General features: G+C 47.8%; 2 protein-coding genes across 15 annotated transcripts; both read right to left on the minus strand.

Moving 5' to 3' along the window:
- Positions 1–6167: 6167 nt before the first annotated feature.
- Positions 6168–13425, minus strand: GPR84 (G protein-coupled receptor 84). Its single transcript, XM_083427828.1, has 2 exons — positions 13211–13425; positions 6168–8682 (listed from the first exon to the last, which is right to left on the minus strand). The coding sequence occupies exon 2, from the start codon at positions 8611–8613 to the stop codon at positions 7486–7488; it is 1128 nt and encodes a 375-aa protein (XP_083283954.1). The 5' UTR covers positions 8614–8682; positions 13211–13425; the 3' UTR covers positions 6168–7485.
- A 27911-nt stretch (positions 13426–41336) lies between these two features.
- Positions 41337–243311, minus strand: ZNF385A (zinc finger protein 385A). Of its 14 annotated transcripts, none has more exons than XM_083427683.1 (8): positions 242772–243311; positions 127495–127637; positions 82574–82684; positions 78321–78486; positions 55455–55799; positions 47527–47705; positions 46189–46284; positions 41337–43680 (listed from the first exon to the last, which is right to left on the minus strand). In XM_083427683.1, the coding sequence occupies exons 1-8, from the start codon at positions 242782–242784 to the stop codon at positions 43450–43452; spliced, it is 1284 nt and encodes a 427-aa protein (XP_083283809.1). In that variant the 5' UTR covers positions 242785–243311; the 3' UTR covers positions 41337–43449. The 14 variants fall into 14 exon arrangements, with proteins under 14 accessions (XP_083283809.1, XP_083283806.1, XP_083283804.1 ...); XM_083427680.1 differs by having other exon boundaries at positions 127453–127637; positions 242772–242955; XM_083427678.1 differs by lacking the exon at positions 242772–243311 and adding an exon at positions 199187–199377 and having other exon boundaries at positions 127495–127633.
- Positions 243312–243793: the final 482 nt, after the last annotated feature.

The raw sequence follows: 243793 nt of genomic DNA on the forward strand, positions 1-243793 counted from the left end.
AAGCCTCGTGACTGAATGGGAATTTGAACTTCCAATCCTCTTTTAAAACACTAAAATACTACATTTAAAAAAAAAACAAAAAACATCTTTATTGAAAGTTCAAAAAGTACATAATTATATGTGCACTAAACATTGTGAGACGTAAATAAGAGAGAGAGAGAGAGAGAGAGAGAGAGAGAGAAAGAAAGAGAACCCACGTATAAGGGAAAATAAAGGAGCGAGGGGAAACCCCCCAAAACTGTATACGTATTTTACAAGGTGGTTATAGTACTTCACCAGATCTTAGCCTATTACAATATTTGTAAGAATGAATTCCAAATGTCATTGAATTTGTCCATGGCAAGTCTGCGTTTATATGCAAGTTGCTAATATGTTGCGAGTTTATAGAAGTCTTCAATCCAAGGGATTGAAGGGAACTGCATTTTTATTTTTCCAGTTCATCAGTGTCAGTCTTTTTGCTGCGCTCAGGGCACAGAGAGTCTGCTCATATTGTCCTTTTGTAAGGTTCCATGTGCTGGGCATATAATTCAAGAGGATATTTTGCTCTGTAAATGTAAGGTTCTTCCATGCAGTTCTGTTGATGGTTTCAGTTACCTTCAGTTGCCAAAAATCTTTCAATATAGGACAATGAAAAAACATATGTTTTAGAGAAGCATTATCATTTGCCTATGTCATTGCCAGCATTTTGTGGAATATGCTGGATGTTTTTAAGAGCTGTGTGGACAAGTCATTCATTTCTGTATTAACATGTGGAAGGAAATTGTTTCTTTGTCTGAAGAACACAGGGTGGTGGATTCTTCTTAATGTCTCCACAACAACCCTGTGAGGTAGGGTTAGACTGAGAGTGACAGGTCCAAAGTACCCTTGTGACTGAATGGGAACTTGATGACTGAATGGGAACTTGAACTTCCAACCCCCTTAAACACTATATAAAGATTTTTTTACATCTGTGCTAGAAAAAAACTTCACCAGTCAGTCTCTGGCTGTTATAGAATCATATAATTGCAGAGTTGGAAGGGACCCAATTGTCGTCTAGTCCAACCCCCTGCAATGCAGGAATCTCAGCGCATGGTCCCCCATCCAATTTGAAACCATACTGGACCCTGCTTAGCTTTGCAAATGTGCTAGCAGTTTTACTACTGCTGTTAAAAGTACAAAACTGCTCCTTCCCCATCTGTTTGGCGGGCATGAAAAGAAAGCCTATATTATAGAAAGACCTGTGCATTTCTCCCCACTCCCAGACAATAATGTGAATTGCTTTGAACTTTGAATCACTGCAGGCTCAATTGCAAATACACCTTGCGGTTTAAAAAGAAGAAGAAGAAATGAAAGTTCATGAGGTTATAACTGCTTTTTATTGGCTTTTAAAATGTAGGAGCTGCTACGGAACATCAGGCTAGATCCACAGTCTAGCCAGTGGGACTTCACTTAGCATGACTAATGTGTCACAGTGATTTCAATAACTAATTAAATCTGGATCCAACTCATATAGTGTATCTAAGGTTGACGGGTTCAGAGAAAAAGTTCCTGTAGGTATATTGGCAGTGGAGATATGACAATTTCACAAGGTGTGAAGTTTCCCCCCCTTTATGGCAGCAGGATAGTGGGGAAGTTCTCAGGACAAGTGCTTGTGTGTGTAAAAACTCTTCCTTGGGAACACAAGTCTTTCCCTCAAAGAATTCTGGGCATTGTAGTTTGCCGTTCACAAATTTACAGTTCCCAGCAACCCTAAACAAGCTACAGTGCCCAGAATTCTTTGGGAGAAAAAATGGGCATCAAATAGGCTTCAAATGGACAGTGCAGATTCAAGATTTCTCCAATGAAAATCGGGATGATCTAAATAAATTTAATAATAATAATAATAATAATAATAATAATAATAATAATAATAATACCCCACCCATCTGACTGGGTTGCCCCAGCCACTCTGGAGAACTTCCAACATACAGGGTTAAGAACTTAATTCGTTCCGGAGGTCCATTCTTAACCTGAAGCACCATTTTAGCTAATGGGGCCTCCTGCTGCTGCTGCGCCGCTAGAGCACAATTTCTGTTCTCATCCTGAAGAAAAGTTCTTAACCTGAAGCAATATTTCTGGGTTAGCGGAGTCTGTAACCTGAAGCGTATGTAACCGGAGGTACCACTGTATATAAAAACATAATGAGACATTAAACATTAAAAAACCTTCCCTATACAGGGCTGCCTTCAGATGTTTTCTAAAGGTTTTATAATTACGTACTTATCTCCTTGACTTGGGGTTTTTCAGAATCCTCAGAGCCTTTGGCAACACATAATTTATGAGGTTTTTCCAGCTAATGCTAAACTCCACATATTTTTACACCAAAGCAAAAGTCGCAAGTCTGTAAGTTTTCCATCTTGGGGCAACTGAAGTTATGGCAGCCGCTAATGTTCATGTCAAGAGTTCCTGAGAGCTGATACCTTTCAATCAATTGTCCCAAAGATTTAATAAACAAACTTCAATGAAGTTGAAATGGGATTCATGTCATATGTAAGTTGGCCACTGATGATCTGTGTACTGTTTATTTAATTTTTTCTATATTGTTCTGTACTGCAGGGGATTTAAAGCAGCTCAGGGCAAGAAACAGGATGGGCCCCTTCTGCATGTTAGGAAAATAATAATAATAATAATAATAATAATAATAATAATAATAATAATTTATTATTTATTATTTATTTGTACCCCGCCCATCTGGCTGGGTCTCCATAGCCACTCTGGGTGGCTTCCAACAAAGATTAAAAATACATTAAAATGTCACACATTAAAAACTTCCCTGAACAGGGCTGCCCTCAGATGTCTTCTGAATGTCAAGTAGTTGTTTATCTCTTTGACATCTGATGGGAGGGTGTTCCACAGGGCAGGTGCCAGTACCAAGTAGGCCCTCTGCCTGGTTCCCTGTAGCTTTGCCTCTCACAGTGAGGGAACCGCCAGAAGGCCCTCGGCACTGGACCTCAGTGTCTGGATAGAACAATGGGCATGGGGATGCTCCTTCAGGTATACAGGACCGAGGCCGTTTAGGGCTTCAAAGGTCAGCACAAACACTCTGAATTGCGCTCTGAAACGTACTGGGAGCCAATGTAGGTATTTCAAGACCGGTGTTATGTGGTCTCGGCGGCCGTTCCCAGTCACCAGTCCAGCTGCCACATTCTGGATTAGTTGTAGTTTCCAGGTCACCTTCAAAGGTAGCCCCACGTAGAGCGCATTGCTGTAGTCCAAGCGGGAGATAACTAGAGCATGCACCACTCTGGTGAGACAGTCTGCGGGCAGATAGGGTCTCAGCTTGCGTACCAGATAGAGCTGGTAGACAGCTGCCCTGGATATAGAATTGACCTGCACCTCCATGGACAGCTGTGAGTCCAAAATGACTCCCAGGTTGCGCACCTGGTCCTTCAGGGGCACAGTTACCCCATTCAGGACCAGGGAGTCCTCCACACCTGCCCACCCCCTGTCCCCCAAGAACAGTACTTCTGTCTTGTCAGGATGCACCCTCAGTCTGTTAGCTGCCATCCATCCTCCAACCACCTCCAGGCACTCACACAGGACCTTCACCGCCTTCACTGGTTCTGATTTGAAAGAGAGGTAGAGCTGGGTATCATCCGCATATTGATGGACACCCGGCCCAATCCCCCTGATTATCTCTCCCAGCGTCTTCATGTAGATGTTAAAAAGCATGGGGGAGAGGACAGAACCCTGAGGCACCCCACAAGTGAGGGCCCAGGGGTCTGAACACTCATCCCCCCACCACCACTTTCTGGACACTGTCCAGGAGGAAGGAGCGGAACCACTTTATAACAGTGCCCCCAGCTCCCAGCTCCTCTAGACAAAATTATCATATTGTCACATTGCTTTTGAGCTAGGATCTTTCCCAGTAAGGTACTTAGCATCATGGTAAACCCTAACCAGTGCCAGTTTAGCACCTCTGAGTTTCTTATAGATATCCACAGCAGGAAGGGATAGCATGTGGATCCAGACTAATGGAAAAACTTAGGAACAAGCTGAACAAAATGAAAAAGCACAGTTGGGGCATAAAGGAGGAAGACAATGGCTTTCTGTTCCTTCACCACATCCTGATCCTTGGTCATATGCCCAATTTTGGACTATGACATTGCACACAGCCATGTCAACATTTACACAGAGACGTGCAAAACATTTCCACACAAACTGACGCCGAGCAAAGACCCAGCAATTACCTGCCAAGGTGTTCTGTACCAGTAACACCAAGGAATTGTTGCTGATTGATTTTCACCCCCCGTTGGTTTTGTTTCAGTTTACCTTGTAAACTTGCCCCGGGACGAGCGTGATGAAATATTATAAACGCCTTAAATAAATAAGGAGCGTTGCAATGACAGTTAATTATATAGGCTGCTATAGTCAAGGTGGAGAGCTTTAAAAAAAATGTGGAGGCAATAGACTGGAGGCGCAGTTTTGTGGCACTGAGCTCCTGGTTCATGTACACAAAAAATATGAGGCTTGGTAGCTCTCATGTTTTCTATCATTGTGGACTTCTGTTTTGTCCTCCTCCCCACCCCCCTCTTTTTGGCCTTGCTCCTCTCCCTTTTTGCAGCAAGCAATTAAGCAGGGGAAGCTTTTTGTGGCATACAGAAAAGCGGTATATAGATCCCATCTAGGTAAAGGTAAAGGGATCCCTGACCATTAGGTCCAGTCGTGGCCGACTCTGGGGTTGTGGCGCTCATCTCACTTTATTGGCTGAGGGAGCCGGCGTACAGCTTCCAGGTCATGTGGCCAGCATGACTAAGCCGCGTCTGGCGAACTAGAGCAGCGCACGGAAACGCCGTTTACCTTCCCACCAGAGCGGTACCTATTTATCTACTTGCACTTTGAGGTGCTTTCGAACTGCTAGGTTGGCAGGAGCAGGGACCGAGCAATGGGAGCTCACCTCATCACGGGGATTCGAACCGCCAGCCTTCTGATCGGCAAGTCCTAGGCTCTGTGGTTTAACCCACAGCGCCACCCGCATCCCTAGATCCCATCTAGAACAAACCAAACGAAGGTGAAATTGCGGAGGTAGGACGGGAAAGTATCATAGCACGTCTTTATGAGGTGGGCTCCAGGAAAGTCACCTGTGCCATTAGCAGCCAGAAAATGGATCAGCAAATGTAATGGCACACAGGCAACAAAAAGTGGCCACCCTGGTGATCCCCAGAATTTCTGTGTGCCAGGATGCTGTCAAGACCATGCGAGTCTTGTTTGGGGGTGCGGGAGAGAAGAGAGCATTTTTAAAGCTGTGCTATTTAGCAGCTCGGATCTGCAACTCCATCCTGTTCAAAGTGCAATGAGAATCCCAAATAAGTACATGCAAAGGCTTGCACTCTTTGTTAAACCTGATATGCCGCCGCAACTGTGTCGCTAAGCAAAGCTCTTGAGCAATCTAACAGACGGCATTGCCCAGCAAACCACAGGGAAAGTGGAACTGATCAGAAGAAACATGTTGTAGTCTATTTCTTACTATTTGCCGCATTTTAGCAACTCAGCTCAGGTCTAGAGATCAGGGTCTAAATGACTTGGGTCCCGAAGACCTGAATAAGTGCTGTTTTGCATAGGTGTTTAGATCTTCTGTTCCACTGCCCTGTAAAATCCATGGAGTGGCAGTGCAGGAGAGGGCCTTCTCTGTGGTGGCCCCCAGGCTCAGGAATGCCCCTCCAAGGTGCATCTGGACTCATCAATGCTACACATTGATGCCAGCCAACCCCCATTTTCCTCCCCAGCACTCTGGGTATGGAAAATGAGATCAGGACACCCCTACTATTTCCAAGTGAATGTTTACATGCACTATGACTGACTAGTATCATGCTATACCTAACCTGCTCTGGGACAGCGTGCAGATGCATGGTCTATAAACACCCAATAAATAAGCCATTATTATAGATCATTTTATTTCAGGTTTACAACGACAATATATTTATGCATATGCCATAATCCAACGGTGAAATAGGCCAGCAACCAATATAATATATAGTGCGGGTACATTGGGTTTTGAAATGGTCTAAATCAGCATTTCCCAACCTTGGGCCTCCAGCTGTTTTTGGACTACAACTCCCATAATCCTCAGCTAGCAAGACCAGTGGTCAGGGATGATGGGAATTGTAGTTCGAAAACAGCTGGAGGCCCAAGGTTGGGAAACACTGGTCTAAATTATGATGTCCAAATGTGGGGACAATGAAAGCAGACCAGATGTACAGGAGGGAAATGAAGGGACTCAAGCTTTTATAGAAAAAGGAATCCCGGCAGAACTCAGTTTTCTCACCCTTGATGCAAACCACCATGTAAGGTTCTGGTTGTTACATTTTTCTTTGTGCTTTGCAAGCAGAATGTCCCAAATTCAATCCCTGGAATCTCCAGGCACTGCTGGGGTTATCCCCTGTCTGAAACCCGGAATGCTGTTGCCAGCCGGTGTCAGTTATGTTGAGACCAATGATCTGACTGAGCGCAAGCTGTGTACAAAGCACGTGCAGGTTTTCAGGGAACAGATGGGAGTTTGAAGGAGAGATTTGAAGGAGAGAAAGAGGCACCATCATGGAGGTGATTGGGGAGGCAGTTCCAAACATGAGGGGCAGCCAGGGAGAACAGGTGGAGCCATTTGCGGGGTGAAAAGATTATTGGATAGCTGGGAATAGTGGTGCTGGATCAGCAAAGGCTATAGACAGGTGGATCACCGTGTCCCTCTAGGTCAGCCTTTCTCAACCTGTGGGTCCCCAGATGCTGAACTACAACTCCCATCACCCCTAGCTAGCAAGGCCAGAGCTCAGGGATGATGGGAGATGTAGTCCAACAACATCTGGGGACCCACAGGTTGAGAACCGCTGCTCTAAGTGTTGTTGGGCAACAACTCCCATCTCACCTGACCATTGACTGGGCTGCCTGGGTGTACAAGCAGAGAGATAAGGAAAGGCAAAGCCATGGAGGGCTTTGAAGGCAAAGACAAAGTTCTTTTGCAAGGCCTGGGAGCCAGTGGCGAACCAGTGAAAGCGTTTATGGAGGGAGCTGCCATCATGTGATCAGATCCACGAGAAGGTGAATTGTCAACAGAGTGGTGCTGTGATAAATATAAATACGTATTTACAAAGCAGGTTGGTTCAAAATATAGAGAGAGGGTTGTATCCAAGGCTAGTCCTACTGAAATCAATGGAGCTACATTGGGCATTGGATGCAACCCATCAGCAGCAAAGTGCAGACCAGGCACTGCAGCCTCTTAACTCCTATTAAAACTGGATTGTCCAGGGAGGAGAGACTTTGTGGAGGTACAACATTTGCTTTCGTATCTGAAGCTTGGCAAGTCCAAACAGTTTTTCTGTAATCCAGAAGGGAGGCCTTGCCACCAGCTTCAACAATATGCCAAAGGCAGGGCCCATTAAACCAGTTCAGTCTGATTTCCCTATTGCCCATAGGCGCCACAGCAGAATATGGAATACAATTCCATATTGTATACTAGAGTGGCCTGGCTTCTAGTTAGCGGTGGCAGCGGAACCTCTTTGCGAAGTTGTAGACCACGTCTCTGTAAGCCTCGCGGAACTGGCGGTTCATAGCAGCATAAAGCACTGGATTGATGCAGCTGTTGAGCCAAGTAAGGTTGGCGGCGATCATGTGCAAGACAGTTGGAGCCCGGTTCTTGGCGTCAAAGATGTTGATTAGCAGGAAGGGTATGTAGCAGATGACAAAGAAAAGGAAGACCACAAAGCACATGCGGGTCACCCGGCGGAATTCTGAGTTGCTGTCCTTGGCCTGGCACGGGGTAGCTTTCTTAGGAGGTGCTTCATCATTCTGGGAAGCTGGTGGGAGATTGGTACTGGCAGTCGACTCAGAGGACTGAGCCTCACAGGAGTGCTGGGAAGGCCCTGCGCTGTCCACTCCACTGTCAAGCTCTTGGTATCGTCCCGGTGTGGCTGAACTGGCACCAGCCACGTGGCCCTTCTTCAAGCTGGTCTTCTTCAGCTTGTATTGGTCCATGGCACGGGCGGCAATCTTGACTTTGCGGTGGATGAGGAAGTAGAAGATCCCGACGCAGCTGAGACCCACCAGAAAGTAGAATCCCATGAGGATGGTGGTGTAGGGCCGTCCGCGGATGCGGTGGAAGCTGCAGGTGCACACCTTGGGCACTAAGACGTAGACGGGCCACAGCGGCGCGAAACTGGCCAGGCCGGCAACCCAGGTGCCCAGGATGATGAGCATCGTCCCGAGGCGGGAGAAGATGCGGTCAAAGAGGGCGGTGTTGGCAATGATCAGGTAGCGACTGATGGCGATGAGGCAGAGCGTCAAGATGGAGACGGAGTTGGAGACAAAGAGCAACATCCCAAAGACACGGCAGAAGTCGGCCCCTGCTCGCCAGTGGAGATGGAGGTAGGAGTCAACCGAGAAGGGCTGCAGGAAGGTGCAGTACAGAATGTCCGCCACAGTCAGGTTGACAATGAGGAGGTTGAAGCGTGTCTGCAGCTTGGCGTCAGCTGCGTAGGCCAGCAGGGTCAGCACGTTGCCCACGGTGCCCACGATGGCCACCACAATGCCCCAACTCACTGCCACGTAGCGGTAGCCAACAATGGACGGGTCGTAGCAGGAGAAGTTGTTGGCATGATCCGCCATCTTGGGAGGAAGTGGCTATTGGCTATGCTGCCCTCTGATGGAAAGGTCAGGACCTAGCAGGCCAATATGCTAGGAAATGGGAGAGAAAAAGATTTCAGTTTAAGCGTGTCAGGCTTCCAAGCACACAAATTAGCACTGACTCCAAGGCTGGCACAGGGAAATCTTTCAAACAACACCTAATTAACTTGTCAGATGTTTTGGCACAGAATGTTGTCACGGCAACAAAGTTTCCCAGCAGCCACTTCAGATCTCCTTGTCCACCCAAAAAGCCACATCTGGTCTGTCCAGGCCAGGTAGTAGTCATAGTCACTGCTACATTGCCAAGTGCTGAGGAAGCTGTGGCATTTTTGTTTTGGAGGGACAGGAAGCGGGCGGGTGTGGAGGACTCCCTGGTCCTGAATGGGGTAACTGTGCTCCTGAAGGACCAGGTGCATAGCCTGGGAGTCACAGGTCAATTCTGTGTCCAGGGCAGCTGTTTATCAGCTCCATCTGGTACACAGCTTGAGACCCTACCTGTCCACAGACTGTCTTGCCAGAGTGGTGCATGCTCTAGTTATCTCCCGCTTGGACTACTGCAATGCGCTCTACGTGGTGCTACCTTTGAAGGTGACACAGAAACTACAACTAATCCAGAATGCGGCAGCTAGACTGGTGACTTGGTGGCCGCCGAGACCACATAACACCGGTCTTGAAAGACCTACATTGGCTCCAAGTATCTTTCCAAGCACAATTCAAAGTGTTGGTGCTGACCTTTAAAGCCCTAAATGATCTCGGTCCAGTATATCTGAAGGGAAGGAGCGTCTCCACCCCATCGTTCTACCCGGACACTAAGGTCCAGCTCCGAGGGCCTTCTGGCGGTTCCCTCGCTACGAGAAGCCAAGTTACAGGGAACAAGGCAGAGGGCCTTCTCGGTAGTGGTACCCACCCTGTGGAACGCCCTCCCATCAGATGTCAAAGAGATAAACAACTATCTGACATTTAGAAGACATCTGAAGGCAGCCCTGTTTAGGGAAGCTTTTAATGTTTGATGTATTACTGTATTTTAATATTTGGTTGGAAGCTGCCCAGAGTGGCTGGGGAAGCCCAGCCAGATGGGCGGGGTATAAATAAATTTTTATTTTTATTTTTATCTCTGCCTCATCTCCCTGCCCCCCCTTTACAGGCTTCTTGCCTGTGGGCCACTGAGGCTGCGTACACACGATACCTTTAAGGCACATTCGAAGCACATTCATTCCCTCAGAGAATTCTGGGCACTGTAGTTTTCCTCTCACTGAGTTACGCTTCCCAGCAAAAACCCTCAACAAAACCACAGAATTCCTTGAGGGAAAGGATGTGCTTCGAATGTGCCTTAGAGTTATAGTGCACATGCCACTTGCGGCTAAGAGGCACATGCCACTGTGAAAGGACTCCCATCCCAGCTAAGCAGTTGCCACCATGGTGCAGCACATAAGAAAGCCGGAAAGACCTGGAAACCAATGAGAAGTGTATCAAGAGCGAGAAAAGATTTCCTTGCCAGCCAGCCGGAAGCCTGAGGCCTCTGCCGCATGCGAGTTTCAACATGCGCAAGACTCTCTCTCATTTGCACCCCGGCTTTCTCCAGGGAAGAGAGAGAGAGATCAAAGCGCAACCCCATTCCTTCCTTTTTAAGGCCTAATTGGGACGTTGCCACGGAAACAGACGTCTCCAAATCGGTCCTGTCAGGCACCATCCTCTACCTGGATGGCTCCGCTTTTAAGTCTGAGACGGAATGCCGGGGAGGTAGAGGCAGAAAGGCAGGTGTCTGCCCCCCACAAAAGAGCCCTAGATAAGGTAGTCATCCTGAGCTGCTGGGAACGCCCAAACAGCCGCAACCAGCCCTAATGGATCTATTACAGTGGTACCTCAGGTTACATACGCTTCAGGTTACAGACTCCGCTAACCCAGAAATAGTGCTTCAGGTTAAGAACTTTGCTTCAGGTTGAGAACAGAAATCATGCTCCGGCGGCCCGGCGGCAGCAGGAGGCCCCATTAACTAAAGTGGTGCTTCAGGTTAAGAACAGTTTCAGGTTAAGTACGGACCTCTGGAACGAATTAAGTACTTAACCCGAGGTACCACTGTATTGTAGAACATGGACACACACACACACATGCCCCCCTCTTCATGATGAAAAGTAGCCACACGTTCTGCTTAGCTCTTTAGCTTCTTTGGGTTGCCAACTGACCGAGCAGCGGGGGGACGGGGACGATCCCAAGCCAGACCTCATTTTCTGCCGAACACAAGCGTGTTAAACCTCAAGTGATCTTCCAGGCCTCCTTATCTGGCTCTCCCCGCTAGTGTTAAATAAATGATTTCTGTGCTGGGGATTCCGTTGCTAGGAAGGGAGGTATCGGTGTCTGAGCTTTTATTTTTCTCTACTGGCTAGTGGGTTAAGAACGTAGTTTGCTTTTTTATTACTTTGCTACCAGTGGGCGGGGACGGTTTTTAAAAAAAATGCTGTACGGAATGGTCGTGATTGTATATTTTCTTTCCTCTCATATTCTCAATTATATTTCATTTATTATTTCTACTTTCTTCAATGTTACGTTACCTGGGTGCATGCGAAGTGACAAGTGGCTAATAAGTTTAATAAGGAAATAAGAGGGAGGATCTCAGACCCTCCAAGTGTTTTCCAGGGACAGCCCTGGATTTACAGAAGCTGCCCTGGTTTCTGATTTGATCCTGAAAGGTCCCACTTTCCCCTAGGACGTCCCTATTTTCATTGGAGAAATGTTGGAGGGTATGAAGTTGATGTGACCCATAAGCCAAGGATATAAGTAACTAGACAACCTTTAGAAGACATCTGAAGGCAGCCCTATATAAAGGTCCAGTCGTGGCCGACTCTGGGGTTGCGGCGCTCATCTCGCTTTATTGGCCGAGGGAGCCGGCGTACAGCTTCCGGGTCATGTGGCCAGCATGACTAAGCTGCTTCTGGAGAACCAGAGCAGCGCACGGAAACGCCGTTTACCTTCCCACCTGAGCGGTACCTATTGATCTCCTTGCACTTTGATGTGCTTTCAAACTGCTAGGTTGGCAGGAGCTGGGACCGAGCAACAAGAGCTCACCCCGTCGCGGGGATTCAAACCGCTGACCTTCTGATCGGCAAGTCCTAGGCTCTGTGGTTTAACCCACAGCGCCACCCGCGTCCCAGCCCTATATAGGGAAGTCATTTTATTTTTATTTTTATTATTTTATATGTTGGAAACTGCGCAGAGTGGCTGGGGCAACCCAGTCAGATGGGTGGGGTATAAATCATATTATTATTATTGAATAGAACACCCCTATTTTCATCAGATAAATGTTGGAGGGAATGCGGAGGAATGTGTGAGCATGTGTAGAAGCTAGCCTAGTGCACAGAGGTGAAGTTTAAATTCACTGCTCCATGTCTTTCCCCTATTACTGGCATGCAGTACCCGGAAGGTTGCCCAGAGACCATGTGACCCTTGAGGTTAAAAAAGAAAATGTTCCCCCAACCCTTGCCATAATACAGGCATAGGCAAACTCGCCCTCCAGATGTTTTGGGACTACAACTCCCATCATCCCTAGCTAACAGGACCAGTGGTCAGGGATGATGGGAATTGTAGTCTCAAAACATCTGGAGGGCCGAGTTTGCCTATGCCTGGCTTAATATATTGGCTCAGTGTGCAGAAATCAACAGGAAAAGCCTACTTCCTGTGTGGAGGGGCATGGAGATAATTATTGCTACATATTAAGGACTGCAAATCAAGCCCCTTTTAAAGGCACAGCTGCAGGTCACAGTTCAGATTCTGACAACCTTAGAGCCTCTAGAACAGGCTTCCTCAACCTCGGCCCTTCAGATGTTTTTGAGACTACAATTCCCATCATCCCTAGCTAACAGGACCATTGGTCAGGGATGATGGGAATTGTAGTTTCAAAACATCTGGAGGGCTGAGTTTGCCTATGCCTGATCTATCGGGCACTACATTGTTCACCCTTGTGCTAATTCAAGTGACCTCCCCACAAACTTTGCACAAACAAATCAAGACGGAGGCTCAATAAATGTGCAATAAACAAGCCATCTTGGAACTGAATTTAAATTACTCTGGAGATTATACAGCACCAGATATCTCCATGGCAGTGTTCTACCCATAAATGAACAACGTAATAAGGAAAGCATGCCGTCTGTTCAAACAGCATTCTCAGGGCTAAGAGACCACTGTGGCTTTTAACACCAGCCTCACACTCAGTAATACAGTCCATAAAGTCTTTACTCTCTTGTTTAAGCTCTGTGCCAGAAAAGGCTCCTTTGAAGACAACTTTATAAGCCAGGGGCAGCCAATGTCACGACCTCTGGGTGCTTTGAACTACAGTTCCCACCAGTCCTCCTGGCCATGTCGGTCTGAGATCAGGGATGATGTAGTTAAAAACACATGAAGGTCATCACCACATTACCTACCCCTGTTCTAAGCAGCCATGGCGCTAAACCAGACTTGAAAGTTAATCTCAACTCTACGCATCTCTGAGACCCCTACAGAAAAACAACAGCAAAGCCACCCAAATATTTCAACTTAAAAACTTTATAGATTCTCTTGTATGGAAACTTTAAGAATGTTAAGCAACTTACCGGGGAAAGACGAGCGTTTGGACCCAGAGATTATGCCTGATGTCCATGGGGTGCCTCTACGTTCTGGACGGCTATTTATAAAGGTTCCTCACTGCCTCTGCTGAGAGGAGAAAAACTCCCAAGTGTCTAAACTCCCTGAAGCAACTTCCTCTTTCCCCGCAGGCTTGTAAATGTCTGACGCCCAGACCTGTGTGTACTCACAGTACGTGAAATATGCGCCTTTAGGCAGGCTCGCCTACAAATGTTTAGAGCAGAGATTTAAACAAATGTAAAAAAAGGAAGAAATTAAAAAAAATTAAAGATTAACCCCAACTGGACGGGGGTAGAAAGGGAGTGAGGCAAAACAAGGTGCTTTTCCCAGACTGCCACCAGGCTAGCAGTATTTTGCAGGAGTGATTCAAGTACTGTGTCCAGTACTGTGTCCAGTTCTGGGCACCACAGTTCAAGAAGGACACTGACAAACTGGAACGTGTCCAGAGGAGGGCAACCAAAATGGTCAAAGGCCTGGAATCGATGCCTTATGAGGAACGGCTAAGGGAGCTGGGCATGTTTAGCCTGGAGAAGAGGAGGTTAAGGGGGGATATGATAGCCATGTTCAAATATATAAAAGGATGTCACATAGAGGAGGGAGAAAGGTTGTTTTCTGCTGCTCCAGAGAAGCGGACACGGAGCAATGGATCCAAACTACAAGAAAGAAGATTCCACCTAAACATTAGGAAGAACTTCCTGACAGTAAGAGCTGTTCGGCAGTGGAATTTGCTGCCAAGGAGTGTGGTGGAGTCTCCTTCTTTGGAGGTCTTTAAGCAGAGGCTTGACAACCATATGTCAGGAGTGCTCTGATGGTGTTTCCTGCTTGGCAGGAGGTTGGACTCAATGGCCCTTGTGGTCTCTTCCAACTCTATGATTCTATGATTCTATGATTCTATGAAGTACATCCTGAAACTACAGGTGCAATAAATCTACATTTAGAAAACCCTGACTTTTTGAGATTTGGAAAGTGATGGGTATTGGGAGTGAAGCTAAAATACTTGCAGTTAGTTAGCTGAACACTAGAGGCGACCCATGACAGAAAGGCAACCTTCCTTCTCAACCGATCTCTCTTAGTAGCTACTTGTTGGTAAACTGGATTACTTCCTTTCAGGCTTTTACTGCTTTCCTGTTCCTTGTCCAAGCTCTGTTAGTTCCAGCCAGTTGCAGTAGGAGTGAGCAGGTGCTAGTGTTAACTTCTTGAATCCATCATGGCCACATGGAAACCCTATACTTAGAATGGTTTTGTTCCCCATGAGTAACAAACCATAAGTTCTCTCTCTATGGAACCATCAATTATGTTAGCAAAGATTCTGAGCAGAAATTAAATAAGTGGGAGACTGAGACTGGTTTACAGCTAGTGGAGATGCTTGTCTATTAATAACAACCTTCTAAAAGCAGAGCCATCACCTTGCCAACAAAGGCCCGCATAGTTAAAGCTATGGTTTTCCCAGTAGTGATGTATGGAAGTGAGAGCTGGACCATCAACAAGGCTGATCGCTGAAGAATTGATGCTTTTGAATTATGGTGTGGAGGAGACTCTTGAGAGTCCCATGGACTGCAAGAAAATCAAACCTATCCATTCTGAAGGAAATCAGCCCTGAGTGCTCACTGGAAGGACAGATCCTGAAGCTGAGGCTCCAATATTTTGGCCGCCTCATGAGAAGAGAAGACTCTCTGGAAAAGACCCTGATGTTGGGAAAGATGGAGGGCACAAGGAGAAGGGTGCAATAGAGGACGAGATGGTGGGACAGTGTTCTCAAAGCTACCAGCATGAGTTTGACCAAACTGCAGGAGGCAGTGGAAGACAGGAGTGCCTGGCGTGCTGTGGTCCATGGGGTCACGAAGAGTCGGACACGACTAAACAACTAAACAACAACAAAAACACACCTTTATTGAGTAGAGCTCCTCCTCCCGTTCTTCCCTCCTCTCCATCCTGTGCTATAATTTAAGTGCAGCAATGATTAAGGTCATTTTTAGCAGCCAATTCCATCTCTTTCAGAACCACAAACAGCTCTCACAATAGCAATTTCCTCAGCTTTGTTCAAGGAGCTTTAGATCAAGTTGAATAGCAGCAAAGTGTGCTGAAATCATTGCTTCATCATTTCGTTCATTGCCAGCAGGTGGTGCTATTGCTTCACCTATCTGCGCTGTAAGAGATACCGTGGTTAAAGGGAATTGCAAAGAAAAGCAGCAAAAGGCCGTAGTCCTGTGCACACTTAACTTGGAAGTGAGCAGCATTGAACACTGTGGGATTTACTTCTGAGTAGACTGGACTGCAACCTTAGGCTTTGTAGAGCCCATAAGCAACGTACAGCTCATCTAGGATTTCCTCCACCCCCAAAATAGCAGATCAACAAATGAATCCCATGGAGCACATGACCTTAGCACCTACAATTCAATGAACCACGAACTATTCTCAGACTGATTGATTAATTAATGCATTGAATCTGACTACAGGCATGGTGTTTCTTTTGAAAGCACACAGTTCGGTGAACTAGTATTCCCAACCACAAAGTTGATCAGCTCTAAATTCCATTTGACAGTGACAGATGATCACTTGCATCGTAAGGTTCAAGAGTAAACACTGGTGAGATGAATACAGACTAGCAAGAATGATGCAACCCGTTGCATCAAGTGGGGTCACTCTCAATGTTGATGAATTCTTGACTTCAAGCCTGTTGCACAAGTCTATCTTTTTTTAATCTCCAGCGATAAATTACTCAGACAAAGGCTTAGAGCTCAACCCAAACGAGAGAGGCCACCAGGAGAAAAGTTAAACACTTTAACAAGAATAAAACCATGCAGTTGTAAAAGATCCATAGGTGCGGGGGGAAGGCGAAGTAGAAGACAGACTTGAACACAGTATAATGAATTCTCTATGTCCAAAAATAGAAGTCTTATTTCAGAGGTGAGGTGGGAAGGGGGAGAAAGAGAGATAGAGAATGGAAGGAGAGCAGCTGGAGAATTTCCAGATTGTGGGATAGCCAGCCTCATATAACCAACATGGTTCAACCTAATTGATGCATGAAGGGGTTAATACCATAGAGTAAGCTGTCCTGCCAAGCTTACTGAGGTCACTTCCCCTTACCTTGGGAGGAAATGGGTAATCAGGCCTGTTGTTCAGTTTACCTGAGAAGCTAAAGTGTGAGGAGGCTCTCTTGAGTTTATCTGCTAGTGATTTAGGAACTTTCACCACTAAGCCAAGGTTTACCGCCTGTGCAAATTTCTGGAGGACAGGAAACTGACCTTTGAAGAGTTTGTAAGTAAATCATTTTTAATTTACCAAATGTGGGTGTGTCCCCCCCCCCCGCTAGGGGAAGAGGGAAATTTTGGATCTCACGGGCATATTTTAAAGGTCTAACAGCCTATATTTCTATATTTCACTTTGTTGCATGTTTTGAGATTTTAAATCTCTGCTGGGGTTATCTCACCAGAGTACATAGTCCAAACAGGGGTCTTGGCATCCAGGAATTCTCCTTTTATATACCTATTTTTTCCCTTTTGCACCAACACAGATGACAGCAGAAAATGTTACTTCTTGTTCTTTGTAGTTTATCCATTGACTTATTTGGGGTTTTACTAGTGCAAGTGCAATTCTGAATAATAATAATAATAATAATAATAATAATAATAATAATAATAATAATTTATTATTTATACCCCACCCATCTGGCTGAGTCTCCCCAGCCACTCTGGGCGGCTTCCAATCAAGTGTTAAAAACAATACAGCATTAAATATTAAAAACTTCCCTAATCAAATCCTCATGAGCTGACAACCACAAAAAGGGTTTTTGTGTGTCATTGTTATGTGAATAGGAAGTAACCTCCAGCAAAGGGAGCACACAGTAGTAGGTGTGTGTGTGTGTGTGTGTGAGAGAGAGAGAGAGAGAGAGCGAGAGAGAGAGAGGGGGGGGTAAGGCTTCACCTGTTAGATTTCAGACTGCCTTTTCCCTAGCTGCTAACAGGATAGGACCCTTGCCAGAGCAAAATGGGACACTAGAATAGGCCTGTTATGTTGGCCAATGTCAAGAGGCTCTGTGCCTTTAACTGCTGTGGGACAGGCACCAATTCAACAGGTGTAGCCTTTCCCTTCATTATGCCAGGAGAAGCTTCAGCTGTTTGCCTTGTGCTTGTGATGAGGCTTGTCAGCATTGTAAGCCCCCTATAGTCTAGATTGAAGCTTCAGAAATCCTTTGGACCTAGCCAGTACCTTTTCAGGCAGAAATCCTACAAAAACACTCCCGCGTTCACCCCCTTCCCCATCTGGTAAAAAACAAGAGCTGGCCCCAGCTGTCTGTTTGTGGTTTGGCCTGGGATGGGTGGAGGCCTGTTGGCTAGGAGAGCTATTTATCTAGCACATTTTGGGACGTTTCCACGATTCTTCTTCCTCTTTTTTTAGCATGCCAAAGCTGTGGCTGTCAAGTGAGGGAAGAAAAGAGACTTTTCTTGGTGTAAACAGCATGCCACAGCACACCGCCGCAGCCACGAACTTAGCACGAGAGGAGGATAAAAAACTGGGAGTGGTGGAATCGGCTCTTAGCGTTTCTTTCTCAAAAATATTATTTGATGGCTTCATATAAACCAGGCCTCACTCCCCTCCAGGGCTTCTTATTGAAGGCTTCATCCCTGGAACACATGCTGCAACAATAGAGAAATGATGGACATGGGGAAAGTACTTTTCCATTTATCACTGAGTAGCTGGTAAGGTAAAGGTAAAGGGACCCCTGACCATTAGGTCCAGTCGTGGCCGACTGGGGTTGTGGCGCTCATCTCGCTTTATTGGCCGAGGGAGCCGGCGTACAGCTTCCGGGTCATGTGGCCAGCATGACTAAGCCGCTTCTGGCGAACCAGAGCAGCGCACGGAAATGCCGTTTACCTTCCTGCGGGAGCGGTACCTATTTATCTACTTGCACTTTGACGTGCTTTCAAACTGATAGGTTGGCAGGAGCACGGACTGAGCAACGGGAGCTCACCCCATCCACTCATAATTTTCTGGGGTTAAAAGGAGAAATTTATGGTTGCCATGTCTGCACACACCACTCCAAGTCCCTGTTCCTGCGCCTTTAAGAGCAACCACACAATTGGGACATTAGCAGGTGAAACAGTTTCTGACAAGGGGGCATGAAGCAGATGGGGGAAAGCTTCACCTGGTTAACTTTTATTTGGCAGGGTGCTGTTGAGAAGCATCAGGAGCCAGGGCAGTAAAAGTGGCAATTCTATAGGGATTCTAGGGTGGAATCGAGACAAATAAAAAATGCTTTATAAAATAATGTGTTTTGAAAAATATACTGTATTGAATTTGCCATAAGCTCACCATTTAGTCTCCCATTTGTATAATGCACTTAAAAAGCTATATTTGCAGCTGTATTGCTAAGTCCTAAGGCGCAGGATTTGGGTTCCTTCCAGGCGTCACAAAACGTCTTTGAAAAACTGGCCACTGCAGTGCATTTTGGTGTAGCAAGGAATTGCGTGAGAGAGGATCTCAGACCCTCCAAGTGTCCCTATTTTCCAGGGACAGTCACAGATTTACGGAAGCCATCCTGGTTTCTGATTTGATCCTGGAATGTCCTGCTTTTCCTTAGGATGCCCCTAATTTCATTGAGGGACGCGGGTGGCGCTGTGGGTAAAAGCCTCAGCGCCTAGGGCTTGCAGATCGAAAGGTCAGCGGTTTGAATCCCTGCGGGGGGTGCGCTCCCGTCGCTCGGTCCCAGTACCTGCCAAACTAACAGTTCGAAAGCACCCCCGGGTGCAAGTAGATAAATAGGGACCGCTTACCAGCGGGAAGGTAAACAGCGTTTCCGTGTGCGGCTCTGGCTCGCCAGATGCAGCTTGTCACGCTGGCCACGTGACCCGGAAGTGTCTCCGGACAGCGCTGGCTCCCGGCCTATAGAGTGAGATGAGCGTAGAACCCTAGAGTCTGTCAAGACTGGCCCGTACGGGCAGGGGTACCTTTACCTTTAATTTCATTGGATAAATGTTGGAGGGTATGAAGCTCCAGTGACCCCTGAGCCAAGGAGAAAAGTAATTATACAACCTGTAGAAGACATCTGAAGGCAGCCCTGTATGGGAAAGTTTTTAAATGTTTAATTATGCTTTTATAGTGTTCTCGAAGCTACCAGCATGAGTTTGACCAAACTGTGGGACGCAGTGGAAGACAGGAGTGCCTGGCGTGCTCTGGTCAATGGGGTCACGAAGAGTCGGACACGACTAAACAACAACAACATATATATATGTTGAAAGCCACCCTGAGTGGCTGGGGCAAGCCACCCAATCAGATGGGCAGGGCATAATTTTTTTAAAAAAACATTATTAATATTATGGAATAAAGGGACCCCTGACCATTAGGTCCAGTCGTGGCCGACTCTGGGGTTGCAGCGCTCATCTTACCTTATTGGCCGAGGGAGCCGGCATGCAGCTTCCGGGTCATGTGGCCAGCATGACTAAGCCGCTTCTGGCGAACCAGAGCAGCGCACGGAAACACTGTTTACCTTCCTGCCGGAGTGGTACCTGTTTATCTACTTGCACTTTGACATGCTTTCAAACTGCTAGGTTGGCAGGAGCAGGGACCGAGCAACGGGAGCTCACCCCGTCGTGGGGATTCGAATCGCCGACCTTCTGATCGGCAAGTCCTAGGCTCTGTGGTTTAACCCACAGCACCACCTGCTTCCCCTATATTATGGAATAGGATGTTCCTATTTTCATTGGAGAAATTTTGGAGGGTATGGGATCTCTGCTAGGTTGCCATGTTTGATAGCAACCTCTTGTAGCTGTCCCTTTAACAGCGGCTTGATATGCAGCAATTAGCAAGACCCCATCATTGGCATCACCCACCAGAGCTTCACAGGAAGAAGCCAAGCCAGCCCCCCCCCCTCGCTGCCGGGTGGCAACCCTCATCTCCATGCTTACCCATTATGAGCAAAGTCTCTTGTGACATCATTTTGCATGATGGGGGGAAATGCTTGCAGTGTAGTTAGTCTTGGTAGGCTATGAACACTGATGTCTACGACAGCTCTGCTTCTTCCTTCACAACATCTGCTGGTTCCAGAGCCCTGGTCTAAAGTCTCCATCTTCCACGTGGGCGTGCATTTGGTATGTAAACCTCTGATCTACAGCACAATCCTCAGTATGTTTACTCTGAAGGGAGCCTTGTGGATTTTACTCACTAGCTGAAAGCGTTTTGGCCGGCAGCCTTAAAAAGTTGGCTCCTTTTCATAAACTTTGGAGCCTTATAACGCGGTTAATATTGTGTCTGATGCCCGTCAGGGTGGGATTTTTTGAACCCGGATTCCCTTTGCTCCTCAGCGTCCTCACTCTCAGGGGTGATGCGACGTGTCCTCTTTAGGTTTCAGAGCGGCTGAAGCCTGGGAGGTCACATGTGTTTATTTTCCAAGTGTACATATTTGTCTTGAGCTTTTCTGGATGCTGCAGAATAGATACCCTGTGTAAGCAAACATGAGCCTTGGCGGCGTTTTGCCACACTTGCCAAATTGGCAGAGATTTCAAGGGCTCAGTGTGACAGATTCCAACATGGACCCATCCTTTTCTAACAAGGGACCTGGGCCTGGAGAAAGACAAGCATAAGGCCGGTCAATGTGTGTGTGTGTGTGTGTGGCTGCTTTGCAACTACAGAAGTATTTGAACCTCCCATAAGTCAATTGAAGAACTCCTCTGTGTGACCTGTTTATTCAGCATTCATCTTGATTTGTTTCCACAAATTTTACTTGGTGGCGAGAATCAACTGGCTAGGGATGGAGAAGGAATTTAGCATTTAAAGGCAAACCTACCTACTTCTCCCTTTCCAAACATAATAATAATAATAATAATAATAATAATAATAATAATAATAATAATAATTAATACTATATGAAGCAAAGCACAGCCATCCTTTGAAATTTGCACTTCTCCAAATTTAACAAGCCAATTCTCCAGGCAAGTACAGTGGTACCTTTGGTTACGTACTTAATTCGTTCCGGAGGTCCGTTCTTTACCTGAAGCTGTTCTTAACCTGAAGCACCACTTTAGCTAATGGGGCCTCCTCCTGCTGCCGTGCCGCTGGAGCACAATTTCTGTTCTCATCCTGAAGCAAAGTTCTTAACCCGAGGTACTATTTCTGGGTTAGCGGAGTCTGTAATCTGAAGTGTTTGTAACCTGAAGCGTATGTAACCCGAGGTACCACTGTACAGTAATGTGTACAGATGTGCACATACTCTGGAAAGAGTTGGTTGATTTGGTTGTGGGAAGAACGATGCACGCATGCCTTCCTCACCAGGCTCATGGTACATTAGGAATTACCCCCAGGCAAGTAAGCAAAACATAGGATCTCAACCAAAGACCACGGTCTTACACACACACTTGGCCACAAGCCACATTGATCTTTGCAGGCTCTCCCATCTTTTTACTTTTGAGCAAATAACCATTAAAGGCAGGGGGGTCTTTTGGATGGGGACCACAGCCAGGGGAGGAAATACTCATTTTTTTTAAAAGTGAAAATCTCTTCCCACTCCTGCAGCCTCTATTTTATTCTGTTATAATTTATTCTGTCATGAGTGAATCCGATCAGTAACATGGCACTGTGTGGGGAAGGGGGAAAATCACCCACACACTTGGGGCCACAGTTCTGATCCAAATCACCCTCTATGGATGCCATTTGCTAAAATTCACAGAGACGATCATGGCTCTCCATTGCCTTGGCTAGTTAAATCATAAGTATGCAGACATGGGATTTGCATGTGTTGCAATGCCCTCTTTGTTAATTAGTTGGGCTGATTTTTCATTGCTTCCTAAACCCAACCAAAGCTGCTCTCTCTGCATCCAGGAGGTCACACAGCAGTCCACGAGAACTAGGATTGAAAGGATCCATTCTTTAATACGTGGATTCTGAATTGGACGCAACTGTGGCAAGAGAGAGCCCAGTTTCTGCCACTGCTGCTGTCTCTCGATTTGGGCAATGTCTGAGTGCAGAGAGAAACTGTTACCTTCGTTCAACTTCCTCCAAAACAAAAATATTTGTGTGCCAAAATATTATCCACTTTATCTTCTCCTTGTTCTTCTGGTTCGTCTGCAAATGGGTGAATTAAGATGGATAGTTGCTTCTCAGAATCTCCACATCTGTTGACAACAGCCCTTCATATACCCGGGCCCCTTGTTCTCCAGGGGTGCATCTGAGAGGAAATACTGTCTTCAGTTTCCAACCCTCTGCTTGGCTGCCTGCTTGGGCGCTAACAGCTGAGCACAGCTGTGTATCTTCCGTTTGCCAAAAGGAGCTTGGATGTTTTTACCTTTGGGGGCTTCCTTAATTCCTGTGCATCGGTTCAACGGAACAGAATTTAGAGGCACCCTCTTGCTCTTACAGGGAAAGACAGCTACAAGCTTCTGGATGTAAATGTCGCCTGTGAGTTGGTGTAACAAAAACTCCAAGTCCGGCTGCTTCTCTGCAAAGCAGCACAAGGAGGAGGCAGCCTGGAATGAGCGGGAAAAGCACTGCTTGACCCTTCTCCCACCGACTGCTTTCCCTCTTCCACCCGAAGCTGCTTTATTCCACCTGTGGGGTTTCAATCGCAGAATTGCCCTGACCCTTCCGCCCCTGCCTGTCTTCCCACCTCTATTTTCTGCCCCAGGCTGCTTTTCTCATCTTGGGTTCGAGACACACGGTCACCTTGCAAATAGCTATCTATTTATTCCTATTCTAAAAATAAGTTTACCCAAAAGATGATGGTTGAATGCTGTAAAGCTACAGGGTGTGTGTTCCAATAAAGAACAAAAGGTACGCACTTGCCTTGAAACAAAAAGATCAATCCATTTCCCTTACATACAGTGTCAGTGAATTTATCGCATCCGGCAACTTCCAAAGCTTGAATCAGCCATGCTCTAATAGCTGCAAAAGGCAATTTCGAGTGTTCCAGTTCCTAGGTAGAGCTATCCTGGCTGAGACTAATAAATTCCAGATCGATAATCTAACAGGAAGGTGGAGAGCGAGATCTAACGTGTTGAGTAAATATCACCCTAGAATCCAGATCAAGCAATTATCTGGAGCACTGTGGGCAGGGGGGTGGGGTGGGGGCAGAGTGAGTAGCAGGGAGCAGCAAGTGCAGGGAGAAAAGCTGTGTTGGGTGAAGGGAGGGTTAAAAACACCTCTGCTGCTGCCCTGCTCTGAATCGCCCCTTCCCCTTGCTGCTTTGCAGTGAAAGTGGAACACTGAACATTTTTGTGTCAGGTTTAGTTAGACCAGGGTGCCCTCCAGATCTTCCTAGACCTCAGTTCCCATCATCTCTAGCTACTGACCATGCTGGTTAGGGCTAACTGGAATTGAAACAAAATCTGGAGGGTCACAGGTCCCTGGATGGCCAACCTGGCATGGATGCTCCCTGGTGGCCCGCTGGAATGTGGAGTTAACCAGGGCTATTGACTGTTTGGCTCCGAAGCGCCCTCTCCGATTGCATGGAGCCCGGACAGCCCCGTGGTTTTCCACGGATCTGAGGGCAATGAAACAATCGTTGAGACGGCTAGAGCGCCGGTGGCGGAGGACCCATTCTGAAGCTGACCGGACACAGGTTAGAGCTCAATGTCGAGCCTACCAAGTGGCAGTAGCGACGGCGAAGAAGACTTTCTTCACCGCCTCTATTGCATCTGCAGAAAACAGCAGCAGGAGACTTTTTCAGGTGGTCCGCAATCTAGCGGAACCACCTGCTACATCGGGGCCCAGTACGGGCCACATGATCTCCTGCAATGATTTTGCAAAGTTTTTTGCAGATAAAGTCGCTCAGATTCGGGAAGAGGTCGATGCCACCGTGGGAGCAGGGCCGGGGCGGGAGAGTGCTAGAGTCCTGTCTAGTCAAATTGCGTGGGATCAATTCCAATCTGTTACCTCCGAGGATGTGGACAGGCTGCTTGGACGAGTGAAACCAACCACCTGTCTCCTTGATCCTTGCCCATCCTGGCTTATAAAAGCTAGCTGGGAAGGGCTGGGCGATGGGCTTCGTGGGGTGGTGAATGCTTCCCTCCGTGAGGGAGTCTTCCCAGACCCGCTGAAAGAGGCGGTTATTAAACCGCTTCTTAAAAAACCATCTTTAGATGCGGCCACGATGGCCAACTATCGCCCAGTCTCAAATCTTCCATTCTTGGGCAAGGTGATTGAGCGAGTGGTGGCTGAACAACTCCAGGCACGCCTGGAAGAAGCGGACCATTTGGATCCCTTCCAGTCGGGATTCAGGCCTCATCACGGGACTGAAACTGCCTTGGTCGCACTGGTTGATGATCTCCGGCGGGCTAGGGACAAAGGTGAGAGCTGTTTCCTAGTTCTGCTGGATCTCTCAGCGGCGTTTGATACCATCGACCATAACATCCTTCTGGACCGTCTTGAGGGGCTGGGAGCTGGGGGTACTGTCATACAGTGGTTCCGCTCCTTCCTCCTGGGCCGTGTTCAGAAAGTTGTGGTGGGGGATGAGTGTTCAGACCCCTGGGCTCTCACTTGTGGGGTGCCTCAGGGTTCTGTCCTCTCCCCCATGCTTTTTAACATCTATATGCAGCCACTGGGAGAGATCATCAGGAGGTTTGGGCTGGGTGTTCATCAGTATGCGGATGATACCCAGCTCTACCTCTCTTTCAAATCAGAACCAGTGAAGGCGGTGACGGTCCTGTGTGAGTGTCTGGAGGCGGTTGGAGGATGGATGGCGGCAAACAGATTGAGATTGAATCCTGACAAGACAGAAGTACTGTTTCTGGGGGACAGGAGGCGGGCAGGTGTGGAGGATTCCCTGGTCCTGAATGGGGTAACTGTGCCCCTGAAGGACCAGGTGCGCAGCCTGGGAGTCATTTTGGACTCACAGCTGTCCATGGAGGCACAGGTTAAATCCGTGTCCAGGGCAGCTGTGTACCAGCTCCATCTGGTACGTAGGCTGAGACCCTATCTGCCCACGGACTGCCTTGCCAGAGTGGTGCATGCTCTGGTTATCTCCCGCTTGGACTACTGCAATGCGCTCTACGTGGGGCTACCTTTGAAGGTGACCCGGAAACTACAACTAATCCAGAATGCAGCGGCCAGACTGGTGACTGGGAGCAGCCGCCGAGACCATATAACACCGGTCTTGAAAGACCTACATTGGCTCCCAGTACGTTTCCGAGCACAATTCAAAGTGTTGGTGCTGACCTTTAAAGCCCTAAACGGCCTCAGTCCAGTATACCTGAAGGAGCGTCTCCACCCCCATCGCTCTACCCGGACACTGAGGTCCAGCACCGAGGGCCTTCTGGCGGTTCCCTCACTGCGAGAAGCCAAGTTACAGGGAACCAGGCAGAGGGCCTTCTCGGTAGTGGCGCCCTCCCTGTGGAACGCCCTCCCACCAGATGTCAAAGAGAACAACAACTACCGGACTTTTAGAAGACATCTGAAGGCAGCCCTGTTTAGGGAAGCTTTTAATGTTTGATGTATCACAATATTTTAATATTCTTTTGGAAGCCGCCCAGAGTGGCTGGGGAAACCCAGCCAGATGGGCGGGGTATAAATAATAAATTATTATTATTATTATTATTATTATTATTGAGATTCCTGCATTGCAGGGGGTTGGGCTAGATGACCATTGGGGTCCCTCCCAACTCTATAATTCACACCTGGATGTGCCTCTAGATCAGGGGTCAGCAACCGAAATAAAGCCCCAAGTCACTCTAAAGCAGGGGTCAGCAAACGTTTTCAGCAGGCGGCTGGTCCACTGTCCCTCAGACCTTGTGGGGGGCCGGGCTATATTTTTTGGGGTGGGTGGGAATGAACGAATTCCTATGCCCCGCAAATAACCCAGAGATGCATTTTAAATAAAAGCACACATTCTGCTCATGTAAAAACACCAGGCAGGCCCCACAAATAACTCAGATATGCATTTTAAATAAAAGGGCATATTCTACTCGTAAAAACATGCTGATTCCCGGACCGTCCACGAGCCGGATTGAGAAGGCGATTGGGCCGCATCCGGCCCCCGGGCCTTAGATTGCCTCCCCCTGCTCTAGACGGTCTGTATTTTGTTGGAGGGATTCAAGTGCATGCTGGCACTTTAGTGCTCTTAACACCCTAGCGAAACAAATCCACTTAAAGCAAAAAGCAAAAACACCCCTCTGCGGTTTGGAAAGCGAAGAGGTAAATGCACTGAGAAGTGTGGAGGAATGAATGACTAATGGGAAGACTTAAGCATCCCACAAGCAGTTAAGAAAGAATGCTCTTTGTTGTGTAACCAACCAGCAAACAAATCAAAAGGAATGCTCAATAAAGACCAGACATGGGCCACATTTGCACCATCCATTTGTCGTCGTTTAGTCGTGTCCGACTCTTCGTGACCCCATGGACCAGAGCACGCCAGGCACTCCTGTCTTCCACTGCCTCCCGCAGTTTGGTCAAACTCATGCTGGTAGCTTCGAGAACACTGTCCAACCATCTCGTCCTCTGTTGTCCCCTTCTCCTTGTGCCCTCCATCTTTTCCAACATCAGGGTCTTTTCCAGGGAGTCTGCTCTTCTCATGAGGTGGCCAAAGTACTGGAGCCTCAGCTTCAGGATCTGTCCTTCCAGTGAGCACTCAGGGCTGATTTCCTTCAGAATGGAACCATCCATTTAAAGAACTATTATACCACTTTAACAGTCATGGCTGGGATTTGATAAGAGACCACCATTTCCTTCCCAGAGTTTTCTGCGAAGAGGGACTGATTGTAACTCACAGAATCATAGAATCATAGAGTTGGAAGAGACCACGAGGGCCATCGAGTCCAACCCCCTGCCAAGCAGGAAACACCATCAGAGCACTCTTGACATATGGTTGTCAAGCCTCTGCTTAAAGACCTCCAAAGAAGGAGACTCCACCACACTCCTTGGCAGCAAATTCCACTGTTGAACAGCTCTTACTGTCAGGAAGTTCTTCCTAATGTTTAGGTGGAATCTTCTTTCTTGTAGTTTGGATCCATTGTTCCGTGTCCGCTTCTCTGGAGCAGCAGAAAACAACCTTTCTCCCTCTATGTGACATCCTTTTATATATTTGAACATGGCTATCATATCACCCCTTAACCTCCTCTTCTCCAGGCTAAACATGCCCAGCTCCCTTAGCCGTTCCTCATAAGGCATCGTTTCCAGGCCTTTGACCATTTTGGTTGCCCTCCTCTGGACACGTTCCAGTTTGTCAGTGTCCTTCTTGAACTGTGGTGCCCAGAACTGGACACAGTAAGTACTCCAGGTGAGGTCTGACTGAATCCTTAAACTACAGTTCTTTGTGGAAAGCCATGAAAATTAAAAGTGGCATAACTGTGCTTTAAATGCAAATGGCACCCAAGTCTAAATTTACGGAAGCCGTTCAGGATGAATGCTCAATAAACAGGTCATCTGGAAGAATCCTTAATCTTTACTTCATTATTGCTTTGCTGCAGAAAGAGTTGCAGGTGATATTAATGCTTGTTTTGATTATGATGATGGACTATAGTTAGTAGGACAGCTGTATGGGATGCATTTAAATCTGTCATTACTAGTGAGTGGTTCTTTGTGCCACAAAAGCAGGGAGAGACAGGATATGGATTTATTGTTAGGGCATTTAGAAAAGAAATTGTATTATCTGGACAGTACTTGACAGCTCTCTTGTGCTTGGAAGAAATCGGATTGAATGGATGCTCTTAAAACTGGGAAAAAAATATGGTGGCATTTCTGAGACGAGAACATTTTGAAAAATGTGCTAAAGCAGGCAAATTGGGAGTGTCAACTAACTGGAAATCTCAAGTTGAGAAACTAGTAATTTTAACAAGAATTTTAAAAAGACAGTTGTATAAACCAGAACGTTATCCAGTAGCTTAGATGACTTCTTTTTTAGATAAGTTGCAAATCCCTCAAGTTTTACTTGAAGGCAGGGAAAATTTAAATGCACCATTCCCCTTCCAGGAGGTATTATATCAGATTTAAGTCTCTTTTAAAAAGAGCATGGCTCCCTGTATTGATATTTTTATGTTCCAAAATCTGTAGTAGGGCAATAACTTTATTAGGCCAACCATAGTATCACAAAGTAGTGTGCAGACTTTCAGCTTTGGCCGAACTCTTCATCTATGTACCTGGTAAGCAGAGTACAGTGGTGCCCCGCACGACGAATGCCTCGCAAGACGGAAAACCCGCAAGACAAAAGGGTTTTCCGTCTGCAGAGGCACTTCGCAGGACGAATTTCCCTATGGGCTTGCTTTGCAAGACGAAAAATGACGAAAAAATTGGAATTTTTTTCCCGCTCCAAAACTCCTTATTTTGAATCGCTAAGCAGCTAAAAGCATTTTAGCAGCAAAACCGCTAATCTCCCAAGCGTTAAAAAGCCGTTTTTAGCCCTTAAAATGTCAATAGCGCTAATAGCGCTACTCCGTCAATGGGCTTGCTTCGCAAGACGAAAAAACCGCAAGACGAAAAGACCTGCGGAACCCGCGAGGCACCACTGTAGTGGGATTTGGTAGGGAGGGGTTTTTTTTTTGACTGATGTTGAAACTGGAGTCTGCATTCGCTGAGAGTTTTAAGATGGAATGGGCAGTGGACATAACTGCCATTCAAATGAGTCTGTTTAGGTGCTATGCATATATTAGCTACCTTTATTGTTTGTGTGATTTTATATTACATCTTTGTGTGCAGATACTGGCTTCCATCTAGATGATATTTTTTTTAACGTTGTATTGACAAGAGAGCTTGAATGTATTGGTGGTCTCATTCATTGAAAGTTTTTAAGCAGAGGTTGGATGGATCTGTCAGGGATGCTTTTAGTTGTGATCCCTGCATTACAATGTTGACCACTGATGGTGCTATCTAAAATAAAAACATACGGTAACAATAATGAATTGCCTCTTCTGTTCTGATCACTGCAACTGTGGAATTTTAGTTTTTATTCACAATTTGTTAGGGAGGAATGGACCCTGAACCCCATTGGCTAGGATCACATGTAGGATTTAAAACTTTGATCAGGAAGAAATCTAAAAGGCAACCTTGCCTTTCTCCACATTCTGTGCTACTATGAAACTGCACAGATTTATTTGCTTGGACTATGTACGTCATAAGAGTAAATGGGATGCTTTTTCAGTTGGAACAAACATTAGCCACAACTCACAAGCAATTCCTTTAGATCAGCCTCCCCCAACGTGGTGCCCTCCAGATGTTGTTGGACTCCAACTCCCATCATCACTGACTATCAGACATGCTGGCTGGGACTGATTGGAATTGTAGTCCAATGGAAATCTGGAGGGGGCCAGTTTGGGAAAGTTGCTTGAGAGGCGTTAAGGCAAGTGCAAAGCTTTTTAAAGGCAAAAGTGAATACCGTTGGTGTCATTGAAAAACTGAGAAAAACAGAAATGAGCTGAGTATGGGTATCACCCCATTAGGATTAGCCATGTGGGATTCCACATTTAATTTAGAAGACACAGTAGGGTGGTTTTCTCAGTGGGAAAAATCATAATTTTTCTAAATTTAAAGACTCGCTGGAACAGAACAGCTTTATTACCCACGAGGAGGTTAATTTGAAATCACAGTAGTGGATGCCGCCCTCGGATTGTCCTTTCAAGTATGGCATTTGCTCTTATAGGAATTAATGGCTGACGATGAGTTGAAGTTTAACTCAATGTGAAGAAATGTTGGGGAAATTGATAGCGGGGAGAAAAGAGAGGCTATCACATTTCTGTGAGATAATATCAGATCTAGAAATCACGAGAGACTCACAGACATATTTGGACCAGAGACATGAGAATGGATATTTTATGTAAAATTTGGGGGGAAATACATATCATTCAGTTTTCATCTTTTAAGTGAAGTGCAACATAGAACTGTATATTGCTAATGCCCGACTCTTGCAAGGTTAAGCAATATTGTCTAAACAAACGCTTTTAAATGTTAGAAATGTGACACATCGAATATGCAGAATATGTGTGGCAGAGCTGTCTGTATGTTTAAGATACATTGCCCCATGATTGGTGTGTATGTGTGGTGCAATTGATTGATTTATTGAAACAGCAAGAATAGGATTGAAATGGGCTAGCTTTAATTTTGGATGATCTTAGTCATTGGAGGGGCAGCTGAATCTTTGCTGCAAAGCATTCTGGTTGCTGCATAAATTTTATTAGTTTGTCACTGGAAAGCTGCACCGCTGGCAACAAGAATGACATTACTAATTGCAGTGCAATAGAGCTTACTCCCAGGTAAGCATATATAGGATTGCAGCTTGAAAGCCCCGGATATAGCAGAAATGTATGAATGGGCAAAGAACCATAGCTGTCAACCGTCCCTTATTTGGCGGGAAACTCCCTTATCCCAGCGCCGTGTCCCACTGCTGTCCCTTATTGATGATGTCCATTAAATTTCCCGGGTTTCAAAGGAAGCAGCTCCTTTCCCTCCCTCTCTGCTGGCCATGGAGGAGGGGGGCTCCAACTGTATTGCTTGGCTGCCCGCCCCGCCCCCCTCCGGCCTCCTCTCACCAGCCTCAGCCCCCGGGAGCCCCTCCCCGCCGGGACTGGCAGGAGCCTCGGGCCCTTCTGCCGCCATACTCCTCGCGGCTGCTGAACTGAGCTTCTCTGCCTGGGGCCTCCCCTCTGCCTGCCGAAGCCGCCGCTCCTGCTAGGCCGTACTGCGGCTGCACCGCCGAAGGACCCGGATGAGATGGGCAGCCTGGCACGGCCTATGAATTGCTGAGGAGCCTTGAGAGGAGAGCGAGCGCAACCATAGAGAAAGCAGTTCAGAGAGAGGAGGAAGAGGAGGCACAGGCAGGTGTTCCAACGACTAACCATAGAGGGGAAAAGCGGAGGAAGGACCGCAAGCGCTTCTCCCATAGATTTGTAGTGGTAGACTAGCGTAGATGGTCTGATCTGCGGGTTTAATTTAGGCGCTATTTCCCCCCCCCTTCCTCCCACCCCGCCTGATAGAACTGAGAGCTGCAAATGGAGCACGAGAGAAAAGATACAGAACTGCAGCAGCATCTTTGTAGCTTGGACTTTATTTTGCGCGAAAAGTTGTTGCTGCTTGTAGTTATTTAATTGCAGTGTTTCATCAGCTGGTGTCTTGAGCAGCAACCTCTGGAAACGTAGGGCTAAAAACCGGCACTGCTCTCCCAAATTATCTGGTCCCTTTTAACGTCGCATTTCAGCTGGTTGGCTAAAATCCCTTATTTTGGCTGCTGATCCCTTATTTTTGAGGCTGCTGGTCCCTTATTTTCAAATCCGTAAGTTGACAGCTATGCAAAGAACCCTTTTCAGCCCTGCTATGGACCACATTTCCTCATGGGCAATGTGCGGGGACCCACATTCCTGTGGCAAAAGTGGGTGGGGCAATGGGCGTGGCACTTTGTACAGGAGGCTACATTCCAGCCATACACAGGTCAGTACTTGCTACCCGCCCATCTCTCCATCCTCCAACCAGACAAGCAAGATATATCAACATAATGGAAGGATCCATTCCAGGCAGGCATTCCAGAAGGGTAGAGAGCATGGCCAGTGAGAGCACACACTCCAACACTTCTCCGATGAAAATAGGGACTGAAGATGACACTCTCTCCTAATGATTGCACCCTTCAGCCTGTGTAGGATGAAATGCCTACTGGCTTCTTACTAACCAATGACTAGTTTAGTAATAATTGGAAAAAGCATCTCTCAGACTTGGTGGGTGCAAAGTTGAGGGTGGGCAAATCTGTCAATTTCCATTTAATTCCGTTGCTCGTTTCCCAGTCTTAAATTCATATCATATTCACATCAGTTTGTGATTACTATTTTTTAAGTGCAAGCATTTTAATGCAAAATTCTCTGTCTACAGTGGGGGATGCCTGAAGTATGCATTTAAACACACACTTTTGTACCCCTTACTTGCTTGGATAGTTTTACTGCAAAATTTGGAAAAGTGAGGATTTCAAAGGGTGACTGTGTTTTGTTCACATATGGTTTCAGGAAGTGCAAATTGGGTAGGTTTGCTTTTAAATTCAAACTGAACTGATTATTTCCCCTTCCCCATCCCTCCTGGCATTGCTAATCAGAAAGCTCCAGGGCCAGCCATTTGTCCACTCAAAACTTACCCACTCCCTGAATTACTATGCCATTTCCCTTGTCCCACTGCAGGAGAGAGAGAAGCAGCTTGTGGGACAATTGTAAGGAAAAAAATCCACCAGCAGCAAACAGGATAACACTGCCTCCCCTTCATTTGTTTGTGACTGCAGCCTTCTTTGGCTGCGTTTAATTAAAACACACAGATTTCCACGTCACGTGCAATTTGGACCGAAGTCCGTCCACGCTCTCAGCCACAGGTTTGCCTGGGACAGCTTTAAATGCTATCAGTTGAAAACAAAAGTGGCCTTTCATTATGCGCAATGCTTTGAACATCAGTCCAGTGCTCAGATCTAAGCATCTGTGATTGAACACCTGTCAGGGAAGTCATTTAGCAAAGCCGCTCTTTGTGATGTGCTAGCAAAACACCTGTAGGTGGGATGTCTACCTCATCATCCTGCTTCTCTTTCTTCACCCATCATCATGACAGGTGTGGTGAAGGGGTATGTATCTTTCAGAGACCCCCCTGATGGACACAGATGGGGACATAGACCCTTGTGGAGTCACCATTTGTGCAGACCTTGTTACCAAGTGTGTGTGTATGAATGTGAATGTGTGAGTGACCTCTTCACCACAAAGGTATCCCCAAAGTGCAGTGCTTACATCTCCCATCGGATGGAACCCAAATAATTCACTTGTATTGGCAGGGGAAACATCTGTGGCCCTCTGGAGGTTGCTGTGTTCAGTTCAGTAAAAAGGTAAAGGTAAAGGTACCCCTGCCCGTAGGGGCCAGTCTTGACAGACTCTAGGGTTGTGCGCCCATCTCACTCAAGAGGCCGGGGGCCAGCGCTGTCCGAAGACACTTCCGGGTCACGTGGCCAGCGTGACATCGCTGCTCTGGCGAGCCAGAGCCGCACACGGAAACGCCGTTTACCTTCCCGCTCGTAAGCGGTCCCTATTTATCTACTTGCACCCGGAGGTGCTTTCGAACTGCTAGGTTGGCAGGCGCTGGGACCGAACAGCGGGAGCGCACCCCGCTGCGGGGATTCGAACCGCTGACCTTTCAATCGGCAAGCCCTAGGCGCTGAGGCTTTAACCCACAGCGCCACCCGCGTCCTACGTTCAGTTCAGTACTGGTTGCTAAAAACTAATTCCTAAACTCAGAGGCACCCCATTATTGAAGACTACAGTTCCCATAATCCCTGAATATTGGCCATGTTGGCTGGGGCTGGTGGAAGTTCAATGACATCTGGAAGGCCAAAGGTTTTCCCATCCCTGACATCTATGGCGTAAAGTAAAATGGCACACTTGCGGATGCCATTGCAATGGCAGCTAAGTTCCTGTCTTGTTGCTTCTGCTTGTCTAGCCAGTAAGATATAAGCAATCCCTGGTTTGCACATCCCTCCTGCACCTGGTCCTGATGCAAATGGTCCAAAATGCAACTCACACAGGCCTCTTTTTCCGCATATAAATATTTATGGAAACACCCTGCCAGTTAGAGCATCTGCATGGACACGGTTGAAATGCATACAGATGTGGCTGAGTATTTCTTGCATGGAAGTTAGGTCAGTGTAAGAAGCTTTATCTGTTTCTGTGTGTGTAAAATTCCCTTTGAGAAGACAAAATAGAGGCGGCTTTGCGCAATTCAAAAACAATGCAGAAATACCCTCCCTTCCCTGGGAAGGAGAGCTGTTTGTTTAAGAGTCCCAAGAGAGAAAATACAGGAGACACGGGTGGCGCTGTGGGTTAAACCACAGAGCCCAGGACTTGCCAATTAGAAGGTCGGCAGTTCGAATCCCCGTGACGAGGTGAGCTCCCGTTGCTCGGTCCCTGCTCCTGCCAACCTAGCAGTTCGAAAGCACGTCAAAATGCAAGTAGATAAATAGGTACAGCTCCGGCGGGAAGGTAAATGGCGTTTCTGTGTGCTGCTCTGGTTCGCCAGAAGCGGCTTAGTCATGCTGGCCACGACCCGGAAGCTGTACGCCGGCTCCCTCGGCCAATAAAGCAAGATGAGCGCCATAACCCCAAAGTTGGTCACTACTGGACCTAATGGTCAGGGGTCCCTTTACCTTTCCCTCCAACCCACTGCCCACCAGCCATCCAGAGCATGTGAAGAGGAGGAGGTTTGCATGGTTGGGTTGTTTGGCATGGTCAGGGAGGGGGGAGTTGAGCTGTATTTCTTTGTGGCCCCAAATGCTCCGTTGGCGGAGCTGTGGAGGTCCGCAGCAGTAAGCAGGAAGGCTAGGTTAGAGGCAACGACCCAGAAGATCAGTTAGAATTCATGCGTCACACATCTAATTTATCTCGGACTAGGCAATAGCCAGACGCAAGTAGAGTTAAATCAGATGTCTGGCCCAGCATTTAAGCACAGGAACCAGCGCAACAAGCTTCTCAAGTTTTAAAAGCATTTTTGGCCTGTGCTCTCAGGTTGCCGTCAACACCTGTGGCCCTCCAGATGTCATTGAAGTCCAGCAGCTCTCATCAGGCCCAGCCAACGTTGCCAATGATCGGGGATGATGGGAGCCGTCATCCAACAGCCTGCTGGCTTTTGTGCTGGTGTTCCTTTCTCTACGAAGGCATGCCCACAAGCCAGGAGGTGGAACCTGCGGAGCATGTCCTTCTGTAGGTTTTATGTTGGAATTCACCAGCAGATAATAGCTCAACCAGTGTGGTGTGTTAGTCAGAGTGCTGGATGAGGATGTGGGATACCAGGGTTTGAATCTCCACTTTGGGCCTATCCTACCCCACAGGGTTGCTGTGAGGATGCAATGGCAAAGAGGAGTGTGTCTGCCACCTTCAGCTCTTTGGAGAAAGGTGGGATATACATGTAGTCCCCCCCCCCCCCTCTCGTTCTCTATGTGTGTGTATAAAATATTTGCTGGGAAATAAAATCCAGTGCACATTATTGATAGTGGCCAAATTCCTATCAATGGCAGTGATAATATGGAGGAAATTAAGAACCCGAAGCTGAAAGGATTATGTCCAGGGTGTAATCCTGAGTTGTGGTTACTGTGTATTTTCGTATTTTGCTATGTATTTAAAATATTGGTATCCTCTATGGGACAACATTTGTAGGGTCCCAGGAACCCAGCCATGCTATAGGCAGTGCTTAGTGGGGATGGGGCATGGCCTAGGTTCAGGCAGACAAATCAGTACTACGAATAATACAACCAGTCTTAAAAAGAAGTTGTGCCTTTTAGTCAGGTGTGAGGTTCAAACTCAGGAAGGAGACCCCCCCCCCCACCCTCTGGAGGTATGAGGCAACACATACATCACCTCAAATTGTGACTCCACGAGATGAACAATCAATTTTTCAATATATTGGCATTGTTTTCTGTTAACCTAACACAAATAAGTTAAATATTGAGACCCCCAAAGATGATAATTATTAGGTGGGCTGTGCCTAACTTTTCAAGTACAGTGGTACCTCGGGTTAAGTACTTAATTCGTTCCGGAGGTCCATTCTTAACCTGAAACTGTACTTAACCTGAAGCACCACTTTAGCTAATGGGGCCTCCCACTGCCGCTGCACGATTTCTGTTCTCATCCTGAAGCAAAGTTCTTAACCTGAGGTACTATTTCTGGGTTAGCGGAGTCTGTAACCTGAAGCGTATGTAACCCGAGGTACCACTGTAATGAGATGAGTTGGACCTCTTTCCTTTCCTTCCTAAATTCCACCTGTTTTTAATTCTGTGGGAGAAGCAAGGTCATCATTTAATGAGGGAATGGCATGCTGTACACTGGGGGAAGTATTGTATAATGAACGTAATGCCTTTTTCATTGAAGACATACTATGAGCAAAGAGGTAGTGCTAACGGATCTATCTCAAAGAGATCAAAAGCACCTGAAAAGTATAGACTTGGTTGGCATTCAACACACAGCCACAGTTTGTTTTACAAACTGCAAGTTGTCACACAGATGATTAAGCAAACCATGGCTCATTTCTCCACTGGTTTTATTTCCCAGCTGCTCTTGCCTCGTGCCTTTGTAGTCTGGTGAGTATCTGGGGCAGGGTAATGAAACAAACCACAGCTATGGAAGAGCGCTGGGTTTTCATGTAATGCCAAACCAAGTTTCATAAGTCAACAATGAACCATGGGTTTGTACCATGGGTTGTTGGCAGTAAACAAACCATAGTTAAGCTGCTGGGCAGAGTTCGCACATAACACTAAGCCGAGGTTTAATAAACCACAGTTCAGCAGTATGTGCAAAGCAGGATGCAGTGGATGTCCAAGCAGCGACAACTGCTCCTGCTCCTTTAGTACCTGGTCCTTTCATTTGTCCCACCACCATCACCACTTGGAGTCCTGCTTGGCACAAACAGGTGAAAGTGTGGACAGAGAAAATGAATGGGTTGCTGTCTCTCTCATTGAAGAAGATTTAAGGCCCACACCCAAGGGAAAGGATGGCAACACTCCTACAAGGAATGCTACCTGTGCCCTCAGGTATTTGCTGACCCAAATTAAGCACTGAGCTGGGATTTGGATCCAGGTCTCCCTTTGGTCAAAGAGTTGTGTCCTGCATTTGTTTTTTAACTTTGTGCAATCTGCTTGGCTGAGATTTACCTGCTCTCACCTGCTGCCGCCGCTGTTTAAGCCTTGCTGCTCTCAGTGCTTGCTATAGGTCAGGTTCAGACCACCCATGAAACCAGAACACAGGCTCATCTATAGAAACCACCCAGATTTATCCTGGGATGCCTGGGTAGCACTTCCACTGCAAGATTGCACACCTTCAGATATTCTTCCAGGCCCCAGCCAGCTCTCTCAGTTGACCGGAAGTCATTCTAGATATCTAGCATCTAGCATCTTTTCTCCTGCCAAACTCAGCAGCATTCACACACCGATGGCAAGGGAAGCAGTTTGCTTGGAATTTAGACATGATGCAATCCAGGAGTTGCCAACGTGGCACCCTTGAGGTCTTCCCCTGGTGTCCACGAAGCCTTTGAGGCTCCCAATAAAGACACACACCCACAGCCCCCTTGGTCATGGTAAGGCTTGTTACCTTTTTCTTACCTGACAAGTACAGAGAGCTGGAGGAGGAAGTTGGAAGAGGGACACTCTTTCCTACTTCCTCCTTTCACCTCTATGTGCTTTTCAAAGCTCAGATTAATTCTACTGGATCCTAGTGTGTGTTTGAGCATTTTCCCTCCATGGAGGCTGATCCACAGGAGGGGGTAGAAAAGAGATCATAGCACACATTCAAAAATCTGTATATGCCCACAGACCTCCAAAGGTTGCTCACCTTGATGTAATAATAATATGGTATGTGTTTTTGTTTTGTTACAGTGTAAACAGCCCTGTGATCTTCGGATGAAGGGTGGTATAGAAATTTAATAAATAATAAGAATAGTAAGAATTAATTCTCTGTCTGTATTTATACACACAGGGCTTCTTGGGCTACAGCTGCCATATCCCAGCCTGAAGTGTCTTTCCGCCGTTTAATAAAAATGTAAGTACTGCCTTGACAGATGAGCCTAAAGGTATGGTAATTTAGTTATAATGACTAATGTTTAATTAACCAACCAATGTTGTATGAATTTGCGTAATCTCTTTTACAAGCTATCTAGGCCAGGGTTGGGCAGATGGTAGCCTGGGATCTACTGGTAGAAGATCTCTGGGTGATTTGCCGTAGATGAGCAAGGATTTCTGACACCCGCCGTTTAACAGTAGCAAATGTAAAACAACCTTTTCACCCAAATTAGGCTGTAGAAATGACCCAAGCTAACCAGGACTGGATTTTTGTGTGAAAGGGCTTTTGTGTTCGGTTCAGTACTGGGGTGCTGAAAACTATTTCCTAGGCTCAGAGGCACCCCATTAATTGAATACTAATTGCACGTCTTTGCACCCGATTGGAGTTCTAGAAGAAAACACACACAAAGTAGGTCTGGCAAGACAGAAACCTCTGATCTAAGCTTGTCTGTCACATCTTGCCATAGTGAGTTCCACACGTTGATTATCCACTACACGAACCTTTAAAGAGCTTAAAGGCAGCAGCAACAATACCTTCTGCACAATTGCTCTAATGGTCCGCCTACCCTCCTCCTGCCTGCTGCCTGCGAGCTGTGGAAGTGAATGCCTGAAATGTTCCATTGGCACAGGGTGGATATAGACAACCAATAGCCAAGCAATATCTGAACACCATGGGGGTCAAACCACTTGCTGTCAGATGTCTGTATCATCCAGTCGCAGAGATTTTTTTTGTAACTGCACATCAAACGTTCCTTTTGTATACTGTATATACAGTATACACAATATACTGTGTCTATACACTATACAGTGGTACCCCGCAAGACGAATGCCTCGCAAGACGGAAAACCCGCTAGACGAAAGGGTTTTCCGTTTTTCGATGCGCTTCGCAGGACGAATTTCCCTATGGGCTTGCTTTGCAAGACGAAAATGACTTGCGAGTCTTGAGATTTTTTTTCCGCTCCCCACCCCCTTTTTCTAAGCCGCTAATAGCCTTTTAGCAGCTAATCCGCTAATCCCTTAAGCCTTTAATAGCCGCTATTAGCCGCTAAACCGCTAATAGCGCTAAGCCGCTAATAGGGTTGCTTCGCAAGATGGAAAAAACCCGCTAGATGAAGAGACTCGCGGAACGAATTAATTTTGTCTTGCGAGGCACCACTGTATTTGATGTTTGCAGTACATAGACCGAACAGACACCTGTATATACAGTCATCTGTATATCTCCACACTCATGGTTCTTAAGGGCTGTCGCACCTTAAGAGCCATGTCATTTTGAATTGAAAGGGTGTTGAGTCAAGGGATTGAGAAGATGCTGCAAGCCCAGCAAGAGCCCTGATCAATGGGACGTGTGGGATGAAGGTGCTGTGGTGCAGAGAACCAATGTGTTCTTCTGCCCCCTGCTGTCGTGAGCCAGCGCTGCTCACCGCATGTCTAAAGAAGTGAAAGCTTGCCAGCAAGGAAAGGTTTGTCTGTCTGTTAGGCGCTGAGATGGTCAAAGGCACCTTCTCTTCCTAAGCCCCTGGGAAGTTTACTGCAGCACATTATCAAGAAGCATGGGAAGGCTCCTGGGGAAATGCTTTTGGTACTCTGGCTGTGCATGATGCTGTTGAGATTCCTGCATTGCAGGGGGCTGAACTAAATGATTCTCAGGGCAGTGGCGTAGCGTGGGGAGTGCAGGGGGGGGGGCGGCCGCACCAGGCGCAACATCTGGGGGTTAGGGTTAGGGGGCGCAAATCCACGGGTTAGGGGGCGCAAATTACTTGCCTTGCCCCGGGTGCTGACAACCCACGCTACGCCACTGTCTCAGGATCCCTTCCAACTCTACAATTCTATGATTCTGTAATGCGAATTCTGTGCTATAGGCAGCCCCACTCTCAGAGCCATGGGCCAGCCCCAGGCTGAAGTCACATGAACTGATAAAATGGAAACTTGGACCCAGCCCAGTCCTTAATCTACCCTCCCTTGCTTGTGCTTTCTCTGCACTGCTTGAGCAAGCAAGGGAAAAGGAGGATTAAAAACCAGGGGAGGCAGCAATCTGCATGATCTCTCTCTCTGGGAGAGGGCTAGGTCTAAAATAGACATTGCACACAAAACCCAGAGCCAATCGGAGTTGTTTGCAGGGCTGCCCTCAAGACATTTCAGTGATTGAGGCAGGAAATCTGAATAACATATTTAAACTGTTCGCCCCGAGGCAGTGGGAAAATCTCCAGCGCAAGCCACACTTAAATGAACCGAAAATGCTCGGGAGCATCATGTGCTCACACAGCTCTTCAGTTTGGTGGCGCTTGGAGAACTACCGAATGAACCATGCCCTGCAGGTCACATCTGCTTGGCTCCCACTCTCCTTAATAGCACTCAAAATATGCTGCCTGAAGCAATGGCCTCATTTTGCCTCAGGGTAGAGCCACCTCTGGGTCACATTGGTGTTCAAGCGTAGGCTGAGACAGTGTAGGCAGTCAAGATCTCCCCCTCTGAGGGACACATCACATGCTACAGTCTCAATGGATGCACATTACAGACTTGCAATGTGCATCGGTTGGAAACTGCAATGTTTCAAGTGTGCTTAACACTTTCTACCTATGCCATGGAAACATTCTCAGGAGTAAACAGCTGCAGCATGGAGATGCATCGTATAGCTGTTAATCAGGCACCCCCAAACTCGGCCCTCCAGATGTTTTGGGACTACAACTCCCATCATCCCTAGCTAACCTAGGGACCACCTAGGACCAGTGGTCAGGGATGATGGGAATTGTAGTCCCAGAACAGCTGGAGGGCCGAGTTTGGGAGTGCCTGCCGTTAACATATATTGTCATGTATGAAACTGGTCTGAGCAGAACTCTTGTTTTTAGAGTTGAGTGGTGGTAGTCTAAAATTTGGGTTGGTAATCAACTAAGTTTTAGTCAGAGCAGACCCAGTGAAATTAATGGAACTAGTCATTAATTCCAATGGGTCTGCTCTGCGTAAAACTTAGTTGAATCCATGAACTCATTTTACGGCAAAGATAATCAGAACAATCTATATTGAAGTTTCTTAGCCAGTGGCAACTGTACAAGAAGGCAGATCAAAGTTGCTTGCAACTCAGCAGCCATGGGCATAGCCAGGATTTTTGTTAGCAGGGAAAGGACCTCAAATTTGTATTGATTTGTATTGATTGGCGGAGGGGGAGCTGCCCCCCCCCCTTGGCTATACCCATGGATGCAGCTCCCTTATCAAGATCTTCACAAATCTGACCAGTAGGAGTGGAAGTGGGAATGGAGAGGGAATTTGCTTCCCCTGAAATCCCCACCCCGTATCCCAAGGCTCTGGGATTTTGTACAGTGACATTCTCATGACCAGATCCAGGGGATGGGTTCTCTAGCTAAGTGTCCCTGAGGTCAGTGGAGCAGGAACAAACAAGATGCACTGGTCTGCTGACCTGGAGGAAATGGAAAGCCATCTTCCCCATGTTTATACCAGTCCTATCCAATGCAGTGGTTTCATAATGCCTGCCAGCTGCAAGTTCCATGCCTTCCCTCCCTTCAGCATCAGAAGTGGGCTCTGGGATCAGAGCACACGCCTGCCCACAGAGCCTAGGGGTTGCTCCCAGTCTGAAGCCCTGGAGTCCCCGACAGAGGCGAAGAATGCAGGCGAAAACGAGCCTTATCACTTTTATTGTTGTCAAGGGGCAGAGGGATCAAAGGTGCTATATGGGATGAAGCAGAAAGGCATTGGTGTCAGCAAGAAAGGTGGGGCGGGGGGGGGGAGAGACAGGGCAAGGAGAAAGTCTAGCATGGACAGACGGATGGCAGATGGAAAGACAGACACTCTGGGGTGAACAGGACACCTGGGATGGGCAGAGGGAGGGGGACAGATTGCCTTGTGGGCTTTGAGGGGCTGAGGTAACGCGGGACAGGACTGGCGTGATTCATGCCAGCTAGGGGGAAGGTGGGTCCCATTCCCCCCACATACGCCAGTGTCTCTATTGCTCTGAACGTCAGTCACAGTTTTGAAAGGGGCAAGGTAGAGGAGTGTGGCTAATGGCCATGGCATGGAAGACCTTCCTCCCTGGTCTACGGGGTCATATTCCGGGCCTTGCGTTGTTCTGCTCGGGGCAGGTGGGAAACTGCAGACCATGGTGCGTGCATGCAGGCGTGTGTGTGTGTGTGAGAGAGAGAGTGAACCCGAACCTCCGTTGTTCCATTAATCAACACACACAAATGTACACACACACACACGCAAAATCCATGGATAGGCGCCAACTAGGATGCGTGCCAGGGAATTTAACAAGCATCTGGAATTTTATGTGCGCCGGGTGGGGTTGGGCTTTAGGAGAAGGGGGCCTGGAGAGGAGGAGGCTGTTTAATCTCCAGGAAACTAATGACCTGGCCTCCTGGTTAATGTCCCACCCACTCAGGAAAGGGGTGGAGGGATGGGGACCCAACTCTGTAGAAAAAAAGCAGAGGGGGAAGGAGACACAGAGAGATGTTGTGCTACCATGGCAACAGCTCAAATAACCCAAAGGGAAGGTCTACAGGCAGAACGAGATGCAAGGAACTCCTTTAGAGAAGAGATCCCTGCTCTTCTTTACTTAGGAGCCAAGAGTCGAGGCTAACAACCCAGTCAGATGAGTCAAAGCCCTTGCTCCTACTCAGTGAGATAGCAGTGTGAGTCCCAGTTTTTCATCACCACACACACACACACACACACACACAACCATACCCATCACATGGTTTCCAGGTTAGGTGATGGGATCGCACTCACAATTCAGAGTTCTTCCTGATTCCTCCAGATTTAACAAAACGTAACTTAAAAACAGCCCAGCCCAGATTCCCTTGATTTTCCTTACCTAGGGAGGGTGGCTGGTGTAGAGGAGGGAACGGTTGTCTGACTCAGGTGTGTGGATGTCACTTCTGAACAGAAAACGATGCTGAGTTTGTTTGTTTATGTCTGTCTGCCTCTTAGAGGAATGGGGGTGAGGGCAATGGGAGCACAGTAATTGCTCTGCCAGTCTCTTGTCGAGGTGCAGCGGTGGTGGGGCCACTGGGGGCCCCCATTGCATGGAAGCGCAGTGAGGGTGGGGCCAGCACAGGGGAGCGTGGGGAAATCGGGGGGGGGGGGTATGTACATGGAGGTGCCGGCCAGCATTATTGCAGTAGGGGCTCTGTCTTCCGGAGGCCCTGTCTTCTGTCCCGTGCACACAAACACACACACACACCCCTTTCAGTGCAAGTGGACAATGGCTTGTATGAGTGGGGGAGGCAAGGGCCCCCCCTTAGCTCTGGGATGGAAGGAGATTGCTTGCTGATCAGTCCCTGAGGTACCAGAACTGCCTCCCCTTTCGATGCTCCACAGAGTCCTGGGGAGGCACCATTACTCCCCAACCTTTTGTGTACCTCGGGAGATGTGACTGACACACACACATAGATGCACACGAACACACCTTGGCCCAGCCTGTGGGAGACCCTGGCTCTTGTGCAGATTTGGCCAGGGACCCCAGATGGGGTTGAGAGCAGGTGTGTGTGTGTGTTTGTGTGAGGGCGGGATTGTCCCTTTTTCTCTTCTCAGAAAAATATTTCCATCTCTAGTTACAAAGAAAAAAAGAGGAAAAGAAACAAAAAAAAAAGAAAGGAAAGGAAAAATCGCTCCCGTTGGATGGGGCCGGGCGCCATGTGACGTTGCCGAGACCTGTTGCTAGTTGCCGGGGTGGGCGGTTCCAGTGGTGCCAAGAGTCCCGGGATTGTGGCAGGCAGGTGGGTGGACGGGCGGCATCAGTATGGCGAGAAGAGGATGGGTCCGTGTGCAGTTCGGATGGGCCCCGGAGCCGGGCGCAGGAGCGGGTGCGTCAGAGGCGGGCCCTGCAAGAGCGGGGGCGTCGGGGCTGGTCGCAGCGTCAGGGGCGAGGAAGCGGCAGCTGCCATGGCTGCTGCCACAGCCAGCGGATTGGGCAGCAATCCGGCTGCCAGCGACTTGGGAAGCTCCTTAGGGAAGGCCAGGGAGCCCTGTGGAAAGAAAACGAGAGAGGCAGGCGTCAGAGGCAACGTTGGAGATTGCCTTACGGTAAGTCAGAGCTTTGGTCCATCCAGCTCAGTAGTGCACTGACTGGCAGCAGCTTTTGCATAGTCCCAGGAGTGGACATCCCCAGTTGTCATGGACTGGATACAGAGGGGGGGGGGTGGCAGCCACCAGCTGGGAAACCCCAAAGGGAAGAAGGCTCAGAGCTAGGGGATGGTGGTGGGACAACAGTACCTGGTCAGAGGGAGGAGACTGGGAGGAGGAGGTGTCAAAAGCTGAAGAGGTAATAGGGTTTTTAGGGAGAAGGAAGAGGCGGAATCAGAGGTAGAAGTGGAGGCAAGCCAAGGAGCAGAAATGAAGCAGGCTGCTGAAGACGCCAGGGAGTAAAGGTAAAGGGACCCCTGACCATTAGGTCCAGTCATGGCCGACTCTGGGGTTGCGGCGCTCATCTCGCTTTACTGGCCGAGGGAGCCGGCGTACAGCTTCCAGGTCATTTGGCCAGCATGACTAAGCAGCTTCTGGTGAACCAGAGCAGTGCATGGAAATGCCATTTACCTGGAGTGGTACCTATTTATCTACTTGCACTTGGGCGTGCTTTTGAACTTCTAGGTTGGCAGGTACCGAGCAATGGGAGCTCACCCCATCGCGGGGATTCGAACCACCGACCTTCTAATCGGCAAGTCCTAGGCTCTGTGGTTTAACCCACAGCGCCACAGAGCAGTCTAGAATCAGAGACAGAAGCGGAGGCATGCCAAGGAGCAGAAATGGGGCAGACTGCTGAAAACGCCAGGGAGTAGGGCTGGGCAAGGTCAGGTTTTCAACATCGCGATCTGGCACCGTGATGTTGAAATGGAGGCAGGAACAAGGTGCGTTGGCTCCAGCCCCGTGAGGTATCAGGGTGAAACTGCCACCACTCTCACCGAGGCAGCTGTGGTGTTTTCACCCTGGCTCCTGACCAGGGTTTCCTTGTGCTGCTCAGCTGGGCGGGGGCACAAAGGCCCTGCCCCCCCAGCTGAGTCCCAATGTCCTTCTGGTTCAAGTGTGAGGCATGGGGGCTTGCTCAGCTGGGGGGGCGGGGCGGAGCAGTTTAACCTAACCCCGCTGCTGGCTTGCGCAAGCCAGAGACGGGGTGGGGCTTCTTTAAACTGCTCCGCTGAGGAGTGAGCCCATGCCTTAGCGGAGCCATTTAAAGAGGCTGAGGGAGGAATAAGCTGTATTGGACCGACAATGCAGCTTGTTCCTCCCTCTGTGTTAGGAAGGGCAGTGTGTGATGGCGGCTTCACCCAGCAGTACAGTGGTGCCTCGGGTTACAGACTCCACTAACCCAGATATAGTACCTCGGGTTAAGAACTTTGCTTCAGGATGAGAACAGAAATCGCGCAGCGGGGTGCGGCAGCAGTGGGAGGCCCCATTAGCTAAAGTGGTGCTTCAGGTTAAAAACGGACCTCCAGAACGAATTAAGTTCTTAACCTGAGGTACCACTGTATATAGTGGATGAAACCAGTGCTGCTCCCGAGTCCCTCTGCTTCCAGCAACCCTGTTAGCAGAGGGGATTCAGGAGCAGCAATATACTGCTGGGTGAAGCCACCATCACACCCTGCTCTTTGTGGGCAACACATCGCCCAGGCCTTCCAGGGAGTCTCCCCCTCCTGCTGCAACAAGCTTTTCTCTTCCCTGGACTTCCAGAATCAGGAGAAATAGAAACAGACGCACCGGTAGAGTCTCAGACAGCTTGGGAAGGACTAGGGAGAGGAGGGCAGTTAGGTAGCTTTGACCTGGTAGAGAACTTCAGTCCGCACCAGGGACAAGATCTACCGGGAGTTGTTGTTGTTGTGCTCATTAGGCCTGGCACTATTGAGCAGCCTTGTTTCTCCTAATAAAGAGTTAACTTCACTTGGTGTGATTTATTGCTGGACACCCAACATTATTTTGAGATGCCAGGGACTGAACCTGGAACCTTCCACATGCAAAGCGGATACTCTAGCCCTTCCCCAACCAGAAAAGGAAGCTAAGCTGCACCCAACATTGGGGGGGGGGTCCTGTTAAGTATGTGTGATGTCACACGACTGTTGCAGATCTCCCAAGGGTCTGCGCGGTGTCTTCCGTTGCTGCGTGGCCTAGGATGCCCTCCAGCCAGGCCACACGGCATCTCCCAAAGCAGCGCAAGACAGCAGACAGAGGAAGGGGAGCAAGGAAGGAGTCGGCCGCCTCAATATTGGGGGAGGGGCTTGTCCCCCACCCCAACGGACATGGGGAGTGGGGGCTGTAGATGCCTCAGTCCTGTAGAGTTGGTGTCTATTTTTATAAATGAAAAACCCCCTGGAACAAAAAGGTGCCTTCACACATTTTGTTTTGCTTGGTTTATGTTATATGGTCAGGTGCGCAGCTCTCAAAGTCTGTCCAGTACGTACTGCTCTGAGCACAGTCACCCCAACCCACTCCAAACGGAGAGATGCCCCCAGCCCCTGGCCACGCTGGCCAATACCGCCACTCACCTGCAGCTCTGCCATGCCTCGCTGCTTCTTGTGCCGACTCAACAAGGGGTTGGGCTTCCCAGCTACTCCATCCCGGTGCCGTCGACTGGAAATGTGCTACAAAGAGGAAGAACCAGGCATAATGCTTAGGAGCAACCATGGAATCTTCACTCCCTGACTTGGCTTCCCTCAAGATCTCTTTCCCTTCCCCAATCCATCAACAAGCGTGCACAGAATTCAGTAAGTGAAGTTCTGACATGCTCACCGGAGCTGCTAATTTCTGTTTCCTTGTGCACATACCTAGGGGAGAGTCAATGGGCTGTGGGGTGTGGGAGCGCCCAGGCATTATTTGTACACAGACAGCAAATAATGGGCTAGGCCATGGTTGTCTGGTGCCTGAGGTGGGCAGCGCCAATGTTCTCCCCGCTCCAAATTAACAGAGCACAATCCACCAGAGAGAGCCCCACTGAATAATAATAATAATTTATTTATATCCCGCCCTCCCCAGACGAAGCCAGGCTCAGAGCGGCTAACAACAATAAAAGTAACACAGTTTACATAAAATCACAATCAATTAATTGAAATGCATTCTAAAATCAATTCATTCGAAAACCAAAATCAAATTAATGGCAACCATTGGGCTAGAGTTCTATGTGGATTACTGAAAGAGGGGGTCAGACTGTGCCTTGGCCAAAGGCCTGGTGGAACAGCTGTGTCTTGCAGGCCCTGCGGAAAGATGTCAAGTACCACAGGGCCCTAGTCTCTTGTGACAGAGCGTACCACCAGATCGGGGCCACGGCCGAAAAAGCCCTGGCTCTGGTTGAGGCCAGCCTAACCTCCCTGTAGCCCGGGATCTCCAGGATGTTTTTATTTGAAGACCGTAAGGTCCTCCGTGGGACATACCAGGAGAGGCAGTCCCATAGGTACGAGGGTCCTCGTGGACAGGAGCTGTGCCCCATGGGTTATATCTGTCCTACACACTGCAGCTCTCAACAAAGATCAGAATGGGAGACCACTTCATTTTGCCCCCTTCGGTGAGCTGACTTTGCCCCAGTGACTTAGGCTAAAGCCAGGGCTTAAATTTCTGCAATAGGAAGTCCTGATAGGGAGCTCAAGGTACCCTGGAAGCTGTGCTCTTTCGACACAAAAGTGTGCTGTTCTCTAAACCTGGACTGACTGCCATTACTAAGAGGAGAGGAAAATGTAGTCCGTGTATGCTCAGAGGCACATAGCTCTTTCATAGCTGAGCATTATAAAATAAAATAACTTTGATTATACTGTGTCCCTTACGCTCTTTCTAGTGGCACAAAGGCCTTCACCAGCAAAATAGACTGTCGAGGTATTAAAATGCCTCCCCACCTGTTTGAGCTGGATCTCCGAGTTGACTTTGACATTGCAGATTTCACAGTGGAAGGTTCTCTCCTGAGCACTGGGGTCTTGGCCGCCCGGCTCCCCTCCAGTGGTGGGGCTCAGGCGTGGATATGCCTTGATAGGCCCCAACCCGCTGCGTGCCTCCAGGATAGTCTTGTGCTTTGTACCTAGGAAGAGAACAAGAAGCAGTTCTGTAAGTATAAAGGCTCAAAGCACCCTCTTGAGAGACTTCCATTCATCAGAACTCTTCTTTATAGCACTCCCGGCTGGATGCTTGCTTCACAGCGAGTGCTATGCACAAAATGGATCATTAATCTTAACCAGCCCTCCATAATATAAGGGTTTAAGTGAAAACTTTAATTATTTTAATTGTAATTATAGAAATTATAGTCCTACAATTAAAGGAATTTAACCTATGGTTTGTTGTGCATCCCATGGTTCCCTGTGGGAAGATCAGTGGGGACATGGACCAGGGTCTTTTATGCAGTGGCACCTTCTTTACAGAACCAGCTCCCTCAGCAAAACCACCAGGCTCCCTCATAGCTCCTTCCGCAAGCAAAGGAATGTGTTTTTATTTCAAAGAGATGGTTAGCCAAAGGGGCACAATATGTCATCTTCTTATTTAACATCTGCTGCCTGTTTTTATGTCACAAGTAAAGTACAATTGGCAACTTCACTGACAAGAGCAAAAAACAGACCTCTCAAACATTGACCTAACACCTCCCTCCACAGAACCTCCATTTGTTCTCAGAACATCCCTCTGGGATTAGAAATCTCCTCACAGCAAGCTTAACTCTCCCTGCCCTCTCTCCCTACTAGGTTCTTTTACAATTGCCACCTCAAATTTAGGTTATAACTTCATGGAAGGGGGCATGGTAATAACCAAGTTCTCACTAAGGTAGATAAACCTGTATTGGGTTGCACTACTTCAGTGATGGCCCAACTTGGCCCTCCAGCTGTTTTGGGACTACAGTTCCCATCATCCCTGACCACTGGTCCTGTTAGCTAGGGATGATGGGAGTTGTAGTTCCAAAACAGCTGGAGGGCCAAGTTGGGCTATCACTGCACTACTTCATGCTTCAGGCAGGGATTTAAACAGTGGAATCCCCTTATGCACAACATTCCCAGAACATGGCAAACAAGCATGTCAAGGACGAAGCTAAGTTAACATTCTTCTCCCCAACATCTGGCTTTCTCTGTTGAGGGCCCAGGTCCCCCACTCATGACCTATAGCATTGTCCCCCACCTTGCCCATAAGAAAATGGCCATGGAGGGGCAGGGCAGAGGCAAGGAAGCCAGGGTCTGCTTTCCAACCTGGCACTGTATGCATATAAGTCCTACGGCAGGCATCATCAAGGTCACTTTCAAATAGCTATACATTAATTTGATGCCAATCGCGCAGGGTTTTGAGGGGAAACCCAGGAAGCCCATAGGTTAAAAACTGTTGTGTGTGTGCAGCTGACACGAAACACAACTACTCTACTGATGCATGACATCAGGAGCCTCTGGGCAGGCCTATCAGATCAAATCAAGACACTGAGGTAACAAACTTGACAGCCAGCAGATGTCAAGATACCTAAAAATGGACGGGCCTATAGCCAGAAATTTGGTGGCAGTGAGGGGGCCTAGAGTTACACTGAGGGCCCTTTGCAATTCAGTGCAAAACAACATAAAACCTCGTTTCAAGAGATGTAACGAGTTTACAGGCACTTATTTTCTTAGAAGTTACAATAAAACAAATGTAAAAATATATTCAGATTATATTCACAAGTACCAGTGTCCATGTATTAAGTAAGCAAGACCCATGGGCAGGAGCAGGCTTCCATGTTACTGAGTCACTGGGTAGGGTATTGCCTGGGCACCTTACACCTTTTAAAGTCAGGGATGGGGAAACCTGTGGCCCTTCAGATGTTTTTGGACTCCAATCAGCCCCAGACAGCATAACTCAGTGGTCAAAGATGATGAGAGCAGTAGCGCAACAATATCTGGAGTGCCACCAGTTCCCTATTTCTGCTTTAACTAAGAGGGCTAGATGTGGTCTTTAAAAAACTGACAGTTCAGTGTCCTGGAATATCCTTGCCCATGGGCCAGGCACCCCTCTTGTGTGGGTTTAGCTCAGAAATGATTGGATTCATTCCCCTGGAAGCAATAACCTACTCTAACACAAGGTAATGAGGTGTGTGCATGTTGCATGTGACAAGAAGAGTTGCACTGCCACACACTAGGATTGTGCCTATTTTGTGCGAAAAAAATGAATCCAAATCCTAAACCAAGATAACCCTAATTAAAAGGTAAAGGTACCCCTGCCCGTACGGGCCAGTCTTGCCAGACTCTAGGGTTGTGCGCCCATCTCACTCAAAGAGGCCGGGGGCCAGCACTGTCCGAAGACACTTCCGGGTCACGTGGCCAGCGTGACATCGCTGCTCTGGCGAGCCAGAGCCGCACACGGAAACACCGTTTACCTTCCCGCTAGTAAGCGGTCCCTATTTATCTACTTGCACCTGAGAGTGCTTTCGAACTGCTAGGTTGGCAGGCGCTGGGACCGAACAACAGGAGCGCACCCCGCCGCGGGGATTCGAACCGCTGACCTTTTGATCAGCAAGCTCTAGGCGCTGAGGCTTTAACCCACAGCGCCACCCGCGTCCCGGCATAACCCTAATTATGTCCCCCAAAAGCTGAATTTGTACAAATTAAACAAATATGCTTTTATTTGAAAATTTATTCTGCTCTACTGGTCAAAGAGCAAAGCAGTAAGGAGGGCACTGAAATACTGCTGTCTGCTAGAAATCCTGCTGAACTCTGCCTCTGCAGCCACAAGGGCCAAACACTTGGGTTTTTGCCTGCTTTCTACATTGAGGCCCAATAGATGCTGAATTCTGCACCTGATATTAATTTGTGCATTTGTATAGTATGTCTGGATGCAGGTGGCGCTGTGGGTTAAACCACAGAGCCTAGAACTTGCCGATCAGAAGGTTAGCGGTTCGAATCCCCGTGACGGGGTGAGCTCCCGTTGCTCGGTCCCTGCTCCTGCCAACCTAGCACTTTGAAAGCACATCAAAGTGCAAGTAGATAATAGGTACCGCTCTGGTGGGAAGGTAAACGGCGTTTCCATGCGCTGCTCTGGTTTGCCAGAAGCGGCTTAGTCATGCTGGTCACATGACCCAGAAGCTGTACGCCGGCTCCCTCGGCCAATAAAGCGAGATGAGCGCCGCAACCCCAGAGTTGGCCACGACTGGACCTAATGGTCAGGGGCCCCCTTTATAGTGTGTCTGCAGAGTTAAGGAATGCACACCCGCCCGCCCCCTACCTTGCAACTACCCAGCTGCCACTGTTCATGAAGAGGGCACAGAGAAAAATTAAACCAGCCACATATACACAAAACATCCAAAAGTACAGTTCTCCCCATCCTACCCCCCCCCAAATTGTCAGGAGAAGAGGCAGAATTCCAAACTTCACACGAGCCCGCTTTATTAAGGCGAGGTGGCCCTAACTCTGGAACAGAAGGTCCCAAATTCAGTTCCCGGCATCTCAGGCCAGGGGTGGGGTGAGGAAGCGGCAAGGTCAGGGGAGCTCAAAGTTAGTGCCAGGGGCCCCACAGGTATGTGCACACCTGTGCCACTGCTGCCACCAAACTGAAGCTCCCCACGCTTCACCCCATCCTGCCACTGCCTTGATTCCGCCGCTGCCACCATGGCATGTGCCGCTGCTGCAGAACCACCAACATAGAGCTAGAGCCTGACTTGATACAAGGCAACTTCCAACGTTCCTAAATCCAGCCGTTTCTGGAAACGATGGGAAAAGTAATCCCCTACTGTAGCATATCAGTTAAGAGTATGAGCTATGAAGTCAGGAAAAGCCTGGTTCAAATCCCAGCTCAGGGAGCCAAAGAAGAGGCAAAGTATAAGGTTTTTCCAGGTAATGACTCAGTACCACAGAACACCCTACTATTCTATTTTTACCAAAATGGAAGGCAAAGCTCTTCTCTTTGCTTTGCCTTGCCCCCCTGCCAGGGCTGGCTAGAGCAGAGTAGGCCTACAGGCAGCAAATGCTGGCTGCCAGCAAAGGGTGGGAAACGATCCATTGCTTATTTTATTATTATATATATATATATTTCTATGCAAGGAGGAGGAGGACAGAGAAGGGGAGAGAAGCACCATTCAGATTTCCTTCCTCAGGCACTAACATGTCTTGGGTCACCCTGCTTGCTACGATGGCCTTGGCTTTGCTGCTGAGGCATCACATCGTTCTGACCCTCCGGACCCTTCCAAAGTCTCCAGTTTCCTTTGAAGCTGCTCAGCGGCCTCTCGGCCAGAGCGCCGTGGCTCTTGACTAGATGCTAATGCATGTGGAAGGGAGATACAGGCCGAGGTGAGGCATGCAAAGGGACGAGAAAGGATACAGCTTGCTGAAAGGCACGGCCTCGCTCAAGAGCGGCTGCTGCGCTGCTCTCGTCTCTTGATTCTCCAGACCTGGAAAGTTGGTTGGGAGAAGGGAGCAGGGGTTTCCACAGGAAACTTAAGCTCCTGTGCCTGTGAGCTCATTTTTGTGGGGAATGCCTGACAGGCTGCCAACAGGGGCTCTGCAGCCGCACCCAAGGCTCCAGCTATTGTTTCCATGGTGACAAAGCCAAAGCTGCAAAGCACTATGGGGAAAGGAGACAAAAGAGCTGAGTTTGGGGCAGGGGAAACAGAGGAGGAAGGAGTGTCAGGATGGTTGCCACTTTTTTTTCTGGCAGGGCTCCTGTGTCTTTATCAGCTGCTGAAAGTTGGGCTAGGAGGAGAAATGGAGCAATTTTTACTGGCATAGTAGGGCAATGGCTATTAAGATCAAGCAGGGTGTAGAAGATGCGCATGAGAGTACTTAAGATCAGCAAAGACTAGTACAGGGATGGAAGAATCCTTATGTTCCAGAATTGCCATAACCCCTAATCATTGGCCATGCCGGCTGGAGGTGATGGGAGCTAGAGTTCAACAGTGTCTGGAGGGGCTAAGGTTAGTAAAGGTAAAGGGGCCCCTGACCATTAGGTCCAGTTGTGGCCAACTCTGGGGTTGCAGCGCTCATCTCACTTTATTGGCCGTACAGCTTCTGGGTCATGTGGCGAACCAGAGCAGCGCACAGAAACGCCGTTTACCTTCCCGCCGGAGTGGTACCTATTTATCTACTTGCACTTTGACATGCTTTGGAACTGCTAGGTTGGCAGGAGCTGAGACCGAGCAATGGGAGCTCACCCCGTCGCAGGGATTCGAACCGCCAACCTTTTTATCGGCAAATCCTAGGATCTGTGGTTTAACCCACAGCGCCACCCTAAGGTTACCCCCCCCCCTTTACTAGGGCAGTGGCAGAACAGGTGTTGCCTTCTTGTTCTATTCCGATCTGGGGCTCATCCACACAAGGTTAATGTGGAATTGCAGCTGTGTTTGCATATTGTCTTCATTCAAGTGGCAGTCTGCACCTTCCCCCTGCTAAATTCTTATCTTATGGATGCACAGATACAGGATAAAAAATCAAATATAAAACCATGTCACCCAACTGTGGAGGCACTGAAGCCCATTGTGCGGGTGGGCAGGCTTGTTTTTGTTTTTACACATGTGGTATCATTTCACTTGGGGGGGGGCATCTGGTGCCACCCCCACTAGGAGGTTAAGGGGTGATATGCTAGCCATGTTCAAATATATAAAAGGATGTCACATAGAGGAGGGAGAAAGGTTGTTTTCTGCTGCTCCAGAGAAGCGGACACGGAGCAATGGATCCAAACTACAAGAAAGAAGATTCCACCTAAACATTAGGAAGAACTTCCTGACAGTAAGAGCTGTTTGACAGTGGAATTTGCTGCCAAGGAGTGTGGTGGAGTCTCCTTCTTTGGAGGTCTTTAAGCAGAGGCTTGACAACCATACGTCAGGAGTGCTCTGATGGTGTTTCCTGCTTGGCAGGGGGTTGGACTCGATGGCCCTTGTGGTCTCTTCCAATTCTATGATTCTGTGATTCTATGATTCTACTTTTATTTTGTTTCCATCAGCCCAAAGGAAAGGATGCAGACTGCCCTTTCCCGCTGGTTGCTGCTGAAGGCACATTCGCCATTATTTTTTAAACAGCCATTTTGCGCAGAACTGCTCTTGCACAGAGTAGCTGTATTCAAAATTAAAACAAAATGTGGCCTTGCAGGTGCAGGAGGTGAGAAAGGAAAAGGAGAGCGAAGGAAACATTTGGCAGTCTTTCATGCAAGTGAATTCAAATACTTGCCATGCTTGGAGCAACACACACACACACAGACTATTCTTTTAGACACATCTTAAAATTATATTTGACTGCTCTTTTGGGTATATTGGAAAACTTGCATATTGTTCTAAAGGTGCATGCAGAGCTAAAGAAATACCTGTACGCACAGCCACAATGGGCCTCAGGTTTCTGGAACTTATGGGGAAGTACTACTTGTGAGGAGGGGACAATGCACAGTATGAATACATCTCATCAAGCACTGCCCACAAGTGTGGACAGGAAACACCGAAAAAGATTCCAGAGGTACAAAACTGAAAGCACAAAAGAACACATGGGAACAGCAACCCATGAACGGGCGCATGAATCCCCGAGCATGGACACAGCCTTGGATCAGCTATCCTGCACATTCAAAGATCTGCCCGTCCTCTCCCATCTCTCTGCCAGTCCAGGGCCTTCACATGGAACACTTTTCTTTCATCTCCACCATTTCTTACCGTAGAAAGAAAGAAAACAAAAGCTTCGTCTTCAGACACTAAAGGAAATATTAACACACTTCAGTGCTGTTCAGTGTGCTGTTCAATTGGCGCTAAGAGATTTTGAATGACTGGCTATGGCGCTGAAGTTCCGCTGGAAAGCAAGTGGGGATTGACACCTCGCGAGAAGCCAAAGGGGAGGCTGAATGCAAATTCTAGTACTGATGAGCACTGCTCCTTGCTCCTACCAGTCCAAAACTAGAACTAATTACACAGAATAGGGGAAAGAAGCTATGCAAATGTGTATATGAGTTTCAGAATCCCCTTTTTTCTTGATACAGGATTTTGAATACCTGGGTGCAGAACATGAGGGGTGGGGACAGGGAATGTTGTTTTCTAAAATGCAGACTATACAGCTCTGGTTATCACCAGCTGGAACACACAACTCATAAAACTGTTTTTCCAAACTACCATGTTATGATAGTTTGATGCCCAACCTCCTTCCTTTGCAAAAAACTTTAAAGCAGGGAAGCTGTGAGAGGGGCAGGGAGGGGGAATGGGAGCACATGCCCCCCCCCGCCCCTTGATTTTCACCTGATTCATACCACCACTACCAAGTTGCTTTTACCCTTGCTGAGATTTTGGGCTGATGGGTCTGCAATCCTGCAGCAGAAAAAGCAGCTTAGGTACTAATTTCAAGTGGATGGGATGCGGGTGGCGCTGTTGGTTAAACTACAGAGCCTAGGGCTTGCCGATCAGAAGGTTGGCGGTTCGAATCCCCATGACGGGTTGAGCTCCTCGGTCCCTGCTCCTGCCAACCTAGCAGTTTGAAAGCACGTCAGAGTGCAAGTAGATAAATAGGTACCGCTCTGGCGGGAAGGTAAACGGCGTTTCCGTGCGCTGCTCTGGTTCGCCAGAAGCGGCTTAGTCATGCTGGCCACATGACCCGGAAGCTGTACGCCGGCTCCCTTGGCCAATAAAGCGAGATGAGCGCCGCAACCCCAGAGTCAGCCACGACTGGACCTAGTGGTCAGGGGTCCCTTTACCTCTACCTTTAATTTCAAGTGGAAATTGACTGGTACTACCCACTTCCCAAAATCTGTGCTGCAAACCACCTCCCCACAAGGGCACTTTGCAAAGGGGAAGTGAGCCCTGAACAGGACCATGAAGTGGTAACGAGAAATCCTATCTCATGAAAACATGCTCCCCCCAAAAAAAAGTTTTTACCTTTGTTGTGAGCCTCGAGTTGAGACAGTGAATTGACAGCCACTTTGCAAAGTGCGCAGTACAACAGCTTCTTGGCCTTCTCTTCGTCAGGCTTGGTGTTGCCGTTGCTACTGGGTGCCCCCCCTGAAGTGGCTGGAACTGCAGTTGCCGTAGAGATCTCTCCCACCTTCGTCCCCCAGGTTTGCCCGCTCTTGGAACTCTGGCTAGGTTCTGGGCAGGGGGCTGAGTGGGGCGGCGGGGGCGCTGCTGCCGCCGGAGACACCAGACAGGGCTGCTTATCTGGAGAGGTGGGAGCAGGGACGGGGGGCACCGTCACCGAACCTCCGATGCCGTTCAGTTGCTCGGCTGCGTGAGAAAAAGAGAAGGCAGTTAAGTGGGGATGGAGTAGGAACAGGGCAGATATAGATACAGAGATACACGCACACACACACACCTATGGCCAGTGCTTAATTTACGAAATGCCAAGATGGGGGGGGGGGCTCAAAGTAATGATTAATTTCAGCTCAAGCTCACCAGGGCTCTGCCCCAAAATCTTTTCAATTGCAGGGCTTAAGCAGAGAGCAACGGCAAGCACATCACTACAGTGGTACCTCGGGTTACATATGCTTCAGGTTACATTATTTTTTAAGTGGCTACTTTTTTTTATTAAGTGCAGGCATTTTAATGCAAAAGTCTCTGTATACAGGGGTACCTCAGGTTACATAAGCTTCAGGTTACATACGCTTCAGGTTACAGACTCCCCTAACCCAGAAATAGTACCTCAGGTTAAGAACTTTGCTTCAGGATGAGAACAGAAATCGCACAACGGCAGCGCAGCAGCGGAAGGCCCCATTAGCTAAAGTGGAGCTTCAGGTTAAGAACAGTTTCAGGTTAAGAATGGACTTCCGGAACGAATTAAGTATGTAACCAGAGGTACCACTGTAATAGTAAACACAGAACACATGGCTCACTGGATAGCTCAGTTGGTTAAGAGTGTGGAATTGACGATGCCAAGGTTGCAGGTTTGATCCCCATATGGGACAGTCGTGCATTGCAGGGTAAAGGTAAAGGGACCCCTGACCATTAGGTCCAGTCGTGGCCGACTCCTGGGGTTGCGGCGCTCATCTTGCTTTATTGGCCGAGGGAGCTGGCATACAGCTTCCAGGTCCTATGGCCAGCATGACTAAGCTGCTTCTGGCGAACCAGAGCAGCACACGGAAACGCCGTTTACCTTGGGCTAACTAAACCTCAGGGCCCCTTCCAACTCTACAATTCCGATTCCTGCCCCTCACTACAGAGAGCCAAAGCAAGGTGCCATTATGTATTTATTTTATATACCACTTGATTCTCCTGCCAACCTAGCAGTTCGGAAGTACGTCAAAGTGCAAGTAGATAAACAGGTACCACTCCGGCAGGAAGGTAAACGGCATTTCCGTGCGCTGCTCTGGTTCGCCAGAAGTGGCTTAGTCATGCTGGCCACATCAGGACTAGCTCTGCCACTCTGTACGGAAATTGGGTCAGATCAAAGGGCTACCACATTGAGGACTGAGCATGCCCAGTGGTCGTGGAACGCAGGTTGACGGTTGGAGGGGGTGGGAATAGAAAACTGGGGGGGGGGGAGGGAGAGAGAGAGAGAGAGAGAGAGACAGAGAGACAGAGAGAAGGAAGGAATGGTGTATTGTGGAAGAGGGCAGAGTTCCAGCTAGCCAACCACAGTTCACCATTTTGTTTGAAGTCCCACTTGTATATTTCTCTATTTCATTCCATCTTAGACAAAGCTAGGAAACTTTTGCTCCTAAGCAGGGGGTGCCAGTACCAATGTATTAATATTTGGCATGCCTTCGATCTGAGCTCTGGCATTCAAAACAGGTTCCAAAGCTGAGCCCTGGCTTATTAAACCTTGCCTCTGGGGCTGGATTATGGAGACCTCTTTATGAGAGCAAGAGGAGCAAGGCTGTAATGCCGCCTGCTAAATATTTTAGTTTATTATTATTTAAAATGCAAATACCATGCCCAGGAGTCCTCAGTTTTATCCTCAGAACACAGAAATATATATTGCACATGCATTTGCTTGGCATAATTTATTCTGCTGCCAAGATTGAAAATTAAAATATGTTTTATCATACAAATGTAGAGTCAAAGATCAAAGAAGCTAACGAAGAAAGAACAGAAATAAATAAAATCTACTATTCTCTGCCAGAAGAGCAATCTTTAACATGGTTATTCTCTTTCCCCTCTTATTTCCTATTAATGTAATACAGCAGAGCCCATATATTTTATATATTACACACACACAGTTATTCCTCCTGCAATGAGGATTGTTATAATGGTCCTTTGGGGTTCTCAGGAAAACAGATCCTGCGCCAAATACCCCAGATTCTCAAACTTCCAGAGTGAATAGCAGAATATGTCCGAACACAGATGCAGATCTTGTTCACCCAGGAGCAGGGGAGATGACTTTATAGCAGGCAGTCCCCACAGGGCACGACAATGGACTCGTCTGATCACGCTGGGAGCAGAATCAATTATGAACAGTCAGGAGGTGGCTTTGAATGGTCTAATAAAGCACCAATTCTCATGTGTGAAGTGTGCCTCCCTAGGGTGATGTGGACAGTTGCTAAATCTCTCTGATCCCTGCCACAATACACATCCAAGATCACTTAACTCAGATTAGTCCCCTTTTAACATAGATTATCCACCTCGCTACCTTCACCAACAGGGACTTTTCCAAGCCATTTTAATCAAACCCACTTTAGCGACTGACCACGGAGAGAGGACCCACTGTGCCTGGCAGGTTGTCCAGATTAATTTAGTGGGGAGTATGACTTTGTGCAAAAAAACGAAGATCATGGCCACTGGTCTCATCACCTCCTGGCAAATAGAAGGGGAAGAAATGGAGGCAGTAAGAGATTTTACTTTCTTGGGCTCCATGATCACTGCAGATGGTGACAGCAGTCACGAAATTAAAAGATGCCTGCTTCTTGGGAGAAAAGCAATGACAAACCTATGCAGCATCTTAAAAAGCAGAGACATCACTTTGCCAACAAAGATCTGTATAGTTAAAGCTATGGTTTTCCCAGTAGTGATGTATGGAAGTGAGAGCTGGACCATAAAGAAGGCTGATCGTCGAAGAATTGATGCTTTGGAATTATGGTGCTGGAGGAGACTCTTGAGAGTCCCATGGACTGCAAGAAGATCAAACCTATCCATTCTTAAGGAAATCAGCCCTGAGTGCTCACTGGAAGGAAAGGTCCTGAAGCTGAGGCTCCAATACTTTGGCCACCTCATGAGAAGAGAAGACTCCCTGGAAAAGAACCTAATGTTGGGAAAGATGGAGGGCACAAGGAGAAGGGGACGACAGAGGATGAGATGGTTGGATGGTGTTCTTGAAGCTACCAGCATGAGTTTGATCAAACTGTGGGAGGCAGTGGAGGACAGAGGAGCCTGGAGTGCTCTGGTCCATGGGGTCACGAAGAGTTGGACACGACTAAACAACAACAAAATGACTTTGTGCTTGAGGTATGGCTCTGTCCTCTGACTGACCCAGCAGAAGTGTCTGTTGAGCCCTTATTTTCTTTCTAAGTCAGCATCACTGATGAAAGAGGCAAAGCTGGGCTCCGAACCTCTGGAAAAACTAGAGCTGCAGCAGAGAAAGCAACCAAAAGCTGAGAAACTCAGAGAAGGGTACAGTGGGCAGGAGAAAATAAGGCGTTTCAAGTGTATACCTGGCAGCAGAAAACAAACTGTTTGCAATTCGATGCATTATTCATTGCAAGCAGCTCTGTGAGTAAAAATGGGCCAGTGCAGGAGCTGCCTGTCTGGTGGGGGGGGGGGGGGGAGGCTGCAGCAAGAGCCTCCTGGCAGAAGTGTTGCTGCAGCTTAAAGGGAGGAAGAGGGCCAAGGCTGCTGTGAGGTTGGGGCCGGCACCGGTGGGAATGGCGGATCGGCTCCATCACTGCCCTGACCCTGCCACCACCTTACTCCTCCCCGGTAAGTGACAGTGATGCTTCTGCAGGGAGGCTGTTGCTGCGGCTCTGTTCCGCCAGGTGACCCACTCCTAGGGAAAGTGTTTTCTAAGGAAATATGTATTCGAGCGTATATGCCTCTCGCCTCTGAACCAAGTTCGTCAGTCCTGGTGGATTATTATTATCGTTTATTAAATTTCATCCAAGGATCACAGGGCAGTTTACAATATAAAAACACAACAATATGTGCCGTAAAGGTAAAGGGACCCCTGACCATTAGGTCCAGTCGTGACCGACTCTGGGGTTGCGGCGCTCATCTCGCTTTACTGGCTGAGGGAGCCGGCGTACAGCTTCCGGGTCATGTGGCCAGCATGACTAAGCCGCTTCTGGCGAACCAGAGCAGCGCACGGAAACGGCGTTTACCTTCCTGCTGGAGTGGTACCTATTTATCTACTTGCACTTTGACTTGCTTTCGAACTGCTAGGTTGGCAGGAGCAGGGACCGGGCAATGGGAGCTCACCCCGTCGCGGGGATTTGAACCGCCCTAGGCTCTGTGGTTTAACCCGCGTCCCTAATATGTACCATAGCAACAAGCAAAAACAATAAACTCCCCTATAAATCCTCCCAAGGCCTGGGAATGTTGCATAAAGATATGCAACGAAGGTGCCCGGCAAGCATCCCTGGGGAGAGCATTCCTCAACTGGGGAGTCACCGCAGAAAAGGCCTGTTCTCATTTGCTGCCCTCCAGACCTCTCGCAGAGGATGCACACATAGAAGGGCAGCAGATGATGGATGGGGAGGAAAGGAGGGGCTGTCAAAGAAGCAGCTTAATAACTGCCAGCAAATAAACCTGACAGTTGTGGTTTGCAGTTTAAAGTTGGAGGGGGAGGGATAAGACTTTTGGGAGATCTGAATAGTTTCCCAACCCTCTTCTCCATCTTTGAGGATGTTTGCCTTTTTAAATCCCTGTTCTCAGCAACCATTCTCCCCACTCAGTTTCACAGCACTCCCCGTGGTTCCATTCTTGCCTGTTCCAGAAAACAGAAGGTTTTGCTTCAGTCATTCCCTGCAGGGTGAACATAGAGCAAACCAATCTGAGGGGTGGGGGGGTTAAACAATGTGATTTAGGAGATCAATAGGAAGTTCCAGCTCTCTGAAAACAAAACAAAAAATATTGAGAGAAAACGGTGATTGTCACATCCAGGAGCTGGCTATTTTATAAAATACGTTTATTTGGAGCAAACACTGGTTTCCTTGCTAATACAGCCCTGATTCGTAGATACATGAGTGAATTTTCAGCTGCTCTCAAATAGATAATTACCTACTGGTTTAAAAAAAAAAAATCAACTGAAAGCAAGGAGCAACGGCAGGCTTACAAAGCTATATCCTGTGGAACATATCACAAAGCATGCAAAAAGTCTAGGGCAAGTAAGGTGGAGAGAAAAACTATCCCATTGCATGAGTTTTTGATGAGTCACTTGCAGTCCTTAAGCACTGAGTCCGCAAAGTTCTAGCACAAAGAGAGGATTCAGGCTATGGAGATTAAGTGTGACCTTGCGTCTATTAATAGGACCTATTTTTCTTGTTACTTCTCGGTAATTAAAAAGAAACATGGCTATGAAGATTGGCTCCTTGTTTTCACGCCTGAGAGCGTATGACTCGCCTCCTCAGATCATGCCCAAGGCCTATTTGGTCCAACAGCAGCAACTGCCATGTGCTCCGGGAAGCTCAAAACCAGAGCATGACAAAGGAGGTCCTTTGACACCAGAGAAACCCAGAAGGGATTCTTCCTTTCTCCTCCTAGCAACAGAGACTTGGGGGTCAATGAAACCAATTGGCAGTAGATTCAGGAAAGACAAAAGAAAGGACTTCTTCACAATGCCTTACAGACCACAAGATGAGGTGATGGTCACTGCCTTAGATGACTTTAAAGTACAGTAGTTGTGGGGGACACCTGCCCCCCCTACTCGATCTTGCTAAAATACAATTCCCATCAGGCCCTGTAAGCACGGCCAATAAGCAGGGATGATGGGAGTTGTAGTTCAGCAGTATCTGGAGGGTGCAAGGTTCCCCACACCTACTTTAAAGGGAGATTAAAAAAGGTAAAGGGACCCCTGACCGTTAGGTCCAGTTGCAGACGACTCTGGGGTTGTGGCCCTCATCTCGCTTTATTGGCCGAGGGAGCCGGCGTACAGCTCTCAAACAGGCGGAGTTAAAGCAAGCACCTGCCTCTGCTTAGCTCACAATTCCTAACACAAAATTTGCCCTTTTTTTGCTTTTTTAAGCAAAAAGCTACCAGTTGTTTTCAGCAAGCTTTCTCTCACCTCCTTGTGCCAATGTATGTGGAATACACACACACTTGGAAAAAAACCACCTCTCCAGGGCTAAAGCTCTTTATCTGCAGTGTGCAAGAAGTGGACGGTTTACTTCTCCACTTATTTGTATGGTCCTTTTAAAATTCAATTAGGGAAGAACTGCTTGAGCTAATTTTTAAAAAGACACTTCATCATCCTACCATATTCCAAAGTGATGTATTTATTACTGGGTGGTAAGTATACGGCAGAACATTTTACAGCGAAAGCTGCTGGTACTTCTAGAAGTTTCTTGCAGTCGACGTGCAATTTGTGACAGTGGGGGTAAATTGGGTGCAAGAAATGCCTGTCTTATTTTAACTACTATGCCTCATTTGAATTACCCCAATGTTTGATGAAGTGCAATATAAAAATGATGTTTAAACAGCCATTTGTTGTGACTGATTAAAATGAAGAATAAATCACATATATCAGATATGTGCATATGCACACTGCACAGATTCTACATCCATTCAGATCTGTGAAGCTGTTAACACACCCAAGTGTGATGGTGTCCCTAGAACAGGGATGGGCAAACTGTGGCCCTCTGGGTTGTTGTCAGACTACAAGTCCCATCAGCCCCAGACAGCCAGCATTGCTAATGGTCAGGGATGATGGGACTTGTAGTCCCAACAACATCTGGTGCTCTACAAGGATTGCTACAAAGGCAATTGTTCCCTGGAGGCATAGAAACATAACAAATATATATATATCCTGATAAGTGGTATCAGTCAGGCTCGTTGTTAAGCCAATGTCTATCTTCAAAAGTGTAACTGAAGATGCAATGCAATGCACACATAACTGAGGAGTACATCCCATTGAACAAAAGTGTAACTTACATGTCAGTAAACATGCATAGAACAACATTGGAAGGCTGCAATCCTAAACACATTTACCTGGGAGTAAGCACCACTGAACAGAATGAGACTTACTTCTGAACACATTGGATTGTGTTGTGAAACTCTTCTGATTTTGTTTTTTTAAAAAAACAAAACTAAAAACAAAACCCAAAACTTTCACCCTTGACTCGTGAGGCCATTAGCTAAGCCTTCTGAAACACAGAGCTTCTGTCTCTAAAATGGGCAGTGTGGTTTGTCCTTATGGCAATGTACTTGGGTAACACCTCTTCAGATCCCGATACTGAAAGTACAGAATGAGACCTCCAGTGAGGCATAGCACACACACACCCAACCTGGCCAAGAAACCACTTCCATTCTCAAAGTGTTCCTACCATCAAAACGTTTCTCTTAATGCTCAACCAGAGAGCATGAACATGCTCCTCGTTGAGCAGACAAGAGGCCCATCAAGTCTTGCGTCCTGTTGGCCACAGTAGGCAGCCAGATCTTTACAAGAAGCCCCCTAAACAGCCAAAGGCAACAGGCAAAGAATAACCAGGATCTGGCAGCTGTCACAGGCAATAGCTATTCATGGGCCTGGCACGTTTATGAATGGCATGAGGAAAACTTTCCAACACTCTTCTAAGATCCAGCACCCTGTGGCACCAAACTCCATCAAAATTCACTATTTATTGTGGGAAGAAGGGTTTTATTTTGTCTTTTCCAAAGGGCTGTCACACAGATGATGGAACAACCCCACTACAATTGCTTCAGACGGTAGAGCCAGGACCAATGCGTTCAAATTACGTAGATCGTTTAGACCAGGGGTGTCAAACTCAAATTCATCGGGGGCCGCACCAGCAGTTTGGTCACCCTCAAAGGGCCGGTTGTATCTGTAGGACTATGTGTCCGCCGCCGCTGCTCGGCTTCCTCAGGCCAAGCTTCCCCTGGTGCGTGGTATTTGCTTTTGTGCTCTCTTTATTTATTTTTTGCAGCAGCGACCTTGCTCAGCCAGCACCCGTCGCGCGTGGGTTGCTTGGAGGGGGGCTCGCACAGAGCAACCCGCTTTCCGAGCCAACCCTCCTCCAGCCCACCTTAACAAGGGCCTAGGCTTGCTAACTTTGCGGCTAGACCTCGGTGTTTGTACACACTGCAGAAAATGTGCAGGACTTTAAAGGTGCAGCGACCCTCCCGCATCCAGCCTGCCTTTCTGGGAGGAGAGGAGGAGGAGGAGGAGGAGGAGGAGGCGGCGGCGGGTGAGTCACCTGTGCAGGAGGGAAGAGCGAGCGATGGCCCAGGATCAGGCCTCTCCGATCAGGGCCAAAGGTGAACCGAGGGAGGAAGAGAGAGAAGGATCCCTAGCCTCGTGCGCAGCGGCGGCTCTTACGCGCGCGGACCCCGCGATGGCGCAGCCGGTGTCGTGTGCTTTGCTCCATCCAAGCGGGCAAAGCGAGGGCAGAGAGCCGGGAAGCGATCCGCATTTCCCAGAAACAAGCGCCGCAATGGGTACTGCGAGCCAGACAGGCCTTGACAGCGGAGGGCGGGCTCGATTCGGGGCTTGGCGAGGAGGAGAGAGAGAAATCCGAAAGGGCACCACGCGGCTGGGTTGGGTTGCAAATCAAGCGCGTGAAAGGGTTGCCTTTTCCAGAGCCGGACAGGCGCGGAAGGAGCGTTCCTGCCTTTGTCATTGATAAAAGGGCTTGCGGGGGAAGGGGGCGGCCCTTACGGACACCAGGAATTGCTGGCTACACGGGCCACATGACGAGGTCTGGCGGGCCGGATTTGGCCCGCGGGCCTTGTGTTTGACACCCGTGGTTTAGACTAATTCTTAGGAAGAGCAAGGCCCCCTTTTCTTTTTAAGCAGAGGTTGGATGTTCCAGTGGATTTCTTGCATTGGCTGGGTGTGTGTGGACCAAATGGCTGCTGTGGTCCCTTCCACCTCCAATTTCCCACCAATCAATTCCACTAAAGGGCCCTGTGTTCTACCATTGTGGGAGAGAGTAAAACTTCTCTCCATCCACTTTCTAAATACCATAAAGGTAAAGGGACCCCTGACCATTAGGTCCAGTTGTGGCCGACTCTGGGATTGCAGTGCTCATTTCGCTTTATTGGCCGAGGGAGCCGGCGTACAGCTTCCGGGACATGTGGCCAGCATGCTCTGGTGAACCAGAGCAGCGCACGGAAACGCCGTTTACCTTCCCTCCGGAGCACTACCTATTTATCTACTTGCACTTTGACATGCTTTCAAAGTGCTAGGTTGGCAGGAGCAGGGACCGAACAACGGGAGCTCACCCCATCGTGGGTATGCGAACTGCCGACCTTCTGATTGGCAAGTCCTAGACTCTGTGGTTTAACCCACAGCGCCACCCGCGTCCCCTCTAAACACCATGCATATTTTTAAAACATATCTCAGGTGTGGTTCCACCCCATCATCTCTCCCCGCCCCTCCAATCCCCTGATCATTTGGATCCACACCCCCCCTTTAAGCACTATGCCCTCCCTTATGAGAAGGAGCAAGCAGACATTTGCACAGTATTCCAGATGCAGCCACACCATCGGTTTACATAAAGGCATTAGGAGAGCAGCTGTTTTATTTTCAATCCCTTTCCTAATAATCCCTCGCATGGGATTTCTTCACAGCGGCTGCACACTGGTCTCACTGAGCCACTTGGCATAAGCTCACGATCTCTTCTTCTCAGACAGTCACTGAATATGCAAAGTTAGGATTTTTATTTTTATTTTTTGTCCCAATGTGCAACATTTCCCACTTGCCCTTAGCTCCATTTGCCGTTTTGCTGTGCTGGGTCTTCATGGTGCACTTTCCCTGCCCTGCCCTGGGAGCTTGAGTTCAGCAACCTCTTGGCTCCCCATCCCTGTGCTAAAGCAATAGCCTGTATATATATATGATCAGTATAAAGTAAGCAGCACATAAGCGGCACACAAAACACCAGAAAACCATTCTACGTTCTAAATCTTATATCCAAAAATTGAGAGAGCTATGTACAAGATCTACTACGGAAGCCACAAACACCAGAAAACCCATTCAAATGGGAGAATTTCCTGAAGAAAGAAATTAAATATTATAGCTTAATCTAAGAAGAAATGTAACATATGGACTTGAATGTTTATAAATATATCAAAACTGTGTGAGAGAATTTACTGAAGAAGCCCGAGTCTCTATATGGGCGAAACAGGTGACTGAATCTTCCTTTTGGACACAATTTGAATGAGTTTTCTGTTTGTGGCTTCTGTAGCAGATCTTGTACATAGCTCTCTCAATTTTTGGATTATTAATATAAGATTTAGAACGTAGAATGGTTTTCTGGTGTTTTGTGTGCCGCTTATGTGCTGCTTACTTTATACTGGTCTATTACGAGAATTGGCAGCATAGGTTCATTTCTTCAGTACTTGTATATATATATGATGGCTAGGGCTGTTACAGACATCCGAATAAAATTGTCCTGACAGCCCAATATAGGCAAGACTGTTAGCTTTGACACCCTTGCACACAGATAAAGTAAACAGCCCACAGCAGATGTCCAATGTGTGTGGATTTTCCAATGTGACCTAAAACATTCCGGACACCTTCCTTCCCCACACAGAATGACCTGGATCTGGGAACAGGCCTAGCAGCAAAATGTTTTCTTCTCCACTTGCCATGATGTTGTCCCTATGCTTCCCTACCTCAATGCTGCCAGCTGAATACAGTCTTACAATTATAGTGGTACCTCGGGTTACATACGCTTCAGGTTACAAATGCTTCAGGTTACAGACTCCCCTAACCCAGAAATAGTACCTCGGGTTAAGAACTTTGCTTCAGGATGAGAACAGAAATCGTGCTCCGGTGGCGCAGCAGCAGTGGGAGGCCTCATTAGCTAAAGTGGTGCTTCAGGTTAAGAACAGTTTCAGGTTAAGAACAGACCTCCAGAACGAATTAAGTATGTAACCAGAGGTACCACTGTAAGTACACAAAAGTTACTAGCCTGCAAGCCCCCCACCCCCCAAAATTACTAGCCTTCTAGTAGGTTATATTTCTATGCTAGTTCTATGCCATAGAAGGAAGCTCCATTCTCTATGGCTCATGCTGAAACACAGGCTATTCATCCCTTAGCAGGCAAGTGTTGTCCCCGCCTTCTACCAAGTGGATTGGTGAAGTTCTAGAGTCACCCAGTCCTCCACTTCTGCTAACACTGCATTTCTATACTGGGAATTTAAAAAAGGGTTTTCCTTCTTCCATGGCTAGCACAGAAACCAAGTGGCCTCTCCCACCCATGTTCCTGCTCACCTGCACAGAATTCCTGGTCACCTATGGCGACCAAGCGAAACTTGGGTCTCCAGTTGTTTTTGGACCACAACTCCCCCCATCCCTGGCTAGCAGGACCAGTGGTCAGGGATTATGGAAATTGCAGTCCAAAAACAGCTAGAGACCCAAGTTTGGGAAAGACTGCCCTAAATGCTCTCAAGGCTTCGTGCTGGGTGCCTTCGTTTCACCCTGTCTTCCCTTCCGCCAGCTGGGTTTCGGCAGCAGAAAGAAGAGAATGAGCCCAGGCTTCTAGTGCTTTCAGCTCCCCTTGCTTCAGCTGGGATTTGAACTTTGTTTGCTGTGGTCACGGGGTTTAGAAGATTTAGGGAAGAGGCATCAAGCATGTGACTCAACTCCCTCAAGGCAAGAACCTTTTAAGGCAAGCTGGCACTTTTCCGGGACGTTTGAAAAGGAAAGCGTTGCTCCCTCCGCCATATAGCAACCCACCACAGCCTTGAGCCAGAAGGGACAAAGGGTCAGATCTATAAATAAGGACATTTCTGCAGAATTCTGAGTCGGCGGCGAAACAGGTAGCTCGCAGCTCCAAATATCAATATGAACTCGGCACCAGTTCCCTCCTGACTCCTTCCTTGGTTTCATCTACCCAGTATGCTCCTCTGCCCTGCGGAAGCTGGAGACAGAGGGCTCATCCACACTTCTGCTTGTCCCATACTTGCTGGGTGGGGAGGGGCCACTATGTTAACATCCTGGCAGGTGGAGCACTTCCAGGCAGGGAAAGGAGGTTTTGGTTAGTAGTTCAGTCGTATCCGACTCTTCGTGACACCATGGACCAGAGCACGCCAGGCACTTCTGTCTTCCACTGCCTCCCGCAGTTTGGCCAAACTCATGCTGGTAGCTTTGAGAACACTGTCCCACCATCTCGTCCTCTGTCGTCCCCTTCTCCTTGTGCCCTCCATCTTTCCCAGCATTAGGGTCTTTTCCAGGGAGTCTTCTCTTCTCATGAGGTGGCCAAAGTATGGGAGGCCTCAGCTTCAGGATTTGTCCTTCCAGTGAGCATTCAGGGCTGATTTCCTTCAGAATGGAGAGGTTTGATTTTCTTGCAGTCCATGGGACTCTCAAGACCCTCCAGCACCAGAATTTAAAAGCATCCATTCTTTGGCGATCAGCCTTCTTTATGGTCCAGCTCTCACTTCCATACATCGCTACTGGGAAAACCATAGCTTTAACTATACGGACCTTTTTTGGCAAGGTGATGTCTCTGCTTTTTAAGATGCTGTCTAGGTTTGTCATTGCTTTTCTCCCAAGAAGCAGGCGTCTTTTAATTTTGTGGCTGCTGTCACCATCTGCAGTGATCATGGAGCCCAAGAAAGTAAAATCTCTCACTGCCTCCATTTCTTCCCCTTCTATTTGCCAGGAGGTGATGGGACCAGTGGCCATGATCTTCGTTTTTTTGATGTTGAGCTTCAAACCATATTTTGCGCTCTCCTCTTTCACCCTCATTAAAAGGTTCTTGAATTCCTCCTCACTTTCTGCCATCAAGGTTGTGTCATCTGCATATCTGAGGTTGTTGATATTTCTTCTGGCAATCTTAATTCCGGCTAGGGATTCATCCAGACCAGCCTTTCGCATGATGAATTCTGCATGCACCCTCGGGAGTGCCAGACTGCCTCTGCCAATGTGTCTGCACCACGCCTGTCTCCGTACCATCTCTCCCTTCATCTCTCCCTGCAAGCAACGGCAATCCACCTGCTGGGAAACCTGTGTGGCAGCTCTGCCGTACCAGAAAACCATGCCTGCCATGCACCTCGACTTGTGGGTGCCATTAGCTGCTCTGCAGAATGTCTCAGGCTGGCCTTGTCTATATGCTCCATCACCACCGGATCACAGTTGTTGCTCTATTTAGCTTGAAGCAGACAGCTATTATTAGATCCAATTTTGAAGAATTGCAATCAGACTGAGCTGGGGATGGTTTCTGGGCTCAGGCAGAAGCCTGCTTGGCCCAGCTCAGTCGAAACCAAAGCAGCCCGACCCAGATCAACGTCTCAACAGAATAAACAGCGGCCCTGGCTCGGGAGCCAGGCATGTGCTCCGAATTATGCCGTCGCCCAAAAGAAATTATTTCATTAACAGCTGCAATAAAAAAAAGAGAAACAAAAAGGCTCCCTAGCTCAGCATGCAGCATGGACAGCAAGAATGGGGCTAAGGCATTAGAGTGGCTCCTTTTCTGCAGAGAAGGCGAGGGTCGGGCTTAAGTGCCACTGCCTAGTGACAGATTCAGGTCGCTATAGAGAGAGACAAGGAACCTATGCCTCTCTATAGATGCTGACAGACTCCAACTGCCATCATGCTGGCTGGGTCTGGTAGGAGCTGGAAGGCAGCAGGCGCTCTGCTCCTGGTTTAAAGGATCAACTTCTCCCATTAAAACACAGCTCTGGTTTCAACCTGGGAACTCCAGGGCCAAGAAGGATGGATGTCACTGATCTAGGGAGCAGAGAGAGAGTGGTGATCTCTTTCTAAATGTCCAAATGGACAGAGGTCAAGCTAGCACAATCTGATGCTGGAGAAGACATGTGACAACTGTGAAGAAGAGGAAATTCTGGCGTGTGGCACTGTGTTATTGGCCAAAATCCACTCTCATATAGGAGAGTACCCCCCCTCCCGGCTTAAGCCTGTCTGCAATTCCTGGCTTTTTATTTCAGATGTCTAGAGGCAGGATGTTCTGGGGTTGAGCAAAGGGCCTTTCTTTCAAAACTAGCCCTGGGCCTATATATTTTAACAGCAGCGTGACACAACTGAAGTCTTCCGTGGAAGAAAAATGACGGAAGAAACTTCACCACCTACATCTACATGGTTCAAACTGTTGTCCAAGGTGCAGGAACAGACCCTTAAAAAAAAAAAGAGCTAGCAGTCTGATCTCTCACTTGTATTAAGCATAGACTCCCTATGCCATGCCTCTTTCCCCAAGAACCTTCGCTTTATTTACTTCAAGGCTGTGATCCTGCCATAAAACAAAGGGTTTGGCTTGGTGCAGCCGTGAGATTCCTGAAATTCCCAGCTTTCAATTGTTTTCATTTGCATCTTACCCTGTCTGCCTTTCAGGATCTTAAAAAGGCGTGTGCGTGTGATTCTGCACAGGCGCACCCCCACACCCCACGAGACAGAACTTGCGAGCTTGCCAGCCCAGCATGTGGTTCCTATTCATAAATAAGATCAGTGAATCCTAGCCTACCAGGCTTCGGTTGTCCGCTTTCTCCCGGAAAGGAAGAAATGAGAAGAACTGGGAAGGCGGACTTCCTGTCCCAACTGCATCCCTCTTCCCCCTCCGGAGAGTAATCTCACTTAATGCGCAAGCTGGTTCAGGGCTGGGACAGAAGCAGCGTTGCCAGGATGCAAGGAGCAAGGAACGGATGCTCTGCCTCTGCAGTTGCTCTGCACCAAATGTGTGTGATGTCTGGTGCCCATTTCAAGCCGCAACACCCCCCCCCCCAGGGATCCCAACTTCCCTTCTTTCTTTTTAAAGAGTTTGTAATCTCTGTGGCTGTGAAGATAAGCTTGCAAATACAAAGGGAGTTCGGTCATCAGTATTCTGCCCAAGTCGTCGTTCCTCTTTGGACTTGAGCGTGCAGATATGAATTAAGCAGAACTCCAGTATGCACACATTGGTACAACTTACTCCAGCTGATTTGCCAACAAAGGTCCGTATAGTTAAAGCTTTGGTTTTCCCAGTAGGGAAGTATGGAAGTGAGAGCTGGACCATAAAGAAGGCTGATCGCCGAAGAATTGATGCTTTTGAATTATGATGCTGGAGGAGACTCTTGAGTCCCATGGACTGCAAGAAGATCAAACCTATCCATTCTGAAGGAAATCAGCCCTGAGTGCTCACTGGAAGGACAGATCCTGAAGCTGAGACTCCAACACTTTGGCCACCTCATGAGAAGAAAAGACTCCCTGGAAAAGACCCTGATGTTGGGAAAGATGGAGGGCACAAGGAGAAGGGGACGACAGAGGACGAGATGGTTGGACAGTGTTCTCGAAGCTACCAGCATGAGTTTGACCAAACTGTGGGAGGCAGTGGAAGACAGAAGTGCCTGGCATGCTCTGGTCCATGGGGTCATGAAGAGTCGACATGACTAAACGTCTAAACAACAACTCAGCTGATACAATTTGGTGTTTTGGGGCAGAGAACTTGGGACCGTTTCGCTGAAGAGACTACAGCCCCGAGTACAGTGAATGCTTACAATCAACTATTTCCGTACCCATTTTAGTACACAAAGCTCCTCCACATATCTAATCTTTTTCCATCTGCATAATCATACTGGCAAAGCTGTTCACTGCTCCTCCTCTGTGACAGACAGAAACCAAGATAACATGCAGCACCAAAGGTTGCCAGTTTTGTTCAGTGCCTCTACCTTTCATCGTCAAAATTCAGTGTTACTTTTCAACTTTCTCTTAGTTCCGAGCTTGAGTTTAAACATCTGAACAACAGGCCAAAATTTAGCTACCAGGAACAGAAACGTTGCCAAAAGAGGGGTGGGTGGGTAGCTGACAAATTTGCTTTCATCTATGCCATGAAACACAGGCTTGAACTTTACCTGGCTGAAGTCTCACTGGGGGTTACAGCCGTTTCATTGGCCTATGCCCCTAACAGCAACCCAAGACTCTGAAAATTAAGCATGGAGAGATTTCCAAGCATAGAAACGGAAGTGACAGTGAAAGCTTCAGCTGCGTAATTTCTGTATGGCAGGTTGCTGTTAAAGGCACTTAAGAAGGTGGCAAACCTGTTGACCCAATCCTGCTACACATTGCTGTGATTAATTCCCTCTGAAGGCAGTCTGATTTAAGTTAGCTGAGCTATCTTTATTCCTCTGGATTCAATCAATGGGTCTTCAATCAATCCTCAGTACTCAACCCCACTTTGTTCAATTCTTACTCCCAGTAATAATTAAAAGGACCCCAGCCTTACACACAACTTAAGCTGGATTGGACCCCCTATCTGCCTGGCCATACTGGTTCCTATGTGACCATTTTGGTTTCTGTTTGGCTCTTCTTCTTTCTCAGTACTGCAAATAAAGGTAAAGGTAAAGGGACCCCTGACCATTAGGTCCAGTCGTGACCGACTCTGGGGTTGGGGCACTCATCTCGCTTTATTGGCCGAGGGAGCTTCCAGGTCATGTGGCCAGCATGACCAAGCCGCTTCTGGTGAACCAGAGCAGCGCACGGAAATGCCGTTTACCTTCCTGCCGGAGCAGTACCTATTTATCTACTTGCACTTTGACGTGCTTTCGAACTGCTAGGTTGGCAGGAGCAAGGAACGAGCTATGGGAGCTCACCCCGTTGTGGGGATTTGAACCGCCGACCTTCTGATCGGCAAGTCCTAAGCTCTGTAGTTTAACCCGCAGCACCACCCATGTCCCTAGTACTGCAAATACTTCTATGATTAATCACAAGTGGAGAGAGGGCTGTAGTGGTCAGATCCTGCTTTGCAGGCTTCCCATAGGCATCTGCTTGGCCACCGCAAGAACAGGAGATTGGACTAGACTGGCCTGATCCTGGCAAGGCTCCGCTTATGTTCATACTGCCAGACAATAGAGAAGGCTGCCTCAGAAAGTGATGGCCTCTCTCTCTCCTTAAAGGTTTTTAACTGAAGCTAGATGACCACCTAGGAGACATGCTGTGACAGTAGATATTCCGGATTGTCAGGAGGTTGAGCTGGACGACCTTTGAGGTTCCTTCCAAACTGATGAGTCTATATGAGAGTCTGTGTTTCACAGCAACCATAAACCCCAAAGCTTTTTTCCTACAGAGTGAAGGCGTCAAGTCTTTCAGGAAAAATGGGTTGACACACAGGATCAATAAATGTGTTGCCTCTGTAATCTCCCAAAGAAGGGTTTGCCGATACCTAGCAGAGAGGCACCAGGTCTGTGAATGTTATCTATACAGCAGCACCATCCACGTATATCGTGGTTCACAGAGGAGGGGGCTCCTCCCTAAAGGGGCTTGCAATCCAGAAACAAAACAAGAGGAGGGAAATCGAAGCTGGGGTAAACTGTTGAAAATGCAAGTATTGAAATGATTTGAAAGAACAGAAGAAAAGCGCTGCAGGATCAGGCCAGTAAGTAGCCCATCTAGTCCATCATCCTTTTCTCACAGTTGCCCACCAGAAGGCTATGGGAAAAACATGAGCCGGACTAACCATACTCTCCCAATTTGTGATTCCCTGCAAACATAGCCATTGTGGCTAGCAGCAATTGATAGACACATCCCCCCCATCAATTTGCCTAATCCTCTTTTAAAGTCATCTAAGTTAGGTCACTGCCTCCATAGTTCAACCAGGCACTGCATGAAAGAGGATTTCTTTTGTTCTGCCTGGACTCTTCCTGCATTTAGGCTTTGCCGCAGGGCATAGGGACTAGCGGGGATGTGCTTGCTTTATAGAAGATTCTGCAGCTTTTAATTTTGTTTAAAGCCAGGCTCAGTCTAAAGCACACACCAGCTGAGCCAAGTGGGAGAATAAGACCTGCACAACTTGAATGCAGCACCTGGGCTCCCCTGGGATGGAGCCGGAGGGAAAGGTCTTGAACAAGAGCCCCCGGTGAGAACATGGCTTTGGAATCCTGCCTGGGATTGTTATGACAACACCACCAGCCAGAAGACACACATGGAGAGCATGCAGGCAGCACTGAGCGCTCTGTGTTGTTGTAAGTTACACCCTTCTCTGGTGAGTCACCTAGATGCACTTCTCATAATCCCCTACCTCTTCCTCTCAGCCCAAATCCTGAGTAAAAGCAACAGGGTCTTGCTCAGGAGAGGGGAGGGAAGCCCAAAAATATAGCTCTGAGGTCATTGGTGGCAAGATCCCAGCAGCTTTGAGTAATTATTCCTATAATTTCTATGTCTCAAGACAACAGCATCTGTGCCAAGCATTTGCTAGACCTTGAGAAAATGTCCAGCAACAGGCTGATGGAGCCCTACAGAGTTCAGACACACCTTACAAGACGGGGAAACAACAGCAAAAGCTAACATTAAATAGGTGTTTGTGTGTGTGTTTAAGTCAGTTTTAAAGAGTGGATTTGATGGGCTCTGAAGTCCTCTTGGGGATTAGGAATTGGTTAAGAGTAGGACTAAATGGACAGTTGTCTGAATGGAGAGAACAGGAGTCCCCAAGAATTGGTATCAGGACCTGGGATGAAAAGGTACTTATTTTACTCTTAGCATCAGAAACAAAGGAACCTGCTTTATATCAGAGCAAGCTATTTGTCCACCTAGCTTCATGGACTTATAGAATTGCAGAGCTGGAAGAAACCCATGGGCAAAATGGATTTCCCACGCCAGTTGTGGAGCCACAATGTCACCACAAACAACAGATTAGGAAGCAGAGCATATTTTCTCTGACTGGCAGCAGCTTCCCAGGGTGTTGGGCAGAGAGAGGTCTTTCCCATCACCTATGGCCTGATCCGTTTTAGCTGAGGATGCCAAGGATACAGCCTGGGACCTTCTACATGTAAAACTCAGCTAGGAGCCCTTCCCATATAGTCTAGGGCTGTGTGCTGTATATAGGCAAAAGCCACCTGCGGCAGAGGTGAACTAGAATTGCACACAATGTCAAAAATCAATCTTTTAAAAAACTTTCCCCTCCAATGTTTGCTTTTAAGATATATTTTTAAAGAATTTTAAAGTATTGAGATTTTTTTATTTTTGAAGCATCCAGAGACAATAAATTCTTTGAGGAATCTGCTTCCCAAGGGAGCTTGCTGAGCTCACCCGCGGGTGGTGTTCAGGAGTTCGGCAAAACAACAACAACAATCTTGTTTACACATGCATTTCTGGCCCCCAGCTGATTCCAGTTGGTTGTTTCATGTGGTGCTAATACTCTTGTTTCCCCCTAGTTTTTGTTTTGTGTGTTTTCATCATTTTTTGGTCTGAGCCATTGGGGAAGGCGGATGAGGGGAGGGAAGAATGTGGAGCAACGTGAGGTAATGCATGCAAATCAAACCATATAGTGACTAAATTTCTAAAAGGGGCTTTAATCCTCTAATCTGGCAACCTAGGCCATTTTGTTCAAAATATTCTGGCAGCGCCAGCCCTATCATTAGGTAAACAGAGGTGGCTGCTTCAGGCAACAGAATACCCAGGGCTGGGGAAGGGACAGCAACTTGCCCTGAGCCCCCTAAACTAGCCTGTTTCCATCAGGGGCCATGGAGGGTGCTGTTACGTCACCAGTGGTGAAGGCAAAATCTGGGGGCTAGCCCCGAGGCTGCCATCAATTGCATGGCAATCAGAGATGCTTTTTCTGTGCATGCTCAAAGGCATGGCTCAACATATTCTAGGCCTAGCTCCTGCCATACAGAATTTATTCTGGGCTAATCCTTCACCTGTTTCTAGGCTAAAAGGCAGAATATGAGGTCACATTCATACCACATGTTTAAAGCACTCTTAAACCACTTTAGCAGGCCTGGCTTGCCCCCAAGAATCCTGGGAACTTTGGTTTGTTAAGGGTGAGCTAGAATTGAAGTACTTTATTGTCACTTGTACAACTTGTATACAGTGGGATTACATGAGCACCCCCCACTCAGCTCTCTTAGTCTTAATTCCCCTCCTTTACTGACGCACACCCACCAAACCTGAAAGTCGGTTGCCCTGTTGTTATCTTTTCATTCAGCAGCCTAACAGCCCACGAATAGAAGCTGTTCTTTACCCTGTTGGTGTGACTAATTCCCAGCACCCTAAACAAACTACAGTTCCCGGGTTTCTCAATGACTGTTAATCAAGCTTTAAATGTATGGTGTGGATGTGACCTAAAGTTTGAAATACATTTTCTTTAAAAGAAGCCAGCTTGGCAATTTTCACATACTGCTTCCTTCTCTGCTCAAGATCAACAGAGTGCCAGCCTGCTGAACTGGAGTCCATGGACTGATAGGACGCTTTATTTTATTTAATGTGTAGATTTATTTTCCACCTTTCTTCTATCACAGAACTCAAAAGTTGCCTACAGGGAGCTTCCAGATGGTCTCCCATCCAGGCACCAATGAGGAGGCCTGTGCTTGCTTAGCATTAGCAAGGCGTTTGCCTCTTGTGCCCTCAGACCATGTCCTTATCTGACACCATTTCATTATATAGACATAATTTCTTTGGGTTTGAATGGCGACATGGCTGGTTAAGTGGTTGCAAACAGTAATTACCCTCACATGTAATGCAGATTGAACATCAGCCTGAGAGGGTTGGTTATGTCTGGGGCCTATCTACATTTATGGGCTTGTCAATTTCTAAATGAACGTTAATTTCACTTGGTTGAGTCATGCATTGTGCCTGTTTGCAGAACGTGTTCCTTCGTCGCCTTTTAAAATCACCTTGCAAAATATAGACTCTGCACACTCCCAGATGCAGGCATGCATGGGTTTACAGATACCTAGCAGAGAGGCGCTGAGGCTATGAATTTTATTTATACAGCACCCACAACACACACCCAGAAGAACATCTTCACAGTTTCTTCTTGTCTGTTAAGCTCCTGGCTTTTAAGGCAAAAGGTAAAGGTAAAGGGACCCCTGACCATTAGGTCCAGTCGCGGACGACTCTGGGGTTGCAGCGCTCATCTCACTTTATTGGCCAAGGGAGCCGGCGTACAGCTTCCGGGTCATGTGGCCAGCATGACTAAGCCGCTTCTGGTGAACCAGAGCAGTGCACGGAAACGCCGTTTACCTTTCCGCCGGAGCGGTACCTATTTATCTACTTGCACTTTCATGTGCTTTCGAACTGCTAGGTTGGCAGGAGCAGGGACTGAGCAACGGGAGCTCACCCCGTTGCGGGGATTCGAATCGCTGACCTTCTGATTGGCAAGTCCTAGGCTCTGTGGTTTAACACACAGCGCCACCCGCGTCCCTATTTTTTAAGGTACTGCAGGGCATTTGATGTTGTATCAAAGGATCCAAGAGGGGGGGTACCTTTGACACTCTTGATGTTGCTGAACTCCCAGCTCCCGTCATCCTTGCCCACTGGGCCAAGCTGCCTGGGGCTGGTGGGACTTGGAGTCCAACAACATATGGGGAGTATTGGTTCCCCATCCCTGGGATAAAGTGTAGTGATAGGGCAGAGAAAGTTCTCATTTCAGCCCTGGGTTAGATCCTGCCATAAGAACAAAAGCCTCTTGCTGGGATGACAACCCCTCCTCTTGTCTTTAGCCTTCCTGCTACAGGCAAGATGGCTTCTGTTTTTTACCTGCGCTCCCTCCCAGTTTACCAGCATCCCCAAGGCATCTACTAGACCCCTGCTCTTTGTTCTTCCTCCTTCCTTAAAGCACACAAAAGTTCTCAGATTAGCTATTGTACTTGGCAGCGGCACAGCAGGGAGGAGGGCGTCAACCCATCTCATCTGAGGTTGTGTGTGGGGTGTGCCGTGGGGCTGGGGGAATGGGTTTAGTAGTTATTTGGCACCCTTCTCTACAGCTGGGAGGCAGAGTTCCCCAGGCGAGTCACTTGGCTACAGCCCCAGCTCCATTTCCACCGGCCATCAGAGCCGTGATCAATGTTTAATTAGATGCGATTTAATTACCCGCTTGCTCCTCCGTCACCAGTGCTGACAAGTCAGCTCAAGTTCCCAGCACTGAGGATAGGCAAGATGTCAAAGGCAGGATGTGAGAGCCAGACCTCCCCCCCCCCCGAGCAAAGGTTTCGCCCTTGACCCTATAATTGATGCAGAATACGGCTAATGTCTTATTGAACCCTGTAATTGAGGCGGGATACAGGCAATGCCCAGGGCCCTGTATTTCTTCCTTAGCCAGCATTGTCAATATTTGCCACACCTGCCTGGCTGCACTGCGGGAAGGAAAAGGCTGCAAAATCCTGCAGGGCATGTGGAGAGAGCAACACACTCTCCTACTGGGAATGAAGGGCAAGTTTCCCCCCCCCCATAGAATTCATAGAATCCTAGATCATCATTCTAGTCCAACTCCCTGCAATGCCAGAATATGCAGTTGTCCCATACAGGGATCAAACCTGCAACCTTGGTGTAATCGGCACCATGCTCTAACGCAGGCTTCCTCAACCTCGGCCCTCCAGATGTTTTTGGCCTACAACTCCCATGATCCCTAGCTAGCAGGACCAGTGGTCAAGGATGATGGGAATTGTAGTCTCAAAACACCTGGAGGGCTGAGGTTAAGGAAGCCTGCTCTAACCAGCTGAGCTATTTGACCACTGAGCTATTCATTTGTTGTTGTTGTTGTTTTAAAAAAAACAGCCAAGAAAATACATGTGACTGCTCTTCAGTTTTACTTCCTGTGTTTCAGGGCAGAGTTCTTGTATGGAAACGGGTCCTAGACTTGGGGTGACAAGTTCTGGAACTAAGCTCTGGTGCAAATTGGGCCACAGGGAGCTCACAAAGCCCAGTCACCTTCTTCTGGGAATACATAGCACTTCAAACACTGCACAAACAAACATTCCTCAGGCTCTAGGGCAAGACCAGAATGGGAAATTCGGTACCTGTGCGGTCAGAGTCGCTCTCCCCAATGCTGGAGGACGGACTGCCCACAGGCCCCGGTTTGTCACCCTCGCGGGCTCCCGATTCCTTCTGCCGCGTCCTGGCGGCCTCAATTCCCTTTACTCGCCGGGCATGGCGGTTCCCCTTGTAGTGTGCTTCGGCTTGGCTCTGTGGAAAGGAGAAAGAACGTAAGCAAACCACAGGCCTATGCCTGCATACTTCTGGTGCTGCCTCTTCAACCTAGCCAGCTGTCAGTACTGCTCAGCGTGAAGCCACAGCCCCTCACCCCTGCCACAAACCTGTCCTCTTAGGAATACTGTTCAGCTAAAACTGACGCCAGATCACATCGTGCTGTAAGTCTGGAGCTCAGGGGTAGTCAAGCTTGTGCCTTCAGATGTTGCACTACATCTCTCCTCATCCTCAACTGTAAGAGCATTATCGGGCCAACCAGATGGTTGTGAGAAGCCCGTAACCAGGACCCAAGAGCTCTTTCCTCTCCTGTGGTGTCTTTTTTTTTAATACCCGTATTTTTCGCTCTATAACACGCACCCGACCATAACACACACATAGTTTTTAGAGGAGGAAAACAAGAAAAAGAATATTCTAAACAAAACAGTGGATGTATGATTTTTGTGGTTCATGCAGTGGCCACAGACATGTGATCTGACGGTGAGTTTGGGGTAGCCCAATGCAAAAATCCTAAGGATCCATGTAGATCTGTGCTTTGTAACCACGTTTTAAGTGGGGAGGGAAGGAAAAGCACTCAAGGGACAAGGAACACGCGTGGGGTGGGTGGAGAAGGATGCTGTTAATAACGTGGAAGAGGGGTATAAGAGGAGAAGGCTCCTCTCCTCTCCCGCTTTGCTCCTTTAAAGCAAGCAGGCTCTGCTTCTCTCCCTCCTCCCTGGCTTGCTGAAAAACTTTGCTGCTATTTAGCCAGGTGAGTGGGGAGGAGAGAGGGACAGAGAGCCTGCTTGCTTTAAAGCAGCCAACCGGACAGGAGCCGCTTACACTAGTGTAAGCGGCTCCTCTCCTCTCCCGCTTTGCTCCTTTAAAGCAAGCAGGCTCTCTGTCCCTCTCTCCTCCCAACTCAGCGGCTCTTCTCCCGCTTTGCTGTTTCAAAGCGAGCCACGGAGGAGGGAAGGAAGGGGAACCATGGATCCTCTGCTCACGATTGCAGCAGATCCCCCCGCCATCCGTAGGCATTCGCTCCATAACACACACAGACATTTCCCCTTACTTTCTAGGAGGAAAAAAGTGAGTGTTATGGTGCAAAAAATATGGTAATTTTTTATTCAGAATTAAAACAAAACATATTATCCAGAAATATATCATCCTTATTCCCCCCCATTTTTCTTCCCTCCCCCTCCCTCCCCCCACAGAACCCCCCCACCCCCAACTTCCCTCAGTTTCAGTCTTTGATTTCTCTAAAAATGCTGTTGTCTGCATGTTACACAGTTGTATCGATCCTCAAACTATTTAGCTGATTATTATCAATAACAAGTTTGTGAATGTTTATTCAAAACCAGCCAAGGAGTCCAGTTCACTTTGTTGTGTCTTCAGATACTTTGTAAAGGGTTCCCATTCATCTTTAAAGTCACAGTTATCGTTGTCCCGTAGCTTGTATGTCACTTTTACCAGTTCTGCATAGTCCATCAATTTTTCTTGCCATGATTCTTTAGTTGGGGTTTCTTCACTCTTCCATCCTTGTGTTATTAAAACTCTCGCGGCTGTTTTCACATACATGAAGATGTTTTTCAGCTTTTTTGGCAGATCTTTCCCTTCCTATGGTTTCAAACAAGTCGCTGAAGAGGCATATTGCCTCTGACAGTGAAGGTAGCCATTGATAACCTTATTCCTCCATGAAGGTGTCTAATCCTCATTTGAAGCCATCACTACTTTTTGTGGGAGCAAAATCCAGAGGGAAAGAAGTACAGTGGTACCTCGGGTTACATACGCTTCAGGTTACATACGCTTCAGGTTACAGACTCCGCTAACCCAGAAATAGTACCTTGGGTTAAGAACTTTGCTTCAGGATGAGAATAGAAATTGTGCTCTGGCGGCGCGGCAGCAGCGGGAGGCCCCATTAGCTAAAGTGGTACCTCAGGTTAAGAACAGTTTCAGGTTAAGAACAGACCTCTGGAACGAATTTTGTCCTATCCTAAACCTTCAGCTTCGCTGAATGTCCCTGAGTTCTATGAAAGGGAGAAAAAACTTTCTCTATCCACTTGCTCCTCACCAACCAAATTTTTATTTTAACCGTCGGCCACATGGGCTGGGGCTGATGGGAACTGCAAGCCAGCTACGTCTGAAGGCTGCCATGTTGCCTACCACTGCCATAACCTTTCCTGAGCATGTTAAAAGCTCACACCTGACTGATCCAGGGTGACCAAGAACACCAGGAAGCTCTATGCATAAATATATGTGACTTCCACATACAGTACTAGCCTCTCTCTTTGGAATGGCCAGCCTTTGTTTATGTGGGTTGTCTACTTTTGTTAAGCCACATTGTTTCCTGTGCAATCCTCCCATGAGCTTCGCACACCCAATTTGTGGGCGATTCTGGAACACAAATGCTGCAGCACCAGCCCTGTGCCATGCGGACAAGCAAAGCACCTTTAAGGGTTTCCAGGTTTAATGAATGTTTACAGGTCCTGTCCGTTTTATTGCCTGCTTGTGATTGCAGCTGGGGGATTAGCAATAAATAGCCTCTTAATTGCTCCTTGAATAGCCTCTCTTAATTGCGCTCTCTCTCCCCTTTTCTTGGGGGAAGGGGGAGTGCTGAAGACGCTTTAATTACCTATTTCCTCTCATTATCCTTTCTAATTTCTTTCTTTCCATTGTTTTTATAGCCAAGCAACACTTCTGCTATCCTAGATGGCGTATTTCCTGGGTAACATTTTTTTTTAAAGTGTGTAATAGTAGATTAACGGTCTTTTTGCTTTTCATACTTCCATGAAAAAGTGAGAAGAAATTTTAAAGTCTTTCCCCACTTTCCCTAGGATCTTATGATTATTATCATTATGTTTTATTATTATTATTTTATTACTTCTGCCAAGTTTTAAGTACTGAGATTATTAATTTACCTAGGGTTTTAATAGGTCACAAGATTTTATGGTAACTATATCTGTAATGTATTTCTGTTGGTGTTTGCCCTTTGATGCTATGGCCTGTCGGCTACGCAAATAAAGTCTACTACTCTACTCCCTGGCACAAGGGAAATGACATCACACTGCAGGTTGTATCTAGTTTCATCCTTACAGTGTGAACCTAAGCAGGTTTCTTCAGAAGCAGGCCTCACTGATGTCAACGGCCCTCGCTTCCAAGACAGCAGCCTTCCTCGGATCTTGAATTTACATGACCTGACCTTGAATTAAATGGCTTCTCGGGTCTAACAGGATAGCTGTTTGTATTTTCCTTTCAAAAGCACCTTGGCTAACCTGCTCACATCCCCTGTGGAGGGGCCATGCGCTACATGTAGAACTGCCTAGGCACATTCCCAGGCATCACCAGTAATAGGCATGGAAAAGATCTTTGCTGGAGACCTTGAAGATTGACTGCCAGTTAGGACAGCACTGGATTAGATGGGCCAGCAACTCCTTGTGTTCATACGCATCAACCTGCAGGTTCATGAAGTGATGTACTTTGTTGCTTTCTTCATTCTACAGTAGAAAATCTCACCTTGGGACAAGAGGCTGGGCAGTAACCAACTTGATCTTTGCGTCTTACGGTTCAGATACGGAGCGTAAGGCTTACCATTTCATAGAGGCTAAAGCAATCGATAGGATGACTATGTTCCGCCTCCACTGTCACAGGTAGTATGCCTCTGAATACCAGTTTCTGGTAATCGCAGGAGGGGAGAGGCCTGTTGTGCTCAGGTCCTCATTGCTGGTTTCCCATGGGGACAACGGGTTGGCCATTGTGAGATCAGGAGGCTGGCCTAAATTGACCTCTGGCCTGGGTTCTTCTTATGACATCACCATCATCTCTGAAACCAGCCCTACAGAGATCCCCCACATTCCAGATTTCTTAAACCACATGCCATTTCCCTGAGCCTCGTTGAGTCCCTGGCTTGCGTGAGTGGGATGTGACCTGAGCAATGTCTCTCAATGCATCTTCAATGGGATTTGAACTTCTCCTGTCCCTCAACAGCCCACTGCTGCTCTCTGAGACCCACCACCACGGGCCGCACAGCATGAAAAAGCTATGAAGAGAAGGGCTGGGACCTGGGGTCGCCAGACCCTCCAAGACTCACCTCAGAATTGAAGCGGATCTGGCAGACGTTGCAAGAGATGATTGGGCGCTTGGCCTTGGCTATGGGTACCCCAAAGGTGTGGTTGATCACTGCTTTCTGCACTGGGTCCATCTGCCAGAGGAAAACAAGGAGGAAGGAGAGGGAAGAAATGGTGGTCAGCGAATATAGCCTGCTACGCCTACAAGGCCAACTTCCTACCAACTGATCTAACTGAAGGTAAAACCACGTAACCCTGTCAAGCTATGGCAGCTACTTTTGAGGCTTCTGAGCCAGACACCCAGTGATGAGCTGGTCTGTAAATCAACAAGTTCCAGTGGGGTGGGAATAAGCCCTAGCTTGGGCTGGAAGAGGTGGCCAAGATTTCAGAATTAAAACTGAAGGCTACATTTGACTATGGTTAGCTTTCCCTCCCCCATCACTGCTGCGGGCAGAGAATTTGGATTTTCTGCATTAGGCAATGAAATGTCTTGGGCTGCCACGGAGCTGAGAGAATTGAGCAAATTGCTCCCCACCCCCATTCGCACCGTTTACACAGAGGTTCTATGTATGTGATAATCCCAGGAACTAAGGGAAGGGGAAGCAGAACAAGCACTGGACAGTCTCCAAGAACAAAGAGATAAGGCAAGGGTAAGTAAGGAACATCTGGCCTGGGGGGGCATGCATTTGGCCCCAGGCCTATATCCGGCCTAAGGACTCTCCCCAGCCTCTCCCCTCACGGGGCCTGCGTCAAACTTTCCTTGGGTGTTTTTGCCTGGCTAGGATCTATCCCCGCTTGCATGGATGGAGGCTACAGAGGGGTGTGTGCAGAACAAAGGAAAAAATGGAAATTTGTTGCTTGCCAGCTTTTGCCTCTGGAGGCAATGACCCCCCCAGAAGGCTCCCCAAAACAGAATGAGGCCCTCAGAATGAGGCCCTCACATCTGGGATCAGTGCCGGATTTAGGGTGTTGCAGGCAGTTCCCCCAGAAAATGGTGCTGAGCTGAGGGGGCACACAACAACAACAACAACAACAACAACAACAGCAGCAGCAGCAGCAGCAGCAACATATATTTATATGAGTACCTACTCAAAGTTTGAAATATTGGGGGAGCGGGGGATTTTGTCGTTGCTCAGGGTGCCATATTACAAAAGTCTGCCCCTGCTGGGACAGAAGCCCAAATAAATAATGGTTTGGCATAGTTGTGGGGGGAGGACCAAGAGCGGGGAGGAGGGGGAACCCCACCAGGATGCGGAAATCTCACTAGGGACACCTATGACCTATTTCCATGATGACCTAGATTTACATATTATACCAGCTGTGGAAATCTGTATTATATTGCCCTTTTCTTGAGAATCCCCAACTGGACAACACCCTCCCCCCTTCCCCGCTTGTATTTGATAATTTTCACTTCTTCCTCTTATCCTTTATTTACCCTGTAACTCAAGACATCTCAATTTCTCTCATTTGCTATTGCTGATTATAGGACAAAAGCAACCCAGAGATCCAACTGAAAATTGAGAACAAAGCATGGCACATTTTAAGTTTCATCTTCATGCAAATGGATGGTGACACTAGGCGGTTAACTGCACTTTGTCACAGTTACGTTAAACAGGAATGTGTGTACTGCAAGGTGACCGGCACTTAAGCAAAACTGCACACAGTTTTAGGGTTCCTGTGACTTTAAAAAGATGGCTGCTGGTGGAGTCCGTAGCCTGGGAAGTTCCTGAGTCAAATCTTGCCTTAGCTATGGACTTGCTAGGTGGCCGGAGGCAAATCGCCCTTCTCCACTGCAACATGGGAGTGAGAGAATAATATTTATTGTATTTATCACATTTTTATATCCCACCCTTTCCTCCAACGAGTACAGGGTGATAAAGATGTGGCCAGTCCCATGATATCCTCAAAACAATCTTGCAAGGTAGATCAGCTGAGAGATATTGATTTGTTCAGGGGGTGGGGCTGGCCAGTGAGCAGAGATATGATACCCGCCCCCCCAAAAAACCCGTCCACTCCATCACACTGGCTTCTGTAACAGTTCCTTCTCTTCTTGTAAGGATTACCAGGTTAGCATAGGCAGTGCTTTCTTTTCTCGTAAAACAGGTGCTGGCACTCAACATGAAGTTGTTACAGTAAGCGCCACACTTTTTAACAACTAAAAAAAAAGTGGTGTAAAAAAAGAAGAAGCACTGAACATATGCAATGTGCTTTGTACGCTCGTAAGTTTTCCATCATGGGTGGCGCTGGGGGTTAAACCACAGAGCCTAGGACTTGCCAATCAGAAGGTCGGCGGTTCAAATCCCTGCGACGGGGTGAGCTCCCGTTGCTCGGTCCCTGCTCCTGCCAACCTAGTAGTTCAAAAACACGTCAAAGTGCAAGTAGATAAATAGGTACCACTCCAGCGGAAAGGTAAACGGCGTTTCCGTACGCTGCTCTGGTTTGCCAGAAGCGGCTTAATCATGCTGGCCACATGACCCGGAAGCTGTACGCCGGCTCCCTTGGCCAGTAAAGCGAGATGAGCACCGCAACCCCAGAGTCGGCCACTACTGGACCTAATGGTCAGGGGTCCCTTTACCTTTACCTTTAAGTTTTCCATGAATGTTAAGTAGTCATGCTACCCTCCACTCCACTGGCAAAGGAATTATGAAAGATTTGCAACTTAAAAATAATAATAATGATCACTTGATCAACATGATACACTCGTTTGGGGTGGGGAGGGAGAGGTTCAGGGAAGGCAGGGAAGGGCGTTGTAAATTCTCAACGGAACTGCACCTGTGAACACCACAGAAATCCAGTTGCTTAGCCACCCAGTGTCCCCCCTGAAAACCTATCTACTGCCCTCTGGCCTGTGAAACTCCAACCAGTCACACAAACAGCAGGAAGCGCCTGTGATTCTGCACATACGACCAAACATACGGAAAAACCTTCTGACAGTAAGAGCTGTTTGACAGTGGAATGGTCTCCATCATGAGGTTGTGGACTCTCCTTCCCTGGAGGTTTTTAAGCAGAGGTTGGATGGCTGTCATGGATGCTTTAACTGAGATTCTAGCATTGCAGGGGGTTAGACTAGATGCCTCTTGGGGTCTCTTCCAACTCTACAGTTCTGTGATTCTAACTCCCTTTGGGACCTGGCCGTGACGTTGACTGAATTTGAAACCGCGCTCGGTCCATTAGCCAGCGGGCCAAAGATTCTGGGAGTTCCCTGGGCTACTGCTCTGGCCCATCCATTTCTCACGCCTCTGTCCTGGGTCTCGCTCCAGTCTTCTTTCGCTATCCCCGGCTGACACATCTTGGACTGCATATATTATACCCTTATCATCGCACATTGCGTTGGGGGACTCCATGCTGACACTTCCATACAGAACCACATGGGCTTGCAATGCTACTGGAGACTTTGAGATCCAAGATCTCCACTCCTCCAAGTCTAACCTACTGGAGACCCCAGCCACTGACAGCACAGGCAAAGGTTTGATTGGCTTGCTGGCTGCATCGCAAGGAAGTATGACTAGGCTTTGGAATGCTGCAAAGGGGACACTTCATTGGGCAGTCACGCCCCCATAAGGATCTCGACAGCGCAGAACATAATTAATAAATTCTTGGCATAAAGCTGGAGCAGGGCCCAGCCTTGGTTGGCTGTTTGGCCCCGGTTTCTGTGATTACAATATAAATTGTCAACAGGCAGCTGCTGAAAAGGCAGGAGCCAACTCCAGTGCCAATTGCCTCATCACAGAGAGATTTAGTATTCAGGGGAAAGGCAGGAATCGAGGACACAGCGCCATATGGGGACCCTCAAGAAATGATAGCTGAGTCTAGTGTTTGCCCACAAGGTCCACAGTGGGGAAATGGCATCATCTCAGTTGCGGATGTCCATCCAAATTGGCAGCCGGTCAGGGCATTTTCAGACAGAAGGCTTAGATTTCAGAGCTCTTTGCTTCAGCTGGGTTGGCTAATGTAAATTTAAAACGTCACATTAGGCAAAATCCTCATCTGCATTACAAATGACCCTTTCCTACATTCTCTCCCACTTGAAGAGTGACCATTTAGGTTAGCAGAAGCGTCTCAGAGGCTATTTAAGCCCCATGTAGGAAAAATGGTCACTGGCTTACCCAAGGAGAATATATATATGGTGCATAGCTCCTTCTGAGACCTACTTATTTCATTCTTGTTCTCGGGAAGCTATTGGGGGTTGGTGTGCGGGTTAGTAACAGAAAAGCTTTTCTTTTATTAAGGTATTACACACTTTTGCAGGATTGGTCTAGTTTACCTTGTTCACATGTTACACTGAACACATGTTCTCTGTACTTGTGTACAAGTGCTTGTGTGAAAGAGTACAGGCTTGATTTGAACAACTCAATTATTGTGTGCAGAGGCACAAAGACTGTACACTCATTGAAAAACTGTATGAGTGTATGACTAAACTATTTGTGCACACAGGTACATGGAACATACACTCGTTGAATGCAACTCGCGTCCCCAGCCCTCTCGATATTTTTTTTGTCCTGCCTTTCCTCCGTTAACCGTTTATTATTGTTGTTTTTCCCATGGCAAATTAATGTCAGGTTTCATTGTGAATAGAATCCGCTAACTTCTTCCAGCAGAAGCGAAACCTGGCTAATTACAAATCCAGAGCCAAAATAGTTCACCCTCCTGCCTCAAATGTCTCCCTCCCCACTTCCCCACGTTTTTCTAGTAATCTAGTAATTTATGGGGTGCTGTGTCTTCTGTATGACCCAATTGCACACATTCCATTTCTTATTAGGGAGGAGAAGGCAGAATAACCTAAGGTGTGCTAATCCAGGAAAAGGAAGGATGTATGTATTGAAAGCGTGCAAAGCTTTGTCCTGGGACTACGAGTAGCAAAAATTAAAATTAAATGAAAATGCAATAGAAATACTGATCTAGAATAGATCCTTGTTCATGGTTTGTGGATAAATGTTTGGATGCACTATGGTAACAGCAATGAAGAGCTGGAAACAAGAGGCCTATTCAGACATTACTTGACTTCAGGGATTCAGGGGAAATTATTCTATTCCGGAGCAGGTCTCAGGTTTGAAGCTTCCCCTATTTGCCTGATCTTGGGCAGAAGGTAACTAATGAACAGGGGAAATGCTGTGATGGTTTAAAAGTTAAATGCAGGATCTCCCTGACCCAATGAGATGGATCTTGCTTTCCTTGTGGGGTTTCAAAAGTTCATTTTCTGCCTAAAATGAGGGGGAATGAAGGGGAGAACATGCAAGTCCCAGGTCCATTCCCAAGCCAAGTAATATATGAATAGCTGCAAAGGAACAGCTTTCATTAGTTTGTTCAGCTTTAGACATTTCTGCAGTTGACACACCAAGATGGATATAGCCATTTTCTATTTGTGTGAAACTATTTAAAAGGAGGATTCTATTAATGAGTAATTGCAACAAGCCCCGCTCTGACATGACCCAAGTTCAGGATGCTTATATGCAAAAGAAATTCATCGAGACCTAGCAGTTGTTTGAACTCATTGAACTCTGTTGTACGCTGCTGTGGAATTATTTTAGCATTTCATTGCTTATAAATATCTCAATAATAATAATGATTTTATTATTTATACCCCGCACATCTGGCTGGGTTTCCCCAGCCACTCTGGGGAATATAAATAAACAAACATACACACTCCTATTTCTATTGGGGATCTCAGTGTGGAAAAAGATTCCACACTGACCGAAAAGGATTTGGGAGGAAAGATGACGATTTAGTGCTTTAAATCTGGGTTTTGCCAGTCTATTACAGAAATAAATCTTCGACTAAATCTTTGGTGGACTGAAAATATTTTTGCTTAAGGATACCCCAATTCATCCTTTGCCAGCCTGGTGCCCTTCATGTGCTTTGGACTACAACTCCCATCAGTCCTGGGGGGGGGGGGCACGCTGAATTTTGGCCTTGCACAGGGCACCACTGAAATTCGAAGGACCAAAGTCCACCCCTGTTGACTTTTTCCATCTCCCCTGAATTTGTTTAGCCCTCTTCCGATGCCAGGACGAGATGGTTGGACAGTGTTCTCGAAGCTACCAGCATGAGTTTGACCAAACTGCGGGAGGCAGTGGAAGACAGGAGTGCCTGGTGTGCTCTGGTCCAGGGGGTCACGAAGAGAAGAAGAGTTTGGATTTGATATCCCGCCTTTCACTCCCCTTCAGGAGTCTCAAAGCGGCTAACATTCTCCTTTCCCTTCCTCCCCCACAACAAACACTCTGTGAGGTGAGTGGGGCTGAGAGACTTCAGAGAAGTGTGACTGGCCCAAGGTCACCCAGCAGCTGCATGTGGAGGAGCGGGGAATCGAACCCGGTTCCCCAGATTACGAGACTACCGCTCTTAACTGCTACACCACACAGGTGGACATGAATAAACAACAACAACAACGAACCTGACCATTGGCCATGCTGGCTGGGGCTGATGGACCTGGATTCAGGAGGGCCACCCCTTCCTAGTCCCTGCTCCAACTGCTTTCTCATAGGAAACAGAACATGAGCTAAAGCACACCCACCATTTGTGAAATCAAAGCAACGTACAGCAGTGCATGTGGACTTGGGCTGTTTTTGCAAGCCTGCCTCATCCCAGCAGTGTTGGCCCAGCTTTGGTAAGGAAGGTGACTCTGGTCACGGTGGAGAACAGCCAAACCAGGCTGTCCTATGGGGTGCCGGAAAATTCCTATCCCTCCCAAAAGCTGTCAAGTGACAGAAAAGCCACCGGGTCGGATGAGCAGAATGGGGGCGTAGCCAAGCCTTGCAGGCCTTTCCAGGCATTGGGTAGGGAGGCAAGAATTTCCCAGCCTCTTAGGAGAGGAGCCGCCCTGCTCAGAAGACACATGTCAGACAGAACAAGACAGAGAGAGTGCACTGTTCCCAGCCCAGCCAGTAACAGAGCCTGGGGCTTTGAAAAACTGGAATCCGTTCACACGCCTCCACAGGGACGGGGAGAATAGGGAAAGGGTGCGGCCGCTGTTTAAACAGCTCCCACTTCATTGCACACTTGGCCAGGACTTTTGAGATTCACAGGGGGATGTGGAGTGGGGGAGACGCCGCAGCTTACAAGCGGCTGGAAATGGTTTGCAGCCTCTGTTTTCTCTCTTGGACAAGGGCAGCATCTTCCCAGATGCTCAACAACCGAGATGCAAGGCAGCAGAATTGCATGATGTTGTTGTTGTTTAGTCGTTTAGTCATGTCCGACTCTTCGTGACCCCATGGACCAGAGCACGCCAGCCACTTCTGTCTTCCACTGCCTCCCGCAGTTTGGTCAAACTCATGCTGGTAGCTTTGAGAACACTGTCCAGCCATCTCGTCCTCTGTCATCCCCTTCTCCTTGTGCCCTCTTTCCCAACATCAGGGTCTTTTCCAGGGAGTCTTCTCTTCTCATGAGGTGGCCAAAGTATTGGAGCCTCAGCTTCACATGATTGCATGAAGTAGCACTCACAAAACTGGAGCATTTTAGACTGCAGCGGCACGTCTCTGTCCCTACCCAAGCATTGAAAACTGGCCTGTTAGAGGAAAGGATTGAACCTGCGATGCTCTGTGCATTGCTAGTTTTCTCTGTTCGGCGAGTTTCCTCCCCTCCCTGTACCCCATAAGAATAAGCATTCAAACATGTTCATTCCCACCTCCCACCTGCTGTCTGAAAAGGTACAATCCAGCATTAGTTGTGCCATGCAATTCTCCTGGCCAGGTAACAAACCTCTTACAGACTCGGGACAAGCATGGTCTTTATGTGGGGTTCTAAACCTGAATTTCAATGTCGTCATGAATTTGTGGATGCTTTACTCTGCTTGCACCTCGCAAACAGAGCTAGACAAGCTTCAGGCGGCTACTATTTTCTACTCTGACAAGGAGTGGTTCTTCTGAAACAGAGGGCTCTCTCAGCCATGCCACCCCAGACTGTTTAAACCAGGCTTCCTCAACCTCGGTCCTCCAGATGTTTTGACACTACAATTCCCATCATCCCTGACCACTGGTCCTGCCAGCTAGGGATCATGGGAGTTGTAGGTCAAAAACATCTGGAGGGCCGAGGTTGAGGAAGCCAGGTTTAAACAATGCCCACCTAAGCCTTTAAAGCATTTAATGTGAAATGCTGTGTGTGACATGCTTTTCAATGCACAAACTCTTGCCTATAACTAATCTGATGCCCTTTCAAACTGGTACTCCACCTGCACAGTCCCACCTGACCGAAATACCACTCTCTCAACATCTATGTAGCACAGAACGCAAGAGAAAGAGTAGGAAAGAGGAAGGAAGCATCTGAGGCCACAGAGTATTTCCAGTCTGAAATGAACCTAACCAGCAGCAATTCTTCAGGATCTCAGACAGAATTCTTCCCCAACTCTACTTGCTTGCGAGCTATTAACTGGAGACACCAAGGACCAAAACAGGGTAGGGAAACTGGATTTCACTAATGTGATTTGCACCTGCCTAGTCATCTGCCATCATTATGATATCAGATGTTGACTTCAAAGAGGCCCCCTTCTCAGTGCTGATCAGCTGATGGGCACTGAGAAGAGCTCCTTTGAACAAATGGACGAGAGGGACGAGTAGCCGAGAGCAGCCCATCACAGCCATGTTTTTACCTGTTCCACACTTTGACATCACATATGATATCAGACGTTGGACAGGTGGGTGTGATTATGTGAAACAGCCTGGAGGTACTCACCATTGGAATAAGCCAATGTTCTTTGCACATGCAAAGCATGCACTATGCCACAGAGCTATGGGCCTTGTTGCTTGTTATATGGAGAAAAAAACCCTTTCTACAATAACTCTGTAAATTGAGCATCCTTATTTGGCTGTCATTTTAGATACTGGGCATGGTGCTTCCAATATGCACAGTCAGAAGGGCACTGAACAAGGAACATAACAAGCTGTTGCTTGAACATGCCCACAGGAGCTGATGCAGTTTAGAGGAAAAGTTTGCGGTAATTGAGGACGGAGTCACACACACAAAACTTGATTCGTCACTCAATTACTCATCGCTAAACGTGTAAACTGCTTCCACTTCAAAGATGGTACATATGAAAAGTTATGTTTGTGATATTTGATCTTGGGTGACCCACCTTAACAAATGTGGTTGCAGACTCATTGTGCAACCACCATCATATATGTGCAAATTCGCCCAAAGGGGGAACATGAAAGAGGTTTTAAGAACACACACACAGTAACAGAGAAAGCGGGGAGAGAGAAAACTGCTCACTGTCCCTCAACACACTGATTTAGCTTGGACAATCAGTTCCTGGAAAAATACATACATCCTTTGCAGTCATTTCACTCCTCCCTTCAAATGAGTGTCTGAACAAACTAGGAAACCAAAGCTGACCCTAGCTTCCCCATTGTCTGAACCAAGAATTGATGGGTTTGCAGCTTCCAAAGCTTGGCTTACAAGATCTTGAGTGGTTTGGAAGCCATTAACCATAGTTTCCCAGTTCAGATGTAACAGGAAGCTATGGTTTTTTGGAAGCTATGGTTCACTGACTTCCTGGTTTGCTCAGGATGGCTGCTCACATGAAGGGAGGAGAGAAGTGGCTGCACAGGAGCCGTGTGATTATCCTGACTCTGTAAGACAGAAATTGATGGTCCAAATGCAGCCTTATAGGATCATAGAATTGTAGAGTTGGAAGGGACCCTATCAACTAGTCTAAGCCCCTGCAATGCAGGGATATAGAGTTGGCCCAATCAGGGATCGAACCTGAAACCTTGGCATTAGGCAGCACCACACTCATCAAACCAACTTGACTGGCTTGCAATTCAGGACAAGAAGCACAAACCACATTTAACTTATGCTATCTAAGCAGTTCTGCGAGTTTTAAGCGGTTTAATTGAGAGATCAACTTAAATTTATCAGCGGGGCTGCACAGAAAAAGTACATGTGCAGTTTCTGAAGAAGAAGATGATGATGGTGATGATTTTGCCAAGCAGTCTATTGTAATAGAGAATTAAAAGCAGGAAACTATTGCAGATGGGAAAAAAAATCAATGAGGGATAGCTGTGTTTGCACACGAATTTTCTTAAAAGGGAGCAAATGTTTTTTATCTAATGTGCAAGTTATCTTGAACTTCCTTTTAACGATTCAAAAGGTGATGAGAATATTCGAGTTTACCCAGCTTTCATTAATTAATCAGCAGAGTGACAGATGGTTTATCAACTAAACCTTTCCTAACTGCTACAGGGTGCTGTGAAGGCCACTGGCATAGATGGATTCTAAAATGAATTAGGCCAAATCTTCCACTGAGTTATCTGCTGCAAGCTATTAACCACAATTGTTCGGAGACTGGGAGACAAAACAAGAGGAGACAGCTATCCACCTCTTGTCTGGATTATATAACTTCTCTGGGCCATCTGACTGGTCACCAGAAAATGTCTATAACTGATGGTACATGTTAATTGATTTTAATATTTGGTTTGAATTCATTGACACACACACACACACACACACACACACACACACACGAGGCCTACAGAAAAATGGACAGGAAATAAATTGTAAAAATAAATAAAACCATTGGAGCCACAGTGTTGGGCTAGATTGAGATAGATCATTTGTTGCCATCCTTATGGTATTAAACTACAACTCCCATCATCCCTGGTTACTGGCTGTGCAGGCTGAGGCTGATAGTACCTGTAATCCGCACCTTGAGGGCATGCTGTTTATCCTGGGCAAAATGGCTTTTGATTATCTGACCCTGCCATTTTGTTTCTTATCCAGGCAAAACGCCCCGCCCCCCATTTATGTGGAGGCTACGTTCCGAGGCGCCGTGCATTTAAGTGAAATCACATATATTTGAAACACCATTTGAAAAGACAGCAAACACTCTCTAAACCTTTGCGAAATCTTTAAAAAAACAAAAACCTAAACAGTAGCACTTAGCAGATGCCAAACTGCACCACAATCACTCCCTCCAAACCTCCTTGACCAAACTCCAACTCTCCACAGGCCTCAACAGTTGGTGTAAAGGCTAGTGGGATTGCTAGGTGCTGTTTTTGCGCCATTTTTTGCCTTTTCTTTTGGACGCGGGTGGCGCTGTGGGTTAAACCACAGAGCCTAGGACTTGCCAATCAGAAGGTTGGCGGTTCGAATCCCCGCGACGGGGTGAGCTCCCGTTGCTCGGTCCCTGCTCCTGCCAACCTAGCAGTTCGAAAGCACGTCAAAGTGCAAGTAGATAAATAGGTACCACTCCGGCGGGAAGGTAAACGGCGTTTCCGTGCGCTGCTCTGGTTCGCCAGAAGCGGCTCAGTCATGCTGGCCACATGACCCAGAAGCTGTATGCCGGCTCCCTCGGCCAATAAAGCGAGATGAGGGCTGCAACCCCAGAGTCGGCCACAGCGCTGCAACCCACAGAGTCGGTCCCTTTACCCTTACTAGGCTCTTTTAGGGCTCCTTTTGCAATTTAAAAATTCACTTTGGTTTGGCGTTATATATTCAACACATATATTCAACACACATAAACAAGGGGTTGCTTGTATACTTATGCCTTCAATGGTCTATTCTCCAGGGGACACTAGTTTGGCAAAAGCCTCTCTGACCTTCCCATTGTTGTTGGTTTTTTGGGGGGATGACAGTTAAATGACTGGAATGACAAAGGAAAAACGAAGCGTGCAGGTGAGGTCACAACTGTTTTAAGGAAGTCCCTATATAAAAACACCCCAAATAAACATGCTTTTCCAAATAGGACACTGAGATGATACAAAATGCAACCCATCCCTGCTATGAAGGGCGGAGAGGATTTTTTGAGCGTGAGGGAAGATGTAACGTCAGCTCACGGAGGGGAGGGGGCTCACAGGACCGAACTGCCACTGCAGTCAGCGCCACACTGCAAAGCTGTTATCGATCCCTTTGCAGTGAAGCCACTGAAGAAGTGGGACGTTGCAAGGATTAATTATGGGATAGCAGTTGCCTGGCTACTACTGTTTAGCACTGTCAACTTAGTTTAGCACTTAGTCAACTTCAGCAGCATGGTAGGTGCTGTTCAGAACAAGAAAGCAGCCAGAACCAGAGACTCTACAATTTACCGTATTTTTCGCTCTGTAACACGCACCCGACCATAACACGCACATAGTTTATAGAGGAGGAAAATCCGTAGGCATGCCACCCGTAGGCATTCCCTCCATAACACGCACAGACATTTCCCCTTACTTTCTAGGAGGAAAAAAGTGAGTGCTATGATGCAAAAAATACGGTACATTACGAAAGGATGAGCAAGGAATGAGGAGAAAAAGGTTGGGGTGGATGGGAGCTGGAGTCCAGTAACATGTGGAGGGCTACTCTAAGAAGATAAAAACACACACACAAGTAAGCTTCTCAGGTGAAGACATATATACCATTTTAATGAGTGGTAAGTGTGGTTTGATAGTGTTTTCTCCTGGAAGAGGAGAAGGAAGGAAGGAAGGAAGGAAGGGACAGTTTTAAAAAGAATAGAGAGAACCATTTTGGAGCTGTTCTGGGGGGTGTTTTTTTTGGTGAAGGATGTACAGTAAGGTGAAGGTAAGTACAGTGGTACCTCGGGTTACAAACACCTCAGGTTCATAGGTGTCAGCGTTTCCCTTTTTTAAAGGGAAATTCCCTTATTCCGAATAGGATTCCTTGCAAGAAAAGGGAACAGTTGACAGCTATGCTCAGGTTACAAATACTTCGGGTTACAGACTCCGCTAATCCGGAAGTAGTACCTCAGGTTAAGAACTTTACCTCAGGATGAGAACAGAAACCGCACGCTGGTCCGGAAGTAGTACCTCAGGTTAAGAACTTTACCTCAGGATGAGAACAGAAACCGCACACTGGTGGCGCAGTGGCAGAGGGAGGCCCCATTAGCTAAAGTGGTACCTCAGGTTAAGAATGGTTTCAGGTTAAGAACGGACCTCCAGAACGAATTAAGTTCGTAACCAGAGGTACCATTGTACATATACATCAATGAGCTTGTTCCTCTTTTTTAAAAAAATCATTTTAAATAAGTGAGACATCCCACCTGATACATACTGATTCCTTCACCAATCCAGTGATTGTTGTGCTGATGTGCAGGCTTGTATTGCCAATTTTACAGGCGGGCTCACTGCTACGACCACTCCAGAAAATACATCTGTCTTCACCCCAAAGAATCTACCCAGACAGATGTTCACACCATAGGACATAAACCCAAACAAACAGCAAATCATAGTCCTATGTGTATCTCTATATGACTTTAAACATTAGTAGCTCCCCTCTTTTTGGTGCAGAGAACACATGCCTTTGAGGGTGAAAACAGACATGGATCACAGACACAGGAATCTGTGATCAATTCTCCCAGCTTTTTAAAGCAGCAGCCACAAGGCGCTTGTTTTGATTGGAGCAGTGGCATTTGGGAGGAGGTATTCAATTAACTAACCCTCCCTCTTGAACTGGGGAGGGTATACCGTATTTTTCGCTCTATAACATGCACCAGACCATAACACACATAGTTTTTAGAGGAGGAAAACAAGAAAAAAAATATTCTAAACGAAATAGTGGATATATGATTTTTGTGGTTCATGCTGTGGCCACAGACATGTGATCTGACAGTGAGTTTGGAGTAGCCCAATGCAAAAATCCTGAGGATCCATGTGGATCCATGCTTTGTAACCACGGAGAAGGGAAGGAAGGGGAACCATGGATCCTCTGCTCACGACTGCAGCAGATTCCCCCCGCCACCCGCAGGCATTCGCTCCATAACACGCACAGACATTTCCCCTTACTTTCTAGGAGGAAAAAAGTGAGTGTTATGGTGCAAAAAATACGGTATTTAATTCTTTCCTTCCGCTGCCATGTTTCCCAACTGAAATTGTTGCTGGAAAAAGACAGGCACCTGTGTTTACCCCTCCAGCAGGGAGCTTTGGAAAGAGGCGGGGGGGGGGGGTTACTTAGACAGAGAAAATGGTGGGGGAGGAAGAAATCCTGAAATTCATCACCCTAAAACTCTAAGGTTTTATGCATGGGAAAAACATGAAGTTTCTAGCCTTTAGACACACACACACACAAAAACAACACAGACACTAAGGGGCTGCCCTGATCAAAATCAGATTCCTGGTGGTTGGCCTATTAATAAAAAAGCTGGGAGATTGGATTGCAGGTCTCCTACATCGTGCCTGTTTCGGCCCTGAGCCAGATGGATTGTGACCTGGAAGTCATGGGATAGCAAACCAAGGTAGCTGGTTCTCCAAGGTCACCCAGGGTGACGGCCACAGTCACGGCAAGGGCCAAGGATTCCCGTACGTCTGCCACAGATCTGCTTCTAGAAGGAACCCAGGAGTGCTGAGTTTGAGACAAGCTGGCCCCTGCCTCTGCCAGCCGAGGCCCGCTGGCAACTTCCCAGGCCCTGTCACTCTACCTGTTAACATTTCCACTGGCTTTGCCCAGCGTGTAACAGACACCAGTGCTCCTCAAGGCCGCCGAGAGTGTCATCACGCCCTCTCTCTCACCAAGAGAGATGGGGAAAGGCTTCTCGTTTTAGACACTGACCTCCGCTGGTTATGTGCAAGTTGTAGACGCTTCTGCAGAACAGGCAGCCAGCCCAAAATGATGGAGAGTAGGAACTAGAACCAGGAAATTGCAATATCTCGCATGCTCATGGGAGGGCTGCGTATGCACAGAATTAAGAAGCCAGCAATCAGGATCCAAAAACTCTTAAATTTTCATGAATTGAAAATTTCTAGCCCTTAGGGGATGAGTCTAAGAGCTCAAATGCCTTCAGTCGATGTGTGATATACAGTGTAAGGTAAAGGTAAAGGGACTCCTGACCATTAGGTCCAATCATGACCGACTCTGGGGTTGCGGTGCTCATCTCGCTTTACTGGCCGAGGAAGCTAGTGTACAGCTTCCGGGTCATGTGGCCAGCATGACTGAGCCGCTTCTGGTGAACCAGAGCAGCGCACGGAAACCCCGTTTACCTTCCCGCCGGAGTGATACCTATTTATCTACTTGCACTTTGACGTGCTTTCAAGCTGCTAGGTTGGCATTGGCAGGAGCCGGGACCAAGCAACGGGAGCTCACCCCATCGCGGTGATTCGAACCGCTGACCTTCTGATCAGCAAGTCCTAGGCTCTGTGGTTTAACCCACAGCGCCACCCGTGTCCCTTGATATACAGTGTAGAAGGGGACAGAAGGTAACTGAGAATGGAAGATGTTTTAAACAAACGTTGGGAGGAAGATGGAACTTGCTTTTTTGCAGTAGGCTAGCAGAGACTTTCTAGAGTGCCAAAATAGAGCAGCATTTGGAAGTTAACAACTGCTCACTTCCATTTATTACAAAGGGACTGTTTAAGCACCTGTGAAATCTCTGTGACTTAAAAGGGTTTTATTTTCCATGGTTACTGATCTAAAGGTTTAAATTCATATTCTTTGGCCCATTTCATGTGATGTTTAAAAAACTGCATTATGCGGCACAAAGTTCCCACCCAGCCTTGCTTGATAAACCATAGGATTAAAGCTGGTCATTTGACTGGTCAAATTAAGCGCCCAAACATTCCAAGTATTAATTTGTTCAAACTATTCTATTAATTTGTTAAAACTCCTGTTCAATCACACACACACAAATTAGTCAACCATTGTACCGAAGCAGTGAAATCAGATTCCCAACAACTGTAATTATTACTTTTCATAACACTGTTATACAAAGCTAAATGAATGCAAATGACCAAGGAATTTCAACAATTCCTCTTGGCTTTCATCCCAGAACCCCAGAGAGAGCACAGTTACAGAAAAAAATTAAAAATGAAATCAAACCCCGTACACATAACAACTGCAAAGAGACCAAGATCCAACTGGAAGGTGTGTGTGTGTACAATCATTGTAGTAGTGCGTCTAAATAAATGTGCACCCTGATTCTTGCACCACTGGGAAACTTCACTGGGGAAGCCCTCGTCGCCCGGCCTTTCACCATCAGATGACATCACAATGCAATTACAAATTAAGGATACCAGCAGCTCTAACACAACCCAGAAATGGAACTCAAAGAAGGCCTATGCAGTTCAGAGCAGGCTTCCATCTCGATGACTGTGAGGGTCTTCAAGGCCAGAAAACACCCCATTTACATTGCCCCATTTAACTGAACAGGTGGTATGCCCTCTTATCGGGTGCGGGAATGAAATGTGGCGCTAGGGGACAGTGAGCCACAAAATATACCTTCTGCCTCTGAAATTAGCCCCTCTATATGCACCCCCATACTCCATATACCCTTCATTAGGACGTCCTTTCTTCTACCTCTCTCGCACGGCAGCGCCTCACTCTGCACACATTAGGGTGTTTCCGATTGGTGTTTATTGTGGGATCTGCTCATGCGTGCACATTTTTTTGCAGCATCCATACAAGGTCATCAGAATCAAAACGACAGCCTGTATTTCCACCCCATTTAATCTGGATTTACTCTCTCTGCAGAAAACCTGATCTTAAAAAACAACAACCCAAAAACGGAACGAAAACCTTTTCCAACGACCCGTTTGTGATATTAAGCACCTATCTGGAATCATTCGGTCACTGGGAGTGAGTGGCCTTACTCCTTTCCTTCTGGCTTGTTCTTGGTCCTTCCTATATTTCCCAAGGGGTGGGGGGTATGGGTGGAGTGAAGTGGGGGCCAGAACACCCTATGACAGGGGTCAGCAACCTTTAAGACAAAAAGAGCCACTTGGACCCGTTTCCGAAGAAAAAAAAACTGGGAGCCGCAAAACTCGTCATTATAAAAACAACTTTTTTGTCACTTTTTTATTATTTCTTTGTTTGACCCTTCAGAATTACTCCTCCTCATAGAAATAAATGTTAAATTAACAAGTTACCTTTTTTGTGTGTGTGTTCTTCACTCCCCTCCAAAACAGTGACCAGCGTACATGCCCCCTTTCAATGCAGTGACCAGCATACATGCCCCTTACAATGTAGCGGGCGGGCGGGAAGGTGACGTCGGGACGGTGCGTGACTAACGCACGCACCGCCCCCATGCGACGTCACAGCCAGTACAGCGCCCGCCACAGTGGGGAGTGTCGGGGCGCACAATGCGTCTCCTCCCCTCGCTAGTATCCGCCCCGGAGCCGCGGCAAAGGTGTAAAAGAGCCACATGCGGCTCCGGAGCCGCGGGTTGCACACCCCTGCCCTATGACAAGGTCAAGAGACCATGCTGATCTTCCTCCCCAAACTCAATGCAGCAACCTCAACTGCCCTCCTGACACCTCTTCTCATAAGTCCACATTGTACAGTACAGTCATGAATACGTTTTGCACATTACGGTGAACATATGTGCCAGGGCTTGTAGGGAGGGTTGCACAAGTCACCCCCTCCCAGCTTCCATGTACTCAGCTTAGCCTATGTATATAAGATCTACACGGGGTGGTGGGGAGCAAAAGTTACACCTGCATTGACTAGTAAATCTCCAGCTAATTTGTATTAGATCAGCTAGGGTTTCAAACTCCTAATGGCTTAACAAAAGCATCACGAAAAAGTCTCCCCCAGGCCCGCTCCAAAATTAAGCTGCTGAAATCTAGGAAGGCTGGATTTCCAGGCTGAGCATGTGCTCAGAGCAACATGTCCAGCAATTCAGTGCCCATCTTCCTGAGCCAGCTGGTGGACCTCAGCGACCTCGGCGATCTATCTAGCCAATAAAAGCAAAGCTGTTCCACCAAGCACAAGGCTGCCTACCTCTGATCTATGCACACAGAGTGTACCCATATCAGTATATTCCTGAGCAATGGAGAAGCCTGGTTTTCCAGAACCCCTGACTGCACAGCAGGGTTGTACATACACATGTGTGGAGGACTGGAAACAGCACAGGTGAACATGTGCATTCACTCATTCTATGTAAGATGTAAGAAAAACTGCACAGAACTCACCATCCCACCCCTACCCCCACGTTTTACTCCAACATGTCCTTCCTCCGCACAGCTACCAGGCCAAGGGCCATATGCCTGCTCAGTGTCTTTCTGGCACTTGCAAGATGCAGACTCAATTCCCATCACGGAACATGGCCTGCAACCGCGCAGTGTGCGCAAGTTTGCTGCTTGTGTCAGGGGAGCTCAGACAATGTTGCAATTCATAGCAAACCATGGGAAAAGGGACATCTGAACTTTGTATATCTATTCTGCGTATTTGCATTATTTCTATCCTCCCCTAATAATCAGTTTTTTTCTTTTGTATATATCCCAGTTTTGCTAGTCATTATCGATGGGTCAAAACTAATGGAAAAGCAATTCTCTAGAATCCCGTGAGATGAAGGGGAGATTAAAAGTGCAATGCATACATGCGTACAAAAAAAGATAAAGGACCCCTGACAGTTAAGTTCAGTTGCGAACGACTCTGGGGTTGTGGCTCTCATCCTGCTTTACTGGCCGAGGGAGACAACATTTGTTTGCATACATGCATATGTATACATAAACTTCTGGTGGTTCCCTCACTGCGAGAAGCCAAGTTACAGGAAACCAGGCAGAGGGCCTTCTCGGTAGTGGCACCCTCCCTGTGGAACGCCCTCCCACCAGATGTCAAAGAGAACAACAACTACCAGACTTTTAGAAGACATCTGAAGGCAGCCCTGTTTGGGGAAGCTTTTAATGTTTGATGTATTACAGTATTTTAATATTTTTTGGGAAGCCGCCCAGAGTGGCTGGGTAAACCCAGCCAGACCCCTCTCGCTCTCCAGGCTTCAGCGAAAGCCTGCATTCGCCCTATAGGACGCACACACATTTCCCCTTCATTTTTGGAGGGGGAAAAGTGCGTCCTATAGGGCGAAAAATACGGTAATTTATGCATTGCTTGCCTTTTCTCTAAACTAAACAGTCCCGAAGGTTGCAACCTTCCCTCATAAAGAAAGGCTATATCCCCTTGATAATTTTGGTTGCCCATTTATCTTTTTTCGGGGGAGGCAGGGGCGGTTCTGGCTTGAATATGGTCCCAACTTTATTGGTTACAGTATTGGTTATCAACCTTTTCCCAACAGCCTTTCGAGGCGAGGAGACTAGATATGCTTTAACCTGCCCAGAGTGGCTGCGGAAACCCAGCCAGATGGGTGGGTATAACTAATAAAATTATTATTATTACACAGGATTCCACGTGTGGCTGCGCCATAATTTGCATAAGGACGTTATGATAGCAGGCAAGACAGTATCACAGGTAATCAATCTATCAGGGATTGAGGAACTATTGCATTCCTTGTCTGCATATTAGCTTAAATGCCTAGGACCCTCAGACTTGGGGGCTTTTAAATATTGACGGCACACTCCAGAAAGCGTGCAGACAATGTCCCTTCTAAGGGGGCTTCTTTTATCTAATTCACTGGGAACAAGGTGTGAACAGCCCAAATCTTTGAAGCAGAGAAGAAGCTAAGGTGCTCTCTAGTGAAGAAACAGTTTTCAGTAGGCTGTGTAAACACATGATGAGATATGATGATGAGTTGAATGCCTTTATGGTCACCCCGTGCCAAAGCAATGATATGAGGCCGTAGGTCAGATTTCTAGGGCAGTTTTCAATGAAAAATGGGCAACTGCCAAACTGTAGCGGGAGGGAGTCCTGGCCTGTTCGATCAGTTACGACTCCAGATGTTGTTGAACTCTAAGACCCATCAGCCATAGTCATGATGCAAGTGGCAGGGATGTTCAGTCAAAATCCAGCAACATTTGAAGGGCTACAAATTCCCCACATCTACATAAACAAACTTTTTTGGACTGGATTTAAAGCTCTCATGGATTACCTGTTCTGTGAAGATGTTATAGGAGACAGCAAGAAACCCCTACAGCAGTGGTGGCCAAACTTGGCCCTCCAGCTGTTTTGGGACTACAATTCCCATCATCCCTGACCACTGGTCCTGTTAGCTAGGGATGATGGGAGGTGTAGTCCCAAAACAGCTGGAGGACCAAGTTTGGCCATCACTGCCCTACAGGATGTGACAAAAGCATCTTCAATTGCCTTCAGAGCAATTTGGGGTGAGTAAGAGTATTCATCTAAACTTTAAGTGACCCAATGAAAGTCTTGTGGCATCTTAAATACTAGCAATACAGTGGTACCTCTGGATGCGAACGGGATCTGTTCCGGAGCCCCATTCGCATCCTGAGCAGAACGCAACCCACGACTGCATGTTTGCGCATGCGCGGGTCGTGATCTGCTGCTTCTGTGCATGCATGTGATGTCATTTTCAGCATCTGCACATGTGCGAGCGGCGAAACCTGGAAGTAACCCGTTCCGTTACTTCCGGGTCGCTGCAGAACGCAACCTGAAAACGCTCAACCTAAAGCATATTTAACCCGAGGTATGACTGTACTTATTTTGGCAACAGCTTCCATGGACTGGAGTCCACACTTCATCATTCTGCATCTGCTGAAGTCCACAAAAGCTGATGTCATTGTAAATTAGTTTGCCTTTAAGGTTAACCCTCTGGAAGCCGTTTGAAGGGATGGCAGTTAAAAGGGCTTACAGTCTGCTTTTACAGCCCAAGCCAGCATGGCCAACGGTCAGGGATGATGGAACTTGTAGTCCAGCAATGCCTGGAGGGCCTTAGGTTGGGGAAGGCTGCTTCAGCAAGAAGACATCACAACTTCGGGGCAAAAGGTTGGTTGGGATGAGCCAGCAGTTCTCATTGCTATGTCCTAACTGCAAAAAATGTAACAAGCTGCTTCACATAGTTCTGGACTTTGGGGGGAAGTTTTTAAGAGATGGCTGAGCAAGCTGCTGCTGCTCTCAGAGACAGCTTAAGAACTAAACAACCGTAGCTGTTGCACAGAGTTGGACTCTGTGGTGAACATCTAAAAACAGGAGAGTTACGTTGCTTGGCAGCCATGACTTCTGACCTGAAAGACTGACTTCTGGAGTGTCAGGTTCAATGCAGCCCAAGTGGCGCTTTAGTGCCAAGATAAGCAAGGGTATCTGGGTGGCACTGGCAAGCAGTGCTAAACTAATTAAGAGTTTCTATTATATGCAAGGGGGGGAAATGGTTGATGCTCTTGCCACTCTAACATACCTTTCCCACTTGGTGTTGAAGGATTTTCCTTTTGAGCTCTGTGGACTTCACCAAGTTGCTCTATTGTGGAGAAAAGGCATCCTTCACATGCTCAAGAGCACTGCTGTGACTTTGCATGTTCCAAAGCTAAATGCTGAATGCAACATAAAGGCTGCATCTCAGGTTAAATTTAGATTTAGGTTGGGCTAGAACAGGGGTGGGGAGCCTTTTAACTCCTGCCTCCCATCAGCGCCCAGCCAGCAGGGCCAATGGTCAGGGATGTTGCAAGTTGTGAATCTGGAGGGCCACACATGCCTGGTCCCTTAGAAACGTTCTTTTTAAATCTTAAAATGCTCAAGCTGTAACAGATTTTTATATCTACTGAAAAGAAGCCAGCCACAAAAACAAAAACAACCCCTCCCCTATCCCGGTCCTTCCAACAATGTCCCCGTATAGGGCAGAGCCTTGGAATAGTTGCAAGTCAGCAAGACAGGCTGCAACTGCAGGGTACAATGGTGGTTTTTTTCCAACTGGGATGAGCTGGCAGGCTGCCTATCACAGCAGCACACTGAGCCAGGAAGGTCAGAGAGCTGAAACTCTGCACAACCCCCTTTCCCTCCAAATGCAAGTTTGCAAAGCTGCAATTGGCCTGGCCTGGCTGAGTTCTTCCTCCAGGATCTGCCTTGCTCCAAGGGCACTTCAAGCCTTATTATGTTCCCCACTGGGCTGCAACCACACAGAGCACTTCGAGTGGGGAAACCAAGGCACAGCAGCTGCTCCTGGTTCCCCTGTGGCAGAAAAAGGGTTGGGATTCTGGAGTCACTTCTGCTGCCCGCTGCACACTTGTTTGACCCAACATACCTCCATCCCTGCACTGGCTCTGGTAGTTAATCCCCTGACTCAAATAGAAGCCAACATGCAAGCACAGCATATGCTCAAAGTCGGGAACTGATTTCTCCGAAGCCCCATTTTGAGAAGGGAGACAGAGAGAGAGAGAGAGAGAGAGAGCACTAAAAGCCAAAACTTTCACCCCAACAACACAGGCCACCTTTAAATCCCATCACTGTGTAGGCTACTTTCGCCCTCACCTACAGATTGCAAACAGGGGAGGATGGGGAGGCAAGGAATGTGAATTAATGGGAATTAACCAAAGGGAGCCCCTTACAGACTTTGTGACAGAGTTTACTTTTCTGTTTCATGCAGTTTGATCTCAGATTGCAGCCTGTCAAGAATGGAGAGGTAAAGAGTAAAGGGACCCCTGACCGTTAAGTCCAGTCGCGGATGACTCTGGGGTTGCGGGCGCTCATCTTGCTTTACTGGCCGAGGGAGCTGGCGTACAGCTTCCGGGTCATGTGGCCAGCATGACTAAGCCGCTTCTGGTGAACCAGAACAGCGCACGGAAACGCCGTTTACCTTTTTGCCGGAGCGGTACCTATTTATCTACTTGCACTTGACGTGCTTTCAAACTGCTAGGTTGGCAGGAGCAGGGACTGAGCAACAGGGATTCAAACCACTGACCTTCTGATCGGCAAGCCCTAGGCTCTGTGGTTTAACCCACAGTGCCACCAGCGTCTCCCAAGAACGAATAGGACATCATATAATAATATACCACCACGACTATCACCAAGGAGCAATTGCAGGGAGAAAACGCAGGAATCTTGACACCCAGACTAGAATCTCCCCAACCATAAAAAGCCAACCTCTGAATATGAGTTATGAGGACTCGCTAGTGGGGCACTGCTGTTGGGCTCCCATCTGGCTTGCTTACCGTCTTCCCAAAGGCATCTAGCCGGCCACTGCGAGAACGGAACCCAGAACTCCTTGTCTGCTACTGGAGTAACACACCTCTCCCAGGAATGCAGAATGGATCTGGAGTTCTCAAAATATGCCCAGCACCCTGCGTGAGCTCCGCTTCCGAATAGCCTTTTTAACTGCCCTGACACCCTTCCAGGCAGCTGAAACCGACCACACCACCCACCCTCTCTGTCCAACCATTCAGAAGATGCTCTGGTGCCCTACCTTCCATTCATCCATCTTCCTGCCTGCCCCCAAAATGTTTGCTCTCAAGCCAGGTTTGCAGTGCTGTACAAAGGACAGGCAGCGGCAGCAGTTCTCTGCAAACCTGACGCTCCCCACTCCGGGGTCCATAAACCCAGGGGCATGAGCACAGGCGTCGGCTTCATTCAAACGCTGCGTTAGCAGGAGCCGGGCAAAGCGAGAGGCTCCTGTGAACTCGGGGATTTGGAACGGCCAGCACAATCATTTCGGCAGGGAGCAAAGCTAGCCTGGGGGACAGTTCCCAGGGACTCCCGCCTGCTTCTCTTTGATACTCTGCTGTGAAAGCAAGTAGCATGTTCTCTTACTACACGTACACACACACGCATGCCTGGAGAGCTCCTCCCCAGAAGCAGCTGCATGCCCAAGAGCTCCTTGTTGTGAAAGAAGATTTTCCAGGCAGGCAAGCATGTCTCATTATTAGATGCCTTTGGGCTCCCCAAACTTTGCAAGATGATCCTAGGAGAGCTGGCAGCCAGCAATCTCCCGCCCCGCTCCTTCCCAAACCTCATCCCCTGTCATGACAAGCGAGCGAGCAAGGATGGCGATTGTCTCAGTCTGCCTGCGCTTGGCTGCAGGCAGCCTGCGGTATCTATTCTGGAGCACAGAGCTGGCACCCGCTGGGTGGGGATGTAACTACATCTTGTCATGACATCCAACAAGCAGAAACCCCGCGTTCAGCAGATAACAGCTCAAAATAATACCCAAGCCATAAATAGCCCCTGTGGTCTTAGCATCTGACCCTGTGGGCGGCCCAGGACAGGAGGTAAGGACTTTTTTCTTTCTTTCACTTTTTCTTTTTCAAACCTTCCTGGACCGGAGAAAGGAACAGGCCCCTGGGGTGGACACTTCAGAACGCAGGTGAGGGCTCACGTGACGGAACGTCTCTTGCATTGGAAAACAAATTTAGTCCCGGCACACAGTAAATTAGCATGTCAGGGAAAAGGGGTGGCCGGATCCTGCTCCCTAGGATGCTGGTTTTCTATCATGCAGGTGTGTGGGCGTGTGTAGAGGAAATCAGTCATGTGAGCCTTTTCCTGTAGCTTGAAATGGTACAGCCCAGATATACATACAGTAGTTTGTACTAAGGTTGTGAGCTAAGTCACAGATGCACACCTCACTCCAGTCAACCTCAGGAATTGTGCCTCCCTCTTCAGGGAGAGGGGAGAGGGGAGAGGTTCCACCACAAAGGTATTATATATGACACCCAAGCTCCTCTGTGTTTCCAAACCGCCACGTCTGCTTTTCCAAACATCATCCTTTGAGCATTCTCACACCAGTTTCACAACACGTCCCGCCTGAATACACAGTGTACCTTCTAGAACTAAAAGACTTGATGAAATGAGGAAGACAGTGTAAGGGAGTTTTTTTACAAGGCAGGATGGGGATGACAAAATAGTGGCATTCTGCAGCCTGGGAACTTGAATTCCCAGCTTCAAAGAGGAGCAAAACCTCGTAGGGAGCATCTATCGCAGAAAGAGGTTAATAGATTGGGAATTGAGAGTCTATTACTAGGTGAAGACCAGGGTTTGTGTTCTAAAAGCTTCTGGGTATTTACTGTGTATACCTAAGAGAAAGCAAGGGGGAGACAGGCTTAAAGCTGGTCGTCTCATTTTCAGTTTTGGGAGAGGTGTAGTACCCAGTGGGAACTAAGCTTCTGCAAACTTCTGAATGCCAAAATGCAATTCTACAATTGGAGGTGCACCTGAAAAGGTTTGCTTGGAATATACCGTATTTTTTGCTCTATAACACTCACTTTTTCCCTCCTAAAAAGTAAGGGGAAATGTGTGTGCGTCTTATGGAGCGAATGCGGGCTGCGCAGCTATCCCAGAAGCCAGAACAACAAGAGGGATTGCTGCTTTCACTGCTCTTGCTGTTCTGGCTTCTGAGATTCAGATTTTTTTGTTCTTGTTTTCCTCCTCCCAAAACTAGGTGCGTCTTGTGGTCTGGTGCGTCTTATAGAGCGAAAAATATGGTATGCAGGAGCAGGAACTACCCATCCTCAAAGGAGCTCACCCTCTTGTGTTCCCGTCCAAGTCACTGTTGTGAGCTTGCCTTCCGGATGAAAAGTAGAGTGTCCAGAGCAGTGACTCATACAGAGAGCTGCAACATATAGTTTACTCTGAATGAGAAAAACTGCTGCAGTTCTAGCACAAGAGATCTGATCTCTCCCTAAGCAGAGAAGCAGCAGCATCCCTGCCCCTCTCAACAGAGGCTGACTCAGAAGAATAAGGTCAGAGCAACAGATCGTGCTGAGATGCAGCGGCAGCCTCCTCAATGCAGTATTCATTCTCAAATAAATTTATCACTGGGCACAATTCGGGAATTACTAGATGTGGATGTGTGTCAAGAGAGCCAGGGCTCCTGGGAAGTATTGGGTGGAGCAAACCAGGATTCCTTGGTTCTGCCTTTAAATATGGAAAATATTTTGACATTTGACATCCTTCTGCAGGGCCTGCAAGATGGAGCTGTTCTGCCAGGCCTTTGGTCAGGGTTCAGTCTGATTCATTTTCTCTTTGTATAAGTACAAGCATGAAAGAGGTTTCCCAGCCCGCTCACAGGTCCTTATAATATCAGTGGAAACAGTTGGTCCTGGCAAGTATTAACTGCTTTCAATTTTAACCTGAGGATTGTCATTTGTCCAGTTTTAACTTTAATTTTAATTTATTTGAATTAATTTTGGGATGCATTTTAATCAACCGATTGCTTGTTTTTATGCATATTGTATTATCTATATGATGTTAGCCGCTCTGAGTCCGACTCTGGCCAGGAAGGGTGGGGTACAAATAAAAAATATTATTATTATTATTATTATTATTATTATTATTGGAATCTACTGCTGGGAGGTACGGCCTAGCCTAGGAGCCAGACTCCCCTTGCCTTGGGAGATAACAAATACCTATCAGTGACTCTAGCACTACAAGGGTGGGATAAGGAAGGGAAGTCAAGACTCTTTGGCTCAATTATGCCATCCTTTCCAGGAGAAAATGAAACAGGGTCCATACAGGTTGTAGGGGTTAGAAGTTAAGTTCCCTATTAGGTTTTTACCCCTGCCTCTAGACAGTGCCATTTTCTTTCTCGCTCGCCTCTCTCTGCTGCCTGGCCAGAGCATCATGAGATTTTAAAATGCCAGGGATGAAAATGAACCAGAATTGGCAGGCTGGGGGGGGGGGATCAAGCATCAATGAAGAATAGTGGCAGGTAAGCCAGCTGCCAGCTGAAAGGCTCAGAAGAGGGGCAGGGAATGTGCGACGACAGTTCCTGGGAAAGGGGAAGAGAAGGTGACAACAGGCCTGTAGGACAGGAGATCCAAGACCCAGAGCAAAAGCTCCCAAAGCCATCCCCGCTAACCATGCCCCTGCTTCAGCATTCTGTGTGCAAAACCACAATCGGAAGAAGACGGGGGTTGTTGTTCTTAGTAAGCAGGGCTGTTGGGGTCTCCAAGGCTGTGTACTAAGGCTGTGTACACGTTAACATCTTAAAATGCAGCTAGGTTGTTCTTTTTCTAAATCTGGATCCCAAATTGGGTTGTCGGGGGCTGCAATGCATCAAATCACTCTATTTCATAAGAACCAATGGGATAGAAAAGGATTGTGGCTAATGTCCTGCAGAGACTGCTTCCCAAACAAGCTGTGGGAGAGCTCGGTTTGGAGAGGGAACAGGAGAGCGTAAAGAGCCTAAGTTGGATCATGGAGGTTGTAACCTAGAATCCGCACGTGTTCTGTGCACAACATTTCGATTATTGGCTGTTTGGCACAGTCAGGCCATGACTAGGATTGAGCATAAAGGCACCTGTTTTGCTTTGGAAGCCAGGCACAAAATACTGCAGCTGAGGGATGAGGAGAGATAATTCACAAGAGCACCCACAGCCCAAACGCTTTGACTGGAGTCAGAGTCAAACTCAGAGACGTGCGGCTGTTACTATCCTCCCCGTTTCGAAAGATCTGCCGCCACCACCCTGCAAATCCAGGATTTAGTAGGACTTTTTGCGGGTGTATGCCACAACTCGTCACTGGCGCAATATTAGCGGTGGTTTTTATACTGGACCTCCTACAAATTATTCTGCTTTATTGGTTGCTCCCTGGTGCTTTCCTAATGTTCTTGCGTGTTTGCTGCCTGGAGCGGCAGTTGCACTGCAGTGCAACAAAGGGGGGGGGGGGCAAAAGAAACCCGGATCATTAGTGGTATAGAAAGTTACAGGGTTTCCGCTGGATGTTACACGAGGCGCAGTTATCGGAAAGAGAGCAGTTATGTCCACCCTGAAACCTTTGCCGGCTCAAACAGTATTGAAAACAGAGGTGGGGCATGTTACTGCCTCATACCGTCAGGAGCACAGATCATCATGAACCCACAATAAAATGACATGCGGAGGGGCCTCGAACGCTGAAACTCTAGACTGCCACCAGTTATCTACAGAGGGGGGCAGTGGTGTATCCTGTGACAGAGGGCCAAGAGGCTCTTGGGCTGTAAACCCAAACCCTAGGAAGGCAGGGGACAGGGAACCTGGTTAGCTCAGCTGATTAAAGCCTGGTGCTGATAATGCCAAGGTTGCAGGTTCGATCCCCGTGTGGGGTAGCTACATATTCCTGCATGGCAGGGGGTTGGACTAGATGATCCTCTGGCTCCCTTCCAACTCTACAATTCTTTGATCCTAAGTAGGCTCTCCAAATGTTGCTGGACTGCAAACCGCCCCCCCCCCGGCCACTGGTCCACATCTGCAGGGCCACAAGTGCTTCAACCCAGGCTGAGACTAGATGAAAAAACCAGGGATGGCAAAACTGGGTCAAATGGATTTCAACAGATAACTAGCTACCCAGGAGACCCTTTCCTGCTCAGAAGGAAGCAATGCTACCTAGTGGGTAGAGCACCCCCTGGTTTTTCCCCAAGGCAGTGCTCTGAGGGTCCTTTTACCTGAGTGTGGAGGGAGGAGAAATCCCAAGAGAAAAATGGAGACCCCCCCCCCCGGCTCTGCAGAGGGATGGTAATTAAATGGTGAGGGGGGTTACGACGCGGCTTCTCCCTCTTCCAAGCATCCCTGCTTACAAACTCTGCTCCCCGTCTAGGAAAGCAACGGAGGGAGGCAAGAGGCGGAGGAAACGAAGTCAGCGCAAGCTGGGAGAGGAGAACCGACTCCGGAGTGCAGAGGCTGGCGCTGTTTTTGCATTTCCAGGGAAGCGGTGCAGCTGAATGGACCAGAGTGCGCACAATGGGGGGAGTAACTTATTCCGTATCCCCCGCCACCTCCTACCTACGTCTAGAAGCCCCTCTCCCCCGCACTTCGGATCTCTCGCGCCGCAACCCGCCGCCCCCCGCCGCCGCTTAATCCGGATCAGGGCAGGCGCCTCTCTTACCCCGTGCAGCTTCAGTGCGCGCTGCCCGCAGCGGCCGAATCCCCCGGCGCATCCCGGCAGCCAGCGGAGAGAGTGCGAGCCGGGCGCCCGCCTCCCTTCCCCGGCTGGGGAGGAGCGACCGAAGGGGACTCCCTCCCTCCCCCCACCCCCGGGCCGGACAAGCCCTGCCGCCCCGAGAGCCGGCGGGCGACGGGAGGGGAGAATGGATGGGACCCCCGTCGCCCCGGCTAGAAGGGGGCGCCCTCGGGAATTCTCCCCTTCTCAATCTCCTTCCCTCGGAATCGCCAGGTGATCTATTAGTGATCTCCTCTTCCAACTCCACTAGGCAGGAACTGCTTTGAACCGAGCTCTCAGCCCCGGGACCCTATCTGCAGCGCTATGGAAGACAGGAGTGTTTCTGAGAGAGTGCAGAGTGCTCTTCCGACCGCCCCGGACAAGGGGCAGCTCTGATCAAATGGGGTTAATAAAATCCTAAAGAATATCATCATCATCAACCTTTATTACTGTCTAGAGACCCAACAAATCGTTACAAAGCAATACACAATTCACACAGCCTACCTCCAGGTTAAACAAGCATTTTGCTCAGAATAAAGGGCTCATTGGTTCTTGCAACCACCGATAAAAACTTTGCCACTGCTATATTCTAGCGTTTGTCTGGTCTTCCAATAGGAACCTGACATAGTGAGCCTCTGATTTTTCCGGAAAACGTACCAGCAAGGGTAATATCAGTTCAGCCCTGGCTTGCTCATATTTTGCACAGTGCAACAAAATATGTTTTATGGAATCGATGTCTTGTGCACACAAGCAAAGTCTGTCCTGGTAGGGAACTCCTAAAGAATAATTAGTATTTGTGCCATGCAGAAAATACTCCGCATGCAACTCTGCTCCTAGGATGCCCCCTCCAATACCCCAATCTCAGAAATACCTATATAAGTAGCAGCCCAGGTATTAGAAACTCATCTCAATTTTATAGCTGGGGAACAATGGCTTAAATAAGACAGTGTAATGTTTTGAGATCCTTCTTTTCTCAGCTCATATTCTTTTCTATCCATCTGTAATCAGCCCCAGAGGCTATTTTCAGTGCCAGTACTTTAGCATTGTAACATGGTCAGTAACCGGAGGTCACTGAGCATGTACAGAGCGTTTTCCCTTCACCAGTGAGATCGAGGCTATATGCATCTACAATAAGTATGTCTCAATCAACTTCTGAGCAGGCACGCATAGCAGGCAGTGACTGGAAACAAAGCGGTGTGCTTGCCCCAAAACCTTTGCAGGTGCCAGGGATATTGAAAGCGGGATTGTGTCAAACTGGCCCCCCCCCCATACCATCACAAGCACAAATAATAATGAATGCACAATAAGAAGGGAATCTGGAAAGACCCTTACATATGGTTCTCAAGCTGTGCCCTATCCATACAAAATATATCATTAAATATAAAAAATAAAAATGCATTCTCTAGGTTGGGGCCCAGCAATCCTATTTAGAAAAGGTAGCCTTTGATGCTACTGTGACTATCACCACTAGCAGTTAAGCACTTTTAGGTCCATTTAACAGATGCAGAACTGATCAGAACAGTAACATGCAAGATGGATGCTTCCAAGATTATGTAATTTTTACATGTGCACAGACTCGGGGGTACAAGAATGAAGTGTGCTTTCAGTTTCAACTTGTCATCTCTAACAAGCAGTATTACTGCTTGTTAGAGATGACAAGCAGTAATACTTTGGGGATTTGGAATTCCTAAAAGGACTGGCCCTGCGCAGATGAATAGCTTCCCTTCTCCTTGTGACTAGCTTGAGGAAAAGGAAAGACTGTGGAGATAAGAAAGAGTTTTTGGTTACCGATTCCCCATCTGCAATCTGAAGTATATGATCCATTAGCAAGTCTACCTACCTCCACTGTTGTTTGTATGTAAAAGTCCAGACTTATTTCACATTAGGGAGAGAGAGAGAGAGAGAGAGAGAGAGAGAGAGAGAGACTGGGCATCTTTCTTTTAGCAGGCAAACTGCTTAAGGTACCGTATTTTTCGCTCTATAAGACGCACCAGACCACAAGACGCACCTAGTTTTTGGAGGAGGAAAACAAGAAAAATAATAATCTGAATCTCAGAAGCCAGAACAGCAAGAGGGATCGCTGCGCAGTGAAAGCAGCAATCCCTCTTGCTGTTCTGGCTTCTGGGATAGCTGCGCAGCCTGCATTCGCTCCATAAGACACACACACATCTCCCCTTATTTTTTAGGAGGGAAAAAGTGAGTCTTATAGAGCAAAAAATACGGTATTTGTGCTACAAGGAGAGTTAAGTGACTTGAGTTAGCAAATCACTTTAAAAAAAAGCGAAAACAATTCAAACCCTAAAAGGGGGAGAGTGAGAGACTGAGAGAGAGAGAACCCTTTCAGTGTAAACATTTTCACCTGAATGTGATTGGCAGGTGGGCTTCAAAGGACCATTGCACAAGCACCAACCATTTCACTGGAACCAGCTGTTGGAGCATAACTGAAAAGCGGAGCAGGCAACTCAGATGCAAAGCTGGGCAAGCCATGTGTGTCTGCAACAGGTGCAACCAGAACAGGGTGACTGGAAGAAACCCAGCTCCTTACTGAATATACACCCCAAAAAGTGTGGCAGGGAGGAGGAGAGGGCAGCCACAATCTTTGGTGTAAGAAGACGGCACATTGCGCACCAGAGAGAGGGAGGCAGGGAGAGATCCCCACCCCCCACCCCGCTTTCCATCTGTGAAATGTTGGGAGGATGTTTGCAGTCCTTGGGACAAGATACGTTTGTGACATGTGGCACTGTAGCAACAATCTCGTGAGGCATCTTCCATGCACCTAGGAGAGACACTTAATACGCATGGAACAGCTAATCCACACCACATCGGATCTGCATAAGCACAGCAGGCTCCTCCCCCTTCGCTGATATCTCATTACCGGGGATTTCACAAACATCCAAAGCTCCCAGAGGATTTCTTATCCCAAGTGAAGGCTGGGTGAGTGGGGGCCACCGAGCCACACTTTTCCAAACTGAGCAGCTTCCCCGCTCCCTGCTGCCAAAACCTTTTAGCAGCATAAGCATTCTGTGTGTAGAAATTAAACAGGCGAAACTTATCCTGTCCCTTCGGATAGATGCCAGGAAGAGATTAACCTGGAGCATTTTTACCTTCTAGACAGCTGTTAAAGGCATTGAAGCACTGCCAGGAATAAAAATATCAATGAAAGTAATTTCACTGCACAGGTGACCGGTGTGCAAGGCAGACAATGGGAGCCAATGGGCAGATCCATCCTCTCTGTTGGTACCTTGGAGTGTCTAAAACAGTGGTTCTTAAACTTGGGTCCCCAGTTGTTGTTGGACTAGAGCTCCCATCACCCCCAATTTGAGAAAAAGGTAAAGGTAAAGGGACCCCTGACCATTAGGTCCAGGCGTGGCCGACTCTGGGGTTGCGGCGCTCATCTCGCTTTATTGGCCGAGGGAGCTGGCGTACAGCTTCCGGGACATGTGGCCAGCATGACTAAGAGCAGCACACGGAAACGCTGTAGTTCAACAAACATCTGGAGGGCCACAGCTTACCCATCCATGAGCTTACTTGCATGAATATTTTTTATTTAAGGCCTGCAGATTATCTAATTACCAGTTGCATGTAAAGAGGAAACATTCTATCATATGTGGTGGGAATGCAAAAAGGTGAGAGGTTTCTGGGAGATGATATATAATGCGTTGAAAAAAATATTGAAATATACATTTACAAAGAAACCAGAAGCATTTCTATTGGGAATGGTGGGAAGTGATATAAATAGAAAAGAATGTAAACTTTTTTTATATGCAGTAACAGCAGCTAGAATATTATTAGCACAGAAATGGAAGCAAGAAGAATTGCCGACGATTGAAGAATGGAGAATGAAGTTGATGGACTATGCAGAATTAGATAAATTAACCGGAAGGATCCGAAACCGACGGGACCAGAGATTTACCAAAGACTGGAGTAAATTTATGATATATATGAAAACTATTTGTGATCAACAAACGACGTTTGTAGGTTTGCAAGAAGTTCTGTGAGGAGTATTGTTAGAAATATTGTAAAATTGGAGAAGGGAGGATGATAGGTTAAGAGAGGTAAAGACAATATAAAATTAAGTAATGCATAAAAAGTGATTAAGACGGAAGATCATCGGAGGTGCTGATGGAAGTCCAAAAAGAATGTATTTGTTATAATATGTGGGGTATGTTTTATAATTTGTATGCTAAAATTAATAAAAAATGTATTTTAAAAAAATTACCAGTTGCATGTAGATATCTATTGCCAGTTGCCCTGGAAGTAGAGAGCATCCTCTGGCGTCTGCCAAGAGCCAAAGGAACAACAACAACAACAATAATAATAATAATAATAATTTGCTATTTATACCCCGCCCATCTGGCTGGGTTTCCCCAGCCACTCTGGGTGGCTTCCAAAAGAATATTAAAATACTGTGATACATCAAACATTGAAAGCTTCCCTAAACAGGGCTGCCTTCAGATGTCTTCTAAAAGTCTGGTAGTTGTTCTCTTTGACATCTGGTGGGAGGGCATTCCACAGGGCGGGCGCCACTACCGAGAAGGCCCTCTGCCTGGTTCCCTGTAACATGGCTTCTCGCAGTGAGGGAACCGCCAGAAGGCCCTCGGTGCTGGACCTCAGTGTCCGCTCCTTCAGCTATACAGGGTCGAGGCCGTTTAGGGCTTTAAAGGTCAGCACCAACACTTTGAATTGTGCTCGGAAACGTACTGGGAGCCAATGTAGGTCTTTCAAGACCGGTGTTATCGGTGGTCTCGGCGGCCACTCCCAGTCACCAGTCTGGCTGCTGCATTCTGGATTAGTTGTAGTTTCCGGGTCACCTTCAAAGGTAACTGCTGTGGCAGTCAAGGAGTCATATCTGAGGATAAAGACCACAGCTTAGTGGTAGAGCATCTGCTTTGCATTCTGAAGGTCTCAGGTTCATTCCCCAGCATCTCCAGATAAGGACCCCATCCTAAAACCCCCGAAAACTGCTGTCAGTCAGTGTAGAAAATCCTGAGCAAGAGGGACCAATGGTCTAACACTGCATAAAGCAGTTTCCTCTATTCCTACCCAAGCAAGAAGACCAACAAGGAAAGACCAGAAGAGCTGCAGCTGGGTATAAAGGCAAGTTTGTTCTAGTCTTGCCATTTTTTTACTTTGTAAGCTTGAAGGCAGGGCTTCTCTCTCTGTCTGTCTGTGCACTATTTTGGGAGACAGTATCTGGTATGAAAAGCAGGATAGAAATATAATTAAATCTCAGGATTGGGCACTTGATCAGTCAGGAAAGATATAGCCTATCAACTGGTCCAATACAGTAGTACCTCACAAGACGAATGCCTCGGAAGACGAAAAACTCACAAGACGAAAGAGTTTTTTGTTTTCTGAGTTGCTTCACAAGACGGATTTCCCTATGGGCTTGCTTCGCAAGACGAAAACGTCTTGCGCCTTTTTAAAAAAACCGCCAATGCATTCCTATGGGAAACCGTCAATACACAGTGGTGCTTAGCAAGACGAAAAAATTCACAAGACGAAAAAACTCCCAGAACGAATTAATTTCGTCTTGCGAGGCACCACTGTAATGGTCAAGAATTTAAAGTATTGTCCTTGTTCTAATAAATGTTAATGCTTAATCACCAACAGACACTTGTACAGTGGTACCTCGGGTTGCAGATGCTTCAGGTTACAGACTCCGCTAACCCAGAAATAGTACCTCGGGTTAAGAACTTTGCTTCAGGATGAGAACAGAAATGGTGCTCCGGCGGCCCGGCGGCAGCTGGAGGCCCCATTAGCTAAAGTGGTGCTTCAGGTTAAGAACAGTTTCAGATTAAGAAAGGACCTCCGGAACGAATTAAGTTCTTAACCCAAGGTACCACTGTAATAACTTGCAATGTTTCGTTGCGATTTTTTAAAACGTAAACAGCATTAAGGTAAGGCTTTGTTTTTTAAGAAAATAAAAATGTGAGCAATGTGATTGACCTTCTCTTTGTCTTTCATCCCAGAACACTAGTTTCACATTAAAGAAAACAAAACAAAGCAAAAGAAAAGAACTTATCATTTCAACACAGCCTTCAAGACGTTACGCAACGTAACAGTGGGCCAATTCGGCAAACATCATGTATTCAAAGAATATTGATAATACTGGGCTGGTCAACTGAACAGCGTGCCAACCCTAATATATCAGGCCTTGCTCATGCCAGCATCTGTTTCATCTTAAAAGTCAGGAGTTGAATCCAGTAAATGTGCTTCCCAAGAAGAGTGAATTATCCACAGAACACAGCTGAGGCGACCACTGCTCCATTAACTCAAGGGTGGTGGTGCTGATGTTGTTGTTGTTGTTGTAAGATAAGGTACCGTATTTTTCGCTCTGTAGGACGCACCCAACCATAAGACGCACCTAGTTTTCAGAGGAGGAATGCAAGAAAAAAAATATTCTTTAAAGGGAGCGCTGAGCAGAGCCTCTATGCATCCCAGACTCTGCGCAGCACTCCCTTTCATGAGCCACATGGAACGTGTGTGAGCCGCTTGCAGGCTTTTCCCCGAGGAGGAAGAAGGGCAGCCCATCACTGACTGGCTGCCCTTCTGCCTCCTTGGGGAAAAGCCCTCAAGAGCTGCACATACACTCCGTGCGGCTCTTTAAAGGGACCGCGGCTCTGGGGGGCTTTTCCAGGAGGTGATGGAAGGGACAGAGGGGCTAAGCCAGAAGCTTGAACAGCAAGAGGGAGTGCCGCGCAGTGATCCCTCTTGCTGTTCTGGCTTAGCCGTGCAGCCTGCATTCGCTCCATAAGACGCACACACATTTCCCCTTACTTTTTAGGAGGGGAAAAGTGCATCTTATAGAGCGAAAAATACAGTATTTGCTGCCCTGCAGATAATGGTTCTGGGTGAGGCTGCTTCCAGACTCTGAAGCAGAGGTGGAGAAACTGTGGGTCTAAATGGACCCCAACTCCTTCCATCCCCAACCAGCATGGTCAATGGTCAGGGATTATTAGAGTCATGGTCCAACAACAACAAAATCCTTCTTCACCACTGCTCTTAGGGGTCAAAGGCAGTGTGGATAATAATAATAATGTATTATTTGTACCCCGCCCATCTGGCTGGGTTTCCCCAGCCACTCTGGGCGGCTTCCAACAAAGATGAAAAATACACTAAAATGTCACATATTAAGAACTTCCCTGAACAGGGCTGCCTTCAAATGTCTTCTGAATGTCAGGTAGTTGTTTATCGCTTTGACATCTGATGGGAGGGTGTTCCACAGGGAGGGTGCCACTACCGAGAAGGCCCTCTGCCTGGTTCCCTGTAACTTGGCCTTTCGCAGTGAGGGAACCGCCAGAAGGCCTTCGGAGCTGGACCTCAGTGTCCGGGCTGTTTTCAGGAAGGGATGCAAGAAGGAAGCAACGAAGGCAGGAGGGAGAACAGAAGAGTTTTGAGATGCTGCTGGTGACAGCTTGGAAGCGAGATTGGACGGGCCAGAAGGTTAATTCATCTTGGGAAAACCTTTCATCTTTGGGGAGAGCCAAGAGCAATTTTGAGAAAGTCTGTTTTTCTGTGCAAAGAGTTCCGAAGTCTATGTGCTCTCTGGAATAAAGCAACTATATTCCCCGGAGGGGGGGGGAATAGAAGCTGGGGGGGGGGGGGAGTCACTAAAACAGAGCACCAAAGATTCTTTGGCTAGTTCTGCCCCAGGACATCCTGATCTCCACCCACCTTCAGTGTAGGGTTATTTGGGGCCAAACTCCATGTTACTGAAAAGATCCATGGTTAGATTTTCTGTCATGTTTATTTTTACTTAATGCAGCTGTGCAGAGGGGAGGCATTGAAATGTTATCTCTGCTTCAATCAGCCCCCTCTCCCCAAATCCTAGCCCAAAGCTGCCATTAGATGATTCTCCCCCCTCCCCGTTTTTGCAGGGACTAATTAACATTTTGCTAGGGATGAGGTGATTTAGATGGAGGAAATTGGCAAGAAGAAAACAGTGCTGCCCCCTCCTCCAGCTCCAAAAAAAAATCATAACGCCCCATCTCTCCATGGTTGCATTTAAATAACAATCACAATAAAAACACCACTCTGGGAGATCTCGATTGTGGATTATTTGCTTAATGTGCAGCCGGGCCCACAGAGTTCCACCTGGGATTATTTTGACCTGGGGAAGCAAGTGACGAGAGCGAAAATGAAGGAAGGCTCATTGGCTTTTGCCAACATGGGTGTTACACAGTGTTGGAAACTCAGATACAGTGAGGGGGGGGGGAGTATTTGATCCCCTGCTAAATTTGCCCGTTTGCCCTCTGACGAAGAAATGACCAGTCCATAATTTTATGGTAGTGGCGCCCGCCCTGTGGAACGCCCTCGCATCAGATGGGAAGGAAATAAGCAGCTATCTTCTCTTTAAAAGACATCTGAAGGCAGCCCTGTTTAGGGAAGTTTTTAATATTTAATGCTGTATTGTTTTTAACACTCAATTGGGAGCCACCCAGAGTGGCTGGGGAAACTCAGCCAGATGGGTGGGGTATAAATAAATTATTATTATTATTATTATTATTATTATTATTATTATTAGGTAGGTTTATTGTAGCTGTATACAATCTAATCACCAATTGGCATCTTTAACCTAGGCTGCGGTCACCACAATGGAATGTCTAGGCACCGTTCCCTGCCCCCTAAGCGATTGTTGTTGTTGTTATTTCCATTTCTATTACCCCCGTATATTTTAAAGAACAAATTTCAAAGTGGTTTACAACACATTAAAACACCAAACAATCCAGAAAAAAGCTAATTCAAGCTTCAAGGAAAATATTTCAGATCCTTCTCTAAGTGGCATTTTCTTCTCCCAAGTTGCCATCCTAGCATCTAGAGATCTCCACATGGTCACAACTGGACCCTTGGATAATATGTTTTGTTTTAATTTTGAATTAAAAAAAATAATTTTTAAAAAACAACAATTGGACCCATGCAAGTTGCAAAACGCACCTGGCGCCTGGCTAATTTCAAACACTGCTGGTCTTACAAGCAATGTCTTAAAAATCAAGCCAATACAAATTCCAAAAAATATATCTATTGCAGGCCATTTTCACTGTGAGCTTATTAGAGGCATGTCAATTTCATTCTCAGGCAGGATTTCAGGGCAAACAGGAAACCCAGCAGGGTGGGCGCCTTGCAGCCTAATTTCATGTGATGCTGAACCCGACTGCATGCGGACAGCTAGAAGGAGAAAAAACAGTACAAAAGGGGGTGGAGAGAGAAGCAAAGGGGGGCACCCAACTCACGTTTGACTCTTTCGCCGCTCACCGCGGGCTCCGGCAGTCCTCAAAGGATTACCTTGGAGGGAATGTGTGCCTCAACAGGAAAAAAAGGAAAGTTTTTCCACCCCTGAGTTAAACGCTGACCTCTCCCAGTGAAGAGTCATCCGTGGGGCTCTTAATAATTGAGGTCTTAAGTGGCCTACTTAACACACTAAAGGAAACAGCAGGCAGGTGTGGTTTTCTGCATCAGGTGCACGCATGGCACCCCCTATAAAACCTGTGAAAGTCTTAGTCTTCTTTAGGAGGACTGTATAGATGTGCCATGGGGATCCCCCAAGTGTATGTGTGGTTTAAATACAAAGGGGGGAAAGGCTCCCATTCTTTAACAGCACAGATCCACTCCACTTCCCAGTGGGGAGGAGTTGCGGTGGACCGCGTGGCCACCCACTCCCCATCGGGGGCGGGGGGCTTTGTCCCCCATTGCCTGGGGGATCCCGGTCACGTCAGAGCCCGGCCAGCCAATCCGTTGGCCGGGGGGTGGGGTGGCCGGAGCCGTTTAAACGGAGGAGCGAGCCAGAGGACTTCCTCTTAGCTCGCTTCCTCAATCACCTGCCCTCCCTCCCTATTTTGCAGGTTAGGCACTGGCCTTGCTATGGACTTCGGTTGGTTGCCTTGGTTGTCCGAGGGGCCTGGTAGGAATTTTTTCCACTTGGCAAATTGGCACTGGCCACTTGGTTTTCGCCTACCTCGTAGCAATCGTCGCAATTTTGTTAGGGTTGCGGTTAGGCATTGTTTGACCTTGTGTGGGGGAGGGGAGGTATGGCCATCACCTGCCCCTCCATGCTTAAGGGTGTTCCATTTAAGGAACCCGGGGGTGTTGATCTAGTCTGAAGCCTGGCTGGGGGCTAAGGCCTTGACACAACCCCGACGGAAACACCAGGGGGAGCTTGAGTTGGTTCGCATTGACAGGGCTCCCCCTACCGGTGGCTTACCCTTACTGGACTTCCTGCAGAATGGGCAGGAGTCAGATATAGGTAAAGGTAAAAGGACCCCTGACCATTAGGTCCAGTCGTGACTGACTCTGGGGCTGTGGTGCTCATCTCGCTTTATTGGCCGAGGGAGCCGGCGTACAGCTTCCGGGTCATGTGGCCAGCATGACTAAGCCGCTTCTGGCAAACCAGAGCAGCGCACGGAAAGACCGTTTACCTTCCCGCCGGAGCGGTACCTATTTATCTACTTGCACTTGACATGCTTTCGAACTGCTAGGTTGGCAGGAGTAGGGACTGAGCAACGGGAGCTCACCCTGTCGTGGGGATTCAAACCGCTGACCTTCTGATCGGCAAGTCCTAGGCTCTGTGGTTTAATCCGCGGCATCAATGCCTAAGCCAATACCGCTCACATTCTGTAACTTCAATAAAGTTGTGGCCAAAATTTGCCCAATAACATAAACCTAATATCTGTGTCCTTGTGTGAGTTTTTCCAACGAGGGGGTGGCTGCGGGGTCTCGACACGCAACATGGGCCAAATGTGTGATTGCTTGTATTTCTGGATTTCATGCATTTGTGCCTTTAAGGGTAGAGATATCCGGAGTGTAAGTTACCAGTGCTGCTGCTTTTCCAGTCCCAGTGCTGAAGTGACAAGGGAAGAGGCCTTTGCAAGAATCCTCTCTTGCAAAGGGTCTAGGAAATCTGGATATCACAACCAGATTCTTCAGAAGAAGGAGGAAAATGTAAACCTTGGGAACTCAGGGATGGGGGGGGGGGGGAGAGAATGTCAGAACAGGCCAAAGCTCAAGAAGAACAGAATGGCCAGAGACACTTGGTATTGTTCTTGATGGCTTATCTAATTTTAAAGACATGTTCATTGTATATCATGCAAGCTTTGGAGCTGATCTGGATTTAGTTTACCCCTTAGCCTGAATTCCTTTAAAACCAAGTCTTTAGGGGACTGCTAGATGGTCTGGGATAGGCAGAGACAGGCTAGCTTTCTGCAGATTTCCTGTGGCATCATCAACCTGGTGTAGGGGAAGGCGATGGTGATGAGCAATGTTTGGAAGGGAAAGCAAGACTGTAAGTAGGAATGTTATCCCACACATTTAAAGCCAGGCCAAATGGTCAAATGTGGATTTCGAAAGGTGGGTTTGAAATATTCCGGTTTGAAATTTTAGTCCCCGCTCCCACCAAAAAGCCCATCATGCCAGCTCAGTTGTAGCACTAAGGAGACTGTTCTATCAGCGCAAGCTTTTCTGCTTGCCCGATACAAGCTTACTCTCCAGGTGGCACAATGGGTCAGTGCATCTGACTGTTGACCAGAAGGTCGGTGGTTCGAGCCCAGGCCTGGGGCAGGATTCCTGCAATGAAGACGGTTGGACTAGACGGTCCTCAGGGTCGTTTCCAATGCTACGATTCTTTGAGTCTTATGACTATAACTATCTCCCCGCTCCTCTCTTCCCCTGCACCTGCACCCTCTTCTGAGGGATTTCCTAACCCTCCTGAATGGATTTGGAGGACACAGGCAAACCCCACTGCACTAGCAGGAGTCCTTATGCAGGCTTCTGCGAGCAGAACGAGGTAGTTGAAAACCTCCCTAGCAGGAGAGGCGGAAGCATAAAAAGGATTAGAATGATTCTTTTGTGAAATCGCTTTTGATGGGAAGCAGTTCACAAACGGAAGCAAATAAAGTCAAAAAATAAACCATCAACAATCCATCTCAGCAAAGTGACAAGAGTAACGATGTGGAGAGTGTGGGGATTGTTTGGAGTTTCCTTGACGTGGGTGGGAGAGCTCAGTTTGCAACGGGGAGATCCCGGGTTCCAATCCGTGCAGAACACAAAGCAGCAGCCTCAACCTGACGTAATACCTCTCAAGGTTATTGCAAAGGTAAAGACAATCAGGGGAGTCCTCTAGGACTACAGGTCTCATCATCCCTGGCCATACTGGCCGAGGCTGATGGGAACCGGAGCCCGACTACATGCGGAGGGCACTCCCTGAGTGGCAGGTGTGGAAGAGAATTCATTAAAAAGTTTACCTTCTCCACATTGCAGAGCTAAGCTACTATTTGCTGCTACTGCTGCTACTCTGCACAGCGGGGTCCTGACTCTCTGAGGGGGACTCAGCCTGGGACAGATGGCCCTCCTGTTGCTTCCCATTTCCCAAGTATAAAGTCATCTCTGCCTGGACATCCGCCATTCCAGACAGATATGTCTGGAGAGCACCCACCATCCCAGCGGGGACATACAAGGGCTGTGGCTCCCCCTGCAGGCAGCTGCCTGGAAATACAGGAAGGAAACCCACTTTTTCTTTATTCTTGTACTTTTAATACATAAAAGGCTGAACTGGACCCCCAGCTGCTAAACCAGGTTGCTGAAGAGCTGCAGAACAGTGAGCGCAATCTGCAGTGGGAGAAGTAACAGGCGTGGCAGTTTAACCCTTTACCCACTTCAAAACACTTTTCCTTGCAATGTGGCAAATGTGCATACTAGGAGGGGTTTTTCTGGGGCGGGGGAGAAGGGGGGAATGTCAACCAAGAAAGGGTTAATGGCCCACCTGCTGCTTCTGTGCTGCAAACCTTGCTCCCTCTGCTAGCGCTTCCTGGAATTAAAGCTTTAGGTACAGTCTAGCAGGGTTTCAGCCGACTGATTATAGGCTGCAGACCTAATCTCTCTCTCTCAATCTATCGCTGTCTCTATTTATAACTCTATCCAGATGTGATTTTGGAAGGAAGGTAGATGGGATCAAAATAAACCCCCAAGTCACTCTAAAGCAGGGGTCAGCAAACTTTTTCAGCAGGGGGCCGGTCCACTGTCCCTCAGATCTTGTGAGGGGCTGGACTATATTAAAAAAAATAAAATTGAACAAATTCCCATGCCACACACATAAACCAGAGATGCATTTCAAATAAAAGCACACACTCTACTCATGTAAAAACACCAGGCAGGCCCCACAAATAACCCAGAGATGCATTTTAAATCAAGGGACACATTCTACTATGTAAAAACACACTGATTCCCGGATCATCTGCAGGCTGGATTTAGAAGGCAATTGGGCTGGATCCGGGCCCCAGGCCTTAGTTTGCCTACCCCTGCTCTAAAGGGTCACTTGCCTTCCCTGCAATCATGCAGTACAGCTTTCAGAGGGGTAGCAGTGCTAGGTTCTTGTAGCTAAAACCACCTAAAGGTTTGTAGCACCTTCAGGGTACTGGTAATTCTAAATTGCAGGTATGTGTATGACCCAGTTTGAACACTGCTCCCATGTCTTCTCTACCAGCACTATTATAGGACTCAGCAATGTCATCTCCAACACCAGGAGTTCATTTGTCTGTACATCTTTCAACAAGATATATGTCGTCATCTGCCAACAAAGTCCTTCTACAGGCCCATTTCTATGCAAAAGTTTAAATGGCAATATTGAGAAACCAGTGGCGGAATATTTCAACTTCCCAGGCCACTCTGTATCTGACCATAAGGGGGCCATACTGGGACAAAGGACCTTCAAAGGAAGACTGCAGCATGAAACTGCTGAATTGTAATTCCTCAAGAGGTTCCGTGCTTTCGCTAGCGGATTGAATCAGCACAATCACACTGCTTACGTTAATTGGCTTACCAATGCCAGGATGTCTGTGCTATCGTCACATCTGTGCCTGCCTGTTTGTTTTGTGAATGGCCACTATTAAGGATATAATCATCACCATCTGTACCCTTGCTGCACTTCCTTTCCTTCTGACCGCACTGATTACAATTATACACACCCATATTCCTGCAGCTCGGAATAACACTTCGTGCATCTGATTAAGTGGATTGTAGTCCAAGAAAGCTTATTCCATTAAAAAGAAAAATAGCCTTTAGGGAGCCAGTAGCCAGTACAGCTTCTCATCTCTCTCTCTCTCTCTCTCTCTCTCTCTCTCTCTCTCCAGCAGAGGTCGCTCCAACATAGGCAAAGAGACCAAATGGCTAAACACACCATCACCAGTGCAGAAATGGGAATGGAGTCACTGAAAAACAGTCTGATTACTTCTCTTTAACACATACACGAGTCCTGGTTCCTAACCAATGACCTGAGCACAATCACTGATCTCCAGCTGTCCCCCGAGGTGGAGACGAGAACTCTCCACAAGGCGGCAAATCGTTACCAGGCATGCTCACGTGGTACTTCGTATCTTAAAGGCCAGGCACACATGCAGTGAAGAGGAGGCTGCCCTCAAAGGTGTACAGCAGGGACGAGGAACCGGTGGCCTTCCATCAGCCCCAGCCAGTGTGGCCCATGGTCAGAGATGATGGGAGTTGTAGTCCAGCAACATCTGGTGGGGGGGGGACCGCTTCCCCATTCCTGGCATACAAGTTGAGGTGGTCTGATGGGCAAAAGATTCCCTCAGGCTCCCTTCCCTCCCTCTACAATTCTATGATGCACCACGCATGTGGTGGATCTGATCTCCTCAACCCACATACATTAAAGACTATATTCCTTCACGAGAGCCAGTGTGGTGTAGTGGTTCAGAGCGGTGGACTCGTAATCTGGTGAACCGGGTTCGCTTCCCCGCTCCTCCACAGGCAGCTGCTGGGTGACCTTGGGCCAGTCACACTTCTCTGAAGTCTCTCAGCCTCACTCACCTCACAGAGTGTTTGTTGTGGGGGAGGAAGAGAAAAGGAGGTTGTTAGCCGCTTTGAGACTCCTTAGGGTAAGTGATAAAGAGGGATATCAAATCCAAACTCCTCCTCTTCTTCTTCTTCACCTATTTGTGGTACCAAACTGCCATTACAGTGGTACCTCGGTTTAAGAACAGTCCGGTCTGAGAACGATTTGGTTCACAAACTCCGCAAAACCAGAAATAGCGTTCTGGTTTGAGAACTTTGCCTCGGTCTAAGAACAGAATGGAAGGGCACCGGCGGCTGGAGGCCTCATTAGGGAAAGTGCGCCTCAGTTTAAGAATGGTTTTGGTTTAAGAACGGACTTCCGGAACGGATTAAGTTCGTAAACCGAGGTACCACTGTATTATTATTTTTTACTAGCCTGACAAGACAGACTGAAAAACTAGCAAACTTCCAAAGCCAGCGAAACTCCCAAGCAAGGCTAGTGAGTCCCAGTTTCCCTATAGAACCTGACTCCCAAAAACTTGCTGAAGCCTATACCCATTTTTCTGCTGCAGCAGTGAGTGGGCAGAGGAAGGAAACCACTGACTGAGTGGCAAGATGTCCTCCCCCCACCCCCCCACACCGGCAGAAGCATGATAGTTAATCTCAGGGTCATGGGTGGGAGCCCCATGTTGGGCAAAATATTCCTGCACTGCCGCAGTTCGGACTAGATGACCCTTGTGGCCCCTTCCAACTGTGCAGCTCTATGATTTGAGATCTCTTGTGATTTAAGGAGATGTGGGGCTGCAGCCTCCTCAAGTGACCCATTTGAAGTGTGTGCTTAAAGCAGGCCTAGCTAGCTTCCCTGGCCGGGGTCTACGTTCAGATCTCCCCTGGAGGCTGATCCATTTGGCTCACCCACCAACCCCAGCGTGGCCCCCAGCCAGCCCCCACCTGACTGCCTTCAGAACATGGTGCTGATAAAGCTAAGGTTGCAGCTTCGATCCCCGTATGAGACAGGTAATAATAATAATAATAATAATAATAATAATAATAATAATAATAATTTATTATTTGTACCCCGCCCAACTGGCTGGGTTTCCCCAGCCACTCTGCTGGGCGGCTTCCAACAAAGATAAAAAATACATTAAAATGTCACACATACATTAAAATGTCCCTGAACAGGGCTGTCTTCACATGTCTTCTAAATGTTAGGTAGTTGTTTATCTCTTTGACATCTGGTGGGAGGGCGTTCCACAGAGCGGGCGCCACTACCGAGAAGGCCCTCTGCCTGGTTCCCTGCAGCTTTGCTTCTCGCAGCAAGGGAACCACCAGAAGGCCCTCAGCGCTGGACCTCAGCGTCCGGGCAGAACGATGGGGGGTGGAGACGCTCCTTCTGGTATACTGGGCTGAGGCTGTTCAGGTATACTGGGCTGAGGTGCATATTCCTGCATTGCAGGGTTTGGAGTAGATGACCCTCAGGGTCCCTTCAACTCTATGATACAACCTGCCATGAGCTCTCTGGCGCCACCTACTGTTGATCTCCTTGCCTTCCACCCTACCAGTCCCAAACGGGCCCCAGCCATCACTTATCTCCAGGGCTAACATAACCCCTCCCGCACCCTCATCTGTGAGCCCTGGGTGCCTCACCTGGCATTCCCAGGGGCCAGGTGTCCAGGTCAAAGCCCCTTTCTCTGGTGGGGGCAGAGGAAGAGAAGAAGGAAAGTAGGAGGAGTTATACAAACAATCCTACCCGAGCCTGTACCTCCTGGGCCGGAAGCAGCCACGGCCTTACCGTGTTGAAACCTGCGAAGAGGCCCACGGCCGGCTGCGCCTCCATAGGGAACGACAGGAAGGGCTTGAGATCCAGGGGTTGTTGCATCATGGCAGGTGGTGGGCGCAGGATGGCCGGGATTGGGCCCGCCCGGCTCAGGCTGCCTAGGCAAGGAGAGACAAGGGGGAAGCATCAACAGTTTGCCCTGTGATGTGGGCGATGCAGAGGGTCAGGGCAAAGGGCAGAGGAAAAGAGGCTAGGACCAAATGACTTTAAACTTGCACAAATTTTACAAACAAAAAGGACTTTCTCAAAGAGACTTGCGGAGTATATACAAAAAAAAAAAATGCAGTAACAACAATCCATGAAAGCAGCAGCAAGGAATGCAAATGGAAGCTTAGGCTGAACAAGAGCAAAAATGAATGGTTGAAGATTTAAATCAAGCTATTATCAGCAACGCTGGACATTTCCAAAGAGTACAATAACTGGTTGTTGCACGTATCAATATCTCAAACTTAAAAACATCCAAATTCCCAGACAGGGCCTCACATTTCAAATCTGCAGAAAACTCATCTCAGACTATGTGTTTCAGATCCGAGCTTGCATCCAACAGTATTTTTAATTTGGGGAGTGGACTAGAGAAATCTTTTCAAGTTAAACACAGATTTTGAAGGGTTTTGGTGGGAGGTTTTTTATGTTCCTTCGCAGCATAGATGAGATTGGCCCATTTTATTCTCACGCACCACAATCTTGCAAAGTAGGTTATGTCAAGACAGGGGGGGCTTCCACATGTCAGTTTGTCAGTTTACTGTGGACTCGGTGCTGCTCATATTCAGCACATAAACAAACAAATCCTGTATAAACAGCAACTCCAGATTAAACGGGTAAAATATATGATGGCATTGTGACGAGGTTGTGTGTGGACACTGTGCAGAACCTGCGTGCCCAATCAGACCAAGTCCACAATAAATTGCTGTGGGGAAACACTCAGAGAGAAATACCCAAGCGGACTTCATAATATTTGAACCCTGGGTCTACCCAATGGTGTCCAACATACTGTTCACTACATTAAAGGTAAAGGGACCCCTGACCATTAGGTCCAGTCGTGACCGACTCTGGGGTTGCGGTGCTCATCTCGTTTTATTGGCCAAGGGAGCCGGCGTACAGCTTCCGGGTCATGTGGCCAGCATGACTAAGCTGCTTCTGGCGAACCAGAGCAGCGCACGGAAACGCCGTTTACCTTCCCGCCGGAGTGGTACCTATTTATCTACTTGCACTTTGACGTGCTTTTGAACTGCTAGGTTGGCAGGAGCAGGGACCGAGCAACGGGAGCTCACCCTGTTGCAGGGATTTGAACCACCGACCTTCTGATCGGCAAGTCCTAGGCTCTGTGGTTTAACCCACAGCGCCACCCCCCTCCCTGTTCACTACATTACAGCATGCTGAATTGAGCACACACGTGCTAGCTATGTGTTTCATGCCCATATCTGTCGAAGGAAATCAGCAGCATAAATGAGAGATTTGAGTTTGCAGGTTTGCACACCTGATAAATTAGGCCTAGGCGCCGGTGTCCTGTGGCACGCTAACTGGTTGTACCTGACACCTGCTACTGTCACAAGCAAAAGCAGGTTCTAGAAATACAACCCCAACTAAAGAATCATGGCAAGAAAAATTGATGGACTATGCAGAACTGGCAAAACTGACATACAAGCTATGGGACAAGGATAACTGTGACTTTAAGGATGAATGGGAACCCTTTACAAAGTATTTGAAGATGCAACAAAGCGAACTGGACTCCTTGGCTGGTTTTGAATAAACATTCACAAACTTTTTATTGATAATAATCAGCTAAATAGTTTGAGGATCTATACAACTGTGTAACATGCAGAAAACAGCATTTTTAGAGAAATCAAAGACTGGAACTGAGGGAAGTCGGGGGTGGGTTCTGTGGGGGGAGGGAGGGGGAGGGAGGAAAAATGGGGGGGATATGGATGATATATTTCTGGATAATATGTTTTGTTTTAATTTTGAATAAAGTTATTAAAAAAACAAAACAAAACAGAAATACAAGCGGGTTACTCTTGTGGGTGGCAAGTGGATCCCAGGAATCAAATCCTACATTTGCCTAGCACAGTCAAGATGTTCATTGTCACCTTGCTAGCCGAGACTTATAGAAACAGACATGAAAGTTATCCTAGAACAGCCAAAATAAGAGAACCTAATGACTGTTCTGTGGAAGAATGTAAGCCCTTTTTGGATTACTTAAAGAAATACTCTAGCATGATGAACTCACAAGCGGGATGTGAACTATGAGCAACAGAAGGAACGAGAGATTATTGTATTGTTGTTATGGTATAGGGCCTAGACTTGCCGATCAGAAGGTCGGCAGTTCGAATCCCCGCGGCGGGGTGAGCTCCCATTGCTCGGTCCCTGCTCCTGCCAACCTAGCAGTTCAAAAGCACATCAAAGTGCAAGTAGATAAATAGGTACCGGTCCGGCGGGAAGGTAAACGGTGTTTCCGTGCACTGCTCTGGTTCGCCAGAAGCGGCTTAGTCATGCTGGCCACATGACTTGGAAGCTGTACGCCAGCTCCCTCGGCCAATAAAGCGAGATGAGCGCCACAACCCCAGAGTCGGTCACGACTGGACCTAAGGTCAGGGGTCCCTTTACCCTTTACCTTTCCTAGGCTGCAGCAGAGGGGGAGAAATAAAAACACCATGGAAAACAGGGTGGGAAGTCAACAGAACAAAACAAAGAATTATTATGTATTGGAGTGTGTATGTTAAACTTTTGAAAGTTGCAAAAATAATTGAATTAAAAAGGAAACTATGGCCCTCTAGTTGTTGTTGGGCTTCCAGTTCCCATCAGACCCAAGAAGCATGGCCAGTTGTCAGAGAAGATGGGAAATGATGTCCAGCAACATCAAGAGCCTGAAAGGTTTGCTATCTCTGTTCTAGGGATTCTTTTAGCAAGCACACTCAGCCATGCTCCCCAGCACAGTGAGTCTTGGGGCTATGACTGATAAGTCCTTGCACATGGCAAACAGGTTGGCTTGGGTGCCATAAACTTACCCTGCAGCTTTACACGACAGGGTGCAAATCTGCAGCACAAACTTGGGGCGCAGAAGCAAACTATACAGTTAGGGATGTTTTGAACTGGTCCAGCCCACCTAGAGCCAGATAGCCAATGGAAACACTGCAAAGTGTCTGACATCTGTGGAGTTTCCCCCCCAAAAAGGCTTCTGCATGGGCATGCGTATTCCTTCCACCACCACAATCACACCGCCAAAAAACAAAGGAAAAAAAGCTGTTTCTCTCTCCCTCCTCGATTGCTTACATAACCATTTGTGCAGCCAGCCGTCAGTCCTGGAAAGTTCAGTGGTAATTGCACATCATCTAGTCGCCACTGCAAAGGCGGAAAAGAGCAACAGTGAAACTGGCATTCTTTTGCTGCCCGCTCTGCACTAAGCTGGGAGATGCCTTTTCACTGTGGAGGTGAAATTGGAAAGGGGTCTTGAGGTGAGCAGAAGAGGAATTGGTCAGTTTTGCCAGCGCTCTTCACAGCCCCTGTAGGCAAATCCCCAAACTTGCACAAGGCGTTGCACATCCATTGCGACTTGCTGGGCGCCCTCTGCAACGTATTTATACTGATAAGGTAAAGGTACCCCTGCCCGAACGGGCCAGTCTTGCCAGACTCTAGGGTTGTGGGCTCATCTCACTCTAGAAGCTGGGAGCCAGCGCTGTCCAGAGACACTTCCGGGTCACGTGGCCAGCGTGACAAGCTGCATCTGGCGAGCCAGCGCAGCACATGGAACGCCGTTTACCTTCCCGCTATAAAGCGGTACCTATTTATCTACTTGCACTTAAGGGTGCTTTCGAACTGCTAGGTGGGCAGGAGCTGGGACCGAACGATGGGAGCTCACCCCGCTGCGGGGATTCGAACCGCCGACCATGCGATCGGCAAGTCCTAGGCGCTGAGGTTTTACCCACAGCGCCACCCGCGTCAAACTTATACTGATAAGGACCCCTACAAAGTCACAAGGGACGATTTTCTATTTCCCCAAAGCCTTGGTGTGCTTGGATGTGTCCTCCTAGAGCTTAATTCGGCGATGAAGCAAAGCAGCAGAATGCATTAAGTAAAACACAACTGTGACGCCGCAAGGAGAGAGAGAAATCAGACCCAGACACTCACTGGTCCGTGGTTTTTGGGCCGTTTCCAACGGCAAGGTCATGAACAATCTCACAATGGAGGAGGAAGTGGATCGTTACAGTATTGTGCAAGGGGATTGCAAGAGGGCTAAGATTGTTAGAGCTTATTTGAGCCAGAGAATAATTTGAGAAATGGGGTGGGGGGCTGGGGTGGGGTGCTAAAGCCTGCATCAGCTGCAAAATTCAAGCTTTGTCAGAATTCCAGGTTTCGTTTTTTTAAAGCAAGTTTCTAGTCCTTATGGCTGCAAATATATAAATATATATTTAAATTATGTATATATGGCAAGAAGCCTGCTAACAGTGTGATCCGGTATATGCCTACTTAAAGTAAACCAGTGGGGCTTGCACAGCCTAAATCTCAGAAGCAAAAGGGGTAGCTGAGTAAGTTTTAATAACAGGATATCATTGCCCTTCATAGCTCCCACCTCCACATACCCCACCCCATAACTAACAAACCAGAATACGTAATGAAGGATAGTGAATAAAATAAAATGCAGAATAAGTAAGGCAGTCTGCAAAAGCTTGCATACTATATACAGGTTGCAAAATTCAACCTCTCTGGATGCAGAACTTGGATTTGCCTGGGTGCATAACTGGATTATGTCTGTATGACACCCAGTCCTGGGTATACACTTGAACAGATGTTATAATATATACCAATGCAGCACATTTATGCAAATCAAGTGAAGCTGCAGCACAGCTGCAAGTATTAAATGATTAATTGCTGTGTTTATATCAACCACAAGCTTAACATGCAGGTAAAAAGTCCCCACCGTCAACACATTGCCAGATCACAGGGGCTGACAATAAGGAAACTCTGGCATTACGCACTTTCCTAAGGGCTCATCTCTATCCAGAAGGGCCGACACCATCCTTGCTGTTCCACATTTAATGTTAAACCAGTCCTCACACCCAGCTTTGCCTTCTGGTCTCTGTAAAGAGTGGCAGATAGCTGAACACAGCAAAACGGTAACATAAAATTATGACGCTCCCTTCAAAAGCCTCAAAAGGCTTCCGAGTATAAAAACGAACTTAAATGCAAGTGATTGATTGACCGATTGCTTAAAAGCCAGACAGTTAATCGATTTGAAACAAAAAACCTTTGCTTTGGATGAGAGGCCTAACTTGCATATGATATATCAATGCGCTTATTCGCCACGCAGAATGGAGGCTTCTCCTGCTCTGAGCACAAACAGAACTGACATTTGTTAGGCCTGAATCCATAGAGAACCTCCATCGTTCCTGCTACTGGACTTTCACAGCTGTGGCTTTGACTCCAAAGCTGCTCCCCTCACCTTGGGGGCTTACAGCGCCTGCTGCACTGATGTGCTACACAGCCTAGGAATGACAGTGTGAGAGCAAGCGGGCTGCCCGTCCTGGTCATTTGCTGCCCGTCCTGGTCATTCAGAGACAGAGTAAACGAGAAGAAGGCAAACTGTCATGTGTGGGCTCCACAGGCATACAACAACTGATCAGTAGACCCTACAAATGTCCCTATTTCCCAGGGACAGCTCCGGATTTACAGATGCCATCCTGGTTTCTGATTTGATCCCAGAATGTCATGCTTTTCTTTGTTGTTGTTGCTGTTTAGTCGTTTAGTCGTGTCCGACTCTTCGTGACCCCATGGACCAGAGCATGCCAGGCATTCCTGTCTCCCACTGCCTCCCGCAGTTTGGTCAAACTCATGCAGGTAGCTTTGAGAACACTGTCCAACCATCTCATCCTCTGTCGTCCCCTTCTCCTTGTGCCCTCCATCTTCCCCAACATCAGGGTCTTTTCCAGGGAATCTTCTCTTCTCATGAGGTGGCCAAAGTATTGGAGCCTCAGCTTCAGGATCTGTCCTTCCAGTGAGCACTCAGGGCTGATTTCCTTAAGAATGGATCGGTTTGATCTTCTTGCAGTCCATGGGACTCTCAAGAGTCTCCTCCAACACCATAATTCAAAAGCATCAATTCTTTGGTGATCAGCCTTCTTTATGGTCCAGCTCTCACTTCCATACATCACTACTGGGAAAACCATAGCTTTAACTATACGGACCTTTGTTGGCAAGGTGATGTCTCTGCTTTTTAAGATGCTGTCTAGGTTTGTCATTGCTTTTCTTTAGGACGTCCCTATTATCATCGGAAAAATGTTGGAGGGTATGGAGTTATGCGACCCCACGAGCCGAGATAAGTAACTCTTCAACCTTTAGAAGACATATAAAGGCAGCACTATATAGGGAAGTTTTTTAAAAAAAATGTTTTTAATGCCTTTGCTTTGTACATTGCATTCTTTCTGGGACAGCTGATGACTTTGTGTGTTGCGGGGGGGGTCCTTCCTTGGTGTAGGGCTAATTTGGCATGTGGCATCCCCTAAAGGTCTGGCACACCAGCCAGATGATGATGATGATGATGATGATGATACCCCGCCCATCTGGCTGGGTTTCCCCAGCCACTCTGGGCAGCCTCCAACCGAATATTAAAAACACAATACAGCATTAAACATTAAAAACTTCCCTAAACAGGGCTGCCTTCAGATATCTTTTAAAAGTAAGATAGTTGCTTATTGCCTTGACATCTGCTGGGAGGGCGTTCCACAGGGCAGGTGCCACAACCAAGAAGGCCCTCTGCCTGGTTCCCTGTAACCTCACTTCTCACAGCGAGGGAACCGCCAGAAGGCCCTCGACGCTGGACCTCAGTTCTTTGGTCCAAAGGCAGCCTGGACCTTAAGTGGTCCACAATGTTCTCTTTCCTTGTCACATGGCACTGGCCTAGGAATGGGCAAGTCTTTCAATTTTCAGTTTCTCTGTTTAATAGAACGTCCCTATTTCCACTGGAGAAATGTTGTAGGGTGTGAACAGATCAAGTACAGTAGCTGGTGTCGGGTGCAGACATCCCTTGAGGATGCACAGAGCGGATCACACCCGTGCGGAAGAATAACCAAAAGAAGAATAACCTTTACAGCTTTCACACAGAGGGTGCCCCAAAAGCCCAGTTGCAAGTGGCGGCAGCTCCATGCAAAATCTGTAACTTCTGCAAGTTGCAAACCCTGTGGAACACTCCCCGCTCTCTTAAGAGGGAGGTTCACAACATTAGGGCCTTTTAGTTTTTAGATCTGAGCTGTGGTTTGAACAAATCATTTAGATTCTTTGCCTTTTACTTTATATAGGGATTTCTCTTGTCTTCCTTCTTATTTATGCTCTGGCAGGATCTCTGCAGGTGAACTCATTGATACAGGGTTATGATTATAAAGGTTGCTCACAGCTCCTCAGACTCCTTGCTGACAACCTCACTGTTCTTTCAGACCCCCAAATGCCTCTTCCGCAAGAGAAACTGGCAAATTTAGCTCTGTGACAGGGCTGGGCATTAATTTTGATAAATTGGAGACAATGTTGTGGAAGCTGGGGCCAAGAACATGGCTGTTTATTAGGTGGCGCTTTTGGTATCAAGGTGTGTCTGACTTCCCTGAAATACCTGGTGGTTCGTATGTGACAGAATTTGTCTGGACTTAGGTTGAATTATGTACCTGTTTTGCAATGTATTACATATGACTTATGATCCTGGCATCCTGGCAGCCCCTCAATTTATTCTTATTAGGCAGAATTGCTGCTATTAAAATAATAGCCCTCCCACGACTTCTTTTTTTCTTCCAAGCCCTCTCAATTTTGATCTCAGACAGGATTATGAAACAACGGCAATCAATTTTAAACCGTTTTATTTTGTGAAACAAGAGGGCAAGATGGCCGGCCAAACTTCCTTACGCTAAATCTCAAGTTGGGGCGAGTATGGGTGTGAGAGACAGACAGACAGACTATATTTTGATGCCTTTCAATTAGGGCAGATTCTTTTTACGGCCTCTTGGGGTCAAGACTAAAACTTGGGTAGGGTTGGAGGCAATGAATCAATCAACAGCTCCCTAATAATAATAATAATAATAATAATAATAATTTTATTTATACCCCGCCCTCCTCAGCCAAGACCGGGCTCAGGGTGGCTAACAACCAATAATAAAAACAAGTTGATTGAAATACAACTTAAAAATAGATTAAAATACAACATTAAAATGCAGCCTCACCACAGGAGGAGAAAGGAAAAAAGAAAGAGGGGGAGGGAATCAAATTGACTCCAAGCCAAAGGCCAGCCGGAACAACTCTGTCTTACAGGCCCTGTGGAAAGGAATCAGATCCTGCAAGGCCCTGGTCTCATGAGGCAGAGCGTTCCACCAGGCCGGGGCCAGAGTTGAAAAGGCCCTGGCTCTGGCTGAGGCTAATCTAACTTCCTTAGGGCCCGGGACCTCTAGGGTGTTGCTATTTATGGACCTTAAGGCCCTCCGTGGGGCATACCGGGAGAGGCGGTCCCGTAGGTACGAGGGTCCTAGGGCACTTCTTTCCCTACCAGCCACCCAGATAATGTGGAAGAAAGTGACAAATCCTTTCTTTCATTGTTCAGTTTGGCACAAATGGCACAAGAAATGAGAACCCTTTCTTTTAAATTGTGATCACTCTCCCATTTCATTACAGAGAGTGATCACTCTCCCATTTCATCTGCCACATCAAGCAAGTGTGCTCCGAGTGCCACAATGCACACTAGTTGCGGGACATCTTTGATCGATCTATCCCTTTGTCAGCACAACAAGTTACAGATAAGTTTAGGGGCACTTCTCCTTTTTTTTTTATAAAATATTTCTTAGGGTTTAACAAATACAAAGAAAAGAAAAACGAACAATAAAAGATTACAAAACTTCAAAATAGATAAACATCAAAACACACAAAAAAGCAAAAACAAAAACATTTAAAAAGCAAAAACATTAAAAAAACACACCAGTATTTTCGTATCCTTAATTTTCATTTGCTTATTTCCTTGACTTCCTCACACCTCCCTTTTTGTATTCTAGTACAATTAATTGTTTCAGCAAGTCCTTTCCCTTTTTCTCCAATTTAGTTCCATAATTTATCTTAACACAATTTAGCCTTAAATTTTGCACCTTAACCCATAATCAATCCATTCTTACTTAATTCTTAATAACTCAGGGGCACTTCTCCTAACTGACTGAAGATTCACTAAATTAGCTCGTTTTTGCAGGAGCCTTCTGTTGACAGAACAGCAACTACCGTAAGTCCCCATACAGCTTACAAACTTCTCATTCCTACCACTCCAGAGTGCAGGAGAGGCCTGGTATTCTACTGAAGACTTTTTCTTCTTTTTCTGGCCTTATGGTCCTTTGGGAGAGAGGTACTAGACAGGAAGTGGGTCCTGGTCTTTGGAATAACCTTTGGACCCCTAAGCCTCTGTCCTCTGCTTCAGCCACCATTTATGAGAACTCATTGAATGCTCACCACTGGTGTTGCACTCCATTCTTGCTTGCCAGAGTTCAAGCATTGGGCAATGCCGTTTATGTTGGCAGAACCGAAATGAGAAGGGGACTTGACGGCACCTGTGGTGGGCTTGTCCAGGAGTGGGCGTCTTTGGGGAACACGTGGTGAAACAAATTGGGGTTATTATTGGGGAAAGTGTGATGTTGGAGTCCAAATTGTGTTTGCTACCAGTGTTTGAGGAGAGTAGTGTAGCTCTTGTGGGAAAATAACTAGTAATTTATTTAATGGTCCTAGCTTGATTGGTCATTTCACAGGGCAAGAAAGATTCTTCACCCATTACTTTAGATAGATGGCATTCAAAGGCATTGTTTATTACTGTTTGAGAGAAGCTAACCCATCATTTAAAGACTCTTAGAGACCAGGCAGAGCCAGAGAATTTTGCTGCAATTTGGTGGGAGTTTAATCTCATACACGAGCATGAACAACCATTTCAGACTTTCATTCTATCTGAGTTTATTGGACAGAATTTTTAAGCTTTTGCTCATTGTCCTTTTGATCCTTTCCTCTGTTAGCTCAGTGGATGCCCTGGGTATTATTAGATGTATTGTAAGAATATGTTAAAGGTAAAGGTAAAGGGACCCCTGACCATTAGGTCCAGTCGTGACCGACTCTGGGGTTGCGGCGCTCATCTCGCTTTATTGACCAAGGGAGCCGGCGTACAGCTTCCGGGTCATGTGACCAGCATGACTAAGCCGCTTCTGGTGAACCAGAGCAGCGCACGGAAATGCTGTTTACCTTCCCGCCGGAGCACTACCTATTTATCTACTTGCACTTTGACGTGCTTTTGAACTGCTAGGTTGGCAGGAGCAAGGACCGAGCAACGGGAGCTCACCCCGTCGCGGGGATTCGAACCGCCGACCTTCTGATCAGCAAGTCCTAGGCTCTGTGGTTTAACCCACAGCGCCACCCACATCCCTTGTAAGAATATCTTGCAGCTACTCTTTTAGGTCACCCTCTTGAAGGTACATCGTATCATCCTGTCTGCTATTTATGATTTTCTTGTCTTTTTAAATTTTTTTAAGGCAAGTAAAGGTGGGGGTGGGCAAGAAAGCTTGTTGGAGGTATATAAATTTGTGGATTGTAGAGAGAAAGTGAATAGAGAGCAGTTTTTCCGCTTTCTCACAAATCTAAAGAACAGAGCTCATCCAAGGAAGCTGAATGTTGGAAGATTTGGGAAAGACAAAAGGAATCACTTTTTCACACAGCCCATAGTTTAACCGTGGAACTCACTGCCACAAGATGTGGCAACAGCCACCAACCTGGACAGCTTTGAAAGAGGATGGGGGGGGGGGAAGGATGATAAGGCTATCAAGCTATTAAAGCTATGGTTTTCCCAGTAGTGATGTACGGAAGTGAGAGCTGGACCATAAAGAAGGCTGATCGGCGAAGAATTGATGCTTTTGAATTATGGTGCTGGAGGAGACTCTTGAGAGTCCCATGGACTGCAAGAAGATCAAACCTATCCATTCTTAAGGAAATCAGCCCTGAGTGCTCACTGGAAGGGCAGATCCTGAAGCTGAGGCTCCAGTACTTTGGCCACGTCATGAGAAGAGAAGACTCCCTGGAAAAGACCCTGATGTTGGGAAAGATTGAGGGCACAAGGAGAAGGGGACGACAGAGAACGAGATGGTTGGACAGTGTTCTCAAAGCTACCAGCATGAGTTTGACCAAACTGCGGGAGGCAGTGGAAGACAAGAGTGCCTGGCGTGCTCTGGTCCACGGGGTCACGAAGAGTTGGCTATCCTGGCTGAGGCTGATAGGAGCTGGAGTCAGGCGACATTCAGAGAGCACGACATTGGCTACCCTTGGGCTACATGGCGACACGGTGTCACCGCTTTGTGTCATCATAAAGCCTACCAGTTAGAGGGCAAAGCTTCCTGTCCACCTCATAAGGGCCTGCTGGGTGGGGAAGCCAGCTGTCAGGATTAATAAGAGGTTCCCTTGCTTCCATATGCTAGCTTTTGCACCGCCAAAAATGCCACACCAACTTCCCAAAATGGATGGTGAAGTTGGAGGAAGCAGTTCAGCTCAGCCCCAGCTTTCACCCCAGAGATGCAAGGATAGAACAACGCCGCTCTCTGCATTCACAAAGAATCATAGGCAGTTTTCAACATCATACCCAAGGTGCAGAGTAACTTTGAGTCTAGCCTCCCCCACCTACCTCTGTGGTCCTCGCCCCGGCAGAGGAGAGCAACGGTGCAACAGGAAGTGAGGAACCAGCCACAGAGATAGAGGGTCAGCTGTCCTTACAGCGACTGCCTTCTCGGTTCCTGTTACAGGCACGAGGGAGAAGCCCATCCCCACCAGCCCTGCCCCATGGCAGAAGCCCTCCTAAGCTTATGGGGTTCCCACAAGGCTAATACACGGCCTTAGCCCTCCAGAAGTGAAACTTGCCCTGCTGAATCGTGCCCTGATATCCCTTCGTTCCTCCAGCCCAAGCACACGCAGAAGAGTCAAAATCAACCTGCTGCTTTCAAGGCCGCCTGTGTCCTTGCCTGTCCCTGTCACAGTTGCTTGGGAGGACTAGGATGGCGCGAGGGCTTAAAGGAGATTAGCGTCCACTTTTACCCGGCAGGCACAGTGGCAAAGTTCCAGAACAGGAGCTAGAGGATCCCTCCAGAAGACCAGGGAGATAATAAGGGCCTTCTGGGTTTCAAATCATACACACACAGAGAGAGAATGAAAGCCAAATGCACTTACCTAATACATCCACAGCTATTACCTATAAACTAAGGGCTAATCCACATTTAACTTTTGCCTTGATCTTTCCGGACACAGGTCTGTCCTTAAAAGCTCCATATCTGCACATTTTCTTTTTCTGCTCTGGAGCTTTCCCCGTGAAAACCCACCCTTTAGTGTTACTTATTTTTTGTTTGTTTGTTTTAAATATCGTCAAAATATCTCAGGGCAGTTTGACAATCCAAACCAAGGGATATGATTTCCAGGTAGACTTGAACTCTAGCACATCTCAGATTTAGACATGAATGCCCTCATCTTCTGCATGTTTACTCGGGAGTAAGTCCCACTTTGTTCCCTCGGGCTTACACCCTAATTCATGGTTGTAGGCATTTCTGGAGAACTGCACAAAGGACTTTGGCAGGTTGTCCCACTCACCTGTCAAAATTAGGCCGCAGGGATGGGGAGGGGGAGGGTCTGGCCAAGCCAAAAACAGCCCCCCACTCTTGCCCTAACAAGTTAGGAATTGCATCCAAAGTGTGTTTGAAGGGAGCAAGCACTGTGGGGTTGAAGAAAACCCATCTGCTCTCTATAGATATCTTTCCCCTCTTTCCTCACAGTAAAACAGCTCCTTTCTTACCCATTACGTGCAATGTTGTGTTTTGCATTGGTACTTTTGGTTCTTCAATGGCTACAACACAGAGCAAAACAGTCAACTGACCCTCTGAGCAAGTCCTAAATGTCAGGAGACCCACTATGGTGCTCAGGAATTAGATGTCTGCAATCCTCTACAGCAATGCCAGAAAGGAACAGCTATGAAAATAAAGTCTGGAGGTGGTGGGGGGAACGGGGGGGACGAGACGGGATGACTTGCCCATCACCAGCGCCACAAGTCGCTTGACTGACAGCTTTTCAAAGATCTAAATACAGAGAAGGGGGATTTCCCCGAATTCAGCAGTTGAGCAATTTGAGTTTCTACCCATCATGCCCACCAGAAGCAGCAGAATTTATTTTGAGGGAGGAAAACCATCCGAAACCATCTGCCTGTGTTAATGCAAGCATGTTTTCCTCCCTAACGAGGCCACACAGAACATCAATAAAAGATGGCACTGCAATTTGTGTGGGTGGTGACAGAAGGCTCTGTGTGTGTGTGTGTGTGTGTGTGTGTGTGTGTGTGTGTGTGTTTGGGCTTGTGTATAGTAAGGAAGAGAAGGCCTGACGCTTTGCAATAATGATCTGGGGCTGGGAAAATGTCAGGCACCTGGTGCTGCTGCTGTTGTTTTTGTGAAAAAGAAATATGATACTAGAAGTGGACACACGCGCGCGCACACACACACACGCACACACACACACCCCACAAGCCTGAACAAGGCTGGCACCTAAGAAACTGATACTGCTGGATATTTGAGGGGACCAGAACTGAGCCAGAACATTTTGGTACCTGGGAGGTGAAAAAGCCAGGTGGCGCTCTCGCACTCGGTCTCTCTCTCTCTCTCTCTCTCTCTCTCTCTCACACACACACACACACACACACACATGGTTGCGTCCTTGCTTGCTCCACTCACCAAGCCCCTTAGACCTTACCAACTCCCTCCCCTTGCATCTCACCAAACCTCTCCCCTTAGACCTCCTCCCCACCACCAGACATACTTTCCCACCTTGTACTGCAAAGAGGAGGAAGCAAAAGATGCTAGAATTAGGCAGGGGATGGGAAGCTCCCCTTGGCATCAATTGTAGCTCCCCCCCCCCCATCCCACCTACCCAGGCCGTTTTCAGCACCAAGAAATGAAGGGAGGGGGCATTGAGGAAGAGATTTGTGCTTCCTTCTTGCTGCGCTACCACTGAAACTTGAGAAGTGCTGGCTGTGTCTAATTTGGGGGGTTTAGAAAAACAACTACCAAGATGTGGTTACTAGCCATACAATTACTTTTAACATTTGGTTTGAGCCTAAGGTAAAGGTAAAGGGACCCAACCATTAGGTCCAGTTGTGACCGACTCTGGAGTTGCGGTGCTCATCTCGCTTTATTGGCCGATGGAGCCAGTGTACAGCTTCCGGGTCATGTGGCCAGCATGACTAACCCGCTTCTGGCGAACCAGAGCAGCGCATGGAAATGCCTTTTACCTTCCTGCCGGAGGCAGTACCTATTTATCTACTTGCACTTTGATGTACTTTCGAACTGCTAGGTTGGCAGGAGCAGGGACCGAGCAACGGGAGCTCACCCCATCGCGGGGATTCGAACCGCCAACCTTCTGATCGGCAAGCCCTAGGCTCTGTGGTTTAACCCACAGTGCCACCGGCATCCCAGCCTAAGCTTCAATGTTAGTCATCAGTGGGGTTTGCACAGAATTCCCCCATCTCCCACTCTTCCAAACTCGTAGGAAGGCTAGTTTGGCTGAGGGCATTCCCTAGCCGCTGCTTCCACCTGTTAACACCCACAACAGTTGTCACCCATACAAATTGCAGTGCCATGTTTTACTTGATGTGATGTTTGGCCTTGGAGAGCCAGTGTGGTGTAGTGGTTAAGAGCGGTGGACTTGTAATCTGGTGAACCGGGTTCGATTCCCTGCTCCTCCACATGCAGCTGCTGGGTGTCCTTGGGCCAGTCACACTTCTCTGAAGTCTCTCAGCCCCACTCACCTCGCAGAGTGTTTGTTGTGGGGGAGGAAGGGAAAGGAGAATGTTAGCCGCTTTGAGACTCCTTCTTCTTGTTATTTGGACTACCATGGTTCCTTGCAGAGTGACAGAGCAGGAAGTGACAAAGTGCCCAGGATGAGTAACAGATATTCCTTAGCACTGCTCCAGGAACCTATTTCTGGATTTAGAAAGCTCATTCAAGATAACCCACAGGAATATTCACCTACCTTATAATTAAGCCTATTTAACAGATGTATAACTAGGGCTGGGTAATATCTGGTTTTCAACATCACGGTATATCACCAGCTAAACATTGCGATATACCGATATATCACGATGTCTGAAATAAGGATGGAACTATGTACAGGCAAATGCTAACCCGCCTTTTAAGAAACCTTATTCATAAAGCAGTTTACAACACACACCATCAGCACATAAACAATAAAATATTTTTTGAAACCTCTCTTTCGTAATACTACTAAAAGCCAGCGCAACAAATAGTCCAGCATTATTTAAACATATAAAACTCAAACCCACAACACCATTTCTCTAGCTGTTTGCAATTAACCACTGAAGGACATCACAAAAAGGTCCTTCAAGGCCTATGCATAAACACAGTGAGGGACGGGACTTGATCACACAATGAGGGAGCTTCATTTCACAACTGTGGGGCCACCATTGAGAGGGCCCTGTTCTGTATGCCCACCACAGGGATTGTCTTTGTAGGTTGGCACCTAAGCAGGGCCTCTGAAGTACACCTTAATGCATGGGCAACTTGATCTTTTAGGTAAACCCAGACTATTTAGGGCTTTAAAGGTCAATATCAGCACTGTGAATCGGGCCTGGACACACAGTGAAACCGGTACATTATAGGTACCGAACAGCTATTAAGACAGCAGAAATGTTACATGTTCTAGACTGAGCCAGTTCTATGCCTTAAGGCCCCCATACAAGTCCTCGTCTTCTCGCCTTCTTCTCTGAAACCCACACAAAGCAGAACATGTGCCAGCATGCAGTTGAGGCCTGAATATTTAAAGTGCGTGCCCAAGACATTTCACTCTCTAAAGTGGAGTCGAAATGAGGCATCTTCCCCACCCTTAGGCTAGGACCAGCAGTTATAGGGATTCTTGCTGCAGTATTAAGACAACGCATTCTGGTCTTCATCTAACCTTTCCCCTGGTGCAGCCTGAAGGGGGCTGCTCCGCTCTGCTGCATGGCCTTAGAAGCTTAAAAAGTAACATACACATCACGTGAAACGTGCAAGTCCTGAGCTCTGGACCACATAATGTGATAAACCAGAAACTGCATCTTAGCTTGTGAAGAGTAGCTTTTGTTCACCATCGAACAACAGCATCTGTCACATCTGGGATTAGGGGCAAGATCAAAGGGTGTAGTTTTTTAATTAAGTTTGACATTCAGCTCCTCTATTTTTAGCAATTAAGTTACAAAATTTATACCCTCTTTCCCTTCTCTCCCTCCCAACCATTGTGCTGTGATGTAAGGCGCAAAACTAGCCACAGAAATCTGCTACACTGTGGGAGGGAAATCAATGTCTTAAAATGCCATTGTTTTGTAAAATTAATTAGCAACATAACAAACGTCACGTGCCAAAATTGGTATGTTACCAGTTTCCTTCATCCCCCACCCTCTGTCCAGAAGTGGGGAGCCTCTAGCGAATGGACCAAGTTTGGTCCAACAGTTCATTTGCCCTAAACCACACCTACCAGCTCCACACCTGATGAAATACGTGACGTCGGATGTAGGGAAGGTAGAGACCTTGCAGGATTGGCTTATTTGCACAGCTGATCCCTGCAGAAAGCAGGGCTGAACTTCCCACTGGGCCATAAAGGTTCCCTACCCCTGCTGTTAGGGACGCATGTGGCACTGTGGGTTAAACCACTGAGCCTAGGACTTGCCAATCAGAAGGTCGGCTGTTCGAATCCCTGTGACGGGGTGATCTCCCGTTGCTCGGTCCCTGCTCCTGCCAACCTAGCAGTTCGAAAGCACGTCAAAGTGCAAGTAGATAAATAGGTACCGCTCCGGCGGGAAGGTAAACGGCATTTCCGTGCGCTGCTCTGGTTCGCCAGAAGCGGCTTAGTCATGCTGGCCACATGACCCAGAAGCTGTACGCCGGCTCCCTCGGCCAATAAAGCGAGATGAGCGCCGCAACCCCAGAGTTGGTCACGACTGGACCTAATGGTCAGGGGTCCCTTTACCTTTACCCCTGCTCTAGTCGTTGGAAGAATAGAATGTCCATGAGGCCCTGGAATTTTGCAGGTCTGAAAGGGAGGCTGTCCTCAGATCTCCCCTTCCAAGCAGCATGAAAAGACCCCTGCTGTTGCCCCTCTCATGGCAGAGAGGGCAAAAAGGGAAAACTGGATCTGCTCAATCCAAAGCCCTCACAATCCATTACAAGCCCACAGAACGGGAAGGGTGGGGGAGAGAGCAGTACGCACTCAGAGGGATCCACTCTCCCTTCCCCAGTCTATTTCTCTCCAGCATTCCCAAGATACTGCATGCTGCTGAGCTGTCATATCTTAAAATATTTACAAGTATTTCATTAAAAATGATTTTCATGTAATACTATGAGTAGAACTTTAAAAACCACAATAGCTGGGCTTTATTGAATTCCTTCCCGAATCAAATATTTCCAGTTCAAATACTTTAGATTATGAGAGAAGGGAGGGGGAATATTTTGAGACATTTATGCAGCAGGTAATATTAACAGGGGGTACTTTTTATTAGATTAAGAATTTATAAGCTGCTTCGCAAACAAGTTTTCCAAAGCAGTGTTCAGTAAAGGTGTCAGCAAACCTAATGTATACGAGAACTACATGCACAGCAATTTAAAAGCAAATCTCAGAAACACCAGATTCAGTATGCATTATAAAACGGCTTCAACGAGCTTTAGGGAAGGCCCTCTTTAAAAGATAAGTTATCGGTAGTCTCTGCTATGCATTTGCCTAATTTCAATCGGAACCAGATTCCAGAGGCCTGGAACTGCAATTCTAAATGACTGGTTTTTAGCTGATGTCAGGTGTGCAGTCCTCTTAACAATGCTCTACCAGAGTAACACAGTTCCAGCCAGGTGTGTATGGGACAAGGAGACCCCTCAGGTAACATGGGCACTAGTTGCATACGGCTTTCAGTGTTAGAAGCAACTGAGACTGGTACCCTATTGGCCGCCAGTGCAGTTCCCTTGGCGGTGGTGTTGAGAGGATGCCCTAGGCAACAGCCTAGTTGCCATGTTTTGCACTAGCTGCAGCTTACAGACCATGGCCAAGGGAAGCCCCACATAGGGTGTGTCACAGTAATCCAGTCTTGCAGTTATCAGTGCCTAGGCCACAGCTCCAATACTTTGGCCACCTCATGAGAAGAGAAGTCTCCCTGGAAAAGACCCTGATGTTGGGAAAGATTGAGGGCACAAGGAGAAGGGGACGACAGAGGATGAGATAGTTGGTTCTTGAAGATACGAAGATGAATTTGACTAAGCTGCGGGAGGCAATGGAAGACAGGAGTGCCTGGCGTGCTCTGGTCCATGGCGTCATGAAGAGTTGGACACGACTAAACAACAAAGACCACTGTGGTCCAGCTCCCATGCTCCAAGAATGGTCATAGCTGCCTTCCCAGCAAAAGCTGATAAGAGGCTCTCCTAGCTACTGATATTCCAGTGGCATAGATGCATTGAAGAGCACTCCCGGACTGTGAACCTGCAACCCCATTCAGAGCAAGAACCTGGCCTATTTATCAGACACAGGGACCACTCACTCTCAGATCCTCCATCTTGCAAGGATTCAAATTCGGTTCACTGGCCCTTGTCCAGCCCATCACTGCTTGCAGATACCTGATTCAGATGTTAAAGAGATCTGGAGCTCTGTGTCATCAGCATACAGATGACTGCCCCCAGTGGTTTCATGTAGGTATTAAATAACATGGAGCACAGAATAGTGCCCTACAAAAAGCACCATAGCACAAGGGGGCCATGGATTACTCCCCAAATGCTGCTCTCTGTATTCGACCCTGAAGAGTGGAACAGAACCACCTTAAACAGTGACCCTGTTCCCATGGAGCCAATCCAGAGAGACAGACTACTAGCCAGGTATCACTCCCATTGCCCCTCACTCAATAAATACTGTTCGTCAGGGCAACCAAGACAATTTGGCCCCCAAACCAGGTTTGAACCTAGAATGGAATGGGCCTAGATTATCAGTTCAATCCAAGAACAACCGCAGCTACTGCCAAAACCCTTTCAACCGCCTTCCCAATAAATGGTGAATTTATTCTCCTTAGCTTTGTTTACTAAAGGTAAGTCCGGTAAACATGCTGAATTAGGTCCCAATTAATTTAGGGAATGCAACTCAAAATTTTATGGCAAGCACACACATCTTTTCTTACAGACCCTAAAACTCGCCTGTCAGTCAGGGCCTATTTTTCTTTAAGGAGGAAAACGTATGCAAAACTCTCTTCCCCAACCAAGAAGAGATGGCATTAACAGGAGCAGCAAGAGAGTCACCAGGGTCATACGCACCACTCTGGCCTTTGCAGTTCCAGCACGCAGAGCAAATACCCCACCTGCCCAACAAACAAGCCGGCCCAGGCTTTAGTGCGAAGTGGATAGAGCTGGCTTAGCCAATCATCATGTCTATCCCCCTGGGTCTGTTCCTGCCTCTCCAAAGGAGCACAGAACAAGCAGGAGGCACCAGGGAACAGCCTCTTTTCAACACTCTTCGACTTCTTAGCAATTCCTAGCAGGCAGTCATGCTGTTTCGTTTCCCCCAAGCACACGCAGGAGATTCTCCAACTGGATTGCCCGACATTTTTATCTCTAGTTTTTAAAGAAGCTGAGGTGAGAGCCTTCTGAATCGGACAAGAGCAGTAGCACTGGGGAGGTGGGGGAGGCACTTAACCCTTCCCCTCCCATCTTCGTTTTCCCTATCGAAAACACCCTTCCAAAAGGTATTGCTGGCCCCTCAGAGCGGAGCGGAACACAGAAGAAGCCATGATGCCCTTGCTCCTCAGCCCCATTGCCGCTTCAATGTCAAGGGCTACCAAAGAACTACCAAGTCACTGCAGAGGTGCCAGAGGTGAGCTCCTGTCCCCAGGTCAAGACCGGCTGCAAGCTACTTTTGTGATCCAAGTCCCTCCGCTCATAAGCAGGTAGTGGAAGCATTTCACAAGCTCGGGGGCAGCGGGAGGAGATGCAACAGAGCAAAATCATTGACGCCGCTGAGCTGCAGCGGCAACAAATCCCAGAAGGGCACGAAACTAAGTGGACCAGACAGGCGCGACAGCACCACCGATTCTCCCAGCTAATGTCTCCCTTGGGATTTCTTTTGGAGAGGGGAAGGTGGGGGGGGGGTGCAGCATGCCATTTACCTGACCAAAGGCCCCACCCCGTGGCCTCCCCATCCCCCAGTAGCTTCGCTCACTCGCACATGCAGGAAAGCGCAGGGCGATTACATAAAAAAGACAGAGCTGGAAATAGCCCAGATGCAGTGATTCCCAGTTCCCCATTCCTTTCCTCCCCCCAATCAAGAACCCAAGCCACCCTTCCCCCACCACCATGGAGCTGCCCTCCCTCCCCATCCCAACCGCTCATAAGGGGCTCTGGAAAGCACAGCCAATTAAAGACGCTCAAAAGTGGGGCAAGCATGCAGCAGAGGGAGGAGGGGGGTGCTGGAAAAACTGCAGATGGGGGGGGCGGGTCTTGTGGGATAGGGGATAGCGATATGACCATCCCCACCACCCTAGAATCAATTTGCCGCCTCCCAGGTTCCAAAAGGGGCTGCAGGTGACAAGCCAATGGAAAGGAGGGATGGCGCAGAATGACATACACATACACCCCACATAATAATAATTGTGTGACACATAATTCTCTCTGCAGATTGGATCTGATATCCTGCTTTATCACTACCCTAAGGAGTCTCAAAGCGGCTAACATTCTCCTTTCCCTTCCTCCCCCACAACAAACACTCTGTGAGGTGAGTGAGGCTGAGAGACTTCAGAGAAGTGTGACTAGCCCAAGGTCACCCAGCAGCTGCATGTGGAGGAGCAGAGATGCGAACCCGGTTCACCAGATTACGAGTCCACCACTCTTAACCACTACACCACATTGGCTCTCCAAATATTATCCAATGAAGTGAAACAGACAGCACAAGTGGCAGCTGGGAGGCAGGACTCCTGGGTTCTTTCACCACTGCAAGGCTGTGTTGAGCGGGTCTTAGTATATGGGGCACGTTGCTGTCTGGCCTCATATCAGAGTCCCAACTTTTTGGGAGCCCCACACCTCAAGACGGTCATGTTTGAGGAGCAAAGGAACAGACCCTACTTAGGGTGCTTGGATCAAAATAAAGGAAATTCTAGGGATTTGAATGCCAGGACTAAGAAACACACCCCTACAAGCCATGGACCTGTGATGAGTTGGATGAGTAATGGATGATTCTTTTACCTTAAATAGTGGCCCCATAGGAAGATTTCTTGCAAGAGAAGAGGAAATAGTTCCCAACAGCTAGTCCAAACACTGGACATTTGTCCCTGGGTGTCATTGGCTTGAAGGAGGAACCATCACTATTGCCTCTAAGTTGGTGTTTTGCATCATAAGGGAATGTGATACAGTTACTAGGCAACTAAGGATATGATCCTCAATTACGGTTAGGTCATTTGTCAGGATCAAAGAGGCAGCAAGCCTAGGGGACCAAAGCACTGTGTTCCCAGCGGCCAGGACCTATCCTTCTGCTGCCCATCTCAGCCTTCTCTTGCCGATCTCTGAACAGTTCCCGCAGAATCTCTGCAGACCTCTCTGGCAGAGTTACGTCTCCTCGCCGCCAAAATGGGGGAAGGGACAAAGATAAACAAGGACATCTCTGTCAAAGTCAGATAGAGAGTCCAGTGGGCCAATTCCTCCCAACCGTTGTTTAGCAAACTACTGTCTTGGCAGAAGATTTAGCGCTGCTGATGGCATAACCCATGTGTTTCACTTTACAGAGAGCAGTCCTCTGTTTAAAGCGCTGTCGGTCCTAGCCTAGTTTAAAGAGCAGGAACCATAAAAAGAACAGGTGGAGAGGGTCTTGAAGTTACCTATCCAGTACCTGGATAGTTAGCAGTACCTGGGTGGCAGGCTGTGGAAGCACACAGGTCACCAAATCCCCATCTTCTGCACTGCCCTCCACCATGATGAGTTGTGTTGTGCTTCTGTACATATCAATTAGCACATGCAATTTCTGTGCAAATCTGGGTTCTTTGCGTGTGCGTGAGAGAGATGTATTTCCTCTTTTTTGGTGATGTGTATGTGGCCACATGGGAACCAGACCAGATGTCCATGTTAGTAGTAGTACTCATTGAGTAATGGGATAGTTCCCATAGTACCACTGCCCATCTTTGTCCATGGAGTTTTGCCAACAAACCTTGCCAACAAAGGTCCGTATAGTTAAAGCTATGGTTTTCCCAGTAGTGATGTATGGAAGTGAGAGCTGGACCATCAAGAAGGCTGATCGCCGAAGAATTGATGCTTTTGAATTATGGTGCTGGAGGAGACTCTTGATAGTCCCGTGGACTGCAAGAAGATCAAACCGATCCATTCTTAAGGAAATCAGCCCTGAGTGCTCACTGGAAGGACAGGTCCTGAAGCTGAGACTCCAATACTTTGGCCACCTTGTGAGAAGAGAAGATTCCCTGGAAAAGACCCTGATGTTGGGAAAGATGGAGGGCACAAGGAGAAGGGGACGACCGAGGATGAGATGGTTGGACAGTGTTCTCAAAGCTACCAGCATGAGTTTGACCAAACTGCGGGAGGCAGTGGAAGACAGGCGTGCCTGGGCTGCTCTGGTCCATGGGGTCACGAAGAGTCAGACACGACTAAACGACTAAACAACAACACCACTGCCCATCCAGGACAAGGAAGTGGAATGCTTAGCCCTGACCCCTGACTCTTGGCCATGCTGAGTGAGGCTGATGGGAGTGAGAGTCCCACAACATCTGGAGGCCACAGTCTTCCCCCTCCATCGTTGTTTCAGACCACCTGGTGCCGAGCACCCCAACACCACCAACGCAGGCCTGGTCTGCCCATTCGGAGCAGGACGGATTGGGGCACTTCAAACTGCAAGCAAACGTTTGCTCTTGTAATTACTCATCTAAAGACATCCCTACAAGTAAAAACAAAACCCACAAAGGTATTGCGCCAGGGAGAAAAAGCCTAACACAGTCCTATCCGATTTGTGAATGTGTGCATGCATGCGGTTTATGGAAGGGAGCATTTTTTAAACAAAAACAATGACATCACACCCACACAGCCCTTCAGTCTGAAGTAGTTCAGTCTGTTCAACCCCCCTTGGGGCTCCACTGGCTCATTTACACTGCATTCTGCTGACTCCCGTGTAGGCCAGGGCCTCTCCTGGAGAGAAGCTTCCCAGTTCCCTGCCCACCGGTCTCCCAGCATGCCTGCGGGGCTTCTCCCATCCCCTTCTGTTACCGGGAGTTGGCTCCCCTCACCCTGCCACCTCTGAGAACTGTTTTCCTCCCTAGGCAGGTCTCAGCATGAAAAAGATACAGCTGAAATGAAATCCAAGTGTAATTGAGTTTGTCCCTGGGCTTGGGGGTGGGGGAAGCAGCAGGGAGTGCTCAGCTAGTCCTGGTTTTGTGAGGCTTAGCAAAAAACAACAACCAGGGGCAGGGGTGAGGCCTAAAGTCCACATACCCCACATTGATGCACACACACACACACACACACACACACACGTTCCCACACCTGTGTGTGTGTTCCTGAGCAGGGAATACTGAAGCACCCAAACATTCTTAACCTGTGAGTGCATGCACTTTCCAGGCCACACGGTACATGCTTGCCATACAGCAGCGTTAACCATTGCGTTCTCTCACACACCCACATACCTGACACACGCATGCACTTACATGTATCACAGGCAAACGCGCCACAAATATGCCTTTGCCACAAAACCTCAGCAGTCCGCTCTTTCTCCCCCACCCAGTTCGCCCTGTTTCTCCGAGGAAAATCCACAATTCGCAGACTTACAGGCATCGCTCCCCTGTATGCACATGCAGGCAGAACTACGTGTCTTTCTATACACACACTCGCAAGGAGCACATCATCTCTGCACCTAAACCCCTCCTGCAACGCTGGAGACAGAAGTGCCAGCAGTATTGAATCATCAGTGGCGGGGGTGGGGGGGTCCAGGCCTGATTCTCTAGCTCCTGTCCACTCTGCAAAACAGAGCCACCAACAGCCACAGATCCCATCTCTTTCCTTCACCCACCCACCCCGCTTCAGCCCAACTCTGCTGCCCAGGATCGGGACCAGATGCAAACCTCAAAGGAGCTCTGTTCCTTGCCGCCATTGGCCAGGTCATAGTACGGTCAAGAGGGAGGAGGGAAGCAGGTGAGACAAAAGCCCTTTGTTTGGGGGAAGGCAGGTGCTGGGAGTGGTATGGCCCGTGCCAATCCTCTTTGAGTGAGGGACGGCAGGGAAGCCGACTGTACAAGGTTTCTTTGCAAACCCCCCTCCCCTCCCCCCACACACTCACCGGTTCCGAGACACACTCAGAATGGGAGAAGATTTTGTTCCCTGGAAGATGCAGGTGCACACAGAGACTTAGGCACCAGAAGCCTTGAAGCCTGGGGGAATTCAGCGCCAAACTGTGTGTACGATGGGGTGTGTGGAGGGGGCTGGAGAGCAAAATGTGAGATAAGCCAACTAACCAATTAGGACCCAGGAGTCCCAAAGCAACCCTCTACCTTGCAATGCACTAAGTCCTCTCTCCAGAAATGCAGGAGTTTGAGCTTTGGTGCCACAATCCCAGAGGTGACGATCTGCAGTAGTTTTGTGTAGAGGAGGTAGCAGGAGGCAGCAGACAGAGCAAGTAGCAAAGGCTGCCCATTGCCTACTTGCTCTCTCTCTCTCTAGCCAGCAGGGGAAACAGCTAGGACCAAAGAGATGCTCAAATTACTAAACTGCAACTAAAACAAAGATGTGAAGGTCACAGGGAATGAGGCACCAAGCCAGGCTTCTACAGAGTCCTGGCTGCAACCACAAGGGTGGCAAAAGCTGTGGCAGGGACCCATGGACCCCCGGCAAAATGAAAGGATCCGGCATGGATGTTAGTGACAAGTTGGAGGAAAATACCCCTGACTAATCTGGAGGCTGAGGTCACAGGCACACCGTGTATTTAAAGCACTCTTACACCACTCTGACAATTTGGGTTTCCTCAAAGAATTCTGGGAGCTGTAGTTTGTTAAGTGTCTCCTATCAACTCTCAACATCTTTAACAAACTACAGCTCCCAATATTCTTGGGGGGGGGGGTAGGAAAGTGGAATAGGAGTGCTTTATATGTCCTAGAAGGGGTGGAAGCGGGAAAGCCATTTTCTAGAATAGAATAGAATAGAATAGAATAGAATAGAATAGAATAGAATAGAATAGAATAGAATAGAATCATAGAGTTGGAAGAGACCACAAGGGCCATCGAGGCCAAGCAGGAAACACCATCAGAGCACTCCTGACATATGGTTGTCAAGCCTCTGCTTAAAGACCTCCAAAGAAGGAGACTCCACCACACTCCTTGGCAGAAAATTCCACTGTCGAACAGCTCTTACTGTCAGGAAGTTCTTCCTCATGTTTAGGTGGAATCTTCTTTCTTGTAGTTTGGATCCATTGCTCCGTGTCCGCTTCTCTGGAGCAGCAGAAAACAACCTTTCTCCCTCTTGTCCTCATGTGCCACCAACAAAGAACAGGTGCACGGCAAGAGCTGTTTATTGAGCAACCCCTCCAGATGGCTCACAAAAGCAAGTCAAGCCACATCTGACGGGCTATGTTGGGGGGGGGGGAGCAATCGAAGGAAACATGTAGGAGGCAGAGAGAAACCCTGATCTGGCTGTGAAACATCTTCTGCTGCAACATTCAAAGACCGGGGTGAGGAATTAAGTCCTTCCCTACACTAGGTAAAGGGACCCCTGACCGTTAGGTCCAGTTGTGGCCGACTCTGGGGTTGCAGCGCTCATCTCGCTTTATTGGCCGAGGGAGCCGGCGTACAGCTTCCGGGTCATGTGGCCAGCATGACTAAGCCGCTTCTGGCGAACCAGAGCAGCGCACGGAAACGCCGTTTACCTTCCCGCCAGAGCGGTACCTATTTATCTACTTGCACTGGTGTGCTTTCAAACTGCTAGGTTGGCAGGAGCAGGGACCGAGCAATGGGAGCTCACCCCGTCGCGGGGATTCAAACCGCTGACCTTCTGATCAGCAAGTCCTAGGCTCTGTGGTTTAACCCACAGCGCCACTAGGGTCCCTACACTACAGAAGCACTAAAGACGTCGAACCGATTCATGTGATCTTGTTGAGGAAGGGGGAGTGGCAAAGTCACCACAAGTTGAATTTCTGATAGGATGCGAGTTCAAGCTACACAGGCTCTAGAATCAACCCAAAATTCCACTCTGAGGAAAAAGTTGTTACTTTGCAGGCAGTAAAATAAGGTTGCATGAGCCTCAGAATCCTACGCAAGTTCAGTTAGAATGCTGTTCTATCACATTCAAAAGGTGGGAAATGATTTAGTCCCAGCTGAGCCACCATGGTGTGGTAGTTTAAAACGTCAGACTAGCACCCAGGAGACAAGAATTCAAATCCTCACTGGGTTACCTTGGGCCATTAACTCTCTCCCTCTCAACCTAACCTGCCTCAAAGGGTTCTTGCGACGATAAAATTGAAAGCGAGACATCCATGCGCACCACTTTGATTTCTTTGCAGGAAAGGTAACCATCAATAAAGAGGCTCCAGTCTCAACATGACCCTGATTGGCACTTTCAATATTAATTAGACGAAGAACTACCCATTTGAAATGGCGAGTCCCAAGAACAAAGGGCTTGCATCACAAAGACTCAGGGGCAGATCACCACCCTGATCTGTGTCCCCAATGTCTCATGGGCCAATTTTAATTCAGCTTTCAATTCACACTGTGTCTTGCTCCACCCAAGTCTTCCTGATCACCGAAGCAGTGAACACGCTAGCCTTTTTGCAGAACAAGAATGTCGTTTTTTCTTAATCCAGAATTATTTATGCTTATCCCCCAACATGCTTCTTTCAGTCTAGATTTTACATATAGATACATAGATCCTGCTGTCCACAAGGATATGACTACTTGATTCACATTTGAATATTCTCCTCTTCAGAGGTTACCCAGTATTTTCCTCCCTGCTCATGCCTATAAAGGGGGAAATGACAATTGCAATCTTAGCACATCCACACCCACAACACCATTGGGCAAGGGGGGATACCCTCCATTGCTAGGACCGCCTACATTGGCTTTGATCCAATTTCAAATGGGTACACTGCGGGGTACAGGTACAGGTATCCCTGATCATTAGATCCAGTTGTGGCCAACTCTGGGGTTGGGGTGCTCATCTCGCTTTATTGGCTGAGGGAGCTGGTATACAGCTTCCGGGTCATGTGGCCAGCATGACTAAGCCGCTTCTGGTGAACCAGAGCAGCGCACGGAAACGCCGTTTACCTTCCTGCCGGAGTGGTACCTATTTATCTACTTGCAGTTTGTTGTGCTTTCAAATTGCTAGGTTGGCAGGAGCAGGGACTGAGCAATGGGAACTCACCCCGTCGTGGGGATTCGAACTGCCGACCTTCTGATCGGCAAGTCCTAGGCTCTGTGGTTTAACCCACAGCACCACCCGTGTCCCACACTGTCGGGTAATTCAGATTAATTCAGATTAATCTCTAGAAATGCGTTTCAGAGGCATTGTTTGTTTGGATTAAGCAGGAAAAAACCCACCAACTCCTCAGTCTCCATTAATTCTAGAATAAAATGTGTGTATGCAGCTGAAGCTTGCTTGGGTCTCCTCCAAGGCTTCCCAAAGTTTATCATATATTGCTTGCACACTCACACACACATCTTCACAGCCTCAGTAGCTAGAAACATAGGTCTACCCACAGTAAATGAGATTGTTAGGCTATAACATGAACTTCTCTGGGCAGCTTAATTAAGAAGTAGAAAATACATACACAGCAACATATGTTAAAATGCAGTTCCTATGCTTACCCAGTGCAATCATTTAATATAAGCAACCTTGTGATTATGCGCAGCTCGCAGACATTTTGGTGCCCAAGATAAAAAATGCAAATAGCAGCATCTCTCCTCCACTAATTAACACGAGGCACAATCCACTACAAAATTCTTTTGCCTGGGACTCTTTCTACACTTTCCAGCCTGGGAGGAGAGCCAGATCAGACCACTGCTATTCACCCTCAACAAGATTTGGGCAGAAAAAAATACTCAGTGTATTGTGCCTCTTGGGTCAGATCTGCCTCCTTCTTGGCTGCTTCTAAAAGGCACCCAAAGTCTGTTGCCCAAGATGGTTGCCTCATCTTGCCTCGGGACAGGGCCACCCCTCAGCGCACACACACACACACACACACACCAAGTCAGACTTTTGTCCCATCTAGCTTAATACTGTCTACAAAGAGACTGGTAGTGACTCTGCAAGGTTTCAGACAGGAGTTTCCCTACCTGGGATTGCTGGAAATTGAACCTGTGACTTTCTGTATGCAAAGCATTTGCTCTGCCCACTGAGCCACAGCCCTTCCCCACATATTCCTCCTCTTAGCTGAATGCCACTTTTAAATGATGCTCCAGGACATAGTTCATTGTAGCCTCCACACAGGACCAGCAATGTCTCATGGGCCAAGTCAGCCTTGCCTGAAGGAGGAGAAGGAGGAATGACTCCACCTGCAGCTCATCACCCTTCACAGAGGAGAAGGCCCTGATGAGAACCAGCTGGCTCTGGCCTTCTGGAAAACAATGCCTGTAGTTTCTGGCCCTACCTTGCTGCTTCCTGCTCACCATCTGGGTTCCCTGTCCTCTGGACTGGACCCCTGGCTCTGTGACCATCTGGCTTCCCTGACTTCCGTACTGTCTCTATGTGGATTTTGCTCGTGGAGTTCCTCAGAGACTGCTAGCCCCTCAGTGCCGGATTAAATCCTGTGGAGACCCCTAGGCCAGGCATAGGCAAGCTCGGCCCTCCAGATGTTTTGGGACTACAACTCTCATCATCCCTAGCTAACAGGACCAGTGGTCAGGGATGATGGGAGATGTAGTCCCAAAACATCTGGAGGGACAAGTTTGCCTATGCCTGCCCTAGGCCGTCAAAATATGGGGGGGGGGCTTGCAAATGATCTCCTAATAGGTTTCTGTACTTTTCTTTCAAGATCAAATCAATATTATTTTGATCTGTTGTTGTGGGACCCCTAAAAGGCATGGAACCCATAGGCCAGTGCCTACTTTGCTTATTTGGTAATCCGGCACTGTAGCCCCTGCTTAGTCAGCAATGGGACTTGGAAGGGGCTACAACACAGTGATGAATGGGAATGGGATGTCCTCTTCATGGCAGCTGCAGCATGTTGGTGGGGGCTGTTTGGAAGCAGTGTACAGGGGTACCTCGGGTTACATATGCTTCAGGTTACATAAGCGTTTAGGTTATAGACTCCGCTAACCCAAAAATAGTACCTCGGGTTAAGAACTTTGCTTCAGGATGAGAACAGAAATCGTGCTCCGGCAGTGCGGCAGCAGCGGGAGGCCCCATTAGCTAAAGTGGTGCCTCAGGTTAAGAACAGTTTCAGGTTAAGTACGGACCTCCGGAACGAATTAAGTACTTAACCCAAGGTACCACTGTAATGAATACAGGAGTGATATTCAGAAAGACAATGCAAAAGCAACAGAAACATAATACTTTCTTTAGAAGCAGAGTTTGGATTTGATATCCCGCTTTATCACTACCCTAAGGAGTCTCAAAGCGGCTAACAATCTCCTTTTCCCTTCCTCCCCCACAACAAACACTCTGTGAGGGGAGTGAGGCTGAGAGACTTCAGAGAAGTGTGACTGGCCCAAGGTCACCCAGCAGCTGCATGTGGAGGAGTGGGGAATCAAACCCGGTTCACCAGATTATGAGTCCACCGCTCTTAACCACTACACCACACTGGCTCTTTAACCCCTTTGAGGGTTTTTTTTTTCTGCAACCAAGCAGTATATAAATTTTATTAAATTAATTAATCAAGGCCAGCTGGAGCAGCAGGCAAACCTTTCAGAGCATGATGGTTCATCCAGCCTCTAGAGCAGTTCTTGGAAGCTTGCTCTCTTTTTTACAACTAGGTCTGATGCAAAAGGCAATGCACTGCTGGTACTTTGGAATTCAGTCTTAATGGACCAGTTTGGCTACCCATACTTTTTGTCATCAAGCCCAATGGTGTTCTAGAGACTGGAGAAAGCTGAACTTACAGACTCAAGTATCCTCCTCCCATGGGTTCATTTTGTGGTCCCACGCAAGTGGCTCATTCATTCTTGGCCTCAGTTCTCAGTTGTGGTTCCCTCAATGGTGGACTTTCCTTCATTTGAGGTTTTGGGCAGAAGTTGGATGGCCATCAGACACGTATGATTTAGTTGAGATTCCTGCATTGCGGGGGGGGGGGGTGGAGTAGATGACTCTATGGTTCTATGAATTACAAGCCCCCTGCTTCAGAGAACTCTTGTGATAAGCTCAATATGGATCAAAGTATCCTCCCTGTATTTTCTTATTTGTCAGTTAGAAAGGGAGGAGAAGAATGGGGACCCTGTGAATAGAGGATGTCAGAGAATTCTAGTGGAAGCAGAAGCATAGTTGCTTACTCGCCCCATGTCCGGAACAAAAATCAATCCAGGGAATATGATCAGTATTCACTGCTGCAGTTGCCTTCAGTCCACAAGTGATAGGTAATTGATGGCTTCCCTTCCACCCATCATTTGCAGTGTTCTTCCTTTGCACTGAAATGAATGGGGTGGGATAATGTAATGGCAATGTCATTACGTGGCTATGGAATTAACTACAGAAAATTTCAGCAAAGTGGACAGCGAGATGAATAGCTCAGCTTTGGGTGGACTATGAACTGCAGAAGAATGGAAACAGCTCTACATGGAACAAATATAGGGTAAAACAGGTAATGCTGCCTTCTTGTATCCCTGCGTGTGAACACTTTAGATGATCCTAGACTCCCAACTTTCAGCAGCTCCAGCCAGCACAGCCAACGGACAGGGATCATAGAACTGTAGAATTGGAAGGTACCATGAAAGTGATCCAGTCCAACCCAATGCGATGCAGGAATCTTTTGCCTAATATGGGGTTCAAACCCACAACCCTGAGATTAAGAGTCTCCTGCTCTACTGACTGAGCTATCTGAAAAGCAAATACAGTGGTACCTTGGTTGTTGAATGGCTTGGCTCCTGAACAAATTGGCTCCCGGACGCTGCAAATCCGGAAGTGAGTGTTCCGGTTTGTGAACACTTTTTGGAAGCCGAACATCCGATGCGCCTTACGCGGCTTCCGATTGAGTGCAGGAAGCTCCTGCAGCCAATTGGAAGCCGTGCCTTGGTTTTCGAATGCTTCCGGGAGTCAAACTGTAATGGGACCTGCAGTCCAATAAACACCTGGATCCCCGCAGGTCCCTCATCCCAGTTATTTAAGTAAGCAACCACAGCATTTTTGACTCTATGCAGGCACTTGGTGTTTTAAAAGGCGGAGGAAGCAAGCTCAGCTTAGAGGCCCTTATACCTTCCTTCCCATATGTGAGTAAAGGGTAGAGTTAGGAGCCCATCGACAATGTTGCCAAAATGGCCCACAAAAAGATGGAGTCACTCTTGTCCCAAGATGTACAAAACCACACACAAGAGTGGCTTTCAAAGAGAGCTCTGATAACATCGAAAGCTGAATGGGGGCTTCTCCGAGAGTTGTGGCAGTCAAGACAATACCCTGACAACAGGAATTTCCTGGCACTAGTGACCTTCCCCTACAATGCCCCACTGTAGTGGAGTGTTGGGTTCATTCTAGGCTAAGGACTCTTCACCCAAAGTTCCTTTGGTGTCTCAGCATTCCTCTGGGTGAAGACACAGTCAGGCTGGTAGTTCATCTAGCTCAGTGTATTGATGGCCGTTCTTTGCTTTTTTCCTGGGCCCCTAAAGAATCTAGGGTCCTAGCAGGTTCTCCGGCAGACACGGTAGCATGGAAATGACTCCTTGAATGTAGAAAGACTGGAAACCATTGGCGTGCTGGAGCAATCTGTGGCAGATTCATCCCACCTCCCTCCCCTTGAAGTCAGTGTGCAACAACTTCACCACATAGCCACAACTTTAAAGAAAAATGAGGGTGTGGGAGATCAGGGTGGTCTGAAATTATAGAGCGAGAGATAACAGTAGATGCAGGGTGACCTCAGCCACTGCAGTGACCGACATATTTGTCTCTCGCACATCAGCAGTGATGACATTACAGTGTGCACCTTGGCAATAACATCTTATTCTACAGAATCAGTGTAACTCTGCTCCTGCCCTTGACAGCAAACTGCCCTGGCCTGGACGAGAGATGGCTCCTTGCCCATAATCACGGCTGCCAGCAGGCACCACCTCAGCTCTTTTCAAGGGGTCTCTGTCATAGCAGGAGACGCTGCAGAGTCTGTCTCGCTCTCGCTCTCTTCCCCATCCCCAATTCACTCACACAAAATGACCATCCAAGCTTTGTGAGCGAAGATAAATGGTTTTTTTTAAGCTTTGCCATAACAAGCCTCCCAGGCCAAGAAGAAGAAGAAAAATAATAATCACCAACTGTAATTACGACAGAACAAAGATAGATCACTTGGCTACTGGTGCACTTTTTTGTCACTGAGCCAGGTAGAGAAGCAGCTCAAAAGGGAGGAAGAGTTATGTGAAGGTCTGGATGGAGCAACTGCGCTGCGATGTCGTTCAAGCCCCCAGCAGAAGCTCATCTTTTGCCCCCTGTGCAAATGGCTCCCTTGGTTTCTTTCTAACCTACCCTTTGGGAGCAAGAGGGCATTTATCCGACTGCAATCAGCATCGCTTAACTAAGTCGAGATCAGCACCATACATTTTAAAGCATTCTTGTGCCACTTTAAACAGTCATGGCTTCCCTCAAAGAATGCCGAGTGGTTTGCTAAAGATGCTGAAAGTTATTAGGAGACCCCTGTTGTTCCCCTCACAGAGCTACAACCCTCTTCCCAGGGAACTCTGGGAATTGCGAGGGAAATTAATAAAACATTGGGGCATGACGAGTTGGATTTCCATCTCCATCATAATGTCTACATCAGGGGTCAGCAAACTTTTTCAGCAGGGGCCCGGTCCACTGTCCCTCAGACCTTGTGGGGGGCCGGACTATTTTTTTTTTGGGGGGGGGGGATGAACGAATTCCTATGCCCCACAAACAACCCAGAGGTGCATTTTAAATAAAAGCACACATTCTACTCATGTAAAAACACGCTGATTCCCGGACCGTCTGCGGGCCGGATTGAGAAGGCGATTGGTCCGGATCTGGCCCCGGGCCTTAGTTTGCCTACCCATGGTCTATATCACACAACAAGCAACTGAGAAGCCACATCCCCGGCCAGTAAGTAATTTTTAACCACCAGGGCCATACTTTAAATTGAGAAAGGGTTGAAAGGCCACCAGCGCTGACTCTGCCAGCTGACTACTGGGAGGGTAAGTGAGAGGCATTCTTTAATCCTCTCCTTCCCAGCACAAACAGAAAACCAGTGCTCCACGCAGCCCAGTATTTCATCTGTGTACAACACAGAATTAGCCCACTCAACTCGGTCTCCAAACCAGGCCATAGGCTCCTAAATGCTGCATGGGTAGAGGAGACCAGTGCACCAATTAAGAGGCCTTTAAATTAGAGAGCAGGCCAAGGGCAGGAACCTTTTCTAAGCACGTTTGTCACCATCCAGGCAATTTAAAAATAAATAAATGGTTGCAAGCTTTAGTATGCAAGGCAAGCTTCATCAAAGTGGATAAGAAGGTCATTTGACAAAAACTAGGCAACAGCAGCGCTATTCAGTCAAAAAATAGAATCCCAGAGTAGGAAGGTTATCTCAAAGGTCACCTGGTCCATCCCCTTAAGAACATAAAAAAGAGAACTGCTGGATGAGGCCAACGGCCCATCTAGTCTAGCATCCTGTTCTTGCCTGGCAAAGCCCACAAGGAAGACATGAGCACGGCAGCAGCAGTATGCAGAAGCATATTGTCTCTGACAATGTCTGCAGAACCATAGCCATTAATATAGGCTTGTCAATGCAGGAAATCTGCTGCCACACCATTCCCAAGAGCTGGGAACAAACATTTGTGCCTGCACAAATCCTAAGAGCAGCCCTGCCAGATGAATCCAGGAGTCCATCAAGTCAGATAGATGCCTCTAGGAAGCCCAGAAGCAGAGCATCTGCAGTTGGTTGGCTTCCTCCCAATAGTGCCTGGAGATCGTTCCTTGGAACTTTAATGGCTAAGAGGTAGCTGGACCTATCCCCCATAAATTTGGCTTTAAAAGAAAATGAAACATCTAAGCCTGTGGTCAACCCCATATCTTGTGACAGCAAATTCCATGTTAGTTATGTATATGAAGGCTTGCTTCCTTGCTTTCAGCAACCCTGAATGCACAGCCGAATCAATTTCACTGGGTGATCCCAGTGAATTTGGGGAGTGGGGAGAGAGACAGAGAAGAAGAAGCCCGGCTATGGACTATTTACAGAATTACTACTATCATCGTGCTTTTGCCTCATTTGGGACCAGGGCTGAATTAACTCTTTACATTCAGTGCATCATGGCACCACCAGGGCTTAATTTCTAAATCATAGTACATGGTACATAGTACATGTACATGTACATGTACATAGCCTTCAAGGAGATAAACACTGTGTAACCTGGAGACGGAGATGTCCAATCCTGCAATGTTACAAGACTGGGGCACAGAGCAGTCACCTTTTCAAACAGCTAGGACAGACCCTGTAAGTGTCCCTATTTTCCAGAGACCGTCCAAGATTTCCAGAAGCTGTCCCAGTTTCTGATTTGATCCCATAATCTCCAGCTTTTCCTTAGGATATCCCTATTTTCCTTGGCGACATGTTGGATGGTATGATTACGTGACCCCCAAGCCAAGAAGATAAGTACAACCTTTAGAAGACATCTGAAGGCAGCCCTGTATAGGGAAGTTCTTTTCAATGTTTAATGTTTTATTATGTTTTTACATACATTGGAAACCGCCCAGAGTGGAATTATTATTAGTAGTAGTAGAAGTATGGAACAGGACATCCCTATTTTCATCAGAGAAATGTTGGAGGGAATGCTAGTACCACTGTGCCTTTAACAGCAGTTTGATGTGCAAACATTAACAGCTTGAGAACCTTCCACCTCCAGCTGTGAAAAGCTTCAACCGATGTGGCTTCTGCACATCCAACTGCTGCTAAAGGCACAAGAGGAAACCAGGCTGGTTATTTTCTATTCAGCTGGCAACCCTAGGGAGCAATAAGAGCACCTCTTCTTGGAACAGCTGGAATGGAAATGCAAAAACAAAACAGAGCCACACATTGAAAATACTGACAGCTAGGGATGTGTTCTTTCAGCGTAGAATAATTAAGCCTGTCTGCACAATGCTAGATGAAAAGCCAAACATTAGCTTGCTCAGAGGCCTGGTGAGGGCAGCAGGTCTGACCCTGTAGCAGTGTAGGCAGCTTCTCATTATCCCTGCACCTGCAGCCTAACACAGTACAGCACATTCAAAATAATCCCAGTCGGAAAAAAGGAAAATGGGAGTTATGAATCATAGAATAGAATCATAGAGTTGGAAGAGACCACAAGGGCCATCGAGTCCAACCCCCTGCCAAGCAGGAAACACCATCAGAGCACTCCTGACATATGGTTGTCAAGCCTCTGCTTCAAGACCTCCAAAGAAGGAGACTCCACCACACTCCTTGGCAGCAAATTCCACTGTCGAACAGCTCTTACTGTCAGGAAGTTCTTCCTCATGTTTAGGTGGAATCTTCTTTCTTGTAGTTTGGATCCATTGCTCCGTGTCCCCTTCTCTGGAACAGCAGAAAACAACCTTTCTCCCTCTTCTATATGACATCCTTTTATATATTTGAACATGGCTATCATATCACCCCTTAACCTCCTCTTCTCCAGGCTAAACATGCCCAGCTCCCTTAGCCGTTCCTCATAAGGCATCGTTTCCAGGCCTTTGACCATTTTGGTTGCCCTCCTCCGGACACGTTCCAGTTTGTCAGTGTCCTTCTTGAACTGTGGTGCCCAGAACTGGACACAGTACTCCAGGTGAGGTCTGACCAGAGCAGAATACAGTAGCACTATTACTTCCCTTGATCCAGATGCTATACTCCTATGAGTTCAGGCAGCAAGTGATCAGGTCAGCGGAGGGGGGGGCGGGGAGGTTGCACACCAGGTTCCAAGCAACGAGAATTTGGGATTTTGCTACAATACTTTTATAGGGTATTTATGTCACTATTGTTCCTCCCCCTCCACACACCCCTCTCTCATGCACACTATATTACTATAATTGGAAGCCTACCACAGGCATACAAGTGGAGGCACATAGGTAAAGGGATACCGGTTAATTGGCGATGGGGGAAAAGGCGCATTGCACAAGTTCAGAAGCGCACATTTGTCATTGTTGCAACGGGTTGAGCCTGGCATTAAAAACTGGTTGCAGGGCTAATCCCCGGCTCAAATTAAGCCTTGACAGAATGGATGATTTAAGAGGGAAATTCAGAATGCACAACTTTTGTCCCGCAGCATTTTTGTTTACGCAGCACTGCAAAAGAAAAGGCGCACTTGCCAAAGTTCTCCCTTCTAAACAGCTTTCGAAAGGCTTAGGGCCCCATCTTATACAGAGACTGGTAATTCACAGCCCACCTGCATATGAGAAAGCCTCTAGGTGTGAGCAGGGCTGCGTGGGCATTCCAGGTGACCTCAATCCCGTTTTGCAAGCGTGGCACAATACTTTGCACTTCAAAAACCTCAACTCTCCCCACCTTCCCACCCCGTACTCTCTTCTCTTTTTAAAAGAAAGTTTCTAGTCCCCATAACTGGGGGGAAATCTCAAAAGCATGCAGAAACTGGGGACTTCTACTGGTTGAGAGATTTAGGAACTTGCGCAGCTCTCTCTCCTCCTGGTCAAGTTTATCGGAAAAAATAAATTACACAAAATAAGAAAACACGCCAAGATACTTAATCTTCACAATTATTCCAGTCTTATAATTTAATTCATTTTGGAGCAGAGAATTTGGATCCCTTGGTGCAAAACATGCATTAAAAAAAGGGAGGGGAGACCAACAGAATATGCTTATCGCCATCTCCAGTCTCATTCTCCTTCCAGGCGTCTGTATGTGGATGAGCTGATTAAACTGATAAATCTATTGGATCTGATGATTCAAGAGGTTTGTGGGATGCTGAGCTGGTGACCTTTTCTCCTCCACCCCCCCCCCAATTTTTTTAAAAAAAATCTTACGGATCTAAATGGAAGAGGGGGGGGAGAGAGAAGATGCTGATGTGCGGGGGTGTCCCTTAAAATTGTGAGTGCCTCCTAAAGCACAGCCGTGGCGAAGTGGACCCAGGTTCACGAGCCAAGGCCTTGGGAGTCATGAAAAGCAGCTCTGCCGCAACTCACAGCCTTGAAACAAGTCAGGATCAGGCCCCCTCTCCCCATCATGCATCACTTGGCCCACCCACACAGAGCTCTCCTATGCCTTGCGGCTCTGCTATGTCTGAGCAACGAGAGGTTCTTCCCTCCCCCCCCCCGCCCCATGTTCCGGCTGCGCGGCACGCCATGCACCCCCTTCCTCTTCTCGCCCCCCCCCCCCCCCGATCCAACCATTGCTGCGTGCGGAGCAAGGAAGCGCTGAGGCAGAAGAGACTCTGATCTGTCCTGACAATCTGGCCCAGTTTCCTGCTGCCGCTGCAGCAGCCAAGGGTGTGGAGGAGGCAGCTAAGGGGGAGCCCAAGGTTAGTGGCAAGGCAGGAGTTGTGGGGAGGGGGAAACGGAGGGGGGGGACGACGGCTGGTTGTGACATGAGAGACTGCATGAAAGGGAGCAAGCAGTAGGAAGCTGTGTCTATAACTGAATAGCCAAAGCAGAGAGGTTCAGTTGTGAGAGGGTTGTGTGGCTAGACAAGGAGGCCACATCACCTGTGTTCTAGAGCTTTTAGACATGAAATCTAGGGGCTTACATGGAACCTCAAAGAGTGCGGAAGTCTTGTATTATTTACATAAAGGTAAAGGGACCCCTGACCGTTAGGTCCAGTCGTGGCCAACTCTGGGGTTGCAGCGCTCATCTCGCTTTATTGGCTGAGGGAGCCGGCGTACAGCTTCCGGGTCATGTGGCCAGCATGACTAAGCCACTTCTGGCGAACAAGAGCAGCGCCCGGAAACGCCATTTACCTTCCCACCAGAGCGGTACCTATTTATCTACTTACACTTTGACGTGCTTTCAAACTGTTAGGTTGGCAGGAGCAGGGACCGAGCAACGGGAGCTCACCCCATTGCGGGGATTCGAACTGCTGACCTTCTGATCGGCAAGTCCTAGGCTCTGTGGTTTAACCCACAGCGCCACCCGCGTCCCAAAAAGTGTGCTTTCGAACTGCTAGGTTTGCAGGAGATGGAACAGAGCAATGGTAGTCGCGAGCATTCGAACCGCTGACCTTCTGATCAGCATGCCCAAGAGGCTCAGTGGTTTAGACCACAGCCTGTGCCTAAAGAAGTCGGCAGGAAAACAACGGTAGGATCAGGAGGGGACCATGGCTAGCTAAACCACCTGGTCTGTCTAGACTGAACAGTTCCACTCCATTGCTGGAAAAATGGAACAGGGTCCCCTTGTTTACAGTCAAAGATGTGCCCCAAAGCTGTCATCCACTGTGTATTTCATTTACCTGGGGGACAAGACCCATCATTGGCACAGGTTGGGAGAGTCGTAGGTGTAGAAAATCCAGGAATAGTTTCCCCAAGAGGCACCTGTGTTAGCAAAGGACTTTCAGTATGGAACCGGATTTACGGCAATGCGAGAAGTTTCCCAGCACAGGGTGCTGAGCCGACAGGGTGCAAAATAATAATTATTAAAACCCTATATTTATATGAGTACAGTGGTACCTTGGGTTACATACACTTCAGGTTACATACGCTTCAGGTTACAAACTCCGCTAACCCAGAAATAGTACCTTGGGTTAAGAACTTTGCTTCAGGATGAGAACAGAAATTGTGCTCCAGCGGCGTGGCAGCAGCAGGAGGCCCCATTAGCTAAAGAGATACTTCAGGTTAAGAACAGTTTCAGGTTAAGAACGGACCTCCGGATCGTATTTAACCCGAGGCACCATTGTAGCTACTCAAAGTTTGTTTGTTTTTTGCAGAGGGACACCACATTTTGTCCTCCCCCAGGGCACTATATTACCAAAGTCTGTCCCTGCTGGAGATAATCTTTTCTTTGTGGGGCCTTCAGTTGTAGACAGAAAAGGGTTTTGATTTTCTTTCCTACATAAATGATTGGGATCTTTAGCTTACATAGGAATAGAGGAAGCTGCTTTATACAGAGTCAAACCTTGGGGTCCATCTATCTTATCTATACTGGCTGGCAGTGGTCAGAACCTCCCCCTCTTCTGGGAACCAGCTAGTGCCCCAGCTAGATATGGGGCTGGAGAGTAGGAAATATACGCTGTCTGCTGTATACAGCATACTATTAGAATGGGAGACGAAAGATGAGGAGGTAAAATCAGTTATGATTAAATTGGCACAAGATGTAGGTCACAACATTATGATGGAAGATTGGGGAAAATTATGGAAAACCGATTGAAAATTTACAGACTGTTCCCTGTTGAAGGAGAATTACATGAAGATGATGTACAGATGGTACACAACACCAGTGCAGTTAGGGAAAATGTACAAAACTAGTTCAAATATATGTTGGAAGTGTAAAGAGAAGGAGGGGACATTTTATCATCTGTGGTGGGATTGTATGGTAATTAAAAAAAATTGGGAAATGATATATAACGAATTGAAGAAAATGTTCCATTTAACATTTGTGGAAAAACCTGAAGCATTTTTATTAGGGATTGTAGGGAAAGATCTGCCCAAAAAGCTGAAAAACATCTTCATGTATGCGACAACGGCCGCGAGAGTTTTAATAGCACAAGGATGGAAGACTGAAGAAACCCCAACTAAAGAATCATGGCAAGAAAAATTGATGGACTTTGCAGAACTGGCAAAACTGACATACAAGCTACAGGACAAGGATAACTGTGACTTTAAAGATGAATGGGAACCCTTTACAAAGTATTTGAAGACGCAACAAAGTGAACTGGACTCCTTGGCCGGTTTTGAATAAACATTCACAAACTTTTTATTATCAGCTAAATCGTCTGAGGATCTATACAACTGTGTGACATGCAGAAAACAGCATTTTTAAAGAAATCAAAGACTGGAACTGAGGGAAATCGGTGGGTGGGTGGGGGGGTTTGTGGGGGGAGGAAAAATGGGGGGAAATGAGGGTGATATGTTTCTGGATAATATGTTTTGTATTTTGAATAAAAAAGTATTTTTTTTAATAATAAAAAAAGAGTGTAGGAAATATACAACCCAATAAAAATATCCTTTCAGGAAATCTGGTAGAGCCCTTAATAATAATAAGTTGTTATGTGTCACGGTTGCAGTGTTAAGCATGAAAATGCTCGAGCAATACATGGTCAAATTCCAGGAACCAGACCAGGGAGAAGTAACATTTCTAGCATGCAGGAATTTCCAGAGGGTGTGTGTGTGCTACGGAAAAACAATAACAACAATGGAATCCCTAAAGACAAACACATTTTATTGTGGAATAAGGTTTTGTGGGCTAAAGCCACTGACTTATGTATTCTGCAGAACCCTTTCCCGATCAACATGTTTAGAAGACGATGTTATGCAAAATAAAGCTGTTTTAGGGAGGCTTTCCTAATTTGCATAATCTATATAGGTCACAGCATTTGTCTTGTTATTTGGTGCAGAATCTGGGCGCAGAAAGAGGTCTTGGGTACAGTGAATACAGTTCTGGGTACAGCGTGGCAGGGATGGTACCCATCATTTGTTCCTGTGCTGAGGCCCAGTTTCTGAGGGTAGGGTAAAAGGTAAAGGTAAAGGGACCCCTGACCATTAGGTCCAGTTGTGGCCGACTCTGGGGTTGTGGCGCTCATCTCGCTTTATTGGCTGAGGGAGCCGGCGTACAGCTTCCGGGTCATGTGGCCAGCATGACTAAGCCGCTTCTGGCGAACCAGAGCAGCACACGGAAACACCGTTTACCTTCCCGCCGGAGTGGTACCTATTTATCTACTTGCACTTTGACGTGTTTTTGAACTGCTAGGTTGGCAGGAGCAGGGACCGAGCAATGGGAGATCACCCCTTCGCGGGGATTCAAACTGCTGGCCTTTTGATCGGCAAGCCCTAGTCTCTGTGGTTTAACCCACAGTGCCACCCGCGTCCCTGAGGGTAGCGTAGCCAGGTTCAAATTCCTGATCAGCCACAAAGCATCTTTTCTTAGCCTAATCTATGGTCATCATGGCGATAAAAGAGGATGCCCCAAGCATGCTATCCTAAACATCTTAGAGGGAGGGTGGCATACAAATGGGAGAGGAAAACCAGGAAGTTGCCTTACACCTGATTAGACTATTTTTGTCCATTCAGCTCAGTATTGTTCAGCTCTCTAGGCGAAGAAGGCCTATCATATCGCTTGCTACCAGATTCTTTTTTAACAGGAGATGCAAGGGATAGAACCAAGGACCTTCTGCATGCATCGTATGAGCTCTGCTGTTCAACTACAGCCTTTCAAATTATAATCAGAGGTGTGGATAGATCTTGGATTGGAGAGTGGGGCCTGGTGGGGTGGAGGACAGATTTGAAAGCATTGCAGTCCCTTCTTGGAAGCTAACCTGGCCCAAGTGATGGTGAACTGCAAAATACTTTTGGTGTTTAAATGACTTGCACAGTCCAGGACTTACCGTATTTTTCGCTCCATAGGACGCACTTTTCTCCTCCTAAAAAGTAGGGGGAAATGTCTGTGCGTCTTATGGAGCGAATGTGTGGTCCCTGGAGCCAAATTGCCCAGGGGCGAAAAGCAGATCATGCTATATATATATATATATATATATGTATATATAAAGAGGGAAGTGGGTGTTGAAACAAAGCCACTGATCGGCAAGCGATCGGGAGGGAGGTAAGGCTGCTGGTAAAGGAGCCAGGTAAAGAAAGGAACTTGCAAGGAGAGGAGACATGAATACTCAAAACAAGCAATGAGGAGAGAAATTAGAAGAAAAGGAAGAGCAAAAAACTGCTCCAGCTAAGGAAAAGACACTAAGGCAAACAAGAGGGAAGGGGGTGTTGAAAGGAAGCAGCTGATCGGCAAGCAATCGGGAGGGAGATAAGGGACTCTAGTGATAAAGGAGGCTGCCTGGGAGGGGGGAGGTAAAAGTCCATGGATCCTCAGGATTTTTGCATTGGGTCACCCCAAATTCACCATCAGACCACATAGCATGTCCATGGCTACAGCTTGCACCCAAAAAAACACGCATCCACTGTTTCATGGGGCCGCAATGGTGCAAAAGCATGGTTGCAAAGCACGGATCCACATGGACCCTCAGGATTTTTGCATTGGGCTACCCCACACTCACCGTCAAATTACATATCATGTCTGTGGCCACAGCATGAACCACAAAAATAATACATCCACTGTTTCATTCAGAATTTTTTTTTTCTTGTTTTCCTCCTCTAAAAACTAGGTGCATCTTATTGTCAGGTGCATCTTATGGAGCGAATAATACGGTAATCCCAAGGGACACTGATTTACCGCAAGGTGCAATCTTAGGATTCTTGTACTGGGAGGGCTTGGATGAGATTACTCTTGGGGTCCCTTCCGACTATACACTTACAGTGGTACCCTGCAAGACGAATGCCTTGGAAGATGAAAAACTCGCTAGACAAAAGGATTTTTCGTTTTCTGAGGTGCTTCGCAAGACGGATTTTCCTAAGGGCTTGCTTCGCTAGACGAAACAGCCCTGCCTCTCCTGTCATGGCGACGGTCACTGCACGCACGCACGCTCGCTTCCCCGCTCCTCCGGCTCCCTCCCACCTTCCGGCTGACGACTCCTCCGGCTCCCTCCCACCTTCTGGCTGACGGCCGACCTTCCGGCTGCCTTGCGCCGCTGCCCACCGCTCTTGTGCGCTCCTCTCAGAGAGCCGCTGCCGCCAGCAGCCAGCGTTGCAGCCAGAGTCGCGCTCCTGAGCCCCGCCGCCCTCCAGCAGCCGTGTTGCGCGGTGGCCACAAGGCGCGGGTGAGTCTGAGGTACCGGCTGCGGCAGCTGCCCTGCTTCTACCCGCCCCTCCCCGCCGTTGTTAGTGTTTAACTGCAGTGGTGCTTCGCAAGACGAAAAAACTCGCTCAACGAAAAAACTCGCGGAACGAATTAATTTCGTCTTGCAAGGCACCACTGTATATGATTCTATGACCAGGTGAACCATGTCCTCTAATCAATGTGCATGGTGGCATTCAACAAAGTTTGACTCAGAACAGTAAATCAGCCTAACTTAGCCATGCTTATTCATTTCAATGAGTCTACTCTTGAGTAAAACTTGGCTGCATGCCATTCGTATTGGGCAAGAATAGTAACGAGAACGAGAACAGCAATTGTTCTCACAATGGCCAGCCAGCTGCCCCTATGGGAAGCTCACAAGCAGCGCATGGAGGTAGAACATGAAAACGATGCTCTATGCTAAATCAAATCATGAAAGGCTTTAATAAATCAGACTCAGGCGTGGGCAGAATTCCACTCTATATCAACAGAACTGGCAACAGGTATTAATTTCCCGCTTTTAGTTATTTCCCATTCTTCACCCTAAGGCCAGAAGACGGGTTACAGCATAAAAAAAAACTCTAATTAAAACAACTTACAGTCAGCAATATAAGGTGTGTCCTGAAAAGCCTTTGTCAGGCAGCTTACCACGGTATCATCCTTGATTTAAATTAAAGCAAAAAGGCAATGAGATAGATTGGGTCCTGATGTAGGAGGAGACAAGTTTCAACCGTTTGCCCCACTGTGGTTTTGATTAGAACTGTGCCCCCGCTCCTTCCCAGTGTCTACTGTTTGAAGAAACTGGCATTCGTTATGAAACTGGTGCAAATGGGAGCTATCCACCAACTGCTAATAGCAGAATTGAGGGGTTACCTGGAGGGCAAAGAGATAATTCCTTCCCGCTCTACACCATAGTCCCAATCAGACTCATGGGTCCCTCTTCCACCTATTTATTCGCTGGGGGTGGGGAGAGATCAAACACACCAGGTATGCTACCTAGTTTGGCCTTTCCTTGAACAGAGGGATGGGGAAAGCTGGGGAAGGGCTGTGGCTCAGTGGGTAGAGCCCATGCCTGGCATGTACAAGGTCCCAGGTTCAATTCCTGCTATCTCCAGGTAGGACAGGGAGAGAGCTCAGTCTTAAACCCTGAACAGCTGCTGCCTGTCAATATATAGAGAAAGCGGAGCTAGATGGAACAAGCTTGTGTACAAGGCTGCTTCATCTTCTACAGTAAGAAGCCTTTTCTGCTGGCAGTGGCCCTCCAAGATATCAGACTGGGTTCTCTCCGAGTCCTACCTGAAAAGGCTGGTGACTGAATCCGGGACCTTATGCATACAAAGCAGGGTGGATAAAAATCAAGTTTTTAAAAAGAAGTATTTTTTTATTTAAATCAGATTTTTTAAAATTTAAATTGGATTTTTAAAATAAAATGCCTTTGGAGGGAAAATCTTTCTACAGATAGTTTTCTATTTAAGTTACATTATACAGTGGTACCTCGGGTTACAAACGCTTCAGGTTACATACGCTTCAGGTTACAGACTCCACTAACCCAAGTTAGTGGGTTAAGAACTTTGCTTCAGGATGAGAACAGAAATTGTGCGGCGGCAGCGGGAGGCCCCATTAGCTACAGTTAAGAGCAGTTTCATGTTAAGAACGGACCTCCGGAACGAATTAAGTACGTAACCAGAGGTACCACTGTAGTCCAAAGGCTATTCATCAGGAAATAAGTTTTTTCTGTGTGCTAAAACTCAGTCCAAGTTGTGTGTGGTTTTTTCATGTTTAACCACATCAATTAACAAACATTGTTACATATGCTATAATGTTATTCTTAAGTTAAATAAATTGTTTAAATTGTTGTTAAGGGAATGATTATTTTTCTCCTTCCAATAAAGTACAGCAGAAAAGTTGTCAAAATATAAACAGTTAACTTATTAAACCTCACCATAATTTCATAATTATCTGTCTATGTATTTCTAATAGTATAACCAAATCAGTCATTTTCGTTATAACTGTAAAAACTACTCTGAAAACTTATAGTTCCAAAAATGAAACCTTCATCTAGTTGTAAATATCTGTCAAGCCTCAGAGATTTGAGTAGATGCTGCCTAACTTTTCCCCCTTTACTGCCCAAAGACCAGAACCTTATTCTTTTATCCACACTGCAACCTGGAATTACAACTAGTGCATGTGGACAGCATCTGTTGAGATACAGTACACCCTTGTTGTTCTTTACATTTGCTGATGCTCAGCTGACACTCAAGTAGGTTCTCAACACTAAGGAAGGGATGTGCAGGTTGGCAGTGCATGCCACATTTTGGGTATGGCAGTAAAGGTAAAGGTACCCCTGCCCGTACGGGCCAGTCTTGACAGACTCTAGGGTTGTGCGCCCATCTCACTCAAAGAGGCCGGGGGCCAGCGCTGTCCGAAGACACTTCCGGGTCATGTGGCCAGCGTGACATCGCTGCTCTGGCGAGCCAGAGCCGCACACGGAAACACCGTTTACCTTCCCGCTAGTAAGCGGTCCCTATTTATCTACTTGCACCCGGGAGTGCTTTCGAACTGCTAGGTTGGCAGGTGCTGGGACCGAACAGCGGGAGCGCACCCCGCCGCGGGGATTCGAACCACCGAACTTTCGATCGGCAAGCCCTAGGCACTGAGGCTTTTACCCACAGCGCCATCCGAGTCCCTTTTGGGTATGGCACAATTCATTTAATAAGTAATCTGGATTTGGAATCTATACTTCCATCAAGAAATCCATCTCTGCCCCAGCCCAAAGAACTTGCCTTGGGTGTTCCAAGTGTAAAGGTAAAGGGACCCCTGACCATTAGGTCCAGTCGCGGCCAACTCTGGGGTTGCGGCGCTCATCTCGCTTTATTGGCCGAGGGAGCCGGCGTACAGCTTCCGGGTCATGTGGCCAGCATTATTAAGCCGCTTCTGGCGAAGCAGAGCAGCGCACGGAAACGCCGTTTACCTTCCCGCCGGAGTGGTACCTATTTTTCTACTTGCACTTTGATGTGCTTTCAAACTGCTAGGTTGGCAGGAGCAGGGACCGAGCAACGGGAGCTCACCCCGTCGCGGGGATTCGAACCACTGACCTTCTGATCGGCAAGTCCTAGGCTCTGTGGTTTAACCCACAGTGGCACCCGTGTCCCTCGTTCCAAGTGTAGGCCTTCAAAAACAAACTTCTTCTACATTCCTGTAAATGATACAAGGACCCAGACCCGCAGAGCAGATCCAGAGAATCCAATTGCAACTTCCAGAATGTAGTATGGTTTGTGCTCTATTTCATTCATCCAACAGCCCTTCCAAGCATTAACATTCAGGCAGAACTGGAGGTCATTTGACCATGAATTGCTCAAGAGCATTCCGTGACCTCACCGCAGAATAACAAACGGAATGCATGTATCCCACTTTCACACATCTAACGGGGTGGCCTGGGAATTGGTTGTGCAGATGAAGCAGCAAGTAGACCCCTGACAACGAGCACATCCTGGGGGTTTCCCTGCCAACAGCTTAAAGCAAAGACAGGCACCACACACAAAACACAAGGCAATTCCTCCTCCTTGGCAGCTGAAATCTGTCTCAGCCAAATTCCCCCCAGGAGCAGGTGCCTGGCAAGGGACCAGTCTCCCCCTCCCCAATGCATCCTTCTCTACTCCCACCATCCCAAGAGCATCCCGGGCGTGTCGGAGTCAGCCGACAACCGCAAAGGGCAGCCAAAGCACCAGATGATGCCACCTGCCTGGTCCAGCGTGGAAGGTGACCCCCATCACATCCACTGCCAACATGCATGAGCAGCCATCTATGACATGGCAAGGGGCCAGATCCAAACACTGTGACACCAAGTGGTGGCACCCAATGCGGTCCTTAAGATAAACCTGTATCAAGAGGCTTGGCGCTCAGCTGGTTAGATGGCTAGTTCAAAACTTTCCCTATCCTGCCTGGTTTTACAAAGAAACTCAAAGGGGCAAACAAAGCAGCAGCAAGGCTGCCCAAATGAAGCCAAATCACCCATTGTTCAGCCCAGACACTGAGATCCAGCGCTGAGGGCCTTCTGGCGGTTCCCTCATTGCGAGAAGTGAGGTTACAGGGAACCAGACAGAGGGCCTTCTTGGTAGTGGCGCCCACCCTGTGGAGGAAATAAGCAGCTATCTTCTCTTTAAAAGACATCTGAAGGCAGCCCTGTTTAGGGAAGTTTTTAATATTTAATGCTGTATTGTTTTTAACACATGATTGGAAGCTGCCCAGAGTGGCTGGGGAAACTCAGCCATATGGGCGGGGTATAAATAATAAATTATTCTTATTCTTATTATTAAATTATAGAATCAAATACAGTGGTACCTTGGGTTACATACGCTTCAGGTTACATACGCTTCAGGTTACAGACCCCGCTAACCCAGAAATAGTACCTCGGGTTAAGAACTTTGCTTCAGGATGAGAACAGAAATCGTGCTCTGGCGGCGCAGCAGCAGCAGGAGGCCCCATTCGCTAAAGTGGTGCTTCAGGTTAAGAACAGTTTCAGGTTAAGAACGGACTTCTGGAACGACTTAAGTACTTAACCCGAGGTGCCACTGTACAGTTGTACCTTGGGTTTCTAACAGCTTAGTTCTCGAACTTTTTGGCTCCCGTACGCCGCAAACCCGGAAGTGATTGTTCCGGTTTGCAAACTATTTTTGGAAGTCCAGCGGGACTTCCACGGCTTCTGACTGGCTGCAGCAGCTTCCTGCAGCCAATCAGAAGCCGCACTTTGGTTTCCGAACGCTTTGGAAGTCGAACGGATTCCGTTCGACTTCCAAGGTCGATTTTGTATTGTATTGATGTTTGTATTGTATTGATGCAAACTGACAACGAATCCAACAGTTCCAAAATAGCCGTCAAATTAAACACCCACACATGCACAAGCCAAACAGAGAAAACACCCTATTAAAAACAACAACACCACACACACAATTAGCCTATTAAAAACAACAACACCACACACACAATTTAGCTATAGCCTAAAGCAGTGTAATGATGGGGCCTTACTCATCCAGCTCCACTTAATACAAAGCCCTCTCTCCTCCAGTTCTTGCAAAACCAGCTTGAGTCGTATCAGAACTTGATAGTTCCAGGAGCTTTTCCAAAAGCTCAATAACTGGAATATCTTTACAGTGGTACCTCGGGTTACATACGCTTCAGGGTACAGATGCTTCAGGTTACAGACTCCACTAACCCAGAAATAGTGCTTCAGGTTAAGAACTTTGCTTCAGGATGAGAACAGAAATCGCGCTCCGGCGGCGCGGCGGCAGCGGGAGGCCCCATTAGCTAAAGTGGTGCTTCAGGTTAAGAACAGTTTCAGGTTAAGAACGGACCTCCGGAACAAATTAAGTGCTTAACCTGAGGTTCCACTGTATATTACACATTTGGTATGGGAACTTCATAGCAAGTTCCCTTCCCCCACCAGAGGGTACTCACAGGCCTGGTTGCTCACACCAGATATGAGAGGCCACTGCTTGGAGATGAAAAGGCTCCTTTTGCAATACAGTGGTACCTCGGGTTAAGTACGTAATTCCAAGCCAATGAGGCTTGTTTCTACTTCAGCACAAATCCAACACGTAGGTCAGAAAAGATGTGGGAGAGGTCCTATCCATCACTTGGAGCAACCTCTCCCCACTCTTTCCAAACCTTTACACAGAATAGGTAAAGGTAAAGGTACCCCTGCCCGTACGGGCCAGTCTTGCCAGACTCTAGGGTTGTCTGCAGACACTTCTGGGTCACGTGGCCAGCGTGACGAAGCTGCTCTGGCGAACCGGCACCAAAGCAGCACACGGAAACGCCGTTTACCTTCCCGCTATAAAGCGGTACCTATTTATCTACTTGCACTTAAGGGTGCTTTCGAACTGCTAGGTGGGCAGGAGCTGGGACCGAACGACGGGAGCTCACCCCGCCGGGGGGATTTGAACCGCCAACCATGCGATCGGCAAGTCCTAGGTGCTGAGGTTTTACCCACAGTGCCACCCGCGTCCCAGCATTACTAAGCACTTACTAAAGCTGCATGAATCCCAACACCACAGCTACATGTGTTTTCTGATCTACTGCTCAGACAAGCACCCGGCTTTCACAAAGGCCCCTGGGGAGCAAGCAGCGCTCTTGGCAGCAAGCAAGAAGCTCACTTGGATTGAGAGGAAACATGGCTGTGTGAGATCACCCACAAGGGGCACAATTTGGGTCTGAAGTTTGTGCATGCCTCAGCCTGACCTTGCAAAACACACTGTAACTGTTGCTAAGCCCCAAGGGTAGGATGCGTTCCACTGAAGTAGGACATTCGTAAAAGTCACGATCAAAAGAAAAAACGAGCTACCTTAATTGTGAGATCACTTCCTCTTTCAAAATTGAAAATCCCCGACAGCTATTCGTGCTGATCTATGACAGGCAGGTTTGCTGGGCTTTGCCATCCATGACTATCCACTGTGTTAGGAGGGAGGGGGAACTTGCAGACCCCTGCACGTTGCTGGACTACAACTCCCATCATGCCCAACCACAAGCAGGCTGTCTGGGGCTGAGGGGAGCTGGGGGTCCAACGAAATCAAAAGGGCTGCAGGTGCCCTATCCTTGGCGTACAATAATACGCAATGCAAATGAAAAAGCAGAAAAGAAAATACCATGGGCTAAGTAGCTGATAGGGACGCCGGTGGCGCTGTGGCTTAAACCACAGAGCCTAGGACTTGCCAATCAGAAGGTCGGCGGTTCGAATCCCCGCGACGGGGTGAGCTCCCGTTGCTCGGTCCCTGCTCCTGCCAACCTAGCAGTTTGAAAGCTCGTCAAAGTGCAAGTAGATAAATAAGTACCCCTTTGTTCCTTACAAAATGTCATTGGTTAGAAAAGAGGCCTTTGCCCTTTTTGGACTTGTCACGTGACACTGATGCACAAAGAGTACCTTGGACATAGGTAAAGGTAAAGGGACCCCTGACCATTAGGTCCAATTGCGGCCGACTCTGGGGTTGCGGCGCGCATCTCGCTTTATTGGCCGAGGGAGCCGGCGTACAGCTTCCGGGTCATGTGGCCAGCATGACTAAGCTGCTTCTGGCGAACCAGAGCAGTGCACAGAAATGCCGTTTACCTTCCTGCTGGAGCTTTACCTATTTATCTACTTGCACTTTGAAGAGCTTTTGAACTGCTAGGTTGGCAGGAGCTGGGACAGAGCAACAGGATCTCACCCCATCGCAGGGATTCGAACCGCCGACCTTCTGATTGGCAAGTCCTAGGCTCTGTGGTTTAACTCACAGCGCCACCCGCGTCCCACCTTGGACATAATCACCACTAAAAAGATCTCTGGGCACAACCCTTGCTCAGGTTCTCCCAACCCACTATCTTGCACACTGGTGCAACTGTGAATGTTTTCGGGTACTAAAAGCCAATCTGGGGGGGGGGGGCCTGCAAAAGACACAGTGGTTGGGGGCTTCCTGTGTTGCTTGCCAAGGTATTCTTAAGGCACCCATATTGACTGGTGCTTTTGTTGGTGTGGTTTGGTTTGCAGTTGTCCTGGGACTCCTCCATGCATTCCTGGGAGGAGGAGAAAAGGAGGAGACAAATCAGTTGTACACCAGCTGTACACCAACATCATATGGCTGGTGGGAAACTGGGTAAATTCCCATATCCCGACAAGCCCTGCACAGAGGTGGCCAGACAAGGCCTCCTGAGAATCCTGAACTCACTTTGCCAGGCTACGCCCGCACCTGCATACAATTTCTATCATGTGACACTAAATGCCAGTTTCGAAAACCTGCATTTATTATGCAAGTGTGTGCATACACTTACACAGACCGGATAATTTATATGAAATTATATGCAGAACCCCGAGGTCATTTTCCCTAGCTGTTGAAAGTCCCAGATAGTCTTCCCTCCCACATCATGATCTGAAATTACATGTCATTGCCCACACCCTTTCAAGCTTGCCCTCAGAGGTTTTCATTTTTAAAGAAAGCAAAAGCTCGGAGTCTGAGAATATGGAATTCTGTGCCCAGTACCAGAATGCTGGGGAAGCACATAATGGCCGGATTCAGTTGCTATGATCTCAGTTTGGTGAACCATGGTTTATCAAACTAAAACCAAGCATCAAGCCCTAACGCCTCCTCTCACCTTAATGCCGGATTTCCAGGATCTGTTAGTTTTCCATTCTAAATAATAATAATAATAATAATAATAATAATAATATAATTTATTATTTATACCCCGCCCATCTGGCTGGGCTTCCCCAGCCACTCTGGGCGGCTTCCAACAAAATATTAAAATACAGTAATGTATCAAACTTTAAAAGCTTCCCTAAACAGGGCTGCCTTCAGATGTCTTCTAAAAGTCTGGTAGTTGGAAACCATGGTTTAAGATCCGTCCTGGCTTGCAAACTAGGAGAAAATCATTGTTTCTTGGTTCAGTTGGTAAGAGGACTGTTTAACAAGTCCTGGAAGTCTTACATGAAGGCACAAGAGAGAATAGAAGAAGGTAGACGTAGGCACAATGGCTTATCAGACAGAGGTCATTATGTCTGAACTTGACCAATATATAGAGTTCTACCGGGGGTCATCTACTGGGGTGAAGCCCAATGCATGCAGAAATAAACCCTCATACATGAACTGGCTGTGCATCAAATGATAACGTTAAAACGCACATGATCCAAACTGTCCCTGTTTACGGATAGTCTCTGTTTGTTCCTGGTAGATCCCTGTCCTTCTTTGGTTGCTCTTAGGAGTGCCTTGTTAACAGAGATGGTTGCTCTTAGGAGTGCCTTGTTGCCAGAGTTGTCCATGGTTCAAGCTTCTGCCCCAGGAGATCAATATCTCTTACCTGGGATGTAAACACCTTGCATCTAATGCACACACATGCAACTGTGCACACAGGCTTGGTTTGCACGTAGTGCTAAGCCGTGATTTATCAAAACATGGTTTGTTTGATCATCCATAGCCTGCCAAACTATGGTTCGTTTACTGCAAATGAATCATGAATTGAAGCTGCAGTTCTTTTGTTTGCTTACAAACCTTGGTTTGTTTTAATTACAACTTAGATTTATGTGCAACACCAGCACCTTTAATTACAACTTAGATTTATGTGCAGCACCAGCACCTTTCCATAACCATGATTTGCTTGGCCACCCCATACTAGACACTTACCAAGTGATAAAAGACCTAAGGCAAGAGCAAGTGGAAAACAAAGCAAACTTTGGAGAAGCCAACCATGGTTTGCTTCCTCATTTGTAGGAGATCTCCCACTAGCATTATGTACAAACCAAGTTATATACACCAAGATGCCATGTGGAACACAGCCTGCCATTTCTTGTGGCAATGGGGCATATTTCGAACTGTCAGTAAGAGCTTCTGCGGCTCTGAAGGCAAGGCAGACAAGCTATAGCAAAGTCAACAAATACAGAAGAATGAAAAAACTTTGTTAACATGCGCTGGCAGACAGTGAGGCTTGTGAAGCATCCTTGGCATAAGAACAGAGGTGTTATGAGATCCATAAACAAACAAGGGTGCTACATATTCCTATCCTGACCAGTAATATGTTGGACACTAGCCCGGCCCTACCATTAGGCAGAATGAGGAAGGCGCCTCAGGTGACATATGCTGGGGATGGGGCAAAGAAGTGGCAGCCCAACAGCCGTTCTTCCCAACCCCTTGGTCATTCCCCTCTGTTTGATATCAGAGCTGATGTCCTGTGGATCGATCATACACGCCTCCTGCCCAGAAACTGATGCATTGGAGGATGCTATCCCACTGCCAGTTTTGAAGATTCAGTTGCCAGTCCACTCAGCTTCTCAGTGAGTGGGAGAGGGGACATCTTGTGGTTTTCCTCAGGGCCTGGCTGGGGGCATATAATGACAGCATGGCCCTGCACCCTCTTGATGGAGGTGGCTCCTGGGCTTTTGTCAAAAACCCAGCGCAAGCACGTGGCAGGTGAAAGTTTTCCTGGCATGGGATAAAGTGATGGGGAGGGGAAGAGAAGAGCGGGGGCAAAACTTCACCAGCTCAGGAACAATTCCAAAAGGGTGCCACTATCGCACAGCCACTTCACAAATCACAGCAAATGGACCTTCCAATAAACAAACAATCACAGCAGATGAACATCTGAGCTTTGGAAACAAAAGATTTGGTTTGGGACTGGGTGTTGTTGTTTTTAATAAAATAAAACTTGATGGTTGGTACTCAGTACAAAATTCCCTCCCTCAAGCAAGTAGGAGCCAATGAAGCTATCTAGGAAGCGTAACAGTTTGCTGGACCTGGTTCCCCCCACCCTCAATAGATGCCTGGCCAGGAACAGAAGCAAGAGATAGTGGTTTTAGCCTATCAATCAGGGTTTCCCAAACTTAGTTCTCCAACTATTTTTAGACTACAGTTCTCATCATCCCTGACCGCTGGTCCTACTAGCTAGGGGTGATTGGAGTTGTAGTGTAATAACAGCGGAAGTCCCAAGTTTGGGAAAAGTAAAGGTAAAGGGTAAAGGGGCCCCTGACCATTAGGCCCAGTCGTGACCGATTCTGGGGTTGTGGCGCTCATCTCGCTTTATTGGCCGAGGGAGCCGGTGTATCCGGGTCATGTGGCCAGCATGACTAAGCCGCTTCTGGTGAACCAGAGCAGCGCACAGAAACACTGTTTACCTTCCTGCCGGAATGGTACCTATTTATCTACTTGCAGTTTGACGTGCTTTCGAACTGCTAGGTTGGCAGGAGCAGGGACAGAGCAACGGGAGCTCACCCCGTCGTGGGGATTCGAACCGCTGAACTTCTGATCAGCAAGTCCTAGGCTCTGTGGTTTAACCCACAGCGCCACCCGCGTCCCCAAGTTTGGGAAAACCCTGCTATAAATGAATGATTCTAGAGCAAGAACAGGAGAACTTGAGACCCACTAGAGGTTAGTGGGCTACAACTCCAGCCAGCATGGCCAATGGCCTGGGATTATGGGGTTGGGAGCCAAGCGCTCCCCATTTCTGTTATAAAGTCTGCCTCAGCCAGGCTGCCATTAGAGAGGCAAAAAGCAAGGCAAGAACTAGCAAACAGTTCATAAGTATGGCGGGCTTTACATATTCTGCGCCCCAGAAGTCCCTAACAAGCATTTATTGCTGTAGGAGAAAGTGAATGCACCTATGACTCTAGGTCCCCACTGAACAGGAGCTATTTAGCCTATGCAAGATCATAAAGCAGGCATCACACACACACACACACCCCTGAGTGGTAACCGCCACTGGCACTGAGTGGGCCTCCTAAGCTAGTGTGCTGCTCTCAGGTGGAATGGATGACATTGTCCGGTTGCCAATACAGTAAATTGCCAGTCAAGTCACCTTCTGCCCAAAGGGGCACCATGTTGCTCTTCACTTCAGGCAACAAAATGTCTTGGACTAGCCCTGCCTAAGACTTGCTGAAATAGCACATGTGAAGCAATATTTGAAGGCCAAGAATTATGCTGCCCATGTTATTTAGTGTGCATGCATATCCTTATCGTGGATCCTATGGTTACTCCTCCCAGGACTGCTTTTGAGCCATCATTTACCAGGACCAAATAATGAATCATAGAATTAAAGAGTCAGAAGGGACTTCAATGGTCATGTAGGCCAACACCCTGCAATGCAGGAAAGATGTCAGGATGTTTTGGCCATGGGCAAAATGGAATTTCCATGCCAGTTGAGGAGCCGCACTGTCACCACAAACAACTGAGGTTATGAAACAGAGCATCACTCCAGCCAATAGGAGTACCAACACTTCTTTAAATCGACCATTGATTATTCTCATTTTACAAACAGAACCACAACAGTCAAAAACTGGAAACTGCCCATGGTCAACTAGAAAGCCCATGGCCAACCTGCGATACAGATCCAAATTTTTGTAGGTCCATGGCTATTGTTCTAGGTAAGTGCTTCCCAAACCAGGAAATTCCTGTGCTTTTTAGAAAATAATATTGAGAAATTAGTGTCATACACACCGTATACAAAGCCCTGTGTACCTCAGCTACAGAAAAGCAGAGCTTTTCCTATGGACACACAGAGATTTCTCAGGATACTCAAGTCCAGCTTGCTACTGCAGCCCTGTCCAAAATAGCATCACTATATCACAGGCCCCAAAAAACTCAAGGTTGCAGCAAAGACAAGGACAGGACAGGACAGGTTGGCGGTGCCTGAAATGGTCTCCCTCCCTTTCTGGGACAGAGCAGAGCCAAGCGCTGTGGCTTGCTATCTCTAGATTTACTGCAGATGAAAATCTGGGCAATTGTTACAAACCAGCCCTCAAATGAGATCCTGCTCAGGCGATAAAAATAGCCACTAAAGCTGTGGTTACCTGGTTATGTAAAGGCTGTCTGGGCACCCGGCTCAGCCTCCAAAAGCATGGCGGGGGGGGGGGGGAGTCTGACCCAGCTGGGAGCCTCCATTCAGATGGGCTGGTCTCAAGGATCTTATGGGATTACTAAAGCCCAGCAGCAGCAAATGAAAACCTTGAGCAAACATCCAGCCACTGGGGGGACGGGGACCCATGTTTGAACCTGGCATGATCAAGCAGGTCCATGCTTTAAGGCCCAAGAAGGAAGTAGACTCAAATAATCAATGCCTGCATATTAAGGTCACACACTTTAACCACTCTGTCTCGTTCACATGCTGGGTGGTAAAAGTCACCCCCCCCCCCACTGCCACAGTCCATAATCAATAAGAATCTGTGTTTAAACAGCATAAGCCAGGTCATTTCTTCACAAGTCACCCCCCCCTCCCCTTTTTTTGCTTTCACACTTTTATTTTTAGGAATCGTCTCCTTTCCATATAATTTGATAGCGCACGGGCCCCGTCATGGCAAGAATAACCTTTTTACAGCACATCGTTCTGCTCCAACTCCATTTTGACCTTGGGCATGCAGGGTTGGCTTGTGGGGGCCGAATTTGCGTCTTCCTAGAACAGGGGTAGGCGACCTAAGGTCCGTGGGCCAGATGCGGCCGAATCGCCTTCTCAATCTGGCCCGCGGACTGCCCGGGAATCAGCGTGTTTTTACATGAGTAGAATGTGTGCTTTTATTTAAAATGCATCTCTGGGTTATTTGTGGGGCCTGCCTGGTGTTTTTACATGAGTAGAATGTGTGCTTTTATTTAAAATGCATCTCTGGGTTATTCATGGGGCATAGGAATTCGTTCTTTTTCCCCAAAAAATATAGTCCGGCCCACAACATGGCCTGAGGGACGTTGGACCGGCCCATGGCTGAAAAAGGTTGCTGACCCCTGTCCTAGAACCACGAGATGCAGCAGAGTCCAGTGCAAGGCATTCATACACTGGGTGTCTCAAAACAGCTGACGAGCCGAGGCATTTCTGAGTACCAGAGCTGCGCTACCCCACAGCTCTCCTCATTTCAGCAGTCTAATTTGGGAGGCGGGCAGAGTAATTTTGCTCCTACTATTGCCGAAACAATACAGAGTCAGAAATCCTTTTACAATCTACTGCAATCAGCCAGAGACCTGCTGGTAGACTCCGTTCCACCTTCTGCTCACTCCTGGTGCAGAAGGAGGAATTTCAGAAGGTAGAGCTTGTCCGAAGATTCCTTCTCCGCAACTATTAAAGATGAAGGAGATTGGTCTTCTTAGGCATTTAGCATACTGAGGCTGTGAACACACTACTGGCTTAAAACATAGCAGGCGAAGGTGGTTTTCCCCTCAATTTGCAGAAGAAACACATCAAAACACAGTATTTCCTAAGAAACAGCAGGACAGATACAGGATAGATACGGATGGTGGCTAACTGCTTCCCAAACCTGCAGTGGGAGGGCAGGCTGCAGAGTAAATAGGCTGTATGTGTGTGTGTGCACAGCACCATTCCTACACTATGCAAGCCCAAATCCAGCACCATTGCAAATACAGTAATTAAAGAGGGGCACCGTATCACTTCAAATACCTTCCCTTTAAAATAAAATTTTAATATCTGCACTACAGACATGTTTCACATTTATACCACTCCAAAGAAAATGGGGAATTGGAGTAACAGTGCTGAGAATTTTATTAAGAGAAGCACATTTTGCAAGGTTTCCTGGGGAAAGGGAATAACTGCTCAACCCGTTTAAATCTGCAGTATAGACATGAGCAGGAGACCTCGACTTCTGAAGCATTGTTTTTTAAAAAAACAACAACAACAGTATCAACAACAAAAGAAATGGAAGGGGGGGGGTATGTATTTCCCAGGTTCAAAATACTGAAATTTTGGTGCTGGGGGGGGGGGGGGAATGGAATATCCCCCCAACAGAAATCCAAACTCAGAAACAATATGCTGACAAATATTTGTGTGGTTGTTCATGAGTGCAACAAATGAATAACTTTTTTTGGGTGTGTGTGTGTACATTATCATACAAAACTTTTAGGTAAATCTCAAAGTGTCACATGAATAGGAGGCAGCAGAAAGAGAAGACAGATTTTCTAGGCGTCAGAAGCAATGTTTTAAGTGAGCAGACACTTAAATTTATTTGTTTTTTCAGCCCTGCAAAAGTATAGCATTCATCTGGAGATGTCCAGATATTGCTCACGGCTTAGGTCAAAGCAGTGGAAAAGACGGTTACATGAGAGGACTGTTTTCAGGGACCCCATTACCATCCCAAGGTCAAATGATGCAGACAATATTTTGAGTGGCACTGAAAGTAAAAGAGGGCTCCTCTGATTTCTGAGTTAAATTCAATAAGCTGCTTTCGCTGGAGATCCAGTGAATCAAAAGAACTTCATCCCACCATTTCTGTTGAATTGCAGACCACATGTTGAAGCAGACAACTTGCTTCCCTGCTCTTAGCTTTTATGATATCCTTTTGAAGCACCTCACAATCCCTTGTGGTTTATACCATCCTAAACAATTTGGTGCTCTCCGCAAATGTGACCACCTCTCTAGTCACCTCTAACCCCAGGTCATTTATGAACAAGTTAAAGGGGGGGGGGCACCACTCTCAATACAAAAGAGCCTCTATTTCTTCATATTGGAATTCACATTCCAACAAAGGAATTTTTGTTCCTGGGAAGAGCACAGTCGTCTATTTTGATCTAATCACTACAAACCACCTATAATTCTATACCAGAAGAAGAAGAAGAGTTTGGATTTGATGTCCCACTTTATCACTACCCTAGGGAGTCTCAAAGCGGCTAACAATCTCCTTTCCCTTCCTCCCCCACAACAAACCAGTACAGAGGGTCATCAGTGACTAGTAGGCCATTAAAAGAACAGCCACAAGTGTTTTCTTGAAAACCGTAGTTATAAACCAGAGTTTAATTTTCACTGGATAAGAACATCCAGTGAAATAGCACATGCAAGATTGCGAGAGACAATTATAAATAGCAAAAATGCTAGTTTAAAACAGACAACTAACACGCTGGTCCCCACTGCACTCTTTAGGTATAGATACTTGACTGGAGATTGGCCGATAATCATAGTGAGATCCTCAAACTGGTATAAAATGCTCATTCGTATGTGTGGCCCACTCACTGCCCAGATCTTACCCACCTATGCCCTTGGGCCAAACTGCAAACCAGGAAAGCAAGTCTTTACCTCCACTGGGGAGCCAGGCTAGTGAATGCTCACCACCACATCATGCACAATGGGGTTAAGTAACATCGTTTAAGTGAAACAGGACTGGAATGTTGGGGATCAAGATTCCCAGGACTAATTCCCAGCACCAGCAGCTGCTAGTGGGTGGCCAATTGGGTAGCCAATTACAGGAGGCATCATTTGAATACAACACCCTGCTTGAGTCAAGCATGAGAGAGAAGGATGGGAGGGCCTACCACCCAGCCTCCTTCGTCCAAGTAGCAGCTGTCTCAAAACAGCCAATTCCTTCCATTAAAAAAAGGCACATTGCCAAATGGAAGAGTTTCAAACTACAGGGACACCTCTGGGATGCTCTCACACTGCAATTCTTCTCCTCCCCTTTCCTTTTCTTGTTTGTAATGCACTTTAAATAAAGTCAGGATTCAAAATGCTCAAAGGAGGCCTCTGGTGTCTCGATCCAGCTGTGTCGGTATGATAAGTAAAGCATGCTTTCAAGCTGCACAGAAAGCTTCTTCACATAAAATTATTCTGTGAAATCCAAAAGCTTGCCACCCTGCCAACATGGTCTAATGCCGAGCTAGGCAACATGATTATCTCAGATGCTGTTGAGCTACAGCTCCCATCATCCCTGATCACAGATCATGCTGGTTTATGTAACAAATATGGTCTTATTTGCCTTCACTGCATGCCTAGGAAGCAGGGGAGGGGAGAGAAGTCACGGGGCAGTAAGATTTCAGTTCTGCAGATAAGGAACTGTGGTGGCCATGGCACAGACAGGATGTTAGGGCAGATTCCCCCACTGAACCACATTGGCTCACTGGTTAGGAATGGGGATAAGGGAAGGCAACAGCCTCCACAAGTCAAATCAGGGGTCAGGGCCTGTTGCTATTGCTGCCTGCCGATCCCATCTGCATCCTCACTTAACCCCGCTTCCCAGCTGGACTTAGCAGCTGAGGGATTATTCAAGCCCCCACAGAGCTGGTGTAGCAAAGCTCAGGGACAGCCAAGCCTTTGCTGCCACTCTGCTCACATCACAACTCTGTGCAGTCCACAATGAAATAATCCTCCCTCGTATAATCTGCATGCAGGAAACCCAAATTCAGTTATCAAAACAATTTGCATGCATTGGCCTACTCTTATGTAATTTATTCTGCTTTCAGTGTTCAGTTTTTTCAAGGAATTTGCTGGGAGAGGGGAAGCTGCAGACCCAAGAGAAGCGGTTTCCAGACTGTGTGTGGGTGATCCCTGGAGTCCGAAAGAAACTTTTCAGGGGGTACTGACTGACAGGGCAAGAAATGGCAGACAAGAGTCCCTGAAATGAGAGCTGGTTCACCAATCATGCAGTTAACAGCCACATGGGAGCCATCTAAACAGAGATGGAGATATGCATCTCTTTGGATATTTCTGGATTACAGCTCACATCATCCTTGGCCACTGGCTATGCTGGATTGAGCTCATGGAAGTTGTGGGTCCAAGACAACATCTGATTCCCTTCCTCTGTTCTAACTAGTGTGCCTTAAGTTCACATGGGACAACACACAGCAAAGGCCAGGCATCTGGGCCAATGCCCTACATGTACCAAATGTATACTATGGAACATGTTCCAGAATCCTTGGCAGCATGGACACAGTTCCTTGGCAGCCAAGCCAATAAGAAAAGGGTTTGCCAAAGGTTTAAAGCTTGAAAAATCACTGGCATAAAATAAGAAAGAACGGCACAGAACAGGGATAGCCAACCTGGCGCCTACTAGTAGTTGTTGGGACTACAACTCCCATCATCTCTGAGCATTGGCCACGATGGCTGGGAGTTGAAGTTCAGCAACACCTGGAGGGCAACACGCTGCCTTTCCCACCACAGAGGCTGGGGATAATAATAATAATAATAATAATAATAATAATAATAATAATAATAATTTATTTGTACCCCACCCATCTGGCTGGGTTTCCCCAGCCACTCTGGGCGGCTTCCAACAAAGATGAAAAATACACTAAAATGTCACATATTAAAAACTTCCCTGAACAGGGCTGCCTTCAGATGTCTTCTGAATGTCAGGTAGTTGTTTATCACTTTGACATCTGATGGGAGGGCGTTCCACAGGGCGGGCGCCACTACCGAGAAGGCCTTCTGCCTGGTTCCCTGTAACTTGGCTTCTCGCAGTGAGGAAACCACCAGAAGGCCCTCGGAGCTGTACCTCAGTGTCCGGGCAGAACGATGGGGGTGGAGACGTTCCTTCAGATATACTGGACCGAGGCCGAGAAGAGAGTCACCAAGTTCAGCAGAGTCGTCAAGAGAAGAACAATACCCATGAGAGAAGGACTTCTTCCAACACACAAAAAGTTCAGCTCCTGATCACAGGCAGCTTGGCCCAGAGTCTTGTTGCTGTAACAGCCTAACAGAAGGCTTAGACATTTCTTTGTTTTATAATAAGCCAAGGTTGAGTCTAGTCGCAACAGCCTGGCCGAAAGGCAGCCACCTAAATCAGGAGGATGCTGGAAAACTCTGGCATCAAAGAAGAGTTGGAGCCAATCTTGTAAGAAGTGCAACATCAATACCAGTCCTCGCTGTGGCACTGAAGCCTTAAGCTAACTAATTTAGGCACACAACATGGAAGAGTTTGCACAGAGCCACAGGGAAGAAGGGTCTGTGGCTCATTTCCAGCACAGTGTATTTTCATTTGCTTTCCATCAAGAACGATAGAAAATCTGGTCAGTGTCCTGCTCTGGGGTGTGGCGAAGGAAAAGGGAACTCTGAAGTTGCTCCAGCACCAAACAAACTAACACTGAGCCCTTCTATACCAATAGCAGCAGGGGCACCCTGACTCTTGAGTAACGTGTGCTGCAAGATGCCACCAACTTAAAGGGGGGAGCCTTCTCCAGTCCTAGTCCTGCTTAGAGTAGACTCATTGAAGGTAATGAAATTTATGTTATGTTGTTGTTTAGTCGTTCAGTCGTGTCCGACTCTTCGTGATCCCATGGACCAGAGCACGCCAGGCACTCCTTTCTTCCACTGCCACCCGCAGTTTGGTCAGACTCATGTTTGTAGCTTCAAGAACACTGTCTAACCATCTCGTCCTCTGTCTTCCCCTTCTCCTTGTGCCCTCCATCTTTCCCAGCATCAGGGTCTTTTCCAGGGAGTCTTCTCTTCTCATGAGGTGGCCAAAGTATTGGAGCCTCAGCTTCAGGATCTGTCCTTCAAGTTATATGTGTCCATATAACTTGAAGTTTAAGTTCAAGTTTAAGTTATATGTGTCCATTAATTCCAATGGGTCCACTCTGTGTGGTGTGGGACTAGGACTGGATACAGGCCACACATCCCACTTCTTATTTCCAGCCTAGACCTACAAGTTCGTGCTAAGAGAAGCTTTGGAGCCACCTGGACAAGTCTCTCTCTCTCTCTCTCTCTCACACACACACACACACACACACACACACAGTTCCCCTTTTCATTCTGCTGATGCTCCTTCCCATTTCCCTTCAGGACAAAAAGCTGAACTCTTGATCTTAATGTGGAATGATACACATTGACACAGAAGGAGCTATATTTATTTCACATAACTTCATCAGCCAAAGGCCATCGTCAAAGAACGCAACTGTCTTGAGTCCTACTCTTCCAGCTTCTCCCTGAACACCAGTGTCTGGAATGTTGGCTGAGTTTTGACTCTGCTTCTAGATGTTTCTGTCCATCCAAACTCCCCCCCCCCAAAAAAAAACCACCTCTTCCCGCATTCTCAAAACAGATGAGATAAGAGAGGTGTCAGGCAGATCAGGAGAGAAGGACTGCAGTGCAGTGGTAGTGCTTGGCTTGCAGAAGGTCTCAGGTGGAATTCCTGGCATCTCCAGGTAGAGCTGGGAATGTCCCCTGCCTGAACCCCTGAAGAGCTACTGCCAGTAAGTGGACAATACTGAGCTAGTCAGGCCAATAGTCTGATTTCTTAGAAAGAAAGAAAAAGACAGTCCCCAATTCCAAGCAAAAGCCAAACGAGACCCGTCTTTTAACAGCGCATCCTGGACACATTCAGCCTCTGGCATAATTGACAACGACCAGTCAGCTATGCCAAAGGCAGCACAAAGCAAATTTGGCTGAGAAACTGGGCAAGGGAGCTAAAATGCAAACAGCACCAGGGCCAGTTCCCCCAGCCAGCATGAGCAAGGAGGGCCAAACTCAGTTTGGACTCCCAGGGGATATAACACACTGCACACTGAGATGCACTGGACAGTTTACGTCATGGGTATGCAAACTAATGCCCAGGGGCCGGATCCGGCACAATCGCCTTCTAAATCCAGCCTGAGGACGGTCCAGGAATCAGGGTTTTTTTACATGAGTAGAATGTGTCCTTTTATTTAAAATGCATCTCTGGGTTATTGGTGGGGCATAGGAGTTCGTTCATTTTTTTCTCCAAAATATAGTCCGGCCCCCCACAAGGTCTGAGGGACAGCCCATGGCTGAAAAAGTTTGCTGACCCCTGGTTTACGTTATGTGTGCAAGGCTAAATCTAATGGTCTGGGAAGATAATAAACCTGCAAAGTCTCGTGCCAGTAGTAATAATAACAACAACAACAATAAGGCATTAAGTCTTTGGAAGAAAAGGGGCTGAATTTCAGCCCAAGCTGCTGCCCCCAGAGCACACTTGATAAACTGGGGTCCGTCCTGATGCTGCAGAGCAGGTAGATGAGCTGCCCCGCAATTGCCCTGCCAGGCAACTACTCACAGGACTTCCATCACTGCTTTTCACAGCACATTATTATGACCAGCCCCTCGGCACTACATGGCATTCCCCCACCCCCGTTAGTGGATGTCATCGCTCTTTACACTATTATCCCCTTTCCTAGGCACACTCACTGCTGTTCTGTTGCCCTGTACTCACCAGCTTCCCATCCCATTACCCAAGACCAACTCACTCATCTTACTAGCATAGGTCATCTCCGACGTTACAGGCACCCTTGCCATTCTCTAAACTCTTCTTTACATGCACTGCCTCTGAACACCTCTTGTTGGAGACACTCCACGCCCCGCGATCACAGCAGCAAGGCTGCTCCCCACAGAGCCTGTGCGTTTTGTCCTTGTTAACTGACTGTGCCACCATCCTTTCCAGAAATCTTCACTGGAATGACCCTACAGCTCAGAACACAGCCACCTGACCACTATTATTCACTATTTCTGTCGCAACGTAGCTTGCCACCTGCATCTGCGAATCCTCTCAATGGCTGATCAGGACTGAAGCTGGCTGTTGCGCAACTGTGTCCAATGAAGCTCAGGATTGTGTTGGAATTTGCCGCAGAGGAATTCCAAGCCACATGCAATGGCTGAATCTGGAAAGCCTCTAGATTAGGGGTTAGGAGCATCTTTGCTGCAATCTCTCTGCTAGACCATGGCAAGATTCCCCAGTGGAAAAGGAGGAAGTGGGAGAAAGAATTAACCATAAATTGGTGACAGGGAACCTGTCATCCGCCAGGTGTTTGTAGACCACAACTCCTATCTCCCCTGGCCATACAAGCAGGGGGATGGGAGGTGGTGCCCAACAACATCTTAAAGGGCCACGGGTTCTCCAGCCTAGGTCAGTAAGTGGAACTGCATTAGCCGGAGCTGAAACAAAACCAAGTCACAGGCCACAGGGCCGTGCCATGGAATCTTGGTGCGGCATTTCCCACCCCAGAGGCAAGTCTGGCACCTACCTGGGAAATACCTGGGACTCTGGCCCGATTCCATGTCTCACACACACAAGCTACCCGGCAGCATGAAACCCAGAGCTGGAGCAGAGAGACAGATGGATACAGAAAAGAGAAAGTGAGGAAAGGGGAGGGATGTTTAGGACATAGTGGAGAATTAGAAATAGGCAAGGAAGTGTAAGGGGAAAGAAAACAAGAGAGAAGGAGGGCTGTGAGCACAGACCAGAGGCAGCGAGAGCTTCCCCAGTAAACTCCAAGCCTTGCCTGGAGGCCCAAGAATGAGATAAAGTCAGTCCCTTCCCTCTCCCCCCAATCCTTTCAATCCCCTGAGGCAGATTCTTACAGGGAAGCTGATTTATTCTAAGTCAGACCACTGGTCCATCTAAATCAGTATTGTGAGCACTGACTGGCAGCAGCTCTCCAGAGTTTCAGGAAGGGATTCTTCCCCAGTCCTACATGGAGAAGTACCTGCATGCACAGCCCTTCTCCCAAATCAGTCAAAAGGCAACAGCGGAGCCGAAGGATGCAAGTGCAAGGAAGGCCGAGTTACCGAGCCCCTTTATCAACGAATCAGGTCAGACAGGTAGGCAAGTGGCTGCCAGGCTTGAACAACATGGGTCACAGATCAGCAAAGTCCCATAAGTCAGACCTTTGCTCCTCCTCAGGACCCTTGTGAGATGCAAGACATCCAGAAAAGGGGAAGCTACTGTGATCCATAGTGATGGGGGGTGGGGTGGGAAGAGACAGGCCACACCACTGCCACAGGCAATAGAGGCCAGGGGCCAATTTGGGCTGGCGTGCGGGGGGGCAGGGGGCAGTGGAGAGAATGCCTGCATTTGCCAAGGCAAAGCAGGCAGGCAGCTAGTAAAAAGAGATTTGCCAACAGGCAATCCAAAGTGCATGCATTTTTGCAAGGTCAAGATGGGCACTTACAGAGCTGGATAGGAGATTGTCATGGGGGGGGGGGAGAGTGACTGGGAGAAGGATGGGGTTCTGAAGGTCATCACTCAGGCATGCTGGACGTTATCCCTTTTAGTTGCATTTTGCCCAAGGTTTTCCTTGTGTGGGACGTCGACTACGGACCGGACAGGCCTGGCTCAGGATTTCTTGCTTAGGGAAATTAAAACATTGCTCCCCACTCCTCTCCTGTGCTCAGCAACATAACAAGAGCACATTAAAGGACCCAAGAGATAACCAAGTCAATATCTCCCCCCCACCCAAGTTTCATTTGTAAGGTCTGTCACTTCTTTGCTCGCTTCTCCTTTACAATTGAATCTATGCCCCCAGGCAGTGGGGATCAAGAAGGCTCTCAATTATGTCTACTGGAATGCGGGTGGGGGGGGTATCACTCAACGGAGGACAAGCTTCCTCTGTGCACCTCCTTCAAAGTGAAGTCTTTCCCGCCCCCGCCCCTCTTTTCAATGTACTTTAGTATGGCTGAGACATACACCTGAGGCATGGGCCCAGCTTGTCTCTGCAGCCTAGATCTGCTCCAGCTTGGAACTCCAGGGGCACATCCATTCCTGGATATATTTTATGCACCGTAGCTGTACCTCCGGATTGGCCAAGATGTATGTTTGTGGTGGGGAGAGCTGTTCTTTCACTGCATTCACAACATCATGTCCCTCGGTCCAGATTAAGTAACCCAGAACTGTGGATCATGTACTCACAGCCATTTGACACAGATCAAAACTGCTCCCCGCTTTTGCTTGGGAAGGAGGGCCAACTTTTGCAGGACCTTAACCTCCTTTCGCGGGTGGCGCTGTGGGTTAAACCACAGAGCCTAGGACTTGCCGATCAGAAGGTCGGCAGTTCGAATCCCCGCGATGGGGTGAGCTCCCGTTGCTCGGTCTCTGCTCCTGCCAACCTAGCGGTTCGAAAGCACGTCAAAGTGCAAGTAGATAAATAGGTACCGCTCTGGCGGGAAGGTAAACGGCGTTTCCGTGCGCTGCTCTGGTTCACCAGAAGCGGCTTAGTCATGCTGGCCACATGACCCAGAAGCTGTCTGCAAATGTCGGCTCCCTCGGCCTATAGAGCGAGATGAGCGCCGCAACCCCAGGGTCATCCACGACTGGACCTAATGCTCAGGGGTCCCTTTACCTTTTAACCTCCTCCTTTAGTTACGCAAGGGTACCTAAAGGGGGAAACTAACCCGTGTTAGGGGATTGCAACCCTGCTCTCAGCTCCAACCCACTTCCTGTTACTTGTTCCCAATCTCTCAACAACCAAGCCACCATTCAGCTCAATGACGCTGCTGTTGGGGGGGCCTGGAAAGTGAAAGGAAAAGACACCTTGCTAAGCAGCCCAACCTAAGATGGGGAGCTGCTTCAAACAGCAGACCTGTCTTTCTCCCACATGGAACAGGAAAGGAAAGCGCCTGTGAAGGAGGGAAGAGAGAGGAGGAGGAGCCTCTGAGTCGTCCCCCCCCCCCCTCCTCACGCACAGAGATCTAGGTCAACACTGATGCTTCAAGCTTTGGACAGTTTGTCAGAATAAGGGATTCATCTCATCTCATCTCTTTCCTTTCTCTCTCTCTCTCTCAACCCCCCCCCCCCCATATCTCCTGCCTGGCAACTAGCTTGTCTCTCCCCCCACCCCTCCTCTTCAGCTTCTGGGCAAACAACCCAGTGGTGGGGTTAGCTCATCAGAGAGACCCTCCATAAGCCAGGCAAAGGTCGAGGGGGGGGGGGGTCGTGTTTCTCAACTTGCGGGAGATCTGGGTGCCCCGTTTCCGTGTGAGTGCAAGCGAGGCAATCGCTTGCTGCCCTGTCTCTGTCCCCGGGGTAGTTTGCCCCCCACATTTGCCCCAATGTACCCCTCCTCTGCCGTGTCCCTCCCCCACGGCTCCCGACACCGCATTGCCAGCCCTCGTCCCTCCTTCTCCCCCCCCCCCGCCCCAAGTAGCGCTGTTGAGAACAGTTCAATAACTTCCACCTTGTGACGCAGACCTGAGCTGTGTTTGGGGAGGGGGAAAGGGGGCGATGCAATGCTAGATGGGAGGAAGGTGACGGGTTCCCTCGTAATACCACAAACCCCTTTCTAATGGGGTAAAAGAGCGAGAGCGAGCCGAACGATCTCCCAAGCATTGCCCTTCACTCGTCACCCGAGAGGCACTGCAACCCGGCATTCACACGGTCGTCCCTTCCCGATCCGGATCTTGGGGAGAGGAGTCTAGATTCTGCCCTATGCAGCATCACTGGGACGGCTGAGAGATTAAGGAATGGGAAACATTGCCCCCTTCCCACCCCCTCTCTATTTCGTTTCGCGAATCCCAGGCAGCCAAAGATCCCAATTTTTATGGGGAGGGGAGGGATCTTCTCCGTAGGGGGTGGTCGGAAAGGGATCGGAGCCTTGGAAATAAGTAAGGGATTTTTCCCAGGACGGGTGGGGGGGCGATTCCCAGGGCAAAAAAGTGAATGAGACCCAGGCGGGAAGGCAGGCAGGAAGGAGGCGCAGAAGCCGGAGGAGGCAGCAGCAGCGTCACTCACCTAGGATCATCCCCGCTGAGCTCACGCTGCCGGAGCAGCACCTGACGTCTGGCAGCGGCGCAGCAGGATGGCAGGCAGCCGCCGAGGCAGAGGATCAGCTGCCGCCGCCTCCTCTTCTTCCTCCTCCGCCTCCGCCTCCCCCGTGTCCGCTGCGGTGCTGCTGCTGGTGGTGGTGGCGGAGGCAGCAGCAGCGCTAGGAGCGAGCTGGGCTGGACGACAGCAGCGGTGGCGGCGGCCGGAGTAGCAGCGCCGGCGCAGGAGCAGCGCCGGCTGCAGCAGGGCTGGCGAGCGGCAGAGCCGGAGTAACAGGAGGCATCGCCAAAAAAATGTCAGCGCAGCGAAGCACACACGCTTCCCCCCCCCCCGCTCTACACCCCCCGGCAGGCGGCTCGCGCGCGCCCTCTCCGGCTCGCCATTGGCCGCGACGCAAAGGCGGGCGCCCAATGAGAGCGGGCCGGAGCCAACTCGCCGAAAACACTCACACGCACACTCAGCGGCAAGCCCTCGAGCGGGAGGAGGGCTCCCTCCTCGACCCGCTCCTCCTGCCCCTCAAAGTCTGCGTAGCCGGCCCACGACACGCGCTCTCTCCGCAGTGGCAGCTGCAGGTAGAAACGCGCCACCTTCGGCGCCTCTCGGGCGCCTCGCGCGCTGGGCCACGCCGCGAACCCCCCCCCCCCGGTCACCAAAACCGGGCTGAGGGGGGACGCGAGGAGGCGGCCGGGTCGTCAGAACGAGCGAGCGCGCGCGCACGAACGCACACACACGCGCGCACACACCTGGCGTGGCAGGACAGCAGCCCGCGCGCCGCGACGAGGCGGGGACGCTTTCTGCAGGCCGGTGCTTTCTTGCTTTCTTTGCGCGCCTTCACTTCTGGAGAAAAAGCGCCGCCAGAGGGGAGTTTTTGGGAGGGGGGGCGGAGAAAGGGGTCCAGGAATATCTCTGCCTGAGCAGCAAGGGTTAAGTTGGAGGGCATGGTGGAGAATGCCAAAATATGACTATTATCATTATCAGCAGCAGCATGATTTCTAAATTCGGTGCCAAGGAAAGGTGGATTTTGCAACCTCCCGCCGTTTTTGAAAATCGCACCTTTTACATATAAAACTTGCATTTTTACTATTCTGCAAATGAGGGCGGGCAGGAGGGCTATGCATCTTGAAGCCCCATAGCACCGCAGGCTTCAGAATAGGTTTGTAGGCAGCTTAGGATGTGTATTAGCAAGTAAGTCCAAAGATGACCAAACTATGTATGTGACAATAGCAGCTGGAATATTATATGCACAGAACAAACACAGTGTACTACAGATTACATAAGCAATATTTAAATTACTTCACACCTTTGCACATTCACCTGTGGAATTCATTGTCACAAGATGCGATGATAGCCAGTGTCTTCGCCACACCTTGTGACTGCTTAAGAACATAGAGTATTTGTCAACCAAGTGGGTGGAGGAGAAACAGCTTCTGGCTCTGATATCGAAATGAAGCCGTGCCAAACAACCATACCGCTTTGATAATGACCGCCTCTGTCATAACTTTGCTTATGAACTTCTTAGGTGCCTACGGCTGGCCACTGTTGGAGACAGAATGCCAATCTGCTTGAGAGTCCTTTAGTCTGCCACAATGAGTGAGGCTGTTCTTCTGAGGCACAAAGCACCTGTTGCATTCGCCATGGGCTTTGCCCCTGAGAATGGTACTCCGCACTGTAAGACTTGGAAGCACCCACAAAAATAAATATGGATGACCCGACTGTTCTGGGGAGGGGGGGGGGACTTTCCAAAATTGGTAGCCATGTTGGTGCAACGCATACAAGGAGTTGGGACCTGTGACCTTCCCGATGTTTCTGGACTGATTCCCGTTGTGGCTGATGGAGTTGGGAGTCCAACAACATCTGGAGGGCCCAGTGGCAGAGGAAGCCTCTTGGGCACCCGGGAAAGTGCACCCAGGGATGGACAGAGGCAGAGCTAGCGGTGGCGTGTGTCCCCAGGGGGAGGGCGCCGGCAGCAGGTAGCATCCCGGAGGGGCACCACCAGTGGCAATGTCACCCCCCCCCAGGGATGACACCAGGGTCAAGCGGCCCCCACCACCCCTACCTTGCTCAGCATCTGGGAGGGCCACGGGTTCACCACGGCCAGAAAACGTGTATTAGGGTGCTAATATGCTAATGCTAAGCCAAGAGTACACATGCAGCAGGTAGATGTTACTGTGGAGCATGGAAAAACCCTTTGTAGACAGCACGTCTGATGAGCATGTCTAATCCTCGAGGGCAGGGGAGTATAGGGCACAGACAAGTCAAAGATCTTTTCTCCTTGCTGCATTGCTTTTGACAGGCTGGTGGGGGGGGGGAACCCTGAGCCTCTTGTCCAAGGTCTCTGTCTAATCCAATTAACACAGTCTGCACCAACCTCCTTAAGAGCTACATATCCAGTCAGGTTCCTATTGGCTGTGAGGACTGAGAGAGAGAAGACCAGTATGGGATGTAACACTGTCAAGTACAGGAAAGGCTGAAACTCCTCACCAAGCCCCCACATATACAGCTCATCGTTGCCATCCTGTATTTGCATGCCGCTTACTGCCAGAACAGTATCTAGGCATGCCCTGAATAGTCATGGATATGTATGATTCTTGGGGTTAATTTGCACAAAAATATCCATTGCCGCTCAACAATAGGGCTGCCAGCTTTTTTTCCTGGCAAGGCTCTCCTGATTTTTAACAACTTGCCTGACAAGCAGAAATACAGCAGCCGGAGCTTTTCAGCAGAGTGCAGGTGCGGTGATGGAGAAAGCTTCCCCTGCTAAGTTTCTCTTTTGCTATCGAGTTGTTAAAGGCATTGGAGGAAGGCCAGGAAAGAAAGTTGACCACCCTACTTGATGAATACAGAAATATCCAGAGATCTCTTGCACGTGCGGAAGAGTCATTACAGAATAATCAACCACAAGAGGTTTTCGTTTTCCTTTCTTTTTTAATTTTCCAAGTGGTGCTAGTAGCAAAGCGTTGCCGCGTGGAGCCAGCCAGCCATGCCCCTTTTCAGGATAATCCATTCCTGTTGCCTCTGTTCCCCTCCCTCTTTCTAACAATCCATCTACATTTCTATGTTCACTTAGTGTGCTCGATTCTCACCAGCCTGGCTTTTCTTTATTATTATTTCCCTCTCTTAGAAGTTCTGTTCCCCTAAAGATTTTTTGAACTTCTGCAAACCCTGGGATTTCCTCAAGACTGCTGATACCTCCTTCTGGGATGTGGGTGGTGCCTTTGGAGACTACAGAAGGAGCCACACTTGGAGAATGAACTTGCTGTTAGCATCTGAGATTCTGCCTTTCTTCCAAGCACTCCATACATTGGGTTGTTCTCCTAGTTCTACTCAAAGAAGACCCACGGGGTTCTCAAATTCCTTTCCAAGGGAGAGCATTCACAAGTTCAGATGTAAGGACACAAAGTGATGAAACACTGGCACACATACACGGGTGGTTCAGCCCTTAAGAGGCATGTGGACAAGCAGAAGAAGAAGAAGAAGAGTTTGGATTTGATATCCCGCCTTTCACTCCCTTTAAGGAGTCTCAAAGCGGCTAACATTCTCCTTTCCCTTCCTCCCCCACAACAAACACTCTTTGAGGTGAGTGGGGCTGAGAGACTTCAAAGAAGTATGACTGGCCCAAGGTCACCCAGCAGCTGCATGTGGAGGAGCGGAGATGCGAACCCGGTTTCCCAGATTACGAGACTACCGCTCTTAACCACTACACCACACTGGCTCTCAAGCACCCATTCCATGCTGGTTATTAGAAAGTACCCACCTCCTTAAAGCCCCACAATTATCTTGCCTATGCCTGCTGAAGTCCTGTAACACAGCACCAATCAAGTATGAAGCTTGCTTTTTATAGCAAAGGAAGGTGAGAGAAGCCTTTCGCTTACACAGATCTCTACTCCAGATGGGAGGTTAGAAGCAACTGGCTCAGCGCCTCCGACTTTCCTGAACAGGAGTTGGATCTAACACGAAAATCTCAACTCACCTATGTCGTAGGAGAGCTGCATTAGCTCCTTCCACATCTTCTCCCCGGTCTCGTGAGGAGGTGCTGGCTTGGGATGGGCTTGGGCAGAAGTGGGAAAGGGCTCCAGCGTGGGACCGGCTCGGGGGAAAGGTGTGGAAACCGCTCTGACGTGGAGCAGCAGGCTTGGGCAGGAACATGGCGGGGGTGTGGGGGCAGGGTGTGGAGCAGCTGTCTCAAAGGCTGCGACTAAACAAACAGGGCTCTGCGTAGGGATATCAGGGCATGCATCGCAGTGATGGTTTTCTATCTTTACTCTCCAAAAAAGGAGGTGCAAGGTAGCAAACAAATAGGCTATGTTTTTTTTAAAAAAAAGCAGCCTAAACCACGATGAAACACCATTGGTAACTGACTCTAATTGACTGATGAAATCCTGCTGAAACAATCGAGCAATCTCCATCCTTCTAAAATGACATGCGGCAGGGCAGGGATTATTATTATTATTATTAATTATTATTTATACGCTGCCCATCTGGCTGGGTTTCCCCAGCCACTGTGGGCAGCTTCCAACAAAAGATTAAAAATACATGGATGGAGAGTTAACCTGTGGTCCTCCAGATGTTGTTGGACTCCAAGTCCCATCAGCCTCAGCCACTTTAGCCAGTGGGCAGGGATGATTTAGAGTCCAGCAGCATCAGGAAGGTTTCCAGCCCTTGCAGGTAGGACGTCTTGGAAAGAGAATTCCACAGCTGGGGTGCCACAGCAAAAAAGGCCATGTGATATAAAAGATTTCATTTCACAGGCAGAAAGCACTCTGAGTAAGGCCTTCATGAAAATCTTTATTTGCTTATGTGGGTTCGTATGGAAGAAGACACTTGCTTAGGTATGCAGCTCGTGTAAACTTTCACAGCAAATAAGCAGCACCTTGAGAAGAAGCAAACAGAAAGCCAGTGAAACGAATGCAACACCATTCTTATCTGCTTTCAGCAACTTACACAAGTTAACTGGAGGGCCACAACATTCTGCATTAGCTCTGCTTTCCTAACAGTAATCAAGGGCAGCCCCACATAAAGTGCACTGCAGTAGTCAATCCCCTATTTTAGCAAAGCGTGGTCCTAGTCCTCCAGGAAGGGGTGCAGTTGGTGTATCCATGTAGTTGATAAAAGCTTTCTTCACATCCACTTTCACTTGTGCTTCAGAATTAGAACTAGGAACACTTACTCATACTTTCCTTGTAAATTAAGTATTCAGCTCCCACCCCCAGCAGCTGAATGCTCAGCAAAGCCATGGAGTCAAAGTAATCCTTCCTGATGGGAAGAGGTGGAGACTATCCTGCTCTTGTAAGGTTCACATACACACACAAAACGTTTGATTATTACCGGTATAAAGGATTATAAAGCAGTGTCTCCACCTCCATCGTTCTGCCCAGACACTGAGGTCCAGCACCGAGGGCCTTCTGGTGGTTTCCTCGCTACAAGAAGCCAAGTTACAGGGAACCAGACAGAGGGCCTTCTCAGTAGTGGCACCTGCCCTGTGGAACGCCCTCCCACCAGATGTCAAAGAGAAAAATAACTACCAAACTTTTAGAAGACATCTAAAAGTTTAGAGAAGCTTTTAATGTTTAATAGGTTATTGTATTTTAGTGTTCTGTTGGAAGCCGCCCAGAGTGGCTGGGGAAACCCAGCCAGATAGGTGGGGTATAAATAATAAATTATTATTATTGTTGTTGTTATTGTTATTATTATTATTATAACTGCGCTCTCTTCCGTCAGGTAGGATTCCCACCAGATCGTGCCACTAACAGCTATTTGACAGCATGCCAATGATGCAGTGATGAGACAAAAATTTAATTTGTTGATTTCTGCCCAGGAAATAAAGCTGGAAACCTGAGACCAGGTTATTTTTTTTAAAAAAAATAAACATCACTAACAGCAGCACACCCTGTATGCGTTTGGGGGGGGGCAGGTTGTCATTAAGACAGCAATATGTTCAGAGGGGAAATTTAACCAATTTCTTCCCTGTCACGACCCTGACAAATGTCAGCCCTGCATTTCTCTTGGCCTCAAAAGAAGAAAAATCTGTTAACATCAGTGGAGGCTCCACCACCCCACCCCTGGGCTAATAGTTTGTGGAAGGGGGAGCTGAGATCACCTGTGAGCACAGACACTTATTTCACAAGTGCTCTAAAACATGTGCTTTTACTATGTGGGAGACTTTTCTCTGCCCGCCCCATTTTATCATGTGAGTACCGAGGCAGAAAGTTGCCATGTGGTTATTCATCTGCCTCCAATGTGGTCCTGTGAATCAGCCCACTATGAGAACAGAAGAATAAGAACACAAGAAAAGGTATAAACGGTTTATTGTGCATTTGAGTGGCATAACCTCTTGTTTGAAGAACGCAGCCTAAGAAGTTTGCCAGCTCAGTGTGGGGTCCCAGCAAAGATTTTGATCATTCGAAGCATTTTCTTTTCGGCAATTTCTCGGTTTGCTGTTGTTGTTGTTTTCAAATCAACAGCCAAACGCGTCCGTCATCTCAATAAGCTGAGTGCCATTCAAAACTACCAGCTTGTATGTCAACTCGTGCACAAAGACAGGTGCAGACATGCTTTCAAAAGCCACACTTAATTGCAACACTCACAGCCGCCTCCTGAGATAAGTACAGATTTAATACCCATGTTATCTCTCCCCACCCCCACCCCCTTCTGCAAATGTAGCTAGCTATACATAATAATTCTTAAAGCCAGGGAGCAAAAGTCAGCCCATGTACTGCATAATGACACTGTTTACGCTTTGGTACATGACAGATCCACTGTTATAGAACTGGGGAAGATCTGAATAATCAGGAACATCACAGCATGTCCAGACTGAGGTGTGATTGCCACACGCTTAAGAACATGAGAAGTGCTTTGCTAGTTCAGAGCAATGGCTCCATCCAGCCCAGCTCCCTATCCACAGGCCCAGCCTGGCTGAAACTACAGTCTACCAACACCCAGGCACCCTCAGCTAAGAATCCTTGCATTAGATACTTGCAAGCAGCACGTGGCGAGGATGAGTGTTTATCCCCTGCAACATACATGGACTCTGAAGCTCCTCTTCCAATCCTAGCTACTCACAGTTTTCCCAGTCCCCATAAAGTTGCCCAACCTGTGCTGAATCTGCCTAACAGCAGAACTCCATCTTCGACAGCTCTATCTCAGCATTCCATTGTAATCAGGAGAGGATATGAAGGTGTTTGACAGGTTCTAGAAACATTGATGGATAGGTGCCATTAAAACAGGGTGTTTCCTGCGAGTGGAAATTAGGTCTACGACTTGCTGTGGAAGGGATTGCACTCCTCCAGAAGCAAGAAGTTCATAATCTGGGAGTATTCCAACTTGTCACTGGAGTCTCAGGTGGCTTTGTGGCTAGAAGTTATTAAATTATTATTATTATTATTATTATTACTACTACTACTACTACAGTGGTGCCTCGCAAGACGAAATTAATTTGTTCTGCGAGTTTTTTCGTCTTGTGAATTTTTCGTCTTGCGAAGCACGGTTTCCCATAGGAAATGCATTGACGGTTTCCCATAGGAATGCATTGACGGTTTTAAGAAAAAGGCGCAAGGCGTTTTCGTCTTGCGAAGCAAGCCCATAGGGAAATTCGTCTTGCGAAGCAACTCAAAAAACAAAAAACTCTTTCGTCTTGCGAGTTTTTCGTCTTGCGAGGCATTCGTTTTGCGAGGTAGCACTGTATTACTATTACTATTATCAACAACAACAACATTATTTGTATCCTGCCCATCTGACTGGGTTGCTTAAGTTCTTCCCTAGCTACAAATACTCCTAGAATGGGATAGCCTGGCTTCAGTTGTCCATGCCCTAGTCCTGTTTGGACTACCACAATGTGTGGGCTACTGTAATGTGGGGCTGCCCTTGAAGACAGTCCAGAGGCTGCTGCCAGTGCGGAATGAGACTACAGTCGTAACTTGGATTCCAAACTCCCAAACAAATCGGCTCCCAAATGATCAAAACCCAGAAGTGAGTGTTCTGGTTTTTTAATGCTCTTTTGGAAGCCAAACATCTGACGGGGCTTCCGTGGCTTCTGATTGGCTCCAGGAGCTTTCTGCAGCCAATCAGAAGCCGTACTTTGGTTTCCGAATGTTTTGGAAGTCGATCAGATTCCGTTTGACTTCCAAGGTATGACTGTACTAGGTTGGTAAGTGGAGCAGCCTGATGAGATCATATGTCACAAGTTGTCAGTGAACTACTGGACCCAATTAAAGATTTTAGTAGTAGCATATAAAGCCCTAATTGGCTTGAGACACAAGTACCCAAAAGTCCACCTTCCCCAGTATCAACCATCTAAGACCGTAAGTTTGGCAAGTGAAGCTTTTTTGGTGGTGCTGCCCAGCTGGTGTTGACCCGTGACAGGGACTTTTTGGTGGTAGCTCCCTGCTTGTGGAATTCCTTCCCTAATGGTATGTTTTTGTCTTCAACATTATTAACTTTACAGAGGAATCTGAAACTATTTCTGTTTACTCAGGCGCTTGGTGGCTGAAGAACTCCAATCCTGGCAACCTTGAGATCACGGCATGAAATAATCTTAACTATTTTCGGAATGTTTTAGACTGTTTATAGATGTTCTTAACTGTTTTAGAATGTTTTAGGTTTATTTTTTTAAAAAAATTGTGGATGTGTTTGGTGCCTTGGGTTCCTTTGTGACTTCCCCCAAAGAATCCAGGGAACTGTAGCTTACCCTTCACAGCGCTACAATTCCCAGCACCCTTAACAAACAACCATTCCCGTAATTCCTTGTGGGAAGCCATGTGCTTTAAATGTATGGTATGGGTTGGAGGATGGATGGCGGCTAACAGATTGAGGTTGAATCCTGACAAGACAGAAGTACTGTTTTTGGGGGACAGGGGACGGGCTGGTGTGGAGGATTCCCTGGTCCTGAATGGGGTAACTGTGCCCCTGAAGGACCAGGTGCGCAGCCTGGGAGTCATTTTGGACTCACAGCTGTCCATGGAGGCACAGGTCAACTCTGTATCCAGGGCAGCTGTTTACCAGCTCCATCTGGTATGCAGGCTGAGACCCTATCTGCCTGCAGACTGTCTCACCAGAGTGGTGCATGCTCTGGTTATCTCCCGCTTGGACTACTGCAATGCGCTCTACGTGGGGCTACCTTTGAAGGTGACCCGGAAACTACAACTAATCCAGAATGCGGCAGCTAGCCTGGTGACTGGGAGCAGCCGCCGAGACCATATAACACTGGTCTTGAAAGACCTACATTGGCTCCCAGTACGTTTCCGAGCACAATTCAAAGTGTTGGTGCTGACCTTTAAAGCCCTAAACGGCCTCGGTCCAGTATATCTGAAGGAGCGTCTCCACCTCCATCGTTCTGCCCGGACACTGAGGTCCAGCTCCGAGGGCCTTCTGGCGGTTCCCTCACTGCGAGAGGCCAAGTTACAGGGAACCAGGCAGAGCGCCTTCTCGGTAGTGGCGCCCGCCCTGTGGAACGCCCTCCCATCAGATGTCAAAGCGATAAACAACTACCTGACATTCAGAAGACATCTGAAGGCAGCCCTGTTCAGGGAAGTTTTTAATATGTGACATTTTAGTGTATTTTTCATCTTTGTTGGAAGCCGCCCAGAGTGGCTGGGGAAACCCAGCCAGATGGGCGGGGTACAAATAATAAATTATTATTATTATTATTGTTGTTGTTGTTGTTGTTGTTGTTGTTGTTGTTGTTGTATGCATGCAGCCAGGTACGTATGCAACAAAATCTAGATATTTGCTCTTCTGGTAAGGTAACAGCTTCTTCAGAAAAGGGAATTGGAAATGGGAAGTGGTGTAGGGAGATGGTTCTCAATCCCAAATTCTCCCCGCCTCCCCACACCCCAGACCAGTGAACTTCCAAATGCATACCCTAAACACATTCCTTCTGGCACATACATATACGTACATAGGGCTGCCTCTGAAGACGGTTCGGAAACTTCACCTGGTGCAGAGTTCGGTAGCCAGGTTGCTCAACAGTGCAAGACAGTTTGAACATGTTACACCGATCCTGGTCCAACTACACTGGGCCCAATTCAAAGTGCTGGATTTGACCTATAAAGCTTTAAATAGCTCAGGATCACAATACCTCAAGGACCACCTCTTCTCCCCATATGAACCAATCTGGACCCTGTGATCTGAGGCCCTACTTTGTGTGCCTCCTCCACAAGAGGTCCAGAGCATGGCAACACAAGGACAGGCCTTTTCTGTGGTGGCCCCCCTGTTTGTGGAATGCTCTCCCCGAGGAAGCCCACCTGGCACCTTCATTACATAACTTTAGGCACCAGGCAAAAACATTTCTCTATAAACAGGCCTTTGGCTGATTAACATTCTATGGCCTTTTAAATGTGTTTGTGAGAGAGGACAAAGGTTTACCTTTGTTTTGTTATGTATTTTGTGTTCTCGTTTTGTAGTTTTATGCTGTGAAACACCCTGTGATTTTGGGATGAAGAGCAGTATACAAATTTAATAAATAATAATAATAACTGCATAGCATGTAGTTAGGAGCTCAGGCAAGTCTAGAAAATAGGTTTGTAAGTGCTTCTCAGTTATCCCAGGACTCGTGGGTCAAAATCAGTTCTGGACGTCTCCTCTTTTGTGACTCTTCAGGCTGCCTCCACTGTCTGCTTTAAGACTCTTCATAAGGTCTAATTTTTCAGCAAAGGCAGTCCTGCATCTCCATGCAGTCAAACTGCATGCAAGCTTACTTGACAGTAAGCCACACTGAGAAATATATCCCGCCTCGTGTGTTAAGATTCTGCATTGAGACCCTGCTGTGATACGAACCAAAAAGTGGCTATCCTTCGAAATTTGCAGTCTGAATTTTGCACTGCGGTCCTCCAGCCAAGTCAGGTGTACCAACATACATATGCTAGTATAAAGTGCACTCATAAATGTATGCATTAGTGAAAACGCCATACGAACATGCATTATATCAGGGGGAACTGCTTTGCAAAAACATGCATTCAACACTGTATACAAGAAGATTGTGGACATGGATTGAGAAACTGAAATTGACAAGCATCCCTAAGTGCCCTGCAGCCTTGTCCTCAGAGAAAACTCAGTAGTGGTCAAAATTAGAAGTCCATGCCCTCCAACATTTCTTCAATGAAAATAGGGATGAAAGGAAACCAGAAGCACTCTTACTTGGTATCGTAGGGAATGAGATAAATAAGAAAGATAGGAAATTATTCTTATATGCAGTGACAGCAGCGAGAATATTGATAGCTCAGAAATGGAAACAAGAAGAGTTACCAAGACTGGAAGATGGGAGAATGAAGATGATGGACTTTGCAGAACTTGATAGACTGACAGGAAGAATTCGAAATCGATGGGAAAAGTTTTCAGAATATATGCATAATTTAAGTGGAAAACAAATAACGCTTGTAACCTTTAATGAAGCTTTGTAAAAAAGAAAGGTTAGAATTTGAGTGAAACAAGATTTAATTTATAAACAATTAGGTGAGATCTCAGAAATGTGTAGGAAATTGAGAAGGGAAGGAGTACCAGACAAGTTGAGGGAAGTAAAAAAAAAGAGAGAATGGATATAATAAACTGTATGAATTGTATTAATTTGTTTTATTTGTAAACTGAATAAAAATTATATATATATATATATATATATATATATATATATAAAGAAAATAGGGATGAAAGCACGTCAAAGTGCAAGTAGATAAATAGGAACCGCTCCGGCAGGAAGGTAAACAGTGTTTCCGTGCGCTGCTCTGGTTCGCCAGAAGTGGCTTAGTCATGCTGGCCACATGACCCGGAAGCTGTACGCCGGCTCCCTCAGCCAGTAAAGCGAGATGAGCGCCGCAACCCCAGAGTTGGCCACGACTGGACCTAATGGTCAGGGGTCCCTTTACTTTGACCTTTTCCATTAAGGAAAAGGGGGACATTCCGGGATCAAATCAGAAACTGGGATGAGCTCTGTAAATCCAGGGCTGTCCCTGGAAAACAGGGACACTTGGAGGGTCTGGAAGTCCAGAACAAGAGCGGCATATAGGTGCATCTCCTCCTCCATCACTTGTGTGAATATGAGTACTGCATCCTGCTGGCCTGCTGAGTCCTAGCACTCAGTGCCTCCTTTTGCTAACCAAGATGAGGCCCCTTTCCATCAGCTCTTCACGGCTCCGTCAGCAGATGCTTCAAGGCAGCAGCCTCTGCATAAGTGAGTCAATAAACCTATCATGACTCAGCATGACTGGATCTCTTGCTCTGGTAAAAGAGAGTGTAGGAATCCATCACACCTCTCCAGAACACCCACACTTAAAAACAAATTGGTGTCAGTGCAGGGGAGAGAGGGAGGTGTGTGCTATGAGCCTGTGGCGAGGCTTGCAGCAGTTTCAAGGTACTTTGAACACCTATCAATCCAGCCAGGCCACATTGGCACCTGGCAAAGCCAGGAAATTTGACAAAAAGGGGCAGGTGGTGATAACGTACCCTTTGCTGGTTTGTTGGCAAGTTTTCAGGCTACACAGCACTCTTTTTTTCAACGGAAGAATTCTGTGCAGCTTCAAAACTAGCTTCATCAGCGTTATTAAAATACAGAGAGGCCTCTGAACAAAAATGCAGTGATCAGAAGACCGCCGCTTACACCTCCTCCAGCTGACAGCCCAGATATGAAAGGGGAATAGGCAGGAAAGGGAGCGTCACCTATAGCATCAGGACTTGCCAGCAGATCATATGTGGGAACCTCAAATCAGAAGTTTTTGCTCTCTACTTCCCATTTCATATTCAGCCTATGAACACGACTGATTCTGCTGATTCCGGCAAATGATGAATGCAAGGCTAATCGCACAATGAGCCGAGGGAGCAAGTTTACTCAGCGCATCGTGCACAGAATAGGAAGCAGGGGACATGGCAGAGCAAGCAGGCAGACACAACTTTGCTACAGGGCAAAGCTGATCCGTAGCTCAACGGAGACAGAGAGCTGCATACATTTCCACATAGGAGAGAGTAAGGCACAGTAAGCAGAGAGGTGCATTCATCCCTCTCCAGCCTTTGTCTCCCACTCCATTGTTTTCCCTTTTATCTGCTTTAGACTGTAAGCTCCTTGGGAGCTGAGACTAGTCTGCCTATGAAACTCTAAGAGGTGTCATGTGTGATGACATTGTAGAAGTAATACAATGAATGAATGAAAGGGAAAGAGTAGACCTCACCAAAGCACCATCATCAGTTCTGAGAAAGATCTACAGTGGTACCTCAGGTTAAGTACTTAATTAGTTCCAGAGGTCCGTTCTTAACCTGAAACTGTTCTTAACCTGAAGCACCACTTTAGCTAATGGGGCCTCCTCCTGCTGCCGCACCACTGGAGCCCGATTTCTGTTCTCATCCTGAAGCAAAGTTCCGACCTAGCCACTGTGATCCACGCGACGGTCACCTCCAGACTGGATTATTGTAACTTGCTCTATGTGGGGCTGCCCTTGAGACTGACCCAGAAACTCCAGCGGGTGCAGAATGCCGCAGCGAGACTCCTTACGGGGTCTTCGCTGCAAGATCACATTCACCCGGTGCTATACCAGCTGCACTGGCTCCCAGTGGAGTACAGGATCAGGTTTAAGGTGCTGGTTTTAACCTTCAAAGCCCTATACGGCCTAGGACCCTTGTACCTACGGGACTGCCTCTCCTGGTATGTCCCACGGAGGAACTTACGGTCTTCAAATAAAAACATCTTGAAGGTCCCAGGCCACGGAGAAGTTAGGCTGGCCTCAACTAGAGCCAGGGCTCTTTCGGCCGTGGCTCCGATCTGGTGGAACACTCTGTCACAAGAGACCAGGGCCCTGCGGGACTTGACATCTTTCCACAGGGCCTGCAAGACAGAGTTGTTCCACCAGGCCTTTGGCCAGGGCACAGCCTGACTCCCTCCCTCGGCAATCTTCGCGGAGCTCTGGCCCAATGGTTGCCAGTGGCTTGAATTAATTAATTTTATAATGAATGATATTAGAGTGTTGTCTGTGCTGTACTTTTGTACTGTTTTATTGTTGTTAGCCGCCCTGAGCCCGGCTTCAGCTGGGGAGGGTGGGATATAAATAAAATTTATTGTTATTATTATTATTATTATTATTATTAACCCAAGGTACTATTTCTGGATTAGCAAAGTCTGTAACCTGAAGTGTATGTAACCCGAGGTTTGCAGTATGGAAAGTGACAGGTAGATGCATTGAAAAGTGTGGCATGAACAAATGGTTAGCGGGAAGATGTGCTAACACCCTGAAAGCAAATCGGGATGACTGTCCATTGTCATATTTCCTCCCTGCAAACAAACCAGGACAAATGCAGAATAAAGACCAGAGGCAGTCTAACTTCTGCATAAGCTTTGTGCAAGCAAATCAGGTTGTACAGTGCATGCAACAAGCAGGGCAACTGGAGGGGTCCCTCTGTCTAATGATGGAGCTGCTGTCTCATCTGTCTTGGCTTCCATACCATCCCCATAGAACCATGCACACAAATATGCCTCATTCCACCTCTCTTCCCTCCTCTGTTCATAGAACCATAGAATTGTAGAATTGGAAGGGACCCAAAGGGTCATCTACTCCAACCCCTGGCAATGCAGGAATTTCAGCTAAAGAATCACACACACACACACACCCTGCCCTTCGGGGCAACAGCATTTCCAGCTTACAGAACCAGAGTAAAAGCAAGAATAAAACTGGCAGATAAACAATCAAATAATACGTAACGGAAGCAGTTATCACAATTCCAGCAGAGGTGGAGTGGTGTTAAGAATTAGCAGAAACATACATGCAGTTAACCATTTTTTCAATGCTCAGAACAACCCTGTGGGGTAGGCTAAACAGAGAGGGGCTTGCTTGCTCAAGGCCATCCTGCGCTCCTCGTGGATGAGCAGGACATGAATTTAGGTCTATCTGGTCCAGGTCCCAACACTCTGATATGCTTAGGATAAAAGTAAAGGTAAAGGTACCCCTGCCCGTACGGGCCAGTCTTGACAGACTCTAGGGTTGTGCGCCCATCTCACTCAAGAGGCCAGGGGCCAGCGCTGTCCGAAGACACTTCCGGGTCCCTTGGCCAGCGTGACATCACTGCTCTGGCGAGCCAGAGCCACACACGGAAACGCCGTTTACCTTCCCGCTAGTAAGCGGTCCCTATTTATCTACTTGCACCCAGGGATGCTTTCGAACTGCTAGGTTGGCAGGCGCTGGGACCGAACAGCGGGAGCGCACCCCGCCGCAGGGATTCGAACCACCGACCTTTCGATCGGCAAGCCCTAGGTGCTGAGGCTTTAACCCACAGCGCCACCCACGTCCCATGCTTAGGATACACTGCTCAAAACCTCCTAAGTCAGAGTCATGGACAATAGAGCCCCACAAGTAAAGCCTAATTGGTGGGCATATTCTTGTCCCACAAGCTACACTTTTTCCTCTACAGGTAACTCCCCGCAAACTCACCTCTGAACTGTGCTTATTCCAGCAAGTTTGATGCCGTTGAGCCACTGAAACTGACCACACTTCTCACATGTTCATTTCTCATGCAAACTAAGGCCACAGGACCAAACCAGCAAATTCTGCCGCCCTGCAGCTGGAAACTTCGTAACTGTTTTAAAGGGGTTGGACGTCACCTGTCGCACAGGTAAATCTGAACGTTGTTCAACCCAGTTTTGCTCTTGCTCTCTCCCACAGCATTGACCTCTTGACCCAAGCATTTTAGATCTGCTCCTGTTTTTTTGTTTGTCCCCTCCCACTGTACACTGAGACAGCTATAATCTGAGTAGGCATCAGGTATAGGAATCTGCTCATTTCCCTCCCTGAGGGCAGGAAAGGGGGACGTGTGGCCCTTCAGAAGTCATTAGACTCCAGCTCCAGCTCCCATTGTGCCCTGTCAGGGTGGCTAACAGTCAGGTACTCAAAACAACATACAGTGGTACCTTGGGTTCAGAACTTAATTTGTTCTGGGGGTCCGTTCTTAACCTGAAACTGTTCTTAACCTGAAGCACCACTTTAGCTAATGAGGCCTCCCGCTGCCTCCGCGCCACCGCCGTGTGATTTCTGTTTTCATCCTGAAGCAAAGTCCTGAACCCAAGGTACTGTTTCTGGGTTAGCGGAGTCTGTAACCTGAAGCGTCTGTAACCTGAAACGTCTGTAACCCAAGGTACCACTGTACAGTAGAATCCTTCCAACTCCCTGCAATGCATGGAACATGCAGCGATCCCATACAGGGCTCAAACTTGCAACCTTGGTGTTATTGGCACCATGCTCTAACCAACTGAGCTAGTCAGCCCAGTCTAGAGAGCCTTATTCTGGGAAAAGAGATTTACCTGCACCTCCCCGCTGAAACTGCTGACAGTTTTTGCAGCCTCCTTCCCCTGTGCTGAAATAATCTGACATGCCAGAAGAGCTGCTCTCCTACCCTGCCAGACCCAACAGCCCTGTTACCCAAGTCTCCTTTTCCTACAGACCATGTGCCATCAGCCAGTGTTGCCATCTGCATATCACACCCTTCTTCCCTCCTGTGGCTGCAAACTGCTGATAGAGATCTCTAATCTCTTAATCTCAGAGTCATGGAGTTTCAGCCCCACATTGGGCAAAAGATTCCTGGACCAGAAGACTCCCACGGTCCTTTCCAACTCTACGATTCCATGATGCTATGACCCTGGAGCTGCAGTGCAGAAGAAGGCATTTAAATGGAAGAGGAAAGGGGTGTGCAGTAGTCCCATGAAGTCTGGCTAGGCAGACTGCTGTGGGCCACATTGAGTACAGCAAAATTGTTGTTTAGTCGTTTAGTCGTGTCCGACTCTTCGTGACCCCATGGACCAGAGCAGGCCTGGCACTCCTGTCTTCCACTGCCTCCCGCAGTTTGGTCAAACTCATGCTAGTAGCTTCGAGAACACTATCCAACCATCACGTCCTCTGTCGTCCTCTTCTCCTTGTGCCCTCCATCTTTCCCAACATCAGGGTCTTTTCCAGGGAGTCTTCTCTTCTCATGAGGTGGCCAAAGTACTGGAGCCTCAGCTTCAGGATCTGTCCTTCCAGTGAGCACTCAGGGCTGATTTCCTTAAGAATGGAGAGGTTTGATCTTCTTGCAGTCCATGCGACTCTCAAGAGTCTCCTCCAGCACCATAATTCAAAAGCATCAATTCTTCGGCGATCAGTCTTCTTGATGGTCCAGCTCTCACTTCCATACATCACTACTGGGAAAACCATAGCTTTTACTATATGGACCTTTGTTGGCAAGGTGATGTCTCTGCTTTTTAAGATGCTGTCTAGCAAAATACCTGATAAGTAAATGGCAGACGAGTCCCTCGCTTCAAACATCTGATGCAGGTATGCATGCAAAACATTGTAGATGCTCCTGTCACATTGAGGTCCGAATGTGAGGATGCAGCAAATGGGCATTTCTCGAGATATTTGTCATGCGGGTAGGTTGAAGTGGCTACAGCTATGCTCCCGCACATGTTTGTATGAACAGTAACACTGCAACGCTGGATCAAAGTGAATATTCACCTAACTGGGCATTTTCTTCCCACAATAGCAACTGGCAAGATGCTTCAAGATATGCAAGGCAGGAAGGCAACAGACCAGGGGTCAGCAACATTTTCCAGCTGTGGGCCAGTCCACCGTCCCTCAGACCATGTGGTGGGCCAGACTATTTTTTTTGGGGGGGGTGAACGAATTCCTATGCCCCACAAATAACCCAGAGATGCATTTTAAATACAAGGAGACATTCTACTCATGTAAAAACATGCTGATTCCTGGAACGTCTGCAGGCCAGATTGAGAAGGCAATTGGGCCGCATCCAGGCCCCGGGCCTTAGGTTGCCTACCCCTGCAACATACCTTCCCTTTTGTCTGTCCTCAGCACTTGATACTCATAGGAGTAAAAGAATTTTAGAGTTGGAAAGGATCTTAAAAGATCATCCAGTCCAACCCCCAGCTCAATACAGAAATCATGCAACTACAATGCCCCCAAGAGATGAGCATGCAGCCTATGCTCAAATGCCTCCCCAGTGAAGAAGAGCCCATTTGTTCTGTTGTCGAAAAAGCTCATCCCACTGGGAAATGTCTCCTTGTGTTTTACTAAAAGCTGTTCCCCTGTGATTTTTCACTGGTTCTAATCTTGCCCTGTGGAGCAACAAAGAACAAGTCTGCTCCATCGTCTGCATGACAGCCTTTCGGATATTTGAAGGCAGCTATCGTGTCTCCCCTTAATCTCTGGCAGCCTGGGGTGCCTCTGATCACATGGAGCCACTTTAGCTTCTAGCTAATATGACAAGTGTGTTTGCCACGACATATTGCGTGACGCCACCCTGTCACACTGAGTGGCATCACAACAAGCGTAATCCTCTAATCCCCACAACCTTTGTGCATCCAGATCACACACAATATTACATTGGGTGACAATCCAATTGCAGTTGCTCCCAGTCAAACTACCCATTTAGCATTCATTCTGATTTGTTTGCAAGAAAGTTATATGGAGCCAGCTGTTTATTTAGCATTCATTCTGATTTGCTTGCGGGGAAGTTATACAATGCCACCTCAGGCGACTGTTATCCCAGTTTCCCATCACTTACCTTACTGCAAAAAGTCTGGTGGTTTTGCAGCTCCTATCATTGCTTGGCCACCTTTCTGATGTTTGAAGAGAGTTGAGGTTCCACAACATCTGCAGTGCCAAAGGCTCCCCAAGCCTGCCTTATCAAATTATCCAATGGATCAGGAAAATCCAAATTTAGCAGGAGGGAAGTGTGGGCTGTGGTGTGAACACCACACTCGAAAAGAGAGCCATGAGCAACTTTAAATCCACACTAAACTCCATTGTGGAATGAGGCTCAAGTGACTGGAGAAGTGAGGATCACATTTTTCCAGCAACAGACTACCATGCAGAAGAGCTCTCTTGGGTCCTTCTGTCCCCTCCCTTAACAACAACTGAGTGACAACTGCAAACCAGTTCAACCTTGTGAGTAATTTGGGAACATTTGATGGTGAAGAACTGCTGAAGCAAAGCATGCCTTATGAGGAACGGCTAAGGGAGCTGGGCATGTTTAGCCTGGAGAAGAGGAGGTTAAGGGGTGATATGATAGCCATGTTCAAATATATAAAAGGATGTCACATAGATGAGGGAGAAAGGTTGTTTTCTGCTGCTCCAGAGAAGCGGACACGGAGCAATGGATCCAAACTACAAGAAAGAAGACTCCACCTAAACATGAGGAAGAACTTCCTGACAGTAAGAGCTGTTTGACAGTGGAATTTGCTGCCAAGGAGTGTGGTGGAGTCTCCTTCTTTGGAGGTCTTTAAGCAGAGGCTTGACAACCATATGTCAGGAGTGCTCTGATGGTGTTTCCTGCTTGGCAGGGGGTTGCACTCGATGGCCCTTGTGGTCTCTTCCAACTCTATGATTCTATGATTCTATGATTCTAAGTGTGGAACAGATTGGTGCCTTGAGTAGGAAGACTCCTGAAGCAAGTTGGATTGATCCATCCATCCATCCATCCATCCGTCCGTCCGTCCGTCTGTCTGTCCCTCCATCCATATATTCTAATCTAGCCAGTGCTGTTTTTCTAGTAAAAGAGTTGCTGTAACTCATCATGAGACCTCCTTCGTTCAATAATAATAATAATAATAATAATAATAATAATAATAATAATAATAATTTATTATTTATACCCCACCCATCTGGCTGAGTTTCCCCAGCCACTCTGGGTGGCTTCCAATCAAGTATTAAAAACAATACAGCATTAAATATTAAAAACGTCCCTGAACAGGGCTGCCTTCAGATGTCTTTTAAAGATAGGATAGCTACTTATTTCCATCACATCTGAAGGGAGGCTGTTCCACAGGGTGGGCGCAACTACCGAGAAGGCCCTCTGTCTGGTTCCCTGTAACCTCACTTCTCGCAATGAGGGAACCGCCAGAAGGCCCTCGGAGCTGGACCTCAGTGTCCAGGCTGAACAATGGGGGTGGAGACCCTCCTTCAGGTATGGCGCCCACCTGAGAGGTGCCAGAACTGATTTCCGGCTGAAAAAAAAGCCCTGAATTTATGTACACACATGAGGACTAGCCCTTGGACAAGTTGGTTGCCATACTTTGCCACAGCAAGGCGCTCTCTGCTGGGGCGGAGTCGTTTCTTCAAGCATGACAAAGGCAAAACAAAGGCATGCAACATTGCTCACTTTTGTCACGGGTCCAAAAAAAAGCACGCAGATCAAAGGGAAAAGGAAGGAGCCAGCCCACATGGGTCGGAGGCGTCTGGTAAGACATTCTAAGGAAGTGAAAAGCTCAGGGAATGCGGGTGTGGTGCTCGCAATCAACTGGGGAGCAACCAAATACACACACAAACACACAATCCTGGTAACCCACTGGCTGGATTGATTTAAGCCAGGAATGCCTGGAGGAGGAGGAGAATGAGACAGGGATCATTTCGTCTAATGTATAGCTTTTGAAGTTTCCATTGTGGTTTGTTTACCTCTGTCATTTTTTAATGAGAACGTTTTCCAATGAAAAAGTTAAAAGGGGGGGGGGTGCATTGAATGGAAGACCGCAGGACAGAGGTTTGCCACTGAAGGTAAACTGACCTCAGCATAGGTAAAGGTAAAGGGACCACTGACCATAAGGTCCAGTCGTGACCGACTCTGGGGTTGCGGCGCTTATCTCACTTTATTGGCAGAGGCAGCCAGCGTACAGCTTCCGGGTCATGTGGCCAGCATGACTATGCCGCTTCTGGTGAACCAGAGCAGCACAGAGAAACACCGTTTATCTTCCCGCCGGAGCGGTACCTATTTATCTACTTGCACTTTGGCATGCTTTCAAACTGCTAGGTTGGCAGGAGCAGAGACCGAGGAACGGGAGCTCACCCCGTCATGGGGATTTGAACCGCCAACCTTCTGATTGGCAAGTCCTAGGCTCTGTGGTTTACCCACAGGGTCACTCGCGTCTCTGACCTCAGCATAGCATGGTTTATTATAAACAACATCATGGAAGCACTGAGTGGACAATCAGGCATCATTGTGCAGGAGAGAGAGGATGAGATGAACTCTCAAGCAGTCTGGCATAGATCCTAAGGGACATGGTTAGTGCTTATGCCTCTATTGGGTGGCTCTTTGGGCATCCCTGGGAAAGGTCATTCCTTTTATTATTTCATCCACATGATCACTCTTTCTGCATTCCTGAGTTGGCATGGAAAAGGTGTGGGATAACCAGTTTGCATGCCCAATGTACTCCTCTCCAACACAACGGATGCACTGCTTAGGGCTCCTACCATGTGGACAGTATGCGTAATATTCAGCCAAGTTTTGCACAGAGTAGACTCATTCAGATGGATTTCAAAATACATACCAAGAATAAAACTTAACTGAATACCACCCAATATGTACATTTCCCACCCTGCTGTGACCCACTATTGCACCCTACATACAAATTTAGTTTCAGACATCAAAATACATAATCTGAGCTCCCCAACTGTTTGATTTTAAGTTTCTAGTCCACAAGTTTGCAGACAGCAATTTGAAAACACGGGTGAGTAGGTGTCATCTTGTGGATTCTCAGAAACCAGAGGGAGAAATGGGAAGAACAGCTGATCGTTTTCCGCATAGCATTTTCCCATGGCTAGCAGAAGAATTACTCATTACATACATTGCCTTTTGGGGTATATTTTATGTCTATCAGTAAATTCTGCCCAATGGGAAGTATATGTAAAATATTCAATGTGTGTAACATCCTGAAGTTAGCTTAAAGTCCAGGTTTTGGGTGTGGCTGGGTGCAGAATTCTTACATTGTCTTGGCTCAATATAAACACAGCTTGCTGCTTCCCTAAAAGGTAAAGGGATCCCTGACCATTAGGTCCAGTCGTGGCCAACTCCGGGGTTGCGGCGCTCATCTCACTTTATTGGCCAAGGGAGGCGGCGTACAGCTTCTGCGTCATGTGGCCAGCCTGACTAAGCCGCTTCTGGCAAACCAGAGCAGCGCATGGAAACGCCGTTTACCTTCCTGCCAGAGTGGTACCTATTTATCTACTTGCATTTTGATGTGCTTTCGAACTGTTAGGTTGGCAGGACCAGGGACCGAGCAACGGGAGCTCACTCCGTCGCGGGGATTCGAACCGCCGACCTTCTGATCGGCCAGTCCTAGGCTCTGTGGTTTAACCCACAGCGCCACCCGCGTCCCATGAACCCCTATAAAAAATAATAATCCAGTGCTCTTTCTCATAACTGGGGCCCATAGGTTGCTAGGACTCATGAAGGGGATGTTGGATGCTCCTGAGCCTCCACCTCTATTTCTGCTCAAGCCCTTGACTTTTAAATATCTTACACCAAGATGCTTCTCTATTTTCCCTGTTCCCGATGTAGCTTGTGACTTTGAGGCGTCCTCCGAGCCTCACGTCCCATTGGCAGCGGGAGGTTGGGTTACAGTCGCCCGGGTGGGGATTCAGTTTCTGACTCCTAGGCCTGAGAAGGGAAACGCTTCCCAAGATGAAAGGCACCAATTGCCTCCCCCCCGCAAAAGCCTCGGCATGGTTTCTGCCATCTCTCTTCTGGGGTTGATCTCTATGTGTCTCCCATCTGAGCAGACCCCTCAGTCTGGATGCTGAGATTGCTTAGAAGGGAAGAGGTCCTCTCTAGGTATCACTCCCTCTTGGGTATTTTGGGGCTGTTCACTAATTTGCTCTTATCAGTAGGGATGGCACAGAAATTCAGTTCGCATTTAAACAAACCAAACGTCCCAAAACAATACGCAAACTAAAACCCAGCTTTCAAAATTTGCACTTTTCTGAATTTTGCAATGTGGTTCTCCAGCCAAGTAAGGTTTATGAAAAATGCTTCATATTTTTATGTATTTATTTATATTCATACCCCGCCCTCCCCAGCCAAGACCGGGCTTAGGGCGGCCAACAACCAATAATAAAAACAAGTTGATTAAAATACAATTTAAAAAACAAGATTAAAATACAACATTGAAACATTAGGATGGAGCCTCTTCACAGGAGGAGAAAGGAAAAAGAAAGCGGGGGAGGGAATCAAACTGATTCTAAGCCAAAGGCCAGGCGGAACAACTCTGTCTTACAGGCCCTGCGGAAATAAATCAGATCCCACAGGGCCCTGGTCTCATGAGACAGAGTGTTCCACCAGGCCGGAGCCAGTGTTGAAAAGGCCCTGGCTCTGGTTGAAGCTAATCTAACTTCCTTAGGGCCTGGGACCACTAGGGTGTTGCTATTTATGGACCTTAAGGTTCTCCGTGGGGCATACCTGGAGTGTATTTGGGGAAAGTGTGCATGGACGCATTAGTGAAATTAGCATAGGAAAATGCATTACATCAGAGGAAATTGCATACAAAAATATGTATAATAGGATAAGTTTGCACTAAAATGCTGATGAATTTTCACGAGAGCTTTTTAAAAAAAAGAAAGAAAGAAATAATGAGCTGATGATGAAACAGAGAATCCAAACTTGACAGATTTGCCCATCCCTAGGTTAGCACCAAGGTCTGTATAGTAAAACCTATGGTTTTCCCAGTAGTGATGTTTGGAAGTGAAAGCTGGACCATAAAGAAGGCTGCTCGCCGAAGAATTGATGCTTTTGAATTATGGTGCTGGAGGAGACTCTTGAGAGTCCCATGGACTGCAAGAAGATCAAACCTCTCCATTCTGAAGGAAATCAGCCCTGAGTGCTCACTGGAAGGACAGATCCTGAAGCTGAGATTCCAATACTTTGGCCACCTTATAAGAAGAGAAGACTCCTTGGAAAAGACCCTGATGTTGGGAAAGATGGAGGGCACAAGGAGAAGGGGACGACAGAGGACAAGGTGGTTGGACAGTGTTCTCGAAGCTACCAGCATGAGTTTGACCAAACTGCGGGAGACAGTGGAAGACAGGAGTGCCTGGCGTGCTCTGGTCCATAGGGTCACGAAGAGTCGGACACGACTAAACAACTAAACAACAACAACAAGGTTAGCACCATGCAACAGGAAAGAGAACATTGGGGTCCACTCAGGGCCAGGCTGCCTTTGGACTAAACAATTATCTGGCTGGTGTGACAGTCCTTTATGGGATGCCATATGCCAAATTAGTCCTAATCGAAGGAAGGACGCCCCCCTCCCCACAACACACTAAGTCACCAGCTGTCCCAGAAAGAAAGCAATGGTCAAAATATAGGCAATAAAGTTCACTGAGGAGCATAGCCTTGATGCCATAGGAAATTCGGAGGCATGGTCAAGGCACACTCTGGGACTGCCCTTGAAAACTATCTAGAACTTCCGCCTAATGCAAAAAGCATCACCCTATCTCCTGATGAGAGAAGACAAGGGGGAACATGCAAGAGCAATTCTCCTGCATTTGCACCAGCTTCTTCCAGACACAATTCAAGGTTTTTGGCTAGTGTTACTTATATGGCGCTGTGGGTTAAACCACAGAGCCTAGGACTTGCCGATCAGAAGGTCAGCGGTTCGAATCCCCGCGACGGGGTGAGCTCTTGTTGCTCGGTCCCTGCTCCTGCCCACCTAGTAGTTCAAAAGCACGTCAAAGTGCAAGTAGATAAATAGGTACCACTCTGGCTGGAAGGTAAACGGCGTTTCCGTGTTCTGCTCTGGTTCGCCAGAAGCAGCTTAGTCATGCTGGCCACATGACCCGGAAGCTGTACGCCGGCTCCCTTGGCCAATAAAGCGAGATGAGCGCCACAACCCCAGAGTCGGCCACGACTGGACCTAACGGTCAGGGGTCCCTTTATGTTTAAAAAAGGGATCTCTCCTAAAACAGGGAAATCCAAGACTGGCTTGGAGGAGCAGATTCCCCTATTTCTCCCAAGGGTGTCACTGCATCTTGCCCTGAGCTCCCGTTGCTCGGTCCCTGCTCCTGCCAACCTAGCAGTTCGAAAGCACGTCAAAGTGCAAGTAGATAAATAGGTACCGCTCCGGCGGGAAGGTAAACGGCGTTAGTCATGCTGGTTACATGACTCGGAAGCTGTACACCGGCTCCCTCGGCCAATAACGCAAGATGAGCGCCGCAACCCCAGAGTCGTCCACAACTGGACCTAATGGTCAGGGGTCCCTTTACCTATAGCGCAGCCTGTGATCTTTGGGGATGGACAGCTCCACCTATACGAACACTCTCACACACACCCTTCCAGTTTCCTTAGGGGGGTAGGAAGGGGCTAAGCCTTCCGCCCCATCCTCTCTGGATCTTAGATCAAGGGGGATTTGCTTCCCTGCCCTCTGGAATTCTCTTTCAGCTGGGCCTGCCTCAGCCTGTCCTTTCTGCAACTTCAGAAGGCAGGTGGGCGCTCCTCTCGGAGCAAGCTTTTGGGCTGTGAGCCGGCTTGCATCTAAGCTCTTTCCTCTGAAAAAGGTTTTCGTTTGGTTTAATGTGTTATTTTATTGTATTAGCTTATGTATTTTAGCACGCATCGCCTTGGGCTATTATAAGGAGATGATAAACGCAAACCCACTCCCTAAAACAAAATCCTTTAAAGAAAATAAAAAATCATAGTAACTGCTCAGCAAAATGGTTGGAACAGGCACAAAAAAGAAAAGAAAAGAAGCGAGGAGTCCAGTGCTTTGCTATGTCTGGATGATATATAGTCCCCAAGCCAGGAAAGATTTGGTTTCTGATTTGCTCTGCTGCAGAAAGTGTGGGTATGTTTTGCCTGGGGGAAGAGAGATTAGCCCCGCTCAGATATCTGAAGGACTGTCACATAGAAAATGGGGCAAATTTGTTTTCTGTTGCTTCAGTGGGTTCGATGGGTTTGAATTACAAGAAAGGGGATTTTGACAAAAGATTAGGAAAAACTTCCTGAAGGTATGAGCAGTTCGGTATCAGAAAGTTGCAGGCTCTCCTTTGCTGCATGTTTTCAGCAGAAGCCGGACAGCTGTCTAGCAGGGATGCTGTAGCAGAAGATTTCCAGCAACACTGGGGGGAAGGACTAGGTCATCTGCAATAACCTTACCAGCTCCAATATGTTCTGTGTGATGCATAAAGAAAGAAATCAGGTTTTATACTGATGAAAATGGCTCCACTTGGCAGGCAGGGCAATCTGATGTGGAGCTGAGGGTACAGCTTATGCCAAGCAGATGCCAGTGGCACGCCACTAACTGGCCTGTGCTACAGGTCATACAGCTTGGTTGCCTCTTGGCCACAGTCAGTGCTTTTTTTCTGGGGGTACGCAGACCCCTAAACATTTTGTGAATCTTTCTACTTTTGTCCATTTACTGTATTTATTTTCCTGGATTTGAACTATAAAATGGTAATATTCTTGAGTCAAAATGAGAGTACAGTGGTACCTCAGGTTACAATCTTAATTTATTCCGGAGGTCTGTTCTTAACCTGAAACTATTCTTAACCTGAAGCACCACTTTAGCTAATGGGGCCTCCTGCTGCGCCGCTGCTGCACGATTTCTGTTCTCATCCTGAAGCAAAGTTCTTAACCCGAGGTAATATTTCTGGGTTAGTGGAGTCTGTAACCTGAAGCGTATGTAACCTGAGGTACCACTGTACCCCTAAACATTTCTTTTAGGAAAGAACGCACTGGCCACAGTGCTCAACCAAGCCTATACAGTGGTACCTCTGGTTACATACTTAATTTGTTCCGGAGGTCCGTTCTTAACCTGAAACTGTTCTTAACCTGAAGCACCACTTTAGCTAATGGGGCCTCCCACTGCTGCCACGCTGCTGCTGCGCGATTTCTGTTCTTATCCTGAAGCACTATTTCTGGGTTAGCGGAGTCTGTCCTGAAGCGTATGTAACCTGAAGCGTATGTAACCCGAGGTACCACTGTATAAGATTGCTGGTAACACATCAGTGCAAGTCTGTAGTAAAAACTGGCACCTGCAGCTGTGTATGTGTTTGTTCATTGTTGGAGACATGTGGAAGGGAAGAGATAATCAAGAGCCCTTTCCTCATCCTATTCCCAGAAAGAAACAGAAGCTTTAGAAGTAGGGAAGATTCTGTCAAAGGATGCAGCAAAGATCCCTGGACACGTGTTGATGGGTCCTGTGGCTCACAGAATTGTAGAATTGGAAGGAACCACAGAGGTCACCTCTTCCAACCCCCTGCAATGCAGGAATCTTTTCGCCCAATTTGAGTCTTGAACCCATGAACCCGATATTAAGAGTTTCATGCTCTGACTGAGCCATCCCAGCAGTCATCTTTTAAAGAACGGGTGCAAGGGCTCATATCAGCTTAGAAGGCATGCCTTCTGCACATACTCAGAAACACTCTCTCGTTCCCATGAGACAGGCTGAAAGCTGACATGAAGAACAGGGCTTAAATGAAATAATGACTGGGTAAAAAAGGGATCAGGGACGCGGGTGGCGCTGTGGGTTAAACCACAGAGCCTAGGACTTGCCGATCAGAAGGTCAACGGTTCGAATTCCCGTGACGGGGTGAGCTCCCGTTGCTCGGTCCCTGCTCCTGCCAACCTAGCAGTTCAAAAGCACATCAACGTGCAAGTAGATAAATAGGTACCACTCCAGCGGGAAGGTAAACAGCGTTTCCGTGCGCTGCTCTGGTTCGCCAGAAGCGGCTTAGTCATGCTGGCCACATGACCCAGAAGCTGTACGCCGGCTCCCTTGGCCAATAAAGCGAGATGAGCGCCACAACCCCAGAGTCGGTCACGACTGGACCTAATGGTCAGGGGTCCCTTTACCTTTAAAAAAGGGATCTCTCCTAAAACAGGGAAATCCAAGACTGGCCCCTATTCCTCCCAAGGGCATCACTGCATCTTGCCCTGACCCCTCTGCCTGTCGCAGTGCACATGGGGTTACTCAGAGGCACCCAAGAGTCAACTCCTTTTGCAGGGTACTTTTCCACCAACTTGCCCTGAGGTAGCGGGGGGAGTCACCCACACGACCACCCCCAAGCAGGCTCCGCTGCCGACCTTGCGAGGAGGCTCACGTTTCCCATTCTCCCGTGACATTAATAATGCAGGCCGGGCCGTGTCGTGCTCAATAGCTTGCTGCTAATTTGCTGTTCTATCCTTTTGTGCACCGGCCGAACGGGACTTTAATGGATGTAATGATGAGAGGCGGAAACCTGAGAGCCGGATCCCAACCCAGCCGTGCCGCCAGCTGCGTGGCTCAGGAGCAGGGCACGCCACCCCCCCTCCACATTGCCAGTAGGGCGAGCCTTAGGTTTCCACGGGATCAGGGAAATTTGACGAGGCTTCACCTCCTGGCCGGCCCTCCCTTCCACCCCCCTCGCACCTTCTGGTGTTGCTTGTCCCAAGGGCGCCTTCTGCTCCACCCATGTGGCCTTTCTTTTCAACAGCAAAAGAGGACCAGGTGGGAAGCTTGCATCCGCATCCCACAGGGTTCCTGCTCCAGGCATATGTCGCAGGCCCTCTGGGCAAGGGAAGCGAATGGTTAAACATGTAAGGCAGGGAGGGCTATCCTGGGTGGCACTCAAGATGCTGCTGGACCACAGTTCTCATCCTCCCAAACCATTGGCCACGCTGGATGGAGGTGTCGTCAGCTGGAAGGCCCAGTGGTACCTGGAAGGCCAAAGGTTCCTCACCCTTCCCTTGCTGTGGCTAAGCTGTGTGGTCCTCCAGGGGTTAATGGACTACAACTCCCATCAGCCCCAGCTGGCATGGCCAGTGTCTCGGGATGACAACACTTTATTAGATTTCTTGCCTACCCTTCACCACGAGGTCCCAAGATGGTTTGCAGCAATTTAAAATTGCAATATTAGAAAGAGTTAGGAGAAATCCTGGTCAAGAGAATAGGGCGAGTCCAGAAATATTATATCACAAGTGTCAAAGACAGAGGAGAAGGGGAGGTGGATCTTTAGTATATTACAGAAACTACCGTATTTTTTGCTCTATAAGACTCACTTTTTCCCTCCTAAAAAGTAAGGGGAAATGTGTGTGCGTCTTATGGAGCGAATGAAGGCTACGCAGCTATCCCAGAAGCCAGAACAGCAAGAGGGATTGCTGCTTTCACTGCGCAGCGATCCCTCTTGCTGTTCTGGCTTCTGAGATTCAGAATATTTTTTTTCTTGTTTTCCTCCTCCAAAAACTAGGTGCGTCTTGCGATCTGGTGCGTCTTATAGAGCGAAAAATACGGTACATAGCGAATGCGCAAAATGTGCCACTGTGGGCAGGCCTTTCAACAAGGCTCCTACTCCCAACCTGAATTTCTGAGGGCAGTGGAACAACCTCTGCCAATCTTCACAGGTATTTGGTGGCCTAAGTTGTTTAGGGCTTTAATGTGCGCACCTTGAATTGGGCCCCAAAATGAATCAGCAACTAATGACGGGAGTTATAGTTCAGCAAAAACTGGAGATCCGCAGGACTCCCACCCCTGTTATAAGCAAATCCCCATCTCTCAGCCTTGGTCCCTTTAGGCTACAGGTAAGAACCATGATTTGATTAAATTTGTGGGGGCAAGTGGCACTTTCGGATTTCATTAAGGCACAGCCGTCCCTAGGGGTTGGTGAAACCAGTCCCCGCCACCTGTAGCCTAAAGGGACCAAACCACTTCCAGCCTCCCTGTCATCTGAGCAACGGGGAAGAAGAGGCTGAGAGATGGGGATTTGCTTATAACACAAAAATCAGACAACAGCAGCCAGAATTCTCTATGCACAAAAATGAAAGAAGAAGTTCCCACCAAAGAAGAATGTGTAAGTAAGGTGGTGGACTATGCAGAAATGGCAAAGTTAACAGCCAAAATAAGAGAATCTAATGATGATTGGCGGGTGATGCGGGTGGCGCTGTGGGTAAAACCTCAGTGCCTAGGACTTGCTGATCGCATGGTCGGCGGTTTGAATCCCTGCAGCGGGGTGCGCTCCCATCGTTCGGTCCCAGCGCCTGCCAACCTAGCAGTTCGAAAGCACCCCCGGGTGCAAGTAGATAAATAGGGACCGCTACTAGCGGGAAGGTAAACGGCATTCCGTGTGCTGCGCTGGCTTGCCAGATGCAGCTTGTCACGCTGGCCACGTGACCCAGAAGTGTCTGCGGACAGCGCTGGCTCCCGGCCTATAGAGTGAGATGAGCGCACAACCCTAGAGTCTGGCAAGACTGGCCCGTACGGGCAGGGGTACCTTTACCTTTACCTAATGATGATTGCTTTGTGGAAGAATGGAAGCCCTTTTCAGACCATCTAATATCATAGTTTGATGTACTCATGAGGCAGATTTGAAATATGAGCAACAGAAGGAATTAGAGAACACAGTATTGATGTGTTGGTATAATAAATAAAAGGGATTGTGTAGTAGAGAGAGGGGGAGAATTAAACCACCATTGGAAATGGGGCAGGAAGTCGAGAAAAGATAAATTTATTATGTATTGAAATATATATGTCAAACTTTTGAAAATTCAATTTAAAATGATTACAAAAAAAAAACAACCCCAGACATATTTGTGGGGTGATGCAACGCACGACACAAAAACATGCAAATCTTTAGCCCTTCCTCCCTGCCTCACTCTGACTACAGACGCTTTGAGTACTTGGGCCCTATAAAATGTAGTAATTTCTAATGTGGTTATTGTGATAAAGTGATTTTTTGGAGGGGGGTACAAGGGACCCTAGGTAGGTCTCTGCTTATGGGATTGTTGTGAGGAGTACCGAGGTGGTTTTTTAAAACACAAGTGCTCAGTATTGATAATCACGAGATTGAAAAGATACAGTGTGATTTCCCTTGCAAGTCACTAACCACAACACATTCTCTCCTAGCACCTGGGCCTCAGAGCCAGAGGCTGTAGCTTCCACGCAGAATTAGTCCCAGACAGCGCCTCTCTTTAAGAGGCAATTGTAGCACAGCGGCTAGCATGTTTGTTTTGGACACAGGAAACCTAGATCTCTGTTTGGATATTAAGTTCCATCGGTCTCCAAGCAGAAGAATAAGTGGGCACACAGCTGAAATCAGAAATGGCAACCATCACAAACCAGTACAGGAACATTTTAGCCTAGCCGGACACTCTGCTATTGGTCTTTATGGAGGCTATCCTTGAGCAAAGGAATGTAACAGGGAAACTCCAGCGTGAAACTGAATTACAACTTACCCAAAATTTCCAAAAGTTCATTTTGGTCTGAATAGCAGCAAACAATTTCCTCAATGTCTATAGGTCTTAATTTACTCAACAATGCTAAGACAACCATGTTTATATTTCTTATCCTGGACTAGTTACCTGGCCACCCATGTGCATATATACCTGTAACCAGTGTTCAAAACTCCCCTTGTTCTAGGCACATTTTGTGACAGGGGATTTCATTAGTGCAAGCAGTTTCCAAGCTCTGAGCACAGTACTGCGCCTAAGATTTCAAATTAAAACTGCAGCGTGGAAGGAAGGGAAGACCTTTTTCTGCCTCCTCACTTCCAGCTACTCTCTGAAGACTGGAGAAGAGACCCTCTTAAGAATATTAGGGAGTTGGGCAGGGAAAGGACTAGACCACGTGAAAAATGAATATTTTAGCTGCAGTTCATTCATTTTCAATTTTGTATTCTTGTTATAAAAAAGCACGCCTAGACATTCCGTTGTTGCGCCCATAACCTAGGTTTAAGGTGCCATGTAGCTCCTAACTTTCATATCTCATTTTCTAACTCTGCCTGTAACTCAGCACAGTACTTCATGCATCTGATAGAATGGATGTTGGCAGAGCCAGAGGAAAAAGTGTTCTGGATTAACTAATCCAGAAAAAAGACTGTTCTGCTTCAATTTTCAACATGGCGACTTCAGATCAAAATGCCCAATCCTGGGTAGATCTATGCAGAAGTAAGCTTCACGGGGTTTACTCTCAAATAAGTATGTGGAATATATTTGCTTGTTTATTTAGTAACACAGACCAACACAGCTACCATTCTGGAAAGCAAGCAGAAGTTATTCCCGTCTGACTCCAGCATCTATATCTATATAGATATTTTTATTTATATACTACCCTCTCGTAAACTGTCAAGGCAATGTCTAGCAATATAACAACATAAAAACCATTAAAAGCAGTACAGAACTATCAATAAAATGAACCGTCTTTACAAATATAGATCTAGATCTGCACTGTAAAGCCGTATTATAAACAGTTGTGTCTCCCCAGCAAGAATCATGGGAACTGTAACGGTGCTGAGAGGACACCCCGTTACCCACATAGATTGTCCTGAACCCCTGGCCTACCTGGCAGCAAGCCCATATGTCAAGTCTCCCAGGCTAGGGGGACTTGATAAAGTCCAGCCTGAAGCACAGTCCTGCAGAAATCTTGGAGCATCCAAGCTGAGGTCTATTAACATGGGCAGCTGAGCAGACACAGCACCTCAACTCTGCTTCCCTTTTATACTTTGCCTGCTGATTGCAGCACCTGGGCTTCATGTGACAGGTGACCCTCACCTGTTCCAAGCCTATTCCAGCTGATGAATCACACCCCTCCTCCTAGAGCTAGGGATGTCCTACCATACCCTCCAACATTTCTCCATTGAAAATAGGGACATCCTATACCAGGGGTCGGGACACGGGTGGTGCTGTGGGTTAAACCACAGAGCCTAGGACTTGTCGATCAGAAGGTCAGCGGTTCAAATCCCCGTGACGGCATGAGCTCCCATTGCTCGGTCCCTGCTCCTGCCAACCTAGCAGAGTGCAAGTAGATAAATAGGTACCACTCTGGCGGGAAGGTAAACAGCGTTTCCGTGTGCTGCCCTGGTTCGCCAGAAGCGGCTTAGTCATGCTGGCCACTTGACCCGGAAGCTGTACGCCAGCTCCCTCGGCCAATAAAGCGAGATGAGCACCGCAACCCCAGAGTCGGTCATGACTGGACCTAATGGTCAGGGGTCCCTTTACACTTTACCCTTTATACCAGGGGTCAGCAATCTTTTTCAGCCATGGGCCAGTCCACCATCGCTCAGATCATGTGGTGGGCCGGACTATATTTGGGGGGAGGGGGGAAATGAACGAATTCCTATGCCCCACAAATAACCCAGAGATGCATTTTAAATAAACGCACACATTCTACTCATGTAAAAACACCAGGCAGGACCCACAAATAATCCAGAGATGCATTTTAAATAAAAGCACACATTCTACTCATGTAAAAACACCAGGCAGGCCCCACAAATAACTCAGAGATGCATTTTAAATAAAAGGACACATTCTACTCATGTAAAAACACGCTGATTCCCGGACCGTCCGCAGGCCGGATTGAGAAGGAGATTGGGCCACATCCGGCCTCCGGGCCTTAGGCTGCCTACCCCTGTCCTATACCCTCCAACATTTCTCCAATGAAGATAGGGGTGTCCTAAGAAAAAGCGGCACATTCCAGGGTCAAATCAGAAACCAGTTAAGCTTCTGTAAATCTGGCACGATCCCTGGGAAATAAGGGCACTTGGAGGGTCTGAACAAGCTCCAGGGAAGATGGAAGCTTTTTGGAAAAAGTCCATTCTAGTGTTTCTTAACCTGTGGGTTCCCAGATGTTGTTTGACTACAACTCCCATCATTCCTAGTCAGCATGACCAGTGGTCAGGGATGATGGAAGCTGTAGTCCAACAACATCTGGGGGCCCACAGGTTGAGAACCGCTGCCTGGAGCTGCGATGACAAACATACCACGGGTGCCCCTATAGCTGGCATCTATTTGATCTATATTGCTTATGATCATAAGAAGCACCCTGCTATCTAACCTAGCATTTGGTTCCCACAGGAAACTTGAGAGTAGAAACCCACCTGCAATTCCGAGACATACTGCCTCCAACAGTGAACACAAGCCATAGTCATCATGGCTAGAAGCCACTGAGATCCTCCATGAATTTGTCTAATCCTCTTTTAAACCAGGGACAGGGAACCCATGGTCTCCACATGGCTATGAACTACAACTCCCGTTATCCCAGACCGTTGCCCAAGCAGGCTCGGGCTGATGGATGCTGGAGTTCAACCACAGGCTCTCTGCCCCTGTTTTAAAGCTATCTGTGTTGGTGGTCACCACAACCTCTTGCGTGAGTGAATACCATAGTTTAACCATGGAACTGGAGCAGTGTGTAATCGCTTGCAAAAAATTGCCCGTCTTGCTATGAAGGCCAGGCACCATGGAGCAAGACGTATCTCCAAAAATCCTTGGTGGTACATAGCACCCAGCATCACAAAGGACAGACATGGGCTCAGTGGCGTGGCATGGGGGGTGCAGGGGGGGCCGGCCGCACCGGGCGCAACATCTGGGGGGGGGGCGCGCTCACACTCGCAGCTCTCTGCCCCTACCTGGCTCACTCACTCTCTCTCACTGCAGTTCTGGCTGTGCGAATCCGATCTGAGCTGGCGGGTCGCCACCCACTGTGGGGGGGGGGTGCCAGGCGTGCGGTGCGGTGCGGAGAGAGAGCGAGGTACTATCTGGGGGAGGGACAGTGCAGTGGGGGGGGGCAAATTACTTGCCTTGCCCCGGGTCGCCGCCCACTGTGGAGGGGAGGGTGCCAGGCGTGCGGTGCGGTGCGGTGCGGTGCGGTGCGGTGCGGTGCGGTGCGGAGAGAGAGCGAGGGACTATCTGGGGGAGGGACAGTGCAGCGGGGGGGCGCAAATTACTTGCCTTGCCCCGGGTGCTGACAACCCACGCTACGCCACTGCATGGGCTCTGGCACATCCCCCCGTTTGGGCCTGCAATAGAGTAACACTGTTAGCCCTCTGGCAGCTCTGGATTTAGGGTGGTGCAGGTGGTTCCCCCGCACAGGGCGCTGCGCCAAGGGGACACAAAATAATAAGAAAGAAAGAAAGAAAGAAAGAAAGAAAGAAAGAAAGAAAGAAAGAATTATTGTGAAAATAAGAAGAATTGGGGGGGGGGGGCTGCCAAATTTCATCCTCGCTCAGGACACCATATTACCAAAGTCCGCCCTTTCCTCTGTAGATTGTTCCTACAGTTTGGACCCATGCGACAAAAAGCTGCACTTTAGCATTAACTGCACACCCGCAGGCTTTTCCGTTCAGCAGACATGCTCAATGAGCTGTGTATTACTCAGCAAGATGGATGCCATCATTAGAAAGAAGTGAGATTCCACCCATATGGTTGCCTATGCAAGGGGCGTATTGCTTTAAGAATATCTAAAACATATAGTGCTCTGGATGTTGCTAGACTACAAGCCCCATTCTTCTCAACCACTGACCATGCTGGCTGGAGCTGATGGGATTTGGAGTCCAACAACATCTGGAGGGCTACAAGTCCCCCCCCCCCCGGCCTAAAATTACATTGGAGTAGATTGCTAAAGACACTGGAGGCACTGGAGCTCCTGGGGTCCCCATAAGCCACTAGAACAGGCACCCCCAACCTTCGGCCCTCCAGACGTTTTGGACTACAATTCCCATCATCCCTGACCACTGGTCCTGTTAGCTCGGGATCATGGGAGTTGTAGGCCAAAACATCTGGAGGGCCGCAGGTTGGGGGTGCCTGCACTAGACACCATTGCAGCTCAAGTATTTCCGGTGTGTGATGTCAAACCCTGATAACACCAAGGTTGAAGGTTTGAACCCTGTATGGGACAGCTGAATATTCCTGCATTACAGGGGGTTGGACTAGATGGTCCTCAGGGTCCCTTCCAACTCTGCAATTCTATGATTCCTTCTTTTCCTCGGCTGCATCATCGGATGGTACAGCAGAAGGTTGCCCTGTTTGTCTCAGTCCTATGTTAGTAAGGTTCTTGCAAAAGTTGTAGTGCCCTCTAGTGTCCGGAAATGGAAAGCTGGTTTCTCCCTGACTCTCCTGCAAAACCTCCTTTCTCTGCTCCAAACTGAAATAAATGACAGAGGGAAGGTATGCCTGAAGTTTGGTGGAGGTGGAGGGTGTGTTCATACTTAGCAACATCAGCTTTCCATACACAGACACAGACACAGACAGTAGCTCCTGCAGCCAATCGGAAGCCATGCTGGACATCTGGCTTCCAAAAATTGTTCGGAAACCGAAACACTCACTTCCGGGTTTCAATCATTCGGGAGCCGATTTGTTCAGGAGCCAAGGCATTTGAGATCCAAGGTACGACTGTATATATACTCAGGGGACAAGGTGGAAAGGCAGGTGATCTTTCCCATACCCTCCAACATTTCTCTCATGATTTTATTACTTATACCCCACCCATCTGACCAGATTGCCCCGGCCACTCTGGGCAGCTTCCAACATATATGAAAACACGTTTTAATCAAACATTGAACATTAAAAAAAACCTTCCCTATAAAGGGCTGCCTTCAGATGTTTTCTAAAAGTTGTTACTGATCTCCTTGGCTCGTATAACTCCATACCCTCCAACTTTTCTCTGATGAAAATAGGGACGTCCTAAGGAAAAGGCAGGACATTCTGGGATCAACTCAGAAACCAGGACAGCTTCTGTAAATCCAGGACTGTCTGTGGAAAATAGGGATACTTGGGTAAAAGGTAAAGGTACCCCTGCCCGTTCAGGCCAGTCTTGCCAGACTCTAGGGTTGTGCGCTCATCTCACTCTATAGGCCGGGAGCCAGCGCTGTCCGCAGACACTTCTGGGTCACATGGCCAGCGTGACAAGCTGCATCTGGCGAGCCAGCGCAGCACACGGAACGCCGTTTACCTTCCCACTGGTAAGCAGTCCCTATTTATCTACTTGCACCCGGGGATGCTTTCGAACTTCTAGGTTGGCAGGCACTGGGACTGAACGACGGGAGCGCACCCCGCCGCAGGGATTCGAACCGCCGACCATACGATCGGCAAGCCCTAGGCGCAGAGGTTTTACCCACAGCGCCACCCGTGTCCCCAAGGGATACTTGGGAGGGTCTGCTTTTCTGAGGATGCATGACACTAGAAACCCAGGGTTGAGAGCACAAAAATCACTCCTGAATTGCATCATCTAGTCCCAGGAACAACAGTGAAGAGATTTCTTCTGAGGACGTGGAAAGTTAATTTCCCTCACCACAAAGGGATCACAGCCCACATGTACAATTACAGGATTACACAGCAGGACTTCTGCATGCAGCTTGAAGAGATACCTCAGTCTAGCCATCATGCCATACCAGAATTATTCTGTTTAAGGATATTTAAGAAGCTGCCTCCTATTGATGAGGACCATGGATCCATCTAGCTCAGGGATGGGGAATCTGTGTCCCTATAGTTTAGAGCTAATCTGACCAAACTCTCACCAGTTTCTATAGGTAATGCCTTTATTGAGCTGTGTTTCCAAGTTATGCCCACTGCAGTCTTGGATGGCCAGTACAACAAGGTCCCTTATGTGGACAATGTATCTTGTGGTCAACCTCAGGTGGAAGACATAACTCATTATCTGTTAGCCTGCCCTTTATATAGAAACCCAAGAGATGGGTTTCTGAAACCTCTGTGCACATAAGCAAACACCCCATCAGGAATGGTTCAGTTTCTTTTGAGTAACAATAGCTTCAAAATTCACAGATTGGCCCTCTATGCACTGGCTGCAAAAAAATATAATGAAATCAGGAAAAAGGAGTTAGATCAGTGTTTCCCAAACTTGGGTCTCCAGCTGTTCTTGGACTACAGTTCCCATCATCCCTGACCACTGATCCTGCTAGCTAGGGATGATGGGAGTTGCAGTCCAAAAACAGCTGGAGGGCCAAGTTAGGGAAACCTTGGGTTAGATGAAATCGCTATAAACTGTTGTGGTGATTCAGAGGTTTAATCCAAAATCAAGCTACTTTTAAGCTTGTTCGTCTCTCTCCTCTCTTACACACACATTGTGGATATATATTCTGTATTATTAATGTTATGTACCGAAGTTCTCACCCTGGGCCAGCAGGGGGATACCGTCGATAGTTTTCACTCAGGTCCACATATGCAAATAAGGAACTGAAAGTGACGTTCAGTGATTGGATAGTTATAGAAAGTTGCGCTGTAGTGGAGCTCTGTATAAGCTGGCTGAACCCTTCAGTTCAGTTCTGTTCCGGGCTGTGAATAAACAAGAGCTGTTTGAAGAATCACTGTGTCGTCTGATATGTTCCCCCACAACTTAACAATTAATATCATTGCTACAAGTTTGTCATGGCCTTTGGCTAGAATAATAAACTTCTTAAAAACAAAACAAAACCCTGAAAATTTGTTTTGTCATCCTTACCCTAGGTATCTTCCCCTCATGCCATGATTACTACTTCTAGATGGCAAAGATAGATTTTAGACTTCCTAAACGAATTTCCCATGATGCCAATGAAAACTTTTTTAAAACACACCCCAAAAGTGCCATGAGCAGAAAGTGGTGAGGGGAGGCACCATTGGCAGAATCTGTCCCATGGCCTGGAGGGTCCTCACTCCTGGTTTGGGAGATTGGTATTAGAATCATACCAAACTTCAGTTTACTGTGAATTTGTTTTCATTGTTCCCCAAATAAACAAACCTGTTTTTTTGTTAATTCTGAGTAATCGTCGGTGAAACCTGTGCTTAAAGGGGTTTGAACGATTACCCCCAATACCTACACCTACGCCCATGCTGTTAGCACTGCAAGACTGCGGCAAATTAAAATGGATCTGATTTTTAAACACTCGTTTAGCCTGGTTACTTCACCTGCTCTCACGCTATTCGTGATTGGCATATTATTTTAAGGCTTTTTCAACTGAACGCGCAAGGCGTCTTCGGGGTATTTGCAGTGGAAAAGGCAGAATCAAAAAGCTTTTCAATCAAACAAACAAGCAAAAGCAAGAGGCACCTATTTTTACCGCAAAGATTTCCGAGCGCTGGAACGGGAAGCCTGCTCAGCGCCCAAAGCCATTGTGACAGGCCCCTTAACAAGGGAGACTCCATCAAACTGCACGCACCAGGCAGGGGTGAAAAATGCTCGTCACATTGCAGAGTCCACTTTTATTGGGGCAGGAAGCTCCGGGGCGGGGGGCAGACTTCAGCTGGGGTATAAACATGATTTACATGTTCCAGGTGCATGTGCCCAGGCCAAGTTCCAGGTTGCAGCTCCAACTCCCTCATTAAAGAGCTGAGAATACCTCCCTCGCTAAGCTATCTATATTTAGCTTCCCTTGTGGAGGCCGGACACATTCCCAGCCTCTCTCAGCCCTAGCTAATCTTCCTCCTGGGAGCTTGCAGTCAAAGCAGCTCTTTTGTTTACTGCCCTACATTGACTCGTCATCTTCGATCCCAATGACATTGCAGGCAGACGCATCACGGCAGCCAGGTTATGATGTCACTGGCAGAGGATTATGTCCTCACCAGGAGTGGGAGCCAGTGGAAAAGGAGAAGAGAAGATTCCATTGCCCCTGCACATAAAAACTTGGCAGCGTTGCCAGGAGACTCTCCTGGTGGGACACTGGAAATGCCTTGAAGTGCATATTGTGGGATACTGGGGAGCCATAGGTCCCTTCAGACATCTTGTTTATTCAGCAACTATCCTCATTTGCTGGAACAAATCTTAGGAGGTGGTTATATCCAGTCTTTGTTGAGCATTTGTTCCGATTTGTTTATGACGCAGTGATATGACAATGAGAAATTATCCGGCATTCATCCGGATATGCTTGTGGGGTGTTTCTAAGCATTCCTATTAATCATTCATCCATCCCGTTCTTTTTGGTGCATTTAGCCATCACTTTCCAAACGGCACTGTGGGTTAAACCGCAGAGCCTAGGACTTGCTGATCAGAAGGTCGGCGGTTCGAATCCCCGCGACGGGGTGAGCTCCCGTTGCTCGGTCCCTGCTCCTGCCAACCTAGCAGTTCGAAAGCACGTCAAAGTGCAAGTAGATAAATAGGTTCCGCTCTGGTGGGACAGTAAACGGCGTTTCCATGCGCTGCTCTGGTACGCCAGAAGCAGCTTAGTCATGCTGGCCACATGACCCGGAAGCTGTATGCCAGCTCCCTCGACCAATAAAGCGAGATGAGCGCCGCAACCCCAGAGTCAGCCACGACTGGACCTAATGGTCAGGGGTCCCTTTACCTTTACCTTTTCCAAACTGCAAAAAGTCCCCCCCCCCTCTCTCTCTATATATATATAGTGGATTTGTTACAGTAGGGTGACAGAGCTCATTAATGCATTTTTAACTGAGCAAACCTATAGTTCTGCTATGTGCTTATGTGCCTCTTGCAAAATAGTGACAAGTCTGAAGGCATGCTATAGCTGCTTCTGCTTCCAGAGCCACCCTCTATTGGGAATTTACTATCTCTCCCTCTTGCCAGCCCCACTTTGGTCAAAACTCTGCTCCCAATCAATAGCTATGCTTGTTTAGGGCCTGCAGGGACTGATAAGGTTTAAATCTGAATTGGCTACCACTGTCAGCAGTGGGAACAATGTTTTGTGCCTGATGTACAACATGCTGCTGCAAAAGATGTTTCTGTGCTTTTAATAGCAACCCAGAACAAGAGGGAATTTCAGGAAGTAAAAAATTCTCACCTGTGAGGCAGTGTGATATGAAAAGCTGCTAAATCCCAGCACTTCTCTGTTCTACGCAACTCGTAAAGGTACCCCAGGACGAGAGTAATCAGACCTCAGCATAGCTGTCAACCTTCCCTTTTTTTGCACGAAATTCCCTTATTCCAGCGCCGTTTCCCGCTGCTTCCCGCTGCTATCCCGGATTATTAGATATCCCGTAGACTGTCCCCGGGACAGGTGAGGCTGCTGGTCCCTTATTTTCAAAGCTGCTGATCCCTTATTTTCAAATCTGAAAGTTAACAGCTATGGCTTGTCATCTCTACTTCACTTTTTACTACAACCCCAAGATCTACCAGTGTTATAATCAAGTGCAAAGAAAACAGTAAGAATTAAATAACAGGTCTGCCTCTGAGCACATTCTGTGCTTAGGAATTTGTTTCCAGTCCCAGACTTGACCTGGGCTCAAAGTCCCTTAACACCAAATCCACTCCAGATTAGCGGCAGAAGCAGCTGGCATTGTAGGACAGTGCCACAGAGCCAACCTTCTATCCCAGGGGTCTGCAACCTTTAAGACAAAAAGAGCCACTTGGACCCGTTTCCGAAGGAAAAAAAACTGGGAGCCGCAAAACTCGTCATTATAAAAATAACTTTTTTGTCCCTTTTTTATTATTATTTCTTTGTTTGACCCCCTCAGAATTACTCCTCCTCATAGAAATAAACATTAAATTAACAAGTCACCTTTTTTTGTGTGTGTGTTCTTCACTCCCTTCAAAACAGTGACCAGCGTACATGCCCCCTTTCAATGCAGTGACCAGCGTACATGCCCCTTACAATGTAGCGGGCGGGCGGGAAGGTGACATTGGGACGGTGCGTGACGCACGCACCGCCCCCATGCCATGTCACAGCCAGTACAGCGCCCGCCACAGTGGGGAGTGTCGGAGCGCACAATGCACCTCCTCCCCTCGCTAGTATCTGCCCCGGAGCCGCGGCAAAGGTGTAAAAGAGCCACATGCGGCTTCGGAGCCGCGGGTGGCAGACCCCTGTTCTATCCTAACGCTAGCTTGGCAGATCCTTACCAGGGTGGGGCAGTGGAAAGGTGGGGGGCACTGTACTGTCACGAGTACTGGGCTGGCACTATACTCATGCAGCCCTGAACTTGCTGGTGCCCTGCTTCACCCCTGAACCATCCCGGTGTGTGGCAGCAATGCTGGGGTCTGGAAGACAGCTCTAGGGCACAGCCCCAGCGTGCCAGTCGCACCTGCTTAACTGCTTTCTTTTCAGCATCCTGATGTAGGTGGGGGAAGTAATTTAGTTGTTGCTCCTGTGAAATATACTCGGAGTCAAGAGTGGATTTCATGCTCTTTCTTCAGCTCATAGTGGTGAGGAGGAATGGAAGTTCCCCCAGAATGTCTGCTATATATACATTATTTACACAATGGGCCCCACGTGATTGGCTAATTCCGGGATTCACCTGTAGGCCAATCAGGTTGCGGGTTCACTTCCACCTGGAGCTGGATTGGGTGGCTCCTGTGGACCAATCAGACTGCTGCATTCTGAATCCTATTGTTCTAGGACCAATCAGACTGCTGCCTTTTGGATCCTATTCAACTCAGTACATAACATCCTGTGAAACAAATCAGAGTCAAGCCCCCTTTTGTTGATCTTCTTCAAATCTGCCAGAAGACCTGCCAGAGACCTGCCCTCTGGACTAAGTGTATACCACATACTACTGTACTGGCCAAATTCCAGTAGACAAGTTGTAGCACTTCCTTGTTGCTGAGGTTACTGTAAGTAGGGAAAGCCCAAGGTGGTGCCCTCCAGATGTTATTGGACTCCAAGTCCCATCAGCCCCAGGCAGCATGGGCATTGGTCAGGGATGATGGGATTTGTAGTCCCGCAACATCAGAAGGGCACCACTTTGGCTACCCCTGCTGCAAAGAATGTCAGTCTAGGTGGCCCTTCCTCTTCCTCTGATCTGGCAAGGCATTTCCTATGTTCCTAAGCCAAAGTGCTCAAGATCACTTAACAGAGAGTGGTTCCCGAGTGCACATCCTTCTTTTGTCAATGCAAAATACATTAGTGGGCTGAGTGGTGGAATTCTATTTAAAACTAAAGCGGGTCATGCAGGACCGGGAGTCAGTCCGCCCATCCCTGCTTTATTGCCTCTGGTCATCCCCGAGCCGAGTCAGAAGAGACAAGCTCCCTGGAGCTGGCCCAGGGCTGGCTCCTTTCTCAATGGGATGCTTTCAGAAAGACCCGAGCCTTGGCTTCCCTCGCTGCTTAGGATGAGGTAGAGCCAGGGCTCGCTGGCCCACGTCCCAACCTCCCAGTGCTATTTACAGGCTGCAAAGTTTGGGATTCTTCAGCTGCTCTGGCCCAGCCCATGGATTGGCTGCGGTCTCTCCCACATGCTGTGGGCGAACTGAAGCAAGTTGGATGGACGGCAGGTGGGCTGGCGCTGGAGGCAGAATTCCCGGGCTCCTTCAAAAACCGCTTCAATCAGGACAGCTAGAGAGCTGCCTGTAGCCTCCCGAAATGGCAATCTCTCATGTGAACCGGAAGGCAATGTTTGGAAGTAGCCCCTATGGATGGGCCAATTGGTCAGTTTGGGTCTCTCTCAGTTTCTCTTTTTTCTAAGCTTAAACTCAGGTCTCCACATTTCAGCAGCAACTTGCAATTATTACAGTGGTATCTCAGTTTTTGAACGTAATCCATTCCAGAAGACCGTTCGAGTTCTGAAATATTCGAAAACCGAAAACACAATACGGAAGCCTCAATACAGAAAACTCAATACAGTATGGAAAACTCAATGCAGAAGCCATGTGGCATGTTCGACTTCCGAAGCATGTTCGAAAACCGAAGCATTTACTTCTGGGTTTACGGTGTTCAAAAACCGAAATGTTTGTCAATGGAGACGTTCGAAAACCGAGGTACCACTGTATTTTTAACTTTTCATGAAACTTCATCGGTGTCTTAATGTGAATTTCTCATACAACCCATATTTCCAGAGCTGTTGGAAAGATTATAGAGACTGCGTCTACAAGCACGGCAGAACGAAACGGAAGGGTCGACTATGCCACTTCAGGCTGCAAGTGGCAGGAATCAAAATTTTGAATGCTTCCCTACACAAAAAGAAAGAGACTCTGTGTAAGCAGAAAACTAACACTGGAAGAGGTACATTAGAACCTTTCTTTCTGATGAGTTCGGTTTTAAGCTAGCCCTCATCCTGACACGTTAGTTTTCTACTTGCGAGGAGTTTTTACATGGAGCATTCAAAAATAGCATGCACCAACACACACCGCACACAGTCTTTAGTGGTACAGTTCATTTTACTAGCTCATTCTGCTGCAACTATATACCTAATAGGCCAAAGATCAGTTAGGTGAAATGCCTGGGACACTCGAACGGCGCTGTAAGCAGTGTATTAAAAGAGGGTTAGCTGTGCCACGGGCATCATGTGGTCATTACTTTTGTTTAATTCAACAGAGGAGGTGCGCTTCCCATTGTTAAACAACAGCAGCACATTGTTCTATAGCTAAAGAGAAAAGTGGTGCGTAAAATTGGTAGGAGATTACTGTAGACCAGGAGTGGAGAACCAAGATGTTGCTGGATCATAACTCCCATCATCCCAGACCAATGACCATGCTGATGGTAGCTGTAGTATAACAACCTCTGAAAGACCACAGGTTCCCTTCCCTGGTGTAAAGGAAGTTTTGGCCTTGCGTGGATTCCCCATACCCTATTTTTAAAAGGCTACATGATCACTCCTATGACTGCTTTTAAATGTTATCAGAACATAAGTGTGTTTGTGATGCGAGAGCCAGTGATGACACAGGCACTGGCCAATAGGGGCTTTTCAAGGCTGTAATGTGTAATACAATGTAAGCCAGCAACCAGGAGCCAACAGGAGAAACCAGGAGGCAAGGTCAGAAATTAGGTCAGAACCAGAGAACAAGCCAGGGTTGAAGACCAGGAGTACGCTAGAGCTCAAGAAGCCCTTGTTGCTCAAGCAAACTCAGCTGGCACAGGGCTCGTGGACATACAATGAAGCTGAACGCTAGGAGATTCAGGAGGGCAGATTAAAAAAAGTACAAGCAGTGAATATTTTGCACGTGTTCGATTGGAAGGGTGGCAAACTGAACGAAGCCAACGAGAGACATCTGTCAGGAGCTGGAGTCAGGCGTAAGTAGCAATAAAACACTCAGAGTCAGTTAACTCTTTATTCAAAGAAACCAAAACAGCACAGGCTTAGTGATCCCAGCAACTCTTCCCAGCAGGTCTTGCCGCAATGAGGCAGCTGAATGAGGCACTGAAGGTCCCTGCCTTCCCACGTCTGCCTGTCCCCTCCTCTCCAGGGTCTCCCCCAAGCATCCACAAACTGTGCCTGCCCTGCACACAATTAATTAATCTCTGCTCTGCTCTGTGTGTTCTAGGAGACCAGGGAGAGGGGAGCTGGTCACAGCAGGAGTGGGAGACTTCTTCAGCAGCCTGCCTGGTCTCTGCCTGTTGTCCCTCCTCCTCTCCAGTCTCTGCTTCTGCCTCTGATTTTAGACTGCTCTCTGCTCCAGAGTCTTCCCACTCACTAAACCCTGTTGCCTCTTCTGCTTCCGACACCTCCTCCCCCCAGTCTGCTCCCTCTTCTCCCTCGGACCACTCATTGTCACCCCACCACCGCTCCCTGATCTCTGAGCCTTCTTCTCTTGGGGGGTTCCCCAACTGCTGCCTCCCACTGGCAGTGGGTGCGGATCCCGCTGCTCGCTGGCAAGAATCAGCCTTTGGAAGAGAGGCTGCTCATGCTGTTTCCTCCATGGAGAAGAGACACTATTTGAGAGACTAGCATTGTCTGCCAGGGTGACTCCCTGCTGCTAAGCTTGCAAGCTTGTAAAGGAACAGATAGCACCCAAAATGTTATGTCTCAATATACCCTCCTCGCTGGGGTGGGGAACCCACTGCAAAAGGCTTTTCCTGGAATGGCCTTTGAATGTGCTCTGCACATGGTCAGAGGCATTCTCCTCTTTATCTCAATCTGTTCCAGGCCAGCCTGAGCCCTGGATAAGCCTTGCTTAGCACGGTGGCTGTGCATTGCACCTGCCTTCAACAGGCAAACATACTGTAAACATTTCTTTCCCTGTCATTGCCAGCAACAAAGAGAACGTCTCCTGCTGTCAGGCAAACAGCGAGCGCAAGGCTTTCTCTCATTCTGACTTCAAAGGCGGCGTTTCAAGCATGGAGGAATTCCAGCCATGCTGAGCAGGAGACCCACAAGGTCCTTGTGGGAGAGTGTGCGAGAACTCAAGAGTGCAGTTCACAGTTCCAAGTCATCTTTCTGAAACGGCAATCGTCCCCTCTTACATTAGCGCCAGCGGTCAAACTCTCTCCACCTCAGGACCCTCTGTACCAGGACTGGGCAAGATCTAGTTTTCAACAACACGATATAACACCAGCTAAACATTGTGATCAACAGTGGAACCTCAGTTTCCAAAAGTAATCCGTTCCAGAAGACCGTTCGACTTCCAAAACGTTCGAAAACCGAAAACTGAAAGCGGAAGCCTCAATACAATATACATTACAGGAATATAGGAAACTCAAAACAGAAGCTGTGTAGCACGTTTGGCTTCTGGAAATCATTTGAAAACCGGAGCAATTACTTCCAGGTTTTCGGGATTCGGGAACCGAAACATACGACAACAGAGGCATTCAACAACCGAGGTTCCACTATACCAATATAATCATGATGTCTGAAATAAGGATGGAAGCGAACAGTAGGGCTTAACGATATCTGGTTTTCAACATTGTGATCTATCACCAACTAAATATTGTGATGCACTGATACATCATGATGCCTGAAATAAGGATGGAGCTATGTAGAGGCATTGGCTGGCTTCACAGTTTTTCCCACACTGTGATTTTTGCACACACACACATCAAGACTTGCAATATATTGCCATGTCAGAAATTATGAAACCAATATCACAATATGGACTTCAAACTGGTTTTGGACGAAATATTCATATATCTCCCAACCGTGCTCTGTACTTCAAACCATCACACAATTCTCTCTCTCTCTCTCTACACTCATTGGCCCTAAGTTCAGGGAAAAGTAGACTCAGCTAGGAGGACTTAAACTGGGACACAGAGGATTAGGGATGCCTTGGTGTGTGTCCCGTACTCTAACCGCTACACCACACTGAATCTCTTGTGATCTGGAAACCAACTGCAACAATCTGAAAGGCGCTACCAGCTAGGACAACTCTTCCTGGGATGAGAAAGGCCTCCTGCCTGGAACTCCTGGGGAGCCGTGTTTAGGAGGACACCCAGATGCCAATTAACAATTGAGGGGGCACATGAGGACCGAAGCAATTAATGTCACATGCCGTTAGGCCTGCCGTATCACTTGCAGCTATAAATACCAATATAAAAGGGACAGGCTTTTGCTCAGTGGCAGAGCATCTGCTTCACATGCAAATGCTCCCAGATATATAATCCCCAGCGTCTCCTGATATGGCTACGAAAACCCTTAAATGCCTGGAAAGCCATTACCAGTCAGCACAGATCGTTCTTCCCCAAATTGGGCCCTTCAAGATGCTTTAGACTACAACCCCCCATCAGCTCCAGCCAGCACAGGGCCAGAGTTAGGTACCAGACGAACCAATGCAGGGATGGGGTCAAGGATCAGCACAGTTGCCTGGGCTTGCTGCAGGGAGGTAGATTTAGGGAGGAAGGGGACTCCATAGAGTCAATGTTGGATCTGCAGGGTCCAGCAACTTCCCATAATGTTTAGAACCAGCGCCCCTGTGTTCCTAGTGGTCCAACTCTGTATAAGGCAGTTTCATACAGACCTCTGTAAACCTGCCAGCCAAACCTGTACTTAAAATAAGACTTAAAAGTTGGCTTGCAGAGTACAGTGGTGCCTTGCAAGACGAAATTAATTCGTTCTGCGAGCTTTTTCGTCTTGTGAATTTTTTCGTCTTGCGAAGCACCACTGTGTATTGACGGTTTCCCATAGGAATGCATTGACGGTTTTAAAAAAAAGGCGCAAGACGTTTTCGTCTTGCGAAGCAAGCCCATAGGGAAATTCGTCTTGCGAAGCAACTCAAAAAATGAAAAACTCTTTCATCCTGCAAGTTTTTTGTCTTGCGAGGCATTCGTCTTGCGAGGTACCACTGTATACTCAATACTTTCCGGCAGGAACAGCTCACCTCTGGCTCTCCAGATGTGGCTGGACATCAGACCCCATAATTGTCCCTGACTACTGGGCCATGCTGGTGGGAGATGAAATCCAAAAAGATCTGGAGGGAAGCAGCTTGTCCTCTCCTGCCTTAGGAGAAGATTTCCTAAGCGATCCAGCAATCCTAAAAACACCAGCAGGAGGAATGCTATTGTATCCCTTACCTGAGCCCAACATGTGGATGAAATCCAGAGAGCGGGGGTATAAGAACCGGTCACATGAAGATGCAGATCTGGGAAAGGTCAGAGATCACCAGCGGAGGAAAGCTCAAGGAGATCCAGATGCCACAAGAGAGATAGGAGCCCAAAACCCCAGCGGAAGTCCTGCGGGGTCTGCCACCATCAGAGCTGGTCAGAAGGAGCCACTAGGAGGAGATCCATCATGCAAAGCGACCTCACATGGCAATCCACTGTGGGAGATGTCTCAGGAGGCGGGTTACAAGGAGAAGGAGCCGCGCGGGGGGGGGGAGGCTGATACCACCGGGGTGCGTCCCAGTTTGCTTGCCAAAGCCACCACGGCATGACACAATGGGGCCGCTCTGTCTCACTGCATCTCTCATCAAAGGCAGAGCGAGAAGGCAAAGACGACAGCAAAGAGAGGACTTGAAAGGCGGCGCGCGGACGTCAGGGCTTCACCAGTCCCTTTGGCAGAGGGAGGCAGAGGCAGGCGGAAGGCAGGCAGATCCCCGGAGCCCAAAGGAGGCCTGGACGGGGCGTGGGGACCGGTGTTTCCCTTGCGAGGCTTAGCCACAAGCTCTCCCTTTGGCCGTGCAAGCAGCTGACGCGGGCGCTGGGAATTCCTCTCCTTGCTGAGCCAACAAGTTCTGGGAGCTGGTCCCGAGAGGAGGCAGAACAGTTTGCACAGCTGGGAAGTGGTGTTGGCTTTCACCCGCCGGGAGAGGTGGAAGTGAGCCACCGTGGGGGCCCTTTTAAAAAGCAGCAGAGGGGCAGCAGGTCTTACCCAGTGCAGAACCAACATTGGGAAGCCTTGAACTTACACACACACACCAATCACAGTCCCCCAAAAAAGGACCGCAGTCTCTTGGGGTTGCCACCTTCTGTGCCTGCCTTCGCTCCTATGACCTGAGTAGTGGGCTTCCCTCCCCAATTATCTTCCTGTCGAGGGAAGCTTTATCAGATCAAGTATGTCTCTTCTTTCACTGTCCGGGTGTCACAAAATTGAAGGA

This window comes from Podarcis tiliguerta (assembly GCF_965153285.1).
Source record: "Podarcis tiliguerta genome assembly, chromosome: 2".
Classification (NCBI taxonomy): Eukaryota; Metazoa; Chordata; class Lepidosauria; order Squamata; family Lacertidae; genus Podarcis; species Podarcis tiliguerta.

Coding starts and splice junctions, on each gene's coding strand:
- ZNF385A (XM_083427671.1), bottom strand. CDS start 199,362: ATGTTCCTGCCCAAGCCTGCTGCTCCACGTCAGAGCGGTTTCCACACC. Junction 46,285..47,526: donor CGGAGATCCAGCTCAAACAG/GTGGGGAGGCAT, acceptor TCCTCTTTGTAG/CACATTTCCAGTCGACGGCA. Junction 43,681..46,188: donor GAGGCATGGCAGAGCTGCAG/GTGAGTGGCGGT, acceptor TTCTTTCCACAG/GGCTCCCTGGCCTTCCCTAA.
- GPR84 (XM_083427828.1), bottom strand. CDS start 8,613: ATGGCGGATCATGCCAACAACTTCTCCTGCTACGACCCGTCCATTGTT.